General features: G+C 36.4%; 1 long non-coding RNA gene and 3 pseudogenes across 4 annotated transcripts, besides 5 other annotated features; 1 reads left to right on the top strand and 3 right to left on the bottom strand.

Moving 5' to 3' along the window:
• The first annotated feature begins 55,927 nt into the window (after positions 1–55,927).
• Positions 55,928–126,810, top strand: LOC105375282 (uncharacterized). 4 transcript variants are annotated; one of them, XR_927269.3, is made up of 5 exons: positions 55,928–56,037; positions 58,419–58,509; positions 94,093–94,307; positions 108,633–108,768; positions 126,588–126,810. It is a non-coding gene; the product is annotated as an uncharacterized LOC105375282 (long non-coding RNA). The 4 variants fall into 4 exon arrangements; XR_927267.3 differs by lacking the exons at positions 55,928–56,037; positions 58,419–58,509 and adding an exon at positions 76,173–76,424; XR_927268.3 differs by lacking the exons at positions 55,928–56,037; positions 58,419–58,509; positions 108,633–108,768 and adding an exon at positions 76,173–76,424.
• Positions 89,293–89,793: an enhancer, noted in NCBI's record as "H3K27ac-H3K4me1 hESC enhancer chr7:53452734-53453234 (GRCh37/hg19 assembly coordinates)". NCBI's record gives its function as "activates a minimal SCP1, AML or CMV promoter by ChIP-STARR-seq in naive H9 embryonic stem cells {active_cell/tissue: H9 hESC(naive)}" and the evidence as "EXISTENCE:reporter gene assay evidence [ECO:0000049][PMID:30033119]".
• On the bottom strand, positions 108,623–108,776 carry RNU1-14P (RNA, U1 small nuclear 14, pseudogene; annotated as a pseudogene).
• Positions 147,545–148,392: an enhancer, noted in NCBI's record as "OCT4-NANOG hESC enhancer chr7:53394135-53394982 (GRCh37/hg19 assembly coordinates)". NCBI's record gives its function as "activates a minimal SCP1, AML or CMV promoter by ChIP-STARR-seq in naive H9 embryonic stem cells {active_cell/tissue: H9 hESC(naive)}" and the evidence as "EXISTENCE:reporter gene assay evidence [ECO:0000049][PMID:30033119]".
• On the bottom strand, positions 158,115–158,629 carry RNF138P2 (ring finger protein 138 pseudogene 2; annotated as a pseudogene).
• Positions 158,188–158,688: an enhancer, noted in NCBI's record as "H3K4me1 hESC enhancer chr7:53383839-53384339 (GRCh37/hg19 assembly coordinates)". NCBI's record gives its function as "activates a minimal SCP1, AML or CMV promoter by ChIP-STARR-seq in naive H9 embryonic stem cells {active_cell/tissue: H9 hESC(naive)}" and the evidence as "EXISTENCE:reporter gene assay evidence [ECO:0000049][PMID:30033119]".
• Positions 158,689–159,189: an enhancer, noted in NCBI's record as "H3K4me1 hESC enhancer chr7:53383338-53383838 (GRCh37/hg19 assembly coordinates)". NCBI's record gives its function as "activates a minimal SCP1, AML or CMV promoter by ChIP-STARR-seq in naive H9 embryonic stem cells {active_cell/tissue: H9 hESC(naive)}" and the evidence as "EXISTENCE:reporter gene assay evidence [ECO:0000049][PMID:30033119]".
• Positions 255,405–255,906: an enhancer, noted in NCBI's record as "H3K4me1 hESC enhancer chr7:53286621-53287122 (GRCh37/hg19 assembly coordinates)". NCBI's record gives its function as "activates a minimal SCP1, AML or CMV promoter by ChIP-STARR-seq in primed H9 embryonic stem cells {active_cell/tissue: H9 hESC(primed)}" and the evidence as "EXISTENCE:reporter gene assay evidence [ECO:0000049][PMID:30033119]".
• On the bottom strand, positions 285,892–287,696 carry HAUS6P1 (HAUS augmin like complex subunit 6 pseudogene 1; annotated as a pseudogene).

Raw genomic sequence — 288,358 nt, 5'->3', positions numbered from 1 at the left:
GCAGTTTTGTGGGCAAATGTAAAAGTGTGTTCATTTTCTAGTGTTTTATAACAAATTAGTGCAAAGTCAGTGAGGCAAAATGCCCATGCATTATCTGAGAGTTTCTGTGGGTCAGAAATCCAGGCACAGTGTGTTGGGATTTTCCCCTCAGTGTTTCAAATCTTGAAACCAAGATGTCTACCTTGTTCTCATCTGGAGCTTGGAGTCTGCTTCCAGGCTTATTCAGGTTATTGAAAAACCCAGCTTCTTGCAGTCGTGGTGATAAGATCACTGTTTTCTTGTTGGTTGCTGGCTAGGGATCTCTCTCAAACCGCATAGGCTATCTTAGGTTCTAGATACTTGGCATTCTCGCAATATGGGAGCTATTCTTGAAAACTAGCAGGAATCTCCTTTCAGTCTTCTGAAAAGGAGTTTTATATAACGGGAGTGACCCTCTCATCACTTTTGTCTTATAACGTAATCAAGAGAGTGACTATCTCTTCATATTCAAGGTCTTGCCCACATTCCAAGGGAAGGATGCATACACCAGTGACTAGAATCTCAGTGGTCATGTTAGAAATCTGTCTACATACAAGAAAATATATATAGTTTGCTTGAAGACTCCAATTCCTTCTGAAAGTTTAGAGACTCTATTTTTAATATATTCATATATTTATTCATTCCTTCAGTAAAGACTTGAAAGTGCCTTTGCAAGACTGCAATGCACTGCCAATGCTAAGTAGCTGGAGTTAATACAGACTCCACGGGTTAAATGCACAGTCCCCAATATCACTGCCACCACTTAGACACCAGCCATAAGTTCTGGGGTCTCTGGGCCACCCACACTTCTGATCAACTGGCTGGCTACAAACGTGGGCACTTCCACAATCCTGTCATGTTTGATAATTTCCTAGAATGGCTGATAGAAGTTTGGAAAGTGCTGGAATTATAATTACAGTTTTATTTTAAAGGATACGTATCAGAATCAGAAACATGAGGAAACACACAGGGGAAAGTCTGAAAAGATCCCACATACAGAGCTTCAAGTCCTCTCCACTGTCACCCTTCCAGAACATGAATGTGCTTATCAACCAGGGAGCTCCCCCAGTATGGATTTGTATTGGGGTTCCATTACCTAGGCATGACTGATGGAATCCTTGCCCATGTGATGTGGTTGGACTCAATCTCCAGCTTCCCTCTTTTTTGAAGTTAGGCCAATATCCCGTGGCTCAATTCCTCAACTTACACTCACATCATTGGTCATTAGTCCTGTGACCAGCTTCCATGCTGAGTCCTGCTTTTAGCATAAGGTCAGGTGTGGTCCAAGAGTTCAGCAGGAATAACAAAGTCATGCCAATCACCTGGAAATCCCAGGGGTTTAGAAGCCTCCTCTCAGACACCCAGAACAAAGATCAGAAAAACATCCTTGTTATAAAACCACCTCTTCTGTGCCTCTGGCAAGCATGGCAGAGGCAGCTTTTTGTCCTCATGAGGCTAAGACCCAAGAAAAGAATCACAAGAATGTTAACAAATTGTTTTACAATGAAATGAGATAGATAGAATATAGGGAAAAAAAGGAAACTGTGAAAACATACATTAGGGAGAGTGGCACTCTCCAAGAGGAGAGAAAAGTCTTCCTTGAGAAGTGATATATAAACTACGGTTAAAAATAAATGGGTAGTAAAAGAGAACATATAAAAGGAGAATATTCTAGCAAAGAAAACACCCCATGTAAATTTTCAATATAAAATAAAGCATGAAACATAAAGGAAAAATGAAACATTGGTGTCTGTTAAAAATATAGTTTGAAAGTTAGAGTGGTGATATCACAGGAAAGCGGTCCCGATCCAGACCCCAAGAGAGGGTTCTTGGATCTTGCACAAGAAAGAATTCAGGGCAAGTCCATAGAGTAAAGTGGAAGCAAGTTTACTAGAAAAGTAAAAGAATAAAAGAAGGGTTACTCCATAGTCAGAGCTCGTTGCCTATTTTTCTGGTTATTTATTGATGATATGCTAAACAAGGGGTGGATTATTTGTGCTTCTGCTTTTTAAACCATATAGGGTAACTTCCTGATGTTGCCATGGGATTTGCAAACTGTCATGGTGCTGGTGAGACTGTAGCAGTGAGGATGACCAGAGGTCACTCTAGTCGCCTTCTTGGTTTTGGTGGGATTTAGCCAGCTTCTTTACTGCAATCTGTAATCAGCAAGGTCTTTATGACCTGTATTTTATGCTGACCTCCTATCTCATCCTGTGACTTAGAATGCCTTCACTGTCTAGGAATGCAGTCCAGTAGGTTTCAGCCTTGTTTCACCTAGCTCCTATTCAAGATGGAGTTGCTCTGGTTCAAACGCCTCTGACAGTTAGATGTAGCCTGGATAGGCTGGAAGGCAAAGGGCCATGAAGCACTCTGTAAGACATTTAAAGAAATAAGAATTTAACCCAGAAAGTGGGAAATAACTGAAGGATTTTGAATGATGGTTCACCTGAGGTGTATTGGGATGCTTCAGCCCTGGTGAGAAAGGATGTGGACGGTGCTCTCTACAGGACGGGCATCACGGATGAAAAGAGGAGACTATATCCGAAAGGTAGATAAGAAATACAATTCACATCTGGCCATTTTGAGTAGAATTATAGTTGTAGAAGGAAAAGGCAAACAAGTGTGTGGCTCCACTTTTCTGACCTGAGTGCTGCAAGGCAATGAGGAGTACTGCAGGAGAAATTTAGGGAGAGGGAATAAAAATTCAAGTGGGGAACATCGTTTCTAAGCTCACAGCAACTCAGAAAGAAAGGGATTATGAACCTCTTTGGACAGAAAAGGAAATTGATAGTAACAGAGGTTGAGTAACTTCTCAATCTGAAAAGTAATTCCTGTCTTATTTGTTAAGTGTCTGTGAACTATTCTTTGTGTCCCACTTGGAATTTTAAATGACTATGTACACATAATTAATATTGCATCAAAATGGGGCTATTAGTGTTTAAACTAACATAAAGAGAATTGGAGGTACTACATTATTTCTATGTGATATCACGGCTTACACTCTGTTCATGCCTAGCATGCTAGTTTGCCTCAAGGAGAAAATATTATATTGGAAAGTGTAGCTTCCAGTACCACAGTCATCACTTGGAGAAAACCAGTGGATGGATACATGAACCCACACCAAATGCCACAAACCCATAACCCTTTTACTTGCCATATTTTATTTTTTAAATGAATTGTAAAAATTATTTTTCTGGTCATTTTGTGCTGATATTATAAATATGCCTGTGGATTTTCTCTAGGATATATATCAACCTCAATCATAAACTTTGTATTGGGTGTCATAACACAGCAGGATTCTCATTCCTACTGCTTCCCATTTATTTTAATGAAAAAGCACAAACTGACAAATTATAATAGACTAGGAATTGAAGTTAAATGTGCCATAAATTGTCGTCAACATGGAGATTGGCCTCATAAATTTAGAAAAAACAATATCAACACATGCTAATTTATATATATATGATCTTATTTTTGCTCAATATCTTTGCTTTAAAATACATTAATTCAAAAAATAAAACTCTCTTGTATTTAAAAATACATATACATTATTTTGTCTAAAAAAAGTCATTGATGTAATATGTCTATGTGCCCTTTATAAATGATTCACCAGAGTGCCTATTATCTTAAAGGCAGCTAGGAAGATGCCGAGGTTCTTTTCTCTCCATGGGATAGGATTTATAGCTTGGATGTCCTAAAACTGTCAGAGAGATGCTTTGAGGGACATAACAAATAAGCTAGTGTCATTGGCATTTTGCCATATTATGCATAAAATTATAAATTTATCTACCTCAAGATCCAAATTTTAGTTTTATATGAACTGATATAAAAACTGGAGAATTTAAGGAATATGCTGTATATGTAACTTCCTATTTATTCTAGACAATTCTCATTCTTCTTATTTATGTCACTTATCTGATCAGAGATGTTAAATGACTTAGTATTTTCATAAGCACCTGTTTACATGGCAAGTATCTTAGTAACACCACCGGTTTGTATTCACCAGAGGCATTTCCTTGGACACTGTTTTGACCATCTGTGCATAATGCCCTAATTATGTTATTTTATTTTCATGATATTTGAAGCTGCTTAACAGCTTATAGCTAACATTTGGAAAACATCTACATTTAACTCCAGCCAATTGGAAGCATTGACAGAGGTAGGAATTGAAAGGCTGTGGAGCATGTTTCAAACCATGTAAGCAAGGAATTACTTTAGCTTGGTCAGACTTACTGTTATTTTAAAGGGAAACCAGCTAAGCATTACCAATGACCACCAGCAAAATGAATTGGTAAGTTATTCATCTCCAAAGACGTTTGAGCCGAGGCACAAAGGCTATGCAAATTGTAGGAGATATTACTTTAAAATACGATGAGATGAATAAGGAGAATTAGTCATCAAAGCATGATAGCAGATTTGTAGCCAGTGTCATTTCCTTTTTTGAGAAAAAATATTTAGATCAGAGAGAAAAGAAAAGAGTTTCTAGTTTGTCTTTAAAAAATTAAATACAGAATCATCAATTGAGACTGGCAGTTTAAAAAAAATAGTCTTGTAATAGAAGTTTGAGGAAGATAAAGTGTTTTAGAAATACAAAACATTTGTGCTGTATAACATAATGAGCTCAAACTGATATGAAAATATTAGTGTTACAATTTCAAAAGAATGCCTATCTCAAAATTTGCTTCGTTTCCATAGAAAGCATGACTATATGATATTTAGTAAAATCAAGAATCTGCCCCATAGACCACCCTCTTCATATTCAGACGTCATTTCTCTAAGGCTACTTTGTGGTGCAGTCATCTCACAGAGCGTAGGCTACAGTTTTTTGGGTTAAGGACAGTACTCTTGCTTTAACATGTAATCTTTATCTGTTTTGGGTCTTCCAGCCAAAGGCCTTGAAACAAGGATGCAATTGCCGTAGTTTATTTGAGAAGTGCAGATAATACCATTTGGAAAGTAAATGAGGATGCAATAACACAGTATTCCAAATAAAATATAGCAATGATATTGAAAAATTTTAAACATAATATATTATCTACATTTTCTCTACTTTGCTAAAGGGAAACTAAGACAATAGTATATACTACCCTATATGGGGGTGGTGGAATTGTTCCTAATTCACATTTTCATTGACTAAAATTGACCTTATATGACTTTGTTACTTACTTATTTCTAGCCTGTAGTTTATTATTCAGGTCATCTTTTTTTGAAATTTTGTATCACACATTCCATAAAAATAATATACATTCTGAAAAAAGTGCACTTCAATTTTGGTCATCACAGAATAGAAGAAAATGTATAGTAGGAATTTTTGACACGTATAATAAGTTTTTACTTCACCATTTAAGACAATAAAGTAAATAATGTCAAAACAAAAATACACCTTGAAGAAGAACAATTTTCCAGCGACTGGGTAAGTTTCTGTAGCTAAATAATTTCTAAGAATATTTTCATCTTTAAATGTGACTGTTTGCTGACAAATGCCTTCTTGGACATAACTCAGTCATTACAATAACATATTAATATAATAATTTTTCTAATTATTTGTGGTTGACTCTATTTTCACCAGCTAGACAATATTGAATATGTTACTCTATTTTTAAACCTAGTTGTTACCTGCCATAAAATCAGAACTCAAAGAATATTTGTGAAATGATTATTCATTATAGGACTCAGGTGCATAATTTAGATTAATGTTAATCATTAGTTCAAGAAAATCTGCTATTTTTAGTTTATTTGTGCTTCTGTATGTATTGATTTTTCCATTTGTTCTGTTTTTTTATTTGTCTTTATTAAAGATAATGACACTTTGTATCTATGCCCAACTTATAAGCAGTACTTTGAAAAAAAATTTATATCAACTTGCATATTTCTATGCATTCTCATTCCACTTCTTTTTTTATGAGGAAGAAGAGAACCATAATCATAATTTCATGTGTGTATATATACATATATGTACACACACACACACACACGTAGTATTATACACACACCTACAAATTTGCAAATTGCATTGCAGAAATTGTGGGGAGGAGAGGGCTTACCAGCTAGACACTGAGGCCCACCACACCGTATATCCCCGACACATCAAAATGATGAGTTTCTTTTAGATGTGGGTCAAGCAGACCTCCACAGTTGTCTCAGGGTAGACAGGAAGGTGATCTCTTGTGAAACTACAAGGAGGCGGCGAGACCTGGTGACAGCAGCAAGGGAGGGGAAAGCCGCTTATCATTGGCTAGAAAACTTCCAAAAGGCCATTTAGAAGAAATAAGGAAGATATATATTTAAAGGAGATTCCAGCATTTGTCCAATAAAACATTTAGGATCTTGTATTAGTCTGTTCTCATGCTGCTAATAAAGACAGACCCAAGACTGGGCAGTTTATTAAGGAAAGGGATTTAATTGACTCACAGTTCCACATGGCTGGGGAGGGCTCAGGATCATGGCGACAAGCTAAGGAGGAGCAAACTCGCATCTTACATGGCCGCAGGCAAGAGGCCGTGTGCGGGGGGAGCCATTCTTTATAAAACCATCAGATCTCATGAGACTTATTCATTATCACGAGAATAGCATGGGAACAACCCGCCCCCCATGATCAGTTACTTCCTACTGGGTCCCTACCACGACATGTGGGGATTATTACAATTCAAGGTGAGATTTGGGTGGGAACACAGACCCAAACCATATCAGATCTATAAAAGGGTTACAAAATTGTCCTAGGAATTTAAAACATGGAATATCTGTAAAAGGAGTGTAGTGAGTGTGAAAGGGAGTAAAATGTTAAGAATCCCTTCGCTAGTTTAGATAGTTCGTTTTTTTTTTAGATTATGCGACGTCCATTTTTTATTGATTACCAAGAGAATGATTTCCTTATCAGTTTTCACCTCAATAATTAATATTCTCAATTTTCTATTTTTAATTATTTGATATATAGAAATACACACATATTCACATATATATGTGCATACACACCATATGTATATATATTAATATCTGTTAAGCACAACTATGTGTTCAAATAATATGTAATTTTGTTTTAATTGCATTTAATTTTTATTAAAAGAATATTGTGGGATTTTTTGTTTGTTTCTTTTCTTCCGGACTTTTTTTTTCACTTAATACCATATTGTGAAAAGTTATTTGTCGGTGTATGAAGATGAAGATCATTCATTTGAGATGGAATGTGTTATTCTGTTGTATTGATTCTGTAAAATATAATTTAATAACATTTTGTACTGTTAATGAGCATTTGGAATGTTCCCAGTTTTTTGCTATTTTGAGTGTTTTGATGTATGCATTGTCTTATATCTGCTGCACATGTGCAATAATTTGTTTTGGATATCCACCTAAAAATGACATTGCTGTTTTATAGAGTGTGCATATTTCAACTTTAGTAGATAATGCCAAATAATTTCAAAAAGTCATGCGTAAAGGATTTTATTAGTCCTCATTCTAATACATAACTTTAATAGACATTCATTTTTGCCATTTTTTATGAATGAAAAAGAGTGTTACATTATGTGTCTTATTTGCATTGCCCTGATTCAAAAAAAAAACTTTAAAAAGTTGATTTTTTCTGAATAAGCCATAAATGTTGATGCTGTAAAGAAAATAAAAATAAGCATTTGACCTAATTATAATATAGGTAGTCTTTGCCTAACTGAGCAAGAAGTTATGATATCTGACATCTAGTAATACAGGTGAAAAGTAGATTTGGATTGGTCAAAATACAAATGCAGTTATGACAAATTTGTTTAGGATTGGAAGCAAGAAAACTGGAGTTTATATCCACTTGACTTCCATGTAACTGTAAAAATATTTCTCACTCTCATTTTAAAAATAAGATATTTTGTTCTTATTGTATCCATTATATCTTTTATTTTGTGATCTAAGTATCCACCAATTTACCAGTTTATGTTGTTATACTTTATAGATCTAAGATTATATTTCTATTTTTATTCTCTTGATAAATACAAAATATATATGATATGGTATATATTATATTACTTCTATTTATTATATTTCTTTGTTTTATTTTTATGGAGCAGAGATTACTTTTTAAAGCTTATTCTCCTGAGAAGCATGGAGCTCTATGTTATACAGCATTAAGCATTTTATATTTATTCAGTGGAATTCGAGATTACCTTCTACTGGACAGATGGTGAAGGGCTTATCAAGACCCGTCTCCTGTAGTGAGGTCACACTGGCAGCATCATGGTTAAACAGACAGGAGAAATGCACTCAGCCTCACTGGGTGGCAAGACTTATGGATTATTTACAGGCACATACTGAAAACAATAAAAAGATCCTCCATCTGTTCACTCCAGCAGTAACTGAAAGAGCAAATTCTCTAAAACTCCTGAATGCCCAACAATGGTGGGGATGTTTAGCATAGTAGCTTTTGTTTTAGGTGAGATATTATTCTGTTTTTAAACTGAATAAACAATAAATAATTGAGGACTGTGGAAAATACATGTTTGGTTATACCAAATAAAAAGTAGAGTTGTATAAACATAGCTAAAAACCACAAAAAATAGGAGAGCATAAAAGAATAAGTAGAAAAAAATGCATCTTCATAACTACATTGGGACAATGAGTCCATTGTTTTAATTTAAAAATCTAAATTGATTATTTTTTTTCTATTTAAAAATCTAAGTGTTTATAAACTTTATCAGAGTAAATGAAACATGGGGAGTTAGGCCTGTAATCTATCCTCCAAGACCTTCGCTGGGCCAAGTGACCCAAAACCACATTTAAATGCACACACCCACATTAGTAATTAGCAACACAGTGAGACCCTCGCTTAAAACTGAGACTTCAGATGTCTCTCCCAGATGGCTGAAACTGGTTTAGGGAGAGTCAGAGACTGGTGGAGGGTGAGAAATGGGCATCACAGTAGGTTTAGGATTGTGGAAGATTAATAGCAGCAGTTTAGAAAGAAGGCACCTTTACTCCTGCTACTAACATCCCTGAAGACACTTGATTTTCTCTATCCTTCATTTACATTGACTATCTATTTATTCTCTTATTTCCTTATTCTGCAGCAGTATCTCCATATAACTTATAAACTGTATTTGTCTCCTAGGCCTATCATTAAAAAGTACTGCAGACTGGGTGGCTTCAAAAACAGATATCTATTTTCTCACAGTTTTGGAGGCTAGAAGTCGGAGGTCAAGGTGTTAGCAAGGTAGGTTTCCTCCGGGGTGTCTCTCATTGGCTTACAGATGTATGTCTTCTCCGAGTGTCTGCACGTGGTCTTCTTCCTCAGTAATTTCTTCTTAATCTCTTCTTATGAGGCCATCAGTCATATCGGAGTAGGATCCACCCTAGTAACCTCACTTTAACTTAAATACTTCTTTAAGGTCTTATCTCCAAATACTGTCACATTCTGAAGTACTAGGGGTAGGGACTTCAACATATGGACTTTGAGCTGACACCATTCAACCCAAAACACAAACTAAGTCATTTATCTGTTATAATGGATACATATGTAATAATCAAAAGGGGAATATATTTTTGTTTTTAAAATCTCAGTATCAAGCAAGTATTCTAAATAAACATCAGTATAATGAGTAGCATCTAACATGATGCTTAAATCAAACAGGAGCAAAATTACAAGTGGGAAGAAGTGAGGGCAGTTCAGAACACAAAACACACACACACACACACACACATAGCACTTTTAATTAAGTAGGATAAATGCACAAAAATGGCACAGAGAAAAGTCTCTGCAGAGGTTGGCAAATATACACATGAGACTGATGAAGCTTCTCTCCTTTTCACTGAGGTATTATCTTAAGAATCTAAATCCAATGTTTTTCATATTTCAACCCTTGATTTCTAAAAAATTTGTGGATTTCAAACTATATTCCTAGGAAATAAAAAAAATACAGGTAAAATGTTATATGGCATTTGCTTATTTCTTCAGAAGAATCAGTACATATCATTAATATGGGCAGCAGTTTTCTGGCTGATCCCCTAAGGAATTAGGTGACACCTATCCTCTATTGCATTGGTTAAAGACACGTTACATCAACTGGATATTCCCATAATAATTATGTGATGTAAATTGTCACAGAATAATATCAACTAGAGATATATATGGCCTATTTAGTTCTCCTCTTGAGAGAAATACAATTTTCCCTCAAACACATAAGTACCTGAATGGATGGCTGTAGGATATATTTTACAAATTCCATATCGTAGTCAGACATACATACAAGTTGATATGGTTTAGCTGTGTCCCCACCCAAATCTCATTTTGAATTGTAGTTCCCATAATCCCCACATGTTGTAGGAGGGACCTGATGGGAGGTAATTAAATCATGGGGATGGTTTCCCCCATCCTGTTCTCATGATAATGAGTGAGTTCTCATGAGATCTGATTATTTTATAAGTGGCTTCCCCCTTCATTGGGCAATCATTCTTCTCCTTCCTGCCACCATGTGAAGAAGAACATGTTTGCGTCCCCTTCCACCATGATGGTAAGTTTCCTGAGGCCTCCCCAGGCATGCGGAACTGTGAGTCAATTAAATCACTTTTCTTTATAAATTACCCAGTTTCAGGTATTTCTTCATAGCAGCGTGTGAAGGAACTAATACACAAGTATTGTACAGTCTGTAACATCATTTACAGGAGATAATTAAAGTAAGCATTTTTGACACTTATTATTTACTGATAATATGGAATTCACAAGCATCCCATATGTCATATAAAACAGGTGTATTGGATGTATGGCTTGAACACAGTAATTGAAATTCAATATTTGTCTGTTCAAATCCTGTAAACTAAGAACAAAGGAGAAAGGAAAATGCAGCTCTAGTTTTAGCAAACGGGAAAAATAGAAACTCCTTACACATAAAATAAAGCTGTAGATGGGCTCAGGTGAGACGGGCCATGCAGGGAGGAGATGAGCAGGTAGATATGTCACAGAGAGGACTAATAGTAAGAGTAGTGTGCAGAGAATAAACCAGCAGCCACACTTCCTAATGGAGAGAGGTCCCGCTCGGGGCACAGATCTGCATCTATTGTTTGCAACAGGAGGCTCTAAAGTGCATGGCCAAAAATAATAATAATAAACAAAATTCTATGGCCTAATAGCAGACTAGCACCAGCACTCATTTTTTTGTGCCAAGGAGAACTAAGTTATATTTGTAGGAAGTAAAAGAAGGATTGAGAGAAGTTTTGCTTTGTGAACACTGGACAATCTGCGATGCTATTCATGGGTTGTCCTCACCCTCCAGAAAACTCCTCCAAAGCTGGACCAGGAAAAATCCACTGCTCTAAAAATAAGTACAATCTTTAAAAAAAACTGAAAGAGAATCCATGTAATAATGTCAAACAAAAGCATGGAGAGGGAAGAAAAAGTACAGGCAAATCTATCAACAGAACATATTCAAAAACAATTACTGAAGAGATGAAAATTTAATCCAACCATTGAGTCTCAAATTTAATTATCATAAGTCAATCATTCACATCTGTGAATACAACAACTAAAGAGATACAAAAATAATCAGGGAAAAATTATAAAACATCTGTATTTATGCAGTGGAACCGGTAGAACAGAGAAAAGAAAGGGAAAGTTCATCGTATATATTATGGCAAATGGGAAAACTATAGGAAAATAAACATTATGAAATACTTAATAAAGGCAGTAAATATGGATATGAGAAATGTATTAAAAGGAACAAGAAATTTAAAATGAGTATAGATAAAATGAAAGTCAAGTAAATTAGAGCCAGTGTAAACATTTGAATTCTGTGAAGAAAAAGCCCACATTTTAAAGAATGGAATAAATGTTAAATTACGCAACATATTTTTTTAAACTTAAAGACATATAAATCTCCATATCGAAAGGTATATCCTATAGTGAGAGAAACATTCCAAGATTATTCACCATTGACTTTTTTTCTGAAAATTTAAATATAACAACAAAAATTACACACGACATGAATGTGTAGCTCAGTGAACATAATGAACACTTGTGGGATTACCACTTAGACTGTGAGGTGAAACAGCCAGCACAAGTTCCTTCTCAATCATTCATCCTTTTTGGCTCTGTAAAGGAAACCACTTACCTTAAGTGGTTACCTTAAAATCAACTGAACTTGAACTTAGTTTTGCCTAAGTTTGAGTTTACGTATATGGTCAAGTAATATGTATTATTTTGTGTCTTGCATCTTGTCTTAACAGTGGCCATGAGATTCATGGTTATTGTTAAAAAGTGTTCTAATTTATTCATTGTTGCTGATGTATATTATTTCTATCAGTAACTCTATTATAATTTATTTATCCATTCTTATTGGTGACAGCCACGTGGATAATTTTCAATTACGCTATTATAACTATTGCAGCTGTGAAAATTCTTGTACATAAATTCATCTACAAGAATACACAGGTGCACCAGGTTTTTTTGGTGATTTAAGTAGAAACAGAGTTGCCGAGTCATGTGACATGGGTATGTTCAAAGAGACATCCAACTCTTTAGGTACATCCAAATAGTTTTCCAAAGTGGTTTTTACTCCCTCCAAAATATTATGAGAGGTCCATTTACTCCACAATTGATTCAATATGTTATATTATCAACTATATCATACTTGATATTGACACAATTTTGTCAATATTTAGTATTATTTCTTTTTACATTTTAGCCATTGTTATACATGTTATTGTTATTTACACTCGTATTTTCCTGACTGAGAGTAGGTAGGTGCCTTTTTATATGTTTTTAGTCATTTGGGCATGCTCTTTTCTGACGTTTTAGCTCAAGTCTCTCATGAATTTATTTCTATTACATTGTCTGGTTCTTATTGACTTGTTAATGTTTGTTATATATTTTACATGCAAGCCCTTTGTCTCCTTCAATTCTGTAACTCACCCTTTTTTCCTCTAAATGATATTTTTAATAGCTTAATTTTGATTTATACTTCTTTGTTTTTTTTTTCACCTTAACATTAGTATGTTTGTACTTAAGGAATCTTTCTCTGCATTAAACAAATAAAATATAATATTCATTATCTTAACTGAATAAAATATAATACACAGCCCAAATTCCACCATTAAGCTTAATGGGACAATTATTGATGTTTTTACACTATGGTCAAAGATACTAAACAAATGACTCTTATTATCCCTATAATCAAACATTTTTCTGGAGATATTACTCAAACAACTAAGCAAAATAATAAGATTAACATATACAAACTGGAAATAAGGAAGTAAATTTATGACTACACAAATATTATGTTGGTTTACCAAAAATATTTAAGAGAAAAAACTAAAAAAAGTATTTCTTACAATGACTGAATTAATAAGAAATTTGCAAAATTAATAAAAATCGATATGATTTATATATGTAACCAACACAGTTGAAATACTTAGTAAACAAAAGACTCTATAGGACACCAAAAAAAAATTAAAAATGCCAGTGTGTAAACTTAATGAGCTAATAAGTTTAAAACTCTCAGGAACACTCTAACAAAGACCATTGTAGTATTTGTACATGAACACAGACCAATTAAAAAAAAATAGACTGTGAGTAGACACAAATAAATTTAAGAGCTTAGAGTACAATATAGATGATGTCTGAATCAATGCAAACAATTATTTACACTCTTACATATAAGTTTACATAATTAAGAAGTATTTGGGAGACAAGTAACTTTGATGTAAGCCTCCCAATTCATTGAAAAAAATGTCAAATAAAGCAAATAAATGAATTATTTTAAAAAATACAATCATAACAATGCTAGTTATTTTAAAATTGTTTATTGAGAAAGCGGTTTATAGTTACTACCTAAATCAAAAATTTATAAATAAAAGATTGATTAATTTCTGTTACCATAATAAATCTGCCTCTAAAAAGTATCATAAATCAAGTGGAAAAAGCAGACTAATCATGAAAAAACAGACAATGCTATTATAGGCAAATAGATATTTCCTTTTACTTTTTTTCATTTTTATTTAACTTTTAAGTTCAGGGGTACATGTGTAGGTTTGCTATATAGGTAAGCTTGTGTCATGGGGGTTCATTGTACAGATTATGTCATCACCCAGGTATTAAGCATAGTACCCATTAGTTATTTTTCCTGATCCTCTCCCTCCTCCCACCCTCTAGGCTACAGTCTGGGTTGTTCCTCTCTATGTGTCCATATGTCCTCATCATTTAGCTTCCACTAAATGACGAGAACATGCGGTATTTGCTTTTCTGTTCCTGCATTAATATGCTAAAGATAATGGCCTCCAGCTCCACCCATGTTCCTGCAAAGAACATAATCTCATTCTTTTTCCAGGGTGTATATGTACAATATTTTTGTTATCCAGTCTACCATGATGGACATTTTTTAGGCTGATGCCATGACTTTGCTATTGTGAATAGTGCTGCAATGAACATAAGCATGCACATGTCTTTATAAGAGAATGATTTACATCCCTTTGAGTATATACCCATTAATGGGATTGCTGGGTTGAATGGTAGCTCTGTTTTCAGTTCTTTGAGGCATCTCCACACTGTCTTCCACAATGGTTGAACTAGTTTACACTCCCACCAACAGTGTATAAGCATTCCTTTTTCTCCACAACCTTGCCAGCATCTGTTCTTTTTTAGTAGCCATTCTGACTGGTGTGAGATAGTATCTCATTGTGGTTTTGATTTCCATTTCTCTAATCATCAGTGATGTTGAGCTATTTTTTAAATATACATTTTGTCTGCATGAATATCTTCTTTTGAAAAGTGTCTGTTCATATCCTTTGCCCACTTTTTAATGGGGTTGTGTTTTTGTTTTGTTTTGTTTTGAGACAGGATCTCACCCTGTCTCCCAAACTGGAGTGCAGTGGTGTGATCTAGGCTCACTGCAGCCTCGACCACCTGAGATCAAATGACCCTCCCACCTCGGCCTCCCAAGTAGCTGGAACCAGTGGCACACACCACCTTGCCCAACTAATTTATTTTTGGTAGAGACAAGGTTTCACCATGTTGCCCAGGCTGGTGTTTTCCTTTAATGCAAATTACTCCTTTTCCTTAATTTGAAAAAAAAATAAAGATAAAAAATGATAAATATATAAACAAGAAAGAAAGTTATGTTGCTATCATTTTTCCCCAATCATTGACAGAGACCAGAAAGCCTGACAATACCCTATGTTTGGCTATGAGGGAAAAAAGTTGTGGGGTAAACAGCATATGTAGACGATGAGAATAAATTTGGGACAATTTGTGTGCATAGTTACTTGTGAAAAGGTATAAAAAGTCAAACCCAATAATTAAATTTCTAAAATGTATCTTCCAGACACATGTACACATTTGTAAAATTATGTTAAAAGTAATCTACCTTAAAAGTAATTCATTACAACATTGTTGATAGCACCAAAAATGTAGACACAGCTTAAATGCCCTTAGGCAGGGGTCTAGCTATAAGATATGTCAATAAAACGGTATTTTATTCCTAAGTCAGAATTAGGAATCTCATTACACATGATAAGAAAATATAGGCAAGCTATTACTCTTTAGGAAAAAAAGTAAAGTACAGAATATTACATTTGGTATGCTATCACTTTTTGTAGAAAAAGAAAACACATACTATCTCTTTGAATTTCCTTGAACATGTGTAATATGTTTCTAGAAGGATAAATTATAAACAATTAACAACAGTGGTTATCGTGCAGAAGGAGCTTGTAATTACAGATATATAAATCTTCATATTTTTTCTCTTGGAATAATGTGATATCAAAATATTAAATAACTGATGTTAAAAGAACTATGTATGTCAGATTGCAATCCTTAGTTTGTGCTAGCCTAATAAGTGTTATTTCTTTAGATTCAGCAGTTTACCCATTAAAATATTCAGTGATGTCCATTCAGCTGCAGAATTCTATGATTTCAGAATATGAGTCCATGACCAGACACCCCAGAAAATCTGCACAGGATTATTTAATTATTAGTCATAATGCTAAAAATTGAGTCCCAACATCAATAGTGAATAACCCCAGGGCAGAAAGAAAGCAGAAGATGTCAAACAAAATCAATTTAACTTCATACGGAGAGCGCTGGTAATTTCAGAACTGAAAGGTCATTCTCTCAAATTATTATGGCCCTTTAGTTTACAGACATACATTCTCTCATCATCCTATTTGATCATGTGCAAAAGCAGAAGGAGGAGCAGCAAACCCAAAAGGACTTAGCGTGTGAGCAAACCCATCAGTGAGGAACGCAGAAGGTGGGATTCTGGATTGATCTAAGGCTCAGAGAATGCAAGTTAAAAAACACTGTTTTCTAATGAGAAAAATTGCATGTATTAATTATAACTTAATTTAGGAAATATAGAAAGGTAAATAAGAAAAATAATATTCCTAAACCCACTGCCCATGGGTATTAAGTAAAAGTAATCTATATGTAAGAACTGTAAATTTATAAATTATAATGACATATCATATGTCTCCTTTTTACTTAAAGTTATATAACAAATATTTTCTGATGTGACTAAATACTTTAAATAATGATGTTAATATTATTTTCCCATAAATGAATATTTGTAATTGAAATAATGCGTCCCTTATTTTTGGCACTCACATACTATTTAGTTTTTCTATCAAAATAAAGCTCTTTACAGCTGCATTTATATAAATATAACTTCAAATACTATGTTTCTAGTAATTTTGATATAAGCAGGATAAAAAATGAATTTTAAACAAATTTATTATACACTTTTTAAGAGCAGTTTCAGGTTCTCAGCAAAATTAAGCAAAAAGTACAGTGTTCCCATATATTTCTGCTCACCCCACCACCCTCTCCTATTATCAATTTCACACACTATAGTGATACATTTGTAACAATCATTGAACCAACATTAACCCATTATTATCACCCAAAGTTCATAATTTACATTAGGGTTCACTCTTGATGTTGGTCATTCTATGGGTTAGAACAAATGTATAATGATGTGTTCACCATTATAGTATCATACAGAATAGTTTCAAAAATGTCCCCTAAATCCTCTGTGCTCTGCCTATGTATCCTTCTTTATATCCTGGCATTCACTGATCTTTTTACTATCTCCATAGATTTGCCTTTTCCAGAATGTCATAGAGTTGAAATCATGCACTATGTAACCTTTGCAGATGGTCTTCTTTCACTTGGTAATACGCATTGAAATTTCCTCCATGTCTTTCCATGGCTTGATATCTCATTTCTTTAATAATATTCCATTGTCTGAATGTACCACAGTTTATTTGTCCACTCACTCTCGCTTACTGAAGGATATCTTGGCTGCTCCCAAGTTTTGGCAATTATAAATACAGCTGCTATAAACATCTGTATACAAGCCTTTGTGTGGGCACAGGTTTTCAATTCATTTGGGTAAACACTAAGAATCACAATTTCTGGGTTGTGTGGCAAGAGTATGTTTAGTTTTGTAAGGACCTGTCACTCTGTCTTCCAAAGTGACTGTGCCATTTTCCATTAGTAGCAACACTGAATAAGTGAAGAGAATTCCTGTTGCTCCACAAAAGCTATCAGACCTTGTCAACACTTGATGTTTGTGTTTTGGATTTTGGCAATTCTGGTATATGTGTCATGATATTTCACTGTTGTTTTAATTTTCAACTTCATCATAATGACATATGATGTTGAACATCTTTTAATATGCTTGCCATTTAAACATCTTTGGTGAAGTGACTGTTAAAATCATTTGCTGATTATTTAATCTGGTTGTTTACTTATTGTGGACTAGATATAAACTTTGCAAATGTTTTCCCTGTGGCTTGTATTTTTATTCTTTTGACAAGGTCTTTCACAGGCCAGAGGTTTTTAACTTTAGTGATGTCCAGCTTATCAATTATTTCCATCACAAACTGTATCTTTAGTGTTGTATCTCAAGGGACATCACCAAACCTAGGGTCATCTAGATTTTCTCATATGTTTCTTCTAGGAGTTTTATTGTTTTACTATTACATTTAGGTCTATAATTCATTTTGAGTTAATTTTTATTAATAGTGTAAGATCTATATCTAGATTCATTTATTTGCATATGAATTTCCAGTTATTTTAGCACCATTTGTTGAAAAGACTCTACATTCTCCATTACATTGCATTTGTTTCTTTGTCAAATATCACATTATTATATTTGGTGTGGGTTTATTTCTGGGCTCCATATTTAGTTCCGTTGATCTAATTGTCCTTTTTTCACTAACACCACACTGTCTTGATTACCATAGCTTTAGAGTAACTCTCGAAGTCAGGTAGTGTCAGTCCTCTGTATTTATTCTTCTTCAATACTGTTTTGACTATCTGGGTCTTTTTTCTTCAGTTTGTCAATAGCCACAAAAAAAAATTTCAATTTCAGCTGAAATCCCAATTATGTGAATATAAAGGTTAATTTAGGAAAAACTGACACCTTGACAATATTTAGTCTTCAAATCATCAATATGAAATATCTCTCTAGTTCTTTGAATTCATTCATCTGAATTTCATAATTTCTCTCAAATAGACCTTATACATATTTTGCTAGATTTATTTTGGGGGGTACTAATGTAAATGATATTTAGTTTTAAATTTTAAATTCCACTTTTTTATTGCTAGAGTATAGGAAAGTGATGAATTTTTCTCATTAATCTATCCTGCATCCATGCTATAAATCACTCAGAAGTTCTAAGAGTATTATTTTGTTGATTTCTTCAGATTTTTGTATAGAAAATCATTTCATCTGTGAAGAAATACAGTTTTATGTATTTCCTCCCAATTTGGTTACCTTTCATTTCCTTTTTTGGGGGATCTTATTCATTAGCTAGGACTTTCAGGATGATATTGAAAGGGAGTGATGAGAGAGGACATCTAGCTTTGTTTCTTAGTGAAAGGGTTTTAATTTCTCAAAATTCTTGTTTATATTTGATATTAGTTTTTCTAAAAACCCCTAGTTTCAGGCATCAGCATTTTTTAATCCATTCACATTTTCTGAGTTACCAGTGAAGTTAGGCATATCCATATATTTATAATTGCATTTTAGATTACTTGCTTTTGTGAATTGCCTTTTCATTTATCTCTCCATTTTTTAACAACAGGCATTGGGCATTTTATGAATTGCTAGAAATAATTTTGAAAGCTAATATACATCCTATTTAAGAATTTTAATAAATACAGACACTTATAAGGAGAACATATAAAAACTATAATTTTACTACTCAAATTAACCACTTTGGTATCTGTTGGTATCTGCCTATATACATATATAGGCCAATTTAAAATATTTATATCATATCGCACATACTTCATAGAACTGAATTTTATTTAAAAATATAAGACAACTAAAAAATGTCAAATATTCATATATCATTTAAATTTTAAATCAAGCAGAAAGACTTCAGCAATGTTATTATATTATGATAAATTTAATTATAATAAAATATATATTTCACTTTTAAATTTACTGTTATAATTGATTTCATAATTAGACAAGAGGAAAAAATTAATCTAAACATGAGTCATCTTGATCGGTACTCAAACATAATATTCACCATCTACAATGTTTCTAATAAAAAGTCCACGATAGACATGAAGTCGAAGAACATTTTATCAATTTAATAAATAATATCAATGTCAAAGAAAAATTCAAAATAAGGATTCTTAGTGGCTGATACAAAGTCTGGCACATAACAGGCATTTGACAAATTAACAATTGTTTGAATAAGCAATGAATTAATTTATAGAATGTTGTTAAATTCTCATTAAAATCCAGGCATGAGTGGCCTCTATCACCATACTGATAGACTTTATTTTAATACTCTACTAATGTAATAGTTTGAGAAAAGGCTAAGTATAAACATCAGGTGTTATGAAGCAACATTATCACTATTTTCTTATGTTAAAATTGTTATTTGTAAAATCCAAAATAACTGACTGAAAAAGTATTAGAATTAATTATACGTCTCTGGATGTGACCTACTGATGCAAATACATTGATAAATAAGAAACTAACTGAATAGAGATTATGATGAAAAATGAAAAAACTGAACTAATATTATTTATGAAAATATAACATACTTAAAGTTAACAAGGAAAAGCTACAGTCAGTATGAGTCTTCTTTAACAAATGACTTGTAAAGGTACAGACGTGTATAGATTCGTTTCTAGATATAGAGAAAACTATTATGTGGGATTGTTTCTGAGGTTCCTAATTACATATCTCTTTTTTAAAAAAACAGTTCATTTATTTACTTTAAGATTGAGTCTCACTCTGTCGCCCAGGCTGGTGTGCAGTGGTGCGATCTCAGTTTACTGCAACTTCTGCCTCCTGTTTTCAAGTGATTCTTGTGCCTCAGCTTCCCCTGTAGCTGGGATTACAGGAGCACGCCACAACGCTCACCTAATTTTTGTATTTTTAGCAAAGATAGGGTTTCACCACGGTGTCCAGGCTGGTCTCGAACTCCTGACCTCAAGTGATCCACCTGCCTGGGCTTCCCAAATTGCTGGGCTTACTGGTGTGAGCCACCACTCCCGGCCCAAATTACCTATCTCTGAATCATCAACTAATTCTGCGTTATTACTCCCCTATCTTTCTTAGAAAGAGAGAGAGATAATATATATATATTTATATTTATATATTATGTATATATTATATATTATACATATATATTTATATTCTATCTATCTGTCTATCTATCTATCTATCTATCTATCTATCTATCTATCTATCTAGACAGAAGGCAAGGCCCTAGAAATACTCCTCACTAGTTATAGAGGCTTTCTCTCACAAAACAAAGTAGTCCCCTTTGGACTCTCAGTTGCACCTCTTTTGCCTGCACCAGAAGGTGACAAATTTTATATCTTATAAATATAGTTGGGGCAACATTCTATCCATCTTTCACCACCAAACTCATACTGCATACCCACCTGTACTCAGATCACCAGGAAGGAAAACAATTCTTATAGCAACAAACCTGAAAGAGTGAGAGAGAGAGAAACTAGAGAAAAAGCTCCACTGTAGCCTCTGAACTATAGTAGTAGACTAACAGAACATTTCATGCTTCATCTACCATTTATTTAAAAAATCCCTTTTGTCCTTTTCGTTCCTGTTCTCCTAATTATAATATTTAAACTATGCCAATCTTTAATTTACTTTCATTGCTACCAGTTAGAAATCCACCCAGAAGTGTTGCTACTAATCTGAAATCACACAAAGAAAGGGAAGCGATAATAACCCCACTTCCCTCTACCCGCAGAAAGAAGGGGTAAGTCTTTGTCATGAAATTAGTTCAAAGCATGTGATCTTGAATTTTAACTCCATGAAGGTATACACTGGACATTCAATAAATACCTTTTAAATAAAAAGTAGATACATAACATGTTACATTGGGCACATTCATAAGGGTCACTGGTTCATTTCTCCTCTCTAGGGTAGACAATTGCATTCACACAATACGATTAACAATGACAGCTTTAAAATGAAGACATCCACAGGACCTGTTTTACATTGTTGTCATAAGGATGGATTAAAGCAAGTATTATTATCATTATTAAGAGAAGGAAGAGATGTCGTCCTCCATCAAGAAACTATTCCCTGAAAAGGAAACTATTTGCTGCTCCTTCTGACGAGGAGCAATGTCAAAAAGGAAGGGAGAAAAGAAATCTGGCTGTCAATATAAAAAAAGCAAAGGGCTGAAAATTACATAAAACAAAGAACTTCAAACTTTTTGTTTGGATTAAGACTCCAACAAAGGAGTGGTTTTTATGCCTTCATACATATAGGGAGAACAGGGAAGAAATGGAAAGCAATTGTACAATTACATATAATTTTAAAGATAAAGAGATGTCAAGATCTTGTATTATCAGAATAGCATTATCAAGCAAAACAACCAGTTAAAATTAAAGACTTTTTAGACAGTCAAGATAATTGTGCAGGTAATAGCAACAATAGCTGCATCTTAAGAGATTCTTTCTATAAATAAAATTCCCAAGTATAATTTTATAGACACACACAGAAGTGATAAGTATAGTTGTTAGTGTGAGGACCTATCATGGTTCTAAGATTTTCTCTCTTTCTTTCTCTCTCTAACAATGTTGTAGTTTTAATCACTTAATTTTTTAAAGAAATAATTTACATTAATTATTTGGAGTTTTTTTTATTTTGGATTTAAAGTGTTTACATCAATAAATTAATTAAAAATAAATTACTTTAATTTAATTAGTATAAGTTTTAATTATGCTTCTTATGCCTCTCAAGAATTTTATCTCTAGAGGACCTTTATATTTCTTATTAAACTTCTTTCTGACACTTTTTTCCACCTGTGATCAGCGGTAGTTTTTTTCTTTTTAAATTACTGCCTAATCTTTCTGGTCATAGAAAAACTATTGGCTTTCATATATTAACTTTTTATTTAACCTTAATCACAGAAGGTTTTATATGTTTTATTACATTAAAAAAACTCTTATTTAGGGGCTATAAGAAGACAATACTAGGCAAATTGACAAATAATTATGTGCTCTTTTTATGTCCGAACCTTGCTCCACTCAGGGAACTTTTTCTTTTTCTGGGTTGTTGAGTAATTTTGAAAAAAGTAGAGTGAATCTGATAGTTTAAATCATCATTGTCTGGATATGGATGATCTCTACACCTTCCTCGCAATTTTTCTGTGAACCTAAAATAGATTTAAAAATATAAAGTTTTTTAAAAATCAGAGTAATCTTGCTTTATTGAATTAATTTCAATACCTTATTTTTTATTTGAATTAATTTCAACACTTCATTTCCTATTTACTGAATTATTATGAAACCATAGAAATTACCTGTATCTTTAAAAATGAAATTACAACAAGATTGTTTTAGAAACTTTAAAAAACTCTCTCATGACTTTTGATCATTGACATGTTTCTAATGTGATTGATATGGGGGAATCGTGTCCCCTCAAGATTCATGTGTTGAAGCCCTAACCCCAGCACTTCAGATGTGACTGCATCTGAGATTGGGTTTTTAAAGAGGTGGTAATGTTATAATGAGGCTCTTGGGCGTGCGTTAATCCAGCGTCACTGGTGCCTTTATGAGAAGAGGAAATGTGGACACGCAGTGAGGTCAGAGAGACCAGCGCACAGACACAAGACCATACAAGGACACGTTAGAGAGGTGGCCATCTGCAAACCAGGAGAGGTCTCAGAAGAAACCAATTGCACTGTCATCTAAATCTGGGATTTCCAGCCACAGGAACTGTGAGAAGATGTTTTTCTGTGGTTTAAGCAACCTCTCTCGTATATAGGAATGATAACTAGCAAAGTCATATAATTGTTATATGTTCTTTTAGAGGTATATCTCATACTACCTTTTAAACAATGATTTGTTTGTTGTTAATCCCATATTATCATACCAAGATGTAAATAAGAGTTTAACAATTCTAGTAAGCAGGCTGATTGTATTCATAGTAATTGAATGACTTCATAATAATCACAGCGAGGACAAAGCCACTATTTACATATTTTAGTAATATGAATCACTGAATAGACACAGAAATGTTTTCTCTTGCAAGGGGGTTCATCTTGGAGACCTCTTCATAAGTAGGAATTATTTGCTGCCCAGGCTAGAACTTCCACCATGAGGATACTTCAAAGCCTCTTCTTACCGTGGGGGGCTCCAGATGCTGCAGATGTAAAGCACAAGAGAGCCCAGTCCATGGATCGCCCTTGATGCTGTCTCCTAAATCAGCCTTATACCTCGCCCTTTGTAATCCAAATCACCAAGGTCAGTGGGGCCTCTAGAACTTCCTACTCCTTAGAGCCTGGGCTAGACTTTATTTTGTAGGCCAGGAAGACTGTTCTTTATTTTCACTGCTGATTTTCTTTTTCTATTCATAATTTTATTTTTACCATTAAAAAGAAAATTTAGAAAGCAATGAGCCAGAGTCAAGGTTTAAGTCATGACATTTAAGAATGTAAGGCTCTTCTTTATAATATTTTCCCCAAAAGAATGTCTAGCACTCCTTAATGATGCTAATAGCAACAACATTTCTGAGATTATTTTTGAATAATATTCCCAGTTTTATTTTTCTTTTAGGTAGATTTTGTGAAATATTTTCCCTTCCCACTTTTGCTATTTCATCTGATGTATGGTCTAGTTTATTTCTAGTACTACTTATTTTTGTTTTTCTATAACCTTGTTCCAAAAAGAAGCTTCACAATACACGTTTATTATCTTAAAAGTAATAAATAAATATTAAATTTCTCATCCATCCTCTTTAACAAAAATAAGGTCCAAATTTGGTATTTTGACAAAAACCATACTTTATGCTGAAGTTTTGGAATGTTAACTTTTATTTTCACCTTTTCTATTTCATCTGCTTTAAATAACAAATTATGTGTTGTATCACATGTATGATCTGTCTGCTGTTACTTCTTTAATAAACAGAGAAAAAAAAACACTTTGGAAATCAGTCTAAGGAGAAACGGAGGTGATGTCCTCTAAGGGAAGTTCAGAAGATTGTGTCTATTGGATTTGAAAGTGCAAGTATGTTCTTTGTTCATGATAAGAGTTTATTAAAATCCTCAATGCTACCATTCTTACTCATCAAAGTGTACCTGAGGCTAAGGCTGACATCAGTTTGACAGACACGTTAATTTAAAACAATCAGAAATTGCCTTAGGAACCTGAATATGTGAAGCCAGTGCTATGTTTGAATTCTTTTCTTTAGGGAGATTTGGTTATAAAACCATACACAGCCCAAAATTTGAATGTTTTGCAAATAGTTTCAAAACAAGGATAAGTAGATGCCCCAATTATTTAATGACTTTCACTCTACCATTTCACAGTGGAGATGGCCTCAAACATTTGCTTTTCCTCTACAGGAAGAATTTGCACTGGGACTGGAGTCTAAAAGTCATTGTATGTGTACATGAGTGTGTGTGTGTGTGTGTGTGTGTGTGTTTGTGTTACAGGTTGACTTAAACTCATTATGAGTCCTTTCAAAAGGAGTACTAATTTTATTACTAATTTTCTAATATATAATTTTATTTTAATAACAGTCAAAAAATAATAAAGTATGGCCAGGTGTGGTGGCTCATACTTGTAATCCCAGCAGCTTGGGAGGCTGAGGTGGAAGACTTGCTTGAGGCCTGGAGTTCAAAACCAGCCCGGGCAACATAGTGAGACACTATCTCTACAAAAATCAGTTAGGCGTAGTGGTGCGTGCCGGTAGTCCCCAGATACTTGGGAGGCTGAAGTGGGGCAATCTCCTAAGCCAAGGAGGTGGACGCTGCAGAGCTATGATTATACCACTGCACTCTGGCAGTGACAGACAGAGACTGTCTCAAGAAGAAGAAGAAGAATAGGAAGAAGAAGAAGAAGAAAAGATGAAGAGAAGAAGAAGAAGAAGAAATAATAATAATAATAATAATAATAATGGCATATTGTTAAGACAGTTCACGGGGACACATACTATTTTTAATAAGATACACACCATAACAGCCCAGCGGATGCTGTTCCATTAGTGATTTTCATTATTTACGTGTTTAAACAAAGAAAACACAACAAAAGTCCTTGTTACTGGAACATGAGAGATATAATGATTTGTTTATAGGTGTTGCTATAGCCAGGCCTGTGGAAGTAATGAGGAGTTCCCATGTGAAACAATTTTTAAATCATAGGGTTATTTAGGTCAGTTATTGCTATGACAATTTGCTGTTAAAATATCAAAACCTACTTAAAGATTCTAACTTGGTTCCTTTCAATCTCTGATTGTATCAAATGCCATTCTTCCCAATATAGATTTAAAGAAGCTGATTACAAAGCATCAATTTAAAATGCTACAGCTTTTTAAGACACTATCTCTAATCCATTGCAAATATACCTTCATCTGTCCTAGCATTCAATATCCTCCTCTATTCCTGTATCCTAATCCTGTCTATTGTAAAAAGCAATATTAATTGAAATATATTACCTATTAATAATAACAATATAAAATATAAATGGTCATGTGTATAAATTGAATCGGTCAGTATATATTATTATTATATGTACATTTTTAAAAATAATTATGTGTGTATATGTATACATGTGTGTATTTATGTTATATTCCTGTACAAAAATGGTATGGAAGAAAGTGTATGCCCTAGATTTCAGTGCTAAGATTGATACCCATTTGTATTTCTTAGTATCTGGGCTTTAGCTCTTTAGTTTCTTGGTCTTTGAGATGGGTGTAATTGCAGCTGCCTTACATTTTGCTCTGAGCTTGAGAGGTTATTTTTGAGAATGTGTTTTAGAAGTTTAAATTTTAATTCAAATGCAGATAACATAATAAAATATCAGAATATTACTAAGTCAATACCGTAAATGAGACTGATGAGGTTGAAAAGCACTCTGCAGATTATACAGCTAGTTCATAATTTAACCAGCTTTTCTCCCTTCCTTGAGAGTATATGTTTGTAGGAAGCATAGCAATATGATTTATGTTTATGATGCAAACAATATACGCTATAAAGGCTTAGAATAGATAACACTGACCATTTTTAAAGGCCAAATGGAGGTTTTTAAAACCTATTTTTTCAATGTTAAGATTATTTTCATATGAAAAACATTTACTGATTTTGTGTATAAAGTGGTATATTTATATTTGGATTCAATGAAAATTTCTGAATGCTGCGGTAACTGAATTTTATAATACTATTACATACAGATAGAGAAAAAGACGAAGCTAGATGTATATAAACACTACTGGGAGTTGTAGGACTCCAACAGAGTTAAGAAATCTTAATAATGCTTCATGTGGAGTCTCACCCTTAAATAGCCAGTAATGTTATTGCAGCTTATCCAAAATTAATCAGCAAAATCCCAGCTGATGCCTGCTGATTGCTTTATAAATATTACCCAGTAATATGGTTCTTTGAATATAAAGAAATGAAAAAAATGCACTTTTAAACTTCTTGAAAATGTGGCAATTCTAGATAATTCGAACAAAGAATGCACTGGCTTCCACTGATGTATATTCAAGAAGGAACTTATTTTTCTGAACTAACTAAAATGGCATTTTGTTTCAGTTATTCTGTTGCTCACAGCCTCACTCCTATGGTTAGATGTTGACAGGAGATTTGAACTAGAAGTTTCCTTATTCCTCTTCATATCTCTTAATACTGTGCCATGCTACCACTTAAGTATGGATTTAACTAAACTTAATCAAAAGAGAAAAAATCAATAGTTTTTATGCTAAAAACCTTTCCCTTTGGAAAGCTCAAGTCATTAATCAGTGGAGGGACAGTAAAGGGCACTTATTAAAGCATAGGCTTTGAACTAAGACAGGGTCAGAAGCTCATTTTAACGTCCACACTTTCTATCTATGTTGAATCACAAAAGTTTATAGTCTGTCAGCCTCCATTTTTCATCTCCTCTGGGATGAGCCTTATATGTTAATGTTATAATAAGCATGTTAAGGACTAAAGTATATAAGCAAATGAATTAATATAAGTTCTGGTGTATAGTAAGAACTCAATAAATGGCAGCTACTATTATTTTTATTGTTTTCAACATTTTAAGTTACCAATGATATAAGTAAAACTATATATTACATCATTAATTACCAGCTGTGTTCTAATAATTAATTAAACATAATCAAGAATCTTCTATTCATTCAGGTGACATATCATTTGAATGAGAACGACAAAACATTTTTAGGCGAAGTTAGATATGGAGTAAACAAGGCTAGCAGAGTAAGCACTCTGGACTAGCAGAATAAGGACATTCAAAAATCTATTCTTCCAAAAGAGCTATGAAAACGCTGGTAAAAATTGACAAAATAAAAATTTCAAACTCTCAAAATTATCTAAAGGCTTGCATCAATCTCCCAAAAGTGTATTCAAGAAAAATGGCAGGATCTTGGTAAGAAAAGCGAGGGTTATAGCATTGTAAACTTGGTGTATTCCTTTCCATCTTTCCTCAATTGTGTGGTAGCCTTGAAAACCAGCAGCCTCCCCATCATGACACTCAAGAGAACCAGCCAGCTAACAAACTCTCTAGGGGTTGAATGGGTTTGGATTCCTTGAAAGACAATTCTCAGATAATTTTCAGCATTTTACCTGGTTGTCAGATGCCTAGAACCTCCTGTCACAGGGATTGGTTTTATTTGACCTGATCAAGGTAAACAGATTTATCTTGGGCTTTTGTTTAAAACAAAACAAAACAAAAAACAAACAAACAAAAAACCACAAGTCAACCACAGTTTCCTCAGGTGACAATGACAACTGGGGCAAACCGAAAGTTTGTGAGTAAAATTAAAAGGAAAAGTAGAGGGGATAATTCAAAGACCATAGGAGATTTTGAAAATCTCTAAAATACTCCTGAGACCCTAGAAAGCCTCACAAATATACAGGGCTGTGTGGATGACAAGGAAAAGTCAGAGAAGGGTCTACATTCTCACAGCTTACTGACCTTGAGGCTTAGCACAAACAGAAAATGAGTCATTCGAGTTTTAAATGCCTGCAAAATCACTGGAGATGTGTCCAAAACACACATGCAGCCGTTTGGCAAAGACTGAGGGACATAGGTTGTAGGTATCTAGAAAATCTCTGTCCCAATAATCTAGCTAAGCAGAGATTGCAGTGGAGATATATAACAAAGAATACAGAATTTACAGAAGTCATTCAGGTACTATACAACAATAACATCAGCACAACAACAGCAATAGCAACGTGCAGCAACAACATACATCTGAAACGAGGGAGTAAATAACAAACATCAGGAAAGAGGGAATAATCTGACTTCCAAAACTGCCATATTTTGTTATTTTTAAAGTCCAGTTTTCAACATATGAACAACAAAATTATTAGACATTCATGTAAGCAGAGAAGTTTGGCCAATGACTGTTCTTAAGGAAGCCCAGACATTGCTTACTAAACACAGTCTGTTATTCATCTATTACAATAAAGATGTTGAAAACTAAAGAAAACCATGTCTAAAAACTGAAGAAAAGTATGAAAATTAAATCTCACCAAATAGAGTATAAATAATAATTTGTAAATTATACAAATTACCAAAGAGCAATTTTTTAATTGAAAAGTACAATGCATGAAATTAAAAAAAAATTGTCTGCGGGAGATAAATAGCAGATTTAAGTTGGCAGAATAAATAATCAACAAACTTGCAGATAGTTGTGAGATTATCTAGTCTGAAAAAGAGAAAGAAATAAATATTCGCAGAGCCAGCCACACATGGAGAACCATCAAGCATATTAAGTTACACAAAATGGGTATCCTGGAGGAGTAAAGAGAAAGGTTCAGAGAGAAAATGATAAGAAGTAATGACCAAATTATTCAAAATTGATAAAAATCAGTCATCTACTCATCTCAGAAATTCAACACACTCCAAATAGAACAAACTCAGAGATTTGTGCTTAGAAATATCATAATCCAACTCTTTGAAGCCAAAGATAAAGATACAATCTTTAAGCAGAAAAGAGAAACTAGTCACATCCAAGAAATAGTCAGTAAGACTAACTGCTGAATTGTCATCAATAACTACGCAGTGCAGAAATTAGTGGGAAAGCATGTTCAAACTGCTGAAATTGAAGATCCTCAACAAAGAATTTTATGAACTACAAAACTATCTTTCAGAAATGAAGATTAGTTAAGCCATTCTCAGATAAACATTAACTGAAATAAATAATTGCTAGCAGACATGCCTTACAAAAAATTCTTCAGTTTTAAATGAAAGAACATGAGGCAGTAATTCAAATTCAGTCAGAATAATAGAGATCACTGGCATGTGTAACTACATAGCTAAATGTAAAAGACAATGTAAGTGTGTATTTCTTTGTAATGCTTTCCTAAACTTATCTATTTTTAAAATAGTTGTATAATGCAATAATGATGATGTATTGGTGACTTTATAATACATAAAGGACGGAGAAGAAAAATAATTATATAGAACAATGTTCTGTATACCTTTAAAATTAAGTATTATTTTTTACTTTTAAACTGATTTATTTTTCCCAAGAAATTTATTTATTTATTTACCTATAAACAAAAGAACAGAAAACCAAGCACTGCACGTTTTCACTCATAAGCAGGAGTTGAACAATGAGAACACATGGACGCAGGGAGAGGAACATCACATACTGGGGCCTGTCGGTGGGTGGAGAGTTGGGGAGGGATAGCATTAGGAGAAATACCTAATGTAGATGATGGGTTGATGGGTGCAGAAAACCACCATGGCACGTGTGTACCTGTGTAACAAAGCTGCATGTTCTGCACATGTACCTCAGAACTTAAAGTATAATAGTAATAAAAGTTATTAATTTTTATATACATTTGCATTTTTGTATGCCTTTGAAGATTGTTATTAATCTAAACTTGACTGGTTTAGCTTAGTATATCAGTTGTAATCCCCAGGAAAACCACTAAGAAATTGAGTAAAAATTTGTAGAGAAGGAAATAAAATGGGAATTAAAATAGCACAAAGAAAATATCTATTAAACACAAAAGAAGGAAACAGTAGAGGGATAAAAAAAGACATAAGATGTATCAAAAATAAGTAGTAAAATAGTGGATATAAGTCCACTAGTATCAGCAAGTGTATCAAAAACCCACAACAAGAGACCATTTTATATTCCCTACTATTTCTATAGTTAGAAAAGAAATGGAAAATAATATGTGTTGGTGAGGATGTGGAGATGTTAGAACCTGCATACATTACTGTTGGTAATATTAAATAGTACATGCACTGCAGAAAACAATTTAAATATTCCTCAAAAGTTTAACAAAATTACACGTGATCCTGCAATTACACACATAATTATACCCAAAAGAATCAAAGTTTATATGTTCAAACATAACCTTTGTACATGAATGTTCATAGCAACAATATTCACAATAACTGAAAAGAGAAAACAACTTAATATCCATCACCTCATGTATGGATAAGCAAAATATGGCATATCCATAAATTTAAATATTATCCAGTCAAAAAAAGAAATGATATACTGATAAGTGATACAGCATGGATGAGGCTTAAATCATTATTAAGCCAAAAGAATAAGCCAGGTACTCACCACCTCAAAAAAAACACCACATAAGATGCCATTTATACAAAAATATTCAGAAAAGGCGAATCTAGAGAGACAGAAAACAAATTAGTGGTGTCCAAGGGGTAGGCGAAAGAGAAATGAGTGACTACTTAATGGGTTTGGAGTTTCTTTTTCGGTGCTGAAAATGTTCTAGAACTAAAGAGCTGTAATAATTTAATGACATTGTCAATACACTAAATGCCACTGAAATATACACTTTAAGTGTTTAAAATGGTAAGCTTTATTACGCACACATATAATACTACATATATATACATATGTAAATAGATCAAAAACTCTAACCAAAAGGCAGAGATTCTCAGAATAAATTAAACATGATACAACTATATACTGTCTAAAGGAAATGTACATTAAAAAGATATAATATGTTGAAATCAAAAGAATGAGAAGATATGCCATGCAAACAATAATCTAAGAAGTTGCTACACTAATATCAGACAAAATAAACTTTAAAAAAAATTACTAGCAAGGAAATGAAGATTTCATAATGATAAAAAGTGTCTATCAAGGAGACATAAAAATATAAATATATATGCACCTAACAAGAGAGACTTAAAATACACTAAACAAAAATTAAAGGAAAAGTAGAAAAGAAAACATTAACAGTTGGGGATGGCAATAGCTAATCTTCAGTAATGTATATAGAAAAAACTAGGCAAAATATCAACAAGGAAACAGAAAATTTAAACAATAAACCGCAATATGCCAACTTGACCTAAGAGATGTTTAGAAAATTCTTGTTCTAGAACAGCAGAATGCACATTTTTTACAAACACAGATAAAATACTCTCTGATTAGACCAATATGTTAGCCCATGTAATATGTTTTCATAAATTGGAGAAGATTGAAATTATATAAAGTATGTATTCCCACTACAATAGAATGAGATAAAAATATTAATAAATGTTAAAATTTGAAAAACTAACAAATATGTATGAATTAACAAATACATTTCTAAATCACCACTGAGTTAAATAAAAAATTACAAGAAAATCCTGAAAATATTTTTATATGATTAAAATAAAAAATGTAACATATAAAAATATATGAGATGCAAAAAAAGGAGTACTTAGAGTAATATTTATAGTTGTAAGTGCCTACATTAAAATTTAAAATAAACTCAAATCAAAAGCCTAACTTTCCACCTTAAAAAAATAGCATACTAATTCCAAAGCAAGTAGAAAGCAGAAAAATATTATATCCAGAGCAGAAATAAATGAAGTAGGCATAGAAAAATGGAGAAAATCAGTGTAACAAGATATTAGTTCTTTGAAATAATTAACAAAATTGGTAACCATTAGCTAGAGTGAACAAGGAGAAAAAAAATGAGAAGGTTCACATTATTAAAGCCAAGAATGAAAGAAGAGCCATTAGTTTTAACAATACAGAACCAAAAAAGAGTTATAAAAGAATGCTGTGAGTAATAGTATGCCAACAAATTAGATAACCTAGATCAAATGGAGAAATTCCTATAAAGGCGCAAACTACTGAAAGTGACTCAAGAAGAAATAGAAAATTGGAATAAAAAATCAACAAGTAAAAAGTTGTAATTAATGATCAGAAAAATACTCCAAAATAAAAGCCCAGACCCAGATGGCTTTGCTGGTAAAACCTACCACACATTAAAATAACAATAATTAAAAAAAAAAACAAATCTTGCATAAACTATTTCAAAAGAAAGGAGCTGAGAGAATACTTTCCACTTCACTTTATATAAAGCCAGTAGTACCCATATACAAAAACTCATTCACCCAAGGAAAAACTGATGATCTGTATAGTCCTATTATCTATTAAATAAATTGAATCAATAGTTAATAGTCTTCCAAATCAGAAAGTGCCAGCTCCAGATGGATTAACTGTTAAATTTATACTGATAATTTAAAGAAGAAATGATACCCATTTTCTAAAATCCCTGCAAGAAAATAGAAGCAGAGGGAATAATTTCTAACTCATTCCACAATGCCAGCATTACAATAATACCAATATTAGACAAAGAAATTTCAAGAAAGATAAATCTATAAATTGATATTTCCCTTGAATATACTCATAAATACCAAACAAAATATTACCAAATGGAGTCCAACAATTTATAAAAATAATTATACCACATTTCTAAGTTGGAATTATGCCAGATATTCATGACTGGTTCAACATTCACAAATCATTCAAGAAGTCTACCTTAACAGGTTAAAGGAAAAACATCAAATGATTATATCAGTACATGCAAAAAATTGACAAATGCATTTCCAGTTTATACTAAAGCCTTTCAGCAAAAATAGGAATAGAATGGGAATTTCCTTAACTTAAAAAAATCTATATAACCTCCAGCTGAAATCGTTTTAAATGGTGAGAAACTGGACAATTCTCCCTTGAGACTGCAACAAGGCAAGGATGTTCCCTCTCATACTCCCATTAAAAATTATAGTGGAAGTCATAGCTAGTGCATTGAGACAAAACAAGGAAATGAAAGCTATATAGATAAGAAGGCAAAGTGAAACTGTCTGTTTTCATAGATCACAATTGTCGGTGAAGAAAATCACAATGAATCAATAAATAAATTCCTGAAACCAATAATTATAGCAAAGATGCAAAATACAAGGTTGATACACAAATGTCATTGCTTTCACATATAATCACAGTGAACAACTAGAATTTTGAATAAAACTCAATAGCATTTCCACTAGCACCAAATTAATAAATGATTGATATAAATCTGAAAAACTATATACATGATCAAGTTGAAGAAAATTACAAAATTCTGATGAAAAATCAAAGAATATCTAAGTAAATGGAAAGATATTGCATGATTGTGAATTAGAAGGTAAAATATTGTTAAGATGTTGATTATTGTCGACTTTATAAAATCAAAACAATATTAAAATTCCAGCAAGTTATTTTATAGATATTGACAAATTAATTATAAAGTCTATATGGAATGTCAAATGTCCTAAATTAACCAACACAATGCTGAAGAAGAACAAAGCTGGCTTTCTACCTTGTGTTAAGACTTGCTGTAAAGCTACAGTATTGAACACAATGGTGTACAGAATAAACACGTAAATCTGTAAAACAAAATAGGGAGCTTGGGATTAAAGCCACACAAACGACTTATCTGTGACAAATGTGCAAAGTCAGTTAATCAACGGAAGTATAGTATTTACGACAAATAGTACTGGGATAATTGGACATCCACATGCAAAAAAATATGTAAATGAACCTAGACACAGAGCTTACGCCCTTCACAAAAATTAACTGAAAAGGGATCATTGAAGTAAAAATAAAATGCAAAAACATAAAACTTCTAGAGAAAACAGGAAAATATATATGAGACTTTTGGGTTAGGTAATGAATTTCACGTAAAACACTAAAAGCATTACTCATGGAATAAGAAATTTTAAGTTGGTCTTTATTGTGATTAAATATTTCTGCAACACAATACATTGTTAAGAGAAGGTAAAGATAAGTTGCAGACTGAGAAAAGATATTTTCAAAACACATATCTGGTAAAGGACTTGAATTTAAACTATTTAAAGAGCTTTTCAAAGTTAATAATAATAAGGCAAAGAAATTTAAAAAAATAGGAACACATTCTAAGCAGACACCTCACCAAAAGAAATATACATATGTCAAAGAAACCTATGAAATGATTCTCAGCCTCATTTGTCATTAAAGTACTGCAAAATTAAACAACGAGTTACCTCTAGACAGTAGAATGGCTAAAATTAAAAAAAAATAGTAATTTCTTGCAAATATTCAGAGTAATAGGAACTCTCATTATTTGTAGAATGCAACATGGTACATCCACTTTGGAAAACAATTTAACAGTTTCTTACAAAGCTAAACATAAACTTACTGTGTGATCTATCAATTGTATTCCTACGTATTTACTCAACTGATATAAAAATTTGTGTTTGCACAAAAACCTGCCAGTGAATGTTTATGACAACTTTATTCTTAGTTACCAAAAACTGAAAACTAAGATGTCTTTCAAAATATGAATAAATTGAACTTTAACACAATTATACAATGGAATTTTATTCAACAATAAAAATAAATGAGCTATCAAGCCATAATGGATGAATCTTAAATGCATACTGTTAACTCAAAAAAGCCAGTCTGCTAGCGGATCAGGAAGAGGACAGGAGGGTTGAAGAGGTGAAGTACAGGAGACTTTCTATTATTGTGAAACTATTCCATGTGGTACTTTAATGAGAGATGCATGACAGTATGCATGTTTCAAAAACCATAGAAGTTTATAGAACAAAGAGTGAATTTTAATATATACAAACTAAAAATAAATCATTTAGGAGGTTGGGGGATCCAGAATGGAATGCAAAATGGGACAACAATGTAATCGTTTGTAACATCCTCAATGAAAAACATGGGGAAAAAGGGTGCTGATCTAGAAACTTTTCAAATGAGTGGAGTCTGTAAGGTCAAAAGTGCGTATGATCACTGCAGTCTAGTTGACAAAGTTCGCCCGACTCCATAGGAGTATAGGGTAACAATTCTAAAAACACTATATATGTACACGGAAATTGAACATTTAAATAAGTAAATGGCTGACGGTGGGGGCCAGACTTCCTAAAGTTGGAGAGGGAGGTCATAGATTAGCAAGGAGATGCAGCTAGAATGATCTCTATGGCAATGAAACAGCGTTGGAGACAGCAGTATAAACTTTTCTGTAGCTTAATATACATACACATAGCTATGTGTGGAAATGTTTATGTGTAAGCGTATGGGTTAGAATACTCACATGCATCTCCTTGCTCTGTTAGCAGAGAGTGCTTACAAGCAACAAAGCCCCAGCAACAATGAGAACACCTCCTGCCCAGCTATTGGCATCTAAAACCATTCTCCATTAAAGTAACCTGGGCTCCTGAAAGATATACCTGATTCTAAGACTTGTGCAGGAAATACATAAAATGAGTCTGTATCACGTTGCGGCGCAAGAAATTACTGAAGTGATTAAAAATCTTACGGCGACTGTCATATGTCAGAGTTACTCAGGAGCCTACTGAAAGAGCTGTCATGACCGAGGCTGGAGCTATGTGAGCAACAAAACACATAAAGCAGTGATGAATTATAATCTATCATATGAAAGGGGAATATCCACATGTATTACTTGGAATTCCTCTGTGAAGGAGTTCTACATTTTCCCTCATTTTTATTTATCTCATTATTTACTTACATAGACTCTATATATAAGTAAGCAATATGTGTGGATACTCCACTTTCAAGGTAGAGAATAATTTCTCACTCTTTAAGAGTGTGCTATGAGTAGTGACTGAATACCCTCCAAAGAGTTTAATATAGAAAGAGGAGAAAAGGGTCAACCTTCCCCTGTGGAAGCCTCACAAACACTCTTTCAATCAGATGAACGTGGTTAATACCAACAGTGATGAGTCATGTGGTAGTATGCACCCTTCCTATGATGAAAGAAAATGGCACTTTACCTCTGTGGTCTTCCCACCAAAAAGCCAGCAACCCCAGTCTAATCATAAGGTAAACAGAGAAAAATTCCTATTGAGGAATATTCTACAAGATATCTAATAAATAATCTTTAAACTTTTCAAGTTCATCAAAGAAAAGTCATCTGAGAATCTGTCACATCCAAGAATTAGGGAGAGGTCACTGCTAATTGTGATGCAGTATATCGAATGAGATACTGGAACCAAAAAATTAAGGTAAAATCTAAGGATTTTATCTGAATATCTGAATAAAGTATGAACTTTATTTAACAGTAATGGTTTGATTTTTTATTAATTGTATCAAATGTGCCATATTAATATAAAATGGTGCTCATAGAGAAAACTGGTGTTGAGCAACATTGATGTCTCTGGCCTTTCTCATATTGGTGATCCACTCCTATAGTCTCTGTTTCTAGGGCACATTCTCTACACAAAACTTATCTGTACTAACTTTCCAATTTTTCTGTAAGTCTGAAACTGTACTGAAATAAACACTTATTTAGGAACACAAACATGTAATCCTTACTATGTAGACTCAACAGTGAGTTAGATGTATGTGAAGCCAGAATTAGGAAATGGGATACTCTAGGGAATCATAATGTGTTTTATTGCCTAGAAACAAAATATGAGTGGCGTGATGGACATTGGAGGCACTCTCCAGTTTTACCTTTGAGGATAAATTAATCCAACTGCTGGGAATGTGCTCAGAAGATAGACTGCAGCTGTCATCCTTTCAGGGATTGCCTCATCAGAGAGTCAAGGTCTTCCTCAGATGACTCACCTGCAATGACTGAGAGGAGTTACGAAGCTCTGACCATCCTGACTCCACTCAGGAAAACTGCTCACTTAAGCTCCAAACTCCTCATTGTCATTGGCCAGTGCTGTTGTCAGGACCGAATCACAGGTTAGTTTCCCTCTCTGGCTACACCTGCTCTTTTCATCCCTTCTGCAGCGACAGATCCCAAAGACACTGTCATTCAAATGTCTTGCTTCTTAACCTCTGCCTTAGAGTGTGCTTTCTAGAAAAGCCAACCTGTGGCAAGGGTTATGATCCACAGAAAGAGGAAGTTATTTTGGTTTTGGAGATGTCTACTGGGAAGGTAAGAATAATAGCCTGGAGATAGAAAGGAAATTATGCCTGTAAAATTTGGTTCATCTTAGGTAGAAAATGAAGGGATGAGAATGAGTGAGATAAAAAGACAGTACAAACAGCTGAATAAAAGAACTTGGTTAAAATAGGAATCTTGGAAACATGAACATTTAAAATAGAGGAAGAGAAAGAGCTCTCCCAAAAGAACAAGGATGAGCATTAGAGGGCAGCTTCAAGAGATTCTGAAAAAGCAAAGGAAGAGAAAGACCAAAGCAGTGGCAAGCCACGTCTCATTCATTCATTCAATCATATTAATTACATTTAGCACTCAATACCTCCTGAACACTTCAATGAGATATAAAATCAAATAGTACATAGAAATTATTTTAATGTATTTACAATCTTATTGGTGTCTAGTTAAGATGACTCAACAGAGGGATACACTGGGGGCTACTAGGATAAGAAAAGCTAACATTTTACAATTAAACTGAGGGGTTCATGGGAAGATCTCTAAATTTTTTAAGAAGCAAATTTTGAAGTAGGAGATTTCAAGATACGATTGTGAAAAGGGTCAATGGCAAGATCTCTAGGTAGACACTATCCCCATACAAATATCATAATATTGAAGAGGGGAAGTGAAAAGGAGGAAGAGGAACTATGGCCTCAGAGTCAAGAAGGACTAAAGAGCTAATTTAGTGAAATTATGGACTGGGACAGTAAAATTTTTCCTGGAGTTCCAGTTGCTAGCCTGAAAATTGTTTTCTTCAGTCGTTATCAGTCATATCAATTACATAATTCAGATTAGTCAAAACCGCATAGGACTCATATTCTTGCCTCTGTAAAATTATTTTAGGAAATCACCTAACTAAGAGAGTGGAACTTGAAATAAAAAGCGTAACAGTTGAAGCCGATTTGACCACAGTGATTATTTGAATTTTTAAATTGACAACATTTTCAAGAAATGGCAATAGTCGCTACGGTAAAACTTTAACATTTTATTTTTCCAAAACTACAGGCTATATTTTATAAAAGAAAATGTAATTTGTTCATCCATTTAGAATATGTCCTAATATTTTTTATCAGTGTTAGGAGTTATGAGATATAAATTCTGATTAATGGCTATTCATTACCTTCTACCTAATAATAAAGGCAAAGTGCATTTATTTTCCAGGGCCATATTAATTTTAGTACTACTAAAATATTTTATTCTAAAACGTTAGGAATAAATTGACGAGTTCCCCATAACATTCTAAAAGTATATGTTGTGAGTGAAAGCATAAAGCCCTTGCCAAAAAGAAATTCCTAATGACAATTTTAACCTTTTCTTTGTTCACTGTGCATGATGAATATATTACGCCTTTTCATACTGGTAGTCATCATTCTATTATAAATGTGTCATTTATTCTAAACATATAAATTAATATCTTTTAAAAGTATTGCTAATAAAATTTACTTTCATGGTCATTTCTTAACGTATAATTCATTTTAGTGGAATATGAGATTTAGAAAATAACCTAAACTCTACATAACTGAAGATTCATTACCCTTTCCTAAAATCTCCCAAACGTGGTCATTCAAATTAAGCTTAACAATCACTAATTGCAATAATTCACTACATCCTTATCATAATAAATATTATGTTTTGGCACCTTTTGCAGCATAGGAATTCGGGTATTATATCAAATAAATTACATAATTTAGATCTCCTTTTGTGGCTTTCATATGCTAATCGTTTGGAATATGCATGGGGTTCTTGGACCACATTCACTTTGGTTGACTGTTTCTATATTTAAGATATTTACTGTTGCAAAATGAACATCGGAAGTTGATTTTCTTTTTACCCCTCTGCAATTAGCTTCTGATTTTGATGAGAATATTCAAAAAAATTTGATTTTTTTAAAGGAATTTCCAGGTGGTGATTTCTGATTCTTTGCCCAGAACATATGGATTACTCTAAATGTAAAATATCAGATTTTGTATTTAGTATTTTTCCATCTAATTATTGAAATTGTTCCACTATACCACTTGTAATAAGGACCCCATTTTAATAAAAACTGAACTGCGTTCCCTGGAATATTCCAGACACATCTTGGTCTGGGAGAGATGGGAATATGGATTGAAGCGTTCAGCCCCTACTAGTGACCAAAGCTTATGGGGAAAAGTTAATACCAATGGCAAAGGGTAGGATGTAGATGAACTCATGTATTTAAAGTCAAAGGGAAGCAGAACAAGACATTTCTGAACACTGTATTAAATGTTTGAGATTCCCTTGTGGCATAATCACGTGTATTTATGCCTACATCAGAGTGAGGTGTTTGAAATACAAACCAGGTGAAAATTAAAAGAACGTTGGACTCTAATTTTCACAGCCTTTGTTGCCACAAGAATTTGTTTTCAAAGACCTTATCTGCTTAGTTGACCTCTTGCCTAGAGCCTATGACAGGGCTAGTGAATGCTAAATAATTATGTGTTAAATACATTGATAACTAGTTGAATTAATTTGTTAATGAGTGATTACTTTTAGTATTTGGATAAGATGAAGACACCTTCCAGGATCATTCAGTCTTGTGATGTGGACCACAGGGGACCGCAGGAACAGTGGGGCACCAGCTCCCAGCAGCAGGGCACCAGCTCTCGCCAACATCGCAGTCAGTGCCATCATGGAACTCGCGAAGCCTCATTGCTCCTTTCAGTGCTGGTAGTAAGAAGCAGCAAACCACTAACGGAATCAGGAGGGGAAGCAAAGTGGCTGATGCAATGCAGCAGTGAAGAGGGAGTTCCAGAAATGTCTCAGAATTTTCAGAATTAGGGAATGTGGTGATAGAACTAGAGGTCTTGCGAGAGAAAGCCCAGTTTTATGTTATGATTACCCTGCTTTTAATACCAAAATGCAGTTTTAGCATTTAGAACGCATGCGGTAGTCACACTAGTTGTCTTTTGGATAGTATTTTTTAGTTACTCTAAACACTTGTAAGTTGAATACTGATACTCTCCCCCTAATGTCTCTAAATGTCTCGCTCTCATTCTGTCCATGGGTTATTTTTTGTCCACTTACTCAATGTTTTACAAGTGTATCTTCCGCTTCAAGTTTTCTTTAAGTTTGTCTTCAGCACTACAGATTTAACTTTCTGCTGCATAACTGATATTATAGACTGCTTTCATTTTGTTGAAATGGGAAAATAATAAATAGGTAAAACCTAATCTACACATATTTTTAGAATTGTTATTGTTGTACTAATATTTTTTCCTTTTGATTCAGATCATTCTATGTGAATGAAAACTAAATAATAATACAATTAAATAATTTGTGGTGAGTTTTCTCCCTGTTTTCTTAAAAATAGTGAACTGCACAGAGAGCGTTTTTGTGTATTAACTAACTTCATATAATAATTACTTTTATTGAGAATAATGCTTCAAAATTCCAGATTACTCTATTTTCTCCCAATCTCTTACTCTTCAGTTACCACATTTTATTATTTTGAGCTTTTCCTGACACTTTTTTTCTCACTTTCAAAATAAGCTTTATTGAGCAATCATTTGAGTGTAATGAACACAATTTGGTGGATGTGTTTTGATGAATGTAAATAATGATATAATTACCATTCCATTCAATATCTAGAAGCTGTCCATCACCACAAATAGCACCCTCATGCTCCTTTGCAGTCAACCTATCCCTCAGCCTTCTGCTGTAAGCAGCCACAGCTCTTCATTCTCTCACTCTGTATTCACTGCTTTCTGTTCTAGTCTCACATACATGAAGTTATACACTATGTACTCTTTTCTGCCCAGCTGTAGATTTTTCATAGATGCCCTTGATGAGGATGAAGCAAACTATAAGGATTGATTTTCAATGCTAAATCTCCCTTGAATTCCTGCTATGGAACCAATTAGTTGTAATGTTTTATCATTTTATATTTTGTAGTATTATATTTCCTAAATCTTAAGAGATGTTTTGAAAATATGTTCATGAGGGATATTGCTCTATAGTTTTCTTATTTTGCAGTTTCTTCTTCTGACTTTAGGATGAGCATAATGCTTGCCTCATATATTGAGCTAGAAACTATTTATATGCTCTTGAATCATGTATGCAGAATTGCTATTATTTTTCTCTTCTCCTATTTCTTTATAGAAGGACATTTGTGTGTCCTTCCAAATCTGCCACACAGAAGTCAGGCAGATATCACTAATATCTGCCTGTCTTCTGTGTCTCCCATATCCAAACTATTACCCTGCTATTTGTATATTACCTCTCATCTATACATGAAGTGGTCCTCTTTGCTCCATAAACCCCATCCAAAGCACAAATTGTTCCTAGCAGGACTAACGCAAAGCATCCCGTTGTGCTCCTCAGACACACTCTGAAAACACAAGAATCACTAAAAATATAATAACATCTCTTTTCTGATTATATTACACTGGTTTAAAGAAGACAACCCTTACCATGGTCTACAAGGGCCTGCATATTCTCACTCCTACCAGACCTCTGTCTTGTCTACCTCCACTGTCTCTCCACCGTCTGTACTCCTTCACTCCAGCCATTTCTCAATTCCTTAAAAGTGCCATGCTTCCTCTCACATCAGGGAAATGGGATCATGCTGTTTCCTCTATGTGAAACATGTCACCTCATTTTAACTAAATAAATTCTATCCACATTTCAAGATCTCCATAGTGTGACTCTTTTCTCAGCATGTCTTTACCTTCCTGCAGCATTGTGCATACGCTTGTGACATACTTAGCTGCCACTCTATACTCTTTATTCATAGCAGGAATGCAGTTCATTTATTTGGTATTCCTTCATCTGACTATTTGAATAATGTTTATTTTTCAATTTGACAATAAACCTCTTGAGAGAGGGATCATATATATTTGATAACTCTTTTTTTCCTCTTGTAAGTGCCACAGGGCCTACCTAGCATATAGTTGTCTTTTCTTAATATTTCACAAATGAAAAGTAAAACCTGGTGTTATATTGATGTAATCACCACAAAGAGAGAGAATCATGGCTTAGACTGCTACAATACCCATGCAAAAGATGAAACAACTAAAATAAAAGAGGTCAAAAATATTGAAGCAATGAGACTCGGTGAGTCATTCACTCTTGGTTTTGAAAGTGAGAGGAGAGAAACTACAAGGCTTTTTGTTTGAATGACTCGGTCACGGATGCTGTCATTTTCTACTGCTTTATTTCTAGTACCATAGTTTAGCTTTACCTGTTCTTGAGCTTCAAGAAAATGATAAAATTAAACAAAAACAACACCTATTTTCTTTTGCGCCAGGGTTTCTTTATTCAAAACAATAATTTTGAGATACATTTTTATTTTTTACTTTTAAATTCTTTAAGTTTAATTTGCTGCTTCTTCACTTACTAGGGTGAAAACAATTATAATTTAATTTAAAACTTAATTATTGATTTTAAACCTTCCTTCTTTCATAATACTAGCACTTAAATATGTATATTTCTCCTTCATGGTGCTTTAAAATGTGACTAATATTTTTCAATTTTCACTGAAAATTATACTATGATCCATGAGTTATATTTAAAATACATTATAATTTTCAGATATTTAGATACTTTACAAGTATTCTTATTGATTTCTATTTTAATTTCGTTTGTACAGGGTACACACCATATTATTTTGACCCTTTGAGAGTTACTGAGATTTGCTTTGTGACTCAGACTATTGTTATTTTAGTGAATGTTTCATGAGAAATTGATAAATATGTGTATTCTATAGTTATAAGGGTACTTTGTTCTATAAATGTCAGTTTCTTTTGATTCACTAATTATGTTATTCAGATGTTTCATATCCTTATGAAATTTTGTTTATTTGCCCTATCAAATATTGAGAGAGGAGCATTAAAAGTTTTGACTGTGTTTAAAGATTTATATATTTCTTCATTTATTCTATCATATTTTGCTTCATTTTGAAACTATTTATATAAGTTACATAGCTTTAGGGTACAAGTACTTATTGGTTACCTAAATGAATTGTATAGTGGTGATGTTTGGGCATTTAGTGGCTCCTATTACCCAAATAGTGTACACGGTACTCACTAGGTAATTTTTCACTCCTCACCCCCCTCGTGCCTTCCCCCCAGTCTGAGTCTCCAATGTCTGTATACCACGTTGTATACCTTTGTGGATCCGTAGCTTACCTCCCACTTTTATGTGAGAACATGTGGTATTTGCTTTTCCATTCCTGAGTTACTTGGCTTTGAATATGGCCTCTAGTTCCATCCAAGTTGCTGCAAAAGACATATTCTTGTTCATTTTTATGGCTGAGTAATATTTCATGCGTATATGTACAACACTTTCTTTATCCACTCATTGGCTGATGGGCACTTAGGTTAATTCTATATCTTTTGATGTGCATTCCCTCTGCTCATATTTAGATCTTTTTTAATATGAGGTTTTTCAAATATTTTCTGACAATCTGTCTTGTGTTTAGAGTGTTTAGTTCACTTACATTTAATGTAATCATACATTACTGTGTGATTATCTTAATACAACTATGTATAATTAAATTTAAGTATACCACTTTACTATTTATTTTCTATGTATCCCATTTATTTTCTTTCAGTTTCAACTTTCTTACAGTGGTAACTAAATAATGTTCCTCCACCCTGATATGTCTACTTTAATAATGCTCAGAACCTGTGAATGGCAAAGATAATTTTGGAGATGTGAAGGTGGCAAAGGTAATTTTGGAGATGTGAATAAGTTAAAGATACTGTTATGAAGATATTATTCTGGTTTAACCATGTGGACCTATTGTGATCACAATTTTCAGTATGAGATGGATATGGGAAGAGTGAGAGTCAGATGGCAAAACTTGAGATGACAGAAGCAGATATTGGAGTGATGCACCCATAAGCCAAGGAATGCTGCAGCCTCTAGAAGTTGGAAGTCAAGTAACAGATTTCTGGAATCTCCAGAAAAAAACACCCAAATACTTCAATTTTAAAAGCTTTTTGAGACTTATTTTAGACTTCTGACCTCCAGAACTGTAAGATAAGTCTCTTGTGTTCTTGAAGCCACTGAGTTTGTGGTAATTTGTTATTGCAGTGCTAGGAAACGAATGGACTTGTCTTTATTTTAGTATTTTAATTCAATTAATTCCTATATTTTAGTTATAATTTTTAAAAATCATTTTTAGTGTTGCTCTAAAAATTACAGTAGTTTTATTTAAAATATCATAGTCTACTTGGAGTTCATATTGTACCACCTCATATAAAATATGAGAAATTTACTACAGTGTAATTCTTCTTATCTCTTGCCTTATTGCTGAAATATATTTTATATATACATACGTTATGGATCCCACAATGTTACAATTATTTCTTTAACCTGTCCATTGTGTCTCTTTAAATTTTTAAGAGAATTTTAAAGAAACTGTTATAATTACTAATATATTTGTAATTTCATGTTTTCTTCATTTCTTCAGATCCAAGTCTTATCATGTGTCATTCTAATTATACTTGAATTCACTTATCAGATGAATTTTCTTGAATTATATTCATACAATTGTTTCCTTTAATGTAATGTATACTTTTCTTCTCTGTTGACTTTTCAATTTTTCTGCATGATTGTTTTACAGAAGTTTGACTGTGGTGTAACTCGTGGACTCTCCTTTTTCCTACTTAGGGTTCACTGAGTTTCTTGTGTTTTTAGGTTGGTATATTTCACCAAGAAATACTTAGCCATTACTACTCCAAGTATTTTCTTTCCTGTTTTATTTTCTCACTCTCTGTACTCTGAGACTAAAATTACAGGCATGGAAACCTTTGTGAATACCTGCATAAATTTAGAATGCAGACGATTCTAAGGAAAGGGTTATATGGGTAGAGTAGATTTGATTATCTGAATTAGTATTAAAATATGTTCTTACTATAAATAAATATATTTGTTTTACAGTAGTCATATTTAACAAAGATAAGTGCTGTTTAATAATTAAGAATGTCTTTGAGTATTTACTTTTTTGGCTCACCTTTGTGGTTGTGGCATTTGTTATTTGAAATTATTTTTGCCTGTTTCTTGACCTTGTTGTCTCTAGTAAGATATTGGATTAAAAGTGTGAAGAACACTTGTTCTAATACAATAACCATGTTAGGTAATATACATAAACGATATTTTCCAGTTAGCGATGACATAAGGATCACAAACTATTGCAATGGGCATGAAGCATTGAGCCCTTGGGAGCATTTTTTAAATGCCGAATTTTACTTAATGCCCTTTCTATTTTAAAACAACTGTTAAATTGTTCATGTTTATTTTGGGAACAAATATGTTTTATGTTTATTTTGAGTATAGTTTTATCCTTAACTCCTTTCCACAGGTGTTAATTCAAAGAACCTCCTCTAATAAGGACAAAATTCAAGTTGTATATTGTTGATCTTTGATATTGTCCTCATGGTGCTCAACATGTTCAAATCAAACCCATCACCATCCAACCAGGCAAATAGTTCCATTTATTTATTCATTTTTACAAACCTATTGAACAACTAGAATCTGCAAGGTTGTGTGATATAGAAAAATGGTTAAGAAGACATTCATTTTATTGCTTTCACAGTCTATAATGAAAAAGCTCAAAAGCGTTAGAACTTCATAAATAAATCAAGAGCTACCTATAAAATGTAAATTGCATTATTCTAATTCCAGTTTCACCATCATTCTGTGGTTTCTCATTGTTCACCCAATGAGATAAAAATCAAATTTCTTAGTGTGACATACATAGCGTGTTCCATATCTCTCCAATCTCATCTACTGTCTCTTATTATTGTGGTCACGGAAAATACTGGAAATTTCCAAATATATTAAATTCTCATTTTAGTCTTGGGCCTTTCCACTAGCAGACAGGAATTTTTCCCCTTTATTTTTCACTTGACCAACTAATCACAGTGTGGCAGATTGTGAGATGAGCCCACGACATATTCTTGCAGGAATGAACGACTCCCTTCCCCAGGTATGTGATACTTCCAGCAGAAAGCCTGTAGCTGTCACCCCTACAGAGATTGCCTCACTTCAGGAGTTGTGCCTTACCCAGAGTCATGCCTTCTTACGGAATGACACTCATGGCCTGACTAAACCATGTGGGAGAATAAAGTTCTGCCTCCTTTGATTCAACTCAGGGTTTCTCTTTACGACTCTGTATGCAGTTTGTTAAGGATTCCTTATGGCAGCATCACAGATCAGTTTTATCCTTAATTCCCTTCTGCAGGTGTTAATTCTAGGAACATCCTCTAATAAGCTTCCTAATGCTAATTTTCATCTTAGAATCAGCTTCTCAGAGCACACAAATTGCAACACATTGCATTACCAAAGTGCAATGTAATTTGTTCTTTACTTATTTGTCTTAACTCTGTACTCTTGAATCTATGTGGTTTTGATCCTCAAAGTGTTTGATTTATCTAGTATTTTTCAATTATTGTTACTTTAACCTTTTCCATTTCCATCACAGAAAGACTTGTAATCTATGAGACAAGATGGGACTGGAGATATGTAATAAAGATTAAAAAAAAACTAGACTATAAAACTCATTACTTTGTGTTTGATATTGTGTGACATTGTGCAAATGTACTTCAGAAAAGAATCTCAGCCAGGTGCAGTGGCTCACCCCTGTAATCCCAGCACTTTGGAAGATAGAAGCAGACAAATCATTTGAGCCCAGGAGTTTGAGACCATCCTCGGCAACATGGGGAAACCCTATCTCTACAAAAAAATACAAATATTAGCTGGATGTGGTGGCATGCACCTGTAGTCCAGCTATTCGGGAGGCTGAGGTAGGAGGATCACTTGAGCCCAGGAGGCTGAGGCTGCAGTGAGCCATGATCGTCCCACTGCACTCCAGCCTGAGCAATAGAGTGAGACCTTGTATCAAAAACAAAACAAAACAAAACAAAAAAAAGGAAAGGAGAATCTCTACTCTACTCCCAGCGATGTACAATTTAATTTGAATTGGTTGTTTAGGTGGAGTATACAGAGAGGCAGATTTTATAGTTTTCCTGATATGCTACAATTGGGGACTGGAATCGGCGGCACTAAAGGAATAAGCAAAGCGGGGGATATTATGTAGTTTAAAAGCAAAATACTTTGAAAATAGACTAAAAGTGAAGCAATGATTATCCCAGCCTCTTTATAGGTGGTGTGAAGAAACAACACAATTAACTACTTAATTTGCAGCCAGGTTATTCTCCTGTTAATTTAAAACAAAATGCATTTTATTTTAGATGCAAATGTAAAATAGTAATTGGGTACGAATCAAAAATTAGTTCATAGTCTGCAGGATTTAGCTCATCTGAGGGTCTCCCAGCTATTTCTGAGAGTTTCTCAGATTTTTTAGTCATTTGTGAACTTCATAGAAGCCTTTGCAATTTCTTTCTTCTTACTGCCTGCCTCTTCTAATGTTCAGGCTGCTCACAACATTCTCATTCTCCTGGCCAGGGGCATGTGCTATTAAACAGCCGAAGCATGCGGTGGCATAGAGAAGGGGCCATTCTTCTCCCTGCATCAGTTTTCCTTGTAGTTCTCTAGTAGAACTGAAAATATGGCCAACCCCTCCACACTCACCTTTCTTGAGCTTGAAATTAGTCACTGCTAGTGCCTCTGAATGCTGGTTTGCTTGCCCTATTTTATGCTACAGAGGTTGGTTGAATCCTGATCAGCCCCCTAGTGTTACCAATGGAGGGTGTCCAGGGTCTTAGCTCTTAAACAAAGAATTGGACAAAATACACAAACAAAGCATGGAAAGAATGAAACAATAAAAGCAGACGTTTACTGAAAGTGAAAGTACACTCCACGGGGTGGGAGCAGGTCTGAGCACAGGGGCTCATTTAGTTTTAAATACCCTCCAGAGGTTTCCCATTGGTTACTCAGTGTACACCCTATGTAAATGATATGGTGGCTGGCAATCAGTCTTTTGGTTGTGGAAAGCAACCAGTCAGAGGCTGAAGTGAAGTTGCAAAGGTTACACCCTACGCAAGCATCTGATTGGTTGTGAAAAGCAACCAGTCAGAGATACTTTGAATTTTCCGAAGTAGCCTCAAGTCCTTTTGTTACTTAGGTGTGGAAAGTCGGAGTTTTCCTTTTGATTTAGTTCTAGGAAGTCAGCGTGAATCAGCCTTAGGTTCCCTGCCTCCAGACCCTATTCTCCTGCCTCACAGGCAGCCATGGGCAACCCAACTCCACCAACTGAGCCCTCCTCTCAGCCACTGCAGATTGGACATGCTTCCCGCCTAGATTGAAGGGACTGTCTCATTCTCTTACAATGGAGTGATGTTCTCTGGTTCTCTGAAAATTAATGTGTGAAAGGTGAAGAAATCTTGGCACCCCCCAAATCACTGAGCCAAAGGGAAGTAAGGCTGGGAACTCCCTCAAGCAAATCTGCCTTCCGTTTTATTCCTAAATAAGATATCTACAAAGATTAAAAAAAAACTACATACCTCCCTCACAATTTGCCACAAGAAAATTTCTTGTGGACAAAAGACAGACAGAACTGGAAGTCATCCCTCTGCTTGTATGAGACAAATACACATCTGATTGCTTCCTCTGCCCTACTGTTTCACTAATCCAAACTAAGGCATGTGATTATGCCTCTACCCTCCTCTCATATGTAAAGCATGTATTCAGTGAAAGGCTGATCAAAGAGAAAAGAATGCAACATTTCATCTCTAATCTACCTCAACCTGAAAGTCCCTACTTGGAGTTGTGGGGGCTTTCCTTTCCAGACCAAACTAATGTACAACTTACACATATTGATTGATGTATCATGTCTCCCTAAAATGTATAAAACCAAGCATTGACCCGACTACGTTGGACACATGTCATTAGGAACTCCTGAGACTATGTCAGAGGGATGTCTTTAACCTTGACAAAATAAACTTTCTAAATCGATGGAAATCTGTCTCACATACTTTTGGGTGCACAAATATATCCCCTATCCAGTAAAATAAATTTCAACCCAAGACCTAACTAAGCAATCACAAACTGGTCAGATGTAGGATCTGGCCTCTTTCCGGTATAATACGACTTTGATATAATTTGGTGTATGAGGAAGGAGCAGTGAATGTGATTATCTTCATCATCTCTCTTCATGAAGCACACATACACACACACAGTTAAGGTGCTGAGGAAGCTGGGAGAGCCAATTTGACCTGGCCTTTATTTTGCACAAGAGTAACTGAAGCTTCAAATACAATGTGTGTTACATAGGAACCAATTATGTATGTAGGATTAATAAAGATAGGAGACCTAAGGCCATTTACATGAGGGCAAGAATAGTAACCTTTTGATCCAGAGAGGTAGTTTAAAAAATAGTAAGTTGTTAACATATACAAATAATAAAGTTGGGGCTTTAAACATTTGAATTTGAAGGCTCTGAGTCATGGGATTAGCTTTGTACCCCAGGTCACAGGTAAAGTCTACCCTTGTGCATAAGTTATTGAGGAAGCTCCTTGTCAGTAGTTCCTATAAAAACCGTCATAAAACCAATGAGAAAGCAATCTGCTTTTCCTGATAGAACTGAGTGCTGGCCTTTCTAAATGATGTCAGTGATTATTCTTTTCCCCAAAAATTCTGTGTTGAGCTAAGTTTTGAACAATTACTATGATTTTTGTTGAGTTTTATTAATATTCATTAAAGCTTTAAAATACCACATTTTTATTACTTATCCTTTAATAAACATTGTGTGGAAATTAACATGGGGACCTCCCAGTTATACTGTTAGCTTCCTATAAATGCAGACTGAGCAGCAAACTTTGTTCAAGGTAGTAAGAGGAAACTGAAATATCCAGCTTTGCCTTCAGCCCCTGTGGGTACGTGTGTGTGTGTGTGTGTGTGTGTGTATTTGTGTGTGTGTGTATGTACATATATATGGTACAATTAATAATGATAGCAGACTAGTTACAAATACAATCCAAAATAACTCAAATTACACCAAATGCATCATAGTATACAAAATGACTTGGCATTTTAATTTGCGTTTAAAATGTCCCGACTATGGAGGTATATGACACCTGCAATAATCTTCCCAGTAAAAAAGTAATGGGCAATATCTCCATTTCTGGAATTTGTCGTGAAATTGTACTGTGTGAGCTCTTTACAAATGTATCCTTATGTTTAATACTTTTTCTAATATTTGCATATCTGTTGTTTTATGGAAAGAAAATATTAAAAATAAAAATGAATGAATGTAAAAGTGTTAATCAGCTAAGAAATAAACAATATTGCTAATTCTGACTATACTGTGTATAGAACAAGAAAATGCAAAAAAAAAAAAAAAGAAATCCTCAATTTTGCTAAGCCAGTAACACATTTCCACAAGTTAAAATTTAACAGAAGTGGTAAATGTATTTTTCACTATTGTGACAAACCAAAAAAGTAGGTACTCTTGGTTACTTTGTTTAAAATGCACTAATACAATTTAAATTATCAATTTAGATTATTCACTTTTGTATTATGTTTTATTGTGTTTTTATATTATTTATTTTAAATGATTTTATTATATATATAAATTTCTATGAAATGAAAGATTCACCATTTGCAGTTTTTCTGTCCATTTGTATTATGTATTTCAAGATTACTTAAAATAATTTTGTTAAATGAAGTAGAAAGGTGTAAATATTACCTACCTCAGATCACAAATATGTAGATATGCTACTTGATTAAACAGAATATTTTTCATTTTTTATTTTATTTATTTATTTATTTTTGAGATGTAGTCTTGCTCTGTCACCCAGGCTGGAGTGCAGTGGCGACCAGATTCTGCAACCTCCACCTTCCAGATTCAAGCGATTCTTCTGCCTCAGCCTCCCGAGTAGCTGGGATTACAGGCGTGTGCCACCACACCTGGCTAATTTTTTGTATATTTAGTAGAGACGGGGTTTCACCAGGTTAGCCAGAATGGTCTCGATCTCCTGACCTCATGATCCGCCCGCCTTGGCCTCCCAAAGTGCTGGGATTAGAGGCATGAGAATGAGCTGATGAGTAGAGGATATAGTAGAAAATCAGTTTTAATACATTGTTATTAGAAATGCAAAATAGCACATTTCTCATTAAAGAAACATTGTGCAAATATCTGGCATAACACGTATGTATTTGTCCTGACAATCCTTTTCCTAAAATTCTATTCTAAACATGAACTTGAAGAAATACAACTTTGGTACATGTACAATATGATTAATTGTGGCATTGTCTATGATAGTTAAAGATTGGGGAAAAAAGAATATTTATGTTACATATATTTAGTCATAAAAACAAACAAGGAAGCTGCCTGTATCTGATACAGACTGATTTCCAAGTTACATAGTTAAGTGAAAGTGTGCATAGCATGCTTAATCTTGTGTAAGAAGGAGGAAAATAAACTATATATATATATGCATACAATGTAAGTATTTTATAAAGAGTTGTTGTTACACTGTGTTTTATTTGTGTTATATTTATTGTTGTATTGTTATTTTTTTTCAAATGTTTAGGTCTGTATTTGCTTGAATTCACAGATGTGGAACCCATGGATTTCCATGATTGACTGGATATTTCTCTCAGATACCATTACACAGCAGCAACACTGGTTCCTCGTGATAATCAAGGTTTATTGCCCCTCCTATCACACTGTTGTGGCTTTTTCTCTCCCATAGCTCTGCAAGCAGGAGGAGTGTTAGAGCTCTTTGACTCCCACCACCAGCAGCTCAGCAAGCAGGAGCTTTACAGCTCTTTTGCTTCTGCAGTTCAGTGAGTTCCGGGTTCTTGGCCCACGTCCAAGAGGAATAGGGTATGCGGACACTGGAGAGTGAGTAAGGCAGAGTAGAATTTTCCTGAGTGACAGAAAGAAAACTCTCAGTATTGAGAGAGGACCCAAAAGTGGGTTGCTCTCTGTGAGGCTGAGTCCGGGGTTTTAATGGGCTTAGAATGGGGGAATGTGTGCTGATTGGTCAATAGGTAGGCTTGGAAAAGGCACCATTCAATTGGTTAAAAAGCATCATTCAGAAGGAACCAATAGAGAGAGAGTGGATAAGACGGGGATGGAAGTTCTCACTCCAGTCATGGACTGTGCCTAGAACTGTCCTCTCAGTTTTTAGGCTTCAGACTATCCTTGGCTTGAAGATAGAGCCCCACTAGGAACACATCCCTGTCTGCCCAGGAATCCATCTGTTTCTCATTGCCATCAATACTAAGCCTTTATTTAATTAAATTAATTTTTTTTCTGTGCCTGCTGGTCTACCATCATACACCAAATTAATCACATAGTGGAAAATTTTCTAATTACCTTTATGCACATTTCCTCCTCTGGAGACTAATCCAGCAGAGATTAGGGTTGTGGAGAAGGAAAGCAAAAAATATGTCTTCAAGTCAGTCACTGGGATGATGCAGAGTTGAGAGGGGTCACTCAGACTTCCACTTCTTCATTTCTGGCGCCATGTATTTTTACCATGGAGACCCACAGCAGGATATGGGGGTTGGCTGAATGCATGCGCCACATCCTGGAAGCACTGTTTCAACCTGTAAGGTGTCCTGTCACCTTGGCAGAGCTTTCCATAGGCCTTTCCAACGCTCTGCGAGGTCAGCTGCTTCCTGTGAATGCAGTATAATAGGGCCAGTGGGTGTCATGATTATGTATGAAACACTCCACTTCCTTCAGCATAAAACCCATCTCGTGGACACAGGCAATATTATGTGGGATACCCCATCAGTATATTAGGTATCTTGTAGGCCTTCAGATAGTGGTAAAACCAGAGAAAACTCAAACAGAACAACAACCACATATGTGGGCTAGTTGTGAATTTCATTGTGTGCAAATCCAGAGTTGAAGGGCTCCAATCTGCCACTTAGTGAATATCTAGTGTCCTCAAGAGACAGTAGTAGTCAGGAACAGGCGGCCAAGGCCAGCCTTGGTAAGAGTGAACTTTTGCTATAGGATCCAAGTGTTATCTCTGTCACCCACATAGCTACTCTCTTTATGGCCACATATCCAAGTGCTGGCAGACCAAGGATGGAGTCTGGCTGACATCCTCTGCACGGGATGATTACTTAATGGTTAAATTCCTGCTCTGTGGTGTTCTCCTGAAGGCCTTGCCTTGTGACCTCATAACTACACACTATGGACCTACTTTTTAGGTCTGTCCTCAGGCCTTTTGCCTTTATCTCAGACCTTTTGGTCTAGTTCATTCCAGGACCAACTCTTTGCCACAGCTCAGAAGTCCATGTGTATATTTATCAAAGGTATCATAATACCTTTGTTGCCCCATACAAAGTAGACAATCACTACATACCATTCACCATTTTACCCTCAGGGAATATTATTTTTCACCTTTAAACCTCCTCTTCTTTGAGTGGGGATTAGTACATCAGCCCATAATCAGATCCTTCAACTTATATTGAGCTGAACCATCTCTGAGCCAGATCTGGGTTTAGTTCTCAGTGTGCCTCCAAATACCTGATGCCAAAGGTGTGACCTTGGTGTGCCTCCGTGGTGCAACAGAGGTAGGTGACATTGGACTGTGGGTCACATATCCACATAACTTAATGGTGGCTAGAAATAATGCCTCTAAGAATTATTCATATAAAGAAAAGGAGAATGAAGCATTGTACTCAAGAGTGTTCCCTCCTCTAATTTTCAGGCTATGTTTTTATGTCAGCTAAGCATGTTTCCAAGAAGGTTGGAGATGATTATTAGGAAAGAATGACAGTGATGTGGGATGCTTTCACCCTGAGGCTGAGTTCTAGGAAACTGTTCCCCCTAGCTGCAGCTGAACTCAGCTGAGGAGATTTCACTCGGATTCAAAAGCATGTGACATAATTTACCATTTTTCACTCCTGGAATATCTGTTAAAATTACAGTGCCTTGATAGATTCATGTGAATGGGTGACATTTGGAGTGTGGAACATCAGAACATTAAGGATTTGGGGTCAATTTTAGGAAGAAAGACATGAGTGGAGATATACTAGGGAATTTAACCAGTATAGAAGAAGGTGGACACCTGAATGTCAAGAAGGAAGTGTGAATCCCACCAATCTGTAGGAGAAGCCCTGGAAAAGTCTGAAATTGAAAAGAATGAGAGTTACTGAAAAATGAAATTGTCCAACTTATCTGAAGGATGTTTATGAGAACTATATTAGTCCATTCTCATGCTGCTCTGAAGAAATACCCAAGACTGGGTAATTTATAAAGAAAAGAGTTTAACTGACGCACAGTTCCACAGTGCTGGGGAAGCCTCAGGAAACTTACAATCATGGCAGAAGAAGAAGCAAACATGTCCTTCTTCACATGGCGGCAGCAAGGAGAAGTGCTGAGTAAAAGAGGAGAAAGACCCTTATAAAACCATCAGATCTCACAAGAACTCACTATCGCAAGAACAGCATGAGGGTAACCACCCCCATGATAAAATTACCTCCCACCGGGTCCCTCTCACAAAATGTAAGGATTATGAGAACTACAATTCAAGATGAGATTTGGGTGGGGCCACAGCCAAACCATATCAATAATCCTGCCCCATATTTGTATGAAGCAGTCAAATTTGTCTAAGGATTGAAAGCAAAGAAATACTCTTTAAAATAATTCACTTATCTGTGTGGAAGAGTACAGGGTTCTCAGCTTACAAGTTGATGCCAAGATTCCACATAATGTTGGCTTTTTGTTATTGTTATGAGTGCTCAAGGGTCCCTTTCTATAATTTTATTATTTTAACATTTCTTATTATCTTTTAATATATCTGCTATATATCTTAACTACTTCTAAATTAAAAGATGATTTAATATAGTATTATCTTTACTGAGAGTTTTGGTTAACCTATGTTTGCCTTCTTATTTCATAGTTTCATACCTCTGTAGACTGCAACTTCAGAAAGGATAGTGGTATTAACATGATAGGAGAGGTTATATCTACATGAACTAAACTGTCCCAAGTCCAGTTATCTGACCCTGATTTGGATAAACTCTTTGTAACTTATTGATTGCTGTCACAGGCAGCACTCAAAGCAGCAAGTGTTTTCTGGGGAAATGAATGTCAGAATAGGATTCTGTCCAGAAAAAAATATTTGGCGGATGTCTTATCAGTCACCACAGAGCTTGAAAGTTGGATTCAGGCTACTGAAGTGTAAGAGGAGTTTTATTTCAAGCAAAATGGAAATTTGAACAAAAATTCCTGCCTGGGGCAGCACATTTGACTTTGACCTGTAAGTTAATGTATCATTCAATTTCCATGAATTAGTCCCAAGAGGTAATGGACCAAAAAGATGGTTGGGCACTTGAAATTTAATCAGTTAATATTTCACAGGAAGTTACTGGGATGCATCCTGTCCAGACAAATTCTGGTTTATTTGCATTCATAGGAAACACCTAAGGACTTTTAAACCTCAAAGATGAGGGTGGGAACAACAGAGAAGAACCTATTATTGGGCCACCTATCAAGCAAAAAGAAAATACAGCAATGTAAGTTAAAGGTTATTTTTCTAAATTAATTTTTGAAATGGACTCAACAAGCTAGAGTTTATCATACTAGTGCTGCCAAATTGAAGACAACAACTTACTTTATGTACCTGAATAACCTTTTAGAGACTTGAAGTAGCAAAAGCCGTAGATCCAATTACTCTATGCATTGTGTTATTATAGGATTACAAAATTAAGAAAACATAAGCATGTTGACAGAAACAGACTAGAATCACAGTATAAAAGTGCCATAGATTTCTTGAGGATGTTTGACTATAAAAGACTTTAAAAATACATACTTAAACTCAAGCATGAAAGTAACTCACATTTCCGATGCTTAACTATTTTTTCCTTATAGAATCTATCCTTGTCTTAAATTTTTCTAAATCTCCTTTTATCTTTCCAAGCTTATCTGTATGAAAATCTTTCATTAAATGTAAACACAGATAGATACATGTAGCATTTATAGAAAAAATTCACACTTCCACTGTCATTAACTTGCTCCCTTTTAAAAAGGAGCTTAGAAGCTCCTTTTTAATGAATATGTGTTTGACTTCTAGACAATACTTTCTATGTAATTTGTGGGGCCCAGGGCAAAATGAAAAGCCAGGACACCAGCTGAGGAAGAGGACATTACCATCCCTTCCCAGAGCCTACCTTCCCAACCCATGGGGGACAGGTGCCACCCAAGGCATTACAACCTCCCTGTAACCTCTCTACCTGATGTGCTCAGTACCTAAATTGTGGGTGGGTGAGAGGCCATTGCAGAGTTGTCCAGCAAAGGCACCATGATCTTGTAAGCCAAAAATGGGATGGTCACTGATTTGATCAGCACAGAGCTGCCCCAATCCTCCCCTGAGTTCAAGTCCTCAGCAAGGAGCAGAGGGTGACAGCAGAATGTACTCATCCACATCCACACCCCTAAGACTTCTTGATAACTGTTTCAGTTGGGGGGTAGTTGTGGTTATGGAGCAGTGGCAGACGGAGGGAGCTCAGTGGGCAAGGAGACAGTGAGAGCTGGGACTGCGTGTGGCTGAAACACCAAACCCCTCATACGTGCATTATTGTTCTATCAGACATATCTTACAAAACGCAAATTCAATGATAAAACCATTAAGAATTTCAGAACAGCAGCCACAGAACATTAAGCCCCTAGCACAAGGCTCTATGTGACTGTATTAGTGGCATCCTATGAAGCAGGTCCTGCTTCTAAATTTATATTCCTCCTTACCTTAGAAACATTAAGATACCCTCAGAAACAATCCCCAGAGTATGAAGATCATAATCGAATCATGGTATCTCTGAGATGTCTTACTGCAAGCTTAACCACATGCTTGTTTTTATCCCTACTAATGCCATCAGACAGCCTCAGAGTTGGGGGATATGAATATTGGTGTAGACCAACAACAGGTGCTGATATCATTTCTCCTGCATGCAGATTAAGATCCCACCATTACCCCTGGCAAAATTGAATTCAGGTTTTGAATAATATACGTGAGTCTCAAACCTTTTCAAGTGTCTTCAAAGTGTTCACAATGCAGCACATTTTTGTGGAATCCTAATCAATCTCGCTGCATGAATGAATTGCCTGTACATGATTCCTCCATGGTCAGCATGCAGCCTTGGATGTGCGGGATTCCCATCCTCCTAAGTTCTGACATTCTATGTCTAGACATTTCTGACTTTTAGAATGTCTTCAGGGTTCTCAAATGATTTTTTCTTCTTTATAACTTCTGCTTTCTAATCACGATGCTACACTGCAAAACCATAAGTTATTGAAGTATTTAAGAAGAGTAAAATGTCTCCTTTATATTAACATGTTCTATATTTACTATCTGAGAAAAAAACAGTTAATTTATTTTACTAACAATTATTGGGTATCTTCTCTTTATCAATTTGTAAAAATAAAAATTATATACAAGAGGTACTTATCTCGATTTCAGTGAAATTAATAATATTGTCAGTTAGACAATTCTTCAAACAAAACAAGTAGGATAAATGGAGCCTGGATGGGGTACCAGGAGCTAGAGAAACAGAGTGGGAAGAAGTGTCAAATCCATGCATATGTAAATGCTACTCAGGGAAAAATGTCTGATTGTGACCCAGAGTGACCTAGAAGAGGTCAGAGGAGGAGACAGATATAACTGTAAAAATCAATTCCAAGAGCAAATGAAAACATGACTTACCTAAAAACTAAACAGATATTCTGGTCTATCTGGGCAATTTAAGCAGAGGATAAAGTGATTGGAGAAAACCTATGAAATAAAATGAAGCTGGACCTTGTAGATCATTATAAAACATTTCAACAAGTATGAATTTGACTTGAAGGTTAAAGAAAATCATTAAAGTGTCTTAAAACTAACCTGCTCATGTTTTGATTCGAGAGAGATCACACTGGATGCATGGTGAACTGTGGCAGATGGAGAAATGGTTGGAAGCCATGGGACGAATGCCTAGAGTTTTGAAGGAATGTAGGTAAGATATAGTAGGACCTGTTCCTAAGGAAGAGCTGAGGGGAGCAAATAAAGTGAAGGGAGATAAGCATTTTTAAGATGCATAAATTTCAGGGCATGTTGGTGCTTGTGAAAAATAGAAGGGAAGAATTAAAGACAGTAAATATCCCTGATGCTAATTTGGGCTAATCTGTAGATTGTGATGCCTTTTGTTAAAATAAGGAATCTCAGAAGAGTAGAGTTTAAGGAGAAGGTGAGCTCAATTTTGAACAGGTTAAGGTGGATGTGAGTCATCCAAATATGAAAGTCTTCTAGGCAGCTGTGACACATAGGCCAGAAGCTCCAGGGAGACAGTGGCTGTAAATATGTATTGGTGTGGGGGGAATTACTTACCGATGGTAATTGAAGCTGAAGACATTGGAGACACCGATTAAGGAGAAAACCAGTAAGAAAAGAAAAGGGCATTTGCCAGAGAGTGGAGGAACTGCTAAAATTTAAGGGACAAGTTGAAGAGAGTGGTGAAAAGAAGTTAACACCAAAAATGTGTTGCAGCAAGAGCTGGGGCTTCAGTCCACTTAGAAAGGTGTTAAATCCAGTCTAAAGAGAGAAAGGATTAGTCTTGCATAAGAGATACGTCTATCAGTAACATAGGAGAAGGAGACATTTAAACATGCATTTGTAGGTGATAATGTAGTTTTGGAAGCGTGTGTGTGTGTGCGTGCACGTGTGTGTGTGTGTGAGACAGGGTCTCCAGGCTGGAAGCTGGAGTGCAGTGGCACAATCATGGCTCACTGCAACCTTGACTTCCCTCGGCTAAAGCAATTTTCTTGCCTCAAGCTCCAAGTAGCTGGGACCACAGATGAGCACCACCACCTCCAGCTAATTTTTGTATTTTTTGTGAAGATGGGGTTTCTCCATTTTGCCCAGGCTGGTCTTGAACTCCTGGGCTCAAGTGATCCACCCGCCTCAGGCTCCCAGAGTGCTAGAATTATAGGTGTGAACCACCACGCCTGGCCTAGTTTTAAAAGCTTTTGCCTAAACATTCTGCTTTCATTGCAGAGAAATGAAGGTGATTGCTAAGAATAAAGAGGAAATGTTTGAATATGAGGAATATAGAAGGTGTGTAGCACAGGGAGAAGACAGGAAGAAAACTGACTCCCAAAATAAAGGTTATTGAGTAATGGAGTAGCCCAGCTGAAATTGTCATCATAAATTTATAGTTGCATAAGTGTAGGCTTTTAAGTGAAATTCTCCCCCAAAAAATCAGTATCTTTGAGGAATACAGTCATATGAACCACAATGGAAGTTTTGTCAACTCTCTGCAGGAAAATGATCAAAGGTCTTAAGTTAAAGAAAAAGATGAATCAGGCCGGGCGCGGTGGCTCACGCCTGTAATCCCAGCACTTTGGGAGGCCGAGACGGGCGGATCACGAGGTCAGGAGATCGAGACCATCCTGGCTAACACGGTGAAACCCCGTCTCTACTAAAAATACAAAAATTAGCCGGGCATGGTGGCGCGCGCCTGTAGTCCCAGCTACACGGGAGGCTGAGGCAGGAGAATGGCGTGAACCCGGGAGGCGGAGCTTGCAGTGAGTCGAGATCGCGCCACTGCACTCCAGCCTGGGCGACAGAGCGAAACTCCGTCTCAAAAAAAAAAAAAAAAAGAAAAAGATGAATCAGAAGTTTGGAATCTCCGTAATTATTTGAATGGGGCAAAAAAATGAAACTATATATCTATATGTATATCTATCTATATCATGCTGTGCTAAGATTAGAGAATCAGACTTTTATTTTTATTTGAGAATCAGAACGGTTCTGGTGAGTAAGAGATGTTGGGGGTATCCATGGTAGTGAGCAATTAAGGTGGAGTGCTGGTAATTAGGATGCTAGGGTTTCAGGGGAAATTGATTATTGGGGAATAAACAATTGTTTCTATAGTCATTCACCAATGAGGTGATATAGCAGCATGATCTGATTTTTTAATTAACAATATTCCTCTGTTTGTGGTGCTGAGGATAGATTGAAAGAGGTGAACAGATAGACAAATCCTCCCCCTGAGGGCTCCGTCTTAACTGGAGTAAGAAATGTTCAACCACCAATAACAAGAGAGAAGCTGGAATATGTGGGAACCCATCTAAGAAAATATAAGAAACAGCAATTTCCCAGTGAAATAGAAAGTAAGGGTTTCAACTGAGTATGAATGGGTGAAGCAGTCTTGTAGGTTAGAGAAAAATAGAAAAGATATAAAGTTTTGAGAAAGGGGTAGAGAAAGGTAGAACAATTGCTGGAGAGAATGAATGACTCCACTCAACGCAGGGACTGGGAACTGAAAAGGGTAGCTTTCAGCATTTTTCTTTAGTCACAGTAGCTTCCGGGGCACAGGAAATAAGGTTGTCAAGGTAGGAATTTAACCAGCATTTTTATTGTCCTTTCAAGGGGTAAAGGTAGTCTTGATCACGAGCAAGGGAAAGGGTATAAGGAATGACCAGCTAATTTAAACTGGATAAACTAAGTGGAACATACAGAATAAATGGGGTTGTTGTTAGTAAATTGTGGCAAGATTAGTACATCGAGGACTATGTATTTGGAGCCAAACTTTTGATAGATTTTCAGTACGTGAGAAGGTGATATGAAAAGGCAGGATTCACTAGGAAGACCATGAAATTTTAGGAATAATATTCGGGGAGGGGGACTTGAGTAGGTAATGATAAAGTCTCAGAGTATAACTGTTGGAATGTGTGGCTGAAGCAGGGAGGAAGACAAGTTCGTTGGAGATGAGCTGAAGAACCTGGTAGGCTAGACCTCAAAATAATCCATCTGTACAGATAGATAGATGATCAGCTGAGCACTGTGACTGGCATAATTTTAAAGAAAATAAGAGTGAGCCAGAAGGGGAAAACTCTTCTCTATGTTCATTTGAAAGCTGTGGAACTTTGAGTAACGTATCCAGTTCTTAGAAATTACATATTTGAGGATTGACAATTTGATTTAGAATGGAGTATGTTGGTTACTACAGGCCCAAATCACATACTTTCCAACTCTAAGATGCATTCTCATTTACTGAGAACTCTGAGATTGAGACAGTGCACTCTCTAAATGTGAGATGCTAATCAGATGTGACTACCTATTGATTGTGTGTTACTGCTGTGCACTGAAAGTGCACGATTATAAAGAGACTGGCTGCTCATGTTGCTTGGAATTTCTTTCTGCACCAAAGACTATAAATTAATTGTGTCTGATTAGTTGAGAAATCCATTAAATGAATTATTGCCAATGCAAACTAAGTTTCTAGAGGTCAGCTTCAAATTAGCATCAAATACTACATGCATTTTATTTCATCAGTAAAACATAAACACCTGGAATGAAAGAACTCTTGACCCAAACACTCAATAAGGATGTAAAAGTTTGACCCAAGTTCTACTTAATAGGAGATGTGTTTCAAGATTTCTAATTTAAAGCTAAAAGTAACCAACACATCAACTTAAATATGATAATTCAGAGATATCACAGATTACAAAAATATTGGAAATATAGAATTCAGAAAACTAGTTTCCTATCTGAAAATATTATGAAAATGTATGTCAAAGGAAAGAAGCAATAAGTGTTTGAGGTGATGGATATGCCAATTGCCCTGAATTGATCAATATTGATTGCATACATCTATTGAAATATAATACTGTGCCTTATCATTATGTATAATTATTATGTCAATTAAAAATAATAATACAAAAAGACTGATTTTTATTCTATAAAAGTTGGTTGTGTCAAAGACTTAGAAATATAATTGAAAAAAGATATGAAAAATAGAAAACAATAATGTCCAAAAATTAACATGATTATAAATAAAGAGATTTAAATTTATTCTATTTGTATTTATTTCCTTTTAATATTATTATTCTTTCAATAGTTTTGGGGGAACAGGTGGTGTTTGGTTATATGCATAAGTTCTTTAGGTGTGATTTCTGAGATTTTGGTGCACCCATCACCCAAGCAGTGTACACTGTACCCAATTTGTTGTCTTTTATCCCTCAACCCTGAAGTCCCCATAATCCATTATATCATTCTTATGTCTTTGCATCCTCATAGCTTAGCTCCCACTTACAAGTGAGAATATACAATGTTTGGTTTTCCATTCCTGAGTTACTTCATTTAGAATAATGGTGTCCAACTCCATCCAGGTTGCTGTGAATGCCATTATTTCATTTCTTTTTATGACTGAGTAACATTCCATGGTATATCAAGCCACATGTAGAAGAATGAAACTAGATTTTCATATCTCGCCTTATACAAAAATCAACTCAAGATGTATCAAAGGCTTAAATCTAAGACCGGAAACCATAAAAATTCCATATGATAACATCAGAAAAATTCCTGCAAAGAGTTCATGACCACGAACCCAAAAGCAATGCAACAAAAATAAATAGATAGGACCTAATTAAACTAAAAAACTCTGCACAACAAAAGAAATAATCAGCAAACAGTCAAACCACAGAATAAGAGGAAATATTCATAAACTATGCATCTGACAAAGGACGAATATCCAGAATCTACAAGGAACTTAAACAAATCAGCAAGATAAAAGCAAATAATTCCATCAAGGGTGCGTTGGCTCACGCCTGTAATCCCGGCACTTTGGGAGGCCGAGGCGGGCAGATCACGAGGTCAGGAGATCGAAACCATCCTGGCTAACATGGTGAAACCTCGTCTCTACTAAAAATACAAAAAAATTAGCCAGGCATGGTAGCGGGCGCCTGTAGTCCCAGCTACTTGGGAGGCTGAGGCAGGAGAATGGCGTGAACCTGGGAGGCGGAGCTTGCAGTGAGCCGAGATCGTGCCACTGCACTCCAGCCTGGGCGAGAGCGAGACTCCGTCTCAAAACAACAACAACAAAAAAAAGTGGGTAAAGGAAATGAGTGAACAATTCTCCAGAGAAAATATACAAATGGCCAATAAACATATGCAAAAGTTATCACTAATTATCAGGGAAATGCAAATTAAAACCACAATGAGATACTACCTTACTCCTGCATGAATTCCCATAATTAAAAAGTCAAAAAATAATAGATGTTGGCATGCATGTGGTAAAAAGGGAACACTTTCACACTGCTGGTGGGAATGTAAGCTAGTACAACCACTATGAAAAAACAGTATGGAGATTCCTTAAAGAACTAAAAGTGGAACTACCGTTTGATCCAGCAATGCCATTACTGGGCATCTACCCAGAGAAAAATACGTTATTATATGAAAAAGATACTTGCAGACGCATGTTTATAGCAGCACAATTTGCAATTGTAAAAGTACAGAACCAGCCTAGATCTAAGTTTAATATTAATAATATTATTATCAAATTGGCAAAAAGTTTTAGAGACAGGATCTTATGCAGCTTTCATCTGGTGCATGGGTATTGTTATCTCACTCACTAGGCAACAAAGCAAATTAAGTTTCATTTAGAAAACAATAATATAATATTTACTATAAGTAAATACTGGAACACTAAAAAATAAGTAAAGTTGAGGAAATTGAAAACACATGTCAAGGGAAATAAACACAGATAAATACATAGAGATAAATGTCTATATTTCATATACTTTCATAATTTTTGTTTCATATCTAAATCTAATATATACTCAATATAGAAAAGTTGTAAAATTAAAAATGGTCTTGAAAAATGTGTGTATGATCACTCAAAGGTCACTACAATTTTTATCTAAATGCATTTTACTGACACTTGTGGCCATTCTCATTGTTATGGCTGAGATAAAAGTGCACGTGTACTCACCTATCCTGCTGTATCCATTTAATATACAATTACAAAGAGAAAGTATATATATGTATTCAATATATGCACACACATGTGCACATACATACATGTAAATGTGCATGAAAAACAGATTTCTAGGCAGACATTTAAAAAGAATTATGTGTCTGGCATAGTGGTACATGCCTGTAGCCCCAGGTGCTCAGGAGGCTGAGGCAGGAGAATTGCTTGAGCCCAGAAGTTTAAAGCTATAGCACACTATGATCTCCAAGTGAATAGCTACTGTATTCCAGCCTGAGCAACACAGTGAGAACCCATCTCTAAAATAGAAATAAATAAAATAAATTACTTTTAAAACAGTTATAAAGAATACATTGGATTTTGACAATGATACATTGCAGAGAAAAAATTCATGAGTATGTATACATTATTTTAATAATAAAAATACAAATTACAATGTTCAACTAGGTTCACCATGACAAGTATGCTGTCCTTGAAGAAAATAGGAAATGAAACCTGATTGACTAAATTTGAAAATAAATGGAATACAAAAGTAAGGCAAAAGACACTACATAGGCATTGTATTTCCAATGATAAAGTTATTTCCAGGTCTATGGTTAGCAATTTTATTATTCCAATAAGTATATCCTGGAATTTCACAATGAAGTTAATAGATGGCAAATAATGGTGTGAGGTTTCTCATTGTTGGAGAAGGATTTCATAGATAAGAAGCGAATGGAGATTAGAATGATCCTAGTGATAATCAATTAATTAGAATTGAAGACATCAGTATGAATTTATACTTAGTCAAATATAGATACAGGTATTTACATACAAACATATTTATAGGTACATGTAAATGTGCAGGTTAGTGTACACTCAAACATTTTTTTTGCTCTGTCACCTGAGAGGGCTTAGAAGTTATGAAACCTAGGCAATGATGAGCTTATGCACCTAGGTCTCAGATCTAAAACCATTCTCCAATAAACAGAAATCAGCGTCCTCGGAGAAATGGTAGATTCTAGGGCTGAACAAGAAATATACAAGATAAGCCTGGAGCAGCCTATTGTGGCAGGAAGTAAGGAAGTGAAGAAGTGCTGGGTACACACACACACACACGTACACACAATAACGGAATATGTCAAATGCACCCAAGAGCCCACTAAAAGTCCTAATTGTCAAAGCTGAAGCAACCCAAGCAACAACATGAAAAAAGTGCTAATGGATTATTACTAAAGTTTGAAATAAATATTCATGAATTCACCCTGACAGAAATGGAACATTGAATAAAGTTTGAAAATGGGGAAAAAAATGAATCTCCCATGCAGAATAATTTTAAGTAATTTGTTTGGATACTTCATCTCAAGAAGGTGAAGCATAACTCTCCACTCCTTAAGTTCAGGCTGTGCAGATTGACTTCCTTCCAAAGAGTATACCGTGCAAAAGCAGGTGGATTTTGGTGGAAAACAGGGCAAACATTATCTTTGCCGTGTGATCAAGCTCCATATCAACCATGAAAGTCACGTTGATAATTTGTGTATCTTTGATATCATATGATAAAAATTGTACTTAATCTGTTATCTTCCTCCCCAAAACACATGACTAAATGGAATGTGGTATCCCAAAATAGAAAAAAAAGGGGATAAAAAGGAAGGAAATCCCAATACAGAATGAATTTTAGTTACTAATGTATGAATTAAAAAAAGTAATGAATGTCCAATACTAATGTACTTTCTTCATAATAGAGGGAACTGGGTGCAAGTTATAGGGAAACTCTATACTTTCTTTGCAAATATTCTGTAAATCTAAAACTATTCTCAAAGTTTATTAAAATCTTGATTACCTACTTACCCATCTCAAAAAGTAAAAAAATAAATTAAAAACAAATAATAAATGTAAGAGCAAAAACTGGGATTAAACAAGTATAATATAGAAAGTCACTATGTCCTGGATTTGTCTTTTGAAATAATAGGGAAATGGGAATACTTATGGTGAAATTAGACAAATAACTAAACAAACAGAAAAAAACAATAATAAAAATAATAATGGGGACATAATCACAGACCATGTAGATATTCTGTAAATCATAAAAGTACAATGAACTACTTCACGTCAATAAACTTCAAAGATCACACAAATAGAAAAACAAACAAAAGACAATTCTTAAGGTTGTTCCAAAACTGGTTAAAAAAAAAAAAAAGAAAAAAGAAAAACAAATTTTAAGGAACCAAGTGATACCAAGGTAAGATAACAATGTAGAAAATATCATTAGGAACACATATTCAAGCTGTTGAAAAATATAAAATGAGAAAAATCTTGACAAGGACAAAAAATCTAAATGAAATGACAATAGTATCAACAGCTCACTTCTCAAAAAAGAATGTTGGAAACAAGAATACATCGAATAATATCTTTAATGGTGATAAGTAAACTGTTAAGTTAGAGTCAATGTCCAGTAAAAACACCTCCCCCTTAAACTAACTAAAAACACATATTATAAAAATTAAAATATTTTTCAGATATTGGACATTTGGCAACTCTAGACAGTGATCCTTGAGATAAAGGGAAGAGACTGAGCTAAGATTTTCCCAGCTAACTTCTGGGAGAGTTTCAGGTCACTGACCAGTAAGAACACAATCAAGTAGAGGCTGGTAGTCTCCCAGAATTGAAAGAATGGAGCCAGGAGGCCAGGAAAGTCAAGACAGCTACAATTCACAGGTTAATACCAGAGAGGGGTGAATTGCACAGTGGTCAAGCTTCAGAGCTCTGGAGGGGCCCCATGGGCATCTAACCATGGGACAGATCAATGCATGTGCTGGCTTCCTGAGACTAGGGAAGGAACCACTCACAAGGAGGCAGAAGGAACACATTTGGGAGCTCACACAAATGTTATTGGTACTCCCTCAGCATCATGGAAAGCTTTGTAAATAAAGCACACTCAGATAGATGCTCAGAAGTGTATGGCCTTGAGATTGGTGAAAAATTATCCCTAGATGAAAGGTATCCCTTGTTCTGCCTAAATAGCTCCCAACAACTAAAATCCACAAGATCTGTAAACTGATTTAAAAATAAAGTCACTCAATAATGGCATAAAATATGACTCAGAATAAGAAGAAAAGTCAATCAACAGAAGCAGATGCAGAATGACACAAATGATAGGAATAACAGAAAATGACTTTAAATATTTTGTATAATTTAATCCATACCTTCAAGAAGATAAAGATTGGGCATCTTAAGTAAAGATATGGGAAATATTTTAAAAGACCCTATATGGAAATTTTAGAAGTAAACAAATACAATAGCTGAGATGAAAAGTAAACTGCAGAAGAAAAATATGTACAAATATGAAGTCCTCACATCAGTGAGCTGTGCGAAAACTTCAAGTGGCCTAATAAATGTGCCATTGGAGTCCTTAAAGAAGAGTCATAGAAAAAATATTTGAAGAATAATTACCATTTAAAAAGGAATTGAGGTCAGGTGCAGTGGCTCACATCTGTAATCCCAGTGCTTTGGGTGACTGAGGCGGGAGGATCACTTGAGGTCGAGTTTGAGACCAGCCTGAGCAACACAGAGAGACCTCATCCTTACAAAAAAAATTTTTAAAAATAAGCTGCATTCATGCCTGTAGTACCAGTTACTCAGGAGGCTGAAGCTGGAGGATTATTTGAGCCCTGGAGTTTGAGGTAAGAGTGAGCTCTTATCTTGCAACTGCACCACAGCCCAGGTGACAGAGTGAAATCATGTCTCTTAAAAAACAAACAAACAAAAAACTTTTGAAAATTATGAACCCACAGATTCCAGATTCCAGAAGTTCCATGAACATCAGGCAAAAGAAACTACACCAAGTGATACTGTACTCAAAATTCTTAAAACTATCGACAAAAAGAAAACTAAAAATCAGTCATATTTGAGAGAAGAAAAGACAAATTCATTGTGTATTAGCAAACATATTTCTCATCAAAAAAAATACGTAAACCAGAAAGATTATTGGTAGTGGTTTAGGTATATTATAGGTAAACTAGGAAGAGTAAAATCTTTAACAAAGTGAAAGAAGGATCAAAAGCACCCTATAATTGCATACAATAAAGTGTAATACTTTGTTGACTATCTTTCAGAAACAGGCAAAAATAAGGACTATTTTGCTTCACAGAAGCTGAAAGACATCATCAACAGCAAACCCACACTATAAGAAACTAAAGGAAGTCTTTGGGGGGAAGGAAAAATGTAATAGACATAAACCTAGATCTACAAAAAGAATAATGAACCCAAAAATGGAACATGGGCAGGTGACATAATATTATTTGAAGGCTGATTGTTGTAGACTAAAGCTATATATTATAAACCATAAGATAATCACTGTCTTAGGCCATCTGTGCCACTATAAAGACATTCCAGATTGGGTGATTTATAAATGGTAGGAATTCATTTCTCACAGTTCTGGAGCTGGGAAGTCCATGGTCAAGGTGCCTGCCGGTTCAGTGTTCTGTGACGGCTGCCTTCTGATTTTAAGATACTGCATTACTGCTGTACCCTCTGGACAGGGGGAGCACTGTGTCATAACATGGCAGAAAGGAGGGATGGGCAGAAAGGGCAAATGCTTCTTCCCTCCAGCCCTTTTATAAGACTGCTAATCCCATTCATGAAGGCTTTGCCCTCATAATCTAATCAGCTCCCAAAGGCCTTACTTCTTAATACAATCACAATGGCAATTAAATTTCAACAAATGAATTTTAGGGAACATATTTGGACGATATCAATTACTAAGTAAACAAGAAGGAGTTCAGCTAATATGTTTTGAAGAAGATAAAATGAAAATTAAAACTACTCAATTTTTTATTAAATCTACAAAATTCCATAGGCTTCTTTCCTAATTTGTGCAGCACTACTCATAGTATATAGGTTCGGACATAACTGAAATGTTCATCGACAGCAGATTTGTGGAATAAGCCCCCAACTGGGCCTATTAAACAGCTCTGAAATGCTAAGAAGAAACTATACACTGTTTTGGATTGAACTCAACAAATAAAAGCAAATTGGACAGAAATGTGCAGGTTATGTTACTTTTCATCGAAAAACTAAAGAATATAAGCATATACATACACGTTCATATTTAAACATGGAAGAATCAACCAAAATATTTTGAACAGTTATGAAAAGAGGAAGGGAACAGTATTGAGCAGTAAGGAACAGAAGTTCATCCTTTTCTAACATACCTTATTGAAATATAAAAAAATACATATTTTTAAATCAAGCTATTAAAAACAAGTAAAAAGTGAACTAAAAATGAACTAAAGTGTATCTATTGGTGACAAAACCTTGCAGAGTGGAACTATTCCAAGTACTTTTAAAATGCAACACACGAAACGACAACTCAAACACTATGCAAGCTGAAAATAAAAGTACTATGAGAAAATCTAAAATTACCTCCTTTCAGTGATCATATTGGTGGTGGCACTTTTCATATAGTTGTTTTAATATTCTTAGATATAGGATAGATAATTATGTTGTGAACCAGAATTTTCAGTAGAGAGTGGAATTTATCAATCTAAGTTTGATACTGGAAAAGTAAATGTATGTTAACAGTCAATGGTGATGTATTTGGAAGTATCTATTTCATCTTATGTTGCGATTTTCAAATGTTCTTATTTTATCTTCATTTTTCTTATCTTTACATCTTTTTATTTATTAGTGACTTTAAAATATATTGTTCTATTTCTCAAAATGGTTTTCTTCCTTAAGATTAGAAGCTATCCGTCTTATATATGGCCAGTGAATGGTTGCTTTAGAATTTTTGCATGCCTTTTTAACATGACAAGTTATTGAATTCCTAATTTTTCTCTTTCTTAATCCCTTATACAATAAATACTTTCTCATTTCTAATCTTATAAGTTGTTATTGTTCAAACTGTAATTTTTATCTTGTTTTATACTAGCCAAATAAGGCCTTATTGATATCATTTTATTCAAAGATTTTATTAAATGTTATGCTTTCGGAATTCAGATTTTATATGTCTGAATTGTATTGATCATGATGTGACAAGAAATACTGTACACACAGGCTTGTTCCTCAACAATAATATTTTGGTTATAGTCTACTGAAAATAATGATACCAATTGACCAAGTCTCTTTAAACCAGCTGTGCCCAGGGTGTTCCATTGGGAGCCACATATTGTCTCATTTAGTAAGAAACAGGGCAGAAGCCCAGGCAAACTATTATATAAATGATAATTAGAGAGGCAAGAGTTATAGACCTTTACTATGAAATGTGAGTGAGGTGCAAATAGGGTATCACTAATTAGCAACAACTTATTTAATCATCAAAACAGCCCACATATATATAATATATAATATATATATATATATTTTTTTTTTCCTATTTTTTCCAAGGACGCCCAGGCCCTAGTCTGCATGGGCTACCATCACAAAGTACTACCTAGGTGTCTTAGACAACAGAATTATACCTTCTCACAGTCCCAGAGGCTGGAAGTTTGAGGTCAACGTGCTGGCCGGGTTGGTTCTTGGGAGGCCTCTCTTCTGGACTTGCAGATGGCCACCTTCTTCCTGTTTACTCACATGGTCTTCCCTCTGTGTGTGTCTGTGTCCTTATCTCTTCTTATAAGGACACTAGTTGTATTGAATTAGGGCCTGCCCAAAGACTTCATTTTAAAGTAATCACTTCTTTAAGTACTCCATCTCCAAATACAGTCATATTATAAGGTACTGGGCATTAGAACTTCCACATATGAATTTTGTTGACACAGTTCAGCTGACATCAACTCATCTCAGGCTTATTGAAATAAGTAGCTTTCTAAAGTTGGACAAGCCTCAATAAACTAGGTAGCCAGAATTCAAACCAAGCCCTGTCATCAGAACCCATGTACGTGTGATGAAAACTACCTACCAGTCAGGACTCTAAAATCTTAGAAAATCATTAGAAGTAAGCAGGTAGGATAGTATCGTTAGAATACATTTTCATCTAAAATTCTAACCATTTCTTTGTATGTTTATGCTCTGAAATAAAAAGATATCATATTACTTCCCATGGCACAACACTTACTAAAGTAAATATAAAAATAAAGGCAGAAAAGATTTTCCCAATATTCATTTTGTAGAAAAGATTGTTTTGTAGCTATTTCATTTTCATATATGAAGTACACAGTTTTACATATTATATAGCAAGTCAGAGATAAATTTGTTTTGAGAAACTAAATTTACCTAAAATCAAAATGGTTTACATTTATGGGTATAATTTATTGCCACTAAGCATCACTTTGATGTGTCCTTATCCTTACTGATCAAAAATATACACATTTACTTTCCTCATTTAGGAATTTTTATGTAGCCGTTTTTCATATGTCACCCCTTTTATGGGCAAGCCTTCCTACAAGTCAAATCTGAACACACCAGGCTTACCTGCTGATACCTGTCATGCTTTCCATGACAGGTAAGAATATGGATTTAATGCTTTTCCTTTGCTTCAATTTCCAAGGCAGCAGACTTGCTCTGTGTGCACTCTCACAGAGACAGCAGTATTGCCTTTAAATATGTATCTATATATGTAGCAGGTTACTATTACACATTCCAGAAATACACTAACATTGTTTTAATTATCTTCTCAAATGAGGAATTCACATCAGATTTTATTCATTCTGATACTTCCATTATGAGTTTCATAAAATAATAGTATTGAGAAGATAGATTATTGAGGACATTGAAATTAAGAAACATTGATAAAATTAAAAAACGACGTTTTTACAGAAACTCATATTCAAAATAGATACGCATTTATAAAACAGTGAAATAATCCTTTATTAAAACCATTGCTATCTCAAAAATAAAAAAATAAAGCTCCCTTGAAAGTTGTCAGTGTTGGTGATAAGATTAAATTAGAAGGTAAGAAAATAGAGGCCATGGCTCAGGTTGAAAGATAAGATGGTTTCCCAAGTGCTTTTATTCTTGCTGCTAGTGTTTTTGTTTGTCCCTGAGGAAAGTGTACAGACTTGGATTGTTGCCCTCTGAGTCTCTACGGAACAATTAAGAATACGTGAACATGGATTGTCAACCTGTAGAGTCAATGCATTGAACTTCGAGGTCCTAATGGGTGAATATTGTTTATACCTTACGCATTCCAGGTCTATCTAGTTGAGACAGGAGCTCTTAAATTCAGATAAGACTATCATTTATGAATGTTTTGGGCTTCATTATCAGTAAATTTTTGTACATTTGAAAGGGTTGCCCAATTATAATTCAATTCCTTTTGAAAAAAAAGTATTCTTCTACTAACAGTTTCTAGCAGGTTTTATTTAAAATAAATGAGAGAGGGGAGTGTGAATATTACTTCCAAAAGCTTACTGGATTCCCAAATCCAAGATATTCATAGTTGTATTTTCCTTTAAATGTATATGAATTTTTACTGTAACTCTCTTCCATTTTCAAACTATCTCAACATATCTAGCACAATGCTCAGAGTATTGTTGCAATATTTAAACTTTGTACACGTCATAAAGAGCATTTTAAGAATTACACAGTACAGGCCGGGTGCGGTGGCTCACGCCTGTAATCCCAGCACTTTGGGAGGCTGAGGCGGGCGGATAATGAGGTCAGGAGATGGAAACCATCCTGGCTAACATGGTGAAACACCGTCTCTACTAAAAATACAAAAAAATTAGCCAGGCGTGGTGGTGGGCGCCTGTAGTCCCAGCTACTCGGGAGGCTGAGGCAGGACAATGGCATGAACCCAGGAGGCGGAGCTTGCAGTGAGCCGAGATTGCACCACTGCACTCCAGCCTGGGCGATAGTGCGAGACTTTGTCTCAAAAAAAAAAAAAAAAAAAAATTACACATTACAATGGTAGACTTCTAAATATTGGTTGAATGTTATGTTTTTAAATGAATTCTGTCAATCACGGATATTTAGTGTGTTTCTCAATGAAAACTAAAATGCTTATATAGCAGAGCATTTCTTTTATAAGTTTTTACTGATCTAACAAATGAATAAAGGACCTAAGATATTTCACCCAAATAAAATTTTCATGGGACACTGTGGAACTCCAGTTACGGGATGAGTCCTATGCATAGTCACAGGAAGACCCTTTGCCTGTAAACACCAATTTGGAGAAAGATCTTAGATGCCTAGACAATGCATAGGAACTACAATGGAGTCTGACATGTAGGGTAATATGTGACTATGACGTATTCGCTGGGGATAAATAGACTTCTAAGTGGCCCTAGATGATTTTCTAAATGATCCTAGACAATGCTTTATAAATGGAACTAAATGATTGTTGTAGTGTTATTTTAGTTTGAAACAACCAGGACACTATGACCTATGGATGAGATGAGTGAAACTAAGCAATGAACAATATTTACTGGAATTCTACAAAATTACAGAAAGCTGTTGTAGCAAACACCCAAATCTCATGTTGAATCACAGTTCCCACAATTCCTACGTCTCATGAGAGGGACTCGGTGGAAGGTAATTGAATCATGGGGGTGGATCTTTTCTATGCTGTTCTCATAATAGTGAATAAGCCTCAGGAAATCTGATGGTTTCAAAGGGGAGTGTCCCTGCAGAAGTTCTGTTATTCTCTCTTGTCTGCTGCCATGTAACATGTACCTTTTGCCTTCTGCCACGATTGTGAGGCCTCCTCAGCCACGTGGAACTGTGAGTACATTAAACCTCTTTTTCTTTATAAATTATACAGTCTCCAGTATGTCTTATCAGCAGTGTGAAATGGACAAAAACATTAGTATACACCTCTGTGCAAATGCCAGCACCCCTCATTTGTGCTAGTAGCTGCAGGTTATAAACAGGAAGAAGGAAGCCTCAACAACAGTCCTGACACTGAACCAAATGATAGAGTGTATCCTTATCCAGAAGTGCACTAGAAACAGGAAAGAAAACAACAACTCTCAGAACTACTAGTCTGAACCAAATGATAGAGTGTATCCTTATCCAGAAGTGCACTAGAAACAGGAAAGAAAACAACAACTCTCAGAACTACTAGTCTGAACCAAGTGGTAGAATGGGAGAACGTGATGTGGATGACTAGGAGGTCTACACCCAGATGCTTCAGGAGCTAAAAGCTGGGGAGGGCCAGGCACGGTGGCTCACGCCTATAATCCCAGCACACTGGGAGGCCAAGGCGGCTGGATCCCCTGAGGTCAGGAGTTTGAGATTAGCCTGACCAACATGGCGAAACCCCGTCTCTACCAAAAAATTTTAAAAATTAGCCAGGTGTGGTGGTGTGGGCCTGTAGTCCCAGCTACTCGGGAGGCTTGAGGCATGAGAATCACTTGAACTCAGGAGGTGGAGGTTGCAGTGATCAAAGATCATGCCACTGCACTCTAGCCTGGGCGACAGAGAGAAATTCTGTCTCAAAAATAAAAATAAATGAATAAATAAATAAATAAATAAATAAATAAAAGCTGGGGAGCACAGTTGTCTCCACCCACCTCCAAGCATCCAAGCATCCAAGTCACTGAAATATAGATCACCTTTTACAGAACGTAACAGGTTTTCACCTTTCCACCTTATTCAAGTTCTTCATATTTTGTTCGTATTACTAAATACTTATCAGGGGACAACTTAAAAGATAGTATTCCCTTTTCAAGACAGTGAGGTAAGAGTTCATGCTGGTTACAAAAATTGCCAATTCACAAAAGTGATATTTTCTTAGTGTGTTCAATAAACTGACGTACATTTATTATTCATTCTACTCTCATCGATTTTTTCTTTGTAAACGGTATTTCACCAAATGTTATTGCATATTTTGCAGACTGTTTTCTCATCACCCTCAGTTTTAAGGTATGCTAGATAGTCTTACAGTTGCTGCATCACTATGATTCTGAGGCAATGACATCCTTGAAAGGATATACTATACATACTTATCAGTTTAGCCATACTCAAGAAATAAGGTCAAACTAAATTTTTAAAAGACACTCAATAAAATAAAGCATAAATTGAAATTTTAAAAAATGTGTTCCCCTTTTACACTGTTGGTGGGAGTGTAAACTAGTTCAACCATTGTGGAAGACAGTGTGGCAATTCCTCAAGGATCTAGAACTAGAAATACCATAACCCAGTCATCCCATTACTGGGTATATACCCAAAGGATTATAAATCATGCTGCTATAAAGACACATGCACACGTATGTTTATTGTGGCACTATTCACATCAGCAAAGACTTGGAACCAACCCAAATGTCTATCAGTGATAGACTGGATTAAGAAAATGTGGCACATATACACCATGGAATACTATGCAGCCATAAAAAATGATGAGTTCATGTCCTTTGTAGGGACACGGATGAAGCTGGAAACCATCATTCTCAGCAAATTATCGCAAGGACAAAAAAACAAACACTGCATGTTCTCACTCATAGGTGGGAATTGAACAATGAGAACACTTGGACACAGGAAGGGGAACATCACACACTGGGGCTTGTCGTGGGATGGGGGGAGTGGGGAGGGATAGCATTAGATGTACCTAATGTAAATGATGAGTTAATGGGTGCAGCACACCAACATGGCACATGTATACATATGTAACAAACCTGCAGGTTGTGCACATGTACCCTAGAACTTAAAGTATAATTTAAAAAAATGTGTTCCCGACATAATTTTTCCAGGAATAGTAAAAAGAAATATATTAACTAGTTTTTCATTTGTACATTAATATACTTATTTCTATAATGAGACTGTGTTTCAAAGACACTTATTAACAAAGTCTGTTGAAAGCATCAACTATCTTGGGAAATGTCGTCTCCAGATTTGAGTCATGTTTTAGTGTAATGTTTAATCTTATGTGAGGATGTTGGAGAAACTACAGCAGGACACTAAGGAATGAAGGTCAAAACCACAAATGCAGGGAGCTAGATGTATCATTAACTTTTTAAATATACTGAGTTATAAGGTCAAAAAATTACAGACAGAACTTCCAGCTTCTGCTGATGGTGTAGGCATCTGGAAAATGTGTCTTTATTAAAATTACATTTAAAAACGAGTGATATTCAGGGTCATGACTTTCTGAACCCATCAGAGAGCTGAATTGCAGGGCAATTAAATAGTTTAAAATGAAGGAAAGAGAGGTGCCTCCTACAATAACAGAGATGGGCTGCAAACATTGGATGACCTGTGGCAGAGCACGGAAAGAAGGCAAGGATGACAGCTACATGCAGGTAGGAAGAATGTAGCTAAAAGAGTTGGTGGGTTCCTAAAGAGCAAATATAGCTCAGGATGAAAATAGAGTAACTCTAGCGGCCACAGATACAAAGGAAATTTGTTTGCTTCTGTAGAGTTTACTTTATGGACCAGCTGCAAGATGTGGAGTTGATTTAAATAATGGGATTATGGGCTTTGAACCGCCACTATCATGAAATGAGACTTCTAAAGCCCTCAGGAGGAAGTGAATGCATGGTGCATTTATAAGAAATGTGAATCACTGAGGGACAGAAATTGCAGTGTGGCAGGCAGCTTCTAAAGTGACTGTCAGTGATTCCCCCTCCTGGTATTCACTGCCTTGTGTAATCTTTGCTCTTTTCGTGTGTGCTGGACCTGGGGACTTGCTTCTGATTGTTAGAGCACAGGAAAAGTGATGGAATGCCCATTTAAGATTGGGTTGTAAAGAAAGATTACTTCTGTCCTGCTTGCCAGAACTCTCTGTCTCCAGCTCTTCTTATGTCCTGGTCCTCAAGGTCCACAAGTCGGGGTGACCCACCTGACAAAGGACTAATGGCAGCCAATGCCCAATTGCCAGCAGGGAACTGAGGCCTTCAGCACAACAGCCTTAAGGAATTGAACCCTGCTAACAACTCTCAAGTGAGCTCTGAGGCAGATCAATCCCCCACAAAATCTGTAGCCCCAGCCAGAATCCTGCATGCACCTTGTGAGAGGTCCCTTATCACAGGCCCAGTGAAGCCGTTGCCTGCACACCTTCAAATGATGAGATCATCTGTGTGTTGTTTTAGCTGCTAAATGTGGATTATTTAGGATGCAGCAATAGATAACCAGAATAGATTTAAAAGGTGAGGTGGGAGACCTGAGAAAGACCCCTCAGTGGTACAGCCTGAGAGAGGGAGTGGCCACTGCTATGGAGTGGAATCCAGCTCTGCCTGGGCCCTTCTCCCCTAAAGAGTAGAGGGTTGGGCCAGACCCAGTGGCTGACGCCTGTAATCCTAGCACTTTGGGAGGCCGAGGCGGGTGGATCACCTGAGGTCAGGAGTTCGAGACCAGCCTGGCCAACATGGTGAAACCCCATCTCTACTAAAAATACAGAAATTAGCTGAGTGTGGTGGCAAGTGCCTGTAATCCCAGCTACTTGGGAGGCTGGGGCAGAGAATCACTTGAACCTGGGAGATGGAGGTTGCAGTGAGCTAAGACTGTGCCACTGCATTCCAGCCCATGAGACAGAGCAAGACTCCATCTCAAAAAAAAAAAAAAAAAAAAGTAGAGGGCTGAAGTAACTCGGTGAAGGCAGGGAATACCATATCCTTCAGGGCATATGTAAAGACTAATTGAGGCAGGGAAAGGGAAAAGAACAAACCCTCTACCATAGAAGACAACACAAAGCTAAAAGAAAAACAAAAAAAAAACAAACAAGTGTCAAATACTTTTAAGTAAATTAAAAATACATATGTTATTAAGTGAACCAAAAGCTGAAAGAATGTATTACCAGTAGACTTACACTATAAGAACTCTTAAAGCAGTTATTTAAGCAGAAATGGTACCTGAGAGAAGCTAGGATCTACACAAAAGATACAGACTTTTGAAAAACTGTTAAAGTATATGTAAACATGAAAACAATTTTCTTATTTTAGATAACTCAAAATAGAAGTGCCTGAAGTAAAAATAATAGCAAAGCTTTTGGGGTTTTATTTTATTTTTTATTTATTTATTTTTTGAGACAAAGTCTTACTGTCACCTAGGCTGGAGTGCAGTGGCACTATCTCAGTTTACTGCAACCTCTGCCTCCAGATTCAAGCAATTCTCCTGCCTCAGCCTCCTGAGTAGCTGGGATTACAGGTGCCTGCCACCACATCTGGCTAATTTTTGTATTTTTCAGTAAAGACGCGGTTTCACTGTGTTGGACAGGCTGCTCTCAAACTCCTGACCTCAGATGATCCACTCGCCTTGGTCTCCCAAAGTGTTGGGATTACAGGCGTGAGCCACCGTGCCAGGACAGCTTTTTGTTTTTTAACATAAACAGAGGTGAAATGTACAACAAAATAGCATAAATACAGGAATTGGAAATGTAAGAGAATAAGATTCTCATACTGTTGTGGAGCAGCATAATATTACATGAAGGTTGACTATGATTCATTAGAGTTTATAGTGTGTAAAATAAAATAAAATTTCAGAACCCTCTAAATGTATTATGCTAAGGGGAAAGTTAAGCTCTGGAGGCTGAGTCAGTAGCATGTTTGCAGTTCTACTTCTAAGATTAAACTCTCTCATTGTTCTGGTTCCCATAAATGCCTATGAGAGGCCAGAGACTAGACAGCCCCCTTCCTATCATGGACCTTTGCTGTGGATTAACTGCCTGCTTTATCATTCTGTAACTTTCTCAGACCAGATGGCACCCAAGAGGCCATGACAGTTGTATCTTCAGTGTAGAATGTTATAGTTTCCAGAAACAAAAAGACCACCTCAACTAGTCAGATTTTTGTAGTTATGCATTATGCCTTATAAAGAAAGATGAAATTCTGTTAAACTCCCCTAAGCTTTACCTATATAAGCAGTCCCAGACTTCTACACTTTGGAGCACTGACTTGCATTCTTTGGAATCCATGCTCCTCAGGCAGGTGGCTCTTCCTTAAATTTTGTGCTGGAACTAATTTCCTTAAATCAGATTCTGACCTTTCTGATTATTTTAGATTGACCAATGTAAATCCCAAGAAAATAATGAAAAACTCTAAAATAAAGAGGCGTAAATAATAAATAATAGCTAGTAGTGAAGATGAAATGGAATGATAAAATTTACACAATCAAGAAGCAGGCAAAAAAGGAAACGAGATAAAAAATATGCAAAACAACATCATGGTCAATATTTATCCAGTAAACCAAAATTTGTATTAAATAAAATGATCCAAATGTATCAATTTAAAAACAGAAATTGTCAAATGGGTTTAAGAAAAAAGGCCTAGTGATGCATTTTTAAAGTCTATTTTAAACATAAAGACACGGATAAGTTAAAAGGATGAGAAAAATAAAAACGCTGGCCGAGTGCAGTGGCTCACGCCTGTAATCCCAGCACTGTGGGAGGCTGAGGCAGGCAGATCACAAGGTCAGGAGATCGAGACCATCCTGGTTAACAAGGTGAAACCCTGTCTCTACTAAAAATACAAAAATAAGTGGGGCGTGGTGGCGTGCACCTGTAAGCCCAGCTACTCCGGAGGCTGAGGCAGGAGAATTGCTTGAACCCAGGAGGTGGAGGTTGCAGTGAGCCGAGATTGCACCACTGCACTGCACTCCAGCCTAGGCGACAGAGTGAGACTCCGTCTCAAAGAAAAAACAAAAAAAAAGGCCCAGTAAATGCTAGCCAAGAGACAAGAGCCTCATTGAGATAAAATAGACTTCAGAACCAGAAAATTTATTAGAGATATAAAAGGATAATAAAAGTACCTAATGATAAAGACATCAATTTATCAACACACTGCAGTCCTAAATGTGTACACACCTAACAACAGAGCTGCGTGATACATGAGTCAAAAACTGAAAAAACTGAAAGGAGAAATTGACAATTGCTCAAATATATATGTATATGTGTGTATATATATATATATATATATATATATATATATATATATATATACACACACATACACATAATATCATGCCCAAATGTGATTTATCCTGAGAATGCATGCAGAGTTGGTATTTACAAAATGGTATCTCCATATCAATCAATGGAAAATAACAGAGTCCAAAAATAGAGGCATTCATATATGGCTAATTGGTTTTCAACAAAGGTACAAGGGCAATTCAATGGATAGGAGACAGTCTTTTCAAAAAATATGCTTGATCCTTTGAACATTCCTACACAAAATAATTAACCTTGATTCACACTACATACTTAATATAAAAATTAACTTGAAATGGATCATATACCTAAATATAAAACATAAAATTATAAAATTTCAAGAGGAAAACAGGATAAAATATTTTTGGCCTTGGTTTAGAAACACATTTCTTAGTTGTAATCCCAAAAGCATGATCATTGAAATAAAATATTTGATAAACTGTACTTTATTTGTTTGTTCATTTATTTATTTATTTTTGAGATGGAGTTTCACTCTTGTTGCCCAGGCTGGTCTCAGCTCACTGCAACCCCTGCCTCCCAGGTTCAAGCAATTCTGTCTCAGCCTCCCAAGTAACTGGGATTACAGGTGCCTGCTGCCACGACCGGCTAATTTTTTCATATTCTTAATAGACACGGGGTTTCACCATGTTGGCCAGGCTGGTCTTGAACTCCTGACCTCAGGTGATCTGCCCACCTTGGCCTGCCATAGTGCTGGGATTATAGGCATGAGACACTGTGTCCGGCCAACTCTACTTTAATAAAACTAAGATATTCTGATTTTTAAGAAGCGTTATTAAAAATTAAAAGAGACGATAAAAACTAAGGAAAATGTATGCAAAACACATTTCCAGTAAGAGATTTGTATTCAGAATAAACAAAATCTCACAACTCAATTACAACAAATCGGTGATTATTTAATGTGGGCAGGAAGATGACAACAAAAGGCCACCATGGAATTCTTTTTTGGCGATGGAGCTGGGCTATTATCTTGATTATGGTGGTCATTACATGGATGTGTACTTTGTCAAAACATACAGAGCTACAAATTAAAATGGTTGTATTTTACTGCAGGTAAATTATACCTCAATAAACCTGATAGAAAATAAAATAAAATAAAACTACTGCCAAAAAACCTGATATATATACTATAGCAGAAAACACATTATGTATTTAAACATTTATTTAAAGACAAACAATTAGTTTCTATCTTTATAATTCTCCAACATGTTAATATGTTCTCTGATTTAGAAATATGAAGTTTTCACAAACAACTTAGTAATATAAAATTTTAAAATATGTCATTTAATTTTTGCTAAACAGATAAGGTATGTTTTGTTATATATTCCTTCCAAATTATTTTTCTTACTTGTCACTTAACAATATTTCTATCGGTGTATTATGCTAGTCTCTGGCAAATAGTGATCTTCAAAATGCAGTGGTTTCTAGAAAAGAACTATGGTATAATTAGGATTTTCAATTCTTATGTGCCATTCCTGATACAATAAAAAACAAAAACCAGGCTTTGACGGCAAGCCCATATTATTTTAAATTCCCATTCCTGGTCTTTCTCACTCTTATACCTTTTGAACAAGTAATTTATGCCTTATCTTTGCAAATGTACATTTATATTTATACCACATGGTATTAGTGAACGTTCACTCAATGCATAAGTAGAACAAGTTTGCCACTGTATCGTATATTGTCAATAAATAACAGTTCCTTTTTTTTCTCAAGAGAAAAGCTTGAAAGTTTGTCTCTTTATGTGATGTTCAACTCTTATTCCACAGTTCCTGTGCGAGCCTGTGTTTGTACGTTGCAAAATAAAGCACATATGGAAAAAAAAAGATTTAGTCTATGTGATTTAAAAAATAATCATCTTTTGAGACCTTTATTTTATACATTTAAAATTAGTGTAATATTTATTTTGCAAAACTTTGAGAAAATTAAATAAAACAATGCTTGGGAAGACAATATGTAAAATTAAGTGCTATTTGATGATTTATTATTACTATATTAATCAAAGCAAAATTAATATGTGAAAGGCATATTATTGACAAAATCTTACTAAATAACTCATTCATTTATATATTTCATTAAAATTTAAGCTCTTTTAGATCATTTAGTTTAAAAAGAAAAATAGTGGAATCAAAATGGAGACTGTGAATAAATAATTGGAAAATACAATTAATATTTAAAGCTACTTACATTTCTGTTCAATGTTCTTCAGTTAATAGTAAGTTCAATGTTAGTAGGTGTTAAGACATTTATGCACATCAGATAAAATAAGTATAAGAATGTATATATATACATATAATTTAAAAAGTCATTACAGCCTCCTTTACCAATACCCTTATGAAAAATCCAAATCTTAATTTCAAACTTTATTCAGTGAATGAACTAACCAAGTTGGTAAAACTTGATGAATTGTTTCAATGACAAAAAATGGTCATATTTGGTGACCAACTGAAAAGAATCATGTCAGGTTGAGAATAGGCCCAATCATTCATGCCAATGAGGATTATTTTCCTATTAAGCCATTTATGCCTGAGGTTACAATTTTTTGAATTTTTTTGTTGAGACCTTGGCAATGACCTTCAACGGTAGGATAAAAATAACTCCCACAGGCTTAGCGTTCCAATAATGCAACACTAGGCATAAATGGGTTTAGCAAAGATTTGTATCAATTATTTTTTCCTGAGGATGAACTCAGAACAGGAAAAAATATTCAATGTAAAGATCAGAAGCAAAAGAAGTAGGGAAGGCCCTCGGCAAAAGTTAACTAAAATATTAATAAATAGGCCCAGAAATATAAACTAAACTAAATATATCTCTTTATTGTGTGATTGTTTAGATCACTGACAGATTAGACCAGATTAAAATTAGTAGAGAAAGAGTACATAACTCTAAACTCTCAACTCCTACAGCTAATAGATGAATCCATTAAAGTTGTAAGATACTAGGCCAATATAAAAATTAGTTGTGTTTCTATACAATAGCAATGAACAACCTTAAATGAAGTTAAGAAAATAAACTCCATTTAAAATAGTAACAAAAAGAACATAATACTTAGGAATACATTTAACTGAATAAATATGAATCTTATCAAAACTATAAAACACTGTTGAAGGAAATCAAAGACAATCTAAATAAATGGAAAGGCACCTATGTTCATGGATTGGAAGATAATCTTGTTAACATGATAATACTCCCCAGATTCAATGCAATTTCTAGCAAAATTCTAACTGCCATTTTGCAGAAATGGATAAGCTGTTCCTTAAATCCATGTGGAAAAGTAAGGGGCCCAAAATAATCCAAGCAATATTGAAAAAATAAAGAACACAGTTGGAGAACTCACAATTCCTAATATCAAAATTTACTACAAAGCTACAGTAATAAATACACTGTGATAGTCATATAGGAATAGATACGCAAAACAATGAAATAGAATAGATCCCAGAGATAAACGCTTACATGTGTGATTTTGAGGTTACCAAGTACATTCAGTGAGGAAAGAATCATCTTTTCCACAAATGCTGTCGGGACAAATAAATATCTACATGTAAAAAAAATAGATTTGGACTCCTACTTTACATCATATTCAAAAATTAATTCAAAGTCAATCAAAGACCTAAATGTACAAGCTAAAACTATAAAGCTTTAGAACATATAACTATAAATCTTTGTGACCTTGGACTAAGCAAAGATTTCTTAGATATGACAATAGAACCACAAGTGACCAACGAATAAACACATAAATTGAATTTTATCTAAATTAAAATCTTTATTCCATCAAAGAGTACTACCAGGAACATAAAAAGACAACCCATGGTATGGGAGAAAATATTTACAAATAGATAAATATATATAATAGATATGAAGAAACTGAAATGCACATGCGTTACTGGTAAAAAATCCAAAATAGTTTAGCAACTATGGAAAACAGTTTCGCAGTTCATCAAAAAGATAAACCTATCCATAGGATTTAAAATTCCACCCCCTAGTTATACACTGAAAAGAATTAAAAATATGTTTGTGCAAAAACATATATATATGTGTGTGTGTGTGTGTGTGTGTGTGTGTTGTAGCATTATTAATAATAGCCAAACAGCAGAAAGCCTAACCAAAATGTCTTATCAATTTATAAACAGATAAACAAAATGTGGTATACCTCAGAAACATTAAGGAATAATATGGAGCCATAAGAAATAAAGTCCCAGTGCTTTCTACACCATGGATGAACCTTGAAAACATTGTTAAGTTAAAAAAGAAAACAGACAAATAAGGCCATATGTTGTATGATTCCATTTATATAAAATGTCCAGAATAGTCAAATCCATGAAGCCAAAAAGTAGATTAGTGGATATCCGGGGTTGGGGAAACAGTGAGAGTGGAGAGTGACTTCGAATGGGTATAAAACTTATTTTTTAGGTGTTTCTGCAGAAAGAAAAAGATCAAGCAGGATTACAGGTGTTGGCTGTGTGTGTGCCCTACTGGCAAAGGAGGTACACAACGAGGGCATATAGGGAAGACACTGACAGCGTCTGCCATAGCATGCATGTCAACCCAAAAGGAAAATACATCAAAGAACAAGTGTCATACTTAAACGGAAAGACAGCGTGGGCCAAATAAAAACACCTGTAAATAATCTGAGTTGTACCAGTTATCCCAGTGAAGTATGATTAAAAGCACCCCTTTTCACTCACAAAGAAGGTGAAATCGTTTAGAAATACAAGATCATGTATTATATACATTAACACATAAACTACAGTCAATAATAGGACCTCAGGCTGGTTGTGGTGGTTTGAGCCTGTAATCCCAGCACTTTGGGAAGACTAGGCAGGCAGATCAACTGAGGTTAGGAGTTCAAGACTGGCTTGGCAAACATAGTGAAACCCCGTCTCTACTAAAAATACAAAAATTAGCTGGGTGTGGTGGCATACGCCTGTAACCCCAGCTACTCAGGAGGCTGAGGCAGGAGAATTGCTTGAACCCAGGAAGCAGAGGTTGTAGTGAGCTGAGATTGCACCACTGTGCTCCCGCCTGGGCGACAGAGTGAGACTCCATCTCAAAAAAAAAAAAAAAGAATAGGACATCAAACATAAATTGTAAATATTTGCATAAACAAAAGTTGAAGTCATCAGAGTAATCCATGCAGTTGCGTGAACTTGACTTTGGAGCACCCAATGTCTCCTCTGGAGAACACAAAATACCAGAAAACTAGACTCAAGCATGTTTCTGTCATGAGGTATCTTTATTCCTCACCCACCTCAAGATTCATGGCAGACACACCTATAACAAAAGACAGATTCACAAGACAAAAGCATGCATGTTTATTTGATATGTTTTAGATGAAACAGAACCTTCAGAAAGAAAGACTCAAAAAATGAACAAACCTGTATATTTTTCATGCTAGGTTTGATTAAGAAGTCATAGAGTAGTATGATTGGATAAAAAGGCAGGATCTGATGGCAACAAATTGGGGGAACTTAGCAAGACCTGTTTGTTCAGACTCATTCCTTCCCTCCAGCTACAGGGAGAGCAACCCTGGAATTTAGGCTTTAAGATCTGCTTCAGGGAAGAAAGGGTGAGGGAAGGCTGAGAGTGATCTTCTTGCTTTTGCTGTTTTCTCAAATGCCAAGGTATCATATTTTGGAGTAGCCCGTCCTGAATCCCATCTCTGTACAGAAAGACAAAAAGGTTTTGCTCCAAATAAAGTAGTTAATTTATTAAACAAATGATTTCAGCACTTGCATAAACTGTAACTAACCTATTGCTCATAAGCACCTGAACAGGAAAGCGGAATGACTTTGTGCTCTAGACAGAGAGATGGGGTGGGCTGTAGGAGGACTCCAACTCACGTAGCTAGGACAGGGCAGAGCTGGGACTTGTACAGAGGCACTTTGATTTTTGAGTCCTGGCTTTTAATCTCCAGGCTATCCCGTTTGTATAAAATTAACTGAAGCATTATATTACCAATAAATTGTCAATCCTTTCCTTGGCCACAAATGAAAGTAATACTTCAAATTTCATTGTTTTATTTGTATTGTTCAAATTTGACTACACAAAATGTTATGTTTTTATTTTCAGCATATTTATTTTATGAATAAACGACCTCATTAATAACAATAGTATTAATTTAAATGAACTTTGTCAGAGGAATCATTTCTTTAAAGCCAGAATAATCATTTTTAATTAATTTATTTATATTCCCTGGAACTCTCTTTTTTGTTTTATTTCCATTTAATGACTTCACTTAGGTTTCCCTTCTGAGAGAAAATTTAGATGTTCAAGAGATTATATTTACCAGGAAAAAATAGTTTAGGGTACTTTGAACTTAAAAAAAGACTACGAGTTTTATAAAACAAATAGATTAGAAGTAAACCTAGACTCTTGCTTTCCTACTAATTTACACCTGGGCAAGTCCATAATTTTGATAAACGACGTCTTTGGAATAGCCAAGTTATCAGAAGAGAAAGGACAGCTTGGTGGTGTTAGGATTCGCTGAACTGGAGAGGGCTGAGCCCGCAGGGGCAGGTGGTCAGTTACAGCAACAGGACAAACATAGGCACACCTTTCCTCCCTCCATGGGCCCAGGAAGCCAGAACTCGAGCCGAAGAAGCAGTGACTCCTTGCTCCCCGCTTCCCATGGAGTGGAGTCCTAGTCCAGGGTCAGGCAGCTCTGCACAGATGTGGCCGTCTTCTCACCATCAAGGGAGCCCCAAACAAAAGGTTCCTGCAGTTTTTTGGGCCCTGGAATAAAGGAGAAGGGTGAGGGAAGAGGGTTAAGAATGGAAATTGCTGGGGGAGGGCTCAGAGTGGGAAAAGCGTCTCCAATTTTTCTCCATCCTTGTGGCAAAAGGAGGACTCAGCAGAGGAACTCGAAGAAGACTTTTGTCCAAAATCTCAGCTAAAAAGCCTTAGAAATGAAGGGTTGGGAATGTAAATGTGCAAAGACCACAGCCAGCCTGGTCCGGAGGCCTTGACTGCAGCTTCCTTCAGACGGTGATGCTGGCTTGCACTGAGCCAGGTGCCCAGGTGCCTCAGGCGAGGCCGGCAGTTGAGGCCACGCAGGTGAGGCCATGCGGATGAGGCCAGCAGGTGAGGCTTCCGTTGACCAAGGGCAGGCCCAGACACCATGCATAGGTTTCCAGCCAGGAGCCAGGCTCCGCAGGTGGAGGCGGTTTTGCAGATAGCTCTCGGTGTCGATTTGACTACTCACTAAGATTTTCTGAGTAACACTGTACATAACTGTTTCCATGTTTTCTATTAATGTGCTATGATTTCATTCCCTCCAGTTGTGAATATTAAGCCAGTGAAACATGGAAAAGGAATGACTCTCTGTATCCATATGGTCACTTAGAATATTTGCATGAACTTTAAATGTTCTGCAGGTTTATTAATGGGAAAATGTAGAAATAGAAATGTGGGCAATTTGGCCTCACTCAGCCAGAGGAAAATCAATGCTGCTATACATATCGATATCTTAAATTCAGAAGAAATAGGAGTTGAATATTACAAGGTTTCTGCTGATGGCTTCCTATCAGCCATACGATTCTGATTCCAATCCTTGTTATGATGACAAATGGTGCCGCTGGGCATTGGAACTTGGACAATAACATTGATGGAAAGGACGCAGAGAAGCTGGTCTTGGGGATGACGAAATGTTAGAGGTTGAATGCAACCAGTCAGTAGGACCTGTTAAAGCCAACTAAATATGGCCTGAAAAGGACTCCGTACTTCTATTATTTGAGTCCTTGTGGATGAACTGTAACCTAGCTTAATAGTCAGACAAAGTTGAAAACCTAACTTAGTAGTATATGCACCTGTAACAGTGGCTGAGTGTTGGCCAATCCCAGCGGCCATACTTCAACCACTCATAGACTGCTGAATGTTCAAACTGCCTTCAAATAAGGCCACTGCAGAGCTGTGACCAGTCTCACTGTTTCTGTACCTCATTTCTGATTCTTATATGCCACTTTACTTTTTTGTCTATAAATTTGTTCCGGTCACGAGGCACCCCTGAAGTCTCTGTGAATCTGCTGTGATTCTGGGGGCTGCCTGATTCAAAAATTGTTCATTGCTCAATTAAACTCCTTCAAATTTAATTCGGTTGAAGTTTTTCTTTTATCAGACCCAATGGCTCCATCGTGCCTTCGCTGCTCCACCAGAGACCTGTCCCTTTCCTCTCCGGGACCACATTCAGACAGGGAGGGACTTGTATATTCTAGGTACATTTGAGAAGTGTGTATTTTGGGGTGGGGCAGAAAGGTCAGCCCCAGTCTGGGTCTGATTCATGGCCCAGTCAGACCACAGGGCTGGAGCAGGGAAGAAGTGGGCACCCTAATCAGAGCAGTGAAGGGCGTCTTGGCAAGCAAGCCAGTCACAGGGGAGCCTAGTTCTAGCAGGGCCCACAAAGTCTGCTATTTTGGAGGTCCTCTTGAGTAGAAGATGAATTATGAACATGGAATTGTGTGCAAAGATGGGAAAGGGGCCCCTGCTTGTTACCGGAAAGGGGTCCAGATCCAGACCCCAAGACAGGGTTCTTGAATCTCGCACAGGAAAGAATTCAGGGCAAGTCCATGGAGTAAAGTGAAAGCAAGTTTGTTAAGAAAGTAAAGTAAACGAATAAAAGAATGGCTACTCCCTGGTTGCCCATTTCTATGGTTATTTCTTGATTATATGCTAAATAAGAGCTGGGTTATTTATGCCTCCCCCTTTTAGACCACATAAGTTAACTTCCGAACTTTGCCATGGCATTTGTAAACTGTGATGGCGCTGGTGGGAGTGTAGCAGTGAGAATGACCAGAGGTCACTCTCATAGTCATCTTGGTTTTGGTGGGTTTTTGCCGGCTTCTTTCCTGCTACCTGTTTTATCAGCAGGGTCTTTATGACCTGTATCTTGTGCCAACCTCCTATCTCATCCTATGACTTAGAATGCCTAACCATCTGGGAATGCAGCCCAGTAGATTTCAGGCTTATTTTACCCAGCCTCTATTTAAGATGGAGTTGCTTTGGTTCCAACGCCTCTGACGGGCCCACAAGGAAAGGCTGATGAAGGTCATGCTGAGAGGTGACAGCATGCTGGCAGTCCTCACAGCCCTTGCTCGCTCTCTGTGCCTCCTCTGCCTGGGCTCCCACTTTGGCGGCACTTGAGGAGCCCTTCGGCCCACCGCTGCACTGTGGGAGCCCCTTTCTGGACTGGCCAAGGCTGGAGCCCAGTCTCTCAGCTTGCAGGGAGGTGTGGAGGGAGAGGCACCAGCGGGAACCGGGGCTGCGTGCAGCATTTGCGGGCCAGTTGGAGTTCCCAGCGGGTGTGGGCTTGGCGGGCCCCGCACTCGGAGCAGCCGGCCAGCCCTGCTGGCCCCGGGGCAATGAGGGACTTAGCACCAGGGCCAGTGGCTGCGGAGGGTGTACTGGGTCCTCCAGCAGTGCCAGCCCACCGGTGCTGTGCTCGATTTCTCACCAAGCCTTAGCTGCCTTCCTGCGGGGCAGGTCTCGGGACCTGCAGCGCGCCATGCCTGAGCCTCCCACCCCCTCCATGGGCTCCTGTGCAGCCGGAGCCTCCCCGACGAGCACCACCCCCTGCTCCAAGGAGCCCAGTCCCATCGACCACCCAAGGGCTGAGGAATGCGAGTGCACAGCGCGGGACTGGCAGGCAGCTCCACCTGCAGCCCTGGTGCGGGATCCACTAGGTGAAGCCAGCTGGGCTCCTGAGTCTGGTGGGGACATGGAGAGTCTTTATATCTAGCTCAGGGATTGTAAACACACCAATCAGCACCTTGTGTCTAGCTCAGGGTTTGTGAGTGCACCAATCGACACTCTGTATCTAGCTGCTCTGGTGGGGCCGTGGAGAACCTTTATGTCTAGCTCAGGGATTGTAAATACACCAATCAGCACCCTGTGTTTAGCTCAAGGTTTGTGAGTGCACCAATCGACACTCTGTATCTAGCTGCTCTGGTGGGGCCTTGGAGAACCTGTGTGTCGAAACTCTGTATCTAACTAATCTGATGGGGACGTGGAGAACCTTTGTATCTAGCTCAGGGATTGTAAACGCAACAATCTCATTTTAGATCTTTGAGGAATGCCAGCTTCATATGAATTATATACATCCCAGAGAGAATATCATAATGTATATTCCATTATTGAAAAAAATGACCACTGTACTATTTTTCATTTAAAAACAATTAGAAAGATAAACATAAATAATGTAATAATTTCCAAAAATTTTCACATCAGTAGTTCTTATAGTTAATATTCACCACTGTAATTTGTGTGACAAGGTTCGTCACAGGAACAAGATTTTTGTTTTTGTTTTTTAATCAATTATTAATATTTTTGTGTTTTTTTTTAGTCTTAGTCTAACAAGCTTCTCATAGATGAAAATTATAAACCAATAGGGTTGGAAGAGTAATATTTATTCTACTTGCTAGGGCTATTAATTATTTTCTTAGTGTTTAACTGTGAATACTTATGTTTACTAAAATAAGTATGTTTTTATACATACACCAAAAACAAATGTTTGAGGCAAAACTGATCTCTGTTCTCAGATAGCAGGTTAATGGGTGCTCTTGGTGAGCTGTGGTGACTGGGGGCATAAAGAAGAAAGCTTCCAAGTTGCTAGGCATGTCTTGTTTCTTGACTTGCTGCTGGTTATATAAATTCAGTTTGAAAAAATTCATCAAGAATACTACTGGTATGTTGAGATATATAATGATATGTGACTTTTCTGTATTTACATTAAACTTCAATTTAAAGGTTTTAAAAAATCCACAAATGTTGGAAACCGTTCTTTAAAAAGTTATTTTGTAAATGATAATTTTGATGTATTTTTAAGAAAACTATGGGGCTCAGTGAAATGGAGATCTACAGCTCTTTTGGCACATAGTACTCCATAATTCACTCAAGTTTTAAATATTATTGGTTTCTAAATATAAATAGAGCATCTTCACGACTTGATTTAATTTTCCCAAATTTATTTATTTGACCCCAGACCTTGCTGACCTCTAATCGTCTCATTTTCAAAATGAAATCAATAGATCTATAACTGGAATGATTTTAGGGTATTAAAATTATGTTTCAAAGTCTTTAATGAGAAGTGATTGATAGTAGCTGCAATTTCCCCATAGTACTGATAGGCCCCGCAGAGGGAGCCCACGCTCATACTGTCTCCAGTTGAGGGATTGAGTTCCTCCTATTATCATGGTATCTATGCTACTCCCAGAGTGTCTCCAGTGTAGACTTCTCTTCTGAGATCCAAAGCCCTATGTCTAATTGCCTCCCTGATCATTGTACTTGAATATCTAACAGCTAAAGAAAGATGAGACCTGATATTCCAATCTTGTCCTGCCAAAGCCCTACAAACCTATTCTTTTCTTCCTAATTTCAGCAGGCAAGGCTGACATCCAACCAGTACTAATTCTGGATGCCTCTTGCCATTCCTTTCCTATCTCTCACCGCTCACGTCACCACATCCTGTGTATTCACCAGGCAGTGGATTCCCTCTCCTCTTTCATCGGAACACATTACCTTCTTTTCATTCCTTGAACACTCCAAGCTCTTTATTACCTTAGGACTTTCAGGTACAAAAGTATCCCTGGAAGTATTTTTTTTTCCCATTCTCTGCACAGTTGAGTTGTTCTCATTTGTAAGTCAGGAAGTATTTTTAAAGAGGTATTTTAGTCTACCAAGGAAAAAGCTCATTCACCTTTTTTCCTCTAACATCATTTTTCTTTCTCATAACAGTCTGTTATTTTTCCCCATAGCAATTAGCACAATTAAATTATAAATATATTTGTTTACTTGCCAGGCCACATAATCACACAAGTCAATGCATGAGCCATTTCCTTAAAATAATATATATACTCCATATTTGTATTTTGTGGAATATATATTATACATGTGATATATATTTAGTTATGTGAATCAATTATATACATAATTATTATTATATTCGTTCTGTTTCTCTAGAAGCTAATCCTTGACTAATTCAATTAACATGTTCAGAAATTGGCTGATTTTGAGTTTCAAGTGGGGAACCAAGGCTTTTACTCAGACTGTAAAAGCTGTGGAGAGACTCTTCCGTTCCTTGAGACGGGAAAGACAAGAATCCTATTTTGGCTGAAAGAAAGTGAACATTGTGCCAGTGTTCACTTTCTTTTGTGTTCACTGGTGTTTCGTGTTCATTTCAGTGTTCACTGGTTCACAGTGAAATGAACCAGCCTTGGAGCCTGTTAAGAGTTCACAAAACGTTGTTCACAGTCCAACAACTCATTGGAAGAGCAATGCACTGGCTTAATTCTGGAAAGAGGCCATGTGAAACAGGCTCGGTGAATGAGAACAAGGGTAAAGCTAAACCTGTGGGCCTGGACTCAAAGCACGCTCCATGTGCTCTGTGTGCTTGTATGTGCTTTCATATAGTCTCGCCCTGAACACTGATTCCTTTGACAAAAGCGAAAATGAATTTAAGTCCGGGCGTGGTGGCTCACGCCTGTAATCCCAGCACTTTGGGAGGCCAAGGCAGGTGGATCATGAGGTCAGGAGTTCGAGACCAACCTGACCAACATAGTGACATCCTGTCTCTACTAAAAATACAAAAAATTGGCCAGGCGTGGTGGTGGGCACCTGTAATCCCAGCTACTGAGGAGGCTGAGACAGGAGTATCACTTGAACCTGGGAGGTGGAGGTTGCAGTGAGCTGAGATTGCACCATTCCACTCCAGCCTGGGTGACAGAGCGAGACTCTGTCTCAAAAAAAAAAAAAAAAAGGAAAGAAAAGAAAATGAACTTAAAAATCCAGAGCACACACATATCAGGGGAGTAGCAATGGCACATCAAATTCAAACTGAATATTTTCTGTGATCTGACTATTAGAGTGCTGGGAATATTTAATAATTCTATTGATGAAATGGATTATAAAGATATAGTAGTACATATATATTGCATTATTTAAGGAGTTCTAACAATTTTATAGCCATTTTTGAAGTAATTAATATTCAGTTTTAGATGTAAGAAAAGGTGACAAAGAATTGCTAGCAGAGACTTTAGTCCCATGGGGAAAATCTTAAAGTGCCAATATTAAAATTTCATTTATATGTCATACCTTGTAATGCAAATGGCAAAGATGAATACTTTCATCTGACAAATAAAGATATAAAGCACTGAGAAGTTCCAGTTCCTTATCTAACGTAAACCAACTTTTCAGTGCAGAAGCTGAGGGAAAAAGGACACAGTTTTTTCCTGCAAGTGGTGTTGGCATTCCCCGTGCTGAATTCCAGTTATGAGAACAGGAAGCAGTGACAGCAGCAGGCTGATGGAAATCTAGGAGCAGGGACTCTTTGAAGAGTGTTGGTCTTTGTCAGATTTCCTGAGCATATTGCTTTTTTTTTTCTTTTTTGAGACAGAGTCTCGCTCTGTCACCTAGGCTTGAGTGCAGTGGCGAGATCTCAGCTCACTGAAGCCTCCGCCACCTGGGTTCAAGCACTTCTCCTGCCTCAGCCTCCTGAGTAACTGGGACTACAGGCGTGTGCCACCACGCCTGGTTAATTTTTGTATTTTTTAGTAGAGATGGGATTTCATCATGTTGGCCAGGATGGTCTCGATCTCTTGAACTCATGATCTGCTCGCCTCAGCCTCCCAAAGTGCTGGGATTGCAGGCATGAGCCACCGTGCCCAGCCGCATATCGCTTTTATAGAAGTATTTCAACGAGTGAGCAGGAGGCTTCACACAGACAGACAATGTCTGTTCCACAACAATTCCATAATGCCTACGCAGATGAATTAGGCAATTGTCCCTTTTATTATTTGATTGGTCAAAGTCTAAGTTCCACTTGGACAATTATTTATTAGGAAGGACCAAAATGTCATCTCTACATCATTCTTTTGCAGGCACTAATTCCATTTATTCTATAGGAAAATAGATGTGCATCTTCGTTCTAATTCACAGTGGCAGTTAAAGGACCTACAAAAGTAAGAACCTACAAAAATAATCTAGGGTATATTAAATACATCAGACATTTCATCTAATTTGACTCCTTTTCTTTTGTTTTCTAGACAAGGTCTCCAGATTTGCCACCCATGCTGAGTGCCGTGGTGTGATCATGGCTTATTTCAACCTCAACCTCCCCCACTCAAGCGATCCTCCTGCCTCAGCCTCTGGAGTAGCTGGGACTACAGGCACGCACCACCACACCCAGCCATAATTTGCCTCTTGCTGTAACTAAAAGGTCACAAAAACAAAGAATTCTAAAAAATCTTCTTCTTAAGTGGTATGTTTAGTATTTATCATGATGACAATGTTCTAAATTGCACCTGCCTCCACTAGCAGAATGCCAGGATTACTGCCAGACAGAGAATTCGGACTGCTGGTCCAGGGACATAGCTATGAAATGCACCAAGGACAGCAGAGTGTGTTTTGGAGAAAGCCAGGTAGCTCTTGATAGGGCCTATATGAGTACTTATTCCTGCTGATAGGAAAAAAATGATTAGAAAAATCTCATTTCTTTATTCATTTCTACTCTGAGAGCTTTTTACTTCTAGAAACACGGTCTTAGTTTTCTGTGTTATTATGTTTTTTTTTTGAAACTGACAAAATTTCACAATTAATTTATGTTCATTCAAATGTTTAATAATTATACCTTGAATTTGTCTTATAATTAGTATTTTCTTGTTATTTCCAACAAGAGAAAGTGTGCAGGAAAAGGGACTAGATCAGGTTGAGAGAGCCAGGGGTGTTCAGTCAAGCAGGCAGAACTCAGGACACTGAACGGGGTGAGTATGAGGCAGCCAGAGTCCCCAGACCCGCAGAGGAGGGTCCAAAGGACAGCTTTTCATGATCCAGGAAGGAAATCTCCTTCAATAACGTCTCTCCTTCAAGAAGCTGGGGGTGTCGCTGGGATTTAACGTAGAGATTCCAGTCTTAGATTGAGGGAAGGAAGGGAGGCAAAAGGAAGGAAGCCTCGCATCCTCATGCGAAGAAGCCAGCTTGTAGAAATGAAGCTCAAAATGATCCCTACAGCACAAGCAGTCCAGGGCATGTGGACTCCTGCTGGGTTGGGGCCAGGACAGGAGAAGAAAGTTTGATACAGGCCTGAGGCTCGGGAGCCCTGCACTGGCTGTGCGTCTCTACAACCATCCCAGAGTCGGCCCAGGTACCAGGTCTTCTGGCTCAGATAAAGATCACACATGACTCGCCTGAAAACTTGAGGCAGAGGTGTGCCATTGTCACAAAAGGCGCTGTCAGGGTGGAGGCTCAGGGAATGATAGAGGAGCTCTTGAATCACCCTGGAGAAATTTTACCTCGGTCAGACAGCTACAGAGCCGACTTAATATTTTTATTTAAAATCTAGATTATTTGGGGGCTGGTTTGGAAATGGGGGAGATCTGTGAGTCCAGGCATGGTAGCAGGAAGAGAAGAGGCTTCCTTGTAACCCTACTGACTCTTCCTCTCACTTGTCCCAAAAGCACAGGGTGAGAGACAAGAACATTGGTACAGTGCGTTCAGGAAACTTTTCAACTTTTTATGTGTAGTGTACCAAAATATTTTTTCACACATGCAAAGACAGTGGTCAGGGGCTATTCTGGCTTGTTAGAAAAAAGGATGTGACGTTTTCCAGTCCCTGGGTGGGTCTCAGTTCTCTTAGAGGCTCTGCCTCTCACTCACACCTCTGCTAGAGGAATGCGAGGAAGCTCTGACAAGATTGTGATCTGGGGACACGTTTGCCACCTCAGCGCCAAGGCTGACGTGGGGACATGGGCTACTCAGTGAACGCACTTTACCCAGGATACCAAGGGCACTTAATGATACCGACAGTTCTGTTTACATCCTTCTCCACTGCCTCCAGCATCATTCAAGGCGTAATCTCTTGGAAAAGTTTGATTAGAATGAATTCTAGTTTGGCGTAGGTTATTATGCACCTAAATTGGCTAAACTTAGCTTCATATATCAAACATAAGATATACATCTCTAGAGATGCGTCTGTGGAGACCTCCATAGGCACCAGTATATATTATTCTAAGTTTTACCTCTTTTCTTGTGGATTACTAACTTTGTGGTTCTCCCTTGATTAGGTTTATATGCAATTTTCTTAGAAAATGTCAACTCCAATTCTGCAACATACTGAGCCCCTTTATTGGAAACTTCAAAGTTCCTAGTCCAATCCTAATTCTAGATCTTACTTCATATGTTGCTTTTATCTTCTCTTGGGTAATGGGTCATTTCAAGGGTGATTTTTTTGACTTTATCTTATTGGGGATATAAGTGCAGATAAAGGAGATACAGACGAGCATTTAATTTTTTTTTTCAGTGCAGTGATTATGGAGTCAGGGTAGTATTTCTGCTGTGTATGGTAAACTCCATAGGATCTCATTTATTCATGGTTAAAGGCTTTCCTGGGGAAACCAGTATGCTAACTTCAGGCAGATAATAAAACCTGAGGTATATGGAGAGTGTCTACTTTGACACATTCAGGGCTAGCCCTCTCCTGCTGGTGCAGTTCAATGTGAATTTAGTCATTTGTGGTCACTTAACAGCAAAGAGATCTTTCTACAGAGTCTAGCTGTGCTGATTATCAAACTGGGGAAAATTGATGGCCATTTGTTATGGCTAATAACACAGGTGCCGGTCAACTTTATAAAAATGTAGAAAAGTATTTGCGGTGAAAATTATCCTAACCATTGTGGAAAAATGCCCATCCCACTTCAATTCATAGCTGAATACATATAGGAACTACAGTTCTCAGACCTGCAGTGAGTTCTGACCAATGGAATTCAGTGGGATGATAGATGCTGCCTTTGAAGCCACCCCATCAACTGGCTCATCTCCTCCTGTCTCAGCTCTTTCTCCTGCTGCATCCTGATGCAGGACCACTGCACAACCTCACAAACCTTATGTGGAAAGTAGTGGAGCCACCAGATGTTATGGGTATCCTTTAATGGAGAACTTTACACTACTTTGAAATGACAGTTTTATACTTTTCATAAGAAAGAAATAAACTTCCATTGTACTAAGCCACTGTGTTTTGGGCTTTGTTGGTTAAATGGTGAGCAATATCCTAACGATTGCACTGAAACACCACTTCTCCACCATGGGAGCAATGGAACTTAGAATTGTAGAGTGAACAAGGTGGATGACAAGGAAAATAATGGGAGCAGGCATTTTATATATACAATTATGGAAAGCACACCAGAGTCTTCTTTCTTTTAATGTAGCTGCTATGCTCCTCGGATCTTCCAGTTAGAAATGTGTTCTAGGAGATACTCAGAACTGATCTTCGAGGTAGATTGACTCTAGGTGGGTTAAGGTCTGTGACTACTGTGTTCACTCAGCATGCTGGGGCTCTGAGGCAGAATTAAATAAAAATAATCACCATTACTCCTAGATGGCATGTCTAATGTGCCTAAATTTAGGATAAATGGCTAACTGTACATACACACACACACACACACACACACACACACACACACACAGAGGCACACTTATGTAGCATGTCAGTTATATAATACAAGATATTTCACTAACCAGAAAATAAACAAAAGAAGCCAAAATGTGACTCATTCCTGGTGGTTCCCGGGATGGCTTTATAGTTATGACCCAGACTGGGTAACCTGTTGTCAGCAATCAGAATGTGGTATTAATTAGAAGTACTAAGCTGAGGGATTACCAGCCCCCGGGCCAGAAGCAGAATCTATAATATTTAAACAACAATATGTGAGTAGTGTAAGTATTAGCTCAAAAATCATTTGTTTTTAGAAAAAGGAAATTAGGAATTGCCTGCCTGTGTTACAATTTTAATGTCGTGATTCCTTTTGTCCAGCTGATGCTGTGTCTGCTGATGTGGCAGCACCTTGCCTGGGCTGTTGTGATGGCTCATTCGTTCCTCAGCAGTTTCAAAGTGGCTAATGAAATTCAGGCAACCTCCCCTCAGAGTTTCTTGGTCCACCAGTTCTTCTAGTTTTTGTTGTTTTGTTTTATTTTGATTTGCTTTTACATTTCCTTACATTTATTATGGATGAATAGCAATTAAGATCTTCAAGGACAGAGTGGGAAAAATAAAATTTATTGTTTTCTAATGTTCAAGGATTTTAAATAAATTGTTTTGGGAGCTGTAGAATAAGAATTTTAATAACCCTATGGTCGTTGTTATAATGCTAAAGATAATTTAAACTTGTACAATAGATACATATTTGGTACTTTCTAATACATTATTACTGTATCATCCATCATAGATTGATTTCTAGTGTAAATAGAATGTAATTCTGTTTAGGTATGGAACAAATTACTTCCGCCATAATGGTATAAATAATTGTGAGAGAAATTGATTTATAAGAAAGAAGTGTGATCCTAGAATCCAAATATATTAGTGCAAGAATTTACAGGTATTCTAAAATAGTTTCTTTACCCTATAGGTGAAATCTCAAATCTGGTTTCAGATTCCTCAGCAATGTTTCTTGATCTTATCTATCCAAAAATACATCATTAGTTACCAGTACTTCTTTTGCATTCTAGTCCATTATTCTCACGGAGCATTTCAGGACTATTTTCAAATTTTAATTTAACTTTCTTCCACCAACCATAAAATATCCTTACTGCTATCTCAATCAATTAATCTTCCTAGCCCCTTCTTATCTCTATTTATTTTTATAAAACATGTATAGCTGCAACCACACAAATACAACAACAAAAAATGCGGACATTTATTTTAGCAAAATTTACATATAAATATTGTTAACATAAAATGTGATTTAGACAGAAAAAGACCACCCAATTTTTTATTTGATCCTATTGGCATTATGGATTAGGATTTATAGTGAAATTTATGCTGAATGAAAATGATTTAAGTTCTGAAAATGTCACATGAAAAAATAATAACCTATTCATTGAACATGAGTAGGTACTATTGTATATGCATATGTATACGTATACGTATACGTATATGTATATAAGCCTGTGTGAATATTTGTAGCAACTTGGTTCATAATTACTAAAAAATAAGATATCCTCCTTACCTTTTTAATATCTGTAGGACATGTAGTTATAGTTTCTTTTTCAATCCTGATATTGGTAATTTGTGTTTTCTCCTTTTCTTTTTCTTGTTCTGCCTCACTAAAATTATTGGTTTAATTAATTTTTAAGAAAATCACTTTTAGCTTTTTTTTCTTTTTATGTTTAACAGCTTTATTGAGATATAATTCATATACCATAAAGCTCACCCACTGTAAGTCTACCACTTGTCTTAGTCCACTTGGGCTGCTATAACAACAATTCCAGAAACTGGCTGGTTTGTAAAGAACATAAATTTATTTATTACAGTTCTAGAAGCTGGGAAGTTCAAGACGGAATGAATTAACAGCCTGTCATATACCCATACAATGGAATACTTAGTATTCAAAAAGAAAAAGAAAAATACTATCAATTTACACAACAATTTGAATGAATTTTAAATGCATTTTGTTAGGTGAAACAATCTAAACCCAGAAGGCCACATATAGCATGATTTCATTTGTATGACAATAAGAAAAAAATCAAAATGATAGAGGCAGAATATAATTCAGCGGTTAGTGAGAATAAAGGGATTAATTCTAAAGAAAATGTTTATAATAAAAACACTGTTCTGTATGATATAATGGTGCTTGATAAAAACTACATTTGTTTGTCAAAACCAATAGAAATGTACATTATACATTTTACTGTGTACAATTTTTTAAAAAGCAGGATGTCAGTGGATCCAAGAATAAAATGTACTCTGCAAAAAATTAGCCTAAATGCATTAAATATGTCACTTAAGAGGGCGTAGAGAAAGGAAGTGACCTAAATTCCTTTGGAAAACAGTATCTCCAGTGAACACCAGGAAGCTAAGAATAAAAGAAACTGTACAAAAACATTGTACCCTAGTTGGCAAACTTTCTTCTTACAGGGATATATGTTGCCAATTCTGAAACTATTTTACACATATACTAGAGTTGAAGAAATAAGGAAATAAATCATAAATAACAGGGGCTAGGATTCTCACTTTCAGAAGAAGAAGTTACTCATAAACATCATGGACAAATAAAATCAATCCTATGGTGCTGAATTAGCTTTGGAAGTATCAGTATAAGCTCATTTATCTTAATGTATATTTAGATAACACACAAATAAATACAAATATGAATGTATACCTGGGCTGCTATACATACCTGTATCTCTTAGCTCTGTTTGCCAAGAGTGCCTAGAAGCAGTGAGCCCCCAGCAGCAATGAACACGCCTAGTGCCCGGATTTTGGTTTCTAAATGCCACCCTCCAATTAAAAGAAACAGAAATTTTGGAAGAAGAGCTGATTTTAGAGTTGGGATGATAAATACACGATGAGCTTGTAGTATCTTGTTATGTCAGAAAGTAAGATGTGCTTTGTTTCTACCAAAGAAAGAAAGAAAGAAAAAAGATAGAGGCATTTCTAAAGGACACAGAAGATAACCTAAAAAAATCCCTCAATGTACAAATCTAGAATTTGAATTTGAATAATAATAATAATGGTATTGTTGTAGAGATCTCAAAGAATGAAATATTCATTTCAAAGAATGAAAGTTCATATTGCTGTAAATAAGTGATTAAATAAATATATTGGCAAAAGACACAATTCTTTACAGGAAAATTCAAATAAAATATGAAAATAACTTCCTTCCAAACACCATGAGGTGTAGCTTAATTCCTCTTTCCTGGAGTGTGAGTTTGACTTAGTGATTCTCTTTTCAAGGACATAGTCTGGAAAGTTAGGATAGTAACTTTATGCCAGACAATGCCTTAATCAAGTGACCAAGGTGAATGCTGTGTGATAAGTCATGCTGTGTTGGTGTCACATATTCTCACATTTTATGTGATAGAGACACTTCATCTCTATGATGCTCTGAAAAACAACCTATAGCTCCAATATAGCCATGATAAAACTTCAGAGACTCAAACTGAGGGACATTCTACAAAATGCCTGAACCATACTCTTCAAAATTCTCAAGGTTATGTAAACAGGAAGATTGAGAAATTTTCACAGACTGGAAACTAAGGAGACATGACGATTGAATTCAATGCAGTCTCTTAAGTCAGATCCTGGAGAAATAAAAGGATATTAATCGGGAAGCTCATAAAATCTAAAGATGCTGTTTAGGTAATAGTATTATGCCAATGGTAATTTTTTAATTTTGCATTAATTTAATAATTTTGGATTACAGTTGTGTAAAATGTTAACATTAGGGGAAGCTAAGGGAACGTCCCTGGGAACTCTTCATACTATCTTTGCAATTCTTCAGTGAATCTAGCATTATTCAAAAATTTTTTAAAAGTTTAAAATGTCTGAAAAGTATATTTCTTATATATCAAGTACAACATGTTTATAATTTGAGAAACTTTAAATATATGTCATGGAAATGACCTGAGATGATTATCACCCTGCATGTTCAGGGCTTCAATGTGAGTTTAGTTTATGCATTAAGTCCTCTAAAGAAAGCAACTATAAATATTAATCAGAACTCTTCTCTGACCTATATCATAATTTAATATAACATTCTACATTTAGAAGGGAACTTAAATAAAATCTTTTCAAATTCCTTATACAATATTGTAAAGATCTCTTTCAATGCTTACAGACACAGGCATGTGTCATTATCCAACACTCGGTTCAGAAAATCTTTTTATTGAGCTAACACAAATATGAATTTCATTTTTATCCACTATGTCACTCTAAGCTTCTTATTTTGACAGAAAATAAATCAATTAAATAGCTGTAGCACTTGTATGTGCACATCACAAGGGTAAATAATCCCAAGCATTTTTTGTTTGTTTCAAGAACCCTTGTCACTCTTTAAACTGCATTTAAAAATCTTTATGTATTCCTCACAGTGTCTTACAATTGGAACGAAATGTATTATACCCATTGTTGTTTGATTGATCAAGATTTAAGAGGAACCAGAGAGCTCTTATCTACATATTTTCATTCTGTACCATAACCTAAATTACCATAAGCTCATCACACTATTGAAAAATATTGATGTTGTATACTCAAATTACTTCCACCTATATTTCCTATAAGTATTTTGATCCCACACTTTTGAATTAGTTTTTCCTAGAATGAATAAAGCTTTTTAGTTATTGTCATTATACGATTCATCTTATTGTTTTGCCTTTCAAAATTATTTTGAATAATTATATTCCATTTGTTTCATAATCTTAAAGATAGAATGTTATCAATGCCCTCAGCTGAATCATAGATAATAATAACTGTGGGTGAAGGACAGAATTACAAAATACAACTTGTGCGATTCTCCTCCATGTTAAAGTCTACTGTCTTGGAATTTACTAAGAATGAACCAGTCTAACAGTGTATGTAGCATACATGCTTCCATTTTTTTCATTAACTTAAGAGAAATAGTATTCAATCCTTTGGTGAAATTCGATGTCTACCAAATGTGTGTCTGTCTAGTACTGATTACAAGATTATAAAAATATAAGTTAAATGTACTCTGTGTTAGAGAATAGATGTTTGTCCCTAGTGATGGAAAGTGCTTGTGTGTGTGTGTGTGTGTGTGTGTGTGTGTGTGTGTGAATATATTTTAATAACCAAAGCTAGATATTGGGCATGATTACATCAGAGTGACTGGTATAGATCTATAGAATCTATGCAATCTACCTTCTGTCTTTCCAAAGATATAACAACTAATTTTGTCCTTTTTAGACTAAAACTTTATTTCACATAATCTATTATTTTTCAAGATCATTGACATTGTTTTAGAAATATATTTTTGTGTCATTATTTTCTTATAAACTTTATAAAACACACTGAAGAGTCTTAGATTATTTTCAAAATGAACATATAGGCATCTTAAAGACAATAAAATTTATAAATATTGATGTATAGAAATTAGATTATATGGATATATCTGTTATATACAATTATTATGTCTGTTATATACAGATTATTGTTATGATCTGAGTTGTCTTGCCAAAGTTTATATGTTGAAGACCTAAACCTTGGTATCTCTCAATGAAACTGTATTTGGACATAAGATGTTTAAAGACATAGGTAAGTTAAAATGGAGTCATTAAATGGGGTTAAAATGGGGCCCTAATCCAATATGACTTTTAACAAGAGAAGATTAGCACATACACACACACAGAGGGAAGATCATATGAAGATACAGAAAGATGATTCCCATGTTCAAGCAAAGGACAGAGGCCTCTGCTTGAATAATCATCATCATCATCTCAGAGTTCTAGCCTCTGGAATTGTGAGAAAACTAATTTCTTTTGTTAAAGCCACACAATCTGTTGTTTGGGCATAGCTTTGTTATGGCCAGCCCTAGTAAACTCATAAATATATAACTAAAGATTATTTAGTTCTCATTTTACAAAGATGGCAATTTTTTTTCAACTTTTATTTTAGGTTCGGGGTACATGTGCAAGGTTCGTTACATGGGCATATTGTGTCTCACTGAGGTTTGGTGTACAAATGATCCTGCCACCCAGGTAGTGAGGATAGTAACTGATAGGCAGTTTTTCAACCATCCCCTCCTCCATGTGAGTGTTTCCCAGCAGCTATCATTTCCATCTTGTTGCCCATGAGTACTCAATGTTTAGCTCCCACTTACAATTGAGAACATGCAGTATTCGGTTTTCTGTTCCTACTTAAATTCACTTGGGATAATACACTCTAGCTGCATCCATGTTGTGCAAATACATGATCTTGTTCTTTTTTATGGCTGCATAATATTTCATGGTGTATATGTACTACATTTTCTTTATCCAGTCCACTGTTAATGGGCATCTAGGTTTATTTCATGTCTTTACTACTGTGAATGTCTTTACTATTATGATGAACATATGCACACAGGTGTCTTTTTGGTAGAATGTTTTATTTTCCTTTGGGTGTATACCCAGTAATGGGATTGCTGAGTTGAATGGTAGTTCAGTTGTAAGTTCTTTGAGAAATCTCCAAACTATTTTCCGCAGTGGTTGAACTAATTTACATTCCCACCAACAGTGTGTAAGTATTCCCTTTTCTCCACAGCCTCATCAGCACCTGCTGATTTTTGACTTTTTAGTAATAGCCATTCTGACTGGGTGAGGATGGTATCTCATGGTGCTTTTGATTTCAAAGAAGGCAAAAGTTTTGCTGAGAATTACCATGCATATGTCGCATACACGTTTTAGTAAAATAGCAAGCACATATGCATACACATAATAGCCTATGGAGGCTGCTCAGACTACATCTAATACAAATTTTCAGTTTTGCTTCAATAAGGGTGAGATCACGAACCACCCAGTGATATCAGGAAAGAGCCCCTGCACTGCATCCAGCTGGGTCAGCACTCCTGCCCTGACCGCGTTCAGTTTGCGCCAGTGGCTCCCTGCTGGAGGTCCCTATTACTAATCAGAGGCATGAGCATTTGAAAGCACTTTCTCAATGTAGCTTTTAAAAATGGATTTTTTTATTGGCTTTATTTCCTACATATTTTGCAAAATGCTTGCTATATACTGTTTCCTCATTTTACGTGATGAAAGTAAGAGAATGATTTTCTTGTTTTCTCTAACCTCTGTATTTTGATTTTGTATTTAACTCTTCCTCATTTTCCCACCTTCATTCTCTGTCTTTATCAATGTTTTAATGCTGCAGTGGTGCGACGATTATTTAATATCACTTTTGTGGAATAATTTTGTGTTTGAAGTCATCAATATCAAGACATATCATTGTGACATCAATGGTCAGTCAAAGATTCCTAAGAACTTGACTACCCAACCTTGTGACAAATTTGACGACTTCTCCTTTTCAAATATTGCCTAATACTCATAAACATTTTGTTATTTTTTTATATCAAAGGTGGACGTAAAATAACAAGCATGTCTGCTATTTTCATTTACAGATTCTTTTCCTTGTAGATGAAAGAGATAGTTGGTTCCTCAGACTAGCATAAGGCTGTCTTCTGATCATTGGCAAATACTAAGCACCAACTTTTTATTACCCTGAGTCACCTTTGAATAGTATCTTGGCTATAATCATGAACTAGATGCTATTTCTACATAAAGCTAAAGTAAAAAACACTTATTTAAAAATCTATAGGTGATGTACTGCGGAGTGCATAATTGTTTAAAGCAGCATAGTAAAAAAGAGCTCTTTTATCTGCTAATGGGTAAAAAATGGGTTGGTGAAAGTTGCTCTAGCATCCCTGGAAACCAGTAGTTCTCAGTGCCAGAAACAATGCATTAACTTTTAACGTAAACTATTTTGGAGTCCTTTGAGAACTCTAAGAACTGCTATATAGCCGTTGGAGTATATATATATATATATATGGCAGTTCTTGGAGTTCTCAGAGAGAGAGAGAGAGAGAGAGAGTGTGTGTGTGTGTGTGTGTGTGTGTGTGTGTATGTGTATAGCGGTTCTTTGAGAGCTCAAATATATAGAGAGAATATATATATATATAAATAACAGTTGGAGTATATATATACTCACATATAATATATATATTCTATATAGAGAGAATTACATTATCATATGTAAGCATAAGCACATATTATATATAATTACATAAGTTATAGACATATATACATATAATTATATATTCTCTAAAGTTATATATTATAATATATAAAACTTTCATTAGAATCATTACTATAACTTACCTGAACAAATATGACATGTGTGACTGAAAATGGTTCACCTCCCTGGCAAATGTGGCACACATGATGGACAGCGGGAGAATAGAACTCCACTGTCTCTCAGCTGTGATCTATCCTGCCTCTTTGTAATCTTGACATTAACCTTAATTGCTAAATTGGGGGAAAAAACAAATGGCACTTCAGGTTATCCTCTCTTTGGGAGTCTTCCACCCAAAAAGGAGGCTTCAAATATCAATTGGCTGATATACTCTAATGGCTGCTATTTCCTAAGCAGATGCCACTGAATTTCATATAATTACCCTGACTCTACTATCCATAATGATTTTTAAGCCACTGATTTTGAGCTATCCATTTTGATTTTGATGGAAGTGAGCTCATCTTGAAAGGGATGTTGACAAGCAATAGAATAGGAGAGCTCTTTTATCCACATATACTAAATAAATCACTGGAGTTGAACTTGAGCTGAACTGTAACGAATGTTCACCTGATTCTGAAATGAGCTATATTGAATCATGATGCCACAGAATCACAACTTCTACAAGAATCTCAGCTCTCTGACGTCAGTGTGTTGTCCCGCAGCTCTAGGCACCTGCTGAGGTAGGCTTGGGAAAGAGGACTAGTGCAGAATCATGGACCCATTTCACCCACTACATGAAGCCATCCCAATGAGAATAACATTCCTGAAAGGAACCCTCTTGGATGTATCTGGGCCAGGCACTGGAATGATGTTTTGAATAATTATGAAAATGCAATTTTGTTTTTTTTCTAAAAGAGTTGTTTCTAATCCTTTTTTGTATTTAAGGTAGTAAACATAAAATTTATATCTGCGTTTTCTATTCTCTTAGATATTAAATTCATTGGTGGCAGAAACCATACTATTTCAAAGAAAAAGTGCCCCCCGAGGCAAGGCTTTTGTGGCGGAGGAGTTGTTGGGCATGGTAGTTGGGTTCTTCCTGCGAGCCACGGTTGCATGCTGAAATTTGTAGACAAAACTCAAATGTCTGTCAAGCATGCTCATAATTATATTTTAAGGTATAGTTCTGAGGTTTTCATATCACATTTTTAGGGCTGCCTATTAATCCTTCTGCTTCATAATTCTACTGAAACAGTTTGTATCTTATAATTTTAGTTTGAATAGTTAGACTTTAAAATTCTCTTTCTTTTAATTCTGCAACAAAAAAACCTTTTGCCATTGTGTAGAAAAATATAATCTAGTCAGGTGATAGCTGTATCAGTTTATAAATCTTAACAGAACACCCAGGAATACCATATTCAAAGAAAGGCCTCTGTATGTCTCCCTAGCATCACATTCTGTTTAAGTGAAGCAATGGACAAAACTTCCTTTCAACTCCCTGCAACATTAGTCCTGGCCACTCTGGGCCATTTGGAAGAACCTTCTTTTCTCCCCACTGATTAGTGCCTATTAGGGTTTTCTGGACAAGAGCAACTTTGTTTATACTACTCAAAATGTTGCCTTCGTACAAATCTCCACCCCTTTACCCAAGTCCCCAGCCTGCCCATGTGGCTTCACACAGAGGGCTGTCTCACCCTGCCCTGCTCTTCCCCACACCCACCTGGCTGCAAGAAAGACATGGCCTCACCCTCAACTCCCTTTCCGAGTTCAGGCAGCCGAGTCCTTACGCTGTCCTGGTGCCTCCTCAGTGCTTTCTAAGAGCACAACTCGAAGACCCATCAAACTCATCAACATCAGGGCATTCCGGACAAAAAGATAAAACCTGTTGCAGGTTTTTTTCATTCTGGGTATTACAGTCTTATATAAAATTCAAGGTTAATGTTTGAAAATTTGTTTGAACCAAAACAAAAATAGAAAATTAAGAAAATAATTTTTAAATAGATATTCAGTTGTACTATTTTTTTCAGCTTTAAGAACCCAAGTATGGGCCCAATGAAAAGTAATTAACATAAGTTTGAGATGAGTTTTAGGGAAAAACATCCCCCCCCGCATTTAGGGAACATGTGCACTGACTGGGTATTTGGTTATGCTGAGGAATTATTGTTGTATTTTTAGAAATGATAATGATATAACAGCAATGTTCATCAAAAAGAATCTATCTTTTAGATACACATAATGTAATGCCTACAGAAAACTAGAATTACATGTGCAGAGTTGTAGAGTTCGCTGCAAAATAATCAAAGAATGGGAATAGGACCAGGACTTAGACAAAACCAAACAGAACAATATTGGTTAAATTTTTCTAAATGTAAATAGATTTTTAAAATTTCAAAATTTCTCTTAAATATGACCAGCCAAAGAGAATATTAGAAGGAAAAATTATAGGCTTATTTCATGGATGAACTAAAACTTTTGTAATCTAATCGATTAAATATAATCTAATAGCAAACATTATTAATCAATGTGTAAAAAGCTTAATATGTCATCCATTATCTCTATTTTATGATTCTAGGTTTCTATTTGTTTCTAGGCATAAAATCCTCCCACCCCTTCTTCTATGTGATGATTTGACCTGAAGTTAACTTTCTAACTCTGCTCCCCGGTAAATTGATATAGTGGTATGTCAGATATGCAGCTAGGCCACATGACTCCTAGTCAATATCACCCTTGAGCAGTAGATTGAACCTGGACAGGGAGAACCATGATGGCAGCTGTCTCCCTGGGCCTCCCTGAGGGCAGTGACTCTTGGAACTGGCTGATCCCTTCTGGGAACACTGGTAATTATACCTATGGACCTATAAGCCTGTGCACAAGAGCTACTGGCACTTTGGGGAATGAAAGTTTTAGTCAAGGTGACTCCTACATCTCTTTTCCCCATCTGAATCCCATTTTCTTGGCCCTAAACTGTACTGCTCTGTGTACTGTGCAAGGTCTACTCATAACAACTATGGCTTCTATTTTATTTGACTTAAGAAAACAGAGCATGTTGGACTTATAAATTATATGTATGCATTTTTTTTTTTTTTTTTGCGAATGCAGTGCCTCACTACCACAAATTATGCAGTCAAGTCTCCCATATTTGGGGACATCGCAGGGGTCAGCATGTCCAGAGTGCAATGGATAAGCCTTGCCCTGGGAAAACCACCTTCGTGATCATGGTTATCTCCCCTGCCAGGTAAGTATGCTTCACCATTTTCTTAATTTAGGAAAAATATTGTTCTACCATGATGTTTATTCTTGAACTTTTTAAGTAAATTTCATAAAATATCTTATATTGTACCTTTGAATGAATGAATTTCCAAAATAGTTCTTTTATTTCATAAATCAGATAAAAAATCTTTGAACTAATTTTGAAATTAACTGAGCTTATTTTCTGTTTGAAGCAACTGATGACACTAATTTACACCTGGCAGCATTTAACTATTAGCGAAAGTTTTCTCTTATAACAGAATGAAGATAACACCGAAAGTGACAATGTCAAGTCAGACCCATAGGACTCAGAGATTTTACTCAATAGCAACATTTACTAATTCAAGGGAAAAGATAACTGTAAGACACAGGTGAAGCTCTGTGACCCACTCAGGTCCTCACTTTGCTTCTTGACTGTGTGCCAGAAATAAGAGTCTCTCTGTGAGCTCTTGCCCTCAGCCTTTAACTGCTTGCCGATGGTCACCAGTTGCTGGTGGTGAGCTCCCTGCTGATGTCCTGTTTCTTTGTTAAGCATAGGAGATGACTTCAGGGTCATGAAAAATCTTTGCAGAAGGGATGAGTGCATTTAGGGAAATTGTGACCAGCTACTGACATCCACGAGTCTGGTTGCTCAAGGTGCTATCTGAGACTGAACAAACACAGACTTTTCCTCTTTCAGGAGTTCCCTGAAACTCCTCCAACTTACTCTCTAGCTGTACAAAAACTGTGTGCTGCTTCTTTCTGTTAAGATAGATTTGTGAGATCTTGCCCCATCCCACCATCTTCTTGCTTTGGCCAAATTGAATAAATCTTTTTTTCGAAGCACCTGTATGTCAGTGTGTTTGCATCAGCTGTACATTGGCGACACAAGCTTGAACTTGGGGTTTTACAACAACACCTGGATAGATTCTCCTGAGGACATTGAGTTTACAAATGCGTACCCTCTTTCCTGCAGCCCTCAGGGCTTGCAGAAGCAGCCCATTCTTCCCTGGTGAAAGCTGGGACTGCCTTCAAGCTGGAGGTCGTGGCTGCAGAGGCCTCTACCCGACAAAGCATTAGGTGTGCTCCTGGAGAATAGCCCACTTCTTCCCAAAGCTGACAGGACCATAGCTAGAAGTAACACCCAGCATCAGCCGACGCAGAGAATGACGGACTTGAAATTGACTGTACGTCAAAGGGGAAACTTAACTGCTACAGTGGACTTTAGAAGAGATGGCCACCATAGATTCACGTGGAAATGTTCCAGTTCCCTTGGAAAATGTTAGAAGAAATGCTGACAATTGAGAAATATGGGAATTCTGGAATGGGCATATTGCATAAGACCAGAAAACTCACCTAAATTTTGTGTTGTCTGGGAATGCCCAAAGGACACATTATTCACCAAGGCCATTCAGAATGCTTTGGAGAGGCAGGCACCGGAATTACTAACAAATTCGGTCATAACTGTCCTCTGCATGCCACAGCTGATAGTAAAAAAGGGAGTTACAGTTTTGGGCTCAAATATATATAAACACGCCCCAAAGCATTAGAGGCTAGGTGCAGCTCTTAACTGCTGGAATCCAGAAAGTGGCAATTACCACAGTGACCAGCAGGTCCTTTGCTTACTTTTTAATGCCATACATATATATGTGTGTGTGTGTGTATATATATATATATATATATATATATATATACACACACACACATATATATACGTGTATCACATGTATATACGTATATATACACGTATATACACGTATATATACGTGTATATATATATATATTTCTGTTGAGTGTTTTGGGTTCCTTGCACACTGGATATTAGTCCCTTGTCAGATAAATAGTTTGCAAATATTTTCTCCCACTCATGTTGTCTCTTCACTCTGTTAATTATTTCCTTTGCTGTGCAGAAGCTTTTTCATTTAATATAGTCCCAGCCAGGCACGGTGGCTCATGCCTCTAATCCCAGCACTTTGGGAGGCTGAGATGGGCGGATCACCTGAGGTCAGGAGTTCAAGACCAGCCTGAGCAACAAGGTGAAACCCCATCTCTACTAAAAATACAAAAATTAGCCTGTGTGTTGGCAGGCACCTGCAATCCCAGCTACTTGGGAGGCTGAGACGGGAGAATTGCTTGAACCTGGGAGGCAGTGGTTGCAGTGAGCTGAGATCACGCCATTGCTCTCCAGCCTGGACAATGGAGCGAGACTCCGTCTCAAAAAAAATAAATAAATAAATTTAAAAAATATATATATGTGTGTGTGTGTGTGTGTGTGTGTGTGTGTATAGTCCCATTTGTCCATTATAGATCAAGAAATTGTTTCTAGACACAGAAACATGGAGAAATCTTAGGAAAAAAATAGAGCTGAGTGAAAAAAGTTGGGAATAGAATATATAAAGGTCAATATTACTTACATAAATTTGGAATACATGTAAAAAGCAGTACATGTTTTATTGGAAAGGCTGAAATGAAATAGTAACCTCAAACACCTTAGGAGGTTTGCATGGTGAAGGAAAGGGATGCAGCTGAGAGAACAGAGGAAAAGGGAAAATGCAAATTAAGGAAATGGAGAGAAGTTCTTCATAGACAAGTGATGGGTGCTGCCTCTTCAGACTGAACGATGTGATCATTGATCCCGTGTTTTAAGATGGAAACAAAAGACAATTTGACTAAGTGGTGTGGTGAGGAGCTACTCGAGCTCATTAGCTAGCTTGAAATTCATAGTAAAATTCATGATGATATATCTTTCCACATCTGCCCAATTAGGGGAGAGGAAATAGTCTGACATTATCAAGTGGTGGTGAGTATGTGGTAAACTGACACTCACATACTCTGTTTTTAGTAAACGTAAATTTTATTTAATGGATACCTTTAATTTATTTTAACTTAATAAGAAATTTCATTTTGAAAACAGTTTTGAGTAGAACAATTTTCTAGTTTCACCAACAAAATGAACATGTGTTTTCAATAAATATTTTCAGAAATATGCATAATCTTAGTCATTTTAACATTCATTTTTACTCTCAAAATCTTCCCAATGGGAAGATAAAGTATGTCGTCAATTTTGCCTTGAGTTCTTAGGAAGGCATATGTGAGTTATTCGTCTCGGGTTTTTTTTTGTTTTCTTTTTTGTTTTTTTGTGGGGTTTTTTGGTGGTTATCAAGGCATTGAAGGCAAACTAGGAACACATAGGAAAAAGTTGCAAAGGAGTTTGCAATTTACCTCGTGTATTAGTCAGGCTTCTTCAGAGACTGGCTCACCTCATGAAGGCTGAAAAATCCAGAGGTCTACAGTAGCAAGCTGGAGACCCAAGAAAGCTAGTGGTGTAGTTCCAGTCTGAGTCCAAAAGCCTGAGAAATAAAAAGAGCTAAAGGTGTAAGTTCAGTCTGAGGGAAAGAAAAGACTGATGTCTGAGATCAGCATTCAGGCAGGCAAAGTTCTCTGTTATCCAGGCTTTCGTTCTAATCAAGCCTTCAATTGATTGGATGAGGCCCACACACTTTAGCTGCTGTGTCAAATTTATCTACTGATTCAAATGTTAATTTCCTCCAGAAACACCCTCTGAGACACACTCTATGTTTGACCAAATATCTGGGCACCCTGTGGACCAGTCAAGATGCCACATAAAATTAACCATTACAACGTCAAGTATTTGAAAACATACATATTTTATGACACAGAAAGTCTACTATTAGATTTATAACCTAGAATAACTCTCCCATATGTGCACCAAACATTTCAACTCCTCATCAACAGAAGAACAGATAACTACATTGAGATATTAACATACAATGGAATATTGTAGGCAGTGGAAATGAATAAGTAGATGACTTCAACCAGCATGGTTGAATCTCAAGTACTAAATACTGGGAGAGGAGTCACAATGCAAGGCATACAGAGTGTTTCCAAATTAAAAAAACGTATATAAAAACAGGAGAAATTTTCCACATAGAGAAAGGGAACAATAATATAAAGAGATTTATTAGCAAAGCCAGTTCAGGAACAAGATCACCATGGTGAGAAAGGGAGAAAGATGGCAGGAGTTAGGACAGGCTTAGGACCATGCATAGAGCAGAGGCATGAGATGTTTTTCAGCCTGAGGGACAGGAACAGGATGTTCTTTTATTATTCTTTAAAATATGCATCTGTTTTATGAGCCCTTATGAGCCTGTGCTACGTTATATAAAACTTTTACAAAATGGAATTTGGAATACCATGTTAGATTATTTGTGGGGCTTTTTAAGAATCAAAACTTGTTAAAATCTTCATGCAATACTGTTCTGCTTATCTTTAAGGAATTTTATATCTAAGTGCCACTACAAGCAGGCTATTTACTAACAAGAACAAAATTAAGGCTCAGTGTGGGCAGTGTCTGTTACTCAGTTCCATGATGAAAATCCCCAGGTAACTCTGATCTTGGCCTCTAATCTACAGGAGAAAAAATCTAGAATGGTGAGATTTTCAGTACTGCTTCCTCCAATGCAAACACCATGCACTGAAATTACATTACTCTTCCCATTCTAGCTACTTTAACATATGGTCTCCTTCCACATCTATGATGTTAAAACATGAAATCTCACACAGAAGAATGGGAATGGACCCTACATAACGTTCATCTAAGAGGCTAGAACAAGCTGTGGCCCACCAGTGACAAAATGGCAAAGATGCCTTGTTGTCAAAGAGAGAAAGAAGTCCTTTCACTTTGCCAATATTCTCAACTTCGCATAAACTATGTCTTAGCACAACGACTTTCTTAGTTATTTTAAGCGCCATTATTAGAGATTTATTAGGCATGGTGGGAGTGGTATCGATTAAAATGGAAACACATGTTTAGAAATGTAGACCTTTTTAAAACCAGAGGTCTTTTGAAAGACATGGAATAACATGTTATAATACATAAAAATATATATGTAAAACGGTTATATTCTGTATTTCCTACATTTTATTATACATTCTCTAGAATCTGTTGCAATAGAAATATATTGGCTAACCCTCTAGAATATATTTTATAAAAGCCATTTTAGGAAGATAAACACATCTGAGGCCACAGGATACATTTTAGAAATTCTAAGTAAGTGTAAATATAAAAGTCTATTATGGGCTTATCACCTGAACATTTAATCAAGAGAAAGAACAACTGCATGTTTACTTGGGAGTTCTAAATTATGTCCACTGATGTTTTGGCCCTTTTCCCATTGAGAGGCAGGGTCTAGGTTACTGGACCAATAGAACAAGGAAGTGACATTGACGTTTTCCAGTCCTGGCCCTGAAGACCTGGCAGCTTCCACTTTCACTCTAGGTATGCTTTTTTGACTCCCAGCCATCTTGCTAAGGGCAGCTCCATGTGCCTGGGAAGAGACCAGACCAGGATCCAGAGCTGTGTCTTTCCGGCTCCACATGTGCCTTTACTTCCTAGTCCTACTCTTTCTTCTGAGCTACAGTTCCTCTACTTGAATCAAAACTCAAAATGGCTAAAATTGGACTCATTAACTTGTTTTATTCTTTCCCTTGTAGGATCTAACATTGTGATCGACACCATCATCCAGCCCATCATTCAAATCTGAAACTTTGGAGAAGTAGTCAACAACTTCTCATTCAGTTTCACCATCCAATCAGTCATGGAATCCTGATGATCTTTAACTTCCTCCACCTGGCCCAAATATCTCCTTTCCTCTCTCTTCCAATTTTGTCTTTATTCTCATTGTTCTGTAATTACACAATTTTCCTACTGATTTCTAGAATGAAAAACTGCTGCATTCATTTCCATTATTAACATTCTTCCACGTTTGTGTGTCTTTTGGGATAACAACCAAGTATTCTCAGAACAGCACTATAAAGCAGTATAATGTCAAAGGGATCTGAGATCAAAGCTTTGTTCTAGATAACAGACGAGATTAGATCTTGGCACTGTTAACACGAACAGAGGCTGATGAAAGAGAAATAATCTGAGGAGGGTATAAGGTTGCAAAGAAGGAAAAACAATGCTAAAACGTTAAAGTATAAATAGCAGTACTAATAAAGCCTACGAGGTGGTGGCCTAGCTCCAGATAGTCTTTTGTTTAGCAGAATACTTTGATGGACCAGTTCTTTGAGGGAAATTATATCGCAGAGCCTAATCAAAAGATGAATAAAGATATTACTTTCCAGAAGCCAAGTTTTGAATAGCTGGCCTTTGAGGGTGAGTGATAAGCAGAGTAGAGAGGTTAAATGGTGAGGTGAATGCCAGGTGTGATCCTGGGAGATGATTCATGGACTCATCCTGCAGAACCTCGAGAACACAGCCCTGTGAATGTCCAGTAAAAGGTACATGGGGGCACGTGGATCTGGCAATATGATTTTTCCCTACACAGATTGACTTAGACCCTAAGAAGTATGTTGCAGTACCATTCAAGCAATAGTTTTAGCTCTTTCATTTATCAACCCCCAAAATAATGATCGGGCAGCTAAAGTGTGTACAGTTCTGTGCTGGAAGCTTTGAGAAATGCCCAAAACAATACGTTCATGGAATTTGTGGACTTGCTGACCAGGAGTTCTCTATAACTTTTGTTAAAACCAACAATCTATGTTTCTACGTATTTTCAGCCATTCCCATATTTGATTGACAATAGATATTATTACTAGATGGTCATGAGTTAGGTGTAACATAGAAGAAAAATGGATTTCCATGAATATGAGTGTATTTCATTAGTAAAAAATATTTATTAATGATAATATTAAAGTGACAAATATAGTTTTACTACATAAATTGCCTGTATATACAAGTAAAATACATGCATTAATACTTTTCAGTATATTGTTTGAAATATGCTTCCTTTGCACAAATGTTTTAATCAATTTGGTTAATTTGACAGGTCTCGAAATATCAAGGAATGGACAATTTAGTTGAAAATACCTTTAGAAATTCATAAAAACCAGCAAGATGCTTTTGCCTAGTGTGCCAGATTTTTCCAGTGCTGAATTTTAAAAGGTTGTTAAGGTTGCTGTTAGATGAAGTTTCCTCACACTATCTAAAAATAGATTATCTACATAGCCTCTTCAAGTTCCGAACATATTATTTTCCCCCAAGAACTTAGAGGACAATCAAATTCAAATAAAAATTTAAAAAGCACATCAAAAATCATCTTGTTCACTGATTCTCTTTGTTCCGAATAAAGGACATTCTTGTCTACTACTTTGGTAGGGATTTTGAGAATAGCCTCTGAAACACTTCTTTTCAGAGAGAAATACACACACACACACACACACACACACACACCCCAGTATACTCACCTGCCTTTTTGCAATATATCTTGTGTTTTGCTTATCCATAGAGCTTTTCATTTTAACATCTCTGAAATACAGATAAGACACACAGTCAAGGGTGCCTGGCAATCACTCTTGGCAGGGGTGCATTTTCCATATATGCTTAAAACTTCTGAGACCCATGACCCAGGCTGTCCTCTTCCACGCTGTACTCCTAGGTAGGAACTGAAAAAGCTATGTGGATAATAAGCAGGGCCAGCCCGGAAGGGTAGGCTGTCCTGTGCAAGAAGCCTGGCCTATGGGGAGCACTGCTTTGCATGGACCTCACCACACTCTGGGGCTCAGCCACAGAGGGGCAGTATACCTGTTTTTCCCTCTAATACATACAACACAGCCTATTGGAGCATTTCTGTACTAGCCCCAAATGTCAAAAAACATCCTTTAATCTCTTTAATCTCTGAGCTTAAATTTTGGTTTTACTTTAACTCTGTGATCTTGGCAAGTTACATAACCTTTTAGTCCAAATGATTGCTTATCTGTAGAATGGAAGTAGTCATCCACTGTATGGATTTTTGTAAGATTTTTGGTACAATGCAGATTAAAATTTTTGCATAGTGACTGGACCATAGTAGGGGATAATATAAGCCAACTATTGTTATCATTTTTGTTGTTAGTTACCACCATAAAATCTATTTTTAATAATTTCAAAAATTATATTGAACATTGTCTTTGATAACATCTGCTTTCAACACTTACGATATGTCTTCAAACTCACTAATCATAAAAGATTTAACATTCCAGAAGCCCATCGGCCAGATATATAAGTCTCTAAAATATACTTAAAATAATCTCCCCTCTAATGAGCCAAGTAAGAGTATTAGGAGTATTGTGATAAAGAATTGGCAAAAAGATTGATATCAAAGTGGAAGTTTTTATTTGACTGCTCAAATACAATGAAGGAATGATTTATTTCTTTGATGTAATATGAAAAGTGGCCAGAGCCCTTTGAGGACAATGAAGAACAATGACCTCACCGATGTACATGCAGCCTATTCCCCAGTAATTAGACAAATCATCCATTTTTGTTTACTTTGCCTCATATTTTGTGCTTTGACATCAGAACTTGTTCCATGTCCAAGTTTCCAGATTTTTTTTCAAACTTTCAAAACTGAACATTCAATATGTTTCTCCTGCGGTCTGTCCTAGCTGTCATAGAGCACTTTACTCATCACATCAGCTGAAGAAGATCACACCATTGATGAAAGCAATAATACAGCCAACATTGTGCCATAGAAATATTAATCTGACTTCTGCTTATTAGATATGCCAGAGGGCAGAAATAATGGAAACAAGTATATAAATTGGAATGCTATTTCAATAGTTTAGCTAATATATATTGGACTTGCTACCATAATGAATATGATTGTTGAGAGATGGGCACAGGTATAAGAACTGATCTCAGGAATAATAACTGATATTAATTGATTTGATGATGGAAAAGTATAAAATCTAGTAGTGAAGTTTGGAAAATGATACAGTTAATATAAAACACAATTTAAAATTGGGAACAGGTTTAATAGGTCTGGAACATTCTGGATTTATGTTCAAGTTAGCATAGAAACGAATAGGAAGTGATTAATATTGAGACTAGTGCTTGAAAGAGAGAACAAATATGTAAGTTACTGGTAAAGAATTTTCCACATAGAGAGTGGTTCAGAAAAAGTAGCACAGCATCAAAGAAAGAAGGTTGAAAACGTACTTTCTAAGACGTCTGGTGAAGGAGCTAAGAGGAATACTCAAAAAGTGACAGAAACCTGGCTGTCCCATGTCCCATGTCATGTAAATCAAAGAAAGGGCAGAGTTCAAAAGAAATATTCCAGCATTGGAGACTGTCATATAATGAAGATACAATGCAGTAAACTGAGGAATGGAAAAAGCCACTGGATGTATCTAATATGTTTACTACGGGTTTTCAAGAGAACAGTTTTTGTAGCCAGGATCGAGCAAAAGCCTGGTTGAAAGGACAAAAGGTGTAAAACTGGAGAAGGAGGTGGAAAATTAAAAGAATTTGAAAGAGTTACAAAAATGCCACCCTAAAATATGATGCTTTGCTCTGCTGATTACTTGGAACTGAGGGCACTTTGGAAACAGCAAACACAGGCAGTGCAGGCAGAGGCTTTCTCTGGGCTCTGCTCATCTGTCCAAAGACGGGTCCTCCCAAAGGAACTCAACTGTCATGAATACCCTCCCTCGGCATTCAACCAGGAAAGATTAAAGGATCACTGGAGAGAACATTAGAATTTCACCCCATGCCCATTCAATCATTTATTCCTCCTAAAGCTGCAGAGACTGAATCGGCATAACAGGACAATCTTTGTGCCCCATACCTTTCCTCCCTTCACCCTTCTATAACTTGTGTCACCACCACCCCCCAAGAACCCCACAATTCTATGCCTCTCAGCTCAGGATGCTATATAAGCTTCAATCATCTGACCATTCTTTGAGTCTCATATATTATGGGATTCTCATGTGTACATAATTAAAATATTTTCCGTATTAATCTGTCCCATGGCAATTTAATTTTAGTCCAGTCAAAGAACTTAGGAAGGTAGAAGGAAGCTGTTTTTTACTCCCATGCATACCTCCATAATAGTAAAAGTAATATATATTATAGAGCAAAATACAATAGAAAGAAATCCTGATAAAGAATAAAGTCCAGAATAAGAGCGAAAGTCATGTTTTACAAAAGGAAATACATGATAAAGTAAGATCTACAGAGGTTGGAGAGAATGCTGTTTAGTAAATACATTGTAGGTAACTTCTCAAAATAAAATCCTCAGATAAAAATGTAAAAATTAAATAATCAAATATACAATTTTTATCATTTAAATTAAATACAATTATTGATATAGTTACATTTAAACCCATCATCTTACTATATATTTATTTTCTATTTTTTCATTTTACTTCCATTGTCCCACATGTTCTGGGTTTTTAATTTTCTATTTTCTTCCTTCTTTTGATTAATTAATTGCTTTTTGTAATTCAGTTAAAATGTGCTGGCTTATTAGCTGCAACTCTTCACCATTTTAGCATTTGCTGTAGTGTCTAGAGCATACATCTTTAACTTTTCAGAGTCTACCACAGTCTTTCATGTTATATCCCAACAATTCCTATAGTATAAGAAACTTACAATTATGTACTTCCCATTTTTTAATCTACATTCTTTGTGCTATTTTTTCATGTATTATACTTTTACCCAACATACACACAATATATACACTTATATCTATATATATTTGTACATACATATACATTTAGATGTGCTATAAACGTTACAATATATTGTTATTAATTATACTTACATTCAATTTTATCTTAAAAATTTTAAATATGGCAAATTGTGTATATTTGCTCAGGTAGTTCATATTTCCAGTGTTTTGCATTGTTTTTTCTGTATTCTTATTTCAATTTTATACATTTTCCTTCTCTCTACAAGATTTTCTTTCATACTTCAGATATGCAAGTCCGTTTGTGACTAAGTCCTTCAAACACTTTGGCTAAAAAAGTACGTATTTCACTTTTAGTTTGGAAAGACATTTTTGCTAAGTATAAAACTTGAGGTTTATGGATTTTTTTTTCCTTTCAGTACATTAAAAATGCTTTTCTATTGTTTTCTCTCTTGTATTTTTAACAGTGAGAAATCAGGCATTATCTTTTATCATTACTCCATACATAGCAATAGCAGGTTTTATTTTTCCTGATAACATTTAATACTGTTTCTTTATCCCTGGTTTTGAGCAATTTGATTGTGATTTAAGTTGCTGTCATTTTCTTCATATTGCTTTTTCTTTGAGTTTATTCAGTGTCTGTGATCTGTGGATTTATAATTTTCATCAAATTTAGAAAATTGTCAGTAATCTTTTACAAATATTTTATGTATCAATTTTTTCCTTCATTTGGGGGGGCTCTCTTGATACAAATTGATCAAGTAATTACACTGCTTAATTTCTCACAGCCCTCTGTTGCCCTCTTTTTTATTTTTATTTTTATTTTTAACTTTGAGTTGTTTTGTTCTCCTTGTGTGTCATTTTGGATAGGTTCTATTGCTATATTTTTAACTTGATTAATTTTCTGCAATGTCTAATCTACTGTTAATACCAGAAGTGCATTATATTTTTAAAAATCTCAGACGTGATAATTTTCTTCTCTTTGTCTTCATTTGGGTCTTTTTATATGTCAGATAGTTCCACTTATCATTTTCAATATTTGCAACACAGTTATTTTAACTGTATTAACATCCTTCTGTGTTAATTTTAAAACCTATCCCAGTTTTCAGTTGTATTGATTAATTTTCATTATTCTTGTGAATAATAATTTTACTTTTTTGTATATCTGTTAACTTTTAGTTGAAAACAAGTTATGGTGAGGTTTACATTTCTATATGCTACATATATTTGCATTCAAATAATTTTTCCTATGGTTTGTAGTGGGATAAAGATACATTGCTTGAGAGCAGTTTGATTCTTTCAGGTTTTACTTTTATGACTTGTTAGATAAGTCCAGGATAGTTCTTGGCCAAGGGCTGGTCAAGTCCCATTTCTGGAGCAAGGCTTCCTGCATGCTATACCGCAGGCTCCATGACTGATGAAGTTTCCACCTGGCTGAAGAACGGTCACCTCTCAGATTTGGGGGCAGTTCTTTCTCTAGCCTCAGGTAGTCTTCTCACAAGCATGTGCTTATCAGAACTTTGCTAAATAATCACAAGTACCCTCTTTAGTTCTCTGGTGTTCTGTCCTTGAGCAGTTTGTTCTTCTCTGACACTGTGCCCAGCAAACCCGAACTGCATGGTTTTCCTAGCCTCTCAGCTCTAACTCCTCAACCTCAGGAGTCCACCAAGCTATGCATGGGCTCCCCAATGGTAATTTTAATTTTATGGGTCAACTCAACTAGACTATAGTGCCCAGTTGTTGGGTCAAAATCTAGTGTAGATATTCTTGTGAAAATATTCTGTAGATGTGATTAACATTTACAAACACTTGACTTCAAGCAAGGGAGATTACTGTTGATAATGTGGGTGGGCATCATCCAATCAGGTGAAGGACTGAAGATGAAAATTGAAGTTTTCAAAGAAGGAATTCTGCCTCAAGGCTGTAATGTAAGAAATCCTTCCTGATCTTCTGGCTTACTAGCCTGTCCCACAGATTTCAGACTTGCCAGCAGTCCTCCCCAACAACTGTTTGAGCTACTGCCTTAAAACACACACACATATACAAACACACACACACACACACACACACACTCTTCATCCTATTGGCTCTGTCTCTCTGTAGAACCCTAAGTGATAACTGATACACTATACTTATATTTTGCCCTGGAAGCTCTTTTAAAAATCAGACTTACCTCATTGTTTCTCACCTATCAGGATTTCTATCCTTGCTGCCTTTTGCCCAGTGTCTTAAAACCCATTGTTTCATAGACACTGCCATATTTTGTTTGTTTCAGGAGAGAAGGTAAATCTGGTTTCTATTACTCCTTCTCCTGGAACTGGGAAGTTTTTAGTAACGTTCTTAGGTATCAGTTTCTCTAAGATGGCTTCACTCTCTTTGGGCCAAGCAGCTACTTAAATCTGGCTGACCTCTTTCCCTTTGACACCCTTTTATGCATCCTCTGGATACTTCTTGCTCAGTGCTATTGACTTCACTTTCATGGATAGGATTCTACTTCACCCTTAACTTCAGACTGCACTAGCCAACCCCCCAACCTCTTAATTCTAGTGTCCATTCGCCCCCTTACTGGGGTACGGGACTCTCCTGGAAAAACATATATTTTATAAGAATGATAAGCCCACATCCCCAAATGAGTTTGTTATCTGATTACCAGGACTTACAGATTTGGATTACTAGATAAAACCCTCTTCATTTTTACATTCATCTGCCAGAAATAAGTAGCATTTACTTATCTCAGGGTACATGTCAAGGTGCAAAAAGAGTGACTGTGCTATGGTTTGAATGTTCATCCCCTCTGAAACTCGTCTTGCAACGTTGTTCTCAATTTTGCAGCGTTGAGAGGTGGGGCCTTTGAGAGGTGATTGGGTCATGAGGGCTGCCCTCATGAATGGATTAATCTATCCATGTATTAATGGATTAATGAATTAATGGGTTATCATGGGAGTGGAAATAGTGACTTTATAAGAAGAGGAAGACAGACCTGAGCGAACATGCTCAGCCTCCTCACCATGTGATTCTCTGCATGGCCTTGGTATTCTGCAGAGGGGCCCCACCAGCAAGAAGGCCCTCATCAGATGTGATCCCTTGATCTTGGACCTGCCTACCTTTGGGAAATAAATTTTGTTTCTTGTAAGTTACCCAGTTTCAGGTATTCCGTTGTAAGCAACAGAAAACAGACTATGATGAATACCATTTTTTCTGGCATTAACTCACAATGTCAGTTCAGGTTGCTCATTATAGTCTTCTGTGTCTTGGTGTCCACCTGTCTTCTTTACCTTTATGGACTTTTATAAAAAGGTTGTCTAACCATCAATCATCTATCTAGCACCTAAATCTCTATATGTGTTTATCTTTCCACATTTAAATATCTAAAGGAAAAATTGTACATTCCATTTGAAGAAGTCATCCACTTACATTTCAGCAGAGAGTTTTGGGAGGAACTCAAGAACACCTAAACAAAAAGAAACCTGAAGACCAGACAGTAGCATGTTATAGCCAAATTCTGATTAAAATGTGTTCTTTGACATTTGAGAGGTCTTTTGATTTCTAAGTAAATGTGTTTTGATTGACTTAGGTAGTCCTGTTGAACCTGTTAGGTAGTTCTGTCCCGTGTCCCATCTATTAAAGCTTCAGTTGTCCTTGATATTTAAGAGTTAATGGTGTAGTAATTTGTGCCATGACTAACAAGGCTGAATTACTTGTCAACACTGTGGCAGGTATCTGTTTCCTAGTAACTCTTCATGGGTCAGATATTGAGGTCAGTTCTGAAGAACTTGAGGAAATGAGAGTAAGTAAGGAGAGAAATGCTGGGTCGGACCTTACATTTAAAATTTTTTTTCATGGAGAAAAACATGATCTTTGTGAAGATGGAAGCAACTGTAAGTAAGCACTTATGGAATGTCTAGAAAATTACTATGAGGTAACCCTAAGGTCAATGGAATGCATTAGAATATCTCTGCTTCTAGAGAAAAAATAAAATAAAATAAATGCTTAGCCAGAAAAAGAAAACATGAGATCAAACTTCTGCGTGTAATATCTTAAAGAGATATGATTCACTTAAATAATTTTCCAAGCCTCTGTTATTTACAAGGCAAAAAAAGAGATCATTTGATTAAATTTAAATGGAAGTTTATTTTGCCTTTCATGTTCATTTCATACCAAATGTATGACGGTGTTCAACATATTTTATGTGCTTTCTATACCCCCCGTTTGCAATACAAGTTGTCTTAAATATGATCAATAGATTCAGTATATTGATGTCCTTTGAATGATACTGAGAGCACAATTTTGTGTTTGTTTTCTGTCTAATCATTTTCAGAATCTGCTATGATGACACATATGGCAGGATCTATGATAAAGCAATTGTGCGTATACAGACAGAAATGAACCTAAAATATAACTTTGTATTAATGAAAAAAATTGACATTTGATGGCGAATATTGTTAATTGCAATAATAAGTAGAACACTGAATGTATATGTAGAGGGCTGAGCAGTGTCCTCCCGAAATAAATACCTATGTGGGATCTTATAATGTGACCTCATTTAGAAACAGGGTCTCTGCAGAAGTAATTAGTTAAGGTGAGGTCATACTGATTTAGAGTGGGCCTTAAATCTAAAGAATGGTATCCTCCTTATAAGAAGGAGGAGGATACACAGAGAAACACAGGAAAGGCCAGATGACCACAGAGGCAATGGAACAGACACTCTCCCAAAGCCTACAAAAGGAGCCAATCCTGCTGACACCGTGATTTCAGACTCCTGGCCCTCTGAGTTGTGAGAGTACATTTCTGCTATTTTAAGTTTGTAGCCATTTGTTACGGCAACCCTAGGAAACTAATATAGTGCATCCTGATTACACTTAAAAATTAATTAAGTTAACTCTACCTCCATATTTCCCCATACACTTTGTATAATCTAATTTTTAAATCAAGATAATATGATAGACTTTAAAAAATAATCTTCCCAAGCTACCTAATTAATTTTCTTCCAATAACATTACTCAGCATAGTTTTTATTTCTAATGAAAAATATACAGCAAAGGATTATTTATAATGTGATGGTTAACATCAGTGTCTTGCTAAGAGTGTCTCACTCTTAATACAAGAGACCTGTCTTTCCAATGCAGTGCACTTGGTGGTGCACCTCCCACCGCCCCCTGGAGGACAAAGTGCTCATAGCCCAATTGCCCAGAAGGTTGATCACAGGCAGCTCTCAGCTGAGACCCTCTCTGCAACTTCCCTTTGCTAAAGACAGCCACTTTGCCCCAAGACCATGCCTCCTTTTTGGGGCAGCACACATAGGATGCCAAACAACAGCGGGGATAAAGGCCATCCCTTTTGTTTTCATTAGGCAATGCTCTAGTGCCTTTCCAGTTAGACAGAGCCTGCTGGGGTGGGTCGGTGTGACTGCTGAGGTCTTGTGAGAGCGTGAAAGCTTTCCACTTCCTCCTCTGCCCAGTCCTCCTTGTTCCTTCATTACCCAAGATGTGTTCATCCCAAAAGCACCCCCAATACATTTCTTGCACACAAATATCAGTCTCACTGTTTTGCTTTCCCAGAAACCCTGAGTCACAGGAGAAATATCTTCAAGTCCAATCTAAGCCACCAGTTCAATCATATTTAGAAAAAGTTGATAGAATATTCTGCCACAGTTTTCTCCCCAACAAAAAGAAGTCTGTACTCCTTGGTTATTTGGCTTAGGTCTCCTATAGGTCTAAACTACTGAGCAATTCTATAGCTATTCCATATATTTTCTCCCAAATAATACAAGCCCAATATAATGGCATATGCTGGTTATGAAATATGGAAAGGGTTGAGCTGCGGATGTGAATAATAGCACATAAATACATATTTTCTGACCATAGTCTGTTCAATATTTAGGATTTTGCAAAATGAAAAGAGATAATAAACATAAGAAACATGAAAAGGAGAGAAAGAGGGAAATGAAGAGACTGTGTTTTGAGACAAAAAACTAATTTTTATTAACTGTGAGTATTAATGCTATGGTCAAACTTTAGCAGTCAGTGTTAGCACATGGTAGATATAAATCACCTGAAACAAAGCTTACCTTTTCTTCCCAGTCTTCTCACTCTAATCTAAAAATTATGAAAAAAAAATGGACAAGGAAAGAAACATAAGAGGCTTCTTATTTCTTGCATGCTCACTTTTATACTGTAACTAGAAGATTCCAAACAAATACTGATTGCAAATTATATAAGGGATGCTGCATTTTGAAATAAGTTATAACCTCAACTCTTTTTTCCTATTTAATATAAGTTTTGTAGGCTAAACTTGCCCTCTGAGAAGATTGTTGAACAGGCAAGTGAAGTAATTTGCTTGGTGTAATCTTGGTGCTGAGGGAGATAACTCCTTCTGTATGATATTTATATAACGAGTCTTATACCCACAATTAGCTTTAGGATGCCATCTTAAAGGTGACCTTGATTTATTTAGCTGGTTAGTCAGTAGATACTTTATGGAGTTCAATATTCTAAAGATTGATCAGAAAAGGAAACTTTTAATGTCCTTAATGGGGTCATTAGTGATATTACGGAGTGAAATTAAACTGAAGGACAACCTCAACAAACCTTTTTTTAGTTCTAATAGCATACCCCTGGGAAAGTTAATAGCTAGTATAAATTGGTGCCTATTTCCTTTATCTCATTTTCATTATCTAGCTTAAATAGATAACAGATGATTATGTTGAATATAAATTAGAAGCATTGCCTGTTTTCTAAACTTGACTCTTATAAAAATAAATGCATAAACCTTTATAAAGTCAAGGAGAATTTTTATGGAGATTCCATGGTACTTTCCAAAAGTTGGTACTTTTTTATGGTCAATAACAGAACTGTTAACTTTTTTCACTGTGGAATGACAGCAGTGGATGCGTGACTCAACCATTGATTTCAATTTTGATTTGTGAATAATTACTCCAGATGATGAAGTGTGAGTTGCAACTCTCATCAGGAAGGAAAGTATCAGCCAGAGAGACAGTTTTCCACATCCTAGGACAGAACACAGTTTCATGTGCTGCACCCCAGTGAGGACTCTGTGATACCTGGAGTGAACTCTGGATAGAGGTGAAAGAGTGCTGATTTCTACCCAGGTTTTGCCAAGCTCTCAAGAGCACTGTCTACTGAGTCTTTTCCTGCCTTTCTTTGGGTTGGGGAATAAGTAGGCATGCCTTGCTTTCTGCCGTATGGTTTATGTAAGAATCAAATCAGATAATATGTGTGAAAGCAAGCTAAAAACTATAAAACAATACATGGACAAAAGCACTTGAAAGATATCACTATTCCTTATTCAAATCTGACTTTATTTTGCTTTTCTTTCTTTTTTTTTTTTTAAATAGAAAGAGATTTAAAAGAACACCTGAAGGGAAATAAGAAGAGAAACAGAATATGAAGAGGATTCAACCAAATAGAGCCAATGAAGGAGACAGAGCAACTTAAATAATAAGAGCAATTTTAAAAAATGGGACAAAAAGGAAAGGATACTCAGTGCATAGTTGATGGCTTAAGAAAATAAGATTTTTTTATATTATACTTTAAGTTCTAGGGTACATGTACACAACATGCAGGTTTGTTACATATGTATACATGTGCCATGTTGGTGTGCTGCACTCATTAACTCGTCATTTACATTAGGTGTATCTCCTAATGCTATCCCTCCCACTTCCCCCACCCCATGACAGGCCCTGGGGTGTGATGTCCCTCACCCTGTGTCCAAGTCTTATTGTTCAGTTCCCACCTATGAGTGACAACATGCAGTGTTTGGTTTTCTGTCCTTGTGATGGTTTGCTCAGAATGATGGTTTCCAGCTTCATCCATGTCCCTACAAAGTAGGACACGAACTAATCCTTTTTATGGCTGCATAGTATTCCATGGTGTATATGTGCCACATTTTCTTAATCCAGGCTATCGTTGATGGACTTTTGAGTTGGTTCTAAGTCTTTGCTATTGTGAATGGTGCCGCAATAAACATACATGAACAAAAAAAGTCCTTTTTTCATGATGTTCTCTTATTTCTTGCTGAAATAAATGAAAAGATTCAGTATGTCCAAGTATCCTTTATAGCTAGGACCAGTGGTATAGGAAGCTAGCCTCAAACTGTTTATAATAAATATGCAGGGAAATCCAGATATTAGAAAGTCCAATGATAAATCCAGTATAAATTTATCATAATACATATTAAAAAATAAAGCAAATAAAAGCACCAAAAAGCCAACTAGAGCTAACAAACAAGTTTGCCAGATCACAGAATACAAAATGAACATATAAAAATAAATAAAACCCAGTCACAATAGTATCAAAGACAATAAAATACTTAAGAATAAATTTAACAAAAGAAGTGTAACACTTGTATGCTGAAAACTACAAAATAATGATGAGAGAAATTAAAAATCTAAATGAATCAAGACACATTCTATATTTATGGTTGGAAGTCACAATATGTTAAAATACCATTTCTACCTTAATTTATCTGTCAATTTCAACAGAATCCATTTCAAAGTCGCTGTGAGCTTTTTTTGTAGAAATTAAATGTTGATCCAACAAATTTATACAGAAATGAAAGTACTTGAAGCTTGAACCGTTTTCAAAAAAATGAACAAAGTTGTAGGACTCATATTGCCTAATTTAAAAAATTACTATAAGGTTGTAATCAAGACATTATGATATACATAAAGGAATAGGTTAGATCAGTGAAACAGTGTCAGAGTCAAGAAATTTACCCCTACATTCATGGTCAATTGCTTTCCGAAAAAACTGCCAATTCAATTCAGTTTGGAAAAGATTGTCTTTTTACCAAATGGTGGCAAGACAATTTAATATCTACATAAAAAAATAAGAAGAAGAAGGAGAAGGAGGATGAGGAGGAGGGGATGGAGGAAAAGCTTCATCCTTACCTCCTCATGCCATACACAGAAAAGAACTCAAAATGCATTACAGACCTAAATGTAAAATCCAATAATAGAAAGCTTCTAAAAGAAAACACAGGAGAAAATCTATATGACCTTGAGTTAAACAAAGAGTTTTAGACGTGACAGCAAACACACAATCTATAAAAGAAAAAGAAAAAATAAATTATATTTCAATAAAATTAAAACATTTTGTACTTCCAAAGATACCATTCAGAAAATAAAAAGACCAGTTACAGACCAGGCAAAAACATTTCCAAATCGTATATCTGATAAAATACTTGCAGCTTAAATGTATTAAGAACTCTTATATCTCAGTAACAGACAACTCTATATTAAAATGGACAAAAGGGTTTTTTTTAACAAAGAAGACATATGCATGGTTAATAAGCACATAAAAAGGTGTTCAACATCATTAATCATTTTGGCAGTTTCTTAAAAAGTAAACTATGAGCTTATCATAGATTCCTACAATTTTTCTCCTAGAAATCTACTCAGTAGAATATGTGTATCCACACGAGGACTTGGACATAAGCACATACTGCAGAATTATTCGTAATAGCCAAAAATGGCAACGTTCCAAATGTCTATCAACTGATGAATGAACCAACAAAATGTGGTATATCTATGCAGTGAAATGGTAATCATGATAAATGACATGAATGAACTGCTGACATAGTCCATGACATGGATAAAGCTAAACTATACTAAGCCAGGCATTGGAAAACTTTTTTCTTAAAGGGCCAAATAGTAAATGCTTTAGGCTTTTCAGGTCCTATTGTCTCTGTCAATAACTCAATTCTATTGTTCCACAAAAGCAGCCATAGACAATGCATAAACACATGAGCATGGCGTGTACCATGAAAACTTTACAAAAAGAGACAGCATGCCCACAACCCATAGTTTGCCCCAATCTGTGCTAAGTAAAAGAAAGAAAATGCAAAAGTCTACATATTATATTATTCCATTTACATTACATATCCAGAAAAGGCATATTACAAGAATAGAAAACGGTGGATTCCTGGGTCTGGATGAGAGAACTGAGATTGACTGGAAATGGACTTGGGGAAAGTTTTAGGGGGATATAGTAATTTTGTAATCATGGATTATGGTGATTCCAGCACCGCTATATAAATTTACTAAATATCATTAAATTTTCCACTTACAATGAGCAAATTTTGTGGCATGTAATTTAAACCTCAATATAGCTGTAATGAATAAACAAAAAGAAAAATCAAGACTAAATAAAATAAGCAATTGTTCAATTCCTATCATTGGAAAATGGAAAAGTAAGAAATATTTACAGAAAATAACTTAAATGTCCTTCTTGCTACTGTTGTAAGAAAAAGCAAATATTGGCAGTTAATTATGAAAATATTTCTCATGAACTCATGACCAAAAATGAAGAGAAATTTCAGAAAATTTGCCTGCTCTGTCTGATTGATTTGTCGGCTTCTGAATGATCCTCTCCAGTCTCTCGATAACTAGCAAGATTTACAAGCTCTGCCAATGTCAATTGTCACCCACGTTGCAGAATATTCAGCATAGTCTGAAGACCCTGGTCAAAGGGGAAAATATAATAGATTTTCAATAAGTTGGTGTTGACAACTAGTAAAATGACTATACTTTTAAAATTTAATTAATATATGTAAAAGTAGTAGTAGCTGAACTGTCATATTCTGTCTTGAAAGCATATATGGAAATATGATTATAAAACATGCCTGTGATATAAATTTGAAAAAATTCCAAAAAATAAAATAAGACTGAGAGAAGTTGGTAGTTAGTATATACATTTCAGATCAAAATATGAATTTCAAAAAAGCTGTCAACAGTTTTAGGACATCATAGACTCATTCTGTCATGTATGGAAAGAATAAAGGATCTACCTACACTTCCATGAGCTGACAAAACTAAACCTCATCCAAGCTATTTTGTTCTTTGTACCCTATTTAAGAAAAATATTTTTTAAAATTTCACAGAATGAAAGCACATAGTCAGAGTGAATTACAAGTGCTCATGATGGACAGTGTGGTGATGAGTTCAGGAAACTTATTATATAAGGAAAGGGAAAGTTGAAGAACTAATCTAAGCTTTGACCAAATATGAGATATCTTTAGAATCATCTAATGATGAAATGGTTTGGCTCTAAATGTAATGAGTTTTCTAACATGGGATGTGTGTAATTAATAATTTATTCAGGATTGCAGCACTGTATTAGAGAAACAGCAATAAAGCCACTCATTGACTCAAAGGAGCTCCAAGTCTAGTGCTGAAGGAGGCAGGTTAAAGGACAATTATAATGAGTAATGACACAAGTTCAGGACAATGGGTGTCCTTGAAATCCTTTACAAAACTGAGACCTGGAGGGCAGGAAAAGCTTCTTAAAACAGGTTACAACTGAGCTGATATTTTAAGGAAGGAATAGGACGTACCCAGACAAAGAAAGGAGGATGGGATGTTACAGACAAAGGGATGTGCAAAGGCATAGAGACATTCAAACTCACAAACATTTATTATTCACAAACATTATTATGCACTATGCACCAAGCATTGTAGGTGCTGGAAATACAATAGTCAATAAAAAATACATATGTTGCTATAAGTATGGTTTACTTGAAAATAAATACTACATGAGAAATATAGCAGGACACTTCATGTTGTGTCCTGAGGGGAAGGATCACAGTTTTCAGTGGAGCAAACTGGAAAGTTCTCACTGAGAAGGCAATGTTGAGTAAAGATCTAAAGGAAATGCAGGAGTGGAGCTCTCAGGCAGAAATGGCCACAGCAGTGCAAAGGCCCTGAGCAGGAGTGTGCCTGGACTTCCCAGAGTGAGTGGTCCCGGGAGCTGGATGAGAGTTGAAGGAATGTATCTTAGATGAGACCAAAGAAGCAATTATTTGCTCTAAGAGGACACATTGTTTCAGCCTCATTAGAGGCCTGATAAAATGAGAGAAAGTAGCTGTGAACTCCAAATATTTGAGACAGGTCTCAGATAATTTAGAAAGTTTATTTTGCCAAGGTTGAGAATGTGCAGCCATGACACAGCCTCAGGAAGTCCTGATGACATGTGCCCAAGGTGGTCAGAGCATAGCTTGGTTTTATGCATTTTAGGGGGACATGAGACATCAATCAATATATGTAAGATATACATTGGTTCCATCTGGAAAGGCTGGACAACTTGAAGCAAGGACTGGTTTCCAGATCACAGGTAGGCAAGAGACAAAGAGTTGCATTCTTCTGAGTTGCTGATTAGCCTCTCCAAAGGAGGCAATCAGATATACATTTATCTCAGTAATCAGAGGGGTGACTTTGAATAGAATGGGAGGCAGGTTTGCCCTAAGCAGTTCCCAGCTTGACTTTTCCCCTTAGCTTAGTGGTTATGAGGCCCCAAGATTTATTTTCCTTTCACATTTCCCCCTCTTTATTTTTAAAATTTTTTTGGAGAAAGCATTTTAGAATAAAATGAGTCTCTTGTCTGAGGCTTCATGTGATCTCTCATGGCTAGGATGGTTTATATTTAGATGGGTAGGTCCCCAAGTTATCAGGAAAGCTCACTTTTAGCATGTTGTAAGTCTCATGACCTACAAAGAGAAAATAGGGGAAGGAGGGGAGAAAAACAACAATCAAAAGGAACAATCCTGGAAAATCAATATAGTCCACATTACTCTGAAGTCCATAATATAGCAGTAGGCAGGTAGGAAAGTGGCTTATGTATATAGATAGGTTTTTGTTATTTTCTTCTGAAGTTGAAGTTGTCTAGCTTCAGTTTGCAGGGCTTTAAGAAAGTACAGCTTAGTTTTCAGTAATTTCAAACTAGGAAAAATGATGGGAAAAGGAAAAGAAAGAAGAAAAAAATTGAAAACATTATTTTGGAGACTTGTAGCCAGGAAAAATTAAAATTCAATCCAAACTGTAGAAAATAATAAAAATTGTGAAACATTAGGCAAGACTAGAATTTAACAGCAGGTGTATTACAGTTTTTGAAACAGAATTTTTCTCTCTCCAGTTTCCCATTTTTACTAAGACAAATCATGGTAGGACTGATTTGCTTTATTACACTTGGCCTGATTATTTGTATAAAATGAGGTAAGAAGAATTATGTTTTATGTAAGCTTTTTAAATTGGCTTTCATGGAACTTTGTTCCATAGAAGGAATCTCAGATAAGACTTTTTTAAAGCTGAGGCCAGCCATGGCTTTGTACCATTAAATGCCTATGAGTTGGCTAAATTCCTCTCCTCTTGAGGTCCCAAGATAACCTGGGGCTCCTGGACCTGTCAGAAAGTGACATTCTTTGCTTACCACAGGTCAGGAACCCTGTACATAGACTGTGCAGACATGGTATGAGGCCAGTTTTCCCAAGGAGCTTTTATTGACTCTGTAAGCCAAGTTTGATTCCTTAAAGGAAAGCACATCAATCCAGTTAAAGCCTTAGAAAATGACCAGTTTCTCCAATGGTGTTCTGTTGCAAAAGAAAACATTCTTATTGGCACTTACGCAAATAACTATATTGCCATAAGTTAAGAATACTCACAAATAGTTAACAAATTCTGGACAAATCAGGTAGAGAGAAACAAATATGCTCCAAATTCTGTTCACAGGAGTATATTTTACTCAATTGCTACATGCGGTAAGTAGCTCAAAAGTTTTCTTGACTCTGAAAAACAAAACAAAGAATTAGCAATGTCTTAAGCAAAAAACTCAAAAGATTACTTTAGTCTTTAATTAGTTCAGTCCATGCAGTTAACTCTTGTTCTTCATGTTATTCACAGACTTTCCAACTCTCCATGAGAGTCTTGAAAATTTTTTTTATTCTGATTTTACAATCTCCAAAGTTATCAGAACCCTGCATTCAAGAACACCTGTTAGAATTTATAGCTGATCATAAAACCACCTTCTAAAGAAGACCAAAACAAGGCAACAATTGTCTGTAGATGACAATTGTTTGTCCAGCAAAAAGTTTCAGGACAACCATTGCCAAAGACACAATTGACAAGGAAATTTGTTACCTATGTGGCATGCAATAATTTAACATAACAATTATAAGTATTACTGATAACGTACACTAAGTCATATCAGAATTGCAGGAGTTTCCCATAATTTTGGAACACATACCAATAACATATTTATACAAATACAGTTCAAAGAAAGTCAAACACCATTTCCTATTTGGCAATGCTTCCTTTATAATTTTTATAACAAATAAGCCAAATATATAATTTTTGGACTTTAGATAAACTAATATCTTAAATGATCAATTAGGCCAGAAAAAGACATAACTTGTAATTTGATTTTGGAAAGTTTGTCAAATATCAAAGGTTTATAACACTTGATATCACAAAATAGAATTGCAGGTTATTGTGAAATAAGTCATACATTCAACCAAAGTGATAACTCAAAGATTTCATGAAAAGGCAAAAACACTCTTTTTTTGAGAGGGGACTTAATTTTCCAAACAATAAGCCCCAATAAGAACAGCATAAAGCCAATTAAATTTGTTTTTCAAAATTATATAACAATATACACAATTTTAATTAACTTGACCGTAAGAGATAATTTCTGTAAGTCTTTTTTAACTTTTATTAAGGAGTTGGTTAATGCTTCAAGAAAACCTTGTTATTCTGACACAGGGGCCCATATGTTGGTTTTGCATCATTGTGCGTTTCACATTAATGGCTAATTTATAGAGAAACTGAACTTACTTATGTCTCAAAATCGGTCCTTACAATCTCATGCACCCATCTCTTCCACAATTGTCCCAAGACCTTGAGGAGTTAAATAGCTTTAATTTCTGGTACTATGTCTCAGAAACACAGTTTACTTGGATTGGCATCTGCTATAGGGACTGAAGATGAGGCTTTGACTGCTATCAGTGTAAAGATTAGCAGTACTTGGTGTCCTTTTAGACCCAGGCATCAAAACCCTGTAACTTAATGGGACAAGGACTTTAAAAGCACACACAGAAAGTTACATGAGTGTAATAACCTAAAGAAAAAAAATTAATCTAATTTTTTCCTAAGGAAACCAAAACTTTATAATAATGGCATAGAAATTATTTCAATAAAACATTAAACCTGTTATAATTTATTAAGAGTAAATCAATCCCTTAAGAAAATTTTATTTTTCTAACCAATTATTTAATTTATAAGTGAATTTTTTTACATTAAATCCAATTTCTAGAAAGACCACTATAATTTCCATTTAATTATAGACAACTTGATTATAGAACAACTTTGGTTGTTTTTAATAACTCCCTTTATTGTGACTTACACAGACCATTCATTATATGCTTGGACTTTGTGGTTTGACCCAACCATCCCTCCTTCTTAAACAACCAGTAATTTTATTCTAAGACTAATTCCCATATAAGATTCTTTCTCACATAAAATTATTTCTGTTTAAGCTTTTTACCAAAAAATACCCCTTTATTTTTATAACCGTTTTTATATATCTCTTATTTCCTGGTTACTTTTACCTTGTTTTATATACAACCTTTAAATAAGCTTTGAAGTAGACAAAAATTATTTATCTTTTTAAAAAGGATGCTTTGTTTTCAGAAAGAATGTTTTCCTACCATATACTTTTATTGGAAAATACTCCAATAATGAAATATCTATTATTTAATTTAACATAACTTTAGATTCTAAATTATGAAAAGTTTGTCTACAAGTATTTACTCAATACATTTACCAAATTATTTTAATTATTTACCTAGATTATTTATGAAAACTGTGATAATCGTTAAAGTTATGAAACCACCACTGTAAACTTGTAACTGAGTCAGTGAAAAAGATTTGAACTAACTGACCCCATCTTGCTTGTAACCTCCAAGCTCTCCTTGTTACTTCCTAGGTGTAGACCAAACTAACTTTGGGAAGAAATTGTAGTTTAACTTTGAAACAAAGAAGATAACAGTCCTTTCCCAAAACAAACCCGCTTCCTGACTGGGGACTAGGCTGTCTAAAGCCACAAGATTAGAAGTTATGATTATTTTATTAAATAATCCAAGATTTAGCTATTTTTTTTTTAGATTTAGCTATTTTTATTAAACCAATATCAATATATTATTTATCAAAAATTACACAAGCAAAGATCATTATGTTTGGGACTGGGTTTTATAGTTTTGTAACCCCTATGCCAAATTTTGACACCTATGGTATTTGGCAGGGATAAGTATGAAATTGCTTAATTAATAAATGCAAATAAAAATGTATGCTGACAATACTTAATAGATCACTAATATTAGTTTACCAATAATTTTAAAGCTAGCTTATTTATTAAAGATTTTACTTAGATTACATAAACTTGGAAAAGCATTTGACTAGTCTTTCCTTTTCTCTGAGAAAGTATTTGATTTAAGTGTTTTTATTTTCCTTCAAGCCAATTAATTAGAACTCTTTTATATAGTTTTAGTAGTGAAACATTGTGTACACAACACATAAATACATAGATGTTTTAGGCATGCTGATAGAAGTACATCTTACAGATTCATAAGACCTTTTTTTTTTTCCTGATCTTAGACTAGTGAACTCTTGATAACTTGTTTCATTACCCTGGCAGTTGTCAGCTAATAGCCCTAAATCTGCATATTGAAGGCAACAACTCTTAGGTGAAAAATCAAATAGCAAAATTTGCATCTCTCAAGATTACAGAGAGAAAAAGTGTAGTGATGCTAGAGGGAGATTAAAGATGGATACCAAATCAAGCATAAAATTATTAGAAATCTATCATAGGAGTATACAATGAGATCAATTTATTTAGATTGGGACTACCTATCTTTTAACTGGATCTCTGAGCTCTGGGCAGAGCCCACACTGAATCCTAGGTCTCCAAAAGGGAAGAATTATTATGAGGCTAGACCATGTGGTGCTTTTACGGTGCACTTAAAAATTTTTTTTAAACAAAGACATTTCTAAGTGTCTAAACTACACTCTCCCTTAAAAATCCAAGAGTAGCCTCTGTTACAATAACAGTTTTAGTCAAAAATTCAGGTAACACAATACAAAATCAAGCAGTTTAAGTGCTGAGATGAACTTTTCTGCTTATACTCTTGGGGTCCCATAAGAAATAACAGAGATTTGTCCCTTAAAGGGAGTCTGGCACCTTCTCCATTTTCTTTAAGAAATCTCAGGCTACTTTAAACTATTTTAGTTCCCTCATGCAGCAGAGGGTGCAAGAGAAAGGAAAGACAGCAGAAGTAATTGAAGAAAATGGAATTTAGTCAACTGAGAAGAAAAAAAAATTTGCTCAAAAAAGACAAAGTCCTAGGAGAAAAAAACAAAAACAAAAACATAAAGGCCTTTTAAATCCAAACATGCACACATAGACACACATTTTGGATGTTAGCTTTTAATTAATCTGAGTTTTAACCATTGAGCTTCTCTAAAAAAATGTTTTATCTCATTACCATATGTCAGCTAGGACAAATTGCTGCTATTTCAGGGTTATCAATATGAAACCAGAAAGGGCTTAATTTAGGAATCAAACCCAGGCTGTCACGATGAAAAAAAAAGGAAGGCAGAACTTTAGGTAGGGAAATGCAGCGTGGGGTGATAGTTGTTGCTCTTTCAGTTTGACATGGCTAGCAAAAAGGTAAAAAGCTGGCCTTGTTACATAAATAAAGCCTCTTAAATAGTCAAAATCGAAAATTGTTTTTATTTTTTTCCCTTTTGCTGTTGTTTTTCTCCCCCCACCACACCACCTTTTGTGTGTGCATGTGGTGGGAATTTAGCCACTTCAGAGGCCTTCTTCCCCATTATTTGGAACTTTCCTTCAGATTTGATTGAATCGAACAGAATTGGTCAAACCCAATGGGAAAAAGACTGAAACAACCACAAAATCAGAAACAAACAACAACAAACAGTTAAGCAAAACAAACAAACAATCGCACAAGTTCTACGGTTACTGAGCACTCTAATCGTAAGGAGAAATGAAGACCAGCTGGTTGTTAATCTTAACTTTAGCCAAGACAAACCCCAATTCTTACCTAGGCTTAGGTCTTAGGCTGAAGACTACTCTCTACCACCTGAGAAACAGGAAAACAAAAACAAAAACAAAAACAAAACAAAACAACAACAACAAAACAACAACATCGTCATGGAGGCAGGAAAATTGTCTTTCTTGTGTTGGAAGCAACTAAATCTCCAAAAAAAAGGAGTTGTATAGCAAAATAAACTTTAGATATCAATAAAATTTGGGGAGATCAGAGATTCTCTGGAGGGGTTGCCTCCAGGCCTTAGCAAATTATCTTATTGGTTTGAGCCATAAAGATAGCTCAAGCTGGTACCATGCATAGATATGAGATTTGTCAAAGGTCAGGGGCACCTCCCCTCAGAATCCTGTCATGGTTGTCAAAATATGAACCCTCAATATCTGGGACAGGTCTCAGTTCTTCTAGAAAGTTTATTTTGCCGATGTTGAGGAGGCATGTCCATGACACAGCCTCAGCAGGTCCTGACAACATGTATCCAAAGTGGTCAGGACACAGCTTGGTTTTATACATTTTAGGGACACATGAGACTTCAACCAGTATATGTAAGAGGTACATTGATTCTGTCTGGAAAGGCGGAACAACTCCAAGCAGGGCAGGGGCTTCCAGGTCACAGGTAGGTGAGAGATAAGCAGTTGCATTCTTTGAGTTTCTGATTAGTTTCTCCAAAGCAGGCAATTATGCATTTATCTTGGTGAGCAGAAGGATGACTTTGAATAGAATAGGAGGCAGGTTTGCCCTAAGCAGCTCCCAGCTTGACTTTTCCCTTCACCTTAGTAATTTTGGGGCCCCAGGATATATTTTCCTTTCACATAGTTCTTTCACAAAACTTGAGTGTGTCCAGAACACTCATGGGAAAATGACCAGGAGTTGCAAGAAGTAAAGATAAAATTGGGCAAGCAGGCACAATTCTGTTCTGTAACCCCCTGCGTAAGATGACCACTGACCAAGTTTACTCACAACAGCCTAGCATGCTCCTGTTGTCCTGGAGCGATTTTTGGTAGTACCCTATTTTACTCTCAATGGTGTCCTGATTTAGAGACTACAATTTATGGTGCCTAAATTTTAATGTGTATGATCCCACTACATGAAGGAACATGCTTTTGGTCTTAGAAGAAAAGTGAAGTGCTGGAGGCTGGCAGCACATGAGCTCAACGTGAAGGCAATGTGATCAAAACCAGGCTGGAGGCCAGAGACCTGTGCCACAGTGCAGGCGAGACCTGCTCAAGGCTGCAGTCAGTGCAGCGCTGGCATTGAGGGCAACTCCAGCCACAGAGAACCCTGTGCTCATTTAGTGACTCCATTCTCCATCGTAGCTTGCACTTCTCCAGGGGGCATCCCGGAAGAGAGTCTGCTGTCACACGTGCCGGTGAGTCTTTAACTGGGCTGTGCATGTGTGTGTGTGTGTGTGTGTGTGTGTGTGTGTATGTTTCCTTAAGAGGGGATTAGTGTTCTCTATAGAGAGCAGTAAAGGTCTGTGCCTTGGTATCCCCTTCAAGCTTCACGAGCAGTGGTTCTGACCCCAAAATTAACAAGTTCAGAAACCATTAGATGATTTGGTTGAATATTCTGGAATGCTATCAAGTACAAAACACCCTACTCAAAAGTGCTTATATCTGCTGAATGCCTCTGAAATGGAGCATAATTCACTATTAGCATTATAGTTTTATGCCACAGCATCTGTTATGTAAGTAAGTTCAATCTCATAAAAAATTTACAAGCAATAATGCTACTCTGATTCTAAGGAACTCCACCAGACAGCTGAATCAACTAAAGAGCCAAAGACTCTGGCTTCTTAAGCAATTTTAAAATCAAATAAATTCTAATTTTTGTTTTCAATAAACTTCACACATAAGAAGACTATTCATCTTGTGCATGATGGGGGAAGAAATTAGCATTAAGTAAGTAACCATAATATGTTAGACAACATTTAAGTACTATCTAATTTTTGATTTTTTAATTTTTAATTATTATGGATGCATAATAGTTATACATATTTATGAAGTAAATATGATATTCTGATACAAGCATACAAAATGTAATGATAAAATCAGGGCAATTGGGTATCTATTTCCTCAAGCATTTAGTACTTCTTTGTGTTAGGAAGATTTCAGTTCTAGTCCTTTAGTTATTTGAAATAAACAATTATTTTTGTTAACTCTAGTCACCAAACATCTACATTTTATTTTGTTTTATCTCTCTTTTTTTTTTACAACTTATTCTTTCTATTTAATTGTAATTTCATATCCATTAACCATCCCATCTTTATCCCTCTCTCCCACAATGCTTCCCAGCCTCTGGTGACCATCATTGAACTCTCTACCTCTTATATCCTGAGGTCATTTTCATGGTAAAATTAGATAATACCATAATGGCCTCAGAATGTAAGTCTTATATAATTTAAAGATTAAAAAACTGAGACTCACAATGGTTCAGTAACTTGCCCAAAGACATTTGAGTAGTAGGTGGCACAAACTTCATGCAAAGCTAGTCCCTTGAACTTTAAAGCCCCGCTCATTTCACTAAAATGCAGTCTCTGTTACTGTTTACAACAAATATTCTACTGTGTGGTTGATAGATCAACAGTTTCACTGTCTTTAAATATAGAAAATACATTCCATTAAATGCACTGGTATTTGTATCCATTTTATATGTAAACTGACTGGGCAATTTCCTGGGATGATTGATATGTTTCACAGAATAAATTGGTAATAATTCTAATGGACACAGATAGACTTCACTACATTCAAGGAACTGTTCAGCCTGCTTTGTATATGAACTCATATAATCTTTTCAATGATGCTGTAAGGTTACTGGCACCATTCTAACGATGAAGAAAATGAAGTGTCGTGATGCAAATAGGGAAGCTGTCCGAACCTGGTTTTGTTGATCACCTGGGCTGCCTGGAAGCTGGTGAGCTGGGACCCTTCCCCTCAGGGGCTGGCACTGTCAATTAATTGACTTGAGTCAAAGGTGGTGAGACTAATTTTTCACTTAGTCTTGCAAATAAGTGGTTATTATTATTTTACTATAAATAATTTTTTAACAAATTAAAAAAATAGAAGGCAGCTTTTGAGTGCATAGGCAGAAACAAACAACAGTACAGCCAGAATAACATAACATTTAAAAACAAAGAAATAAGTGACTTAGACATTGTTTCACTTAACAAAATTCAGAAAAAAATACAGTTCAAAATATATGCCATAAACATTGCAAAACCTAAGATCTGCCTCAAAGTACAGATTGGATTGATTATTTCTGGCAAATGCCTAAGGTGTCTCTCACAGGAAGAGCCCATGTGGCTTCATTTCTCAGGTTATGCTTTCACTAATAATGGTTTCAGTTAGATGTAACTTTCTACTAAGTTGAGAAACAAATGTTTCACCTCTGCAAATTAAAAGCCTTGTCCTGGCCTATACTGTGATATGAAAAATTATTTCAAAGGGAAGGGCACATCTAAACATGAATGACCTTGGAAGTGAAAATTGGAAATTTCACTTTCTGCTCTAGATAAATCAACACTCCCGATAAGATATAGAAAATAGACACCATATTAATGCATTGTTTTAGATTCTTTTCATATATTAGACAGCTTTGTGTACCACAATAAACAGAATATTCAATTTTGCTTTGGAACACAAGATATTTATTTATAACTTCTACAGTGTTAGAGGTATTAACAGGCTGCCCTATTATTTACTTTTATAATTGATTGTATTCAAAGTGCTCTATGGATTCCACAGAAATGAAAGTCAATGAGAACAAAACATTGAGCAAATTGTTTTATTTTGGTTATTACTATATTGGAAAATTGTCTTCTTAATCTCATAGATTTTTAGATAGAAATGTATGATTTATTGCACATAAAAATTTATATGAGTATGGATTTTCTTTAGTGTTGGTCCTCAAATGCAAAGAACACTGTGTTTCAAATAAAATATTTTATACATAGAAAAGATTACACATTTATCACATATAAAAGTCTTACAAATTTAATTTTTATTGATCTGAAAATGCTGAGAAATTATAGTGCTATTATCAATTGCATAAGTAGAATCAGAGAGGAAGAACATAAGAACTATCAGTGTACGTGGTGGAAATAGCAAAGAAAGACCTTTAACACCTAAAATGGATATGCTTTGTCATTGACACTATAGTGTTTTGTTACTACTTCTATGATATTAAAAAAATCCTACTTTCATATCCCTTTATAGAAGTGGGAATTTTATTCAAAACACTATGCCTTTTAAACTACAATTTTCTAATCACTAAATATATAAATAAAATATGTTTTTACTTTAATAATTTGTTCTGATTTCCAATTTTTTTTAAATTTTACTTTAAGTTCTGGTATACATGAGCAGAATGTACAGGTTTGTTACATAGGTATACATGTGCCATGGTGGTTTACTGCACCTATCAACCCTTTGTCTAGGTTTTAAGCTCTGCATGCATTAGGTATTTGTCCTAATGCTCTCCCTCCCATTGCCCCACCCCCCGACAAGCTCTGGTAGGTGATGTTCCCCTCCCGGTGTCCAGTGTTCTTATTGTTCAATTCCCACTTATGAGTGAGAACATGTGGTGTTTGGTTTCCTGTTCAATTTTTTAAACTGTAGAAAAATTCTAAATAAACTGTAAAGATCAATACTATGAATACTGGCAAAGTATTAGTCACAGCATTGCTTTCCATTTCACTCTTCTAAAAATTTATCATGAATTATTTCTCCAATCAAATTATATGAGGAGCTTACCCACATACAAGAGGGTTGAGCATTTTCAATGAGCATTTTCATGATCCATTCGATTATATCAACATGGCAGTCTCCACTGGCTCATTTTCTGTAGCCGCACACACTAAGCCAACACTACTGAAAAATTTGGGCAGTTTCCTAGGCACTTCAAATCATGAACATTTTGTTCCAACATCTTTAGTAATGCTGTTGTTTTTCTGAATGATAGTGCACTGCTCTGCTCTATACTGTAAATTTAAATGGAGGCACATTCCCAGTTCAATTAACGAGTGTGCAGCATGGGCAAGAGAGCAATTTGGCTACTCCAATGGGCAGATCAGGGCACTGCAAGACCCAGCTGCATGGCTGTGAAATGGGAGGATGTGTGTAGTAGTTGAAAATGCTCAAGAGTTGGCAACAAAAGCTGTAGTTCTTTCATAAGGTCTTGTGTTTATGTTTCATTGTTTACTTCTTTATCTCTTTCACCTGTTAGACTGTAAGATCTTTGAGGGCACAACTTGATTTTATTTACCCACTGTAATTTTATTGACTATCTTATTTTCTACCACATGGGACAAACTTAAAAATTAATTTTTGGTTTAACAGATTAGGTCATTTTTGCTATACTGCAGCCTTAATTTAGCATTTCCATATATATATATGAACATATACTATAAAGATTAAATATAATTTGCATTTGCATTGGAAAATTGCTTCTGTTAAAAAAATAAATAATATGTAATTATAAACATAAAAATTTGCAGATCTTTTAAAATAAAACCATAAAATTTTATATACAGGCATAAAAGAAGACTAAAAATGCACAGAATTTCTTATGTAACCAGAATCAATAGTGAACAGGTATCTACTCTAGAAATTTTCTACACATGTCACAAAATTAAATTAAAATATAATATAGTTAAGGAAAGACTAAAATCAAGAGTTATGATGAGAAAATATCTCTATCCAATATTGAAATGAATTATGAAATAATAATGATTAAAACCTTATGGAGCAGACATAGTATTAGAACAGGCAAGAAAATTTAAAGATAGCTTCAAATCACAAAGGAATTTTTTGTAATTTGATGTTCTAATAAGTAGGAAAATTTGCTTATTTGGTAAAAAACTGCAGGATACTGGCAACCAACATGAAAACTAATCCAGATATTGTAAACTGAAAATGAAATCTTAAGCTCCTTACCAACTGAAGGAATCCCCTCCTGGCAAAGGGGACCCTGGAGAAACCTGAAAAACGTCGTCCCTGGCCATGACCAGAAGGGAGGTTGGACAAACCTTGTTATATTCCCTCTCTTCTGGAGTTTAGGCACAACTGACTAGGTTAAAAATAGAAATCATGAAACTGACAGAACAGACTCTCTGTGGCATAAGATAGCAAATTGTCAACAAGACCTAAGGCCATGCTGGGCAAGGCTTCAGTTATTCCCTAAAAAAACATAAAATCTCGTTAAATGGATTTTCTATTAACCTGGCTATAATGTGGCTGACTTTCCATCTTAATGCTGGTACAGCATCACACCGCAGATAAAAGCCCGTGAAGGATATCAAAATATTTTATCCCAAATACATGTCTTTGACATAGTTTGAAATGGCTCTGCAAAGCTGTCTTTTTTGGGGAGGAATTTGCATCTTTAGGGAACCTCCATTAATGCAATTAGGCCTTTCTCAGATCTAGGAGTGATTAACTGAAAGTCTAATGTCATTAATGTCTGAAAAGCGATGTCTACCATCAATGCTCTTTGGGACTGCTACTTATGAGGCTTCATCTATGTAACAAGAACCTTGGCTCCCACAATCCCCTTATCTTAACCCAAGCATTTCTTTCTACTGGCTTCAAGTCCTTAGACAATATCTTAATTCTCTCAGCCAGTTGTCAAATAAATAATCCCTAAAACCACCTATGACTTGTGAGCCCTTGCTTCAAGATGTCCCACCTTTTCATGCTGAACCAATGTATATCTTCCATGTACTGTTTGATGTCTTTGACTGTAACCCTTGTCTCCTCAAAATGTATCAAACCAAACTGCAACCCAACCACCTTGAGCAGGTTTTCTCAGGACCTCTTGTGACTCTGCCCCAGGTCCTGGTCAGTCATATTATCTCGGAATAAACCTCTCTAAAGGAATGGTACCACATCCTCCTTGTACCTCTGGTAGATTCGGCTGTGAATCTGTCTGGTCCTGGACATTTTTTGGTTGGTAGGCTCTTAATTATTGCCTCAATTTCAGAGTCTGTTATTGATCTATTCAGGGATTCAACTTCTTCCTGGTTTAGTCTTGGGAGGGTGTATGTGTCCAGGAATTTATCCATTTCTTCCAGATTTTCTAGTTTACTTGCGTAGAGGTGTTTATAGTATTCTCTGATTGTAGTTCGTATTTCTGTGGGATTGGAGGAGCTGGTACTATTCCTTCTGAAACTATTCCAATCAATAGAAAAAGAGGGGATCCTCCCTAGCTCATTGTATGAGGCCAGCATCATCCTGATACCAAAGCCTGGCAGAGACACAACAAAAAAAAGAGAATTTTAGACCAATATCCCTGATGAATATCGATGCAAAAATCCTTAATAAAATACTGGCAAAATGAATCCAGTAGCATATCAAAAAGCTTATCCACCATGGTCAAATGGGCTTCATCCCTGGGATGCAAGGCAGGTTCAACATATGCAAATCAATACATGTACTCCAGCATATAAACAGCACCAAAAACAAAAACCACATGGTTATCTCAATAGATACAGAAAAAGCCTTTGACAAAATTTGACAGCCCTTCATGCTAAAAACTCTCAATAAATTAGTATTCATGGGACGTATCTCAAAATAATAAGAGCTATTTATGACAAACCCACAGCCAATATCATACTGAATGGGCAAAAACTGGAAGCATTCCCTTTGAAAACTGGCACAAGACAGGGGTGCCCTCTCTCACCACTCCTATTCAACATAGTGTTGGAAGTTCTGGCCAGGGCAATCAGGCAGGAGAGGGAAATAAAGGGTATTCAATTAGGAAAAGAGGAAGTCAAATTGTCCCTGTTTGCAGATGACATGATTGTATATCTAGAAAACCCCATCGTCTCAGCCCAAAATCTCCTTAAGCTGATAAGCAACTTCAGCAAAGTCTCAGGATACAAAATCAATGTGCAAAAATCACAAGCATTCCTATACACCAATAACAGACAAACAGAGAGCCAATTCAGGAGTGAACTCCCATTCACAACTGCTTCAAAGAGAATAAAATACCTAGGAATCCAACTTACAAGGGATGTGAAGGACCTCTTCAAGGAGAACTACAAAGCACTGCTCAACGAAATAAAAGAGGACACAAACATATGGAAGAACATTCCATGCTCATGGATAGGAAGAATCAATATCATGAAAATGGCCATACCGCCCAAGGTAATTTATAGATTCAATGCCATCCCCATCAAGCAACCAATAACTTTCTTCACAGAATTGGAAAAAACTACTTTAAAGTTCACATAGAACCAAAAAAGAGACCGCATTGTCAAGTCAATCCTAAGCCAAAAGAACAAAGCTGGAGGTATCACACTAACTGACTTCAAACTATACTACAAGGCTACAGTAACCAAAACAGCATGGTACTGGTACCAAAACAGCATGGTACTGGTACCAAAACAGAGATATAGACAAATTTAACAGAACAGAGCCCTCAGAAGTAATATCACACATCTACAACTATCTGATCTTTGACAAACCTGACAAAAACAAGCAATGGGTAAAGGATTCCCTATTTAATAAATGGTGCTGGGAAAACTAGCCATATGTAGAAAGCTGAAACTGGATCCCTTCCTTACACCTTATACAAAAATTAATTCAAGATGGATTAAAGACTTACATGTTAGACCTAAAACCATAAAAACTCTAGAAGAAAACCTAGGCAATACCATTCAGGACATAGGCATGGGCAAGGACTTCATGTCTAAAACACCAAAAGCAATGGCAAGAAAAGTCAAAATAGACAAATGTGATCTAATTAAACTAAAGCGCTTCTGCACAGCAAAAAAAACTACCATCAGAGTGAACAGGCAACCTACAGAATGGGAGAAAAATTTTGCCATCTACTCCTCTGACAAAGGGCTAATATCCAGAATCTACAAAGAATTTAGACAAAGTTACAAGAAAAAAAAAACAACTCCATCGGACAAAGGGCTAATATCCAGAATCTACAAAGAATTTAAACAAACTTACAAAAAAAACAACCCCATCAAAAAGTGGGCAAAGAATATGAACAGACACTTCTCAGAAGACATTTATGCAGCCAACAGACATATGAAAAAATGCTCATCATCACTGGTCATCAGAGAAATGCAAATCAAAACCACAATGAGATACCATCTCACACCAGTTAGAATGGCGATCATTAAAAAGTCAGGAAACAACAGGTGCTGGAGAGGATGTGGAGAAATAGGAACACTTTTACACTGTTGGTGGGACTGTAAACTAGTTCAACCATTGTGGAAGACAGTGTGGCGATTCCTCAAGGATCTAGAACTAGAAATACCATTTGACCCAGCCATTCCATTACTGGGTATATACCCAAAGGATTATAAATCATGCTGCTATAAAGACACATGCACACGTATGTTTCTTGCGGCACTATTCACAATAGCAAAGCCTTGGAACCAACCCAAATGTCCATCAGTGATAGACTGGATTAAGAAAATGTGGCACATATACACCATGGAATACTATGCAGCCATAAAAGAGGATGAGTTCATGTCCTTTGTAGGGACATGGATGAAGCTGGAAACCATCATTCTCAGCAAACTATCCCAAGGACAAAAAACCAAACACCACATGTTCTCACTCATAGGTGGGAATTGAACAATGAGAACACATGGACACAGGAAGGGGAACATCACACACTGGGGCCTGTTGTGGGGTGGGGGGAGGGGGGAGGGATAGCATTGGGAGATATACCTAACGTAAATGACGAGTTAATGGGTGCAGCACACCAACATGGCACAGGTATACATAAGTAACAAACCTGCATGTTGTGCACATGTACCCTAGAACTTAAAGTATAATAATAAAATAAACTCTCTAAATACTTTATTTTCTGTTAACAATATACATCTCCCTCATTAATCTATTTCAAAATAAATTCCAGGGGTCCAGTGATTTAAGCATAATAAAATGAAGACATAAAAGTAACCAGACAAAACTTAGAAAAAAATTGACATTTCCAGGGCTGGGCACAGTGGCTCATGCCTATAATCCCAGCACTCTGGGAGGCTGAGGTGGGCAGATCTCTTGAGCCCAGGAGTTCAAGACCAGCCTGGCCAGTATGGTGAAACCCTGTCTCTAATAAAAATACAAAAATCAGCCGGCACACACCAGTAGTCCCAGCTACTTGGGAGGCTGAGGTGGGAGGATTGCTTGAGCTGGGGAGGTAGAGGTTCAGTGAGCCAAGACTGAGCCACTACGCTCCAGCCTAGGTGACAGAGTAAAACCTTGTCTATCAAAAAAAAAAAAAAAGACACTTTTGGTAGTATAAAATATTGTTAAAATGTTTAAATTTTTTTGCTAATAAAGATACTCATTCTTTCATAAAAACAAATTTTGGATAATTATTTTTCATGCATTGAGATAAGAAAGATTAGTTATCACTTTCAGTGGTAAATAAGGAAAGAGAAACTGGTACTGTCATGCATAGTTCCTATGAGTGTAAAATCGTGTGAGCTTTTTGGAGGACAATACAATGCCCTGTATAAGATTCAGAAATACACACATCTCTTTACTGCACAGGTCTATTTCTAATAGTCTATCTTCATATTTATTCTACAAATGTCTGTTGATGCTGTAGAGGCCAATGAGAACTTCCCCTTTGCCTTCTGAGGGTTTTCTGAAAAATCAACTGACAGAAGGCAGGTTAATAGGAGAAAAGGCCTACAATTTTTTTTAACTTGCACGGGAGTCATACACAATATAAGAACTCAAAGAAAGGCAAGATGGTTGACACTTTTATACCACTCTAAGGTTACAGGAAGAATGCGGGCTCCAAGCATGACACAAAAGAGGTTATAGTGCTAAATCTATTTTAGTGGCAAGACAGGTTAAGGGGTGGAGAGGCGATCTTGTTATGTAGATGTAACTCCATAGGTAGCAGCCCTCTGACAGAATAGATGGTCATTGTTTCTTTCAGACGGTTAAAGCTGGCAGTCTTTCCGTTAATCTTTCTAGATCTGTAAAAGGTAGGACCTCAGAAAGCTTGACTGCATCAGCAAAACTCATACACAAAAAACAGCTTTGCAGAGATACTTCTGTTTGCAGGCCGCCTCAACAGCCATCTCAAAATATCAGAAGTATTATATTTTGGAGTGAAATAGTTTAGTTTCTTTCAATGCAAATACAAAAATTATACTTGAGGCATTATATGAATTGAAAAAAAAAAAAAGAAAAACCCTGAAAGTCCAACAACGGATTCTGGGAAGGTAACTGGTAGCACATCCATACCATGGAATTCTATATGAGAATTAAAAACTCAATGCATTTGGAATGTGGTCATGATAACAAATAATTGATGTTTTCTAAATTTCTGTGTGATATATTCCAAAAATATTATTAAATGATTGAATATGTAGGAGAAATGTTTCACAATTTATTATGCAAGATTATAGTACAAATTCACCCTTGCTAGAGATAGGAAAAGAATTAATACTTAAAAAATTCTACATCTTAAACTTTCTATTTTTCTTGTAATTCATTTCCAGTAAGTTAAAATTTGTTCATAATTCATTTGCTGGTGATAAATTGTCTTACATAATTCAAATATTTTTTAGATATTTTAACAGATGTTCCTTAAACATTGCAATAAAGAGAGAAGTACTTTTTGAAAAGCACTATTTTGTGGAATTAAATAGCACTCATGAGAACAGCAAATCACCTAATTATTTTTCACAACATGGGAAAACGATTGTCGTCTGGGTTCAGTTGGTCTGGGCACTTTTATGTGTTTGGAAATTTCAGAGCTGTGTGTTGGATGAACTTTTTAGATTTAGTTTTGAAGGAATCTAGTAACTCTGCTGGTTTAATGATTTAATATTTCTGATTTTTCAGAGATCTTGGTTGTTTAATCCAACATTAGTGTGTGCAGATCAGAGGAATGGAAGAAGACAATGTGGTTATTTTCTAAACCCTTTCTATAACTTAGCTGAATATTTACCCACTCAAGAAGTGTTTACCAAGCCTATTGTTAAAAATATAATTTCTGAATATTTCTAACAGTTTAGAAAAATAACCTATATTCCTTAAAAAATGACATGAAGAAATTGAATTTTGTTCTTTGAGGGAAAAGCTTTTATAATTCCCAAGAAAATAAGTTAAGGTATTGAATTATACAAAATTTAGTCAAGTGGACCCTGTTAAAATGTTCATTTTCTAATTTTAAGATAGAATATTTGGAGTACATGTATATATAATTAAGTATTATTTAGTATTGTGAAATTAAATAATTCCACCTTAAAGTTGTTGGAACTTTATTCTGAGCCTTGGGGGGAATGTGGCTATGCAGCCTGAGTCATGCAGCATGCAGCTCCAACTTTTGCCTTTTTTTTTTTTTTTTTACTGTAAACGATAAGGAAAACCAAATGGTGTCAGAGATAAGACCTCTTCAGATTACTCCTCAGATTACCTCTCCTTAACAAGTAATACAGTCATCTTCCTTGGAATGCAGCAGTCTGTAACAGATCAAATCTCTATCAAATCTCTGTCACATATGCACTGGTCTTGCATGGGAAATATCATTATCCTGTTAAAATATCTCTGTCTCTACCTTTGTAAGTGAAACTTTAACTTCATTTTGTAACACTGTGTACTAGTCCATTCTCATGCTGCTATAAAGAAATACCCGAGGCTGGGTAATTTATAAAGGAATGATGTTTAATTGACTCAGAGTTCGGAATGGTTGAGGAGGCCTCAGGAAACTTACAATCATGCCAAAAGGGGAAGCAAACATGTCCATCTTTACACGGTGGCAGCAAGGAGAAGTGCTGAGCAAAAGGGAAAAAGCCCCTTATAAAACCATCAGATCTCATGAGAACACACTCACTATCATGAAACTAGCATGAGGCTAACAGCCCCATGATTCAATTACCTCCCACCAAGTCCCTCCCACGACATAGGGGGATTATGGGAACTACAATTCAAGATGAGATTTGAGTGGTGACGAAGTAAAACCATATCACACTGCCCATTTATTTGGAGCCAGTGTTCCCGAATGACATTCCTCAAGTTTTATGTTCAAATAAACTACTTCATCCTACTTTCTGTTGACAGTACACCCATATATGCACAAGTTGAACATTTTTATCATAGTTGCTCATGTCACATCTCCTCCTCTCCTCTTTGAGTTTTCTTCATATAACTCATCCAATGTATTAAGTATGTAAGTGTCTATTTGTTTATTGTCTGTCTCCCCAACTAAGTTATACATTCCATAAGAGCAGAGATTTTTGCTTACAGATAAATATTTGTTTCATAGATGAATATCTAAAACTAACAATCTGAGGCCAGGCACATTGGTTCATGCTTGTAATCCCAGCACTTTGGGAGGCCAAGGTGGTTGGATCACTCCTAACACCTAAGGTTAGGAGTTCAAGAGCAGCCTGGCCAACATGGTGAAACCTCATCTCTACCAAAAATACAAAAATTAGCTGGGTCTGGTGGAGCACACCTGTAGTAACAGCTACTTGGGAGGCTGAGGCAGGAGAATCGCTTTAACCTGGGAGGCAGAGTTTGCAGTGAGCTGAGATTGTGCCACTGCACTCCAGCCTGGGCAAAAGAGCAAGATTCCATCTGAAAAATAAATAAATAAATAAATAAATAAATATTAAAAAATAAAACAGTCTGGTTGATAAATACATCTTTAGTCATAACAATATTCCCTTGATATCCAACTTCTACAATTCTCTTATGAATGGAAAATAAACCGTTTCCAATTTCTAAATGTTTTTATCTACTGAGGATTTTAGATAACATTTATTTATACAAATATTTTCCTGAATATACTACAGATAACATTTTTAATTTTCTCATGGAGATATTATGAGGATTAATAAAATAATACACTTTATGTTTCAAATCTAAGCAACCATAAAAACAAATTACTTTCACCACTATGTGGGAAGTGCATTTAGAATTTGCATAGTATAATGCAGAGGAGTTTAATATAATAATGACTCTTTAACAGAGATATTGAAGGCAAACAGGTTTATTTGTAGATAGGTTCTAAGATAGAGCAACATTAGCTTCAGGGTGACACAAAACTGTAGGAAATTATTTGGAATGGCAATAAGACCATTATAGATCATCTGCCAGACAAAATAATCCACCATTTTGATTATTAAAGTGCTTTATAAACATCTTCGCTTAATTATCATAAGTTACATCTCTAGCAACTAGTTCCATCCCTGCTCACTGTGTAATTTTGTCAAGTTATTTAACCTCTCTGTCCTTAGTAGCCTCATTTGTAAAGGGGGATAAACGTATCCTTACTGAGTAGAGTTTTGAGAAGGATCATCTGTATCAATTTTGTAAGAGGTCTGCTATACAGGAAACACTGTGAAGGTATTATTATTATTATTATTATTATTGTTATTGTCATGAGGAGGAGTGGTCATAAAAATTAAAATATGAAGTTTATTACTAACTAGAAAATATTAATATATATTAAAACCACAAGGTGGCGGGCATTAAATAAATCCTATTCCAATGTGTATAGTAGGACACTATTTGTTACCTTTACAAAATCATAAGAATATCAATAAATTTAAGAAGAAAGATAAAAGACAAATATGAAGCAACAATATGTATCAACCAACAATTATGGAATATATTGAAAGGAAATAAGTAGTTTTTATTAACTTGTGTGGCCTAGATAATTATTTTCCAGTTTCATTTCTTTCAGTATAACATTGCCTGAATATGCTGCAATTTTCTCAACCCTTCTGCTATTGAGAGGTGAAGCCAGCTGGGCTTCTGGGTCAAGTGGGGAGTTGGAGAATTTTTGTGTCTAGCCAAACAATTGTAAACTCACCAATCAACACTCTGTGTCTAGCTAAAGGATTGTAAATGCACCAATCAGCACTCTGTAAAATGGACCAATCAGCACTCTGTAAAATGGACCAATCAGCAGGATGTGGGTAGGGTCAAATAAGGGAATAAAAGCTGGCCACCCAAGCCAGCAGTAGAAACCCACTGGGATCTTCTTCCAGGCTGTGGAAGGATTGTTCTTTTGCTCTTTACAATAAATCTTGCTGCTGCTCAGTCTTTGGGTCTGCACTACCTTTATGAGCTGTAACACTCACCGCGAAGGTCTGAGGGTCTGCCGCTTCACTCCTGAAGTCAGCGAGACCATGAACCCACTGGGAGAAACAAACGACTCCAGATGAGCCACCTTTAAGAGCTGTAACACTCACCGCGAAGGTCTGTGGCTTCACTCCTGAGGTCTTGCGAACCCACCAGAAGAAGAAACTCCGGACACACCTGAACATCTGAAGGAATAAACTTAGGACATACCGTCTTTAAGAGCTATAACACTCACTGCAAGGGTCTGTGGCTTCATTCTGGAAGTCAGCAAGACCAAGAACCCACCGGAAGGAATAAATTCCGGACCCACTATCAGCTGATATTCCTGTATTTCCAGTGTTCAGCTATTATGAAGAGGTTGCTAAAAACATATGTATATGTTTTGGCTCAGAAAACAGTATGCATAATGACGGCCTTAGCAGCAGTCACAAGCAAGAGTTTTTCTCTGCCCTCCTGCCTCCTGTTCCTTAGCTCCATTTTCCCCTAAGGCAAGCCCTGGAAACCAGAATTCCTTTCCCCAAAGCCAACCATAAAGCCTAAAAATATTACTCTAAGATTTCCTCTGTCGTATCTGTGTAAAAACTGTCCATCAAGAAATTATCTCACCCATGATTTTTGACTGTACATCATAAGATCCCCACATTGCAGAGACTGCCTTACCATATGTCCAGAAGAAAGGAGTACATACTCTGGAGGCTCAAAGAATCCAGGTGGCCTTGCTGGGTCTCCCCAGTCTGTCTACAAGTATCACATTATATCGTTTTTTGTCCAATCACATTTCTACACAGATCTCCACATTTGTTAAACCTAAGCATAAAAATGGACGATTTCCCCTGTGCCTTTGTGCCTTCATTCCGAAGACTCCCGTGTATACAAATTAAATAAATCTGAATGCCTTTTCTCCAATTAATATGCCTTTTTCTGAGTTAATTTTTCAGAGAAACTTCAGAATGCCAAGGGTTTCCCTTGGCCTTTACGTATACATATGAAAATATGCAAATAAAAATGTGTATTGAACTAACAAAACAGAAATATAGCCTAAAAGCATAAAAAAGCATGAAGCAAAATGACAAAAATGAGAATATTATTTAATTATGAGAGTACATTTAAATCAATTAAAATGCTCTATTCTTACGAATTGACAGAGATTATTGAATTGCATTAAAACACAACACTTTTAGCTCTAAAGAGAGCTAAACAAGTTAACTAAAGAGAGTCTGTAACAGTGACACAAAATATTTAAGACATCACCAGCAAATATTGTAAAAAAAGAACTCATTCTGAAACATTAAATGAGGCACAGAGGATATTAATGTTTTATAGACACAATTGACAATAAAGTCATTCAAATCATAAATATTTTTCTACTAAATGCTATAGCAATTGCAAAAAAGAAATTAAAATTGAACCTTCAATTTTAAATGCGATGTTAAATATGTTAAGCTTTAGGAAACTGGAAATAATAATTCTTTAGGATAATAAAGGATATTTAAGTCAAATGCTAGTATCTTATTTAAGTATAAAAGTAGACCTATAATTATTAAAATAAGCAATTAAAAATGCATATTTATCAGCAAAACTATCAGTATTGTTGAAGAACTTCTAATTACTATAAATATCAGTCAATGAAAACATTTGATGCAACTGTCAGAAGGAAAAAGAGAAATATTGTTTTTATATAATTTTGTTGACTTCGTGAAAGACATATGAAAATCTATAAAAATGAATGTAAGTCTTCAGTAAATTGACTAACCACAAAAGTAAATTAATATTTTAAGGTGTAATAGTTTTCCAATGCACAAGTACTGTCCACTAGAGTGAGACAGACAGAGATAAATGACAGATGGAAGGATGGAGAGACAAAGCGGCATTCCATAGAGAAATTAGATGCTTTCGTTTCTTAATCACACTCCACTAATTGGTTAAGATTTCAGAAATGGTTGGAATTAGATCTCTAGTTTATTCTAAAATTTCAAAACTAATCATAAAATTTAATATAAAAATAAATCATGGAGGTAATAGATCCACGTTTACGAAAACTTGTGGTAAAAAAGGATTTTTTTCAGCGTGACATCATGGCAAATATTACAGAAATGTTTGATAGCCTCCACGAGATTTTAATTTTTCTTCCACTGACTGAATAGAATGTTAAAAAATCTGTATAAAAAATTGATGAAGAAACATGTTTAAAGTGAAAGGACACACTATAGCACAAATATTTTCAGAGAAGTGATTAATATGTTGCGTGAAGATCCTAACAAAACACTGATATTGTGATAAAAGCCCAGTAGGATAATGGGAAAACATGTGACCTTACAGTTCATGAAAAGAAATAAATCAGCCAGTTATCAGAATGAAGAAGGAAGGAGAAGAGGAGAAACAAAGTGAAGAAGGAGAGGGAGGAGAAGAAATTTAATGGAACAATATTCAAATAAAAGTAGCAAATATAAATTTCTGAATATGAAAACAAACAAGCAAATGACTGCTCCCAGCACTTTATATTGCCCCCATCATTCATTTATACATTTATTCTTGTATCCATTCACCAGTGAATTCCAGTGTTTTCAGCCCCTTATGGCATTGCCATTGCAGGACTAGCTTACAGGTTTTAAAGGTAAAAACACACGAAAAAAAAAATCTCTGATTCTTGGTTTCAAAATTCTATGGAGGCCCTTCTCACACCATTCCGTTTTCTGCGTTTAATTAACTACTGTGCTAGAAGGTCCTCAGGGCCATGCTTGTGTCTTCTTCATCATTGTAGCGCTAGTATTTAAAAAACAGCTGGGATATATTAGATGGGAAATAGATATTTCAGGGATTAACAAAGAAATACAGTGCTACAATAGCAAGGGTAAGAAAATGTGAAAATAGTTTAAATTGCTAACAGTATAAAAAAACAAATTGATATTCAAAAGACTGGTTTCTATTCAAATATTAAAAGGATAGTTACAGAAGAGTATTTCTGGATTTGAAAAGATACTAAAAAATTGCTAGAAAAAATCTATTATTCTACTCAAAAGAAAACTATCTGTGGTTGAGATGGCAGATATAGGGACCACTATTTTCACTCTGGTGGCTTGTCTTGGTGTGCTTAATATTCGATATTTTTTTCTTTACTTCTATTTTTGGAATTTTCTCAGATTACTCAATAGTAATTGTGAAGTGGAAATAAAAGTGAAAGTACATTTTAACTCCTTAAAACATGATTATTAGAGTAAAAATCACCTCTATACCATAACTTTTGCACAAACAAACGTGTGAAACCAATTTTTAGAGAATTTTTCCCTTTCTGTCTGTGTTTTTACTATTATTATTATTACTACTATTATTTTAGAGACAGAGTCTTGCTCTGGTGTCCAGGCTGGATTATAGTGGTATGATCATAACTCACTGCACCCTTGGATTTCCGGGCTCAGTTGATAACTCCTGCCTCAGTCTCCTAAGTAGGTTGAACTATGGGCTTACACTACAATGCCTGGCTAATTTTAATTTTTTTTGCAGAGACAGGGTCTTGCTATGCTGTCCAGGCTGATCTTGAACTCCTGGGCTCAAGTAATTCTCCCATCTTGGCTTCCCAAAGTCCTGGGATTAAAGCTGTTAGCTACCACACCCAGATTTATGATTTTTAATATATGTTTGAAGTTGCTTTTTAATTTTCTTATCTGTGTGTTTCAAAAGTATTACCACTATTTTAAAATTAGACTTACGCGATTATAATTATTCTACATGAATGTCACAGAGAAATTTATTTATTTACTTTGTAAATTTTTTGCAAGGTCTTGCTATGTTGCCCAGGCTGGACTCAAACTATCCTCTGCGTTGGCCTCTGAAGTTGCTGGTATTACAGGTATGAGTCACCATCCTGGTCCCATTACAGAGACATTTAAGGTACAAATTTGGGAGGAATGTTTAAAACGTACTGGCTTCCACAATCCAGATAAGAGCAACAAAGGCACATATAGCCACAAGAGTTGTGGTAAAAGCATTTTCTATAACATTCCAAATTACTTATAGTATTATTAAGATCTGCTGCTTAAATACTGCATAACTATGCTTCAATTTGGCTGCACTGTTTCTTCTTCACATGTTAACTCTGTTTTTCATTATTTTACTTTTATAAGATTACAACTTTACCTTCAAGCCCGAACACTTCATTCTAGCTGTGTAGTCTTGATAATATGGTTAAATAAACTCAATGCTGATCACCTAGATCATTCTGCCAAAGTTTCTCCATCCCTGAGATTTTCCTGTGATTTACTTTGTATTGGCTGGATGTTTGGGTTGTTGTTTAATTATCTTTTGTTTATTTTGTTTTAAAGAAGTGGAACTGAGTACCATTTTGCTGGATTTATTTGGCTATTGTTGCTTGTTTTTTTCTTTGAGGTATATAGCAACGTGACTGGTTATAAATATTATTAGATTAAATTTGATTTCCTGAGTTTCTTCGTAAAGGTGATTCTCTACTCTTCTGGCATTGAGTGATCTGTAAGAAATTCTGAGGCAAGAATGAGTTATCTTCCATATCTGTAGGGTGACCTCCACCATAGGTAACCTGCTCTTTTCTGCCGTGGTGCTGTTTAAGGTCTGTTTTCTTTTTGAGAGGGAGTCTTGCTCTGTTGCCCAGGCTGGAGTGCAGTGGCACAATCTCGGCTCACTGCAACCTCCACCTACCGGGTTCAAGCAATTCTCTGCCTCAGCCTCCTGAGTAGCTGGGATTACAGGCACCCGCCAGTATGCCAGGCTAATTTTTGTATTTTTAGTAGAGACGGGGTTTCACCATATTGCCCAGGCTGGTCTTGAACTCCTGACTTTGTGATCCACCCACCTTGGCCTCCCAAAGTGCTGGGATTACAGGTGTGAGTTACTGCGCCCAGCCGGGTCTGCTTCTTTAATGTCCTTTTTATCCACCTAGAGATGAATTCTGCTCCCATGGGATTATTCCTCCAAATCAGATGGATTGGGCAAAGATGGACTCCCTGATGGCCCATTCTGCCTCAACTAAAATCTCCATTTACTGTGGTGGGCATCATTATTTTCTCCAACCCACTTCACCATTCCTTAGTCTGTTTCTCCCCCATGATGTGCTTAATATCAATGAGAAATTGTCTTTTACTGACCCTCTCTTTTCAATATAACTTTAGCGATTTGGACATAGGTAAGGTCAGGGGCCACATCATGTTGCAAGGCAATATTCCATCTAGTTCACGCCTTGCTTGCACTGACTGACATGGCACTTGGTTTTATCACCTTTTCATTTAACTATCTTCTGTTGTTATTTTCTAGCAATAGATGCTAATTTGACTTGATTTTATCAAGATCTTCTAATTTCTATTTTTAAATTAAGTAAGATGCCCAAATTTAGGAAGCCTGTACTTTTTTGTATTTTACAAACAGAAAAAAATTTGTGGAATGAAAGGTATTTGCAGATAAGATGATATAGAACAGAGTTCAGCAAATGTTTTCTATAAAGGGCCAGATAGTAAATAATTTCAGCTTTATGGGCCAAATCATCTCACTTTCACACCACAAGGCGCAAGAAGCCACAGTCAGCAGATGGCATGACTGTGTTTCAAGAAGGCTTCATTTACGGACTCTTACATTTGATTTCTACATAGTTTTCACATGTCACGAAATAATATTCCTCTTTTATTTTGTTTTGCTTTTACCTGTTTTAAAAAGCAAAAGTCATTCTTAACTCATGGTACAAAAACAGGTGGTGTATTGGATTTTGCCCATAAGCTGGTAGCTTTCTAACCCCTGTGGTCAACAGCTACACTTTGGAAGTTTAATCAGCGTGGTTCTTGAACAGATGTCTTGTTTTGTTTCTTCATCAGACAGAAGCTTTCTCACCATCCAATATGCATTTAGGATTTAGATGAATAAAAATGCTGAGTGTTTAGCTCAGGGTTTCCCCATAGATGAGAAACACAAAACAGACACAACAGGAGACTTGTTGAAGTGTGCAGGTAAAGGCTGCCTTGGTGTAGTTTTCTTTGGATGGAAGAGACTTTTAAACATGTGATACCCAGAAGACAAAGATTCCCTTTGAGACTTTTCCTTGCTGTCAGCTGTGGATGCTTCGCTCCTGTTTAATGTTCCCAGCTGAACCCTGAGAGGTTGGAATTATAGACACAGCACTGTATTCATCTTGATCTTTTTTAATAAGATTTGTAATGATATCTCTTTTGCTAGAATTTAATCTGTTTTTACAGCATCCACAGATACTAAAAAACTTCCTTGTGACATTTTCAGTGTGTAAGGTTCACTCAAGACATGACTTCTCTCTTCTGGTCCTGTTTTGATGGCAGATATGAAGATTTATTACGCTTTCTCTCATCTCAGTAGACACATTTTTGTTACTAAAGAATAGCTGCCCTGTTACTCTGTGGAATGTTTCCAACGCCTCAGGGCACAGCAGGAATGGTTGCTGGTGAAGGTCTTGGCTGCGAGCTCCTCAGGCCCGGCTCTGCCTGCCAGACACAGAGTCCCCATGCCACCTAACCCCTAGGCTTGGCAGTGTCCCCAGATCTGAACCCCAGGGCAGGGCTGTTTCCTTTACAGCAGCAACGCGGTTTAGTCCTAGTATTTGTGTTAGTCAGAATGTCTATGCTTTTCTATGGTAACAAATCAACCTCTAAATCTCAGCGATCTAACACACTAAAGACTTATTCATCCATTTCACTTTCTAGACATTTAGCTATTTATAAATTACTAAAAATAATTTTTGAATACTTTTTTTTTACAAAATATTTTGTACTTTTCTGTTTATTAATGATGGTTTGAGATTTACAGGTGCTTTTGAAGTATATTAAAATGTGTGTATACACACATACACCCACACCCACATATATATATGAGTTTCTTAAATGTCTTTGTGCTCATACTAGCTTTCAGTACATGGGTATTAGTTGAATATTATCCTAAATACTCTATCCTTTTTCTGATTTCAGTTTTTAGATGTTAATCGTTTTCTGATAACAAAATCATTATATACTACTCAAAAGAATGTGGAAAGGGTCCAAAAGTCCAAGGGAGAAAGTGAAGAGCGTCTACACAACCGCAGACCAGAGAATGCCGCTGCAGTGTGCTGCGCTGTGTTCTTTCAGTCCTTGGCATTATCATTTGGAACTTTAGACAGTTTTGAAGCAAAAGTGGTTAATGTGTTGTCATTGTTTTCATCTACATTTCTGTAATTACTAATAAAAAAAGCCATCTATTTGTATAATTTGAAGTTATTTATGTTACATATCATCATGTTTTGAGACTTTTGTCTGTTATGGAATTAATCATTTTCTAAATGGTTTGTCTGAACTTTTCAGGTTATTGATTTTAGCCATTTTCTGTCACATTTGCAATGATTTTTCCAGCTTATCTTCTCAGTTATAATTGTATTCATTACATTTGTATTATTTGCACTTGAATGTCTATGCTTTGTTATACCAAAAAATTAACCCCTAAATCTCAGTGGCCTAATACACTAAAAGTAAATTTATCTTCAGTTCCTAAAGCAGGTGTTGTACCATCCATAGCAAATCTGGTTAAGTAAGGAGGACGGAAATATTGGGCTTTTTGGACATTGCCATCACGATACAGGTCTTGTATGTGTTGTCACACCAGGACAGAGAGAACCCCAGGAAGGACAATGCATCCTCTTCTGTTCATCAGCCTGGAAACTGCACACTTGCTACACTTGTCTAATTGGGCAAACCAGTCCCTGGACTCCCAGGCACATGGCAGAAAAGACAACGTGAATCTTCAGCGAGCAGCAAAGGACTCCGCTGCAGTATTCTGCTGCAGAAATTTTATGATTTCATTTGGAAGCATCCAAACTTACTTTGGCAATTGCTTTGTTAGACCGTTATGTTGTACCCTTTCCTTCCTTTCATCTGCTCATCTCTTGGCTTGGACTAACTTCATCTTTTTTTTCAACCTGAGTGCTCCAGTTCTTTCTGCAGGTCACAGAGCGATTGGCACTTCCCCTTTCATGACTTCTTGGTCCCCAGAGCAAATCCACCTTTTTATGCTTCTATGCAGAAATCACACTGTATTTCTGAAACATCATTTTTTTATTGTGTGCATCTCTTCTCTGGGTGCCTTGGAGGAAGGGACATATTGTTTCTGTGGAATGTCTGATTCCATGTGTGCACCTCAAATAGCACTCTATACAGTGGGACAGACTGGAGTGCAAATGCCTTTCATAGCATTTATTATTGATGGAGCTTAATAATTAAGTGGTCAGCCACGGCCTTTATTATCTCATCTTAAAACTAAAGGTACAAAACCAAATAACAAATTTTCATAGGAATTAAATAAAACGGCTTATGCAAAATACAAATTATGGCACCCAACATAGATTCAAATATTAAGTTTCAATTTTTTTAAGTTCTCCTTTATCTTCTTTCTTGCACAGTTTCTTATGTGATAGAACACTAGAATATTTTAAGACTCTTTATTATATGGCAAAATGCTTTCCAAATTTCATTTATTTATTTACCAATTATACCATCTTGTAATAACTGTCAACAAGATATATTATACCCTACTTAATATTACTTTTCTTATATTGACTCAATTTTAGTTACAAGACATACTTTAAATGAAAGTTTTATATATTAACCTTAATGGAAAACCAGTAACACTTGCTATAAATAGAAGGTGACAAAACAACCTTATTAAATTAAAAATTTAATTGTAAAATAAAAGCAGACTATAAATTGTAGAACACTTTAAAATGATTGTGAAAATGCTCATTGGAAAATAAGTTCTTTAATGAGAACTTTTGAAATATTTGTGATGATTCAGTAATAAAAAGATATTTGGCTCAATATTGCTTAGTTAAATATGCCATGGTGAACTGTCTAAAAGAAAATTCTTTTTTGAAATTTTCTGATGTTTATTTGCACTGAAAGAATCCAGACTCAGATATGTAACTTAGGGAAACACAAAAACATTTAATGAATTTCTTGAGAGGTGTGAACACTGACACAAACTACTGTAACAAAATAATAGAAATGACTTTTGGTGCACAGATTTTTATTTCAAGATGCTGCCTTCTTAAAATGATCTATCCTATCATTCATACTGAAAGGTTTAATAAAATAATGGAAGTTCTTACAATGTAAATAAAATAAGAGAATTTCTCTTAGTAAATCAATGAGCTTCATAATAAAACAATAATCAATTTAGTCTCTACCCACTTATTTATATAAAGCTGAGAAAAAGTAAAAATTTTCAATATCCTGCTCTTAATATGGCTGGCAATTATCTAGCTTTCATCAGTATATCTCCAGAGTGTTCACACACGATCAACTGGAGTACCCTTTTTATATTACACTATGGTACATGGATGAAAGTCTCAGATTTGACACATCGTTGCATTTGCATTATTCTTATTTACACAAGTGCATTGCTTATTGTGTGTTTTACTGTTCACAAATCTCATTTTATTTCTACAAATTGGCAAATGTTGAAAAAGTACTATATGCTCAGGGCTTTTCTTTACACCTCCAAGCTGATAAACACCAAAAGATTTGCTTCACAATAATGGTAGTTTCATCCATGTACAATGGAAGCTATTGATTCAAAAAGAAAAAAAAAAACAGAAATTACAAGTTTATATATTTTGGCTGAATTTCTAACCCTATTATGCATAGCGGTTTCTGACAGAGGTATCTTAACAATCAATTTATTGCTTTGTTCATAATTATAAGTTTTACCATTTCTTATAATTTTTGCTATGTGTCTTTCCAATTATTTTGGCATCTCTGGCCCTTGAAACTAAATATGAAAGTATAATTAAGGCTTCATGGTTTTTCCATGTTCGGATTCTGTCACACTGAGCATTCATTTCCAGGACACTAGAAAATCTTTCTACTTTCTTTAAAAAGTTCAATTAGTTTTGCATGATATTCTTTGTGGGGTTTTTTTTTTTTTTTTTTTTTTGAGACGGAGTCTCACTTGTCGCCCAGGCTGGAGTGCAGGGAGTGCAGTGGTGCCATCTTGGCTCACTGCAAGCTCCACCTCCAGGGTTCACCCCATTCTCCTGCCTCAGCCTCCCGAGTAGCTGGGACTACAGGTGCCTGCCACCACGCCTGGCTGATTTTTTTTTTTTTTTTTTTTGTATTTTTAGTAGAGAAAGGATTTCACAGTGTTAGCCAGGATGGTCTTGGTCTGATCTCCTGACCTCATGATCCACCCTTCTCGGCCTCCCAAAGTGCTGGGTTTACAGGCGTGAGCCACCGAACCAGGCCTCTTTGTATGTTTTAAAATGAGCCTTAAGGCCTGATGCTTTCACTACAGAATATGAATGTTTACAACCATAAGACACACAATGAAATAATTCAGTCACATCCTTAGAAAATGGAAACACATATTAAAAACAATAATCACCTTCACATTGTTTTTATTTTTTTATAGCTGGAAATGTAATAGCATATGTATACATAGAGAAAGAGTGGCAATTTAATCATCACCACCACTAATGCATACATTATAATCCTCAATATTGAACATTAAAATGCTCTGATTTTTAGATTTTTGTAGCAGAATATGTATGTGTATATGTATATGAATTTCCATTAAATTAAACCCTTTAATTCTCTTCGTCAAAGAGTCTATGTTCTTCCTAGTGCTTTGCCTACTCGATTGATCAATGTCTAAGAGAAATTTATTAAAATTTTCCCCTCGTTGCTGTGGAATTCTTATTTTTTCTTGTATTAGGATAGACTTTTGCCTATGTATTTCCTGTAAATACATAAGTTACAACTTCTAGTCCCTCTTGTTGGGTTGCCTCATGTATCTTTATTACAGTACCCATATTTCTCTATCATCTTTTGCTTTAAATTCTACTTTGTCTGGTATTAAAGCACCACTTCCAGGTTTTAAATTGTATACAGGCTCGTAGCCATTGTTATGCTGGTAAATATTTAACAGCTCGTTATCATGGTGAAAAGCCCTGATTTGAAGAGTTCGCTGGTTTCCATGCTGTAAATACTCCATCCACAGAGAACATCTGCTCCCCGGGGCCAGTGCTGGCTACCAGCACACCGCGATTTACATCCTCTTATTTCCCACATGGCAAATGTTTTTTCCTAAACCATGTTAGCTTCCCCCAGTTAGGGGGCTGCTCCATTCCAGTCTCTGCCTCTCAGCTCTAGTCTTCACTCTCCAGGGTCTGACCTTAGGCTGTCTCCCGTTTGGGGATCTGCAGTCTCATCTGTCACGCCTGCTTCTGGTTCTGAAATTCACCCAGCCTCAGACTTCAACTCCTACTCATGGTTTTGCATCTTTTATCATGGTACCTTTCTACAATAGCACATTTAAAATAGAATCATAACTATTTTAGTCACAGTTTTTGCTGAGTTTTAGCTGATGTATTCTGAGTCAGGTATCAGACAGTAATGTTCCTTTCATGAAAAGAAAGTGCCTGAAAATTAGTTCTTTCAGTCATATCTGATCTCCACCTTATAAAATAGTTTGGAAAGCTTGAGCAAATAATTTAAGGTTAGGAAAGTGTATTAGGAGAGCACTATCTGTGTGCAGGGAGTCTTGCACTTCCCCCAGGTTGGAGTGCATTTATGAGTGTGTATGGAGGGTGGGCGAATTTGACTTTTGTTTTGTGTTAGAAACATCAGTGGAATCACCCAGAGGAGGCATATCTGGTGCCAGGACCTTAGCACACTGCATAGCCTGCTCTCCAACAAAGATGAGTAAAATAAAGGTGTGAGCACAGAAATGGCTAGCTGCAAAGGAGATAAAACTGAAATGGGATGGACTTGTGTTGCCAGAATTTGTCAGACCAAAATATGCATGAGTGTTTTCCCTGGCCTGGAAATGGATTAGATGAGAGAGTAGTCAGGGCTCCCCTGAGCTTCTACTCCAGAGGGCCCCTTAGAGGACTGAGGGGCCTGCGAGATGATGTGGAAGGGCTACCGTGAGATGTCTAGCAGCTAAGAAGGAAGTCATAAGTGACCAGCAAGGAGAGAACGGTATTTATTTATTCAAATATAATGAGGGAGATTGCAAAGAACCCATAAGTGCACACTATGACAGAAAAAGTCAGCTTCAACTCTGGCGGAGCCCAGAAAGCACTGGAACTCACCATTATATTGGTGGAAAAGTAATTTGCCTATTCCCTTTCCTCTCCTCCCTCCTTTCACCACTCCCTATTCTTCTCTGGATGGGCCCAAAGCAGCATTGGTTAGAAAAACATGTTATAGTGGTAAAAGCAATCAGCAAGGACAGAGGGGAAAAGCCAACCACTCCTGTCATCGCCTTAGTGTGGACTGGAGAAACTATCTAAACTAAGGCTTAGATTGTGACGTAAGACTGGACATATCAATCACTGAACTGAGACTATTTTGCAATTACATGACATTGGAGGACTTTTTATTATCTGAGAGTAACCAAAGAGTAAGTAGAACCTACCCCAAATTATGTCCACAGAGATGGAAAAAGTAGTCCTGCAAAGTGAGGTTTTACAGAAGTAACAGTGGTGTAGAGGAGGTTATTGTGTTGCTTTTCTGATTTCGATCTAGGACTCTTAACTATTCAATGTAACAGATTAGTTGAAGTTAAACTTATGTGTGTCTCTTTTCTTCCTTTCTTTATATGCATATTTTCTATGATAGCTCCACGGGTGGTGTAGGGAAGTGATCAAGCATAATATCACCGCAATGCATTGACCATGAAGCCCACCAAATTTGCTTTACAAACAGAACATAGCAGCAGCATATCTGCCTTTTAAAATATCTTTGGTGAGATATTTAATGGCAAGTTAAAAATGAACAAATCAATAAATACTGCCCTATTGCCACTCTCGGTCACTTAAAATATAAAACCTGTTTTTGAAGACTATGAGTAATTAAGTTTATTCATTTGATCCAATGTTTCTGGATGTAAAACAAATACACAAAGTGTACTTTGAGTTCTTCTGAATGGTTACTAGAGGTAGCGTCACACTGTCTCACTGTTGAAATACCTTCTATATCTATGAATGAATAGGTCAATGTTGGAAGGAAAGATAGATATTGCTAAGTCCAAAACCTTTGACTCCACAGGTAGAGAAACAAACTCAGAGTGGTAAAGAGGCATGGTGATTTCACATATTTCCATCCATCCACTCTAGTGGAACTGACTTAAAAAGATCTAGAGTCTCTTTTCACTCCACCATTTACCAGCTGCACTACTTGTGGAAAGGCACTTGATGTAACAAAAGCTCTATATTCTTATTATAGAATGGGAGAAGTGCTATCTCTCCATCTCATAGAGTTGTGTTGTAGTTGGGATGATGGACATGTGTGAATTCACTGGAGAACCTGTACCTTTAATACATTGTTAATGAAAACAATAGCTTCCATGCTACTAAACTATAAAAATTTTGTTAGGTACCTGCTTAATGATATCCTAAACAATAGTATTTTTTTTCCATAGCAATATAACATCAAAATTAAGGGGAATTGTTGGAAGAGCTTGCTATCTAGCTGGAGCCCAGAAAGAAGATGCCAGCCAAAGAAGGTCACTTGTCCCACAGTTTTGGCATATCTGCAGTAGAGTTGAAAGATGTCTTCACAGGAAACTAATGTAAATACATAAAGAGAGGTTAGAATTTATTCTGACTTAATTATCTTAAATACTTTCCTCTTGCTTTTTTTTTCAAGAGTTTACTTGTTAAAGAAAAAGAGTTTACTTGTTAAAAAAAGTTTACTTGTTAAAGAGTTTACTTGTTTAAAAAAAAATGTAGTCATTATTTTGACAGTAAAGACAAAAGCACTGACACCTAGAGGTATTTCTTAAGTCAACAGTAAGGATGGAATAAACCACCTGCAAAACCTTCCCAGAAGCAGCCCATTCTAGCCTATACTTTGAAGAATGGACTAAAAGTTGAGCCAGGTTAAAGATCATCTCTGACAGTGCCAGAGATTTGAAATCTCATTGTAGGGGCACCAGGGAGTTGCTGTACAACTTCCCTCATTAGGAACCTGGAGACTCTCTTATGGCTCACTTAGAGATTTGACCACTTGGTTTTAGACACACACACAATTTCCCATAACATCATGGAGAAACTTGTAAAGAAAATGGGAAAATATGCTTTAAGTTGGCCATCCTGACAGCCAGTAGTAGTGACCACTGAACCATTACATTACACGTGTTTGGAAGTATTCATTGTATCTGTATACTCTTCATTTTTCAAATTACAACAATCCTCAGGAGTGATTTTGTCATTGTTTACTCATAAAATTAATGCATCATTTAAATAAAGAGCAGAATTAACATATCCAGTGTACCATAACTATAGAAATATGTTACTATAACAAAGTATAAAAGAAGTAACAGATGGGTATGTATTACAGAACAATTTTGCCTTTCCTTAAATGTGCTTATAGTAAAACAAAGAAATGCAGATTTAAAAATACATGAGTAAAACATCTTTAAGAAGAGATTTTAAACATTTATCCATTAAACATCAAATGGTCTGTTTTGTTTTATTTCTGCAGAACATTAAACTTACGGGTTTTTTGTATTGCCCATTGAAAGTCCCTGGTTGGATATATTTCTTGCTGTAAGTAACCACACCAATCACTTTGTTCAACCTGTTTACTTTACAGATTAATAAACAGAGGCCAAGAAAAGATTATGCCTTGCCCACAGTTTACAGTTAATTGTTAGGAAAGGCAAATATAAAGCCCAGACATTTGGCCCTAGGTTTTTCCCCATTTTCTACACTGGATATGTTAATTCTGCTCTTTATTTAAATGATGCATTAATTTTATGAGTTGCAGGTGACTGGCACCAGACATAAAGTCATTTTTCTGATTACACCCTATTCCTACAAGCTTTTGTATATGTTTTTCCTCTCAAGCCCTTCAATATTACTGCGCTGTAACAAAAAGTAATAAAAACTGCACTCATAAAATAAGACATTATTTGAATAGTTTTTATCTCTCTCTCACAAACAAAGGGTTCAGGTAGTTGGACAGATGGCTCAAGGAGAATTGAGAGGGTTTAAAAGTAATGAGGGGTTTGGAAAAGAGTCCTGACAGGAAAAAATTGAAAGATTTTGAGGGGATACTAAAAGCCTACCTCAAAACAGTAACAATGAGTTTGTCATGGGATTAATCTGTAGGGTGATGCTATTTTTTTGCCCAGTTTTGCCATGGTCTCCTAAAGGGGGAGAGATATGGCCAAGTAACTGAGCTTATGTTAAAGGGAATTTGTAATAGATTACAAAACTAACTACAACTATTCACTGCTCTCTGATGCCACACTCCTTGCAATGCAATAATGCACCTCCTCCTAAGGCATGGAGTCTATTTCTCTTCTCTTCAAATCTGGGTGGTTCTTGGGACTTGCTTTGATCAGTACAATGCAGCAAAAGTGATGATATGCAGGGTTACATGCCTGGGCTCCAAGGAGACTTGCGTGCCTTTTGTCTTTCTCTCTTGAAATCCCTGCTTACTCCATAAGACCAGGCCCAGGCTAGCCTCACTGAGAATGAGTGAGCATGTGAGCAAGACCCAAGCTGATGCAGCTGTTTCACCTGAAGCTCCCAGTGATGTGATGACGAGCACAGCCACTGTCAGGAAAGCCACCCGACAGCTCACTGCTGAGTAAGATACATACTCTAGGGTGGATGAGTGAATGTATGAAAGATTCCATTCAAGACAGACTCAATTACTCACTTGAAGAATTATGAAATAAATACATGATTGTTGTTTCAATCCACAAAGTTGTGGTGGTTTATTACACAGCTCCTTTTAGTGCTTATTAGGGAAACTGCTTTGGAAGAAACCAAAGTGAGATAAGAATAGGGATGATAAACTTAGTGGAGGTGCACCAATATTGTTAGAAGGATACTGAGGCAAGACACTAAATAAAAGGAAAAAGTTAAAAATCGGGCTTTCAGGGATTAGGGTGCCAAGATATATTTGAGGAGCTCCACATAGGTGATAACTGACCATTGCTTTTGTAATCCATGGCTACATCACTTTTCACGTCTCTGTGACCCTTTATTCAAGTTTTCAGAAAAGCAAATATAGATAGAAGATAGAAGAAAGGAAAGAAAAAGAAAGAAAGAAAGAAAAGAAAGAAAGAAAGAAAGAGAAAGGAAGGAAGGAGGGAAGGAAGGAAAGAAGGAAGAAAGGAAGAAAGAAAGAAAGAGAAAAAGAAAGAAAGAAAGAAAGAAAGAGAAAGAAAGAAAGGAAGGAAGAAAGAGAGAGAGATGTCTTCCGATGATGAATGAATTATTTGTCTCCTCTTGGGTCAGGAGTCCACTCTGATGCAACCACACTCATCTATGGATATAGCATAGATCAACACTGCCCATTAGATCTTTCTGAAGTTACACAAATGTTATATAGTAGATTATGAACACAACTGCAAGGACTCAAATATATTGTACTATTTTCCTAGATAAAGGAAATATGGGAAGTTCAGGAATGATAAACGTATCTATTTTAGTTAGTTGGAAAAAATTGAGAATGAGTAGGAAGGTATAGTTAGCATGACTGGTTGGCCTTATAGAAGACAAAAGAAAACTTCCCCTTAGTCCTCCGAGGGTTCACTGGAAAATCAACTCACAAAAGGCAGAGTAACAGGAGAAATGGAATACAAATTTATTAGTGTGCATGGGGGAAATTGCAGAGCGATTGCCCCACCATGCAATGGGGTAGAAATGGTTCTAGACTTTCTTAGGGGTGAGGGAGATGGGGAGTGTGGATGACCTTAGGGAAGTAGTAGATAATCTTTGGAAGAATTCCATGGGCTTGAAGAACATACAGTGGCCTGGGACAAAGTCTGCTGTGCTTACAGAGCAGACAGAGATTTGTGGCAAATCTGCTCAGGTGTGTTGACAGACTTCAGTCTTTCTTCCTGCAATATGAGTTCAGTTAATAAAAACTCAGGAATAGGAACCAGAGGAAATTGGCAGGTGCAGACTTTAGGCAGATAAAGGAACTTCAGAGAACAACTTCATCCTGTGCTTTGGGAGAGACAGAGGACAGAGAGATAAGAGGTTGGGGAAGGTCAGAAAGACCTTGAAGCTTCTTCTCTAGTTCAGCATGTCAAAGCGCCATATTTTGATGTATCTGTTTTTGAGTCCCAACAGACTGAAGTTTAAAGTAAGAAGAGTTTTAGCACAAAGTGAAAAAATTAGGGTCTTCAAAAGTTTGGAAATGGGTGGATGGATCTGCCAGGACATGGGTAACAGGAAAGAGGAGTTGGATTATGACAAGAAATCTTCTCTCGTTTCAGTGTCTCCTGGCTCAGCAGTTTTGACCATGGCTGCCTGGTAAGTTGACAAGCCAACCTAGACGACTGCAGTAAAGCTGCAGAATCAAATAAATGGCTCCAATTCTGGAAATTGGCAGACCCTCAGAGTGACAAGTTACCTATTACCACAGTTTCTTATTTCCTCTTTTTGTAATATCTTGTGCATTATTGGGAAAAAATGTAGAAATGTGTTTATATAATTGGGAGAATACCCGACTAGAAGTAAGTCTGGAAATTAATACTAATAACAAGTGGTACTGGAAATTACACTTGTATAAGCATTCAATTTGAGCTAGAATGGGAACTGTTCTAAAACACACGTGCGCGCACACACACACACACACGCTACTCCATCTTCATTATACCCACTAGGAGGTAATATTACCTCGTATTACCTGATGTTATTATCTTTATTTTGCAGATGTGGTAGCTGAGGAAGAGACAGTTTAAGTTTCCTAGAGTCAGCCTATGGTAACTGGACAGGCAGGATTTGATGGATGGGCTGTTCATCTAACCACATACTGTACTACTGCATAGGGCTCAAGGTATACTATTAATAACCTACTAATAGAAGGCAAAAAAAAAAGCACAAAAATCCAAAGAAAATATAGGTTCTGAAGACAATATAGTAAGAGAGAAAATTTCCATAAGTCATTTGAGAAAGGGTGTGATGTACCATGTACCAACCGTGAGGTACGTAATAACATGGCTTTTGGTTCACCATGTGGGCTCTTGGGGCAGGATACTTGCATTGAAATCTAAATTCTGCCACCTACAAGGTGTATGTCATGTTTACCCTCAACTTCCTTATTTGTGAAATGAGGCTAGCAGTAGAAACCACACAGAACACTGTTGTGAATTAACATGCTTAGAACAGTGACAGGCACATAGTAAGTACTGGATAAAAGGTAAATTTTATTATCACAGGCAAAACCAGAGACTTAATTAAAAACTCATCTTGCATAATTAAGATCTCCACAGGCTGAGAGCATTAGTAAAGACTGGAACAGAGAACGTTTTAGGAAGTAAGCCAAAATTATACAAAATTGGGACTTGGGAGAACTACTGCTGTTTAAGTACATTAACATCAGACCAGGGAGAATCCAGAGTCACATGCTATAAAAGTTAATGGGGGTTTGGTATTTTTTTAAGTTAGGAGTAAAGCTAACTAAAATCAAATCTGGATGTTTCAGTGACTGCTAGCACAGCCTCATGGCAAAAGGCAGGTCTGGAAAGTGAGAGACTGGAAGGAGAAGGCTATTGCTCCAGGGTGACCTGAGTTAGTGAGGCCTGGCTTACAGCTGAGGCAATAGGCATCACAACGCAGTCCTACCAAGAACTGTGGGGACTTGCATCTGCAGGACATGGTGCCTGGAGGCAGATAAGATTAAAGAAGAGCCAAACATGACTCCAGACATACTGCTGTGGGACTACAGGAGGTCCGTTTCCAGGCTAGAGGTTGAGAAGACACTGCAGCTTAGCAAGGCATGGTGGAGAAGAAAGGGGAAATCCAGAAGTGGGCAGCAGAAGAATTCTGACAGATGACACAGAAGAATCCAGAAAAAATATTTACTCTTGACAGGTCATATGTTTTAAGTACAGTTGTCCTGGAATAATGTCAATCTCCCTCGCCAGAAGTCATTAGGTACTTCTGATTGTTCTTGGAATAAAACCTCCAAATGTTCACAGATCTGAAGAGGTAAGGCATGCTCTGCCTCCTCACCCAGCCTCTTTTCCACCTTCCTTCTGTCTATTTGTATTTGGGCCATAACGCATCTTACTTAAAAATGGCAGCCCTAGGCTGGGCGTGGTGGCTCATGCCTGTAATCCCAGCATTTTGGGAGGTCGAGCAGACGGATCACCTGAGGTCAGGACTTCGAGACCAGCCTGGACAACATGGTGAAACCCCATCTCTACTAAAAGTACAAAAATTAGCCAGGCGTGGTGGTGGGTGCCTGCAGTCCCAGCTACTCAGGAGGCTGAGGCAGGAGAATCGCTTGAACCTGGGAGGCGGAGGTTGCAGTGAGCCGAGATCATACCACTGCACCCCAGCCTGGCAACAGAGTGAGACTCCGTCTAAAAAAAAAAAAAGGCAGCCCTGTGCTTCTTTTCATCCCCAGACTTTTTTCATTTTCCTCCCACCTCCTTCTTATAGTAAGATTTCCATTCAGATCTTGCTTCTGTGATGTGTTTTCAAAGAAATGAACCTTTGACCCTCCTTACATGGTCTCTTAACCCCTCATGGCAGATTCACCTACCTAATCTGTCCTCTGCATTTTTCCTGACATTCTTCCTTTTCCATTGCATAACCATGGAGGCATATGCATGTGTATGGCTGAGAGCATCCATAAAGGCTGAAAAAGAATACATATTTTCTTCAAAATCAATGACAAGAAATAACAAAATAAACTACTCTTTTAATTGCATGGCTAATAATATTTATAATTTTATTTTGATTCCTAGCATTTTAGGAGAGTAGGTAAAAATGAATAGCAAGTTAATTCTGTATGGAATAAACTCACAAAGCTCGAAGTTAAGCCAGTTTGTTGACTCACAGCGAGTTTCCTTGGTAACTACATATCTTCCATTTTCAAATGGACCTCTATTTGAATTTTCTCCAAGATGCAGCCTGCATTCCTCATCAGGATAGGTGTTCATTACAATCACACTGTGTTTGGAGCTGAGTGGGGAGGAGAGTGGCATTTTTTCCGGAGTAACAGCTGTGAAGATGAACAGATGCAGTTGATTAGCTGTGCGGTGTTGCTGATTCTAAGTAATTGTTATGAGTATTGAAATGTGGCTGAAATGATAAGCTTGGCAATATCAATTTCTGTAGCATCTTATTCCTATTCATCACATTTGTAATTCTTGTGTTTATCTAGTTCATGGGAATTTTCCTTTTATGACTATTTAGATTTCATTAGTCATCTCTTCTGTTAACATACCAAGCCATGGGTATGTTTGTTAGTAAATGATCATGAAGAAGAAATCTGAAAAGAAATAGACTTCTCGAACTAAAGAGCCAAAAAAAAATGAGACGATGCATTCTTATCTATCTGGAGTCTGGTATTGAAATAATACAGAGCTGTAGAATAAACATGTTAAATTAATAAATATTGAGCCCCCAATCACTCAATGAGATTCGGGTTTGTGATTTGGATGGTGCTGCAAATGAGAACAGGTTAAATCCCTATGTGAGCCCAAACTGTTACATGTGTTGTGTGCTGTATTGAAAACACCAACTGTCTGATGTGCTCATCTTTGTCCCATCAAAAAAATATGCATCTTGATGTGTGTGAGTACGTACTGACAGCACATTCTTTGTAAGCATATTGTAATTTTAATCTCAGTAGAAGGGACAACGACTGTCTACTGCCTTTGGAATATATTTATGTGACATATCTCATGTAAGGATTCGCCTTCAGACCCGTTATAAAACTCAAGGGAGGGGTATCAGGAAATGTATGAGCTTGACTTTTTGTAGTTTCTCAACTGCTCTCTTCCCCCATTAAAAAAACAAAACAAAACAAAAAAACGTACTGGCCTGGCATGGTGGCTCATGCCTGTAATCCCAACACTTTGGGAGGCCGAGGAGGGTCAATCCCCCAAGGTCAGGAGTTCGAGACCAGCCTGACCAACATAGTGAAACCCCATCTCTACGAAAAATACCAAAAATTAGCCAGGCATAGTGGCAGGCACCTGTAATCCCCAGCGACTCAGGAGGCTAAGACAGGAGAATCTCTTGAACCTAGGAGGCAGAAGTTGCAGTGAGTGTTGCACTCCAGCCTGGGCAACAAGAGCAAAACTTTGTAAAAAAAACAAAAAACAAAAAAAAACTCTATTATTAGCAATTTTTTAGGTCAGGGTAAAGATAAAATGGGGAGACTTGGTGGGCTTTGGTTTGGTGCACTTAATGGTGACAAGGTTGGTTCTTAGGTTCATAGTTGCATTTCTGTCTTTGCATGTCTGTCCTCCAGTCTTGCTTCCTATGATGTATGCTTTTTGTTGCTATTTTATAGAATTTTTAAATATACAGCACTCAATATTAATGAGAATCATCTCCATGTAAATATTAAATTATAGCTTTGATCAATAAGATATATGAAGGCATAAAATTAACTTAGATTTTGTATATTCACCTATGTAGAATAATTTGAAAATGTACAGAATTGAGTACTTAATAAAAGCAAGGAATGTGAAAATTCACCTTTAGCAATGTCAATATAATGGGAAAAAGTCAGGTTGATTAATTAAAATGGGGAGCTAATCGAAAATCCTATATAGGACAACCTGACACTTGAGTGTGAGAAGCTTTTTCTATTTCATTTCAGTCTGGAATAATTACATTATGCCACAACGTTCATGTGGTACTGAAATAACAGTTACTGTTTATAAGCTCTCAATGTGGATTTAATGTCAAAAAAATCCCAAACTTACTCCAAATATTACCATAGGCAATATTATACCAATGTGTCATATTTGAATAGACTACACATTAGATTAAAAGGGACCTGTATATACATGTTTTCACCCATGTCTTATAGCCTTAGTTGCTGAAGAACACATTAGAATGTGCCACTGATTTAGAATGACATGAGAAATCTCATGAGTATATAAGTTAGAGAAGAAACTATTTCAATGAATGTGTCAAAAAGGAAACCACTTTTAGAAAAACAAGAGAAGTATTTGGGTGATCTAGTGACAGAAAATTCAGATTCTGCAACAGTGATCTAATGAACTTCTATCAGTTGTAAGACCGATGTTGGGTATTGTGAGTGAGCTCAGTCTAGGTTTGTACAGATGACAGTTAATGAGGGTCTGTCTTCAGTTAGTTGCTGTCATTGTGTTCAGTTTCAACAGAATGGTATTATCACAATATTCATTATGTCCATGTACATAATTAATTTTAAGTTTAAACAAATTGGGAGGAAATCTTAATTTATAAAACACCAGTTGAGTATTCAGGAAGTTTTTTGTTTTAACCATTTAGGCAAACAAGTTTTTAGATCTGGGAAAACTGGGACAACTAATCATGTCTTAAACATTGAGTGTAGCCCGGATGCAGAGACAAGGTAGATCGGTCTATAGCCATACTGCCACATAACAAGCAATGCATAACCTGCTCTTAATTTTTCTGACGAAGTCCTCCTTTTAGTAGTAACTTCTTCTCTTATCCACAATTATGCAATTTTAAAAAATAGCAACGTGAAGGTTTGTAATAGCTTATTTGGTAGTAATACTTGATGGAAAATGAAATGAAGTTACTTATAATGTTTGTCTCACTTAGCATGAAGATTCATACATTTCTATACAGAATATTCATGACTGATTCGAGCCTCCTTCCAGCAATTTCTGCAAGAGGTGTTTACTATGTTTCTATAGCTGAAACATTCAGGGTTTTGGGCTAGATTTGGTCCCAAGTGTTTTGGATAAACTACTGTACACTCATATAGCTGCTACCTCTATGAGTACTGAAGCACACACATAACTTCCTTTTGATGTTAGGTGGCCTTGGATGTTCCCTGGAGAGCCACAATCCCCCTGACCACATGATTTGCAGCCATCCTGGTGGGATGAACAGTGCAGGCACAGCAGCCAGGTCATCAAGAGTGCTGCCCAGAGCTCGAGCTGGTTACTAGCTGTGTGAACTGCAGTAATTTTAGTTCTATTCATGTTTTACCCCTCATGTGCAACATGCACGTGGCCTTTCTTACCCCATGAATTAGCTTTAGTAATGGAGGTGTTATGTCTACGTACATAAAGCTCAAGAGACACAGTAAACACTTTATAAATGGCAATTATCAATATAATATGGGATTTTTAAAATGTTAGCGATTCAGTAAAAAGATAGCAATCCTATTAATGCAAAATTAAAATTGTTTTTGTTAAATAATTGAGTGACTAGGTCATGAAAAGTTTCTGGGAGATCAGTAATTGATAGAAGAGCTTCCAGGAAATTAAACTGATGACTCCAAGCGTACACAATACTTTTAAATAATTCTATCCTTCTTCCTTATGTTTGAATGTGGAATTAGTACTCAGAACTCTGAAATTTGGATATAAATCACACAAGGTGGGAACAATCAGATATATACACAGAAGCAAGATTAGAAACAATTTTCCATTTAAAACGTGAACACCACAATCCATCTTGGAGTGTTAAAACCATAAGTCTCACCTAATTTTGAGTAAATTGAATGCATACATGCATATTAATAAAATAAATGGTGATGGAAAACACTTTAGTATAAGTTTCTGAACCTATTTTTCAGTGTTTAGTGCCAACTTGACACCAATAAATAACAACCCTGTAAAATAAGCCATATTTTAATCTCATATCCACTTTGAAAATTAATATATTCCTTTATAATATGAACAGGGAATTATCTATGGGTAAAAGCATACAACAAACTGACAAAATTAGTATTAAATTGTATAATTATTATTAATTTAAATTGAACTTTACATCTTTGGAATCACTTTTTTGTTTAATGTAGATTTCTGTATAATGTCATTTTAACAAGTGAATTTAGTTATTGAAACTAAAATGACAAAAAAAGTAATTATGGCAAACGAAATTGTTTAAATTTCAAATGTACAACAGATAATTAGTAGCTCAGTATAATTCCATCACATAAGTACTTGCTTTGTAATTCTAGAGTCAGTAAGGAATTAAATTCTGTCCATAATGGATTTACTAGAAGAAAAATAAAGCCTCTGGAAGTCAGTTTTAATGTCTTTTCATTTGGGGTAGTACTACTATCCATGAAATTATTATATCAGCAAGAAAATCTCTCACTTCAATAGTTCCAAATATTGCTAGCAGAGCAGGGGCTCTTAAGGAATATCAAGGTTAATTATTTAGCAGTAATGACCATTGTGGAGGACATTACTACAGCTTCCAGTATAATTTTTAGCAGGGTGGGGAAATATATATATATATATATATATATATAAATAAATATAATTATTCAGTTCAAATTGTAAATTATGGCTGTAAAGGCTGGAAAATATTTCATCTTAAGACAGCAAGATATTTATTAACATCTACTATTTTATATATGGGTATCAAAGCATGATTGTCTAGTACAGTCATGTACTGTCTAGGTGTATACTATATGATATGCTGGTCGATCATTTAGGTTTTCTAAATGATTTTGTTTCTTTACTACTTTCTTCTGGGTATTTAACTTAGTGTTTCCAAAAATATTTACTATACAAAGAAGAAAACTGTGTGATGATACACCCTCACTGCAGAGCACTCTTCCCCTCTCTGCACCTGAGGTCAGGGAGGAGGCCGTGGGGCAGCGGGAGCAGCAAACAGAACCCCACACACATAACCAGCTGGGGGCAATCCACTGCAGGGCCGCAAAGGCAGAGACCACAGCCGGAATGCCCGCACCTCACCCTGCTCTATCAGTTTGTCAGGCTGTGTTTTAACTCTTCTCTAGCAAAAAGTAAAGGAGTCTAAATCCCAGAATGCATAATTTTCATAGTCTAAAATTAAGACCTTTACAGACATTTATATTTTAAATTTGAAAATTGATGGTCCATTTCAGGTTAAATTGTCATGCAATTGGGATATATAGAAACACTTTGTCACAAGAAATGAAAACATTTAATTTAGAATATATTTAATTTTTAAAACATGTAGCAATTGAACCTAGATGGTAATTTACTGATGTGAATTATTATATTCAGCTTTTCTTTTCTAGAATCAAACCGATTATTACTGGCATGACTCAGGGGATAAATCTAAGTGGCTGAGGCTTTGATTATGAAGACTCCAACATACCAGAATCAAGGAGGCTTCCATGTTTTATGGATAGAAGAGAGGGTGCCAATATCTGACTTTCTTGAATAATTATTACTGCTGTTATTATTATTAATATTTTCATTATGCAGTATTTATATGTCATGGTGATTGATAAATCTTTATTCCTATCAACTTCATAGTAATTAACATTCACATTTTGCCTTATTAATTTCTTGAAAAATGCAGAAGTGAAGTTATTAGTCATATCTATCAGAAATACAATCTATAGCAGTGGTCCCCAAACTTTTTGGCACCAGGGACTGGTTTTGTGGAAGATAGTTTTTCCACAGACCAGAGGGGCAGGAGAGATGGTTTTGGGATAATTCAAGGGCATTACATTTATTGTGCATTTTATTTCTATTATTACATTGGAATATATAATGAAATAATTATAGAACTCATTCACTCTGACTTTCTTGAATTTATTTTGTGCATTTGTTGTGCATTTTATTTCTATTATTACACTGGAATATATAATGAAATAATTATACAACTCACCACAATGTAGAATCAGTGGGAGCCCTGAACTTGTTTTTCTGCAGCTAGACTGTCCCATCTGGGGGTGACGGGAGACAGTGACAGATCATCAGCCATTAGATTCATATAAGGAGCATGCAATGTAGATTCCGCGTATGTGCAGTTCACAATAGGGTTCGCACTCCTATGAGAATCTAATGCCCCCGCTGATGAAAGGAGGTGGAGCTCAGGCAGTAATGCGAGTGATAGAGAGGGGCTTTAAATACAGATGAAGCTTCACTTGCTCACCCGGCTCACCTCCTGCTGTGTAGCCCAGTTCCTAACAGTATCGGTCCATGGCCTGGAGCATGGGGACCCCGATCTACAGGATATCTTCTTATCTTCCTCTATCTTGCTATTATCAAACTGTAAAATATTACCAATCATATTCCATCATTGATTTTTATGTTTGCCATTAAGGTTGAACAACTTCTCATCTGCTCAGTAGCTGTCTGATTTCTTCTTTCTTGATTAGACTATTGATAGTCTATGCCTACTTTTCTCCCCCCTTAATCTATTTCTTTTACTCTTAAGGACTCATATTCATTACATTTTCTGAATATGTATCTACTGTCAATTTATTCTTTGTCTACATATTCTGTTTGTCTGTGGCTTGGCTTTTATCTGTGTAAGGGATCTTTGGGCAGCGCTAGCATTAATTTTTAATGTAATACTCTAGAACATATCAATTTGTATTTCACTATTACTTTTTGTGTCATGTTTGAAGTTACTCCCTACCCTACATTCATGAAATAGTCTCTTATATTTTCCTCTAAAATATTTTTAGTTATTTCTTTTCCCTCTTTAACAATATAACTTTAATGCATTTTACCTTTTTATTAGATATAAATTTGGTTCCAGTGATGAGGTGAATTCACACAAGATTTGAAGCGGCAGCCATGTTCTTTGTCCTACTGCTGCTGAAAAGAAATGCAAGAGACATATGAATATTTGTGACTCCCCTCAAGGCTGCAGTGCCTAAATGAACCACCACGTATTGAGGTGAGAGATGGCTGCGACCCAGAGAGCAGAGGTGGCACTAGATGCCTGCAGATCTGTGGCCAAAGGGAGGACAGTGGTTGTCAGCTACTTTCCCGGAGGGTATCCTCACCCACCACTCTCCAGTGCCCCAGAGGAAATTAATTTTAGGGAGGTATTCTCTTTCCAGTATGGAGCAGCTTTCTGTTGATCAAATTTGGGAGCCTATAGGTTGCTTTTAAAAGCCAACCTTTTTATGAGCCATAAAATTCCTTCAAAATATTACTAAGATTGTATTTCTGAGTAATGTGATAATAAGGAAATTGCAACACTGACAATTTCTCTTCCCAGGTTGTGTCTTAACTTGACAAACTTTCTTTTTTTTTTTTTTTAAGACGGAGTCTTGCTCTGTTGCCCAGACTAGAGCACAGTGGTGCGATCTTGGCTCACTGCAACCTCCGCCTCCCAGGTTCAAGCGATTCTCCTGCCTCAGCCTCATGAGTAGCTGGGATGACAGGCGCCCACCACCACGCCGTCTAATTTTTGTATTTTTAGTAGAGACTGGGTTTCACCATCTTGGCCAGGCTGGTCTCGAACTCCTGACCTCAGGTGATCCGCCTGCCTCGGCCTCTCAAAGTGCTGGGATTACAGGCGTGAGCCACTGTGCATGGCCAGCTTGACAAACTTTCTAATTGACTGGCTCCTGTGCATTGCTCATCCTTCTCTCTCATTTGTTAGTGGCTAGGAAAAAGAAAGAAGTTTGTTATCTGAGAAATGTGAGTCCTTTTAAAGTCTCAGGATAACAGAGGCATTTAAAATGCAACAGCAGTCTCTTCTCACTCTTCCTGGCACTAAATAATGACCTCTTGAAGCCACTTGCTATATGGGCTTTACACTGACTGAAGCCAAGTAACCATAAAATGCCATATGCTGGACACCATAACCCATACCCTATAGTTCAGCAATCTATAGCCAAACCCTATCCAATGTTATCTCTGCAAACCAGTGAGAATTTCTGTCAATCAACTGTGTCAGCCCACTCCTTGTCCCCTTTTTGCCTGCAAGAACCTGCTTGTAACAGAGGTCTAAGGGAGCCCTTCCAAGGCAATGCGGAAGTGCGTCCTGAGAAGCTATCCTCACTTTGGCTCAAGTAAGTGCTTTAAAATTATTGTTTGTGCCTCAGCCTCTTCCTTTAGGATAACACTAATTAGGGCCCTCTGAATCAGCAGGTTGGAGAGGAAAGGGCCTGATCTTTGCCTTCAGGTTGGTTCCCCCTGTTTCAGTGAAGCAGGAGGAATTTGGGGAAAGGCTCTGATGTCAGTCCTATTTTCTGTTGATTTGAGAATAGAAACAAGTGCCTTTTCTAATTTTGTAAGACCTTACTTTACGGATTCTTAAAAATGTAGATTTCAGGCCACTCAAGGTGAGCCTCCCTCTCTTCAGGACTCCCTTAGTTCACCTGTTTGCAAACTGGCACCCCCTTGCCTGAGATAAGCTCACTTGTAGTGTCTTCCTCAATGCAGCAGAGGAGTATCTGACACCCATAAGCATTTTGCTTTTCTCAATCAATTTCTCTACAACTTGAGGCTCTTGGGCAACCTGATCTGTTTTCTGATCATTAAAGTGGCTGTTTTAAGAAAGCTTTGCTGCAGCATGACAAGGGGCAGTTTTCCAGGCTGGAATATCTGTTTTCTTACTGCCACTGTCCAAACTCTCTAAAAAAATAGATTATGGTTCCATTCCACCCTTACCATCTTCAGAAAGAAAAAAAAAAGAAGTTTTATCTGGGAAGGGAGAGCCCAGGCCACCCAGTTTTAGCTAGGTCCACGGCAGCCAAGCTCCAAACTAAATTTCACATGTAGGTAAATTTACATTTTTCTCCTTAGGGGTGAGTCCATAAAACAAACTGATAGTACACACATTAGCAGAAAAATAGGCTTACATATTTTATTATGTGCACAGGAGTTATACAAAATATAAAAAAAACTCGAAGAAATGACCAGATGGTTGCCCCTTTTACACCACCTTGAGGTTACAGGAAAATTGGGTCCGTGTGTCACGTTCAGATGGCTATCTTGGGTAGTCACCCCGCCCCTGAGGTCTGATGGGCATTATTTTGACTTGAGGGGATAGTGATGGACTAATTGTTAGCAGTCACTCCCCCTAAGCAAGAGAAACAATGGGGGCTCTGAGCCTGGTTTGTTTCAAGATTAGCCTCTGGGAGAGAATGAGAGAATGGCCCAGTACAGTTTATGGGAGAAGACAAATCATGGGATGGGGAGAAGAGGAGCCTGGCCCCAGCGGTAGTCTTGTTACATAGATGAAACCTCACAAGTAGCAGTCATCGGAGAGAATATTCAGGAAATGTTTCTTCAGACATTTATGGTCCTCAGACTCTCAGTTAACCTTTCCGGGATCCAGACAAGGGGGCAGACCTCAGAGAAAGCCTGGCTGCATCAAGGCAGATTCTCCACGGATGTATCAAGGCAGAATATCTACAGCTCTCCCCGCAAGACAGTTTTGCAGGGCCATTTCTGTCTGCAGGTCCACTGAACAGCCATCCCAAAATATGCCAAAGTATATTTTAGGATGAAAAGTTTTGGCTTCTTTTATTCAGACCCCCACCTTATGTGAACACTGTTCAGTATTGTGCCCCACAAATACTGAACTCGGAAGCACAGCTGCTGATCTTGGTCCCAGATCCCAGCAGGCCGTAGCTGCAGGTCTTTCTTGCCTTGCATTTCTACTCTATTGATGGGACATAGAAACAATTTCCTATGTGTGAACCCAATTCCATATTTTTGATTTTCTCTTTTTATGTTTAGTCTATCAATTTAGGTGTTTGGAGAAGATAGAATGCATCAAAGTAAAAACTTACTGAATTATTTTGCTTTCAGATTGTGGGATATGGCCCTCGGAATAATTTGAAAACGTGTCAGAGTAACAAAGTTTTATATACATTGTTCATTTCTTGGAGCATAAAGTGAATGAAACATTTTTTCTTTTTTAGACATTGTCAAATTTAAGAGCTTTCTAACTAAACAGCTACATATTTAAAATGATAAGTGAGTAAGAAGCTGAGGGAATATGTTCCCCATGTGGGAAAGCTTTGGAGGTCTTTGGAAGTCAGCGGTGCTGAAGTTATATTTACAGGTATCATCTTGTAACCAGACCTAGGTTTGGCTGCTCATCACTGAAAGCCAAACACAGGAAGCAAGGGTTGGCAGGAGGAAAAACAGGTTTAGTTTGAGAACCAGCAAACTGAAAAGATGGTGAACTAGCATCCTAAAGAACCATCTTAAATTTTAAAACTTACCGTAAGGTTTTTTAAAGGGAAACTTGGTATGGGAGAGTGGGAAGGGTGCAGGGTGCAGGGTCTGTGTGTCTTGTTTGATGGTTATCTTAGGTAGTCACAACTCCCGAGGTCTGATTGGCATTATTTTGACTTGAGCAGATGGTGGTGGACTACTTATTCCCAGTAACTCCCCCTAAGCAGGAGGATTCCACAATGGGGGCTCTGAGACTGGTTTGTTTCAAGATTAGCCTCTGGGATTTCTAGGTAAGATCATAATTAGATAAGCACGCACTGCCAGAGGAGAGTGTCTAGAGAGAGAAGAAATAAAGAGGTGAGAGAGAAGAAATAAAATGGTGAGAGAGGAGGCAAGGACGAGAAAGAAAGTGTGTGATTTTTAAAACTGAGATCCCTGGTTACAATCTCTGGCTGATGGGACTGTATCTCCCCTTTCATTCTTGTCACTTTTATTTTTCTCCATTGAACATGCATTGCTTTCATAAGAAAATTATTATTTTATTTGGTTTTAAAAGAAACTTCTAGGAAACTACTCTACAGGTGTTTTTAACTTTTGCTATAAAATTGTCAGAAAAATAAAAATAGGCTGAAGATGATAACGATAAAATAGTTTTCAGCTGAAATGTCATAACTTTCCTGCACTATATTGTTATGATTTCCACCTCTTGGAAGAAGAAGTGCAAGTGTCATAACAAGTTTACGTTAGATATTATTTGGGGATTATCAAATCAGGCCAGAGGGAAGACTTATTTTGTTTTGTGTTTTAACATTAGCAAAAACACTCTGTCTTACCAAGTCAGGTTATCTGGTGGTGCTGTGGTGAGCAGCCATCATCTCTGCACTGCCTCTGACTGGCTTGCAGGAGAAGAGAATTGCGTGTGAGGTGACTTGCTGCTTTGGAGATGTTCCCAGCCAGGACAGCTCCACAAGGAGCAGGCATGGGATGTGTGTGGACCTGCACCAGGAAGAGGGCAGCGGGCCTGTGATGACTGGCTGTTAGAATGAGTGCCATTAGAATTGCCTTTTTTTCAAGTTTTCATGAGACTCAATCTTGTTTTTCTGCCTTTTCTCGAGAAAAGAAAGAAGGGGACATGCAATATTAAGCCAACATCCATGAGGAATTGTCAACACCTCACCTGCCATCAGTTGTATTCATGATGAGAGAAACTGTCCAGAGAAAGCCACAGCAGCTCAAACCATCTTAGTTCAAAGTAGTCAATTAAAGTACTATTCACTTTTGTTATAGATTGTAGTATGAAAAGTATTTAGTTTGGTACAACAATAATATGTGTTTGCAGGAGGAATTCAAAAAAATTAAAATTTGCTGCAACATTCTTCAAGCTAATCCCAATGGTCTTCTGCAAACCTCCCTTTTATATCAATTTTCTGTAGCTTTTCCAGTTGGCAGACAGATAATGGGATGACTCTTCTCATTGGTTGCATAACAGAAGCCCACACAGATCCCAGGGAAAGTTCTCCCAGGCTTGAGTGGGCTTTAACATACCATTTGGTATTAGTGATCTTTGAGGGTCTTATCTTCCTGCTAAATAAATCATCCCAGCCCCTTTAAGCCTGGTGTTGATTGTAATTTTTTAAGTTTCTTTTCTCTTTCTTTCATTTCCAACCAGTCAGCTTTGAAGACGTCAATTTACTCTACAAATCATAGCCTCCAAAGTTACCCATCGTAGATGAAATTACAGTAACAATTTTGTTAAATATTCTGGAGGACATTATGTCAAATTAAATAAGCCAGGCACAGAATGACAAATACTGCATGATCTTACTCACATATAGCAACCAAAAATGTTGATCTTAAAAGTAGAGACTAGAATGTTGGTTACCAGGAGTTGGAGCAGTTGGGGCAGGCTGGGGAGATGTTGGTCAAAAGATTCAAAATTCCAGTTAAATGAGAGGACAAGTTCAAGAGATCTATTATACAACATGGTGACTATAGTTAATAGTATAATGTATTCTTAAAAGTTGCTAAGAGTGGACATAAAGTGTTTTCACCACAAAAAAAAATGATAGCTATGTGAGGTAATGCATATGTAAATCAGCTAGATTTAGTCCACAATGTATATACACTTGAAAACATCATGTTGTACATAAGTACATACAATTTTATTGTCAATTTTTTAAAAACAAAAATAATTTTTAAAGCAGGCAAAAATACTCACCTATGTGTAATTTGCTGCTGTAATGCAAAATAAAATTTAAACATGCTTTGGTAAAATATTTTTTAACACACAAATATGTTGTTACTTTATGCATAATAGAGAATACCAGTCCACATTTGTATAGAGCCAAGTGATATGTAAAACATGCTTTCTTATTTCTTGTTTTAAATAGAATCCCTACTTACAGAATACTTAGAGGAATAAAATGCCTCTAATCTTTCAGTGCAAGCTCTCTGTGTTATCTTCTTCTAGAAATATTTATTTGGGCTAACTTAAAAAATGTTAAAAATATCAAAAAGCTTTTCTCAATATAAGAAATACTTATTAGTATAGAAAATCTAATTTTGTATTAATTACATTAATATGATTGTGCTTTGAAAAAACCTAATGCACCTCTATAATTGCCTAAATTAAACTTAGAGCATAATTAAGTGCTGGAGAGTTTCATATTTCTTACCTTAAAAGTCAATTTTAATGCTACTGCCAAATTACATATGTAAAAGACATCCCATCAAACCTCAATGTAAGTTTGCAACTTGAAGATTTCTTTGTTTTCCAGTCTTTACTTCAGGGATTTCATTTTACAACTTTCACCTTCTAGAGGAGGTGAGATCCTTACACATTACATAGGCATCTCTGCCAATTTAGGTGCTGCATACTCTGTCATCGGACACTCCAGCCATGTGATTTTCAACTTTAACAGGTAATTCAGGGCAGAAAATTACTTTTCATAACATTTTTTCATCAGTTATCATTTCTATTATTTTTGTAATTGTTGTATTACTGTGTGTTCTCTCGTACAACAGGTTACTTACCTGAGACTCAAAGACAAATATGTTTCTCCCCATCCAAATGCATATGTTAGATTTGTTATTTTAAAGATACTAAAATAGTTTAATTTTTTAAAAATCTTATTTGTTTGTTTTCTATTGTTTTGTTACTTTCTAGTATTTACTTTGTTACTACTCTATAGTTAGACTATTGTAAATCTTCTCTTAAAAAACTTATTTTTTAAAGTGTAGAATACTTTTGTTAAAGAAAAATATTGGTTTATATTTCATTGTTACCAATGTTTTAAAGATTCAGCAATTAGACCACTTAACTTATTTATGTACTTTTCAGCTTTCCTATTAATGATGAAAAATATGTCAATAAAGTTTCATTAGGAATTTACAAACTGAAAATTGTAGGAATAAACAAGGTGGGTTTGAGGGGCAGAAGGAATCCTGTATGATTGAAATTGTATTGAAATTGATTGTATGAAAGAGAGTTTGAGGGTTATAGGAGATGTGGTTAGTGGAGATCTTGGTAAGGGCTTTAATTTTGTTCTACAAGTGAAGGGGAGTCATTGGAAGGATTTTGAAGGAGTAATGTGATCTGATATGCAGGTTCGAAGATCATTGTCAGCTGTGCGAAGAAAAGAATAGGGAGAGGGGCTGGTGCAGAAGCAGGGAGCCCAGAATGGTGCTTGCTAGGGAGTTCAGGTGACAAATGAGGATGTCATGGCTTAGACACTGAGAGGTGGAGGAGAGAGGAGTCTAATAGGGAATATATGTTACAGAGAGACATGGAAGAATTTGCTGAGGAATACATTTGAGTTATAAAATAAAAATAAAAGCAAAAGTCACTCCTAGAATATTTGGTCCCAAGAAGAATGAAGAGTATTATCCCATATACTCTAATTGGAGACCCTGTTGGAGAAGTGAGTTTGGGAAAGAGATGCAGAAAAGGAATTTTGCTGTGGACTTAGTAATTTGGAGGAGTTTTTAGATATTAAGTGAGGAATTCAAGCAAGCAGTTGGATATATGAGTCTGGAACCCAGGGATATAGCTGGGCTAGAAAATACATTTGTGAGCAATCAGTGCTTGAGTTGTACTTACAGCCACCATTATGAATGACAGTATGTACTATGAGAGAGAATCAGCATGAAGACGAAACTCTCCCAGTGTGATGTTCATTTACATTTTCTTCTAGTGCTTTTATTATTTTCATTCTCCCTATTTGGTACATATTTTAGTTGTAGGGAGAAGATATTTAAAGTCAGCTTGTTTTTTAGCTTAAAAAAGTGTTTTGCAGGGGTCCGTTCCAAGATGGCCGAATAGGAACAGCTCCGGTCTGCAGCTCCCAGTGTGATCAACGTAGAAGATGGATAATTTCTGCATTTCCAACTGAGATACCTGGTTCATCTCATTGAGACTGGTCAGAAAGTGGGTGCAGCCCACAGAGGGTGAGGAAAAGCAGGGTGGGGCATCACCTCACCTGGGAAGGGCAAGGTGTCAGGGGATTTCCCTTTCCTAGCTAAGGGAAGCCGTGACACACTGTACCAGGAAAATTGGGACACTGCCACCTAAACACCACGCTTTTTAGCAAACGGCACACCAGAAAATTATATCCTGCACCTAGCTCAGCAGGTCCCATGCCCACGGAGCCTAGCTCACTGGTAGTCCCAGATCAAACTGCCAGGAAGTAAGCCTGGTTGGGGGAGGGGTGTCTGCCATTGCTGAGGCTTGAGTAGGTAAACAAAGCGTCTGGGAAGCTCGAACTGGGTGGAGCCCACTGCAGCTCAAGGAGGCCCGCCTGCCTGTATAGACTCCACCTCTGAGGGCAGGGCATAGCTAAACAAAAGGCAGCAGAAACTTCTGCAGACTTAAATGCCCCTGTTGGACAGCTCTGAAGAGAGTAGTGGTTCTCCCAGCATGGTGTTTGAGCTCTGAGAACAGACAGACTGTCCCCTCAAGTGGGTCCCTGACCCCTGTGTAGCCTAACTTGGAGACATCTCCCAGTAGGGGCCGATTGACCCCTCATACAGCCGGGTGCCCCTCTGAGACAAAGCTTCCAGAGGAAGGATCAGACAGTAATATTTGCTGTCATGCAATATTTGCTGTTCTGCAGCCTCTGCTGGTGATACCCAGGCAAACAGGTCTGGAGTGGATCTCCAGCAAACTCCAACAGACCTGCAGCTGAGGGACCTGACTATTAGAAGGAAAACTAACAAACAGAAAGGAATAGAATCAACATCAACAAAAAGGACATCCACACCAAAATCTCATCGGTAGGTCACCATCATTAAAGACCAAAGGTAGATAAAACCACAAAATGGGGAGAAACCAGAGCAGAAAAGCTGAAAATTCGAAAAACCAGAGTGCCCCTTCTCCTCTAAAGTATCACAGCTCCTCGCCAGCAATGGAAGAAAGCAGGACAGAGAATTACTTTGACAAGTTGACAGAAGTAGGCTTCAGAAAGTTGTTAATAGCAAACTTTTCTGAGCTAAATGAGGATGTTCAAACCCATCACAAGGAAGCTTAACACTTTGAAAAAAGATCAGACAAATGGCTAACTAGAATAAACAGTGTAGAGAAGACCTTAAATGACCTGATGGAGCTGAAAACCATGGCACAAGAACTACATGACGCATGCACAAACTTCAGTAGCCGATTCGATCAAGTGGAAGAAAGGGTATCAGTGATTGAAGATGAAATGAATGAAATGAATTGAGAAGAGAAGTTTAGAGAAAAAAAGAGTAAAAGGAAATGAACAAAGCCTCCAAAAAATATGGGACTATGTGAAAAGACCAAATCTACGTTATACTGGTGTACCTGAAAGTGACAGGGAGAATGGAACCAAGCTGGAAAACACTCTTTAGGTTATTATTCAGGAGAACTTCCCCAACCTAGCAAGGCAGGCCAACATTCAAATTTAGGAAATACAGAGAACACCACAAAGATACTCCTCGAGAAGAGCAACCCCATGACACATAATTATCAGATGCACCAAGGTTGAAATGAAGGAAAGAATGCTAAGGGCAGCCAGAAAGAAAGGTCGGGTTACCTACAAAGGGAAGCCCATCAGACTAACAGCAGATGTCTCAGCAGAAACCCTACAAACCAGAAGACTGGGGGCCAATATTCAACATTCTTAAAGAAAAGAATTTTCAACCCTGAATTTCATATCCAGCCAAACTAAGCTTCTTAAGTGAAGGAGAAATAAAAACCTTTAGAGACAAGCAAATGCTGAGAGATTTCGTCACCACCAGGCCTGCCTTATGGGAGCTCCTGAAGGAAGCACTAAACATGGAAAGGAACAACCAGTACCAGCCACTGCAAAAACATGCCAAATTGTAAAGACCATTGATGCTAGGAAGAAACTGCATCACCTAATGGGCAAAATAACCAACTAACATCATAATGACAGGATCAAATTCACACATAACAATATTAACATTAAATATAAATTGGCTAAATGCCCCAATTAAAAGACACAGACTGGCAAATTGGATAAAGAGTCAAGACCCATCAGTGTGCTGTATTCAAGAGACCCATCTCATGTGCAGAAACACACTTAGGCTCAAAATAAAGGGATGGAGGAAGAACTACCAAGCAAAAGGAAAACAAAAAAAGCAGGGGTTGCAATCCTAGTCTCTGATAAAACAGACTTTAAACCAACAAAGATCAAAAGAGACAAAGAAGGCCATTAAATAATGGCAAAGGGATCAATTCAACAAGAAGAGCTAACTATCCTAAATATATATGCACCCAATACAGGAGCACCCAGATTCGTAAAGCAAGTCCTGAGAGACCTGCAAAGAGACTTAGACTCCCACGCAATAATAATGGGAGATTTTAACACCCCACTGTCAATATTAGACAGATTAATAAGACAGAAGGTTAACAAGGATATCCAGGACTTGAACTCAGCTCTGCACCAAGCAGACCTAATAGATATCTACAGAACTCTCCACCCCAAATCAACAAAATATACATTCTTCTCAGCATCACATCACACTTATTCTAAAATTAACCACACAGTTGGAAGTAAAGCACTCCTCAGCAAATGTAAAATAATAAAAATCATAACAAACTGTCTCCCAGAACACAGTGCAATCAAATTAGAGCTCAAGATTAAGAAACTCACTCAAAACCACACAACTACATGGAAACTGAACAACCTGCTCCGGAATGACTACTGGGTAAATAACGAAATGAAGGCAGAAATAAAGATGTTCTTTGAAACCAATGAGAAAAAAGTCACAATATACCAGAATCTCTGGAACACATTTAAAGCAGTGTGTAGAGGGAAATTTATAGCACTAAATGCACACAAGAGAAAGCAGGAAAGATCTAAAATTGACACCCTAACATCACAATCAAAAGAACTAGAGAAGCAAGAACAAAAAATTCAAAAACTAGCAGAAGGCAAGAAATAACTAAGATCAGAGCAGAACTGAAGGAGATAGAGACACAAAAAACCCTTCAAAAAAATCAGTGAATCCAGGAGCTGGTTTTTTGAAAAGATCAACAAAATTCATAGAGTGCTAGGAAAACTCATAAAAAAGAAAAGAGAGAAGATTCAAGTAGATACAATAAAAAAGGATAAAGGGGATATCATCACCGATCCCACAGAAATACAAACTACCATCAGAGAATACTATAAACACCTCTATACAAATAAACTAGAAAATCTAGAAGAAATGGGTGAATTCCTGGACACATAAACCCGCCCAAAACTAAACCAGGAAGAAGGTGAACTGCTGAATAGACCAATAACAGGCTTCAAAATTGAGGCAATAATTAATAGTCTACCAATCAAAAAAAGTCCAGGACCAGATGGATTCACAGCCAAATTCTACCAGAGGTACAAATAGGAGTTGGTACCATTCCTTCTGAAACTATTCCAATCAATAGAAAAAGAGGGAACCCTCCGTAACTCACTTTATGAGGCCAGTATCATCCTGTTACCAAAGCCTGGCAGAGACACAACAAAAAAAGAGAATTTTAGACCAATATCCCTGATGAATACCGATGCAAAAATCCTCAATAAAATACTGGCAAACCGAATCCAGCAGCACATCAAAAAGCTTATCCACCACGATCAAGTTGGCTTCATCCCTGGGATGCAAGGCTGGTTCAACATATGCAAATCAATAAAAGTAATCCATCACATAAACAGAACCAAAGACAAAAACCACATGATTATCTCAGTAGATGCAGAAAAGGCCTTTGACAAAATTCAACAGCGCTTCATGCTAAAAACTCTCAGTAAACTAGGAATTGATGGAACGTATCTCAAAATAATAAGAGCTGTTTATGACAAACCCACAGCCAGTATCATACTGAATGGGCAAAAATTGGAAGCATTCCCTTTGAAAACTGGCACAAGACAGGGATGCCCTCTCTCACCACTCCTATTCAACATACTGTTGGAAGTTCTGGCCAGGGCAATCAGGCAAGAGAAGGAAATAAAGTGTATTCAATTAGGAAAAGAGGAAGTCAAATTGTCCCTGTCTCCAGATGACATGCTTGTATATTTAGAAAAACCCCATCATCTCAGCCCAAAATCTCCTTAAGCTGATAAGCAACTTCAGCAAAGTCTCAGGATACAAAATCAATGTGTAAAAATCACAAGCATTCTTATATACCAATAACAGACAAACAGAGAGCCAAATCATGAGTGAACTCCCATTCACAATTGCTTCAAAGAGAATAAAATACCTAGGAATCCAACTTACAAGGGATGTGAAGGACCTCTTCAAGAACTACAAAGCACTGCTCAACAAAATAAAAGAGGACACAAACAAATGGAAGAACATTCGATGCTATCATGAAAATGGCCATACTCCCCAAGGTAATTTATAGATTCAGTGCCATTTCCATCAAGCTACCAATGACTTTCTTCACAGAATTGGAAAAAACTACTTTAAAGTTCATATGGAACCAAAAAATAGTCCACTTTGCCAAGACAATCCTAAGCCAAAAGAGTAAAGCTGGAGGCATCATGCTACCTGACTTCAAACTATACTACAAGGCTACAGTAACCAAAACAGCATGGTACTGGTATCAAAACAGAGATATAGACCAATGGAACAGAACAGAGGCCACACCTCTACAACCATCTGATCTTTGACGAACCTGACAAAAACAAGAAATGGAGAAAGGATTCCCTATAATAAATGGTGCTGGGAAAACTGGCTAGCCATAGGTAGAAAGCTGAAACTGGATCCCTTCCTTACACCTTATACAAAAATTAATCCAAGATGGATTAAATACTTAAATATTAGACCTAAAACCATAAAAACCCTAGAAGAAAACTTAAGCAGTACCATTCAGGACATAGGAATGGGCAAGGACTTCATGACTAAAACACCAAAAGCAATGGCAACAACAGCCAAAATAGACAAATGGGATCTAATTAAACTAAAGAGCTTCTGCACAGCAAAAGAAACTACCATCAGAGTGAACAGGCAACCTACAGAATGGGAGAAAACTTTTGCAATCTACCCATCTGACAAAGGTCTAATATCCAAAATCTACAAAGAACTTAAAAAAATTTACAAGAAAAAATCAAACAACCCCATCAAAAAGTGGGCAAAGGATATGAACAGACACTTTTCAAAAGACATTTATGCAGCCAACAGACACATGAAAAAATGCTCATCATCACTGGTCATCAGAGAAATGCAAATCAAAACCCCAATGAGATACCATCTCACACCAGTTAGAATGGTGATCATTAAAAAGTCAGGAAACAACAGGTGCTGGAGAGGAAGTGGGGAAACAGGAAAGCTTTTACACAACCATTGTGGAAGACAGTGTGGCGATTCCTTAAGGATCTAGAACTAGAAATACCATTTGACCCAGTGATCATATACCCAAAGTATTATAAATCATGCTACTATACAGACACATGCACATGTATGTTTATTATGGCTCTATTCACAATAGCAAACACTTGGAACCAACCCAAATGTCCATCAATAATAGACTGGATTAAGAAAATGTGGCACATATACACCATGGAATACCATGCAGCCATAAAAAAGAATGAGTTCACGTCCTTTGTAGTAACATGGATGAAACTGAAAACCATCATTCTGAGCAAACTATCACAAGGACAGAAAACCAAACACCGCATGTTCTCACTCATAGGTGGGAATTGAACAAAGAAAACACTTGGACACAGGGTTGGGAACATCACACACTGGGGCCTATTGTGGGGTTGGGGGATGGGGGAGGGATAGCATTAGGAGAAATACCTAATGTAAATGGCAAGTTAATGGGTGCAGCAAACCAAGACGGCACATGTATACATATGTAACAAACCTGCATATTGTGCACAATAATTTTTTAAAAAAGTGTTTGGCTTCACTTTTCTTTTCACATCTATTTTTATTTAACATTCCCCTTAGGGGTAATGCTAAAATTCCCAGGTTGAATTTTCCCTTATTTCCCTTAATTTTGTCATGTAAAAGACAATTTGGATTTAGATAAGGAGAGCGTTTATTCAAAAAGACTATTGCAGTGGAAGGAGAGGATTGTTGCATAAACGAAAGAGGACGTTGCAAGAGGGAGATCACACCAAGGGTAAGATCTGAGGGTCTCAACTTTCAAGCAGAAAGAGGTTTTCTTATATAGGGAGGGAAAAACAAGGCTAGAAATAACTGGGCCTCTTTGAGTTAGGTGAGTCCCAGGAGTGAAAAGTAAATTGGTCAAGATCTTTTCCCTGAGGTCAGTTGATTCTTTCAGGGAGTTTGTAGAGAGATTGGTCCACTTTCTGTTGCTGCTTAACCTCAAGGGCGAGTCAAAGGCCAGGGGCCTGGAGGAGGCATTTATCCTGACTAAAGTTTGGTCAAGTTAATAGGCATTTTGTCCAGATTGGTGGAGACAAACAGTTCAGCTAATCCCTTGGAAGACAAAAAGTGAGGATTTAGAGGACCTGCGTCTGGCCTGGTCACAGATATACAAGGGGGTTTTATCTAAATCATAAGGAGGAGGGTGGTTCTTTACAGTAAGATGACTCACAAGGATGGAGTTGTTTCTTAACCATCACTGCTTTCCAGGAGTGCAGACTCCGGTAAAGCGCAACATTGTCTATTTCAATATAATGTTTTCTTTTTATTTTTCTTTTGCATCTTTATTCTGGGAGAAAAGTCTAAGGATTGTTCTTGACTCTGCTGATTCTTTTCCATACTGTCCAATTTGCATTTTTATTCAGTTTCCAATAAGAATTTTTAGTTTGCAACTGCATTTTCTATTTCTTTAAGTTTTGGGGGGTGACGTAATCATTGATTTGTCTGTCTGTCTCATCCTATTTTAGGCTTGCCTTTTAGATCTCTTTTATAGAAGCTTTGTCTTGAATCCTATTGTATACACTAGGACACCGTACATTTTATTCTCGCATTTCCAGTAAACATTCAGAGCTATGCCTTTCCTCTGACTCTCCAGAATAAAGCTTGGATTTCTCATGTGTTTTATAAGTCACCTTGTTTATTTTTAAAACTTTTATTATTTTTTTCCCTTTATTCAACCACTGATGACTTGTGCTGGGTTCTGCTCTTTTTTCCATTGCTTGTTGTCAGAATCCTCTTTTTAAATCCAAAACTAGAGAGCAGGTTTGTTAAACACATACTCCAGTTTTCACTCTGTAACCTACTTTCCCAGAGTCAGACTTACCTTATGCTTGGTTCTCTGACACTCTCAAACATTGACACATATATGGAGAGTGTGGAAATGCACTCTAATTATTGATTTTCCTTCCCCTGTCTCCTCCATAGGTATTTGTCAAGATGTGATTCTTCCCTGATACTCAATCTGCCAAATTTCTGATTTACGAGTTTTCTGTGAGATAGTCCATGGATTCAAAATGACAAATTTATGTTTCAGAGAGAGTTCTGCTTTGGGTTTGGCTGGTAGGGACCATGAATCCCAGAAGCCAAGGATACTGTAGGAAACAAATGACTGATGAAACTACCGTCTTTCAGGTGGGCAAGACTCAGATAATAACACTCCAGTCGTTGCTGCAGTATAATTCCCTCTTCCATTATTTTGGTTGTATCGTTAGTGGGTTAGGTCCTTTTAGATTTTTAGAGTAAGTTAAATTATAATTTTAACTTCTTGTGTTATGCTGTTTCTTTTTGTCATACTCTTTAACACATTTTTAGTCTTTTTTATTTTAAAAGATGTAGCTGGCAGGGAGGTGGGAATTATGCTTAAGGGAGGCTGGAGTCAGTGCTGAGAACAGTCAGCTATCTTCCATTTCAAACCAAAAGCCAAAATTTACCCAATAGGAGTGGAAAGGAATATTGAAACTATGCTGCACAATAATCCCCTCTCAGCCACACATATAATTTAAATCAAACCACATCAGAATCATGGCAAATTGGGCTACAATTTTTAATGTACTAAGACATTATTCAGTAGCAAGTTAAAACTTAAAGAATGCATTTTAACAACTTTTAGAACTATTTAGTCAATTGCAGTAGCAACATGCCTAGGTTGTATCTACTCACTCAAACTGAAACAAAAGAATTGGAGAAATTTGTAAAGCATTCAAGCAAAGTAATAACCTTTCAGAAACACTGGCATAAATAGGCTTTGCATCACCTTCCAATCCAACTGATATTGTAGTCATTTAGTCTTTGCCGTTCACATTTTATATCTTTTAAGACTATCTCTATAGTGCTTCTTTTTCAAATATTTTAGTCCAACATTCCATGCTGGCATGGAATTACCTGATAGGAATAAAATAAAATGCTATCAAGGTATATAACAAATACTGTGGCTGAATTTTCTAGCAGCTTTTCTTGAGTTATAATTTTCACAGTATAATACAATTATTCTTATGCAATTAAAGCAAATGAGTAAAAATAATTTAGTATGAATTTAATGACTACGTTTTAAATATTTGATTTACAGCCTTCTGTATATGCTTTTTCATATAAACATAAGTGTTAGGTTGATACTTAACCAGACCCAAGAATGTTCTGGTTAATCATGAATGCATTAATACTTAAACAAGTTCTGATTGATTTGATATTTACATAGAAGTTGTGTATTTAGAGTGTCAAGATGTTCAACAGACGACTTTACAGGATGTATTGTCAACAATACCACTACCAGACAGATTGACTTCTTATGGTGATTTTAGCTATTATCTGTCCACAACTTAAGCCATATACAATTACTTTTGATTTTTTTCCCCTTAACACTCTGTTTTACTTTTGCTTTTATTTCCATAGTAACCAACTAGCACAGGTATGTTCACACAGTTCTGTCAGCCTCAAATCTCTTGCCAAGTTACTCTGCTGAAAAGGCGCTACCTTTATCATAAGCATGGCTCAGTTTTCTATTGAGTTATGTTTCTGGTTATTTAATGTGCGTTATTATAAAATTTTATTTATTTTTTATTTCAAAAGGTACCATATTAAAAATTTAACAGTTAAATCCATTTATTATACCAGTTAATTTTGTTTTTCAAATTTAATAATGCTTCTTCATATATCGAATGTGTGAGTGTCTTTTAATCAAGATAAATAGGCTTCATTTAATCTTCGAACATCTAATATATTTTGGAATGTTAATAGTCATAAACAGGATTATTGCACTCTGAAAATCATATTTTGTGAGGAAAAAGTCATGAAAGTAATTATTTTAAAATAAGATTTTAAAATGTAGACTGTACAAATTATGATTGATTTATAAGAGAGAGGAAGATTTATTCTGATTTGGGAGGAACCTCTGCATAAATGAGCACTTGCCAGAAAGAAAACTTAGGGGAAGACACTTAAGAGGAATAATAGAATCAGGGAAGACAGGAGATTGGGAAAAGACCTAGGTGTTTAGAGAAAATAAGAGACATAATGTTCCTAAAGTAGAGAATAATTGGAATGTTAGATGCTTGAAAATAATTCAACATAGATATCTAAATGAAACTACAGTTTGTGAACAGAATATTTTGCTAAAGGTAAGAAACTGTCTGGATTAGGCAATCAAGAGCCAAAACATTCCTGAAGAAAGGAATCAAAACATGTGTTTTGAAAAAAAAAATGGCAACGATGTGGGGAATGGGATTCAAGGGAAGAGTGTGTACAGGGAACACATTTGGAAACAGCTATGTGGTTTAAGGAAGAAGTGGTGGTGGCCTGAACTACGATGTTCCACACAGATATGAAGAGTAGGAAGAGATCTGAAAGATATTTGATGTATAGAAGCTCCATGACTTATGTGCAAAAGGGTAAGAAAGAAGAATCAAGAATGACGTAACTTTGACAGGAGTGTGGCCATGCCTTCAATGGATAAAACGATACTAAGAGGAGATTTCTGGGAGTGGGGAATGAAAAAGTCTTATTATTTTGGTTTTATATTTTCCAGGTGGCCTAAGGTTTTTTGTTTGTTTGTTTATTTGTTTGTTTTTTTCTTTTGAGACAGAGTTTCACTCTTGTCGCCCAAGGCTAGAGTGCAATGGCATGATCTCTGCTCACTGCAACCTCCACCTCCCGGGTTCAAGCTATTCTCCTGCCTCAGCTTCCTGTGTAGCTGGGATTACAGGCACACACCACCATGCCCAGCTAATTTTTGTATTTTTTGTTTGTTTGTTTGTTTGTTTTTTGTAGAGACGGGGTTTCATCACATTGGCCAGGCCGGTCTCGAACTTCTGACCTCAGGTAATCTGCCCTTTTCAGCCTCCCAAAGTGCTGGGATTACAGGTGTGAGCCACCGCACCTGGCTGGCCTAAGGTTTTTTAAGCAGTCGCGAATATGTGTGTTGTGCTTTAAGACTGGCATTCTGATATTAGCTGTTATTAGTGTTTTCTTGGTACCCTAGGTTTGTTTTACTCAGGCATGGAAAGGCACTTAGATACAGAAAAGAAAGAGGTTTTGATTATTCTCATGGAATAATCAAATTCTAGAGGATGCCCCCTAGAAAGAGGACACAGTGCACCCTACAAGGCCACCAAGTGAGATGGGAAGGCAGAGAGATAAAAACTGTAGACATCTTCCTTTACTCTGGTTTCCCCTAGGAGAAATGGGCAAGGCCAGAAAAGCAAACTGAGCAGCTTTAGGATTGGATAGTTTCAATTATTTCTGCAGGCTCTGAGCTGCAGGGGTGGTCCTAGTTGTCTAGTACCTGACCCTGGTGTGCCAGAATTAGAGTACCCAATAAAAAGAGGTGTTTGGGGCATGGACTCTGGATGGGTCAAGGTGTGCTTCGGGCAAGTTCTTTGCTGTCTCTAGGAATTAGCTAGCCTTGGAAGTCACAGCCCTTCCAGTCAGGAGAGCCCCAGATGTCAAAGCATCAAGAATACAGAAAATAAGAAAATATCGGCAGGGAGTGGTGGCTCACACCTGTAATCCCAGCACTTTGGGAGGCCGACACAGGCGGATCACAAGGTCAAGAGATCAAGGCCATCCTGGCCAACATGGTGAAACCCCGTCTCTACTAAAAATACAAAAAATTAGCTGGGCGTGGTGGCATGTGTCTGTAGTCCCAGCTACTTGGGAGGCTGAGGCAGGAGAATCTCATGAACCCAGGAGGTGGAGGTTGCAGTGAGCCGAGGCTGCGCCACTGCACACTCTAGCCTGGTGACAGAGTGAGACTTCGTCTCTTTCTTTTTGGATTTCTTTCTTCTCAATATATAAACTCTCCTCAAAACATCACATTTACTTCCATGACTTTAGTTTATTGTATTAACCATATATATTGTATTAACTATATATATAGTATTAACTTATATATAGTATTAACTATATATATATTGTATTAACTATATATATAGTATTAACTATATATATATATATATATATAGTTAATTGTCATTTGGAGAGGCATGACCTGAAAAAGAGGGCCTATCAGCACAAGCAGAGACAGATGCACTCAACTCCTTTCTTACCACTTTAACAACAAAGTGATGAAATATCTGCAAAAAGACAGCAAAGAAATACAATTTTTAAAAAATGTTATGACTGGGCATGGTGGCTTACCATTGTAACCCCAATGTTTTTGGAGACAGAGGTAAGAGGATCCCTTGAGGTCAGGAGTTCACAACCAGCATGGGCAACATAGAAAGACCCTGCCCCTATAAAAAGTAAATGAATAAACAAATTACCATGCATAATGACCTGCACTTGTAGTTCCAAAGAAAGCTATGTCTGTTATGTAAGTGTGAGCTTCATGTTGAAAGACTATCTGTATGTGGTTATGATACTTAAGAAGTTTTCTGCTTGGCTGGGCATGGTGACCCACACCTGTAATCCCAGCACTTTGGGAGGCCAAGGTGGGCAGATTATGAGGTCAGGAGTTCAAGACCAGCCTGGCCATTATGGCAAAACCCCTTCTCAACTAAAAATACAAAAATTAGCCAGGCGTGGTGGCACACGCTTGTAGTCCCAGCTACTCGGGAGGCTGAGGCAGACGAATTGCTTGAACCCAGTAGGCGGAGGTTGCAGTGAGCCAAGATCATGCCACTGCACTCCTGGATGGAGATGGAGCCTGGGAGACTCCATCTCCAAAAAAAAAACAAAAAACAAAAACAAAACAAAAAAAAAGAACATTTCTTCGTTAGATCTCTTTGTTGTGTTGTACAGACTAAATTTTCTGCTGCAGAAATGGACAATCAGGTACCAGTCCTGTAGTCATTGTCACTCAAAGATCTAGGCTGACAGAGGCATCATCCCAATAAGCACCTCCAGGGTCTCCAGAGCAGTGGGAATGGACCACAGCAGCCTGATGGATGTCACTTCACTCATATTTCACCAAATAAGACAAGCCACATGGCCACATTATCTTCAAAGAAGGAATGTGCAATCCTGCATGGTGTGTAGAAGCTGGGAAGCTGGGACTATTTGGTAAACAGAAGAATGATATCTCGGCCTACTTTTCTTGCAGCAAATATTCTACTCACTTGTGCTCCCACAGGAGAATGCCCTCACTCACTCTGTAAAGGAGACAATACCCAAGCATTATCCTATGCCATGCCGCAGGAGCAAGATACCCCAATTTCAGTACTTAAAACAGCAAAGCTTTACTGCTTATGTGCACTCCCCGTCCAGAGGTGGATGGGGCTCTGCTCCAAATTGTCCTGATCCTCAGGCCCAGGCTGATGCAAGCCACTATCTGGAACATTGATAGTCATAGTAGAAACACGTGTTCTCGGGGCTGCAGCCAAAATGGGCACATTTTGTTTCCACAGCAAAGGCAGGGAAGGGATTCCTAAGTTTTCCAAGGCCCAAAAAGTCTCAGAAGTAGATAATAGGGGGAATGGTGGGGAGTGAGTGAGGAGCAGGTGCCCCTGTTGGAAAAATATAGGGTGAAGTAAGGAACCCCCATCCGGGGTTTTGCAGACACTGGGACTGGTACAGGCTATGGCCCCCTTATCCCACAGAACCCCAAACTTAGAAGGCTGAAGAGAAGAATGTTGGCTCACCCCTGCATCTCCATCCAGGTCCCAGAGAGCAGCCTAATAAAGACCCTTCAGAGATGGTGGTCAGAGTCCCTCCCTTCAGACTCACGGTCAACACCACCCCTTATCCACACAGACCACCACCAGCAACCTGGGGCTGCAATGACCTCCCTCTCCCACCCTATCTGTCCCCCATCTCCCCTAACTCAAATCCTTTGCTTCATCAAAGGCTCACCTCATTTCACTTCCTCCCAGTTTTTCATCGTTGCCTGAGTTCTTTGAGCCCACACGTTCTCCTCCATACATTTATCATATTTAGGTTTGTATTTGTTGGAAGATCTGCAGAATGAGTATAACTATGAGATGTGACTCAGTAACTGTGAAACTGAGGAGAGTTAAGATTTGAATAGGATTCCTTCAACTTTTCTCAACAATACGGCATCTATTCTTTATCTTTCCTGGATGATGCCATTTTTATTTCTGGAAAATCTTTTAATTTAAATGAGTCATCTTCTACTCTTTTTAAAGTCAAGATGCTGTATAAGGTGGTTGTTGTATCCTACCTTTGACATAGGTTGCTGGCTTCAGGAAGCTAAGTGGTGGTCTGAGAATTATCCATCTCTGCAGAATACTGACTCCCATGTGGGAGAAGCATTTGAACGCTGGCTCTTCAATGCTGCTCATTGTGGTCATCTTGAGAATGCTGACCTAGAAGGTGAATATAGTCATGAATGTTTAACTCCAGGGACAAAACCCACCAAATTAAGGGTAGCAAGGCCACTGAAATCCATACTCACAGTGAGTCAAGGGCTGGGAGAGGTCCCAATGTGTTTGTGTGGGTTTTCAGAATCGTAAGGTTTTAGAAGGTTATGAATCACTATGATGGAGGAGGAAAGTATATTTCTGAGGATTAAAAATGAGATTCAAGTGAGAAGTAAAAAGCTTTGGTCAACAAAAATGCAGGCATGTGGTGATAGTTTCCCTTCTTTGTCAAAGTTGGCATATATCACATTTTTAGTCAACTTGTTTTAAAATCTCTAAGGCTCATGGGTGTCTGTAGTCACCATATTACTTCAGCAAGCAGAGAGGAACTGGACAACTGAGAGACAGCCCTTCTATTGTTAAAGCTATTGTTATTTGTTGTGTGATTTTCATGAAATTATAAGAAATTTTGTTAAAATCTTGTCTCTTTACTGATCACTAAACATATAGTAGTTACTGAATACATTAATTTTAGAGCTTCCAAATGAAATCTCAACTTCTTTTATACCGGTAAGTTCTTTACACTGTTGATCTTGGGAATTTACATGAGGCCAACTTTTTGCTACCCAGGCTACTTTCGTTAACCTAGCTCCAAAAGATGTTACATTCCCCCGGTGTGGCTCCCGCATTGCAAAATCACACTCATAGTGAATATAATTTGCAGAGGTTTTACAGTGGCTTTGGGGAAATTAAAAAGTAGTTTTTGATTACATTTTGTGATTTTCAAGCTTTAAAGATCTTATCAAGAGTAAAATTAGGCTAACTTTCTCCATTTTTTTTTTCTTTTTAGGGATCATGCATTGAAGTAGTTCTTTTCTTCAGTGGTTGGGATAAAAACATCTTAATTCAGGTGTTTTAAAGGGTGATAAAACTGGCCCTGCATGTTATAGACCAATCAGCTTCATTAATGCTGCAGTTAAATTGCACATGAGAATTTTACTGCAGTAGTTGGAGCTAATGAAGAAATTTAAAAGGACAGATCTAATATGTTAATGGTAGTTACGTAATTTCCCAAATATCCCAAAGCAAAGCAGTTTTTCTTATTGAACAATGATCTTGTCTTCACTCATATTTCAGTATATTTATTCAAAGCAGGATGACAGGCAAAATGTAATTTGTGTAACTGTCACAGACAAGACTCACTTTTGTTGGAATCTCAGCCTGAGCTACTTGCAGTGACCTCTGATTGCTTTCTGGTCTTCACTCAGGGCTCAAGATATTAAAAATTCACAGCTTAGTGAACAATAAAGTATTATTTGAGAGGGATTGAAAAGCCTTGCTTCCACTTTATTAATGTGTACCTGATTTGCTTAGACAAATGTATTTATATACACATCCGCATGCATGACAATAAGTATTTGTCTTTGAATGAATGCTTATATTCATGTACAGCCAACACTTGCAAGTGATTACAACGTGTCCAGGATTGTTTTAATCGTTTTGTATATATTCATTCCTTCGGTACTCAGAAGAAAGCAGCCTCTCAGTGCATGAGCCCACGTGTCTATAAATAGCATGTGTATGTAAGGAAAATGAGCCTGGGCCGTAGAGATCTAATCTGGAGTGCGCACACACCTTCTGGACAGCTCCCCCGCACACCTGCTGCATCATCTCCAAGAGTGGGGCTTCAGCAATTGTATTTTTAACAAATTTTTAGGTAATGCTGGTGCTTACCAAAATTTATAAATCACTGTTTCACACAGACATTGTCTTGTTTTTCTTATACTGTTTTCTTAATAGGAATTCTAAAACTAGTAGTTAACAGTTTTTGTGTCATGACATTCTGTGGCTTCAATTCAATCCTTTCTGACATTTCAATAGTTCTCAGATTCACTCTGCACACAGTAATCATGTCTTAAAGATTAACTACTCCATACGCTAGAAAGCTGTTATCACTGATAATATACTCCCAAACCTTTATAGGTTTTTTACTGCATCACCTTATAAAGACCTCCTTTCCTCTGTATAATATCATTCTGCACGGCCTGGTCCATTCTCACTTAAGTCCACATTCCCTTTTTTAATCATCTAGGCACAAAAGCAGTTCTCATGCACCCCCATTCCAGTTGGACCCTTGCCTTGTCACGCAATCATGTGGCCAGGTAATGTTTTTCTCATGGTCCCTTGGAGGACTCTGCTGCTCCATCACTGGCCTGTGTCACTCTGTCAAGCACAACATTACTGTCCTTGTAGAGGCTAGTCCATCTTTTATGAAGAGATAATCAGCTTTGCATATCTACAGGTGTTCTTTCCTATCAGGTGAGATTATAGCAAAACAAAACAAAACTGGGCCTTTGTTACCTCCAGTATCAGTTCCCTCCTCCCTGCTGGTGAAAGCATGCAGCTAAGTCATGACACTCTGGATGGAGAGCTCTGATCTACACCAGGCTCTGGTTCTCACGTGCCAGGGATCCCAAGCTCTCTCTTCCCAGCATGAGGTGGGGTCGTTTATCCGCTGTTTCAGGCTTGGGAGAGAATGAACAGCTTCCAGGCCGATTCACCCTTGGAAATACAAACAGACACTTTCTTTATGATCTTTTTAGTTTCATTTTCAGATTTATTTGTACAGACAGCTTCATTGTAACATCCTTGGAACTAACTTTTAACCGGGTGGCACAAAAAAAAAGGTATTTATTACATTTTTATTGCTAGGTATAGATTTTTAGAAGCAGTGATTATAAAATATCAAGAATTGGATTCCAGCTCCAATTCTTCATTTCCCTGATGCCATAATGTTAAATGGAGCTAAATGCATATACATCTCTTACTATAATGTGTAACTCTGGAGAGGCTATGTCAAGGTCAATAAAGGGCATAGTCATCTGTAAATGGAACTCATATATGTCACGTTATTGGAGACATCCCTAAATGGCAGTTAGTTAGTTTATTTTATAGTGTATCACAGAATGGTAGAACTTGGAGGGACATTTTAAGATAATCTCTTCTGATACCTTTATTTTAAAGATAAGGAAATGAAGTGCAGGGAAATTACAGTATTTGCCCAAGGCTACAGAACTACCTAATTATTATTTTCCATAAAAGTCATAAATCTATATTTAAAACTTGCATCCATTTTCCTGCAGAGAGAAAGTATGCAAAAGGAGTTTATAATTCATAAAGTAGAGAATACAGGGGCATATGTAAACATGAAAATTGTTGCTGAAAATGATTGGGGATTTTTCAAACTCATAATTTGCTCATGCTCTATCAATCTTTTTTAATTTTAGGAATTTGAATTAAAATCCTATTTTCATATACCTGTATATGTAAATGTAAATAAACCTGTATATGTAAATACTCAAACAGGTTACACAGAGACAGGTTAACTCGGTGTAAGAGTTAGGGTTGGTTGCTTAGCTTTTATTCTATTATATTTTTTGTTGAATATAGCAGGGCAGCAGGGGAAATCTGAGAGCTGGTGTCAGTTGTAGTGTCTGGTAAGTACTTACCTTCTCAGTAGGGTAAGGGAAGCTGGCCATAGAACCACAGGACAAGATTTCCAATACTAGTTCTAATGAGACCAGGAGGCAAAGTGAGATGAGAACAATTTGTTATAATTTAAGGCTGTTTCTAGATAGCTTTTCTTCTTGAAGTTAAATAACAATGTACCTGTAGAATTGCGATCTGCTTCTTCCTTTTCTTAAAAACAAAACTTTCCATATGAAGTTATTTAGTCCTAAGTCTCAACTTGTAAACTTCTGCAAATTATTCTATGTCTTTGAGTCTCAGTTTCCTCATGTAAGAATTAATTGAATAAGTGCATATACATCACTCAGAGCAGCACCTCACAAAGTGTGTATGATCTTCATCATCTGCCATAATAGTTGGTAGCTTGAGTAGTAGTAATAGAACTGTCCACAGGCATAAATTCTCAAGGAAACATTAAGTTCCCTGGAGAAGAAATATTTTAAATTGGCTCATGTTTGTTCTACACCTGTTTTACTTCGCCTATATTCTACCATATGGCAGCTTCTCTGACCAACCTTTTCTAACTTAAATTATCATCTCTTTCCTACATTCACATTAATGATGTCTTGGAGTTTCCAGGACTATTTACAATAGAGTATTTTGTGACATTGATAAAGCAGGCATCATAGGAAGAAAATAGGTGTGGGAGTAGATAGTGGCAATAAGTAGATAAAGAGTACAGTTTTGAACATGTTGAGATGAAAAGCTCATTGAAAATCTACATGGGCTTTGTCCTACAGGTCATCTGGAATTTGTGTCTGTGGCGCAGGCAAAAAATCAGGATTAGAGTAATGGCTTCGTCTCAAATTATTATTACAGATGCAATATTTTTATTTGTGAATATGAATAAAATCATAACCTAGGAAGAATAGGTAGAAAAGAGAAAAGCATCAAATTCAAAATATTAAGATTAAATTGGCCAAACATGTAAAAGGAGAAAGAAGATAGTGCAACATCATTTCGGGATGTGGGGAGTAGACCATAGTAACCAATGCTCAGGAAACTGGGAACTCTAAACTGGATTATGCTTTCAAGGATTAAGGATAAAACTTTCAGAAAAAATTTTCCCAATTCTGTAATTTCTGTAAGGTTTTACAGATAGGTAAGAAATTTACAGAAAGGCAGATAGTTAAGGAATATCGGAAATTTACTTAAATATCTGAGAAGAAAAAAAAGTATGAGAACTTGCAGTGTGACTTGCAAGAAGAAACAGAGAAGCGTAGGCACTCACTGTGTATTTATTGCTTTCAATGTATTTTTATTTATTTCTATGCAATCTTTCCCATTGGCTGTAGTGTTTGCATGTTTTTGAATTCCCTTTTTGGGATCCCGTGTTTTCATATAACATTCTGTGCATTGCACAAAACACGGTTTTCAGCAGCCTTTTAAATCTTTTTGTTTAGGGTCATTGGGGATTAGACATAATTAACAAATGTAGCCAAGTGGGTGCAAATGCTAGAGTCCCCCAGGTCCTGCTGAATATATCTGTTATTCTCTCTGCTATAATTATATCCACATACTCACATGTTTATTTCCATTCAGAACTTACACACTTATTCTAGTCTTTCATCTAATCAGTATTTATTGAGCATCTTCTAAGCATTTTTGGACCTCTGAGTCTAATAAAGAAATAATAGATAACTCAGACCAAGCCTCCCATTCACAATTTAAAAATCTTGAGAAAAAAATAAAAAGCCATCTACTGGATTGAATGGGAGAGCTAGCACATTATGGAGGCATAACTGGCTGTGATTTGGGGAAGGATTAAAAAAAGGCAAATTAGCTCAGTGTGTGGTGCCACTTTGGGGCAATGAGATTTTGCTTGCTCCAGAATGAACAAAAATGAGAGGATCAAAGGTTGCACAGAACTTTTGACAACCTCTGGAGTCTCGGAGGAAGAGACAGTAATCTAGAACCTCCCCAAGTGTCAGATCTATGGTTAAAACTCTCCACTTTGGGCTGGAAATTCACAGTGAAAAACCTCTGACTTTGTGTGGACAAGAGTAAGGCAGACACTCACAGACTGCAGCTCATGTTTAAATCATCTCAGTTTCTGAAATTGAATCAAGCTGCTTCTGGATTATTGGCTACTGAGGAGCCTGATGGAAGTACAGAGAAAATTCTCTTTTGAAGGAGGAAATATCCTAGTTTCCAAATTATTTCTGCAAACAATTTTGGAAATTAAATGTCTATTTTAAAATAAAAAATATCCAAAGAAGATGAGGAGATGAGAACAAGGAAACCAAAGAAAACAAAACAGACAGCAGATAAGACACATAACAAAAAAAGCAAGACTTCAGGGGCTCCAGATAGAGGTTATTAGACACAAACTTTAAAATACATGTGTTTAAAGAACTAAAACAAGACGGAGGATTTTGGTAAACAGTAAGAGTCTATAAAATTATAAGCAAAAATAATAGGACTAAAAAAAAACTAAAATTAAGAACTAACGGGTACATTCCAAAGCAGCATAGGCACATTTGCAACAATAACAAATTGAAAAATATACCCAAAAAAATTGTTCATGATGGGATACCAATGGTGAAAGAGAGTAAGAGACATAAGAAAGAGTGTAAGAATTCTAATATACATTTTGCTGAAGTCTTAGAAAGAGAAGCAGGACTAAGAGGTGGAAACAAATTTTTGAAATATGAGAATTTTCCAAAATTAAAGAATGACATAAAGTCAAATATTCAAGTATCACTGTGAATAGAGGGCTGAAAACATGAGTAAATAGAACTTAGATGATTATATAGACACTGTAGAAAAGTAAAAAGGAAGAAAACATTTAAATATATAGCCAGAGACAGAAAGAGAAAATACTATCTTCAAATGTAAAACAAACTGATAGGTATGTTTTCACATATGGAAACTAGAAAAAAATAGAATTATATTTATAAGGATCTGGGGAAAATTACCTACCTAGAATTATATTTCAAATGAATATGTCTTTTAAGAATGAAATGGAAATAATGACATTTTCAGATTAACAAAAACTAAGAGAATTCCTCATCACCGGACCCACAGTAAAATACACATGAATTTCTTCATGCTAAAGTTAAGTGACTGGCAGGAAGGTCAGAGATTTAGCAAGGGATAAATAAAATGAAAATAATGAATAGCTAAATCTAAGTAAAAATTGAACAAAACAAAATGAATTTCTGTTGGGGCATACACACAGGCACATGCATATATAAAGGGAGATCTCTGTCTCTTTCTCTGTCTCTCTCTCCACACTGAGAAAATACAAAGGATTTGTATGGAGCATACACAAAGAACTCACACTGAATAATAAGACAAGGAATATAATTTGTAAAAGTGTGCAAAATATTTAAATACACATTTTACCAAAGATATACTAATGGCTAATAAATAAATGAAAATATCCTCAACATTATTTGTTGTTAAGGAAATGCAAATTAAGATAACACTGAGATACAGATGCATTTTATTGTATGTCAGTTATATCTCAGTACCCTGTTTAAAAATATAAAAAAAATTAAATGGGCTAAATAATGTTATTTAAAAGCAAATTAGCCAGACTAAATAAGAAAACCAAACCATACTATAAAATATTTAATGAAATATATCCATCATGTAAAGATACATAAAAAATGAGAAGGAAGTATAGAAAAGCTACCACATATAAATAACCAAAATAATTGTTTTAATAACGGCCAAATGAACCCAATTAAGGTAGAAGGAAGGAAGTAATGCAAGAAAGAACAGGAAAATAAAACAAAAAAATATGAACATGTATGGTATGTTGCTAAAGCAGTCCTTGGAGAGACATGCATAGCTTTGAAAACCTCTATCAGGAAGTAAGTAAGATGTCAAGTCAATATTCTAACTTACACTTTAAGAAACTAGAACAAAAAAAGCTAATTAAACTTACAATAAGTGGAGAAAAGGAAATAGAAATTAGAGGAAAAAAGAACTAGGAAATAAAAATTATGAAGAAAATTAATAAAATAAAATAATTAAAACAAAACAAAATTCACAAACACTTAGCTATATTGAGCTAGAAAATAAAAAGAAAAAGACACAAGTTTCCAAATATCAGAAATAAAGAAGGGGACATCACTATTGACTGTACATATTAAAAAAATTATAAATGAATATCTTGAATAATTCACTTAGACACCGAAAATAAAATGATAAACTCTAAGAAAAACACAAATTAGCAAAACTAACATTCAAAGAAATGAAGAATATGAATGTACATATATCAAATAACATAATTTAATTAATAGTTAAAATTTTTCCTGCAAGAAAATTCCAGATCCAGACATCTTCACCAGTAAATATTACCAAATATTTAAAGAAAAGGTAATAACAATCTTTCAGAAATTCCGTCAACAAGTGGAGAACACCTCCCAAATTGTTCTACAAGGCCAGTATTACCCTGATACTAAAGACAGACAAAGACATTACAAGAAAATAAAACTACAGATGCCCAGCCCTAACAAAGACATATGTAAAATCTTTAACAAAATATTAGCAAATAAAATTCAATATCTTAGAAAAAGGACTATAAATCATTAACAAATGTCCTGTATCTTGGGAATGCAGAGTAAATTTCACACCTAAAAATCACTTAATAAAATGCACAATACAGGCAGGAATAAAATAAAGAACAAACACTACATGGTCATCCCAATAGATGAAGAAAATGCTTTTGAAAAATAAAAAACCATTCATGAGAAAACCTCTCAGTAAACTAGCAATAGAAAAGAAAATTCTCAATCTCATTAAGTGTCTCCAGAAGCACAGTAACATAGCAGGAGAGGTGTGAATGTTCAGTGCTTTCCCCTAAACAAGACAAAGATGTTGACTTTCTTCAAAAGTAAAATAATAACAACAAAAACAAAAAAGACTCTAGATTGGAAAGAAAGTCATAAACTTGACTTTTTTCACAAATAAACCTGAATCCCGAATGTACAGAATCCTTGGGAATTCACACACACACACACACACACACACACATACACACACACACAGAACTAATGAGTTAAACAAAGTCTCAGAAAATAATATCATATAAATATCATTTGTATTTCTATACTACCAATAAAACAAAGAAAATAATATCAAGAAAACAAAATCTATATCATCAAAAGAAATAAAATATGTCAAAATAAATTTTTAAAAAGCAATGCTAAATGTATGATAAAAAAGACAAACATTACTCAGAGAAACCTAAGATGGAAATGAATTGAGAGGCATTACATGTTCATGGGTTGGATGACAATTTTTTTCCCAACATTGACAGTAAATCAATGTAATCGCACACACAAAAAAAATACCAACAGGCTTTTGTGGGTAGAACTTAACAAACTGACCTAAAAATGTATTTAAAAATGCAAAGGACCCCAAATAGCCAAACCAATTTTGAAAAAGAAAACCAAAATTGCTGATACAAACTATCCAATTTTAAAATTTAGTCTAAAGCCACAGTAATCAATAGAGTGAGGGATTGGTGCAAGGAAAGGCATAGAGATCAAAGAGACAGACCTGAGACTCCAGAAATAAGTCTTCATTATTATGGTCAATTGAATTTTGACTAGCATGCCAAAAAAATTCATGGAAAGATAGTCTTTTCACAAATGATGTTGAGGTAATTGGATATTCACACACATACACACACACACACACACACACGCACACAAATAACTTAGATCTTTGTCTCACACCATGCACAAAAAATCAACTCAAAATGGAACATTGACCTAAATGTAAGAGCTAAAGTTACAGAATTTGCAGAAAAACATAATAAGAGAAAATGTTAATAACATTGAGATGGGCAAATTTCTTTCAATATTACAGCAAAGGCAAACTCATAAGAGAATGCTTTGATAAAACTGAATTCATTAAAATTAAGAACTTTTGTGCTCCAAGTACATTAATGAGGTGAATTTTTTAAAAAGTCACAAACTAAGAATACATTTGTATGTTATACATAGTGTTAATGACATTTGAATGTGTAAAGAATTTATAACTCAGTTACAAGACAGAAAACCGTATTCCTCTTTTTTTTTTTTTTGAGACAGGGTCTCACTGTGTTGCCCAGGCTGGAGTGCAGTGATGTGAGCACAACTCTCTGTAACCTTGAATTCTAGGGCTCAAATGATCCCTCTTGGTCTTACAAAGGGCTGGGATTATAGGTGTAAGCCACATTGCCTGGCCAATTTACCATATTACTTGGCATCCTAACCTGGGAATCTTCAAAGATAAATGAAAACATATGTCTATACAAAAATATATAGTCAAATCAAATATTCATCATAAGATTATTCATAATATTAAAAAGATGGAAATAATTTAAATGCCTACCAACTGGTGAACTGATGAATTAAATATCCATACAATGGGCTATTCTGCGGTAGGGAAAAAAGAAGAAAGTACTGGACAAAATACAGAAGTGCACAATGGAATCATACAATATATGTAACCTTTGCCATCTGGTTACATACATTGTATGATTTCACTTATATAAAATACCAAAAAATGCATGTTTTATAGATAGAATGATTTGTGATTACATAAAGTTGGGGTGGATGTGGGGATTAACCTAAAAATAAGCACAAAGAAACTTTTGGGAGTGCTGAAAATGTTCTAAAACTAGATTTTATTGATGCTTGCATAACTCTACAAATTTACTAAAATATCACTGAATCACACGTAAGTGAAATTTATGGCCCATCATTTGTACCTCAATAAAGTTAAGTTAAATATTAGTTGAGTTAAAGTTAAGAATGTGAAACAATTAAAAATAGAAAAATATCAGGGATATAGACTAGGACAAAAATAATAGCCACATAAATGAGAAATATGCCTTCTATTCAATATATCACATTCTATATACAAAAAGCATAAATCAATAAAACTGAAACACCATATAAAAATACACAAGTGAATTCACAGGTCCTTTTCAAAAGATGGTATTTAATTGCTCAATAACCATAGGAAAAAATTCTCAACCTCAACACTGCTTAACCACATTAAGATACCATTAGAGTAACACTAAAATGGCTAAAATCTTTGTCTGAGGAAGTATCATTGCTTTTGAGTACATCAATCATGTGGAGCTTGCATGCACTTTTGGAGGAGGTAGGTGTACATTGGTACACAAGTCTGGAGACCTAAAGTGTGCAGCACACTCAAGAGATGTGGCGAAGAGACTCTCACAAGGACTGCAGAACATCCTCAGCAAAGCCAAAGCCTGGACACAAACCACATGCTCATCAAATTATAATGGATAAATACATCATGATATATAAATTCAATGGACTGCAGAAATAAGCACCAGTAATTTACAGGCATCTACAACAATGAGGTCCTATCATAGAAACATAATGTGTAAAAGAAGACAGGTGTAAAATATATATTGTATGATTCTACTTCAAAAACTTAAAAGTTCAGAATACTATAGGATTCAAGAATACAAGCTCATGTAGTATAATTATAAAAAAATCAAGGAGGTGGCTAACAAAACAAAACAATTAAGGAGTGGAAGGGGTATTGATTGTCAAAGGTATGAAGGGATTCCTGGCAATTGGCAGTGCTCTCAGCTTGCACTGGATGGTGGTTATGCCAGTCTTAGCTTTGTGAGAAACCATTCATCTGCACATTGATTCTTTTGTGCCCTTTGTCTATACATATATCTGGTATTTCACAATGATAAAGAAGAAGAAAACCAGAATTTTGTTTAGTATGGTACTCACACGGAAGTGTATATTTTTGGTGGAAAATTTATCTCAGAAGACAGAATAAGTGTTTCCTGCCAGGATGACATCTGAACACTTTTTAGAAAATGATAATCATCAACACATCCATAACTTATTAATGTAGCTCTCAAAAGTTTTCTGTGTTGAAATATTCCTTTGGGAGAAAAGGGGCTACAGAAAATGAAAAACAAGTGTGCTTGGATAGTCACACCATGATATATTAATTATGCTTCTAACTTTCTACATGCTGTGTCACTCCCATTGGTAGGGGGAGGGAGATTGGAGATGGTTAAAGAGAACTAGTCCGTTGCTCAGATTTATGATGTTTTGGTCTAAGTAATCGACATCATGGTGTTACCAATAAATATCTGCTAACAAGTCTAATAAATTGGACTTTACCCTATTATTTTAACATGCTTTAGGGAGCAACCCCCATCCTATAGGCTTAATAATATGATTTTTGTCCCCAGCCCTTTCCCTATCTCTGGACAGGCTGGTGTCTCCACTGAACATGAAGCAGCACCTGACCACTCGCTCTAACATAGGCCTGCTATCTATCAATATTTGGAATTACTTGTGTATATGTGTGTTTATTTCATAACTCCCTTCCCCATCAAACCGTATGCCTCAATAAACAGCATGAGTGTACAGACCCAATTGCACCAGGAACAGTGAATTTGTTAGCTGAATAATTTAATTTCAGTGCCCCTTCGCTGTCCATGCCTGAATAAAAAGAGTCACAAGAAAATAGATGTTGATTTCCTTGGCTTTAACACCAATAGTAAAGAAATTCTCTCCAGCAGCCTACGTGGCCTGAGAATCGTGCAAAACATTTTTCTCTTGTTTCTGTCAAGTATGACCTTAAAGAGGAAAGTTGCTAAACCAGTGGTGTGTAGGAGATGTGACTGCAAGCAGCCGAAAATTCCCTCAGCCGTTTTTTACAGTTTGCATCTCGGTGTAACCAGTTATCTGTATTTTCTGGGTTCACATAAAATTCTAAGTTTTTGAAGAAGGAACACATGAAAAAGGAGGAGACCAATTTTGTCATTAGCATATCCACATTTCCAATGTATAATATTCCTTATGTCAGAAAACATAAATTGTATACTAACAGAATGATTAACTATATTGACTTCATAACAAAACACTTCTGAACCACTAAAACTCATAGATGTTTGAATAAAATAAATAGAAGAAAAAAATCTTCAAGGAATAAATAGTGAGATTCCAGTATCCCAAAAAAAATAATTTTGTATGTAGGATTCTGGAAAAAATATCTGCTCAATAATTTTCCTGACAATTTAATCATGTCTAACTGATTGGCAACTCAGTGGAATAGATAATTTTTGAGATACAATTTCAAACTTTCTCATAACAACTCAACAATAAACATAAACCCAATCAAAAATGAACAGATAACTGGACTACACACTTATTTTAAATGTTTGATTAATTCATTATTTTTAACTTCAGATTCTGGGGTTACATATGCATGTTTGTTACATGGGTATCTTATATAATGGTGGGGATTGGGCATCTGGTGTTACCATTATGCAATATTGAACACTGTACCCAGTACATAATTTTTCAACCCTGAGCCCTCTGTCCTACCCTCCCCTATTTTGGAGTCCCCAGTGTCTATTATTTCCATTTATTTATTTATTTATTTATTTATTTATTTATTTATTTATTTTTTGAGACGGGGTCTCGTTCTGTCACCAGGCTGTGTGCAGTGGCAATCTTGGCTCACTGCAACCTCCAGCTCCCCGGTTCAAGTGATTCTCCGGCCTCAGCCTCCCGAGTAGCTGGGATTAAAGGCACGTGCCACCACGCCCAGCTACTTTTTGTATTTTTAGTAGAGACGGGGTTTCACCGTGTTTCCCAGGATGGTCTCGATCTCCTGACTTCGTGATCCGCCCGCCTCGGCCTCCCAAAGTGCTGGGATTACAGGCGTGAGCCATCGTACCCGGCCTATTATTTCCATTCTTTATGTTCATATGAACCCATTCTTTAGCTTCAACTTGTCAGTCAGAACATGTGATATTTGATTTCCTGTTTCTCAGTTCACTTAAGATTATAGCCTCCAGCTCCATCCATGTTGCTACAAAAGGATGTGATTTTATTCTTTTTTTAATGGCGGAGTAGTATTCCGTGGTATAAACACACCACATTTTCTTTATCCAATCAACTCTTGATGGACACTTAGGTTGGTTCCATAACTTTGCTATTGTCAATAGTGCTGCATATACATAGAAAAGCAGATGATTTTTTGGTAGAAGGAAGTCTTTTCCTTTGGCTAGATTGCTGGGATTGCCAGTAGTGGGATTGCTGGGTCAAATGGCAGTTCTATTTTTTGTTCTTTGAGATATCTCCATGCTGTTTTGCAAAGTCGAACAGACATTTCTCAGAAGAAGAAATAGAAGCATCCAGCAAACACATCCAGAAATGCTGAACATCGTTAATTATCAGAGAAATGCAAATTAAAACCAAACTGAGATATCATCTTAGCCCAGTGAGAATGGTTATTATTAAAAATTTTTTAAAAAAGCAAAAAACAGATGCTGGGGTGGATATGGAGAAAAGGGAATGCTAACACACTGTTAATGGGAATGTAAATTGGACTAGATATTTCTTCCAAAAAGACTTACAGATAACCAACAAGCACATAAAAAGATGTTCAACTAATCATTAGGACAATGCAAGTCAACACCACAACGAGATAGCACTTCACACCCATTAAGATGAGTATAATGAAAACAAAAATATCAAGTATTGGCACAGTTAAGGAGAAGATAAAACCCTGTACATTGTCAGTGGGAATGTAAAATGGTGCAGCCTTTATGGAAAATTATATGCAGCCTTTATGGAAAATTATATGCATGTTCCCCAAAAAATCGAAAGAAGGAACTTGGACAGATATTTGTACCCCCATGTTGTTCATAGCAAGATTATTCAAAATAGCCAAAAGATGCAAACTCAAATGTCCATCAATAGAAGAATGGATACACAGAATGTGATAGATAGATACAGTGGAGTATCAATCAGCCTTAAAAAAGGAAGAGGATTTTGACACATACTCGAAGTTAATACACTAAGTGAAGCAAGCCAGACAAAAAGAACAAATATTATATAATTTCATTTATATGAGGTACCTAAAATAGTCAAATTCATAGAGACAGACCTTAGAATATGGTTGCCAGGTATTGGGAAGACAGGTAATGGTGAATTATTGTTGAATGGTTTCAGAGTTTTAGTTTGGGAAGATGAGAAATTTCTGGAGATGGATGATGATAATGTTGCATAGCAATGTGAGCATATTTAATGACAATGAACTGTACACAAAAAAATGGCTAAAATGGCAAATATTATATTAGGTATATTTCTACACAGCAAAGAAAGTTCTCTAAGTTTACTTCTTGACAAAATATTGTAGTCAATGTGTGTGCTTTATATGTCCTTCCCACTTTGGAGTATGCGAGGCTTCTTACATTTTTTTATTCCTGAGCACTACATATCTATCTAGATCTAATTCTTTTTTCTGGATACATCATTCCTTTATGTTCTTCTTTCTAGGCACCCAGAAGTCTTCTATTTTCCATTTCTTTTAAATTTCATTTTGGGCACATTACTTACATTAGCTAGTAGAACTTGTTGCTTTCAGCAGAAGCATTTCATTCCCATTGTTTGATTCTCCAGCTCTCAACTCCCTGTTGGTAGAGAGTATGGAAGCACATACTGGTATAAAGGGAAAACTGGAGTCTTTGCATGGAGAAAAAACGCTGTGAAAATCACCCAAACCTGAAAGTAACTGTACATGCAAGAAATAAACTTTTGTAGTTTTAAGCGCTTTCTGATTGAAACAGCAAATTCAAACACTCATCATGTCATCAAAAATAAAAACATTTGACAGTATCATATGTGAGAAACGAATGACTTCTCTCATGCTCTACTGGTAGCAGTAAAAATTGATGCCTATATATTGGAAGATCAATTTATTTATGATATTTAAAATGCACATATCTCATCAGGGAGTGATTTCACATCTCAATACATGATGTGGAGAATCACTCCCACATGCCATGAAGATATACATGTAGAGATGTTCAGTATAGCATTGTTTTTAACATTCATACATCAGAAATAAATTAAATGTCAATTAATAGAGTAATGACATAGAAATTATGTTTATAAACAAAATAAAACACTAGGCTGCCACTTAGGAAACATAAAATAGCTCTCTACGTGTGAAATAATGAGTTTCAAGATATGGTATTGGAGAGTCTCATGATAATTTGAGCTCAATGATACAATTTATGTAACACAAGTTCAAATTCCAAGTATTTAAAAGGAACTATTAGGTAAACTCCTTGGTATGTAGGTCTAGAAAGATTCCTACCAAGATTTACAATTATAATTACAGTTCTAACATAAGTGAGAGGAAAGGAATTGGAAGTGCTGCAGAAAAGGACTTTGTCTTCTCTAACAATGTTTGATTTATTGTGACAGGGATCTATTCACATATTCCTCATGTATTCACAACACAATACCTGTGAGTTCCCCCTTTGGTGATAGAAGACTAGGTAATTCAGACCAACCAGGCCTATAAGAAAAACTTCAAAAGCCAAAAACAACTAAATAACTGCTTCTGAAATAATGAGAGAGCTTAAAGGAAGTGAAGAATTACACAGTCAAGATCCAGGAAAGAAAACGTCTTTGGTGAGCTGGGCATTTGGGATCCCAAATTTAGATGTTGATTTAAGAAATTACAAGCTGAAAATCTGAGCAAGTTTTGGAAGTTTTGACAAGTGTAGACAAACACAAATTGAAATCCTAGAACCCACCAATCTGAGGAAGGACTGTTCACCCATATATTTTGGGGACTGAGACGTGAAAGGCTACATCATCAATAAGGATTAGACCAGATACAGCCAGGCACATAATGGATAGGAATTTATAATAAGTTATAAGAGGATAAATTAGATAATAGAAATAGACCAACAAAAATCCAGATAATGAAGTTTTCAAATGCAAACTTTAATATAACGAAGTAAAGATATAAAAGAAAAATAAAGAAAAAAGTTGGAATTTCAGGAGAATACTGAAAAAAATCAAAATTCTAAAATGAAAAATTAAAGTAACTGAAGTTAAGGAATCAATGGAAGGATTTAACAGCTGGTTAAACATACAAATTAAGACAATGGTATACTGAAATGAGGAGTAGAAATAATACTCTGTGAAATGTGAGGAGAAGAAATTAAGGTGTAAAATGTAAACTATAAGATTACAGGGTTGCTACAAGAAGAATGCCATTAGTAGAATCTCAGCTGGAAAGGGGAAGATAATGCAGTGACAATATTTGAAGATATCATAGCGAGGATTTCCCAAAATTGACAAAGGACATCAAGCCAAAATAGAAGATGCATTATGAACCATAAGCAGGACATACCCAAACAAACAGAAACCTAGCCACATAAAAATGATATAGCTAAAAGACAAAGAGCATGTGTATTAGTTCGTTTTCATGTTGCTGATAAAGACATACCTGAGACAGGGAAGAAAGGAGGTTCAATTTGACTTACAGTTCCACATGGCTGGGGGAGGTCTCACAATCATGGCAGAGGGTGAAAGGCACTTCTTACATGGTAGCAGCAAGAATGAGGAGGAAGTAAAAGCAAAACCCCCGATAAACCCATCAGATCTTGTGAGACTCATTCACTATCATAAGAATAGCATGGGAAAGACCAGCCACCATGATTCAATTACCTCCCATTGAGTCCCTCCCACAACACGTGGGAATTCTGGGAGGTAAAATTCAAGTTAAGATTTAGGTGGAGACACAGCTAAACCGTATCATTCTGCCCCTGGCCCCTCTCTAATTCCATGTCCTCACATTTCAAAACCAATCAGGCCTTCCCAACAGTCCCCCAAAGTCTTTCAACTCATTTCAGCATTAAGTCCACAGTTCTATGTCTCTTCTGAGACAAGACAAGTCCCTTCCACTTATGAGCCTGTAAAATCAAAAGCAAGTTAGTTACTTCCTAGATACAATGAGTGTACAGGCATTGGGTAAATACAGCCATTTCAAATGGGAGAAATTGGCCAAAACAAAGGGGGTTTAGGCCCTATGCAAGTCCAAAATCCAGTGGGACAGTCAAATCTTAAAGCTCCAGAATGATCTTCTTTGATTCCATGTCTCACATCCAGGTCATGCTGATGCAAAAACTGGGTTCCCATAGTCTTGGGCAGCTCTGCCCCTGTGGCTTTGTAGGGTACAGACTTTCTCCCGGCTGATCTCACAGGCTGGCGTTGAGTGTCTATGGCTTTTCCAGGTGCACAGTGCATGCCGTTGGCCGATTTACCATTCTGGGGTCTGAAGGACAGTGGCCTTCTTCTCATAGCTCCACTAGGCAGTGCCCCAGTAGGGACTCTGTGTGGGTGCTCCAACCCCACATTTCCCTTCTGCACTGCCCTAGCAGAGGTTCGCCATGAGAGCTCTACCCCTGCAACAAACTTTTGCCTGGACACCAAGGCAATTCCATGACATCTTCTGAAATCTAGGCAGAGGTTCCCAAAGCTCAGTTCTTGACTTCTGCGTATCCACAGCCTCAACACCACATGGAAGCTGCCAAGGCTTGGGGCTTGCACCTGAAGCCTTGGCCTGAGCTATACCTTGGACCCTTTTATTCATGGCTGGAGCAACTGGAACACAGAACACTAAGTCCCTAGGCTGCACACAGCACAGGGACCCTGGGCCTGGCACATGAAACCATTTTTTCCTGCTACACCTCTAGGCCTGTGATGAGAGGGGCTGCCTCAAAGACCTCTGACATGCCCCGGAGACATTTTATCTATTGTCTTGGAAATTAACATTTGGCTTCTCATTACTTATACGAATTTCTGCAGCCAGCTTAAATTTCTCCTGAGAAAATAGAATTTTCTTTTCTATCATATTGTCAGGCTGCAAATTTTCTAAACCCTTATGCTCTGCTTCCCTTATAAAATGGCATGCCTTTAACAGCACCTAAGTCTCCTCTTGAATGTTTTGCTGCTTAGAAATTTCTTCCACCAGATATCCTAAATCAACTGTCTCAAGTTCGAAGTCCCACAAATCTCTAGGACCTGGGAAAAAGGCCTCCAGTCTCTTTGCTAAAATATAGCAAGAATCACCTTTACTCCAGTTCCCAACAAGTTCCTCATTTTCATCTGAGACCATCTCATCCTGGACTTTATTGTTAATATTGCTATCAGCATTTTGGGCAAAACTATTCAACAAGTCTCTAGGAAGTTCCAAACTTCTAGAGTTCCAAAAACACTAAAGTTCCAAACATTCCCACATTTTCCTGTCTTCTTCAGAATCCGCCAAACTGTTCCAACCTCTGCCTATTATCCAGTTCCAAAGAAGCTTCCACATTTTCAGGTAACTTTTCAGCAGCGCCCCACTCTACTGGTACCCATTTATTGGGTTAGTCTGTTTTCACGCTGCTAATAAAGACAAACCTAAGACCGGGCAATTTACAAATGAAAGAGGTTTAATTGGACTTACATTTCCACGTGGCTGGGGAAGCCTCACAATCTTGACGGAAGGCAAGGAGAAGCAAGTCAAGCCTTACATGGATGGCAGCAGGCAAAAAGAAAGATTGGGCAGGGAAACTCCCCCTATGATATCTTCAGATCTCATGAGACTTATTCGCTTATCACAAGAACATCAGGGGAAAGACATGCCCCCATGAATCAATTAACCCCTACTGGGTCCCTCCCACAACACATGGGAATTCAAGATGAGATTTGGGTGGGGACACAGCCAAAACGTATCATTATGAGAAAAATTAATAAGCATTCAGAGGTAGAAGACAGATTACCTTCAAAAGACAACTGACTTTTCAAAAAAAACAAATTAAATAACAGCCAAAACCAATGGTATGCATTATCAACTTTGAAAGAAAATGCTGGCAAACCTATTATTCCTTATCAATTATAAATGTATGTTATGGATGAAGCTGAAAAGAAAAAAAATAGTGACAATAACCCTGTGCCAACAAGTATTCAAAGGTTTTCTTCAGGCAAAAGAAAAGTAATCCATGTTTTAAAAAATCAATTAAAAGCACTGCTTGATCTCATATGCAAGAATAAATTCCAGGATGATTGTTGATCTTAACTTGTAAAAGATAAAATTTAAAATCATAGTGCTTCCTATGTTCATGGCAGCACTTATCATAATAGCAAAGACATGGAGTTAACCTAAGCGCCCATCAATGGTGGATAAGAAGAAGAAAATGTGGTGCATATTTATCGTGGAATACTACACAGCCATAAAAAAGAAAATAATCATGTTTCTTGCAGCAACATGGATGCAGGTGGAGGCCATTATCCTAAGTAAATTAACACAGCAACAGAAAACCAAATAATGCATGTGCACACTTAGAAGTGAGAGCTAAACATTGGGTACTCATGAACACAAAGATGGAAACAATAGATACCAGGGACTATGAAAGACAGGAGGGAGAGAGCAGGGTAAGGGTTGAAAAACTAACTCAAGTACTATGCTTACTTCCTGGATGATGGGACCAATTGTACCCCAAACCTCAGCATCACACAATATATCCAGGTAACAAAGCTGAACATGCACCCACTGAATTTAAAATAGAAGTGGAAATTATGAGAAATTAATAAATAAAAATAAAACAATAGTCCTTCTAAGAGACATTAAAGAAAAAAAATCCTGTGTCATGTCAGGCTGAGAAAGGTATTGTAACATAAAAGAAGTGTAAATCATAAGTGAAATTTGATTAAAATAAACCACCTTAAAATTTTAAAAAATTTTAATTAATTAAAATTAAAATTTAATTTAATTTAAATTAAAATAAGAAATAAACCACCTTAAAATCAGAATAACAAGCTACCAGACAACGCAAAAGCAAAACATTATGACACGAACAGGCGCTTTTCAAAGTAGGTACCTTCTGTGGTAGGCAGCTTCCAAATTGGCTTCCAATGATACCTACCTCCAGGTAGTCACACGCTGACCAATTCCCTCCTCTTGAGTTTAGCCTGAACATGGATACTAATTAGATTCTGACTATAGAACAGAGCAAAAGTGAAGAAAAATCATTTCCAAGATTAGGTTTTAAGCAGACTGTAGCTTCCAGCATGGGCACCTGCTCTCACTCTTTGTCAGCTCATTCTGAGGGAAGCAACATGTATGTGTCCTGAAGGGCACTGTGGGGAGCCCACAGGGTAACTGTCAGCGAGACCCGAGGTCTTCCAATCACAATTTTAAGGGACCTGGAATCGGATCTCCCCACTGCTGGGCCTGGAGAAAATTACAACCCCAGTGGACACACTGATCATGGCTTTGTGAAATACCCTGCAAAGACACTTGCTAAGCTGTGCTCAGACTCCTGACCCACTGACCCAAGGAACTGCAAGGTGACAGGTGTATGTTGTTGCAAGCCAGAAAATGTTGGGTGAGGTATTAGGCACCAATAGATAATTAATACAAACCCAGGTGTTCAATAAATATTTATAAAGCAGCTTAATATCATTATTCATTAGGAATAACCAAAATAAGATACTACTATACACTTAGCAGAAATACGAAAACCAGCAATAAATTCTAACATTAGTATATACTGACAAATATTTCAAGCAGTAGAAATTATCGTGCATTGCTGGTTGGAATACAAATTGGTATAAACATTTTGGAAAACAGATTAAATATGTGTATAATCTTTAACCCAGCAATTACATCTTAGTCCTATAGCACACATGAAAGAAATGAGCATTTGCAAAAATGACACACTATATTGCTCATGTCACTGTTGTCTTTATTTATAATATCCCAAAACTAGAAACACTTAAAATATGGATCATGGTTAGAAAGGAAAAATTAGTTATAAGAACACAAGGAAATACGGTAACTGCCAATGAAAAAATACACATACCGTTACTTGCAAAGCCACAGATGAAGTCACAAAATAATTCACAGCATCAAGGAATGATTAGTACAAAAGAACATAGGTTGTTTTATAAGGCGAGGTCTAGAAACAGGCATTTGGTTATCATCTAATCTGATGAAGGCCTAAATAGAACAAAATGTGGTGGTAGGGTGAATTTACTCTTATTGCTTAAGCTGAGACGTCCACCTTCTGCCCTCCCACATCAGTGCCCCTGGTTCTTGGGCCTTCGAACACAGACCAGGACTTATACCAGTGGCTCCCCTGGTTCTCAGACCTGTGGGCTTCTCCTGAAATATATGGCTGGCTTCCAGGGCTTGCAGACAGCAGGTTGCAGGACTTCTCAGCCTCCATAATCATGACAGCCAATTCCTCATGATAAATCTCTATCTCTGTATCCATATGTATCCTATTAGTACTGTTCCTCTAGAGAACCCTGACTAATACAAATATTAAGGCAGGATTAGTGAATGTCAGATGTGTAAGAGACCATCTAAGGTATTGAAGGTAAGGATTTTCTAAGCTCCATGGGGTTACATGGATGTCCTGTGGACTTTGCTGTGTATTCCTTATACCTCCAAAAATTAAACATAAATAAAAAGCAATTATTTAAAAAGAGAAAGGAAACCTCTGCCACCTTTCTGTTTCATAGAGGGAAGCTTATTTTCACTGCCAATGGCATGTCTAAATGGAACCCTATCAGCCTTTGGAAGGAAGACAGTTCTCTCCAATTTTGATGACATGTTGACTGCATGCTTGTTTCATTGTCAATCGTCAGATTTGTCTGCTATTATAGATATTTTAGTAGGAATCTGAGAGAAGTCTTACTGGAAACCATTAACTTGTTGAGAAAATACTACCTCTCTAGAATTTAAATATCTCTTTTTTAGATTAAAGTTATTGAAAATGAATAAAGTGATTTATTATAAGGCACCACTATTTCTACATGTTAGTAAAAGTTCTTAAAATGATAAAATGCCACTTCTGTAAGATATAGTAAAACTCATAAGCTATGCATTACATTTAGAAATTAGTGGTGGCAATCAAATTGGTAGAAATCTTTTTGTAAAAAAGTAAAATATATTTAAGAGCTGTAATAGAGTTTATTTCCTTCACAAATATGTTTCTTTGAGAAATTTATCATGAGAAAATATTATGTTAATAATATTAGAAGCAAAGATAAATTGAAAATGACTCAATTTTAAGTAGCAAGTAGTTATAACTATTTACTGTAAAAAATGAGATACTAAGAGAAGACAAAACAGAAGATGTTAATGAAATGATTGAAAATATAAATGTATACAATTGTTGAATTCAATAAAATATGAAACAGAAAATTGTTGATAGAATGAATAAAGTGGTGTTGAAAAAGAGGAGTGACTATGTTATTGCGGTTTCATATATTTTCTTTCTGAAATTTTCAAATTAAAATAGTTCAGGTATTTACATCGACAATGCAAAAATAAATGTCTATCAAGCATTTTAAATGTCTAAGGCACTCACTACACACGAGCCCTACAAATGCTGTTTTCCTGGTTGATGTTCTTAAAGACAGAAAACTTGAGAGCTGAAGATTGTTTGGGATAATATTCTGAGGGATCATCATCAACCTCTTTTACTATTACTAAAAACTGACTATTACTACAACTTTGTCATCTGATTTGATTTACATTTCTATGCAACTCTAGCCAAATGTAATAACCATCTTGGAAGCAATTCTGACAGCATAAGGGTAATACCACTCTTAATTTGTTTTTTTGCAGTTACAGAATGAAGGGTAAGGAGACCCACAATTTATTCCAGTTTTCTAGGTTCTGGCTGTGTAACCTTTGGTATAATCTTTCTATTTCTTCCTTCATTCCCTGAAAAATGAGTGAATTCTAATATAACAGTACATTTATAAGGTATCTTCACACTTCCAGTTTTTCTGGATCAGTGTAAAATTTCACTAGCCAAGTAAGCGTGTTATATTAATTTGCTACTTTTATAATTCTGATTCTGAAAACATTTTTTCTAGTTAACAGCAAACTGGAGCTTATTTGCAATTACCAGGAAACTCCCTAGAGAGAGTAGTTATAATGGTAATTAGCACCACAATTTGAATTAGATTGATCATTATCTAAAAGATTAACTGATTTGCTAACATTTTGATGATTTATTTTCTTTCTCAGATGGCAGCTTACCCAGTCACATTTAAAGTTATCTGTGAATTGTATAAAGTCACCATCAATTTCGAGGTATTTTAGTTTAATGTTGAAGCATAAGATTTTTTTTACAACATTACAGTTAACCTAATGGAGCATGTTTTGGTTTCAAGTTGTAACTAATTGACAGAAATATTATTACACTTCTCATTGGAAGTCCTGCATTGGACTTCTCTAAAATACACTATTCTACTCTGCTGTTTTAAAAATCCGATTTATATTTTATTCTCTGCTGGCTAGCTTAGAGTGAGATACAATAATTTATATAGGTACTTATCTTTTTCTTCTTTGTTAACTTCTGTGAAAGACATACAACATGACAGCATGTTCTATGAAGTCATTACTTTCCAGAAATACCCTGCAGTCATGGAACACAGACTAAAGTTATTTGACAGAGTTTTGCAATTAAATTGACAAACAGCATGTTAAGGTCTAGAAGCATAGCCTGTCATCTTTGCATTTGATTGGTCTCTTATAATGACTCTTATTCATATTTTTAAAAAAGGCTTTAACATGTAAACAAATTTTCTAGTTGCCTAATTTTTACAGTTTCTTTTAAGATCTTCTGCATAGGACGGGTGCGATGGCTCAAGCCTGTAATCCCAGCACTCTGGGAGGCTGAGGTGGGCGGATCACAAGGTCAGGAGATCGAGACCATCCTGGCTAATACAGTGAAACCCCGTCTCTACTAAAAATACAAAAAATTAGCCGGGCGTGGTGGCGGGCGCCTGTAGTCCCAGCTACTCGGGAGGCTGAGGCAGGAGAATGGCATGAATCCGGGAGGTGGAGGTTGCAGTGAGCAGAGATCGTACCACTGCACTCCAGCCTGGGCGACAGAGTGAGACTCTGTCTCAAAAAAAAAAAAAAAAAAAAAAAAAAAGATCTTCTGCATCTGTTGCCTTATTAGGAGTAATCAGGTAACCTGAAGAAGGCAAAACAACTTAAAGACATTGTCTGCCACTATGGGACCTGTAGGGACAGGGTAGCTGTTACAGCCAGGGTCCTATATCCAGGGAAGCGGATGAGCTACAGGGAAAGACATGCTTCTAGGAAGGCTACCAGGGCTGGAAAACATTCATCAATTCCTTCTTTCTAGACGTGTTACCTTGTTTGTTTTTTTCATTTAGGAGTCTTATGCTTCCTACCTGATTAAGTGAAAAAATTTATCTGAAAGTCTACTTGTTCATCCATCATTCATTCATTCATTCATTCATTCAGAACGTACTGCAGAACTCAAGGTACGTTCTGCAAGAACATACTGCAGAACTCCTCTCTAGAGGAGAGGCCTGTACAGACTATGAAGACTGCGTTTTATTTCTGAGCCACCTCAGAATGCATAGGAGAAACAGAGGAAGTCAACACACCTCTGGGCAGCAACTTCCATGAGCACCCTGGGCTTTGGGATGGCAAAAGAAGGAGCTCTCTAGCTTCGACTGCCCTGCATGAGGCTGGGCCAGCACAGGGTGCTTCTGCAACTGGGTGCACACTGTCAACAGGGTTTTGGTGCCTAAAAGTGGTGGTGGCAAAAAGCAGAAAACTTAGAAAACTTATGTATTTAAAATAGGCAAAGTGGCCATGGAATAAAGAATGTAACTAAATATGTTTTCTGGCTTTCTGCATTAAAATATGTTTGCTGGAAAATAACTATTTTCTTCAAGAAATAATTATTTAAAAATAAAAATTACTTAAAAATGATATTTTGAATACAATTGATTTACTATAAAACTCTGTTACTATAAAACTCTGTGTTACTATAAAATGTTGTATTACAAATTGAGTAGTCATTCAGAGTTTTCATTGCTTCCCAGAATAATGCACAGTACAAATATACAATAAAGCTTCCCACAGTATTCCCATATAATGAAATTCCTTTATTAATATTTTTTGATATTTTCTTTAAAATGTTCTATGCATTTTACCTATTTGAGAACATATGTTATATAAAGTTTTGTCTTCCTTTTTCAGCAATGGCCTCTTTGCCTTAGGCCATCACTGGAAGCTTCCTGAGGCCTCCCCAGAAGCTAAGCAGATGTCAGTGACATGCTTGTGTAGCCTGCAGAACCATGAGCAAATTCAACCTCTTTTCTTTAGAAATTAACCAATCTCAGATATTCCTATAAGCAACACAAAGAATTTCTCTGTTATAAAATTCTATTTCTATTCTATTCTATTTCTGTTATAAATTTCTTGTGAAGTCATGTTAAAATATATTATTTTTTCCTGTTACATCTTTAATAAATTGAAAAATTTAGAGAATACAAAAAATCAAATACTAGATTCAAAACAAAAAAAAAATCGAAAATGATGCCACTCCAGCTAATAAATTTGTGTTATTCACATGGCTGTCTTTCTTTACCTCATAATTCAAAATTAAAATCATTAAGCTATAATTACTGCACAGTTTTCTATTTATATAGTCTCTTTTTATGCATGAACATGTGATATATTATTTTTTACAAGAGGGTGATTCCACTATGAATATTGTTTTGTAACCTGAATCTTTTATCCAAAATGTGTATCATGATTATTTTCTGATTTCCCTAGTCTTATAAAAACATGTTTTATATTGCTGCAGATGAGAAAAAAATATGCATATATATATATAATTAATTATATACTATTTCTAACATTCCTTAAAAGCTATATATATATTATAAATATGCTTATGACTCTGGGAAATTTACTTAACACTTTTGTGCTTAAATTTTCTCATCAGTAAAATGGAAATGAGGATAATACTGCAAAAGTTAGGTTACAGTCAACAGAAACCACTCTGGGTATTTCACTTAGGAAATCTAACATTGGAAATTGGTCATTCAGTTATGGGAAAGCTGAAAAATCAATAAGCCAATAATGCTAAAGGGAAGTGAGATTAATATCCTCAAGAAGCAGGTATGCCCCATAGAATTTGGGGAATAAAGGGCCTCCAACTGGCAGAACCTAAACAAAAAGCCAATAGGTGAAGGGGTGTGAGTAATACACAAATTCCCAGGACACGCATCAAAGCACATATAGTATAGGATGGCCCCAAAGCTGAGAGACCGCAGATAAATAACTAGCGCAAGTCCGCCTCACAGGGATGGTGAGAGAATTAAACGAACTGATACACACAGAGCATTTACAGCAAAGCCTGATAACAGGGTAAAAACCAAATAACTGTTGACTGGTATTATTATTACTTAATTAACTTAAATCTCTCATTACTTATTTTCTTCATTTTTTATCTTAAATTTCAAAATCCTTGTGATGAATTAGCTGAAGAAAAATTGAACTCTAAAAACTACATGGTGCAGGAACTCCGAGCAGTCATTTACTCTGATTGTGTTTCCCTTTCTCCAGTAGGAAGATGCTCCCGATTGAAACTGTATCAAACCAGTTCTCTTTGTAAACTTTTCCCCACTCTCTCTGTAGGGTTAAATGCTTTGTTTGCTTATAATTCTTGAGGAGTCTTTTTTTTTTTTTTTTGGAGACGGAATCTCTCTCTGTTGCCCAGGCTGGAGTGCTTTGGCGTGATCTCGGCTCACTGCAACCTCCGCCTCCCAGGTTCAAGTGATTCTCCTGCCTCAGCTTCCCGAGTAGCTGGGACCACAGGCGCCTGCTCCCATGCCTGGCTAAGTTTTTTGTATTTTTAGTAGAGACAGGGTTTCACCATGTTGGCCAGGCTAGTCTCGAACTCCGAATGTTAGGTGATCCACCCGCTTTGGCCTCTTAAAGTGCTGGGATTACAGGTGTGAGCCACCGCGCCCGGCCGAGTGGCATTTTGAAAACAACAGACATGACCACTGTTGTTTTCTGCTGCACAGTAGTGACGATGTGGAAAGAAGGCTGGAGGTGCACACATGAAATTCATGGCAGAGCCACACAGGAGGGGTGGAGAATGGGTGCCAGCAGATCACGCTGCACAAGTCCCTGTGTCACTGCAGGGTTCTAATCAGAGAGTGGCTTCGTTTGACTTATTTTTATAAAAATCACTTTCACATCTGTTTGCAGTCTGATTGGGTGAGGATGACAAGTGAATAATCAGGGTGAGGATTTAGGAGTCTACTGATGTAATCTAGGTGGGAAGTGACTGTGCCCAGACTCAGCTGAGGAAAGTGCACCTTGATGGAAAAGCAAGTTTTGAGATCTATTTTTAAGAAATAAATGACTCACAATAAGTAATACTTCCTTTAGAAAACAGGAAATTATCTCATCAGTACTTCAATTTTTATATATTTTAGCTGCATATTTTATTCTATTGTCTATACAGAGGACCTAGTTTTACTTACCATTATTTGAAAATAGAAATTGATGACTACTTTGATCTTATAAATGACAATTTCTATGATATATACATATCCAATATATACTTATCTTAGAAATAATATATAATATATATATTAGTTGTTATTTTAACATATTTCCAAGTATTTACAAGCAATGATACTGTAAATACCATGGCTTGGTTGGTTGTAATTTTATTTGACTGGAATGAAAGAAAAATTAGAATGCCTTACAAAAAAATTGAGTGTTAAGAAAAACTAGCATGAATAAATGCTAAATATTTCAATTAGGCCACACTGCGGCATACGTTTTAGATTTAAAATGGCCAATTTTAAGTCATTTCAGTGCATTTCCTTATTAATAGATTCAAGAAGAGAAACCTATATGGAAGACACTTAGTAAGTGAGATACTTAGAACTTGCAATAGATTGAGAAGAAATGTGTGTTTCAGGATAGTAAATGCTACTTCTTTTTGGAGGCCTGGAATGATCTGAAATATAATATCTATTAGCAAGTTAAGCAATATAAGTATTTAAAGAATAATGCTGAAAGATACTATGAAGCTCTTACTTCAACAATGGAGGACTAGTCTTACACTTTGGGAGTTAAAAGCTAAACAAAATTATGTTAAAAAAGCTAGAAATCTAACTTTTGGTCATTTTAGAATCACCCTATGAATTGGAAAAGTAGTGTGATAAATAGCCTCTTCCTGACCTCACTATTGCTACAGTTACCAACTAGAAAGCAGAGAATAGAGTAACTTACTTAACAAAAGCTGAGGGTCAGTCAGTGATCTCTTCTGGCACCTCTGTAAACAAAACCAGAAGAGAAATCACAGCAGTTTCTACCACATGCGAGTTCTTAAAAAGAAAAAAAAAAAAAAAGAATGGAAGCATATGGCAGTCAGTAGTATTTGTCTTAGTCTATTTAATATTGCTAGAAAGAAATACCTGAGGCTGGGTTAGTCATAAAGAAAAGAGGGTTATTGGCTCTTGATTTTGCAGGCTGTACAAGAGGCATGGCCACGTCTGCATCTGGAGAGAGCCTCAGCCTCCTCAGGCTGCTTCCACCCACGGCAGAAGGCGAAGGGGAGCTGGCAGGTGCAGAGGTCACAGGGCAAAAGAGAAAGCAAGAGAGAGAGTAGGGAGGTGCCAGGCTGTTTTTAACAACTAGCTGTTGGGAACTAATAGAGAGAACTCACTCATTCCTTGAGGCTTGCACCAAGACATTTATGAGGGATTCACCCCATGGCCCAAACATCCCGCACCAGGACATACTTCCAACACTGGGGATCACATTTCAACATGAGGTTTCAGGGTGACAAACATCCAAACTATAAAATATTCCTTTCAAGATGTAAACATGTTAGTTTATTTTTAGGGTCTATCAGTCTACAGGATGTTAGAATGCTAGCACCTCTAATAATTTATTGTCTGGAAATGCCAGAGAAAAGTTAAAAGTCAACTAATTCAGATCAATCTATTGCATTAATAATGAACATATTATAAATTTGCACATTACTATTTGGAAATAAGTTGATATAATGCCTTGAAGATGTCACCTAGGGCTGGGCATGATGGCTCACGCCTGTAATCCCAACACTTTGGGAGGCTGAGGAGGGCGGATCACCAGGTCAGGTATTTGAGACCAGTCTGGCCAACATAGTGTAACCCCATCTCTACCAAAAATACAAAAAATTAGCCAGTGTGGTGGTATGCGCCTGCAATCTCAGCTACTCGAGAGGCTGAGGCAGGAGACTCACATGAACTCCGGAGGCAGAGGTTGCAGTGAGCCAAGATCACGCCATTGCCCTCTACCCTGGGCGACAGTGCAAGACTCCATCTCAAAAAGAAAAAAAATAAATGCCACCTAGAAGGAAAAGGCCAACAAATTGGTTTACCTCATAATAAAAACTATGTTTCTTATAATGCACTAATTGATTTACTTCCATCAATAAAGACCCAAGTGGTCCAACCTTTCACACAGCATCAGAAGACGATATTAGAAATTAAATTTCAAATGAGTTTAGAAAACATACGCAAAATATTTAAGAAAATAATCTGCTGGAAGATAGCTGTGGTGGTTATTTGGCCACTTCCTCAATGCACATGCTGATTTCAGGAAGGACACTGAGAAGCTGAGGAGCACATCAGAACTTTGGACAAACCCACAAGGGTAGGGCGATACCTTCAGGAGCTCCAGCCTGCTGAGGGAGATCTGCTAACCCTTCCCAGGACTTTAGGTCAGGCCAAAATGAACTAAACTCACATCTCAAGGAAATTCTTTCATATACTACAACATGAATGAATCTGAAGGATGCTATGCTAAGTGAATAACCCAGTCACAAAAAGACAGCTTCCATTATATAAGCAGTCAGACTCACTGAACCAGAAAGCAGAGCAGTAGTCAAAAATTAGGCGCTATAGTTTGCTGAGAATGATGGTTTCCAGCTTCATCCATGTCCATACAAAGGACATGAACTCATCATTTTTTATGGCTGCATAGTATTCCCTGGTGTATATGTGCCACATTTTCTTAATCCAGTCTATCCTTGTTGGACATTTGGGTTGGTTCCAAGGACAAAAAACCAAACACTGCATGTTCTCACTCAGGTGGGAATTGAACAATGAGAACACACAGACACAGGAAGGGGAACATCACACACTGGGGACGGTTGTGGGGTGGGGGAAGGGGGGAGGGATAGCATTAGGAGATATACCTAATACTAAATGACCAGTTAATGGGTGCAGCACACCAACATGGCACATGTATACATATGTAACAAACCTGCACATTGTGCACATGTACCCTAAAACTTAAAGTAAAATAATAATAATAAAATTAAAAAAAAAAACTTAGGAGCAAGTGGGGAAGGGAGAATGGGGGGAGTCGTTGGTTGTTGAGTATGGAGTTTCAGTTTTCCAGGATGAAAAGCGCTCTGGAGGTGAATAGTGGCAATGGCTGTACAACATTACACATGTATTTAATACCCCCTAATACACTTAAAAATGGCTAACATGATAAATTGTATAGTATGTGTCTCTTACCACAGTAGAAAAAATTGGAGGAAAAAAACTGAATTCTTGATTAAATTAAGATGAGATCAGTTCACCAGAGTTCCTGATTAACTCCTGAAAGGAAAGCTAATCTCTAAAGGAAAATATCATCTAAGGTTGCAAATAATTTATAAAATCTTAATAGTCATTGACCAGCAAAAATGATGCATAACCAGAAATTGGAGGAGGTAAGATGATATGATATTCAAATAAGAATAACGTAAAATGAGAGCACACTCACAGAGCATCCAGATAAAACTATTATCATGCCGGGTGCAGTGGCTCACGCCTGTAATCCTAGCACTTTGGGAGGCTGAGGCAGGCAGATCACAAGGTCAGGAATTCGAAACTAGCCTGGCCAATATGGTGAAACCCCATCTCTACTAAAAAATACAAAAATTACCTGGGTGTGGTGGCGTGCACCTATAGTCCCAGCTACTCGGCAGGTTGAGGCAGGAGAATCACTTGAGCCCAGGAGACGGAGGTTGCACTGAGCCGAGATCGCACCATTGCACTCCAGCCTGAGCAACAAGAGCAAAACTCCATCTCAAAAACAAACAAACAAACAAACAAAAAACAAAGAATGATGAATACAGGAAAAAGCATCAGAGACACAGGGTACCAGTGAGGGGTCTAAAGTACATGTAATTGGTGTTCCTGAAGAAGAGGAGAGAGTGCAGGCAGAATTCACAGACATGGGGATTACTATATAAATCCCAGGCTGGACAAATAAAAAGAAAATTATATCTATTCACTTAGAAATAAAAGTGTTGAGGGGGTGCAAAAAATATAACTTCACAAATAATACATTACCAAAAATTAAACTGACACCTGACTTCTTAATGGAAACCATGTAAGACTGACGTGACATGATGTACTTGAAATCACCACATGGAAGGTCAGAGATGCTGGAAAAAATAAGAAGAAACAAAAGTGGAGGCCGGGCGCGGTGGCTCACGCCTGTAATCCCAGCACTTTGGGAGGCCGAGGCAGGCGGATCACGAGGTCAGGAGATCGAGACCATCCTGGCTAACACGGTGAAACCCCGTCTCTACTGAAAATACAAAAAATTAGCCGGGCGTGGTGGCGGGCACCTGTAATCCCAGCTACTTGGGAGGCTGAGGCAGGAGAATGGCGTGAACCCGGGAGGCGGAGCTTGCAGTGAGCAGAGATCGGGCCACTGCACTCCAGCCTGGGCGAAAGAGCGAGACTCTGTCTCAAAAAAAAAAAAAAAGTGGAAAACAAAGGAATAATAACCTATGTCACAACCGTAGAAACATAGAAAAGCTATTGAAGGTCCTTTAATTTTCTGAGAATAAGTACAAGAAATAGCTCATTAGGATTTGTTAAGTCAGAGGTTCATGTTGGAATCTCCAGGGTAACACATGAAGTAATATTTGAAAAGAGTGTAATTTCTAATATACCAGAGATAAACATTAGAATTACAAACAATACTCTGTCACCTCAAAAGAAGGTCGTAAGTAACAGAAATAGAAACAGAATATTCGGAAGAAGTAAAAGAAAAACAAATGTGAAGAAAGTATATTAAACACAAAAATATCAAGTCTCACATTAAATATAAAAACTAAGATTATCAGACTAGATTTTTTAAAAATCATGTACTGCTTTAAAGAAATACCTAAATTTATAAGGATATAGAGATGGTGGAAGTGAAAGAATGGAAATCGATATATAAGAAAAACACAAGAGCATAAACCAAAAAATAAATAAATAAGTTCTGGATGTACCATAATAATATACTACACAAAGATCAAACAAAGTAGATGTTATTATGCATTATTAGAGATAAAGTTGAACATTATAATAATAATGTTTGAAATCACCAGACAGATATAACTGTTGTAAATTTTGTGTGCACCTGATAACAAGCTTCACACTACAGAAAGAGGTAATCTATAAACCTCAAAGGAAATATTTTTTTAAATCCTAACTGTACTAAGGGATTTTCATGTTTCTCTCAATATCAAATAGTCCAATCCAATAGCAATTTCAAGCACTAAGGACTTACATAGCATGATTTCAAAAGCACACTCATTGATATTCAAGCAGCACTATGCCCCCAAACTGTAGAATACACCTTGTTTTCAAGTGCACAATTGACCATGTTGAATAACAAAGCAAGCCTTGACAAATAGACAAGATTGAAATCACATAGAGTATGACACCTGATGAAAGTGCAGTTAAAGTAGAAATCAATCATTAAGAAGAAAGACAAAGAGTAGGAGGGGAAGGAGAAGGAGAAGAGAAGGGGAAAAGAAAACAGCTTGGTCTTCATTTTCCCCGCTGACTTCCCATCCTATTATCCAGAGGGAATGCTGTCAATTATTTTAGATTTGCTTATTTTTCTTTGAACCTAGAGTTTTGTTTTCTTCACATCCTCTAACAGGTCTATACAACAGCTCTCATTACAATTCTTACAGAGTCCAATGTGTCACTTCCTTGGAGAAATGACTGATTCTACTGCAGGGGCAGAGGAAATGCAAGATGAAACTGGAGCCAAGAAAAGGTGTTTTTTAAACACCAAGAAAAGAAGTGTTTAAAAAAGACAGAGAGAGAAAAAATAAAAGATCAATGCATTCAAAATGACAGAGGAGCCAACCTGAAAGAGCTTAGTTACCAAATCGTGATACTACTGGATTTTAACACAAAGAGTACAACCCATATTTGTGAAGCTATGCTGATATAAGTAAACCATAGCATAAATGATAAGTGGGGGGAAAAGGGCACATCTTTCTTATAGAAGAATATCAAACAGTAATTATGGGAGGAATGATGGAAATAGAAAGTCACCATCTCTGTGGTAAGCTGACCAAAAAACCACAAACCCAGTCTAGTCATGAGAAAACATTAGGCAAACCCAAATTGGGAGACATTCTACAAAATATCTGACCATCACTCCTCAAAAGTTTCAAGGTCACGAAAGCTAAGGAAAGACTGGGAAAGGGTCATACATGAAAGGAGACTAAGGAGATAGAAGCAACTCAAGGTAATATGGGATCTTGGATGAATCCTGGAAGAGAAACATCAGAGATTTTGCAAAATCTGGGTAAATCTTTATTTCAGGTAGTAATACTGTACCAATGCTAATTGCTTAGTGTTGATAAACAGACCATAATTTGTTATATGTTAACATTGTGGGGAAGCTGAGTAAGGGATATACGAGGACTCTAGACTTTATTTGCAACTCTATAAATCTAAAATTATTTCAAAATAAAAAAATGAAAAATAAAAATCAATAAATATAATTCTTCAAAGGTAATATTATAAATAAACATGTGATGGTTTCAGGAGAGTCATAGTAAGGGTTTGTCCGTGGAGTTTCTGATGAAGTTTCTCTTTCTCTCATAGCCTGGATTTTTGGACGGAAATTGTTCTCCATACCCAAGAGAAATCTGGGAAGAATATGCTGCAAAACTTGCACATTTAAATTTCACACATGGTATTAATACTCTGGAATTAATTTTTTGTAATTTGTTTTATATGATAATTAGTGAAAATGACATAAATATATTTATAATATAAAGTGTTATATTTTTATTATAAAATGTAAATCTATCTATATTTTGCAGATAATTAAAACATAAATGAAATAGTATCTATCTAAATTTCTCATTTGCAAATGCCAGCATTTTATGAATTTATGTATTAGGTAGTAAAATAATATATTCATTATTCTAATTGCCTATTCTTGTTATTTATATTACATATAGATTGTTCTTTTTAGATACCCAAGGAATATTTCTGTGATATCTTATATTTAGATTAATCAATTGTCTTTTTTAATCTGTTTTTGCAGTTGAAAAACTGAATGAAAATATTGTTTCCTACATAGAGAAAGATTCTTTATGGGAATAAAACTCAGATTACTTTCTTAAAGATATTGGAATAAAATCTGTTTTTATAATGATATGGGGAAACATTACATGTGTAAGTGGAGAATTTTTAAATTAATCAAAACACAGAAAAAATAAAAATTATATTTTGAGGTTTATGAAGATAAATTCATTCATTTTGAAGAGTCATGTAAAACACCACTATTTTCTCATAATTTAAAAGTACTAACTTAAAAATCTAAATATGTAGATCATGTACAAAACACTTTCAACCACTTTGACACTGTTTCAGTATTAATCACATTATTAAGAGCATATTCTTCAAATAATGGTTACACTGATGTTAGCAACATAATTTTTCTTTGGATTGTTTATATAGATTGTATGCACATTTGTATATGTAGAATCTCAAAATATTTAAAAAAAAAACCCTCAATTGTGTAAAAAACCTTTCAATAAATATAGATATTTTAATCTTGATAGCGTCAGGCCTCTGAGCCCAAGCTAAGCCATCATATCCCCTGTGACCTCCACGTATACATCCAGGTGGCCTGAAGTAACTGAAGAATCACAAAAGTGAAAATGGCCTGTTCCTGCCTTAACTGATGACATTACCTTGTGAAATTCCTTCTCCTGGCTCAGAAGCTCCCCCACTGAGCACCTTGTGACCCCCACCCCTGCCCACCAGAGAACAACCCTCTGACTGTAATTTTCCACTACCTACCCAAATCCTATAAAACGGCCCCACCCCTGTCACCTTTCGCTGACTCTCTTTTCGGACTCAGCCCGCCTGCAGGTGAAATAAACAGCCTTGTTGCTCACACAAAGCCTGTTTGGTGGTCTCTTCACACGGACGCAAGTGAAAGATAGTAAACTAGAACTAATTTTAAAAGTCAGCTAAGGAGGTCAGCGAAGTAATATCCATATTTTTTTCAAACTTGTATTAAAAGTTCAAGATGCAATATTTTGAGGGACCGTATTTTTGCTATATCTTTCAAAACACACATGTGCACACATACAGAATTAGCATATTTCAGTGACATATTTATATTTATGTTGTTTAAAGATAATGCCTGATATAAGTAATATCTTGACAATTTGGGAACCACCACCCAAGGTTTAAACTTTCAGTAAATCACAAAGTGTAGTTACAAGTTATTGCATGGAAGCTTTTAACACAGGTATTCAAATATGAGCACTAATAAAGCCACGACATTTTTTATTTCTGTATTCTCTTGCAAAGGTACTGTAAACACAGACATAAATTACAAATGCTATTTTTGGGGATTTTTCTGGTTGAAATTTCTATTAGCATCACTGTGTTTGGGATGTGATATTGACAGGCATCAACCAAGGAAGCTGTCCAGATGTGTGGCTTCTTATAAGTGCTTTGTGGGGGTCACTGATCGTTTTTGTTTTAGTTTGGTTTAACTATTTCAGAGCTGGTTAGCACGTGGCTTCTGTCTATGTGATCCCAAATCTAACATTAGATAACCTCTTTGTTGAGGACCCTTAGTAGTAATTGTTCTTGTTTTGCATGCCCAGCTAGTGTCTACATTCAGCAGGAGGTACAAGAAGAACTGAAGGCTCCTCCATTTCCACCATTCATCTCAGAGTTAGTTTCAGGAAAGCCCTTGGCCTGGACAGCTGAAGAATCAGTACGTTCCGGCCTGGACTTTGTGGACAGATCTGCCTTGCAGACAGAGCTCAACAGACCCCCAAAGGGCTGTGCCTGAGAAATGTTTGTAATAAGACCAGCTCGTACCCTGCCCACTTTTTAGCATAGCCTGTTTCCCAGACTCCCCCGTTGTGCCCCAGGAAATGCATTGCCCCTTCCTTAGGTCCTAACTTTTTAAGCACAGAGACCAGGGACACGGTGTCATCTGAGGTACTCTCTGCTTCTTCAGCCCATTCCTTCCGCTTGCTGTACACTGAGGTTTTGAGTGCCAGAGCTTTTAATACTAAATTCACCAACTTTTATAATCTATACCTTATTATAAGGTATTAATAACATAATATCCTCACCTTAAGGATGATAAAGTGTGAGATATGGCAAAGTTTCTCTTCAAACAGCCTGATCAGTCCTTCACTCTTTAATTTGAAGTACCTCTCCCCTTGTCTTTCCCCTTCCTTCCTCCCTCCCTCCCTCCCTCTCCCTCTCTCTTTTTCTCTTCTCTTCTCTTCTCTTCTCTTCTCTTCTCTTCTCTTCTCTTCTCTTCTCTTCTCTTCTCTTCTCTTCTCTTCTCTTCTCTTCTCTCTGCTATTACTACATGGCCAGGCATGCCACAGCACCAGTGTTGTTATCAGCATAGGCTCACATTCCTTTCCTTATTGGGGAAAAGACTGACTCTGTAGCTTGCCACAGACAACCCCTTCCCCCTCTCCCTTCTCTCCCTTATGTGCCCACCTTATCTAAAAAAAAAAAAGTTTAAATATTTAGACAATCGGGTCTAGCTTAGATCATGAGGTCCAACCCCAGCCAATGGGGAAAGGGCACAGGGGCAGAATTTGCGTCAGGAATAAAAACTTTCACTCTCTTTGTTCTGAGTGTCTCCTGGTGTCATCAGTCTCCTGGTGACTGGCCATATGGGACGCACCCCTCTGCGCAGAAGGAAATTTGCTTTGCTGAGAAACCCTTTGTCTGAGTGTTCATTTTCCTTATGACTCCAAGCTCTATTTCTAACATAGAGTTTATGACAAATTCCTCATGCACATTTACTGCAAATGTTAATCCATTTTAAATGCAGTCAATACAGGGAAGAATAATTGTCTTTAAGTGTTTTTATTGTGCATATCAATGACAAAGGTCAGTAGCAAAAATTAGTTTTACATAAATTTTTCTATTTTTTACTAGTGATGGTTTTAAGTCTAAAAACAATTTTACTCTTCTCCCTAAAGGACTCTAATCCAAGTAGACAATGATTTCTACACCCTGTCAGTAAACACAATTTTTAAAAAGTTTTGTAAGAAAATATGTCAGTCTGAAAGAGATACCTGTAAGGAGAAATATTTAGTATACATAATTTAAAATGGAGCAGCTAAAATAAGTTTTTATAGAGATATTGTATATTGCTTGTTTAACTTTTTATTAGGTATAGCATTTTTGTATTTCTAACATTAATAAAACAAATGTTAATAACATTATCATCACATACAAAGAATTATTACCGTCATTTTTAAGATAGTTTTAAATAATATTTTTATATGCTACTATCCCTGGATTATAAGACCATAACTTAATTTAATGTAATTTTGTTCAGCTGTATAACCCTGGACAGCTACCCAACTTCTCTTTTCCTTAGTTTTGCTATCTGGAGAAGGAAGATAGAGAAGGAAGACAGGAGGGCCTGCATCAAAAGACTGCAGTTAGAAAAAAAAAAAAAGTAACATAGAAAGCACCAAGAAAAGCATCTGACACACAATGAGCCTCAAAGAATTGTCCATCATCATCACTATCGTTTATGCTATAAAAGCCCATTTATCTTCTATTAAAGAAAGAAACAATTATTCTGACTCTTGTTAAGTCAGGAAGGCCGGGCATGGTGGCTCATGCCTGTAATCACAGCACTTTGGGAGGCTCAGGCAGGCAGATCACCTGAGATCAGGAGTTCAGCACCAGCCTGACCAACATGGTGAAACCCTGTCTCTACTAAAAATACAAAAATTAGCCCGGCCTGGTGGCAGGCACCTGTAATCCCAGCAACTCAGGAGGCTGAGGCAGAAGAATCACTTGAGCCTAGCAGGTGGAGGTTGCAGCGAGCTGAGATCACACCACTGCCCTCCAGCCTGGGCAACAGAGCGAGACTCTGTCTCAAAAAAAAAAAAAAAAAGATAGCAAGACTTTCCTCAGAACCACAGAGATGAGCATAGGGATTTCCTCAAATACAAAAGGAAACATTGGGATATACAGCCAAGGAGCAGGATAGGGGTCATGGGACAGAAAATGACCAAGAGGAAAATCAGGGGTGAGTAGGATTCTGGCTAAACAAATCTGAAAGGATTCTTGCTGCAGGCAGGCCAGGGTGATCAGACACAATTTGGGGGATGAGGAATTTGACCCAATATCCAGGGCAATGTAGTTATCATAGGTGTGGATACTTCATAAAGTGACTTAGCAGGATCTTTTAAACCTGGGTGATGCGGGCCTGACAAGGACAGACACTGGAGGCCGACATAAGTTTTTCTTTTAACTCATGAAAAGCTCATTGCTGTTGGTTGTAATAGATGTAGTTTACCCAATCTACATTTTTATTAACTGTCACCCCCAAAATATTGACTCAAATCCTGAAGCTATTTGATTTCGGGCTTTAAATTGATCTGGTTTTCCCCGTGGGACTCCAGTTGCATCTCAATAGACACGAGCGTCAAAAGACCCATAAGGGGCTTCTCTCACTTTACAGTGTCTTATTTTTCCTCCTTCTGGCTGATGAAATGCCAGGGTGAAAGGGATAGCCAAATGGACTAAAGCACAAGTGCCACTCCAGTTATTCAGCAGCGTGCCCAGTAAAGGCCCAATCACAATACCACCACACATCTGCTCAGGGATGAACAAGGGCTGACTGATTGATAATCTCTTGAAAATTCTTAAGCTCACTGTATCCCTTCAGGTCTCCAAGAAACACTAAGTTTTCTCCCTGTCATGAGAGACACGAAGTGAACTTAGAAGCTGGATGGCCCTCAGGGGCTGACCCACAGGGTGCCAGACTTCAGGATATAGCAGAGAGAGCTTGGCATGACCTATTACTCCAGGCTGTAGAATCCTGGAAAAGAGCTATCATGCAGCCCACACCTGGTCAACTGGAGGACCACTCTAGTGGAAAGGGGACAATTTGGGCCTCTGGCCTGCCATGTGCACAAGCATAACAATTGCTTTTGTTTAACATGTGGACAAATATTTGATCTATTCCAACCAGGCATTTGCATCTTGCTATCCTGTCTTAATTGCCAAAGTTTGTTTTACCTCTTTAACTTCTATGATCCTCTAGTTAAATGAATGTATGGTTTTAGGAAATTACAAAAACCAGTTGGGGCAGTCCATCCTTGCTCTTTAGTGGTCCACAGAACATTGGACCAACTATGACATAAAAGCTCTACATCGTGGGGCAAGGCTCCTGGTTGACTCTGGGGTCTTTATCGAATCTCCCCGGATTAAATGGTTCCAATTTACTAATGCCCAGTCTGAGGAGAGTCAGGAGGGACAGAGGTACTTTTCTGAAGTAGATAGCTGTCTTTGACTTGGTGAGTCCCCACAGGGTATAACAAGGCAAGCATTAAATGCAATACTTTGAGGCGAAATTGACTTGGTTATGTTAATAACTAGATATTCAGCAGTAGAGTGAGGAAAGAAGAAAAAGTAATAGAATAGATGAAAGAGTTAAATTTTTCTTAGCTTTAGTTTGGTAGGGTTTTCCCCTGGGACTGTGGCCCACGACTCTGGAGGGCGTGGCGCTTTGACTCAGGTGTGATGATTCCATCCCTTTTTCGCTGTACGAACAGCAGTCTTGGTAGTTAGCAGCACAAGGTAGGGTCCTTCCCAGGCTGGCTCCAGTTTTTTTCTTTCCATCCTTTGATTAGAAAGTGATCTTCAGGTGGCTGGGCGCAGTGGCTCACGCCTGTAATCCCAGCACTTTGGGAGGCCAAGACGGGCGGATCACGAGGTCAGGAGATCAAGACCATCCTGGCTAACATGGTGAAACCCCGTCTCCACTAAAAACACAAGAAATTAGCCGGGCGTAGTGCCCGGCGCCTGTAGTCCCAGCTACCTGGAAGGCTGAAGCAGGAGAATGGCCTGAACCAGGGAGGCGGAGCTTGCAGTAAGCCAAGATCGCACCACTGCACTCCAGCCTGGACAATAGAGGGAGACTCCATCTGAAAAAAAAAAGAAAGTGATCTTCAGTCTAGTGCTTACATTACTAATTGTCTCTTGGTGGAATTCTTTCTCCCAAACTAGACAAGAACTGAGGATTCCTGAACTTCCAGGTAACAAAGGCAGAGTCTTTGTCACTCCTTGGTCAAAACTGGGCTTCCTAACGTAGCACCTATATTCCTTTCTGGAGGCTGCTGAAACAAATTGCCAGAAATGGGGCAGCTTAAAAAGGAGAAATTTATTCTTTCACACTTTCAGAAGCTGGAAGACTGACACCAAGGTGTCAAGAGGGCTACATGGCCTCCGAGGGTTCTAGGGAAGAACTTTTCTTGCCTTTTCTGGTGTACAGAGGCCGCCAACACTTCCAGGGTTTTCCTGAGTGTTGGTCGCATCACTGTGGTCACTCCCTTCCTCTTCACGTCAACTTCTCTGCTCTGCGTCCCTCTACTGTGTGTGTCTCTCGTGAGGATGTGTGCCATTGAATTTAGAGCCAACTCAGATAACTCCCTATTGCATATTTCCAAATTCAGTGCAGAACTGAATTTTAAATGCTGTGTTTCATTTTTTTCCAGTTTGCAAGGCTTCCTTTTTGTTATAAAATGAGTTAATAAAACTTATTAAATTAACCCAATTACGCCAAATACTCTAAACATATTTAAAGTAAATGCACAGCATTCAAAGATAACAAATATTTGAACATAAGTTGTTTGCAGAAGCCTAAGTGATATATTTAAAACTTTTTTCTGCGTCATTTACTCCTAATAAGAGTTTGGAGCTAAGAAATCCAGAGCTTTTAAAAGGTCCACTTCCAACCTCTCCCATGTTCATCTAATTGTAAACTATTTTAGGTTACTTTTGTTTCAGAGACAGATATTTAATGTTGTAAGAAATGGCAATCATGATCCAAATGGAAATATACTTAAATCACCTTAATTGAGTTGAAACATCCAGCTACTGGGAATTTTCATGTGGAATTTTCCCAGGTAAAGAAGCACAAATTGTTCAAGTGCTTGAAATTACTTTTGTACTTTCCCTCATTCATGAAGTTTTTGTATCCTTTTTTCCCTAGTTTTTTTTTGTTTGTTTTATCATTTTCCCTTTCTTTCAAACTAACTATAGTCGGAACATAATTCCTTATTTTAGTTGGAACAATAAGAGAATTCATGTAAGCGCATCATGGGAAATCTCTTATCTTGAGAAATAGTTTACACCACCTGCCTTTTGCAATCAGATGCATTTCCCGCGTTTCTGACTGAGCTCCATAAACTCATCTGTAAATCCGGCTAAGGACATTCCATTTCAAGCATTACCTGAGTGTAAATAGTGAGCAGGGATTTCTTTGTAATCTACAATGAGTATGCAACAGAATGCAGATTTCAACCTCATTTTTTCTTTATTCTGACTTGAGGGATAGATTGAGTATCTGCTATGTTCTGTGCTATTCATTTAAAAATTAAATATTTCTAAGTTGAATTAAAATATAAACAACCCAGGACATACACTGCTTATGAGACATATGCCTTAAGCAAGATAGAACCAGAGTAAACAGCTAATCTACACAAGGCGAATATCAATTTTTAAAAAATGAATGGATGACAATATTTATATCAGAAGAACACGTGGTTTAATATGTCAAATAGGGTTATATTTTATTAATAATGTATACAATCACAAAGATGAAAATGGCAAAAGCATATTTTTGTGATAAAAACATCAACCTATAAAAAATGAAGTCTGGGGGAAATAGATAAAAGAATATTCAAAATCAATATCCTCATGTAAAATATTAGTATAATTACTTCAGTTAATGGCTGATAAAATAGGAACATTAAAGAGAGATGTGGTTCTTAAATTATTAAGTAACGGGCTCTAACAACATGAAAGAGACCTCTCTCCAATGTGCAATTCTTGCACATTGCTTTATGGGATTCAGGTACCACCTAAGGCTCTAGTTTTGGAAATTCCAGTGAATTAGCTATAAATAATATATACTTAAATTTTTGAAAAAAAACATATTAATGTCAAATTTTACATTTTAACCTATTTTTCTCATAGAAATCTTATCACTTATTTCAATTTATATTTATTTTTAAGTATCTACTTTTGTAAGCTTCTTGAAAACAGGTGTTATGTCTATTTAACTCATAATAGTATAAAAACTATTATGTGGTATCTATCAATTCTTATTTGATTTTTTTTTGTATTAATCTAGGACTTTGTACAAAAAAAGTCATAGAAATAAGGACTAATGCTGCAGAGTATCCATGGCATCTAGATGACGGTCTCAAAATGCCATCTCACTGAAAGTCGCTAGGGCTCTGTAGAGCAAGGTTAGAGTGCAGTCTGGTCAGTAAAGGTACACAATAAGCCTAATGGTCTCCTCACAAAAAGCAAGGAAGCTACCGCTGATCGCCAAAAGGACACATTTGACAGATTTGCTTAAATACATTAACTTATAACGACACAAAATACACACACACACACAAACACACACACACACACACACAAACTAATCCCACAAATATTCATGCACACTCACACCCCTAATTTTTCCCATATGGATGATATTTACTAATTAACTTGTTATCTAAGTAAATTTGAAAAAAAGTAGCATTTCTCTTTATTTTCTTGTTCACATTTTATCCCAGGCAACCATAACATCGATGAAGATATGTGGGTAAGCAAATAGTTGATGAGGAAATGTGTCTTCTATAGAATATTTTATTTTATAAATAAAAAAGGAATGAAAGAATTAGAACAGACCCATTTGCAACTCCTATTGAGCTAATGGTTTAGTCAGTGGTCATCAATAGCTGCTTACACACACATAAAGGGAGACGAGCATTTACCAACTGGCTCCTTTAGAAAGGCAGAGAATGCCAACTATGACACATTCCTGTGAAAATATCAAACCTGAGTCTGATTAAGATCCTGGATACAATCACAAATTTCTAATTACAGGGATCAGAGGAACATGTGAAGTGGCCCCACAGTGATGCAGTCAGCAAAGTCCAGGCTGTGGGGAAAAAAAAAAAAAAAAAGGTACAGGACCATAAGATTTAAGTCCTTCAATGAATAATTTGAAAAGTTATTAATATACACCATATAAAAGATTTAAAAGACACACCAACTAATTTCAATATGTACTCTGTAATCTGATAGATTCTTGATTTGAACAAATAAGCTATAAAAACAAATTGAAATAAAGAAAAATGAACACAATGTTACAATATTAAACATTAATTTTTAGGTGGGATACAAATATTTTACTAAAGTTTAAAAATGATCATGTTTTGAGATATATTTTGAAATATTTCCAGATAAAACAATATGGCATTTCGTTCAAAATAATTCAAAGGGAGTGAGGAATTTTGTAGGAATAGAGTTGAAGTAAGATTGTTCATGATTTGTAAATGTTATAAAATCATGGCAATTAAATAGGGCAAATAGCAGTTTATTATGTTATTTCTCAACCTTTATAAATGCTTAATATAGTCCTTTATTAAAATGTTTTTAAAATGTACCTCGAACTAAATGACATTTTTGAAATAATTTGAGTAAAGAATTTTAATAAATGTTTACATTATTCAACTAATTTTTTACAGTTTATTTGCCCACAGATAGACTTTATTTTTGGTGAGTCACATTTATCAAGTCTTTCTGAATTATTTAAATTAGTCATCACAAATTCTTAACTCTTTATTTGCCCATTATTTTTCAGCAATTTAATTTAACTGTTTAATTATCACAAAAAGTATAAGTGATATAACTATAAGAAATAAACACAGCTGACTTTTAGTAAGTAAACAGCTCAGTTGCTAGAAAATATGTTGGAAATTTATAAGATGTCCTATTAGGCATTCACTTGCTGGGCATTAGCAGTATGATTTCTCAAGAAAGTAAAGATTATTAATCTGGTAAATCGATTAAGCACAAATTGCTCCTACTTCTTCGCAATACATCCACAAAAATCACCTGATGTCTTTCTGCAAATAAGGCTTTACATGAAATTATAGGGCCGTTGATACCTAAAGAGTTCAATTGTCATTTTCAAATCTTCCTTTTATTTTCATCAATAAGAAAATAACATAAAAGGCCACTTATTATGTTTGGGGAGCACATCTAATGGTCTTATCCTTGATTCTTTACTTTTTTCTATGTCAAAATCCACAGCTAGGCTGGGCATGGTTGCTAGCACCCATAATCTCAGCACTTTGGAAAGCTGAAGTGGGAAAATTCCTTGAGCCCACGGTTTGAGACCAGCCTGGGCATAGTGAGACCCCATCTGTACAAAAGGATAAAAACGTTAACCAGGTGTGGTGGTGTGCTCCTGTGGTCTTAGCTACTTAGGAGGCTAAGGTGGGAGAATCGCTTGAGCCCAGGAGATCAAGGCTGCAGTGAGCCGAGATCACACCACTGCACTCCAGCCTGGCTGAAAGAGCAAGACCCTGTCTCAAAACATAAACAAAAACAAAAATCCACAGCTAGATTATCAGTTAATCAATTATAATCCAATTTATTACTCTTCTTGGCCCAGCAGTTGATGTGAAATGAACTAGTTAAGGACTGTTTCTAAAACAAACAAAAAGTAATTATAGGGAGATCAGGGCAGGATCTCTACAATAAGCTTGAAAAGTGATAGTTTTACAGCCCCATGGAACATACATACTGGAAATGCAGCTTTAGACTTATTCGACATGAAAGACAGCAGGAAAGATCAAACCCCATTCCAAAACCAGACTTAACAAAACTATCTCCCAGCTATGTGTACTGGCTTCTTGCTGATGTCACCTGCTGAGCAAGTAGCCAACTGGCAAAATAAATCTGCTGAGTATGTGATTAGGCGAGCACACAGACGCCAGAAGAGAGGGGTTGGAAACTTGCTAAAGGAAAAAAGGGAAGTAGAAAAGACCCATATCATTCCCCAAGCGCCATGAGTATTGGAGGTATGTTCTTCTTTTGGAGAACAATGTTAGGAGGAATTGACTTTTAGAGTCCATGTGCTAAGGATGAGTTTCTATAGAAACCCTTGGACTCTTCACCTTTGAATGCCCTATAAAAATGATACATACCTATCATTAACTTATTGTGATTGTTCCATTACTCACAGTCAAATGCATTTTTATCATCTGTATAAATTGAATCCTCAATAATATTAAATAAATTATGGAACTGTAATATTCTGGGAAATATTACATTTGATCCATAAAACCTGCCTATGGAAATGTCAATATAATTTTAATTGTTACAAACTAGTATATTTTATATCAAAAAAGAATGACAGGATATAGTAGTATTTAAATAATTACAAAATAAAAGCATTTGCCTGAAGCAGCTGTTAAAAATAATAAGCTGAATACAAAATTAGCTCATGTTATATAATTTATGGAAAAACTGTGTTGTAGAATATAGATTTCATGGTTATATATCTTTGTAATTATCTGTTCTTGAATATCTGATTATTATAGCATAGTGTACCATATTTTATCAAATTATATGAATTTGAAATGTCACGCTATTACACCAACAAAGCTGCTAATAATGGTTAACTCTGAGTAGATGGATTAGCGCAGTGAGGGTATATTCATTATTTTGACTGCATTTGCATCCAAATTGTTGATTATTTTTCAACAAAGATGCATTATTAACTTGATGTTTAAAAATGAGAAAGAAAAACTTATAATCATTCCACCTCATTATGAAATAAATGTCCATTATTTTTTAAATTTAGTATTTTCATGCCTACTACTTAGCAAAAAATATAAAAGTATATTACTGCTGCATGTAAATTTTTCGTAAAAAATCAAATTTTCAGCCATAACTATTTCTTTCAGAAAGCCACTTGCCAATAAATATGTTTCAGTGCATTTTCAAGGAATTTTATTCTAAAGAATATTTCTTAAGAAAATAATATACTTAAAATATCTATATTTTTCAATCATATTTATATATTTATAATTAAAATACTAATTGCAACATGCAAGTACAAAATTGATACAATTAAAAACAAATCATGTATCTTTGTGAGGTAGTGGTTATGATAAGAAATTAAATTTACAAACCAGATGAATTGCTTTTCATACGAAAATGATGACTATGTGGAACCAAAGCTAGCACAGAATGAGCTCTTCATAAGTGTCATGTACTTCTCCAGGAAATGTTAATTTTGCTTATTTCATAGAGGAGAAGTCTTGAGTTTAGAGAGTTCTACTTGCCTGCCCAAGGCCGCAGAGGTAATCAGGAACAGAGTTTGTATTTTAGACCCATTCTACTGACTTCAAAATATTTTTAAAATATATTTATGATAAAGTAGAGGAATAAATAATTTGCAAAACCAGCAACTGAAAAAACTAATTTAATCTTCGCCTGTTTGAGCTAGTTACCTTAGGTTAGACTATAACAAAATACCATAGTCTGGGTAGTTTAAACAACAGACATTTATTTTGTACAGTTGTGGAGACTGAGAAACTCAAGATCAAGGTGCTGGCCCTTTAGGTCCTGGCGAGGACTCTCTGTCTGGCTTGCAGATGGCTGCCTTCTCCAGTATCCTACAAGGGAGAGGGAAAGGAAATTCTGGTGTCTCTTTCTCTCCTTATAAGGGCTCTGATGACATCATGGGGATCCCAACCTCAGGACCTCATCTAAAGCTAATTACCTGCCCACCTCTTAATGCCATTACCCTGTGGGTTAAGGCTTCAACATGTAAATTTTGGGAGGACAGAAACATTTGATTCATAAAACCTGCCTATCTAAATGTCAACATAATTTTAATTGGTGCAAACCAGCATATTTTATATCAAAAAAGAATGACAGAATATAGTGGTATTCAAATAATTACAAAATAAAAGCATTCACCTGAGTCTATTCTTATCATACACTTCTATTGAACTCTGAATTTTGAAATTAATCATGGAATCATGGAACAAATCCAGGGCATATGAAGCATCTCATTTCCGTGTGCAGTTCCACCGGATTCCATGTTCTCTGCACAGAGTTCCCACAACCAAGCCACTGGCACACACACTAGAGTACCAGGGACTTCCACCCAAGTGCAGATGTGAAATCGTGTCATTAAATGTTAAATATGTACCTAAAATTGTATAGTTTGCATGATAGAGTGTAAAGGGAATATATCCTTGGGTTTCATATACAATCAAATTTGGAAACTTGCTTTTTTGAACATTTCCACGTGAGGTATGATCACTTATATCTTGCAATGCACCCACCCAAAATCACTGGATGAGAATTTTTTTTTCCTGGTTTTGCAAAGTCTTTAGCTAAGAAAATGTGGCCTTTAATTAATCTCGGATAAGTGTATCAATAGAGCATTGCTCTTTTTGCTCTACTCACTAAGGAATCCAAATACAATTCTGCCTGATGATAGAAACTTTCTTTAGCTTTTGTTTTATAGTTAATTATTTCAAGATCTCTCCTTTATTACTTGGCTTTTTCCATTTTATTATTGGGCTTATTGTTTTTAAAATTATATTAACTATTTGTTGTATCTCAAATCATCTTGGTTCATTTGGGAAGTCTATATGGTATGTTTTAAAATTATATTTATTTATATATTTATTTTTCAGAGATGGGGTCTCTCAATGTTGCCCAGGCTGAACTCCTGAACTCAAGTGCTCCTCCTGCCTCAGCCCCCTGAGTAGCTGATACTACAGGTGTGTGCCACAGCATCTGGCTATTTTCTGAGCATCATTAAGTAGCTAGCGAAGTAACTTACAACTACTAGGCTTTAAAAGGTACCTTGTTTCATTATTTTGGAAGACAGAACATGTGCTATTACTGAATATCATCTTAAAGAGTATTCAGATTTCAAACAGCATATTAAGTATCAAGATTTTGATGATTAAAAGATACCTGCTTATGACCAATTGGCTGAATTTGAATGGACAGCCATCCTCTTTTAAAACACTTTAAATAAACACAGAGGCTCCTCCTGCCCTTGCTTTCTGTGCTGATTGATCTAGAAGGGGCCATCTCCATACTCGTGTTGCCTCATGTCTATGTATAAACTGCAGTGCCACACTTATTTACACAAACCTTGCCACCTGAAGAGAGTAATTTAAAAAGTAAAAGAATTTGCTTATAAATACTGAGTTACTGCCGCGCAGTGGCTCACATCTGTAATCCCAGCACTTTGGGAGGCCGAGGTGGGCAGATCACCTGAGGTCGGGAGTTCGAGACCAGCCTGACCAACATGGTGAATCGCTGTTTCTACTAAAAATACAAAAATTAGCCATGCATGGTGGCACATGCCTGTAATCCGAGCTACTCAGGAGGCTGAGGCAGAAGAATCGCTTGAACCGGGAGGCAGAGGTTGCAGTGAGCCGAGATCACATCACTGGACTCCAGCCTGGGCAACAAGAGTGAAAGTCCGTCTCAAAAAAAAAATAAATAAAATAAGTACTGGGTTACCTATTACCTTCTAAGACTCAGTTCCTGGAGGCAAGGGCGTCTATGAAACGTGCACAGCAATGTGCAGATGTATACTGCAGGTTGTGCTGTCAGGCAATCTACAATCTACAGAGTTCGACCCTGCTGCTCACTCTTTGTAAGTTAACTTCTAAAATCTAACTTTCTTCTCATTTGCATTAAAAAGAAGGATAATACAACACAGGACTGTTGTGAGGACTTGATTTTGCATTACATGTAGGAATTAGTCTAGAGAAGGCTTTTTACACGGTGGCAGCTGAATAAATGTTATTTCCCTGCATTATTTTTTTAAATTTCATTTTTAGTGTGATTTTAATAGTGTATGTTGCACATGCATGTGTTGCTTAACTGTGGATTTGTATTGTACTATAACATGAACCTTTTATTTAATTTTTTTGAAGATCAAACATTCTCTAAGGTTTAGTAACGGAAAAACAAATTATGTATAACTGAGCAGTTGAGTGTCCATCTAAAGTGAAGGAAAACCTTCCTAAAGGGACATCACACTTTTGGGATAGGAAAGAAGCCTGTGTGTAGAGAATGAGGAGTAAGCGCTGGTGACTGGCATTGTCCTGGACATGTTCTGAGAGGGATTTTATCAGAACAGAGGGCCAAAGGTGAGTAGATCCACCTAGAGCAAGCTGACCAAGATGGTGCAGTAATACCTGGGAGCATGACTGAAGCAAAGTGCCTGCCATCCAGGTAATCACAACACAATTCTGAACCTCACACCATCTGCACTGGGAAAGCTTGCTGACTGCATGTCAATTACCTGAGAGGAGCAATCCCCTGTGCAGGATCTGTTACCTGCCATTTGATGGCCATGCTCAAAATTCCCCAAGACAATAAGCCAATGTGCCCCATGTCCAGGGCATTTTGGAGAAAGGGTGCCCACTTATTGTTGGGTTAAATTAAGCATGAAAAGAACTTTTTCAACCAGAATAAGAAGATACTACAAGATTAAAACCAACCCATCAAATGGCTATCAGTCATATTCAAGGATAATATTAATACCAACCATTTCATAGATATTTGTGCATTGTAAGAAGTTACTGCAATCACATTTATTTTCCTGCAAATATAAATGTATGCTTGACTCTGTTTTCAAGATACTCTTTAATGAAGTCATTGTTTTACTTATGTAAGATGACAAATATCATTTTACATAGTGAGCTAACCTTTTATTATGCAAATTATAAAAAGATAAGTAATAAAAATAATATCCTATATGTGATACAAGGCTTTTCTATTTCCTTTCTGTTCCTGTGCACCTGCCATAATGGCATTCTTTTGTTGCCTCTGCCTAAGATGTATATATATTTATACACAAACACACACACACATATACACACACATATACACATATACTAACTCTGCATCCTTTGTTGCTATGGCTTTGCTTTTCTTCCAACATGATAACTTACAATAAAATTCTGCTATCTCAGCAGGAAGATTTTACTTCTATGGCTCTTGGGGGCTTAATAGATTGCAAATTATTTATCCTGTAATTCCTTCAGAAGATATTATTACCTTTAATTTTGTTTAAAAATTCACAAATAATCTATATTGATTTTAAGACACATAGGGTCACTGAAAGTTTGAAAGTATGATTCAATATAAATTTTTTTTGGTAATTTTAAACTGGTCTGCAACTATTTTGTTGAACAGTTTTATAACTGTCCACTTCTTATAACCTAATATGGTGTGTTTCCAGGGAAGAGTAAACAACCATTACCTTCTCATCTGTTTCAATTTTCTCTTCTTGTCAGTTACCTCTTTCCTTGGCTAACCATGGAAACTCATAAACATCAAAGTTGGTTCATTTGTATTCCTGTTTCCAAACATCAAATAAAGCCATCCATAAATTAATTTTATGAGCAATTAAGTTCTTCCAAGTCAATACTTTCTAAATTGATTTCTCTTTTACAATCAAGACACAGTTTAGCTTCATTTTATAACATTAGGCACAGCTCTCAGATAGTTTTCCATTTTAATTTTGGTGTCTACTTACTTTTTTTTTTTAAGTAAAAATAAAATTTGGCAAGAGAGAGAGTGAAAGAGAGGAAGAATACTTGAAAAAGGTTGGTGAAGGGGAGGGCTGATGCCATCACCTGAAGAACTAAGTGGTGAAGGCAAAGGGGTACCTGCAGGAGGGACACTGTGGGGGTGGCCTCCAGAGCTGACACTTAGCGGGCACAGGGAGGGGATTCAAATCAGCCAGCAGCCCGGGACAGACACAGGACATTCAGCATGTGTTATGGATGTCAGGAGATGTGGTTTGGGATAAATATTTGGCTTCTCCAAAGTCTTCGTATGGTCACCTGGAAGAAATTTTCACAGAACATTGACAACTTTGATTCTAAGAGTGTTTGAAACAATGCTAGAAAAAAATAAAAAAAGGAAAGTGGGGAGGTTCCCCCAAATTGTATGCCTGTTCCAAAGAAAAATAAACAGTGTTGGTCCAAGGAGAAATAGAAGTCAAATATTACTTCAAATGGTTGCTACGGAGATTAAATAAAATGAGATGATAAAAGGATTAGCACAGTGCCTGTTTATAATAAGCTGCCAATGTTTACAGATCATATGCTTATGACTGTGATTATCGTTACTATCTGTATCAAGGTTTGTAATTGCAGTAGCCTTTTCTTTACTTATACTTCCATTCTTGTTTCATTTTATCTATGTTCTTTACTTCTCTCTTTTTTAGGAAATTACTGCTGGCTAAAACTTTTTGCCTGATCCCCATGGGGGAAAGGTATGGTGCAGATTCAAGAAATCGCTCAGCTGTTGGAACTCTGACTACACTGCAAGAAAGAGTCCCCCAAGCTTATCGACTAAAATCAGGCAAAGCCAGCGTACATTAAAAGCTTTAGATCAATTTGTTGAAAGGAAGGCTGAATCCATTATCAAAACACCATTGCAATAGCATAGTATAACGGTGACAAAGGAAAAAATCAGTTACATGGGGAAAACGAGTACCGAAGTGTGAGTCCACACGTGTCATTGAAGAGGTTAGTATTAGGTTGGTGCAAAAGTAATTGCAGTTTTTGCCATTAAAAATAATGGAAAAACTGCAATTACTTTTGCACCAACCTGAAATGAAAAAATGAAACAGAATGGAAGTATAGCTATAGCATGAGAAAGAGCTTGTGAAAGCCAGGAGCCAGGAAATAAGATGCATCCCTTCTCTGGAAATCACTCTTTTGTACACACTATGGCATATTTAGCATGAAGCAGAAAACACCTATTGTTGGTTTGGGCTGCTATACCAAAATAACTTAGACTGGGTAATTTATAAACCACAGAATTTCACTGCCCACAGTTTTAGGGACTAGAAAGTCCATGATCAAGTTGCCAATAGATTCAGTGTCTGGTGAGGGCCCCTTCTTTCTGGATGGCATTTTTTATGTGTCCTCACATGGCAGAAGGGCAGAAAGGAGCCAAGAGCTCTCTTATGCCTCTTTGGGTACTCATCCCATGCATGAAGCTCTATCCTCATGGACTAATCCCCTTTCAAAGGCCCCGCTTTCTAATAGCATCATCTTTGTGATTAGGTTTCAATACATGAGACTTGGAGAGACACAAACACTCAGACTACAGCACACCCATTTTTCTCATGCTCTTCATTCTGGATAGGGCAAAGCCATGGGCTGCCTGGGTCCACCCACTGCAACAGCACTATCTCACTTGGGAAGCCCTAGCCACCTGTGGGTAGTGACATTTTGACAGTCATGAGTCTGAAAAAGGATATGTTATAAATGTAAAGCACACTCCATATTTTGAAGACTTGGCACACAGAAAAAAAATGTAAAGTATCTCATTAACAATTTTTAATATTATTTATGTTGAAATGATATTTTGGATGTTTTGTGCTGAATAAAATATATTAAAATTAATTTTATCTGTTTCACTTCACTTATTTAAATATGCCTACCAGAAAATACAGAATTGTGTCGATGGTTAGCATTATATTTCTTTTATGTAGAACTGCTCCAGGGATCTTGCTCTACTCTCCTAGTTCTAACTATAATATTTCAAAGTACTGGGCTTGGCTGTCATGTCATTAGGAGTGCAGTATTTCTCTCAATGCATCCATGTTCAGATGCTCTGTCAAGGTAGTTATTATATTAAGGTGTGGTCTTCAGGGCAGGATGTGAGTGAATCTGGGAAACTGACACAAAGGAAGAAAACATATAATTAAAGTTAAACAGGTCATGAAGTTTCCATTATAAAGTTGTCATCATTAGCCCAGGTACACATTCTCCGCCAATTTAAATTTATTTCTTAAATTTAATTGTCAAAGCACTGTTACGAGCTTGACACTACTAGCTTTGTTTTACAGATAATAAAACTTACACTTCCAGAAGTCCAGTAACTAGCCCGAAGTCACAATTTAGGCAGTGGAGCTAGAATTTCAATAGAGTTCTATGCTGAACTCAGTGCCACAGTCTCTACGAGCAAGCGCCTACTGCACCCAGCTCCAATACAAAAGCATCGTACCCAGGAAGTGAATAGTCTAAAAATTTCTTCTCAAAGGAATTATGTAAGGACTGAATAGGTCTCCAAATCCATTTGTGTCTTTATTTGGATTTCAAACTATCTCCTAATACTAAATTTGTTCAGGATGTACTATTAAATGAAAGGATCAAGAATCTCTGAATAACTTCTAGTCTTAAAGAAAAAATGTATACACATTCCAGCGAATTAAATATTCTACTGGAATTAATTCAAGTAAAACTCAATACCTAACCTTGTTTTGAATGTTTTAATTTGAACAGTTGTAAACAAGTTGTGATTAATATACTCCTTCAGCCTATGTTAAGCGATTTGTGCTTAAGTAATAAGGAAAACAAAGATGATTAAGAACTAGTTTTTGTTCTTTTAGACTAAATAGCTTGTAGAAGAGGGAGGGAATGCAAGAAATTAATGTGATGAATTTTTGTAAATGCCATCATAAATGTACAAGACAGAAAAGTGACAAAGTTAAAATATTAACATGGATTGGAGGAGAACAGAAAATGCTTAATGGAAGACTGTATGTAACAAGACAGAGAGGTGAAACAGCAATGCACAATCTGGAAACCTTAGATCCTGGCAATACCTTTTTTGCTCCCAATAACATCCAACAGGGGAGGTCAGGCTGGTATTGAGTAACAACCTTGAGGAAGCGTGGAATGTTTCTAACCATAACTGTGGGGTTGGAAGATGAAAATAGCATTGAGGAGACACACAGTGAATTAATGGATCGCTGAACATCTTAGAGTCTCTAATTATCTTGGTCATGGGCTTTTCTTTGCTCACACTCAGCTGCTAAATCGTAACAGCAAGAAAGGCAGATGGGTGATCAATACTGTAGTGTCAACTTATACTATCAGAGCAAGATACAGTTAAGGAGGCCAGGTGTTTTAAGAGTTTTAGCAAAAGAGTGGATAAATTGGCATTCTGAGGGATTAAACTTCTTAAGGAATAAAGCTAAGAAAAGGTTGAAGAAACAGACAATGGGAGTGGCCAAGAGCCTGAGAATAGTATGTCTTGACTGTCCAAGTAGAAGAGTATATCCCGACTGGCCAAGTACAATGGGTTAAGTGAGGGATAGAGGTGAAGATAGATTAAAAAATAGGTTGCTAGAATTCATGCTTTATTAGTTTATTGATTTTTAAAAATTTGTATCCCTAAATATCCGTAAAATGGCATTGCTTAAGCAGTATAATACTTCAAATTGAAAGACTACACAGCTAATATTTTCTGTAAATTTATCCGGGGAAAATAACTTAAAAATACAAATAATAATGATCCGGCATTGAAATTTACCTCTGCAGAGACTATAAAAAGGCAATATACTATTAGATGACAACAATGAAATATCAAAGGTCATATATTCTTAAGGATATTGTTTAAATTTAATATATATTCTATCAAAATACCCAAAAAATTCAATTCCTTTCACTTTATTTCTTAAACTGTTCATATATAAGCAAATAATCTATGCTTTTTTTTAAAAGAAAGCATTTGCTGTGTAATGATTAACATAAAGTCAGTGCAGAAGTGTTTGTGCAAATGAAAGGGAAATTCACCCGTGGGGGATTCCAGCAGCGGGGACCCGATTGCCCACCCCCTGGAGAGAAGGACTCCAGTCTTCTGCTGTGGGTTCCTGTGAATTTCTCTCATCCCAGAAATTAGTCCTGCTTGGGCCCAGACCTGATTTCAAGAACAGGTTCAGTAGTTTTAACAGCAGAGAATCTTAGCGGCCCCCTCGGTCTCTTCCCCACTCCTCTGTCCCATCGGACGCCCGTATCTCGGGCCCTTAGTCCGGGGAGCTGGGCTTAGCAGGACTCGCGGGGCTGCGCCGGGGCTGTGCCGTCTCGCCTGTCCACGTCCCCTCTGGTGGAGCCCCAATAACCGCCGCTCAGCCGCACACAGCGCAGAGAGAAACCCACCGCAAAACCGGCGTCTGGGTACTCGCCTCTCCCCCCATGTCCAGCTTTCAAGGAAACAGGAAGAATTCTGTGAATTCCACCCACCGGGCATGGGAAAGTGCGGCATTCCCAGTCCCGCCCCGCAGCTCCGCGAACTAAACCCGGGCCATGGCCGCAGCGCCCCGCAGTGAGGAACCTGAAACCGCGGATCCCAGCTGCCCTGAGCGCCTGGGGGTTTCTGGTCTCGCTGATGATCCCTGCAGCGTGGAGTGCTCTCCGTCCTGGGTACTCTCCACTCTATTTTAGCCATCTAGTAATAATGGGGGGAGGGAGGGATGACTTCAGAAAAGAAAGGAGAAAGTCACGACAAAGAACAGAAATAAACTCATTGTAAGTACAGAGCGGGAAGGGAGACAGCTGGGGCCAAATGGAAGCCGGGAATACTGGTGCGGGGAAAAGGTTTTGCGAGGCCGCCAAAAGCTGAGCATGGCCTGAGTTATAAGGACAGATTCAAGATGCTGCAGCTCCACAGATTTTAATCTTCTTCCTACTAGTGAGCATTCGAAGTTACTGGTCCTACGGAGCATTTTCTTCCACATTCTCTGATTTAGACATAACTGATAAAAACGACGATATACCAAAATTAAAACATGAGCATAGCTATCTATCTGTATATCTGTAAATATAAAGGTGAAATGTGAGCTTCTGAAATTTATTAGGTAATAAAAATTGAAGAATACTATTAAGTCATGTATTGGCAAACTTTGTTGACATAGAAAGCATGCTTCAAACTGTGAGTAAAATTGATTTCTGATATCTATGTTCATGGAACAGAGAATAAATTCTTTTTCAAGAGCAAGAACACTTTAAAATTAAATCTAATGCAATTTGTCGAGAAGACCCTTTTTCAAGGACTAGATAATTATCTCTGTTCCTAAAATAAAACCTCATTTCATAACCGTATTGAATTTTATAGAAGAGGATAAAATAGGAATTGTTACAGTAAGCATTTCAACAAATCAATTGACACTTCAACTAAAATCAGCTTAAATTTACACAAATAGCCGTCCTTTGAACAGCACTTAGTGTCATGCCAGCCCCAGTGCTAGGTGTTTTTAATGCATTATGTCATTTATTGTTACACTTATGGTAGAGATGAAGAAATGAATTCTGAGATTTAACAAATTAAATAATACCCTAGTGCCATTTTTAAGATTGGCAGAGGTGGAATTCCAGCCAAGGCGTTCTAACCCCGAGGCCCTTGCTATGAAGCTCTCAGCTATTCTCCACCCTGCCTTTCTCAACAAGGCAAATAGAGGAAACTTTAGAATAGATCCATATTTATCCAAATAAGTAGTGGATACATTTTTCCATTAATGTCTCTGGGTGGAATGTTTAGTCAGTTAAACCTTTGTAACAAAGATTGGCATCATAAAATGTTACAGACCCTTATACAGACCCCCACCCTCCGTCTCTCATATGTGCATACAAAAGTGTGAGCGCCTCCAAATACATGCAACACTCATTTCTACATTCTGGTCATATTTTGTCCAGAATTGGTTCCTTCCAGTGCGTTTTTTTTTTTTTTTTTTTTTTTTTTTTTTTTTTTTTTTTTTTTTTGAGACGGAGTCTCGCTCTGTCACCCAGACTAGAGTGCAGTGGTGCGATCTCGGCTCACTGCAAGCTCCACCTCCTGGGTTTAGGCCATTCTCCTGCCTCAGCCTGCCGAGTAGCTGGGACTACAGGCAGCCGCCACCACGCCCAGCTAATTTTTTTGAATTTTTAGTAGAGATGGGGTTTCTCCGTGTTAGCCAGGATGGTCTCGATCTCCTTACCTCGTGATCCACCCACCTCAGCTTCCCAAAGTGCTGGGATTACAGGCATGAGCCACCACGCCCGGCCCCATTGGGCTCTTCGTCTCGCGGACTTCAAGAATGAAGCCACACACCCTCCCAGCGAGTGTTACAATTCTCAAAGATGGTGTGTCCCCAGTTTGTTCCTTCTGGTGGGTTCGTGGTCTTGCTGACTTCAGGAATGAAGCCGTGGACCTTCACAGTGAGTGTTAACAGCTCTTAAAAGTGGCGCATCTGGAGTTGTTTGCTCCTCCTGGTGGGTTCGTGGTCTCGCTGACTTCAGGAGTGAAGCTGCAGACCTTTGTACTGAGTGTTAGAGCTCATAAAGGTAGTGGGGACCCAAACAGTGAGCAGCAGCAAGATTTATTGTGAAGAGCTAAAGAACAAGGCCTCCACAGCATGGAAGGGTACCCCACTGGGTTGCCGCCACTGGCTTAGGTGGCCAGGTTTTATTCCCTTATTTGGCCCCACCTACATGCTGCTGATTGGTCCATTTTACAGAGAGCCGATTGGTGCATGTTTACAGAGAGCTGATTGGTGCGTTTACAAACCTTTAGCTAGACACAGAGCACTGATTGGTGCATTTACAATCCTTTAGCTAGACAGAAAAGTTCTGCAAGTCCCCCCCCTCCCCCAAGCCCAGCCAGCTTCACCTCTCAATATGATGATACATTTACAGCTCAGCAGAGGTCTGATTTTGGCCTGATGAGAAGGAAGGTGCCATTTTTTATTATACATGTAATGGGTTTTCCCAGAGCAATACCTTTTCACACTTTCCATTTGCCTTCCAGTGGTCTGCACGAGTCCCTGTTTTGGAGCTGTCCACTTTACACTGCAGCTTCCTTGTCTCACCAGTTTCAAAGCTCCATGGTCCACGTTGCTACCAGTTATCTATGTTCATTGGGATTGCTCTCACTAGAATTAGGATTGAACTATTTTCTTTCTCTCTTTCTTTCTCTCTCTTTCATTTTTTTTTTTTTTGGCCTGCAGAGAATCATACTTGAATAATTGGTTCTATTCAAACCTTAATCTGTTAGATTTTCACCTTGTAAGAGTGTAAATTTGCACATCCTTTTTACACAAGTCTTTTCAAATTTTTTCTCTCTGATTGGCAAATAATACTGTTAATAAAAACTAAAAAGTAATTTTTATTTTACTATTTTACCACTCATTGCAATTATAACATAAATTATTGAATATTAAGATCATTATTTCCCTTTCTTTCTTCTGTAAGTCACGTGCTTTCCTTTCTCATTTCGTGTGATTTAAGGCAAGCTAGCAGGCTCTTCTGTCTGGTCTTCCTCTGCCATTAAATTTCTTCCCAAACACTCCTGTCTCAGTGACCAATTTCTCTCAGCTCTTATATCATGTATAACTGGTATTGCTCCTTGAAATCTCAGACAGAGTGAAGCACCTCTCTCTTCTCAATAAAGTTGTAAGCCTCTCAAACCAACAAATGCTTTGTGAGACAAAGAACCTACCACTGCTGAAGTTCTTTCTTTCTCTCATGAGGAATAATGTCTTTCTAGTTGGAACTGCTTTCTGCTTCTTTTTTTTTTGAGACCGAGTCTCGCTCTTGCTCTGTTGCCCAAGCTCGAGTGCTGTGATGTGATCTCGTCTGGCTGCAACCTCCACCTCCTGGGTTAGAGTGATTCTTGTGCCTCAGCCTCCCAAGTAGTTGGGATTACAGACACACACCACCACACCTGGTTAAATTTTGTATTTTTAGTATAGATAGCGTTTCACCACGTTGGCCAGGCTCATCTCAAACTCCTGACCTCAAGTGATCCACCCCCTCAGCCTCCCAAAGTGCTGGGATTACAGGTGTGAGCCACCACACCTGGCCAAAAACTGCTTTCTTTGATGGTGTCTTTAAATAAGTTGCTTTTTGTCTGATTGTGGCACTAAGCACAGTAGGTCCTTGCGGTTACTGGGATTTCATCTTTAGTATCAGGAACATTAACTGGTCAAGCAATTGTGTCATCTTAAAGTGTAAGACTATCTCTCTGTTGATAAGAATTTGGTGAACTAATCTAAGCCAGCATCACAGTATATAAGGAGCATACTCAACGGGGATTTCTATTAAATTAATGGATACTAAAAAGATTAATAAATAAAATATACAATTCTTAAACAAACATAACCTTAATATACAAAATCTGTATTTCACTAATTATTTTGCCAATTCAGGATGTTTTCTGTAAGTTGTGTTAAAGTCTAAGCTTCTAAAAGACTATTCTTGTTCCCACAGCATTTTGTATATGTTTAGGTACATTTATGTCAGATGCCTATATATTTATGACTGTTATAATCCTCCTGATGAATGGACTCTTTTATCACATATGATTACCTAGATTACTTACTTTGGCTCTGGAGACATTTCTTGACATAAAATCTATGTTGTCTGATGTAAGTATTACTAGTCAGCCTTCTTTTGTTTACCATTCACATGGAATGTATTTTTTCATCTCTCCACATTCAGCCTGTCTTTAAATCTTGAGTTTTATTTTTGTAGAAAGCAAATAGTTGGATTTTGTCTATATATTTACCTTTACAAACAAGTTTCATCATTTTTTATGCTATTTTGTTGTTGTTTAGTTGTCCTTTCATGTCAACTTGAAAAATTAACTTTTTGTAAGGCAAGTCAAGTAGTGAGGCATTTCTTTAGCTTTTGATTGTCTGAGAAAGTCTTTGTCTCCCCTTCATTTTTGAAGGACAGCTTTGCCAGGGATGGTATCCTTTCTTGGAAGTTTTTCTTTTTCTTTTTCTTTTTTTTTTTTTTTTTAGAGAAAACAGTTTATCTCATTCCACTCTTTTCTGGCATACTATGTTTCTACTGGAAAATCCACAGATAGTGTTATAGAGGTTCCCTTGTATGGGACAAGTCATATTTTTCTTGCTGCTTTCAAAATTCTCTGACTCTGAGTTTCGACAGTTTGATTATAATGTATTTTGGTTTGGGTTTTTTAGGTTCAGATTTTTGGTGTCCTCTGGGCTTCCTAGATCTGAATGCTTTTTTCTTTTCCAGATTGGGAAGCTTTCAGCCATTTTTTTTTAAAATAAGCTTTCTTCTTATTTCTTTCTCTTCTGCTTCTGAGACTCTCAAAATATATTGATCTAGTTGATGATGTCCCATAATTTCGTAGGCTTTCTTCACATTTTTCATTGTATTTTCTTTATTCCACTGAATAGATGACTTCCTATGATCTGCCCATGTGTTCATAATCCTTTCTTCTACTTATTTATTCTGTTGTTGAACCCCTCTATTGACTTCTTCAGTTTACTTATTGTATTCTTCAGCTCTATAATTTCTGTTTGGTACTTTTCAATATTTTCTATCACTTTACTGAAATTCTTATTTTGCTTATGCATTGCTCTCCTGACCTCAATGAACACACTTATGCACATTATTTTCCGTCGGGTAAATCACATATATCCTTTTCATTAGGATTGGATAGGATTTACCTTTTTTTAATTAATTTTCTTTGTCTGCATCAGTGCATTAGATAAAACAATGACCTCTCTCAGTTTTCACATACTGGCCTTTTACAGGAGAAGACCCTCATCAATATGTCTAGGTAAAGATTCTGGTCCCTCTCAAATGTCTGTGCTGGTCTCAACCACCACCTTTGTTTTTAGCAGCCCCTGGAGTCTAGGTATGTCAAGTCCCATGAGTGCCCTGAGCCAGGCAAGATAGAAGCTAGTGTCTTAATAGAAGCCAGAAAAGTTGGGGCACTAGATGTGTGTTCTAATAACTTTTCTCTGCAGAGAAACTGGGAGCTGCAATTCTTGCTCACTCACTTTCTACTAAGCTGGAGAGGGGAGCTGCAACAAACATCTACATACTTGTTCATAGTGCACCGTCTTTTAAAACAGTTCTATTCTCTTTGTAGCCCTCAGGGCCTAGCCAATGCGAGGCCTCATCAGTTCTTGGAGACAGGCAGGTTAGAAGCCAGTCATTCAGTTCCTACTGGAAAAGTAGAGAAGCCAGATGTGTAGTAAAATGCCTTATAGAAAGAACCAAGAAGAATTAGTTTTATTGCTGGAGCAAGCTGGGAGCAACCAACAGGAAGTGCCCCCACACACTCATTCAGGCTTTCAGGGGACAAGTGATTGCCTGTCCCATTAGCTCCCAGAAACAGGAGAGTTAAAAACCAGGTCCTTGGGAAGCAGATGGAAAAAATAAGGCACTAGATGTATAGTATAACACCCAGTCAGAAACAAGAATCTGGGTTTTAGTCTCTGTTCACTGTGCTGAACTGAAGGGATAAGCCACAGTGAGTGCTTGCATTCCCATTCAGAACTATCCTTTGGCTCGTAGTCCCTGGAAAACTAGTGAATCCTGCACCCACTGGCTTTCAGAAACAGGGAAATTAGAAGCCAGACCCTCACGTAGCAGCTGGAAAATTTGCAGTGCTAGATGTGTGGTTCAAACTTTTCACTCCTCAGGGAAACACTGGAAGTTGTGACTTCCCTCCTGATTGCATGTCCTGTGCTAGGGAAGGGGTTTATATTGAGATTGTGACTCAGATTTTCATATCAATTTCAATATGGGTATTGTCTCACTCTCTGAATGTGCAGCAGTTCAAATACTTACTGGATTTCTCTCAAAGAGAGTTAATCCATGTCTAGCTGGTAATTTGGGGGAAGGGAGAGTCTGAAACCTCCTATTCAATCGCCTTGAAGATCATCCTTTCTCCCCACAGCATTTAAAACATGTTTTACTGACTTCATTTAACACATGACATTTTATGAACTATCAGAACTTCTTAAATATTGCATTAGATTGCTATAGCTGTAATGACAATGTACCACAGATCAGGTGGCTTAAACAGCAGAATTCTTTTTTTCTCTCACAGTTCTAGAGGCTAGAAATTTGACATCAAGGTGTCAGCAGGGTTGGTGTCTTCTGAGTTATCTCCCTTTGGCTTGTAGATGGCCATTTCCCCCCCTACATCTTCACATGGTCTTTCTTTTGTATATGTCTGCATCCTAATATCATCTTCTTATAAGGACACCAGTCATATTGTATTACAGTTCACCCTAATGAACTCATTATAACTTAGTCACCTCTTTAAAGACCTTATCTCCAAATACAGTCACATTCTGAAGTATTGGGAGTTAGGACTTGAACATAAGAATTTTTAAGGGACACAATTCATCCCATACCACTCAATCCTCTGGCCCCACAAAGTTTATGTCCTCACATGCAAAATGCGTTTACCCATTCCCAACAGACCCATTTGATGCTTAACCCATTCTAACATCAAATTTAAGTGAATGTCTCATCTAAGTATCGTCAAAATCAATTATGAGTGATATGAAGGCATTATTCATCCTGAGGCAAAATTTTTCTCTAGCTGTGAACCTGTGAAACCAGACAACAGATTTGTGAATTCCAAAATACAAGGGTGGGACAGGCATATGATAAACATTTGCATTCTAAAGGGGAGAAATCAGTAGGAGAAGGGGACTACAGGTCCCAATCAAGTCTAAAACTTATCAGGGCATATCTTACAATATTTTAGAGCAATTAAGTGAACTACCCTGGAATGTAAGTTGAAAAAGGAGGGAGATTTCATTACCCCGGAGTGTTGTCAGGACTCTATCTTAAGGGAGACATTATCTCTAGCTTCCAGGGCTGTTGTTATGCAAATACGTTTGTAGATGCTCAGAAGACTTGGAGAGAAACCAGAATTATAAATAATTATCTTCAAAAGAAATGATGTCAGATTCCACATTCAGAGAGTTCAAATTCCCACTTTCAAAAAGTTGAAGCCTATTCCTTACAATGTCTAACTTCAACTTGACTGAAACAAGAGATGAGAATTTTATAAACACTGGGATACACTAAATTAAAAGTACTGAAAGACATTAAGGGGGGAAAAGTTTGTCAGTGTGATTAGGTCGTCAATGTCTGCTAATTGGCATTTATCAAAGTCAGTTTCCAACCCTCCCACAAAGACTCCAGGACAGAGGTTCTATCCTTCTTGATGATGACATTTATAAGGAATGCTTGCAAGGTCCTTAAAAAAACATTTTGGATTGCAGAAGATTTACATCTCAAAGAGCAGAGAAAGGTTACAAGTACATTCTAGTACTTCAGAATGTACATTGCATGTTTACTAATGTAAATGTTCTAAGATAAAGGTCAGGGGCTTATAGTCAGGTTTTGGCTGGAACAGATCTGGCATGTTAAGGGAGCTGGAATCATCTGAGGGCATGGCCTGTTGCTGACAGCAGCCATCCTAGAGTTTGTTCTAGTCTTTTAGTGTGGGACAGTTAGATGGACCCATTTGTACTGGGCGTGCAGTTCTCAGCAACAAGAAGCTAAATCCAAAAACATAATATATTGATAAATTTGGTATAACATTTTAAAATAAATGCATATTTTAATGTATTACCTGTTTTCAAAGAATGAATAATGGTGAAGTACAAATAATATCATAGAGTCAAAAGTGTCAAAAGGAAATAATGTCATTAGAGGCAGGTGAGAAATGGGATCTCCACATTTGTTTATGGAATGAGGACATTGTGTAAGCAAAGATTTCCTTTCAGTGTTAGTGTGAGAATATTCTCCTGGATTAATCTGTTACATATTCAGTAGAAGATGGAAGGCAACATTTACTTTGGATTAATCTATTAGATACTCAGTGGAAGATGGAAGGCAAAATTTACTTTTCCTGGAGAATTATTAAATCATTTCTGTGCAAGATTGTGAAGGAGAATTATTGACAGCCGGAGCACTTGGAAGATAATCCTGTTTATAGTATGAATTTTCTGGTATGATGTCTTTTTATTCTGGTGATGGGAGTATGCATTTATCTAAATATTGAGACTATATATATATATACATGTATATATTTAAGTGACATACAAAGGCATCAACTCAGAAAATATTTATTATATTTAGAAAGTATTATAATTATTCTGACTTTAAATGAAGTTGGTTAAATTACTTAATGTTTCCTAAAGACATTTCCAGTAAGTGATTTCATTTTTATATGTCATCTTAAACCATTTAAAGAGGCTATAAGAAATTTTATGTTGGATCAAGAGAAGTAGGGTAAGACAGTATCACTAAACAAAATAAAGACAGAGAATCTTTTATTTCTGGGCAGTAAGTGCCAAAGAATTCCTTGTGGCTATAAAAATATGCCTGAAAAACATAATTCCCAAGGAGCTCTCATTGTCTGGCCTCTGCGTGTCATTATTATGATCTGCTGCAGCTACACCTCAGAGAATCCAGGATAATAAGTATAAAGTGGCATCAGTGCTGCCACCTTTTATTTTATAATAAAGTTTATGTTTTTCATTGCCAAAGAATACATGTAGAAATTATTGAATGTGCAAAAGATACGGAGATTGAGAAGCACGTATTGTCCTATCTACTGAAAGTATTCATTCTAATCATTTTATTGAATGTATGTCTTAAGTATAATGCTAGAAATATATAATTTTATATGATAGTTTTAAATGGCTCTTTTGTCTATCAATGTGTATGTTATTTTGGAAAATGTAAAAGAGAGAAATTGAGGGGCAGTTATGTTAAAAAATTATTTAAAACTTACTTCTTAGAAGTAGATACAATTAGTACTTACATTTGGGTGTGTTTAGTCTTTTTTCTATGAATAATTACATATCTTAGCACATATGCATATTAATTTGTATATTTAATGTAGAAGTTTTTGAAATTGTCAAATAAAATAAGTAGGATGGCTTAGTAATATCTTATAAAAATGGATGCAAATTTTGTCCACTCTTGTTTTGTCTAATAATTGTAGGCACATGTTAAGTGAGGCCTTTTCTGCCCCTTTTAGCCAAATTGTACCTTAATCTCAGGACCTCGTTTAATCTAAGGAGAATGTATATTATTTCCAAATGTCTACAGGGAAGCATTAAGTAAGATAAGGTCACTTGTATTGGTAGTATTAATCAAAAGAAGAATTTAGTATGTGGGATGAGGGAAACATTGGTTCTAACTAGTAAAAATACAATATTTGGAGTCAGTAAATTTAGATAAGTGAACATGGGTTAACAGACTGTGTGTGAGGACAAAATATAAAACTCTGATAGCATGCTGGTATTCCTGACATGAAGTGATGTGAGCCAGGAAAAGCTGGCTTTAGGAAAATGAGGTAGGGATCCTAGTAAAGCTATACTGTACCTGAGAAAGAGGACCCCACCTGGTGGTAATGATAGCATAAAACGTGCCTCTCTATGAACCTCAAGATCCTTTTTCTGTTAGCAGATCTTGATGAGGGCCATCCTAAAAGTTTTCTCAGATTTTTATTCTCAGGGGTGAAGGGTTAGGTTTTAGTGGGATACTCATGTCAGTGAATCCATTTACGCCACGGTAATGCTTTTTCCAACTAAAGATTATTTCAAAAGGTAAAGAGTGTAGGAATATTTTAAATTCTTATATTTGCATAAACAGGAGACCAACCAAGCCACTCTTCTCAGAATTTAGTTAATTTGGTTTCAAGAGGACATGACAGATTTAAGAAGTCAGAGAAGTAAAGGCAGAATTTGAGGGATCAATCACTGGTTCCTCTTTATATCAATTTGTTTAAAATGTTGTTTCCTTAAGTATTATTTTAAATTATGCCAAACATCATTCCTTAACAATGCAGGAAGGCACACAGAACTCCAGAATTGGTATGATTATTTTAACCTGAAAACGTGTGGATTTATTTAAATTTATCCTACTTAAAATTTGTTGAGCTTTGTGGATAGCTAGATTCATGTATTTTATCAAATTGGAGACATTTTCTGCTATTACTTTTTCAAATATTCTTTCTACCCCTTTTTCTCTTCCTTCTTCTGAAATTCCAGTAACACGTGTGTTGGTGTCCTTGGTGGCATCCTACAGGTTCCCTAGGCTCTGTTTAATTTTCTTCATTCTTTTTTCCTTCTGTTCCTCAAGCTGGATCATTTATCTAGTCTTCATGTTCACTGACTCCTTTTTCTTTCTGTTCAGATCTTCTGTTAAACACCTCTAGTACATTTTTTAATTCATTTTTTATAATTTTCACCTCCATAATTTCCACTTGAATCATTTTTATCATTTCTTTCTCTTATCGATAAACTCATGGTGTTCATATATCATTTTACACATTTCTTTTTGCTTTTGGTCCATGGTTTTCTTTAACATTTTTTGAGCATATTTAAGAAAGTTGGTTTAAAGTTTTATCTAATAATTTTAATGTCTGGTTATCCTCAGGAACAGTTTCTGGCAATTTCTACTTTTCCTTTAAATTGCCCATATTTTTGTTTATTTGTCTGACTATTACTTTTATTGTTGAAAACTGAGCATTTGAATTTTATAATGTCATAACTCTGAAAATCAGATTTTCCCTCTTTCTGAAAATTTACTGTTTCTGGTTATTCAGGTCTGCAGTCATACATTTGTTTTATACCTTTTCCACACTTTTATTGAAAAGAGTATAGCTCTTGTCATCTGGAGTCACAGAAGTCTGCTCCATTATCTGAGTGGTCAGCCAGTGACCTGACCTGAGACAGATTTTCTTAAATGCCTGGAGAGAGAGAGAGAGAGAGAGAGAACACTACTCTGCTTGTCATTATGTTATTACAGCTTAGGTTCTAATACAGCTGAGCTGGGATACTGCTCAATGCTAAGCAGGCTGCCTACGGCGCTCCCTTTTCCTTCACGCTTTGCTTGAACAAAGCCCGCATATCTGCCAGACATGCAGGTCTACGTCTTCTCAGATCCTTTCTGAGCATGCATCCAGTCCTGGGCATATGCATCACACTCTTTCTTCAGAGCCCTTAATTCCATAAGAGACCTGCTTCCTTGCCTTCTCCTGCTCAACAGGCTTGAGCCTTCATACCACTTGCCCCATCTGCCATCTCTTATCCCAGGTGGGTGCAGAAAATATGTATTTATACCTTTCAACAGACAGTATCACTGCCCTAGGTAGAGGGGAGGAGCAGCAAAACAAAGATCAGCCTCTGTGCTAGTCCCCCAGGGAAACAGCAGACATGTCAAATAATCACAGCATTTTAAGAACAAAGCCCTTTTCACTACCCTGGCACCAGCGAACAGCACCAGAAATGCAGAAAACCCTCCCCCTGGTTGCTGCCACTGCCCTAGAAAATGAAAGATGGTAGGCAGGTGGATGAAAGTGCCACAGTACTCTCTCACCAAAAATCAGTTGTCCTTTTCTCTATTGGTAAATTCTCTGGTTGCTGTTAAATTTTAGATTAGGGCCGGGTGTGGTGGCTCATGCCTGTAATCCCAGCATTTTGGGAGGCTGAGGCAGGCGGATCACCTGCCAGGCATGGTGGCACATGTCTATAATTCCCAGCTACTCAGGAGGGTGAGGCAGGAGAATCGCTTGAACCTCGGAGACGGAGGTTGCAATGAGCCAAGATCGCCCCATTGCACTCCATCCAGCCTGGTCGACAAAAGCAAAACTCTGTCTCAAAAAAAAAGTTTTAGATTAGATTCTTGAGTTCTACAAAAGTTGATACTATTAGTGTTTTATAGCCTATGGTTGTAAATGGTATGACATTCTGTGAGTGTCCCACTCTGCTATTTCCCTCTATCTTTACTTTTCTATGTCAAATTTTTAAAATGTTCATTGTTGATATTTTAGGGATGCCATTTTCAGTCTTTAACATTTTTTTTCTTTTTCTTTTTGGTTTTTTTTTTTTTTTTTTTTTTTTTTTGAGATGGAGTCTCGCTCTATCGCCCAGGCTGGAGTGCAGTGGTGGGATCTCGGCTCACTGCAACCTTTGCCTCCCAGGTTCAAGCGATTCTTCTGCCTCAGCCTCTGGAGTAGCTGGGACTACAGGTGTGAACCCCCACACCTGGCTAATTTTTGTATTTTTAGTAGAGACAGGGTTTCACCACATTGGCCAGGCTGGTCTTGAATTCCTGACTTCAGGTGATCTGCCTGCCTCGGCCTCCCAAAGTGCTGGGATTACAGGTGTGAGCCACCATGGCCGGCCTCTTTAACGTTTTTATTAGTTATTTTTCTAATTCTAATATGTCCAACACTTGATATATTCGCTTTTTTAATTGTTTTTGAATTTTTCTCAAAAGCAATAAAACAGCGAATTTTGATTTTGTTGTTGTTGTTCTGTAATTAGTTACTGTTAGAACTAATTCAGTGATGCGGTTTTGTGTGAATGGTTAAGGGATCCTGTACTGCTGGGCTTAGGGAGTATCTTCTGCTTTCCCATTTCCTGGCTTTAAGTTTTATATAAGTTCCTTAGCTTACAAATTTTTTCTCCAGATAAGCAATATAAACTCTAACTTCAGACCAATTTAACATACAAGATCAGAGTTTGAATTTCTCATGGTAAACTTTATTGTATTTAACCTGTAGCCTAGACAGTAGCAAAAATCTTCTTTGTCTTTTTGAGTCATCAGACAGATGTTTTTTCTAAATTCTGCTAGTGGTTCTATCTTTTATGAAGGTTTTTAACCTTCATGTTTTCTTTCAGGTGTATTTAAAGCCATCACTATGCATAACACAGTCTACGTTTTCTTGTGTGGCTCTCAATTCTCTTTCCAATAACTAGGTATGTCCTTTTCTTTTTTACAAGATACAGAGTGTACTCCTAAAAAACTTCTAGTTGCACAGTATTTCTAAAGATTTACCAAAATCCTACATAAACTTATCTCATGTTGCTGAAGTTGAACTATCATTATTGACTCTTTAACCCACTTTAATCTGCATCTATTCATATCCCTTCACTGAATTACCAAATTCAACAATATCACTTATAGTGTTATTTTACTTGATGTCTTGGAAGAAAATGGTGTGATAAATCAATTTCTTCTTTTTAAACACATTTCTGTTTATTTTCTGTGCCCATATATTGCTTTTCCTGTCTGATCAGTATTTCAGTATTTTTTTCAGCTACTCCTTGAATAATCTTTTGTTATTGAAAGTTTCCTACAGTTTATTGTTTGATTCTTTCTAATTTCACTGAAATCAATTATTTTTTGTTACTTTTGATATTCTAGATTTGATTTCAAGAGGGAGCAAAAAACTATTTTATCACATTAACTTTAAATAGAAGACAAAGAATTCTCAGCACTGTTTAGGCTTTTGGATGGATAGGTTTTCTACCTTAGTAGCAGCTGGTCACTAACTGATCTAAGGCATGTCCATGGATATAAAACAGGTTAAACCATGACCTAATTGTGTCATCCGAGTGGTAATGGTGATATGCCTAGTAACAGAAAAACTGTTCCAAAACATATTCAGTTAAATATTTTAAAGCACTTATTTCATCAAGAAATCTGAGTAAAACCAATTCCAGTGGGAGTCTCTTGGCTTACATATTAAGACTATTAATAAATATAGATTCCGGGACAGAGCTGCCTTGTGGCTATAATCAGAGTGATTGTGGAAGCACAGATTTCCATTGACATCTGGTTGACCTAATTCTCCTACATTTATAGATATTGGTAACTGAAGGGAATTTTCAATAGCTGAATATTTCTCCAGGGCACACCTCGTAACCATTTTTGTAAACATAATCGTGTTCATAATTTTGAATAGATTACATTCTTTTATTGGAGAAAATTTTGTTACACTGACAATTTTAATGCTTCTTCAGAAAAGTTTGCTCTTCTTTCTGTTAAACGATTCAGTTTAAATAACTTGTAAGTTTTGTTTCCCTCTGTAAAAATGGAAAACTACTTCCTCAAAATAGATCTAACACATTTATTCTTTTAAAAAACTTTATATGGAGCTTATGAACTTCACATTTACATTTTCAAGATAAACAAATTTTTAGTCCATAATGCTCAAACATTCTAAGAGAAAGAATGTTAAATTTTCACAACAGTGGGAAGAATGTCAATGGGAGAGACATGGCCAGAGCTCTCTTCCCCTGCCTTAAAGAAGAGGATGGCAGCTGCCAAGTCACATGGGATTCAGGGACACAGTGAATTTCCTTCTCACTTTATAGATGCATGAAGATTCTCTTGACAGGGTCAAGAATAACAGCATCATTGTTCCAGGGAGCTTTATTATATTTTATTTTTGTTTTGAGATAGTAAAAATTTTATCTGATTAAGGAATTGAGATGTGCTATAAGTTACAGCACATTTGTAAAGACAACTGCAGTTCAAAGTTAAAGGAGACACTCCACAGAAAACCTTAAATCAGCTTGTTTTACATTTTAGGGCCTTTGTCTACAGCATCTCACTCCTGGCCCAAAATTCTCTATATAATTCAGAATGCTTTCAGTTAGAGGTATTAGAAGTCCTTATGGAACCACCAGCATTTCTAAATAGATGATATATGGTTCACTAGAGGTCCAGATAATAGAATGAAGGCAGTAGTCATGAGAATGATCATGATTTCCAGGAACCTCAAACACAGGAACCACACACCGAAAACTACAATCAGTTGACATCAGAAAGATGTTTCACAAGGATGAAACTGCAAGGAAGGTAACTGCCAAAGTACAGGCAGCATTAATCTTTCCATAAAACATTGTAACAATGGCCAGATACAAAAGAGGTATTCACAGTTCTATTGCTGTGTTACCAAATTCTCACCAAAAGGTAAAAATTTTAACTATGAAAATATCTCTAAATATATTGCACTCTTTCTTACTTAGAAAATTACAATAAGCTTAATAATTAGCATGTGCTATAGGAGCATGTGCTGACCTTGATGGTAATTGCACCGAATAACTGGTTACGTCCCTCAAAATTTCTTTTAGAAAATACTAGAAACATTGCTTTTAGGAGTTAAAAGTAGGTAAGATGTCAAAATAAAGTGGTTTTCACTATGTTTATAAACTACCCAACAATAAAACAGGTATATTTCACATGCACCGGTAAGATCATTTTGATTCTCCCAAAGTTGAAAGCCTGATAATACATATGTTGCCAACAAATCCACATCTGTACATGTAGCAGATATTAATATCAGTTACTAAATCTATTGTGAGTGACTATTGGGTGGCAGCAAATGTTCTGGAGCCATAATATAATTTTCTCTTTTGGGAGAGGAGTCAGCCAAGGTCAAAAGTTGTCAGGAACTTGAGAGGATATGGAAAGTAGAAGTAATGTTGGAGTAAAAATCAAGACAAAAAGAAATGATTTAATGTGGCTTTCTGCCTCTTCTTTTTGTATATTAATTCTCTCATCCAGATTTAGTTTTGGAGACAGTGGAGGATAAAGGTTAAGAAATGCTGGGGTTTATTCCTTGCCTGACTACTTGTAGCTTTGTAGTCATAGGCAAATTACTTAATGTCTTTATATTGTTGGATTTTCCTTTAAAAGCCCAATTGTTTACGCTCAAAGTATAGAATAAAAGCATACTCTAGCTCAGAGGGAGGACCTTCTTCCTAATTTCCCCTTCTCCAGCCTGTGGAACTAGAAGCACTTCATGGAAGATGCCATCTGCCAGGAACCTTGAGTGTCTCTGCTCATTCTTGCTCATTATTCCCAGAAAGCAAGATGGGGCTGGTTTTTATCTGGACCCTGCCTCAGGGTTGTGTTTCCACGGAGCAAACTTGAAGGATTAGGCAACAAAGATGATGCTTGTTTTTATTCACTGTAAAGGCGGTAAATCTCCCAGCTCAGCATTCCTATCCAGAAATACTGCCCACCACATGTCCGGGCCGGGCCTCTGTGTTACACTTGGGGAGTGAGGAACCAGCATGAACACTGAGCATCATGCCTGCGATTCCACCATTGCTCTTCCTGTGAGTCTCACAGTCTTTGACTTTGATTCAGGAATCTTGTGTCCACGAAACTATGTATGGCAGGCTAGTTTGTTAGCTTAAATGCTGCAAGAAATTTAATTTTCTCACACCTTTCACAATTACTAGCAGTCACACTTCCCTATGGAAGTAAAATAATTTCATTTTTCAAAACTGAAGAGGTAACTTTTTTAACTTACAGAGAATGAACAGTTTGCAAGAGGGATTTCTGAAGTGCACAGAGCCTGATCTGGAAAAAAAATATTGTAGGACAAAACAGAGACTTTGGGGTGTGTTCATAAAAGAGCAGGAAAAAGAGTTAGCATGTGTAGAGGAAGCAGTTTTAGTATGGAAAAATCTAAAGGTATGGGTAGTAAGGTTGTTATGGTTCAAATGATAAACTGAGTGTGCAACAATTGGGTTTCCTGTTCCATATATTGGAAGACAGATAAGAGGCCTCACAGGATGGCGCATGGAGAATGATCCATAACAAAGGAGTGCTATTGCCGGGGGCTGATTCAAAATGCTTTGACATGCAGTAGTGAGAACAGTGATGAATATTCCATGATCAACAAAACCACCAAGTAACAACTAACATTCAATACAATACGCCATCAATGGTTTATAGCTATGAAGAAGTGTGATAATCTGTTTTGAATTGCTTTATTTTAGAGAGTGAAATTTAACAACTTAAAAAAATTGCTAGGAAAAAAAGCAAGCATACTGTACAAATCCATTTATTATCCTTATTATAAGCTACTTACAAATTGGCAAATTTAACCTGTGGTCATGAATTCAATAAATATGGTTAGACTAGTTTAAGGAATACACCGCAAAAAATAAATGAAGACAATTTCAGCGTGTCTTATAAAATCAGAAGACAGACACAAGTTCCCAATTAGCATAAGTAAGATTAAAATATTGATTAAGCTTTTGCATATGGGTAGCATGGTATAATATATGGCAGGCCAATGCTCTCATTCAAATAAGCTGGATGAATTATGAAAATCATATGTTTAAAGGCTTCAGAGAACTTCAGAAGCAACCCAAGAAGGAGAAAATCTTTTATACGGCAGCTGAGGATCTGCAGCTATCCACAGGGGCATTTACCAACTCAAGGAAAGGCCAGAGTCTAAGAATTTAGGATAGGCTCAGCCAGTAGACATTACTAAAAGACACAGAGGTGAGACAGTACCACCGTTGATACTAGTTGTCACCAGCGCACCTTATTAGCACACCTTTGTGGGATGTCTTCCTTTCTCTGGCCCACTTTCTAACTTCTCCACCTCCAAAACTTACCTTCGCTCAGAGTCTGCTTATGAAAACCTGCGTTAATTTTACTGTTTTAAATTTAAGGATGTTCTGAACATTGTTGGTAATATGACAGCTAGCATGAAAACATGAGTTACAGCAATACAATGGCATGCTTGATACTCTGGGCTTGTATAGTTAAGACTTGAGGGATTGTATGTCACGTGAGGATTTCTTAGACAACTGTGATTATATAATCAACTATGACCACCATCCTTGGGGTACTATACACACTGCTGCCTGAACCTAAAGAGAGACACTCCTTAAATAAGGTGTAGTATACATAAAACTGTATGTGAAGTTTCATATATCAACTGATATTAATCAAATTAAAAATAGTAGTAACAAGCTGATAAGAGATGAATATTTATACATACTGCACATATGCACATGTAAATGTGTAAATAGTCTTGAATTGAAATAATTTAACTTTTAATTTTCAAAATAATTTTAAGTGTAGAGAATTTACAATCAAAAAGTGAAAATAGCTACATGTACCAATAGGATAAGACACAATTATTTTGTAAACAATTTTTCTATTGAAAATATATTAGAAGTACATCTGAATCAATCAAATACTTCAATGATTCATAATGCAGACAACTACATTGAGTATCTAGTGTTTGACTTATAATTGCAGGACATCTACATCATGCTGTATTTGGCTCTTCTAAACAATGATTCTGAAAATTTTTTGTGGTAAAACAAAACATATTTTCAATTATTCTCACAGGCTATTTGTATCAAAGATAATGCATATATCGAAGTCTTTTTCTAAAATTTTCCCAGTGAAAAATATAAAATTTACATTTTCTTCTAGAATATTTGAGTGTGCACGCTCCCCCAGACATAGACTCATACTGGGATTTATCATTATTTTTATCATAATCTGCTAAGAAGGGTAAAATGTGTTTGTGTTTTATGCATTTCTGAATTAATTAGTTTATATATTTATTGGCCACATATATTTTTTCTTTTGAGAATTGCTTTTTCACTTCATTGCAAACTGTTTTTTAAAACCCATTTATGCCTAGTGTTCCATTATTGGAACACTGAGCATTAGGAATTATTTATATCCTACTGCTCAAGGTCATTGCCAAGGTCTGATTGCAAAAATTCAAAAAATTGCAACCTCAGGCATAAATGAGTTAATTATGTTTTCGAGGCTCTTTATATATACAGATATTAGTTCTTAGTCTTTTATACATTTTTTATTTATTTTTTCCCATTTTAAATAATATTTTAATAACAATTGCTATTCTTTGTTTTGTTTTCCTTATATATCTTTATTATTTTATTCATTCCCTTTTTCCCTTCTTCTTACCTTCCTTCACTCCTTCCTTTTGTTCCTTTTTTTATTTTTCTTTGTTTCTTCTCATTTTGCTTATTTCTTTTAGAGAAGTATTATTTTAAATTGTCAAATGTATCAATATTTTAATTTATAAATTTTATTCTTGAAGTCAGGCTTAGAAAGCCCTCAATCATGTTAAAATACATAAAGTTTCATCTGCATTTTATTCTGGGTTTCATATTTTTACATGTTCACTTCCTAAATCATTTTTGACATACCATGCTGTAGTAATTGCTACATTTTAAAGGATGTATAGAATTAGTGATTATGGAAATACTGCATTTTAAGGCTGAATGATTCATTTGAGGAAGCAACAGACCTAAGTAATTTAAACAATTTATTATTATTATTAATTTAAATTAAAGAGGGACAATCATCTCTGGAAACATTATTTGGGAGCTTAAAGTTACTTCTGGTGAGCCCTTAGGTAAGGAGTTTATGGCCAAACATAAGGGAGAAAGGAGCTGATAATGCAGAATCTAACCTGAGGAAAAGGTCCCAGCAGCAAACCAGCAGGCCAGGCTGAGTCTAAGCAAATTAAATGTTGATAGGGTTTCCATTTACTGAAGGAGCAGCAACATTTTGGTGGTGCTAGAAAATATGCTATTTAAAGTTTACCTTTTCATGTTATAAATCCCTTCCAAAGCTCTCAATTCTTCTATTAAGTGTATTATACAATATGGACTCAATGCCAGCTGCTTATTAATTCCCTTTGGATAATGAAAGAATATGTGCACTAGGGTGATTAGCTGAGATGCAAGGGTGAGATTATTTGAGAGGATGCTGGAGAAGCATGAACTCACAGGTTGGACCAAAGGTCACACATGGCATCATGGACACGTAAGTGTTCTCTGGAAATCTCCTAAAAAAAACACTGAAATAAACAGAACTATTTAGCAGTCAAGCAAGATATTGCTTAGGTGGGCAGAAAAATTTGGGAAATTCAGGTAAAGGTGAATTTAGATACCAGAAATTTCAATACTTGTTAAGACAGGGGCCTTTCTTTTGCTCTGCTTGTGATATTTGTGTTATGAGTCTATGTTACTAGATAAATTGTTAAATCACTTAATCACATGAAATACTTCTAGAGTTTTTACTTAAAATGTATTCTATTTAAAGATTAATTTGGGGATAATGTACCCATTCTTAACATGCATTTTTTTTTTTTTCACAAAAGAACAAGGCAGTCTCTTTTCCTGCTCAATGTTTATTTATATTTCCCAGCGCCATTTTGTGATATTGCTTAGAGGTCCTGCATAGCAAACAGTTGTTCCTAGTTTTCTGAAATATTCACCTACTACTCTGAATGAGATTCTTAATAGTGTAAATTGTTTTGCCACATATGCTACAAAGGATATACTTTTGACTTTTCATTTGTTTGATTTCCCAACATAATTAATTCTCCTTTTAGTCCTGGTGTGTTTCAGCAGATTTGCTTGGGGTTTTGGTTACAAAATCTCTCCAGTGACAAATAATTATAATGGTACTTACTTGATTGTTATGTGTATGTTTAATTGCTTTATTCATACTCTATTTCAATGGCTAAAATCCAAGAAAATATTTAAAACAAACAACCTGGCATTATTAAGGCCTTTTATTGGTAAGACTGCAATGTTTCAGTATTTTTATGATGCTTGCTATTGACAGTGTACCATACTAAGGAAGTGAAATTATATTATTATTTTGCTTAAAGATTTATTTCTTTAAAATGAGAGGTTGTTAAATTTCAGTTCTTTTTCTATGCATAGTAAAATACTAAGAAGTCTTTTCTATTGAAAATTTATCCATAGTGTAATTAGCTTGCAGTATTTTAATAAACTTTATTATCATGGGGAATTATTTCTTTAGATATACTCAATACTTCACTACTGGGTGTGCATATATCATAATTGAGGACCTCATGGTTTTATAGTGATTTTTTTCATCTGTTACCATCAGGATATTATTGGTCTTGTAAAATGTATTGAGAAAAATTTCTATCTTCTGTGTCCAGAAAATTCAAAAAATAAAATTTATTTCAATGGAAATCATCTAATCATGAAAAACTTTAATGTTATTCTAGCTCATGTGACCATCTGGCTGGTACTTTTCTAAGAGACAATTTTGCAACTATCTTTTTTATTGTCTGTTCAATTTTTCGAATATTTTGAGATAAATTTAGAAGTTATTAGTTTTTATGGGAACTTACTACAGAAAATCAAAATCTAAAAGCACAAAAAGAATAAGCTGTAATTTTGCAAGCAACAAATGGGTTTATTTCCAAAGATTCTATTCCTTCCCTTTCATTTAGTGTTTTGGCTCTGCCTATTTATTTATTTATTTATTTATTTATTTATTTATTTTTAAGCAATTTTTTAAACTTTGATTTGATCATTCATTTACACCAGATTTCAGTTTCCTAATTTAAAAATAGTTCCTTTTAATTTTCTTATTTTTCTGACTTTTCAAAGTTCATTTTATTTTAGAATTTTAAACCCTCTTAGTTAAACTTGTAATTCATTTATTCTTGGGCTTTTAAATGTGAGCACCATTGGTGGGATAAGTATTCCTTTTATATGCCTTTGGCTAAACACTGTTTTTCACATTTCATTCGAATTTGTCCACTGAATGTTGTGCTATGTTTGTTTATGATGGCATTAAATAGACTGCATTACTGTTTTTGCCAATAGTTATGCCTGGAAGACTCTCGCATTTCTCATATTCCTGATTGCACCTTACACACCACTATTTAATATAGTACTTTCTGCTCCCTTGTTCCTTTGAGACTATTGTTACCAGAAGCTACAATCTCCTGAGTGGATGTAGAAAATGAGATATATCATTAGGTTCTCTGTAGAAGGAACTCTGTTGGGAACAAATGCGATGATTTGTATCTTATTACCAGGCCTAATTGTCTGATATAAGGTTGGAGGGTGGGCATGGGGTGGAAGCTAATGCCATTTTTTATTTTTTCAAACATTTATGGGTGAGTTTGCTACCAGTTATCACTTTTCATGGCCCATTCTTTTGGAATTAGTGGTAATTCTTCATGATATTTGGTACATTATTGAACAATACGTGCTGTTTCAGCATAGGTTCTTCTTGTTTGTTTGTTTTGTTTGGAGTTTGCTAATTTTAACAGGAAGATTGAAAAAAGATGAATCAATGCCATGTAATTAACCAAAATTGCATTGCAGATATCTTCTGGATAGCTTGTTTGCAAGCCTCATTATATACATTGAGATAAGGATTTTTATTGGAGTTTATGATATATGTTATTTTATCAGTAATTTTCTGATTCTCTATTTAAGAAAGATCTTGGATTGGCCAGAGAGATATAAGTTTGAACAAATAATATTGGATGTACTTGTCTGGACTTATGCCCAAGGACAATTTATGTCCAGGGAGATGGACATAAGCTGAGGTATGACTGTTTTTGCATTACATACAGTATATTGGCAAATGTTTAACAATCAACATATGCAAATGGAAAAAGCATATACATATATGTAACAGATATATAGCATATATATAAATAGATATACTTGTTTATTATAATTATTACTAATATAAAAGATATGTAACAACACTCAATTTACAAATAACAATAAAATATTTTTGATAACTTAATTTAGCCATCTGATTCTCACAGAATGTTTAATTGATTTTTGCCAAGCTTTTCTTGTGTTTGTAGCTAACTTACGGCTGAAATTAACACATGACTATAGTTCCAACATAAATATTGGTTGATTTTTTTCACTTGCATAAGAAAGATGAACATAATAAAGACATACACATGTTGGAGCTTTGCTCATCAATTGTTGTTGAGAGTAACTTTATTGAACTATATATGATATTACTTTTCTAGTACTAAATAATTTTCAGCATTTTTGTGCTATTCATAATGTAATGGCTGCAGACACATACCACACTTTTAAGCTTAATCTGCATTATCTTTAGGTAGAAAACTTCAAAAATGTATAGGCAGAATTTCATTTCTTCATCACTTCCTAAGTATAGTTAAGGTAACAATACATCAAGCCCTGATGTGGAGAGTTTTCAGATTTCTGGGTGTGACTCCTCCTACTGTGGCTAATGTGAAGCTGGACAACATGACACACAGTGGCACCTTACTGTGCATGGTTTCTCCCACACAGGTTCTTTGGAGGGATCTAACCACAGGGTGAAGAGGATAGTATAAAACATAAAATAACTGGAAAAGGAAGTTTAACTATGTATTAACTTGTTTTTGTAATATATTTATTTTTCTTTAATCTTTAAAAATCGCCATGTTTTAAACCAGCTCATAATGTTTCTGAAAATGTAACAGTTGTTTCTGTGAGCCCAGGTGAGTTAGCTACCACACACCATCGATTCCATACTCGTCCTGCCATCTCAGCTCAATTAACCGGAGCCTGCACCTTCCAGTGGTGTGTTCGCTAAGTGCTGGCAGTGCGGTCAGTGTGATTACTTTGGTAAAGTAATTCACAGCAACAAGAAAATGAGTCCTACTTATTTACTTGTATTCATAGGAAACTTATTAACCCAAGGTTTGAATAGAAGCCATTGGGGAATAATTTTGAATAGTGATTTTCTTTAGCCCAGGATAAATTTATACCAATAAACTCTCCTTAAAAAAAATCTCACAGCTAGCTTGCCTATATAAAGAAAAACACAGAACAGGCATTATAGCCAAACAAATAATCAACTCTCTCCCCACAAAGGCAAGTCTCCTCTCAATAAACACAAAATCACAAACATGAAACGCACTGTTACACCATGTTGAGTAAACATGTAGAGTTAAACACGAGGAAAAGCATGTAAGGGAATTATGAGTATAAAACTAGAGGAGAATTTCAAATATTCCCATATTCCATGTAAACATTTTGTGTAAACTCTTTCTGTCCTCTGCTTTCCTCTTCTCAATTAGGTGTTATGAATGTGAAGAACTGGACAATAATTTGTCAGTTAAATTGCAAGTCAAATCACAATAAACTAACATGATTACAATTATATTTTAATTTAATTATACAATTGAGGTTCCTTAACGTTTGTTTCATTAACTGAGTGAACTCAATTTCAGTGAGAGCAGATTTATTGATAATGAGGACTGATTTGCCATCATGTCTATATGTGAGTTAAGTACTGCATGTAATGTATGTCTTCCGGACTCTCCTCAACACTTCTTTGAATATAACCAATAAAACAACACACTATTTTCATATATGCAAGCATATTCATTGTGAGAAAACTCTAATTAGGATGGTAAGATAGCTTTGGAGTTTTAGTGCTTCCCTTGTCTGAGATAATGAGTAAATTTGAACACTCACCTTTAACTTACTGACCCATCGAGGTTTCTACCAAACTTAGATTGTACCAAGGCATGTACATTTTTAAAGTTTTTTACCTAAAGCGACATTGTTGCTAGCGGTGTTTATGTTTTAATTTGACTTATCTTTTGATTTTTCTCTTTAAGGTAGGATAATTCTCCTTCTCTATCACTAAATTCACAAATTAACCTTAACTGCCATGAGAGTATTATTTCTGCCTTAAAGCAGTTTCCTTATTAGAGATGTGTATTTTAGATAGATTTTACAAATTGCATGGACTCCACATACTTTATTTTTGTGATAATAAAATTAAATGTTATTAGGAAGAACATCTTTCCTACTATATTCTTACTCTATCTTTTAATGCGGTATTTCTTATAAGGCATATCTTTCAAATATTTAAATTGGATTATTAATTTATCCTTATAGCTCAGGGGCAGAGTTTAAATTTATATGCAAATGTCACCACTTCTAAACGTCTGAATTCATCTAGTTTGTTGAAGTGTGACTTTGCATCTCAGTCACAAGTGTGCATATAATCCCCTGGAAGAGAAATGACTTTCTCCAGATATCTTTAGTATAATAACTGAACAGGAATATTTGAATACTTAGAAATGTGTAAGATCTATTTTATAATTCCACAAATATTTCATACGAGAAAACCTTGCAATATGCATTATCATTCACTTTCAAGTTGATATCATAAATATCAAGATTAAGCCAAATAAATATCTCCTTGAACTTATGGTCAAGCACTAATAAAATTAAAATTACAAAATATGCATAAAATAACATGTAAACAAAAAGAGTATTTTGACATAATCCCTTGCTGAAAAAAATATATGTACAAGTTGATTCAGTCTTATTTTGAAATAGCACCAAAAATAAAAATCGTGCACCCTATGTTAACCTACTTTTTAACAACAATTATTTATACAAACTTATCATTCATATAGTGCTTAATAGTCTTTTTGGGTCTTCAGAAAGATTGAGAGCAGTTTAATGCATCTCCTTTTCTAACCTTAATATGATCACAGTGTGTTATTAAATCATCCCTAATGGTTCTGTTTTTCAAGCGAAGTGCATCCAGAATTTTTTTTATAATAAATTTTTCCTGCAGGTCAAACTGCCTCAACCACTGGGCTATGGAATCATTCCAGGGCAAGGACCAGGTCTTGTTTATCGTCAGCCTGTTTCTCACAACTCATACCATCACCTACATTTATAGTAGACACTCAATAAATGTTTGTGGAATGAAAGATTTCCAAATCAAAATTAGTACATCACTTAGTCCCAATCATGTATTGGGAAAGGCACTAGAAATAAACATAATTAAATACAATCTTTACAACTAGAGGGATTTCAGACACGGACAGAGCATGTTTAGAAACAAAGTAATAAAAGAAATCGTGAAATAGTATACAAGTCCCAGTGGAGTTCAAAGAAGGGAAAGAAACGTCAATCTCAGAAAGCTGAAAATGACTTGAAAGATAAAAAGTAAGGTAGACTCTGCAATAGGATCATGTGGGACCTGAAGTGGAAGAATTGTAATATTCAATAACCTGGAGCCATGGAATAGGCAGCAGTTTTCCATGAAATGCAAGTAATTGAGTATTTGTAATGACCCCAGGACAAGGGAAGTTTATGTCGGTGTAGGCCTGAGTGTGGCATGGAAACTCATGGCTGGTCAGGCATTCTCACAGCACGCACCTTATCACCTTTCTGTGTCTCCACGGCTGTGAAATGCCACTTCTGTTTTAAACTTACATTTGTATATATACTTGCTTTATCTTTATGTTTGTATGTATTTGGCCCTAGGTTTTGGATTTTGCATTACACTTAATCAATTCATTGTCTATCCTTATGCTATTATACACATATTAATTCTTCTAGATTTATAATTAATTGGATTTGATTGTATGGTGAGACTTCTTTGTTATTTTCTGTTTTCAATGATTTGCTGAGTGAAGAGGTGTGGGAATGAATTTGGTTTGCAGAGGATGGGGAGAGATGGAACAACTGCTATAGGGTATAGAGAGAGTTTCTACATAAGCTTACATAACAATTTTGCTGGCCAGGATTGAATGAGACCGAATTGAGACCCTAGCCATGAATCTGAAAATGCCTTACCCTTAAGCCATGTGGCTATTTCCCTCAGCCCTCAGAATTCCAGATGTAGAACTGAAAAGGCAAATGGTAACATGTATCCAACCATGAGTTGTGGAAGTTTTGAATGTTAGCAAGAAAGTGGCTGCATCCTTGGGCCATTGGCTTAAAGCTTCTATGAGTGTAAATAAATTCACAGTTGAGGTATTGTACTTGGTTAACAAAAGGAAACATCTGTATTTACAAAATAGAAAGACTAAGAGTAAGGCAGTGGAAAAGAGGAGAGATAATGCTAAGAGAAAGGAATATTTCAGAATTAGTTTTCAGTGTTAAAGACGTTCCTAGTAAGGAAAACATAAAAGTGTGGCCATGAAGGTCCATGAAAAAGTGAATTAAATATGTTAGTCTAGGAATTAAACAGGTCTAAAAAATCAGAGGTTAGAATGTTACAAGTTCTTTCTTCAAAGATGTTGAAACCCCACCCCGCCTCCGCCACCCCGCTGTAGTGAGAGATTTTATTCTGAAACATGGGACTGAGGTCCCTGTTTTGTTCTCTTTCTTTGTTTGTTAGGCAGGAAATGTGATAAGCAATGCATCCAGGAAATCCTAGATAAGAGAAGTGAGGGAGGAAAGAATTGGGATGAGAAGAATTGTGGCAGTTGCGGTTATCTCTGGAATTACCTGAGCTGTTTGCACAGCTTCATGCTGGATATGATGAAGATTCTGAAAAAGATTATTTGGATTGCTGAATACGTACTTAACAAAAGAATTCCATCTAGTTTGCTAGAGTCAATCATGATTACACAAGTAACATATAGTGAGGTTGTAATAATGACCTCCAATACTTAATGGTTAAGAAATCCTTGGCTTACTTTTTTTTCAAGGTATTATTACTTAGCTGCTATTTCTGTGTCATGTTTTCTTCACTCATGCCATTCTAAGCTGGGGTGATATCACCATGTATCTGGGCCCTGCTCTCCAACTCTCTGTATGTACTTAATCAAATAATTTATATGTTAGAAATGGATCAATTTTATTTTAAAGGGTCTTTAATTTCTTTCTTATATTCTGCCAAATCCTCACCAGTGGTTACTCAAAATTAAACTAAGATGCTCTTGGTGTGCTCCAGTCTCCAGTGACAGCACTTATGGGAGCATATCTGTCCCTCTCACTTCTGCTCTTGCTGTGCCATGGGGAGGCTGTATTTAGATTTTGTAAGTGCACACATAAGGCGGCACTGTGGTTTTTGGCAGCACTACCAAACACGCTCCGTGGCTTGGGAGTTTATTGTGCTGTTTTATCCCTACCAGCAATCATTCTGGCTGATACTGCACATATTTGGCACTCACTGAATTCCTGTGACTTTATTCCCATTTTGTTTATTTAATCTTCTCTGTGATATTGTGGTTGTGGGCCACAAAGTGTTAGAGGAGGAAGGAAAAGTGAGACCACTTTGCTTTGGCTGGAATATATCAGTTGAGGCTGGCAGAATTTCTGTGAGTAAAAACAAAATATGTTTATCTTTATTTTTATGACTTCACTAGCTTAGCAACTGGACAAATTTCATTCCAAATTCCTGTTGTAAAGCACTTTGCTGTTCATCAAGCAAACGTGAAGTACGTCTTCTGTGCACAACCCTCTTTTCTGGGTTTCCAAACTAAAAGCTCATGCTGCACCCAAGAGTTATATGGACTTTGGATTTTGCCTCGCAGGCTTGCTTACACTTTTTAAAAATTGGTGGTTTATTTATGAATACATAAGTGCACCCAGATAACTAGCTTGGAGCTTAGCCTTATGTCGGAAGACAGACTTATTTCAAGGGAAGAGCAGGGAATAATTTTTTCTGTAAATAAGTAAGCTGAAATGGTGTCTCATTTAATTCAATTTGTTCATGGATTTATTGGATGTTTATCTTTTTTGTGAACTGCTTCTTTTTAAACTAATTTAAAAATATTTTTGCAGAATTAAAATTTTAATATTTTTTGGCATTATGTTCATCGCAAATGTCATCATATTTTATCAAGATTTTAAGATGAATAATCAATTAAAGGACATTTTATAGGCTTTTGTCATTCAAAAATTTCAAATTAATTTTACAAGCCATTGAAATTAAAAATAGGGCATACTCAAAATGGATCAAAGACTTAAGAATGAAAACCATAAAATGCCTTCGTGTGTATACTCAGTAATAGGACTGCTAGTAGAATGGTATTTCTCTCTTTAGGTCTTTAAGAAATCTCCACACTGTCTTCCACAATGATTGAACTAATTTACACTCCCAAATGTGTATAAGCATTCCTATTTCTCCACAACCTTTCCAGGATCTGTTTTTTTATTTTTATTTTATTTTTTAACAGCCATTCTGACTCGTGTGAGATGATATCTCATTGTGGTTTTGATTTGGATTTCTCTGATGATGTTGTAGCAAAGACATGGAATCAACCTAAATGCCCATCAATGATAGACTGGGTAAAGAAAATGTGGTACATATACACCATGGAATACTATGCAACCATAAAAAACAATGAGATCATGTCCTTTGCAGTCATGGATGAAGCTGGAGGCCATTATCCTTAGCAAACTAATGCCAGAACAGAAAACCAAATACCACATGTTCTCACTTATAAGTTTGAGCTAAGTCAGAGGGCGGAGGCTGGGAAGAGACTGAGGATCAGAAAAAATAACTAATGGTTGCTAGGTGTAATAGTTGGGTGATGAAACAATCTATATAACAAATTCCCATCACACATGTTTTCCTATGTAACAAACCTGCACACCCTGCACATGTGCACTTGAACTCCAAATAAAAGTTTTAAAAAATTGAATGTGTCAATAAAAATTGAAAACTATAAACTCTTAGAGAAAAACATGAGGGGGAAACCTCATGGCATTAGATTTGGCAACAATTTCTGGGTTATGACATCAAACAAGAGCATAGGTACTTCAGGAATAAGGTATTGCTTTTGGTTTCCTGTTTTTCTAAATAGAGGCAATCATATGTCAGGGAACCAGCAGGGAGATTCTGCCAGCTGCTGAGTGTATGTACTTCAGTTATGCATTCTGGACCTGGGGAAGTAACCACAGGATGGGCCTGGAACCACGTGAAATGGATCTGACCTACATCTCCATGGATCGCTTGCTTCCATGAGCCCTACTTTCACTAGAAGGCCACAGGGTTGTTTTGTGTCTTTGGGAATTAGTGTTAGGCAGGGCCAGTAATCAGTAGATCCTAAAAAGTCTGATTATTTCGTTTCTTCTAATTCACAGTTATTCCGGTAAAAGACCATAGGACCCTTTAGAGAAGGCTGCAGAAAATAAGATGGACACTATACATTTTTAGCAGTATAGCAAAATTCATTTTCAAGATGACCCAACCTCCCTTTCATTCAAGGGGTTCTCAGCCTGTAAACTGGCTCAAATATGAGCATTTAATGAGGGGCCAAACTCTCTATTTGAAAATTCAACTTAGAATTATGTTCCCATGACCTGTAACTTTTTTGCTTAAACACATTGAGTATGAATTCAGTAGGCTTCCTATCTATTTAACTTTAGGGACAGCATGATCAGCTAGCTGACACCATAGGGTTCTACAAGTCAGATGTTTCTGATTGCTGCTTTGATTCTAAACTCTGTTATGGTAATCACCCATCTTATCTTTGGTAATTAAATGTCACCTCTGGCCCCTGCCACTCCAGGATTCAGTTACCCTTATTATATTTATGGATTCCAGTTCAGTGAATAGCAGTTCCCATTGCAATTTCTGACCTACAGGGCAAAGCAACCACGAAGATCCTGAAGTTTTCTGGAGTACGGGGAATCTGATTCCTTGTTAAGAAGGGGTTAGAACCCAGAGAGTCAATTAGTTCCTCTAATTTTATTTCTTTTCCTTCAGAGAGCTGTGGTGAATCAGATAAAACTGCTCTGGCAACCTCTTCTACCAGATGATCTTGCTCTTTTTGAAATGGATCACTTTTTTTAGCTGGTAAAGACCCTCCAAATGCACTACTCTCTGTATTCTTTGCAACATCTGATAATGGAGAATTTTCCACTTCAAATTCTGGTATTTTCTTAGAAATTGCTTCATTTTTTTCTTTGGGAGTTCCCATCTTTGTGTCCTTTTCAAGTAGTGAAACACTGTTTCTATCTGATGATGAAACTGACTGCGACAAGAAAGAGGCAGGGCTGTTGGCTAGATCATGTAGAGCTCCCAAGGTATCACTGTCTCCTCTGCAACCATTTTCTTGGTTATGTTGCTTATGTGTATCTGGAAATGAAGCAGGATACTGACAAAGAATACTCTTTGCATACACTTCTTCTGAGGCAGGATCAAACGAAAGGGGAGACATTGGTGGTAAAAGATCTACAGATGGAGTCCAACCTTTAATTAGACTGAAAGGAGACAAACCAAGAAATTCTTTCCACTTTTTATGCCATTCTCCTTGCTTTTCAACAACAGAATGTCTTATAGTTGTGAGATCATCTTTTATTCTATACCTCATATGTTTCAGATCTGACAATCTTTCCTTCTGAAATTTGGTCTCTTTTTCAAGGTAGTGAAGGTCTACCGTCAATCTTGCTTGATCAGCCTGACAACGTTCATATTTCATCACCTTCAAGACTTCATTTAATAACTGAATAACTGTTAAGAGGTTCAGTTTTCCAGCCTCATAAACATTTCCTTTGTGCAACTGAAACATTTGTTTCTCAATTTTGTCAAGTAAGAGCCTTGGAATATTAATAGCAACATTAGTTCCATCTAAAGCATATTGGTTAACAAGACTAAGGACCGAACTAACAACTTCTCTCTCTTTTTCCAAAAACATGAGCGTTTCATTCACTGAAGCCCACAAAGACCGAACCTTTTGAATTTTTTCTTCTATGTTACTGTGGTCATCATAGGGTTCCATTTTCTTTATTTGGTTTTCCAATCCTATACATTCAGATGTCAAGTTTCGTATCTGCTTAACTGATAATTTTTAGAATTGGATTTAATATATTCCATTGCAACAAATCTTGCAAAATGATACATCAGATGAATAAACTTAGGACCACCAGGAGAAAGAAATAGTGAACCAACAACTTGAGGAAAGCTACTTCCACATTCACCAGAAATCCTTTTTATCCATTCACAGCAATGTTTTCGGAATTCAGTATCACTTTTTTGGTCAAATGGGGGCCAACAAAATTTGAAAACTTCTTTGGCGAGTGACTGGTCCAGAAACTCCGAGGTGCGTGTGCGACACGATCTTTCCGCAGGCAATGGTTGCTGGGCCTGGCTCGAAGCCGAGCGCCTGCAGATACATCCAGAGATGCTCCTTCTCGAAAGCGGTGACCGAGGCCGAGCTCATCCTCGCGGTAGGCACGGTGGCTACAAAGAAAAAAAGCGCAAGCCCCGGGGACTCGGAGGGCCCTCAAGATCCCTCCCTACGGTCAGCCTGAGGTCGCGGTGGTCCTTCCATTGCCAACGCCTGCTCCTTTCACGCCCAGAGCCATTTCACCTCAAAGGGCCTTACAACCTCCGGGAAACTGAGTTTCTAACGGTACAGTGCGGCCACCACTGCCTCAGCGAAGCCACTACAAACCGAGACTCCCGCCCTTGGAAGAAATCTTACTTTGTTATTTTGTATCAAAAAATCTTCATATGATGCTGAATTCTACTAATATTTTATTAAGACTTTTTCCATCTATATTTATGAATTATATTAGTCCATAATTTTATACTTTGGACTGTCATTGTCTGATTTTGGCATCTGCCTAATACCAGTTTCATAATATGAATTTCTATGTGTTTTCTTCTATTTTCTAAAGCATTGTAGAATTGTCATTTTCTTAAGTGTTTACAAATGTACTACAATTACAATAACTGATATTAGGGAATTTTTTACCAAGAAATTTATTTCTTTAATATTCACATGGTTACTCAAATTTTCTATTTCATATTGAACAAGTTGTGATAGCTTGTAGTTTTTTGAGGAATTAAACGAAGTTGTAAAAGTTATATATGTAGAGTTCTTTGTAGTATTCCCTATCCTTTTTAAGTCTGCAGAGCCAATAGTGATACCGTTTCTTTCATTCTGAATTTATAAATCTGTAATTTGTGTCTTCTCTCTTTCTTTAACTTTGTTGACCTATCTAGAGATTTGCCAAATGTATTGATCTTTTTAGCAAAAGCTCTCTGTTTCATTGACTTTCCTTTATTGTTTTCTGTATTCAAATCTGTTGATTTATCTTTATTATTTCCATCCATCTTTTATTTTTTC

This window comes from Homo sapiens, chromosome 7 (genome assembly GCF_000001405.40).
Source record: "Homo sapiens chromosome 7, GRCh38.p14 Primary Assembly".
Classification (NCBI taxonomy): domain Eukaryota; kingdom Metazoa; phylum Chordata; class Mammalia; order Primates; family Hominidae; genus Homo; species Homo sapiens.
Note: the sequence above shows the minus strand (reverse complement) of the source record. Positions and strands in the feature narration are given on the sequence as shown.